A 288,358-nucleotide genomic window follows, 5' to 3' on the forward strand; every position below is an offset into this window, starting at 1 on the left:
AGGAGAGAGCTCTCCCATCGGCTTAATAACTCCACCTTTGTGAGAGATGGCAGCTATGTCAGTGAGAGAGCTTCTCACCGACTTAGCACTGTCTACGCTGGGGGTTAAGATCAATATAACTGTCTCTCTCTCCTGGGGTGTGGATTTTTCACACCCCTGAACAACGTAGTTATACTGAAGTAAGTATGTAATGTAGACCTAGCCGTAGTGCTGGGCAGGAGGAGAGATGAAGGATCAGCAGGTGTGGGGAGGGGCTGTCTTTGATTGCTTTGAGATCTGTAGATTTTTCTGTGGGCTTATCTCCAAAAGTAAGATGGTAACATCCAATATTAGTGTGAAGCTTTAATCCAAGAGGAAACATTATGATTTCATTGATTAGATTTTATTTCATAGAGGAAAATAAAATTATTTCCTGTGGAAAAATTTAGCAGAGGGTTAGACAGTTTCATAAATTTGCACTCTGGCGCTTAGAAAATAGAATAAGAAAAACAAAGCTAGTTACGGACTTTAATCTTAAAGCCAGTTCTGTTCTCAGTTTCAGACATTGTAAAACTGGAGTAACTCGATGGACTTCAGAAGTCAGATTTTATAAGTGAGAGTAGACTTTAGACTAAATTCTCTGTACAGAAAATGATTTAATTTAGAACATTCACCTTTCCAATAAACCAATAATGTGGGTGAAAAGTACTTTACAAACAAATAGTTACATTTTTCTGTCTTTATACAGACCTATTTAATTTTCCCCTCTAACAACTATTCAGTAACTTAAATACTGGAGTCTTTTTTTTATTTAAAAAGATCTGTGTATATTGCAAGGACTTGATCTAAAGCCCATTAAAGTCAATAGGAGTTTTTTCTTTGACTTTTCGGAGCTTTGGATCAGGCCCTAAATGAAAAAAATCTGTACAATTAAACAAAATGTAAACAATTAAAGCAGTTGGGGCCATGATGTATTTAAAGATTCTGTGAAAATAAGTCCACATTGCTATCTGCACATTAACAGAGTATAGTTAATCTCTAAGGTGGCACAAGTACTCCTGTTCTTTTTGCAGATACAGACTAACACGGCTGCTACTCTGAAACCTATAGTTAGTATGTTACTTTAGAACATATTAATTTCCTTTATTTACATTTATAAAAACCTCTATAGATGCCTCCCTTATGCTTTCAGGGCCTGTTACATAAATAAAATACACAATATGAACAACAATACAATATAAAGAACAGCTCATCCCATCTCGACACCTCTAGCAACTATTGGGAGGCTAATAAAGTCCCAGGAAGAACATAACATAAGGTTAAAACAAGTTCTGAATGCTACTGAGGCTAGATTATGTGCTCCTGGGAGAATTCTGCACCAAAAAATTAAATTCTGCTCACAATATTTTAAAATTCTGCATATTTTTTGGTCAAAATAATGCATTATAATCCAGCTAGTTTCAATTATTTTGGTAATTTATTTAAACTACAATTCAATAAATGGAGAATGGGAGTGGGGAGCATTGGAGGAAATCAACCCCCCTCTAACAGTAATATAGCTAGTATTGATAGTTTACTTCTAATTATTAGTCAGCAAATATATGTAGCCATATGCTCAGTGTTACATTATAGGCAACTGCAGAGCAAGTGAGGGCTGGGGACTCAAACTCACAATTTATACTGGTTACTGACCTTCTCCAAAAAGGTCAGTAGCAAACCGTTCATGGAGAACATTTTGCAGGAAAATTTCAGTCCAAAAATTTAGACCATTTCTAATCACTAAAGCACCATAAGCATTATAAGGCTAAGGCCATAAAGGCCATTATAATAAGGCTCCTTTACACCACTCTGACAATGTAAAGGAGCCTTAAAATGTTTACACCTGTTTTATACTCCTGGGGGAATTCACTAAAAACAATGGGAACAATTCATTAAGCAGGCAGGCTGCTACATTCTCCTCTGCCTGAGGGAACAGAGCCTGCCCCACACCTACCTCTTCAGAAATACCCCAAAGCCCTGCCCCTCCATGCTGAGCGTGCTGCAGTCGAGAGCAAGAGGGACTCTCTCTCTCTCTCTCTCGCACACACGACTACCCAGCCCCCTCAGGCGGTGATTTAAATCTCTACCGGCTGCTCTGGGTGCCCAGAGACTGACCTGTCTGCACTGCCAGGGAGTGGGCACATGACTGCTCTCATGGCTTCCCTTTGCTTCTCTGTCAAAAGTCATTTTTCTGCGATTAAGCAAGAAATCTGCGGGGGCCATGAATTCCGCACGTGTGCGGTGATATAGAATTCCCCCAGGAGTAATTATGGCATATGACTGATAGAGGGGGTGAAGGTAGATGCAGAAAAAGTCAAAGTTCAAGTATCCCCACCTAAAAATGTATCGGAAGTAATGGTTCCCTGTGACTATGGTAAAATGTGGTTACAGTGGAGAATATGTGTGAGAAATTTAGGGTATAAATAAGCTTCTGGTTTGAAGTGTACTTCATTTTGGAGGGTTTGTGGTTTATTTTAGCAATCTTAAGTTTTATGTAGTTGTCCAAGAATCAGGGGTTTTCAGAGCTCTCTCATATACTATAATGAGTAATCTCTTTGTAAAGTTACCTAGAGTGCTTTAACGTACTACTGTTTCAAACAACACTTTGTTAAAATGCACAAGGGAACCTTTTAGTGTGCACCAGCAGGGTCTACCTGAACCAATTAAGGTACCACTTGTTAGTTCGCTTTATAAATTAAGCCCCCACAGTCTGCATTATTCTCCATATAGACAAACCCATAGATACAAGTAACCATTTCTGGTATTTATTGGAAAAACGCAGTTTCTTCTTTTTTTTTTTTTTTAAATTGGGTGTGTTTTATTGGTTATCAGTTAAAACAAAAAATCAGAAACCCTAGGTATAAAATATTACAGGGATGTTGTAATTATCTAAAAAAATAACTAATATAAACCCAGAAAACTCAGTACCAGGAATAGTGCTTCTCAGCTCTGCTTGCTGGCAGATTGAAATTTCTGTGCTCTACCTCTCTGCCTTACCACCCTACACCCATGAGGTAGACCCGGAGGAGGACTCACGAAAGCCCAGAAGATGCCCCCACCTCTGTGAACATAAATTCCTTCCCTTACCTGCCATCACCATGGGCTTATTGAAACCATTGGGCCTCTTATGAGGACCAATGCTATAGGGTACCTGTCTGGAAAGGCCACATTTGGAATACCTACCTGTGCCACATCAGCCACCAGCACCACTCGTCTCCTCAGTACAGGAGGAGTTTCAGGAGGAGCAGTGGCTACTGAAGGAGAAGGGGACAACTCATTCATACAAGTCCTCTTCCTCCCTTGATGAGGTGGTGACACCACCATCACCTTCCTGTGCAGATGATTTTAGGACCTTTCAGGACCTAATGAAGTGACATGTGGAGTCCCATCAGATCTCCGTGGAGGAGGTACAAGAGTCTCAGCACTCTCTTGTGGGCGTTTTGTATACCACCACCCGCAGAGTAAAAAAGCCCTCCCTTTAATGAGGCTTTTTTTCTCCTGCCCATAATCTGTGGCAGATCCCTGCCACTCCCAGGCCTACCTACAAATTGGCAAGCAAAAAAAAGTACATACCTGCCAAAGGACTAAGAGTATTTCTTCCTACCCCCAACTCCCTTGTAGGGGATGCAGTCAATGAGAGAAACTGTCAAACTTGTTTAAAATCCACTTCCTCCAACAAGGAGGACAAATGTATAGATTTCCTCAGCAGGAAGTTACTCGTCCGCTGCTCTGCAGTTTTAGGTAGCGAACTATCAAGTTCTGATGGCAAAATATGACTTCAAAGACTATTCTATGTTTACTCATTTTATTGACTACCTGCCAGTGGGAGCAGTACTAAACTTTCATTTCCAAAGGCCAGCTCATTACCAAAGCTTCCTTGCAGGTTGCCCTTGATGCTGCTGACACAGCTTTGTAATCTGTAGCCACCGCTGTTATGTGATGAATATCCTGGCTCCAGTCTTCTGGCCTCCCTCGGGAGATACAAAACGTGGTGGAAGACCTCCCTTTTGAAGGGCCTAAGATTTTCCACAACGATACTGATACCTTACTCCACTCCCTCAAGGGGAACACTGAGGTCATTTGGGATTTATGTGCCTGAAACAAAGGCGTTTTAGTAAATCACAGACAACACAGTGCTCCTGACCATTTGAGTACCATCCGTATCCTACCTATTCCAGACTTATGGAACCACCTAGAAGAAAGTTTGAACCTCAAAAGAAGAGGCTATCCTCTATAGCGACTTCCCTACCTGTGCCTTCCTCTAAATGACTATTTTGACATACTGGTCGAGTTAACAAACAACCCTCTCCTCCAGATCTGCTGTGCCGATCTGCCATCCACTCTGGCCTTCTGGAGATCACCTATCCCACTTTCTAGCTGCTTGGGAATTTATCAACACAGAAACCACCTCTAGCATCCATTTCCATTCTATTTCTCCCCCTCCCCCCCCCAGGACCCCTCTCTCGTGAGGTCCAGTTCTCTCTGTGTCTGGGGCCAGTATATCTAATTCCCTGATTAGTTGTAAGAGGGTTTTATTCCACATATTTCCTGGTCCCCAAAAGAAATGGCATCTAGAGGCCAATCTTAGACCTCAGGAACCTAGACATCTAAATTATTTTGCAGCACTTCAGGCTGGTGACTCTGGCTACCATAATCCCATCCCTAAATCAGCGGGATAGGTTTGTTGTCCTCACCCTTCAGGATGCACATTTTCATATTGCTATGCATCCTTACCGCAGACACTTTATGCTTTGTCATAGGCACAGAATATTGTCAATATCGTGTCCTTCCCTTCAGACTCTCCAGAGCCCCACAGGTCTTTATGAAGATCCTCTCAGTAGTCGTGGCTCACCTGTGTCAATGGCGTATAGCAGTCTCTCCCTGTCTGGACGATTGGCTCTTCAAGGGGCATTCTGCTCTGGAGGTTCAGTCAGCAACCAACAAGGTCTTAGCTCTGTTTCAGTCCTGGGCCTACATATCAACTTGGGAAAGCCCACATTAAACACCCATGCAGCAAATAAATTTCATTGGAATTGCCCTGTACGCTCTAGCTGCCTGAAGACAGATTCTCCACCATGTTCAGTCCAATCACTACTCTACACCAGAGTCCTCAGACAACAGTAAGGGCCTGTCTTCTACTCCTAGGTCTCATCTGGTCTTCACCATTTATTACACCACATGTGAGACTAAATCTCTGATACCTTCAGGCCTGGCTCAAAACCATGTACATGTTGAACAGAGACAGCCTTCCCAAATGAATCGCCATACCTCTGCGGGTACTGGACTGCCTCTGGGTGGAAAGACCACCTGAAGGTCCATGTGGGAACCCCTCCCAAGCACACCACCTTTCCAGCATCTGAAGTATGTATCACAAATTTCCCTTTATTAACATGCAGCTTTGCGAAAAATACTAGTAAATCTGATATGAAACTCAGATACTTTTTGGTTTTAAAAAACAAAAACAAACTGGGATCAGGCCAAAAAATCATCTTGGCCTTATGAAAAATAGTAAATGACGGATCAGCCACCGAAGCATGCAATTTGCTGACCTTTTCCTGGCTGCTGATATAGCAATAATAATTAGTTTTAATAGGTAAGTAAAATAAAGGATACTGCCAAGGGTTCAGAAGGGTCTTTTAAGCCTACTTAAGACCAAATTAAGGTCCCATGTTGGAATTGGATTCCTCAAAGGGATACATATGTTAGACAACCCCTTGATAAATTCTGTATTGTGCACAATACAATCTACCATAAAGTATGATAGGCTGAAAGACCCACCAGGGAATAGAAGCTGTAATTCGTGAATCAGATTTTCCTTGTATCCAAAAAACAAACCTAGTCCAGCTCAAATAATGTGTGTTTGTACACTGTTTTCTAGAATTGAGCAATACATTTGGCACCAATGAGGAACAGGATTGTCCAAGATTAGGCAAATTCCAATAGCCCAGGCCAGGAGATGGAGAGATTGAGGGTCCAGATGAGGGATCCTGCCCTGTTGCTGCAACAATATGTCTTGAGACAGACACCTGTAGTCTCCATTCTATGGGCCATGTACCACTGCTGTCTTGATCAAGCTGGGGCTATCAGGGTTATTCTTGCCCTGGTGAAAATACCTCAAGACACTTTCTGAATAAACTGAAATAGGGGAGGGGAAGCATACAGAAGGCCCTTTTTCAAATACAATAGGAAAGCGTCTGAGATGGACTGATTTTTGATCAAGAGCAGGAAGGACACAGACAATGCTTTTTGTTGAACCTTGTTGCAAACTGGTCTATAGCAGGCCAATCCCATCTGGAGAAAACTTGTACCACTTGATCCTTCAGAAAACACTCTTTCATCTGACAACTGTCCCTTCTGAGATGATCTGCCAACACATTGCTAAATGCAGGACTACTGGATAGACCTTGTAAAGAATGTACCAATCCCATAAGTTGACTGCCTCTGCACATAATAGGGAAGAATGAGTGCCTCCTTGCTTGATGACATAATACATAGCAGTTGTATTGTCCTTTACTACCTGAACACCCTTTTCCTTTATATGAGGAAGAAAAGATCAGAGAGCCAAACAAATGGCTCATAATTCCAAAACATTTATAAGCAGCTCTTTTGTTGAGACATCCAGTGGTCTCTGGATAAAATGACTCAGGTGAGGTCCCCATCCCTTGTTGGATGATCAGAGGTTATCATGACAGATGGTGAAGGGAGATTGAACAAGACACCTAACATTTGATCTACCTACCAACAAATTTAGAATGTTTTGAGGCATGGTGAAAAACATCTGAAAACTATCCAGAGTAGGTTTGTAAACTTGAGACATCCAAAGCTGCGTTGATGTCATTGTGAAGCATACAAATTGAGTAGATAAGTGACTGCTGTCATGAGACCTCCCCCCCCCCCCCGATTCAAAAAGAAAATCACTTTTTGGGATCAACAGAATCAGATCTCTGAAACCAATCACTCTGTCTTCCAGAAGGAAAGTTCTTCCTGCTGCTGAGTCCAATATAGAGCTGATTAAATGGAGTTTGGGCAGAGATATGACTGTTTCTCAACAGTCCCAAGTCCATAAGAAGGGAGGTTATAAACTTGATGTGAAGTAGGAGATTCTCACGTGAAGATTTTAGCAGCCATCGCCCAAATATGATTAACAAAGAGACCCTGTTATATGCACTGCTACTACAGAAAGGCACTTTGTAAGGACTCTTGGCATTTTAGAAAGCCCAAATGTTGTACGACTTTGTACTGAAAATGTCTGTTCCACTACAAAACAAAGGTGCTTCCAGTGACTTGGGCAGATAGAAATATGCATCCTTGAAATCAAGAGCTGTGAAATAATCCTTAACTGAAAGCAAGGGAATTATGGAAGCTAGGGTTAGCAATCAAAACTGGAACTTCTGAATGAACCTATTCAATGTTCTTAAATCTAAAATCGGATAGAAACTCCCATTTTTTCTTCTGTACGAGGAAGTATCTTCAATAAAACCCTTAATCCCACAGATCAGTATCTTCCCAACAGCGCCTATGAGAAGCAGTTTCTGAATTTCTGATAGAAAAACCTTTTTGTGAGAAAGTTCCCTGAAAAGGGAAGGGTAGAGAGAATTGAAAGGGGGTACATTTTCTAATTGTATTGCGCAGCCCTTTTCTATAAGATCTAGTACCCATTTGTCCAATGTAATAACTCTCTCCAGTTATCAATGAAATGAGCTAGCCTTTCTTTAAACAAAGGAAGGGACATATCCCCACTAGTTCGTCCATAACTTTCAGTCCTATCAAATCTGGAGCCTTGTTGTCAAAGATATATAAGAAAATAATATTCTTCTTAAAGTCTTGATTGGAATAATTTCTTTTTATGTTGAGACTTCAGTGAAGATGTAGTCTAATGCTGACATCTTTGAACTGAAAAATAAGATTAGGACTGAGGGCATGTCTACACTACAAAATTAAGTCAATTTACATTAAATTGACCTACAGGCACCACTGTAATTAGATTTGTACATGTCCACACTATGCGCATCCTTACTAGCAACACTTGCATCAATGCAGGGAGCAGTGCACCACAGGTAGCTATCCCACCGTGCAACTCACCCCTACCCCTACTGTTTTTAAACTTTAGCTCCAAGATTCTTCATTTTCAGTTGTTTTGTATCTATTACATTCTGACAGTGTATTAATGGATTTCTGAATACACACTGAGCTATTTTGACCTGGGACTCCTTGGTTTACAGAGTGTAGTTACTTTCCCTAGTAACTTTGAGATGGCTGCCTGCATGGAGCCATGCTATAGGCAATGTGTTTGCCCTTGGTGTGTGAACACAGAACTTCTTTGGAAAGCAGGGTCTGTGGGGGCTGCACGTGCACCATGTCTCCTCCTCCCCCCTTCATACTTGAATACTCTGTCACTGTTTTAAGACTCCAGAATGGTGGGGAAGGAGGGTGGGCTGTGTAAATCCATGCAGGCATTCCTGGTGATAATTCACTGATAGAACAGAGGGCTAGGAATCCAACTACCTGGCTTCTATTCCAACTCTGCCTACTTGTGACCTCAGACAAGTTACTTAGAGCTTGATTTTGCCATCCTTACAATGAACAGAGCCTTACTCCAGAAGTGACTTCATTGGGACTCCCTGCAAAGTGACAAGGCACTACTCGGTGAGAGGTTTCAGAGTAGCAGCCGTGTTAGTCTGTATTTGCAGAAAGAAAAGGCCTACTAGTGGCACCTTAGAGACTAACCAATTTATTTGAGCATAAGCTTTTGTGAGCTACAGTTCACTTCATCGGATGCATTCAGTGGAAAATACAGTGACTGTATTTTCCACTGAATGCATCCGATGAAGTGAGCTGTAGGTCATGAAAGCTTATGGTCAAATAAATTGGTTAGTCTCTAAGGTGCCACTAGTACTCCTTTTCTTTTTACTCAGTGAGAGTTAGCGTGACAGGATCTGGGTTTCTAAGATTCTAGGCACACACAACTCCTCTTGAGTTCAAGTGGTGGTGTGAATGCTCAGCACTTCTGACAGTCAAAACATGTTTGAGCCATAGTTTCCCCAGCAGCAAAATGGGGATGATACGATGATACTTATCCACTTCTGAGTCCATTACAATCTTGTGGGCTTTTAACTACTGAAATTCTTGGTTGAATATTTTAAAGTTTCTCTCTGGGAGCAATTGGTTCAGTTTGCTAATCTCCTAACCAGGCTTCAAATTCTTCTGCTGGAGTCTTATCCTTTCAGCAGGTGTGCTAAGCTCAATGCCAGGCCAAGGGAGAGCAAGGACATTAAAGTAGAATGCCTATTTAATTTTATTTTTCTCTTTTAAATAAGCTGTTACTCTCTCTCTGTTCCAGTTCTATCACAGAGAAAGTGAAAACAATCATGCCTTTTGCATCAGTCCTTCCTTGGCTAAACGTTTGCAACAGACCAGTTTAGTTGGGATTGGGGTGGACAGGCAAACATGCCTCCCCTGGTCTTGGGGAAAGGGCTGCTCCGCCCCCCGATTTTCTGTGACCTCTCTCTTCACCCCCTAAGTGGTCACTCCCCCATCCCACCCTTCCTTAGAAGGCTATATGCCGCTCTCGGAGCAAGTTGGCTTCCACTGATGTCATCCACAGATGAGCCAAGCACTACAAAAGCAGAAAAAGTAACTTGGGATGGCAATTTGCTGTGTGCGCCTGCAGCTACATTAAGAACCACCACCACAACAGGGAGGGAAGGTGTGCAGCTTCCAGAGAACTTCCACTCTGCTTTATCTGGAGCCACAGATGCACATTTGCAGTGTGTATAGATGGTATAGGGAAAAACTACATGATTCCAGATCTACCCACTGCTCTTCTCTGTGTCATGCTATTCCTGGCTCATGTGGTATATCCCCAGCTTGAAAAATAGTGCTTTAAAAACTCCTTCCTAGTTTATGCCAGTGTTTAAAGTCACCAACCCAGTTCAATTTTAAAAGTATATATTTAATTCCAAACTTAAGAAAAAATGAAACCATTAACAAACAAAGATTTCAAGACTGTTTTAAAGATTTTGGCTAACTAAACATTACAAAGTTTTACATCAAGAGAATAAAAAGCTGATCATTAGGGTATCTTACAGTTCTACCTATATTTTCCAAGGCATTTGCTTCAACAACTTGGTGTAGAATAGTATACAAGAGATGGGATAAGACTGCTGGAAATATTTAAGAATAATTTAAGATTCTTATGCTATTAAGGTATATTTTCATCAGAGCCAAATCTTGCTGTTCTCACACAAGCAGCTTACCACTTGAAATCACTGGGACCATGGACTGCGTAAGGATGGCAGACTACAGTAACTTCAGAAGCTCAGAATACTTTGAAAAATGTATCATTTTATTTGTACACTTAGAAAGTTGTACATAGAAACTTATAATACAGTCCTGCAAGTTACCTGTTGCTAAAAGAACTGCCAGCGAGAGGAGAGGGTATTATTTTATCAACTGATCATCAGGAAGTTAGAGGAATAAACAAAACAGGAGAAAAATTAAAAAAAAGTTAAGGAACTCTTATTCCCCCCCCCACATACAAATTTTTATAAATACAAAACAAATTCACAAATTACTTTGAATGCTAAATAAATATCTACTTTATAAACTCAGACTGAATACCTCCAGCCAGCACTGGTACAGTACTTTAAAGGATATGCAATTGTACTCATTCATGTGTAGTGTTGAAAAGGTGTACTCAGAGTTTCAGACATTTACACAGTTTCTTCAACTGTGCTACAGTAGAAGATTTTGTCTGAGTTGATAAAGTCCTCGCAATACCACAGCTCCTAGAAAATCTAGAGGATAAAACAAGGTCATATGGCGCAGAAAAAAATATTTCTGGAAGATATTTGGACACATGAATGTCTTAAAAATGTACAAAACCTCTGTAAACCAGTACTGTATCCAATACATCTATCAAAGTTATTAGACACTGAATAAAACTGTAGCAAAGGTAATCTTTCCTACATTCTCCTGAGTGCTTAATATTAAATTGAGAATATAGTGCAGGCCACACTTCAAGGTGGTTAAACTGGTGTTATTGCTTTATACAGATATGATGACTGCATGATTTAATGTTTCATTTTCATGAATATAAAGGTTCCCTCAAAAAAATCCTTTGGAAGGAAGAGGTTAAATTCGTGACTTCTTTGCAGCTGGAGCAGCGTGGTCCACATTACCAGATGCAATAGGGAGTCCAAGCTTTTGAGCCTGAACGTGGAAAAAAGCCTGAAGTCTAATTCCAGCTTTTGCTTCACTTGTATTACGAGGGTTGTACTCAAAGCAGTTCGAAAACATCAGTTCAATGTCTTCAATGAATTCAGCTGGTAAATAAAAATTAAAGAAATGAGTTTAGTGCATTTGCCAGGTCACCATAGATAATCGTGTGAGTAAAGCATACTGTTACGGCACTACAGAATTCAGTAGGATGATGCCCTTTGTAAAGACAGTTGCTAAAGAGATCTTCACCAATAAATGGGGTGAATTTAGTGTGTATGTATAGGGTCAGATTAACAACCCTACAGTTTGAGTCCTCTGTCTCCAACAATGGAAATGGAAGTTTTCTGATATATCCCATCAATGTGCCACAACCCTATTCAACAGATACCATCTCTAAGGCTTGAGGAGGTAATTGAAACTCCATGACCATTCACTTTAGTTACATTTCACTTGCACTTACATTAGTAGTACAACTACTAACACAATCACTACACGAAAAAAGTGGTTCATACATTTCTAAGAATACTTTTTCGAAGAAATACCAGTTTTCAAATCCTCCCATCCCAGCTCTGCTTAAGGGGATAAGACCTCTAATTGTAAAGAACAGATCAAAGGATGAATTACTTCAGTAAACAGTACTTACATGCTAATTTGTATTCACATTTATTCACTTTTTCACGGATTATATTTAAGGCAATAGGTTTTTTGATAATATCGTAGTAGTCTGGTACCTGCAAAAAAGCGTTCACTTTATTTTATTTACTATTTTATTATGTAAAAATATACATAAATGTATTTAATTCATAATAATTATGTGTTAAGATATACACAAAGTCACAAATTTACTTGGACTTTCTGCTGTTACAGGAGAAAGACTTAATGGGCCCTTTATTGACAACCAGAATTTACTGAAATTCAGCTATTAATTTCTTGACCTAATTTTAAAGTTGTTCAAGCAAGAGACCACAAAATATAAAACAAATCAATAATGCATTCAGAGAAGTTAAAGAAATTAGGCAAAGAACCCCAAGCATAAATATCTGATGGAGAAAAATTTAAGAAAAAAAGAAGTGGTTTAATTTATAAGCTTTACATTTGTTTTAGAGCTGTTTAAACTTAAGATGCAAAAATAATTTATATTACGTAATATTACGTATTGTACAATGGTATTAGCCTATACTGAAATGGGCTTCCAAGGGAGATTTTAAAAATCTCCAATGATGGGGATTCGACAAACAGCTTGGACAAACACTAGTCAGCGATGGTCTACTTAATCCTGCTTCAGTGCTGGGGACCTTCTGAGGTCCCTTCCAGCCCTACATTTCTATGGTTCTAAGGTATCTCCAGACTCTTTTCATTTTGTTGTAGTACTTACTTTTATAACATTACAAGCTCCTTGATGCTGAGGGATGGCTGTTTTCACTCTATTACTCCTCACATACGTGAACTATTTTGTTCCTTGAAATGCCAGTTAGGCCTGTTTGAAGGGTTGGAGACACTGCAGATTTCTATGTGGCATAAAGGATAGACCAGGGGGTCGCAAGGGTATTACATCGGGGCTCACAAGCTGTCAGCCTCCACCCTAATCCCCGCTTTGCCTCCAGCATTTATAATGGTGTTAAATATATTTGAAAGTGTTTTTAATTTATAAGGGGGTGGGGGGATGCACTCAGAGGCTTGCTGTGTGAAAGAGGTCACCAGTACAAAAGTTTGAGAACCACTGGGACTGCCTGGCATCTGCATACAGTCTATGAGAGAGCAGCCGCTCAGTCAGTCACTCAGAGTTAGTCAAGATGAGAGACGCATACATGATTAAAGCGAAAGGAAGGAGGATTCTTAAACCCAGACACTGATCACTTGGCTCAGAAATCTTGAATTCTGTGCAAGCACACATTCCAAGGTCCACCCCCAAATCAGACTAGAAGACATTTTTAAATGCTGTCTTGTTTGTGGGACAATTTGGATCCCAAATTTGGTTGACAAGAAAACCCAGAAACATACATATATATTTTAAGCCAGATATAATTTGGCTATGGGCTCTCCTCTGAACATACATCTTGGGGTGCAACTTGCTAGCGAATTTGCAGGAGGAATCAGCAGTGAAGAAGGTAAAAATCATTCATTCCTTGGCATTTACAAAGAGTGATCATTAAGTACATCCAGGATTTGTAAATACAGGTCAGCACACTGACAGGCAGCAAGTAATTAAATTCATCTGTTCTGGCATGACAGAATTAAAAGTGTAATCAGCCGTGGATTTTTCTTTTTCAAACCATAAAAGGGACTTGTTTTCTAGTGCTTTGCTTAATCTAGTTTGCATGTATCTGCAATGGAGCTCCTACCACTTTCTTCTGAAGGTCAAGATTAATACAGCTCCTCAACTGGAAGTTTTTCTCAAATTCAGCCAGAGATTTTATTTTAATCCCATTACTCCAAGATATTGCCCTCCCTACTTGTTCCTGATCTAATTAACTCCTCTCTCTTTGATGTTTATACCCTTCATTCATGTGTGTAGATGGTTATAATGTCCACGCCAACCCCCTTCTCTATGAAGATAGAGATTTTTTCCCCCCTTTAATCTTATCACTCCTTCCAGCTGCCTAATAATTCCTGTTCTTGTCAGTTTCAAGTCTCAAGTTTTTGTGTAAAAAGTTGGTCAGAAATGAACAGAAATTCCAGATCTAGTCATACCAGAGCAACCCCCATGCACGGGGAGCAGCTTCAATGTGATTGATGAGAACAGGCATTCTGTGATGCTAGTATACCCCTCCCATTCTTCTGTATTCAGAAACTAATGGGAATGAAATTCCTGAGCTAATTGTCACTCTACTGCACAATCATTCAGACAGCATGGTTAACAGTAAGTTACTCCTATGACATGGTTCTGTTTCAATGTCCCCTGTTTTGAAAATGTTTTAGCACTCAAATCACATCAGGAAGCAAAATCCAGTGACAGTTCTAGTTCAGTTGACTTTTTAATAAGCTGTCAAGTCTTACCTTTGGCAATATAGTGCAGATTTTCAAAAACTTTGCTACACTTGGACATTTTCTTATTGAATTATTTCAGGTCTTAAAACCCTCAGGACCAGGTTGTAGCAAAAAAGTGTGGCTGCCCTCCGAGATTGGTGGGCGGAACCAGGAAGACCATGCTCACCATGCCGGAAGCAGAGGGGCAGGACAGGAACAGAAAGTATAAAAAGCCGGCCCTGTAGGTCAGCTGGGCAGCAGCTGCCAAAGGAGACGGATGTGTTCTCCTCACTGCTGATGCAGGAGCCCGCAGAAGACTTCAGCTACCTTGAGGACTTGCCTGAGCTACCAGAGGGGCCTGACCTGACCAACGCTGAGGTGCTGCTGGGTTTGCCAGTGCTTTTTTGGGCTCTCTTCTGAACATACATCTTTTGTACCCTGAGGAAACCCACTCACCTCGCCAAGGTACCAAACCTGGGAAGAGTAGGAAGTAACCCAGGGAAACTAGACAACCGTCTGGTAGAGTGCTGGCCTGATACAAGGTCAGCATGTTGCGGGTGGATCCCCACTGACCCAGTGGCAGACCACTCTTCTACTGTTAGGGCCCTGGGCTGGGACACAGTGGAGTCGGGTGGACCTGCATTTCCCTACCCTCTGCCATCCCAACCCTGGGGTGACAGCATCCCCACTTTTGGCCAGAAGGCCAGCGTGAGTCTACTTTCCGCTGAGCTAGCCCCCTAGACTGTGTAGAGCACTCACCTCTTGCCAGCCCTAGGCTCCTAGACTCTTACCTGCTCTACCCTGCTTGAGGGATGGAGCTCTAGACTGTTGGGTGCCTCACCCTGCCTAAGGGCCTGGGCCCCTGACTGTTCACTGTTCTACCCCACCTGTGGGTTTGAGCCCTAGAGACAGTCAATTTCCCCCTTATGCAGAATGCCGTTCCAGGTGCGTGACAGCAAAGAGGCATGGCCACTCTTGGAGATTCACAGCCACGCACGCCTACCTGCCAATACAGGTATATAGGACTTTCACAGTAACTTGTCAAATTGGGAAATCTCAGTTCCTGACATCAAAGATTCAAGTTACATAGCAAGAGTTCTCTGAATCTTATTCAGTGGTATTCCCTTCTAGGGCTATTCAGTGAATCAGAATCTGATAGTAAACATCATACCAAAATGTTGCCACAATATACATCCACCCCAGTTACCTGGACTTTGGAAACTAGTTTCATGAAAGGCCAGCTGTCATCATGTCGTACCAGTTCCACAACAAGTTGTTCAAAAGCTGACAGTTCATGGACTCCACCCTGACGACCCGAACTCCTCCTGTTCAATGAGGTGTGAGGAGATGAATCTGAAAAATAGATCACAAAACTACTGACAAAAAGAAAGAAAATGGCACACCAATATTAAGTATTTAATAAAACATGAAAACACTGGATGTGTAACATGCCAACAAGAGCTAATGGGATGTAGGGGGTGGAAGGTAGACGATCAGATAGGGCTCTCTTGCAGTCTGGTCCGTTCAGCAAAGGGGTGGAAAACTTCTCCCGACCCCACCCCTGTACTGTTTTAAATGCAGGTGTACTAGTAGCACTTCTGGTAAGCTTTATTTTGCCCAGCTACCCAATCGCGTGGGCCTTATTCACAGCAAGTAGGGTAGATTTGAAAAGCTAAATTTGGCAGACAAGGAGGCAGGAACTCTATGGATTTTACTGCTTAATTTCTCCTTCCAGAGTATAAAGAAAGCAGATGGGGCTCTGCTTCACTTCTTTGGATGTGTGGCTCGTAAGGGCAATAATAGATGGAAGCATTTGGGTTCTCTTTCTCACACTACTCAGTCACTTTTGGAGTCAATTTGTGTGTCAATTTACATATCAGTTTGCTTACAGAACCTTAATTATCAATGTCAAATCATAGAAATGTAAGGCTGGAAGGAACCTTGAGACGTCATTTAGTGCACCCCTACGCTGAGTTAGGACCAGTTACATCTGCACCATCCCTGACAGGCGTTTGTCTCACCCGTTCTTAAAAACCTCCAATGATGGGGAGTCTACAACCTCCCTGGGAACCGAATTCCAGTACTTAACTAAGGATTTCTTAATATCTAACCTAAATCTCCCTTGCTGCAGATTAAACCCATTACTTGTCCTACCTTCAGTGGATATGGAGAACAAATGTGCACCCTCCTCTTTGTAACAGCCCTTAACATATTTAAAGCCTTCTGTTCCCCTTCAGTCTTCTTTTCTCAAGACTAAATATATCCAACTTTTAAAAATCTTTCCTCATAGGTCAGGTTTTCTGAATCTTTTATCATTTTATGTTGCTCTCCTCTGGACTCTCACACTTTGTCCACATCTTTCCTAAAGCCTGGCACCAAACTTGTACAGCTGAGGCCTCACCAATGCTGAGTAGAGTGGAACAATAACATCCCATATCTTATGTATGATACTCCTGTTAATACACCCGAGACTGATATTGGCCCCCCCCCCCCCCCCCCCACTAAAAACACAGCAGCATCACCACTCAATTAGTGATTCACTATTACTCCCCAGATCCTATTCAGCAGTACTACTGCCTAGCCCAGTCTCCATTTTGTAGTTGTACATTGATTTTTCTTTCCTAAGTGAAGTACTTGTCTTTATTGAATTTCATCTTGTTATTTCACACCAGTTCTCCAATTTGTCAAGGTCGCTTTGAATTCTAATCCTGTCCTCCAAAGCACTTGAAATACCTCCCAGTTTGGTGTCATCTCTAAATTTTATAAGCATGCTCTCCATTCCATTATCCAAGTCAGTGAAAATAGAACTGACCCCTGTGGGATTTCACTAGATACTTCTTCCCAGTTTGACAGTGAACTATTGGCACTGTACATAAAGAGTAGCACTTTCAACCAGTTGTGCACCTCCCTTAAAGTAATTTCATCTAGACCACATTTCTCTAATTAGTTATGAGAATGACATGTCAGGACTGTGTCAAAATCTTTACTAAAATCAATACAAGTCATATCTACTGCTTGTCCCTGAGTCTCCTATCCAGGAGGCCAGTAACCCCGTCAAATAAGGAAATTGGGTTTTGACATGACTTGTTCTTCACAAATCCATGCTGGCTATTTCTGATCACCTATTATCCTCTACATGCTTGCAATTTGATTGTTTAATAATTTGTTCCAGTATTTTTCCAGGTATCAAAATTAGGCTGACTAGTCTATAATTCCCTCTGTGTTCACCCTTTTAAAAACATAAATACTGTCTTGGTCCTTTTCAAGTCCTCTGGGATCTCATCTCTCATCCACGAGTTCTCAAAGAAACTGCAAATGGTTCCAACTAGTTCATTAAGTAACCTAGAGTAAACTCCATCAGGCCCTGATGACTTGAATAAATATTATGTAGCCTGCTCCTTCCTTGTTCCGGCTTGTGTTCCTTCTCCCTTGTTGTTAATATTAAATTGTGTTAAGCATCAGGCCACAACAACTTAGTCTTCTCTTAAAAAAAAAAAAAAAAAAAGTGACACAAAATAGGCATTTAACACCTCAGTGTTCTTGATGTTGGCCATTATTAGCTCTGTTTGCCCACTATGCAGAGGACCTCCACACTCTTGTCTTTTTCTTGCTCATGACTTATTTATTGAACCAATTCTGACTGCCTTTTATGTTCCTTGCTAGATGTAACTCATTTTGTGCCTTACCCTTTCTGATTTTGTCCCTACATACTTGTATTATTTTGTATTCCTTAGGAATTTGTCCACGTTTCCAAGTTTTATAGGATGCATTTTTCAGTTTCAGGTCATTGAAGAGCTCTTCATGAAGCCATACTCACCTCTTACTATTCTTCTTATCTTTATTTTGCATGGGGATAGTTTGATGTTGTGCCTTTAATATTGTCTAAGAAACTGCCAGCTCTCATGAACTCCCTTTTCCCTTAGATTGTCTTCCTATGGTACCATACCTACCAATTCTCAGAATTGGTTAAAGTCTGCTTTTTTTAAGTCCATTGTCCTTATTCTGCTGCTTTCACTCCAGAGTGGAATATACATAGATACCAGGTCTCAAAGGACAAAAGGTTACTTACAGTAACTGGGGGTTCTTAGAGACATGTGGTCCCTATCTATATTCCAGTATGCACTCTCCTTCCCCTCTGCTGTATCTGGAGTCGAATTCTTGTACACTGCATCCATTGGGCCACACAAGTGCCCTTGCTTTCCTGGTGCTTTCAACCAAAGGCATAAATGGCAGAGTGGACTGACTGCCTCTCCAGTTCCTTCTCTACCACAAATCCACTAGAGATCCAAAGGAGAGGGGAAGGAGGGAGGGTGAGTAGTGGAATACGGATAGGAATCACAAAACCTCCAGTTACTATAAATAACAGTTTCTTCTTTGAGACCTGGTCCCTACGTGTATTCCACTATGGGTGGCTGACAAGCAGTACTTAAGTAGGAGGGTGCAAGGAGACAAATGGCAGAGCTGTTTGGAGAACCACTGTCCCAAAGAATGAATCAGCAGAGGAGTTCTGCACTAGAACATAATGATGCGCAAACATATGTATGGAACTCCACATAGCTGTTCTGCAAATGTAAAGAAATGGGTACTTCCTGAAGTGATGCCATTGAATTTGCTTGTGCTCTTGCAGAATGAGCCCTCAACCCATGAGGAGGAGGAAGATGCAGCAGCTGCTAGCAGAGCAGGATACAACCCAAGATCCACTTAGAGGATATAGCTTAACCCAGTGGTTCTCAACCTGTTTACCATTGTGGGCTACAGTGTTATGTGGGCCACATCCAATACTACCTATATGGCCCTGAGGATGTCACATGGGCTGCAACGCTGTGCTGATTGGGTCGCAAATGGCCCACAGGCCGAGAACCACTTAACCTCAGACTCATTCTGCTGTAGAGAGAAACACAAAACAAACAAAACAATCTAGGTGATTTTCTAGTTGGTTTTGTCCTTTGCAGATAAAAGGCAAGAGTGCATCATATGGTAAGGGAGTGAAGTCTCCTCTCCAGACACGTTTCAGGGAGAGAGTGGGGACACAGGTAAGTCTATTTGGCATTTCTTGTGAAATGCCAGAACTACTTTGGGGGTGAATTTTAGAGAGTCATAAAGAGACTTTGTCCTTATGGAATATACTGTATGGCAGATCTGCCATTAGAGCTCCCAGCTCACCCATGCTTCTGGCTGAGGTGATATCAATGGCAGTTGAATTTCTTATGGCTAAGTGAGACACGGAAACTAATGGTTCTAAGGGAGGCTTAATGAGTACTGCAAGTACAAGATTTTAGTCCCAGTGTGGAGTAGATTTCCTTACTGATGGGAAACTTGTAATTAAGCTTTTTAAGAATTTGGTAGTCAGAGTGAAAACTGAATAACCACCAGAGGGTAGATAGCATGCACTGATTGCTACCAGGTAGACTCGAATAGAACTAAGGGAAAGCTCAGCTGTGGTGAGAGAAAGAAGATAGTCCAAAAGGAGGGGAATATCTGCTGACTCAAGAGATGCATGTTTCTTCAGTGCCCAGATGGAAAAACGCTTCCACTTGGCTGAACAGCATTTTCTAGTGGAGTCCTTTCTACTGTTATTAAGGATCATTTATACATCTTCAAACCACTAATATGCCAAAAACCAAGCCATAAAGATAAACGTAAGGGTTGAGATGCTTGATCCTAGCCATCTCCTGGGCCAAGAGATCACAAAAGGACTAGATGGTGATCGGAGAACAAGATAACAGTCAGAGATTTGGGAACTAAAACTGTCTGGGTCAGTTGGGGGGCAATGAGGATGACTTGTGCCCTATTCTGATGAATTTTCTGTAAGAACGGAGGTAGCAGCAGCGAGGGAGGAAAGGCATAGCTCAGATGATCTGACCAGTTGAGAAAAAGAGCATCACCCTGAGAGCATAGTCCTAGAGCTCCAAGTATATTTTGCATTTCTTGTTTGGGAGGTGAATAGATCCCAGTTGCTGGTCTCCCACTGAGTGAAGATGCTATTTACGGCTGAATCATGCAATTCCCACTCACAATTGATGGCAAAATGCCTGCTGAGGGTGTCTGCCAACCCACTCTGAGTTCCTAGAAGATAAGCTGCCAGCTGGGTGATTTAATTCCTGATAAACCAGTTCCACAGGGTGACTGCATGTACACACAGGGGAACTGATCTTGCCCCTCCCACCCCCCATTTGTTGATGTAAAAGACAGTTGTCATGTCTGACATTATCAGAAAATGATGGGACTGGAGGAGTTGGAGAAAAATCTTGCAAGCTTCTCAGGCTGCCTGGCATTCCAGAATGTTCATGTGCATCCTGGTTCTCAAGATGTCCAATTGCCCTGCACAATGTGGTTGTCCATGTGGGCTCTCCAGCTAGAGAGAGGTGTCTATAAATGATCACCTTGTCTGGCAAGGATGGTAGGAAGGGGGATGCCCATACATACCTGATAGGGATCCTTCCACCATATCAGGGAAGATGTTAATTTGGAAAGAATTGTTACCATGGTATTCATGCTGTGTTTGGTTAGTGAATAACTGTCTGGGGCCACGCCTGAAGGCCATGTAGGTAGAGTGTGACAAATGGGATTGTGACTGTGGCAGACCAGGTGCCAGCTCATGCCAGAGCCCCAGGCCAATTCACTTGTGTATTCGTATAGATCAAAGTGATAAATGTATAAGTGTATTTGATGTTTCAAGTTCATGAAAACTAGTGGGATGTTACTTGCATTGTTTTCACTTATTTGTGTCCTATTATAATGTAGTAGCAAACATTTACATTGTGTATACCCCTGCAGCTAAGTAACCTATCAAATGAGAAAGGAGCCTTGTAGAATGTAAATGAAAAGTGCTCATTTCAAAATAAGTGGTCTGCGTGTGTGATGACTGAAGGTCAAAGGACCAAAATGGATTCCTCGCTCTCCGTCAAAGGAAGAGCCCACATAGGTTGTAACACTCTCAGCTTGTTTTCTGTGTGAAAAAGCTATAAGTAAGGATTCAAGGAAAGATCCTGTATCTCTGGACTGTTTGGACTTTTACAGAGAAGTGCACGAGAAGAAAAAGATCCCCAAAGACAATTTGGGTATTCTGAGAAGACTTTTGGGAAACTAGCAATTTATTACATACTGCCACCATTTGGGATTACAAACTATGACTCCTTGTGCATATATTTTACCTGCTTTAACCTCCCCATAACTCTCACTTCCTTTTCTTAGTTAAAAAGTCTTGTTATTTTACTATAGAATTGGCGGCCAGCTTTGTCTTTAGTGAAAGATGTAGCGTTCCAACTGATCTGGGGTAAGTGATTGGTCTCTTGGGACTGGAAGCAACATAGATCTGATGTGATTTTTGGTATAAGTAATCATTTTATCACAAAGTCCAGTTTGTCTGGGTGGCAAGATAGACTGGAGGGTCTAAGGGAAAAAATGGTTACCCACCTTTTTGTAACTGTTGTTCTTTGAGATGTGTTGTTCATGTCCATTCCATTGTAGGTGTGCTTGCGCAACAGTACCCATAGGGCCGTCTATTGTGCCCTCTGGAGTGCCGTGCTCATGGTACAGTGTGCCCTCTCGGTTCCTTCTTGCAGACAACTCTGACAGAGAGGCAGGAGGGTGGGTAATGGAATGGACATGAACACCACATCTTGAAGAACAACAGTTACCAAAAGGTGGTTAACTGTTTTTTCTTCGAGTGCTTGCTCATGTCGATTCCATTGTAGGTGACTCACAAGCAGAATCCATGCAGAGGGTCACGAAATAGACTTCCTGCAGCACCGACCTGGGATTGCACCACCAATCCAGAGACCAGAGGATGTGGCTCAGCACCGTGACCACTCGGTCCAGGGGGCGCCTGCTGGGAACGTAGACCGAGGACAGCCACGCTTGCAGGGGCCTCGGATGCAGCCAGGTGTGGCTTACCACGTAGGTGCATGTGGCCAATCAGTTGCAGGCAGGTGTGGGTCACGGTAGGCAGTTGGTTCTGTTTGCGGGCAATCAAGACTGACATGACTTGAAAACGCACTTTTGGTAGGAAGGCCCTGGCCCGCATGGAGTTGAGAACCGCTCTGATGAATTCTATACGTTAAACTGGTGTTAATGTGGATTTTTCTGTGTTTATTAGGAGACCCAGATCGCTGCGGGTGGAGCGCACCAGAACAAGGCTCCTCTGGACCTGCCCTGGATGAGGCAATTGTCAAGATACAGGAAGATCTGGACCCCTCGATGCCTCAGGTAAGCCGCCACACATTTCGTGAACACCCTGGGGCCCAAGAACAAGCCAAAGGGCAGCGCCATAAACATGGCACTATGAAACGCAGGAAATGTCTGCCCAAGGAAGATAAAAGACGCTTACTTTCATGTCTAAGTCAAGAGTGGCGTACCAGTGCCCTGGATCCAGGGAAGGGATGATGGAGGCCAGGGATACCATGCGGAACTTCAACTTCATGAGAGTCTTGTTGAGGCCCCACAGGTCCAGGATGGGTCTGAGCCCCCCTTTTGCCTTTGGGCTTAGGAAGTAGCAGGAGTAGAATCCTCTTCCTTGCATATCCCAAGGAACCTCCTCCACAGCCCCCAGACATAGGAGGTTCTTGACCTCCTGAATGAGGAGTTGCTTGTGAGAAGGGTCCCTAAAGAGGGACGGGGAAGAGGCAGGGTGCGAAGGAGGGGCAGCCAAAAATTGCAGAGTGTAGCCCCGAGTCACTATGTCCAGGACCCAATGGTCCGAGGTAACCCGCGATCAGGCCGAGTGATAAGGGAAGAAGAGGTGGCTTAGGAAGGGGCGGGAAGGATCTGGGCAGTTGGTTGGTGCGTCACTCCTGAGCACACCCTCAAATGAGCGCTTTTGGACCCCATGGTGTTTCACCAGGCCAGGCTGTGCAGGAGATCAGGACAACAAAGAGCAGCAGCAGCTAAACCTGGTGTCCCTTTTTCTCGTAGGCCCCTGCCGAGGCTGCCACTGCCTAGGTGGCAGAAGAGGCCAGAACAGCTGCCTGGACGTCTGAGGGATGTGCATCCCCAGGGAGTGGAGGGTTGCCCTTGTGTCCTTTAGGCCATGCAGATGTGCATCCGTTTGGTTGGAAACTAGGCAGATGTAGTCTAACGGAAGGTCCTGGATCGAAACCCACATCTCTTGGGACAGGCCAGCGGTCTGGAGCAAAGAACTGTGCCGCATAACCACCGCCAAAGCAACCACTCAGGCAGCTGAATTGGCCGCATCCCAGGCCAGCTGGAGAGAGGACCGGGCTGCTGCAGTCCCTTCATCCACCAGGCTTGCGAACTCCTGGGCCGCCTCCTGGGACATGGAGTCCTTAAAACTTGAGGAGAGAGTCCCACAAGTTAAAATTGTAGCAGCCCAGGAGGGCTTAGTGGTTTGCCACCCGAAACTGGACGCTGGCAGTAGAATAAATCTTTCAGCCAAACAAATCCAGTCTCTTCGCCTCTTTGTTCTTAGGAGTAGAACTGGTAGGCCCATGTTTGTCCCGTTCGTTAGCCACGGACATGACCAACGACCCCGTTGGTGGATGAGTGTATAAGTACTCGAACCCTTTTGTGGTAATGAAGTACTTCTTTTCCGCCCTTTTTGAGGTGGGTGGGATGGAGAACAGGTTTGCCAGATGACTTTGGCAATGTTCAAGACCCCTTTGTGTACCAGAAGGGTGACCCAGACTAGGGCGGACACGGAGCACATTAAGTAATGTGTCCGTCTGTTCCTGCATCTCCTCTGCCTTGAGGCCCAAGTGAGTTGTCACCCTGCAGAGCAGTGCCTGATGCTCACGAAAATCGTCCAGTAGGCTAGCCCTGGAAGGCCCCGTGACCACCTTGTCCGGGGAGGATGAGGATGATTGGACGACCGGGGGGGAGGAGCAGCCTTGGGGTGGGTACCGGCTCCTCACCCAAGGTGGTTGCCTGGACATCCTGCACCGAGCCCAGTGCCCCAGGTACCAGGGCCGCTGCCTGCCGTCTGTCTGATTGGCAACTGAGGGCTGGCAGGAGCGGGGCACTGGCATGACAGGAACGCCCCATGCATTCCAATACAACCATTGGGTTGGCCACTGGCTTTGCTGCCAGGCTGCCACTGATGCACCCTCCAGAGCCCAATCATGCTGTCTGGGTGAGGCACTGAATTGTGCGTCCAAGCCAGAGAAGTCGTCCCCCTCTGGCAACCAGGGCAGGACTGTGGAGGCTTGAGTTTGACGGCTCACTGTTGCCGCCGGCGTCCAGTGATGTGGGAGCATTAGGGAGCGTCCTTGAGGTCTCAGTGATTGCGACCGACGGCAGGATGAAGATCGGTGCCAGGGAGATTGACAACACCTGGGCAAGCTTCGGCACAACGACAGGGATCGGGAGCACAGTGCTGATGACTCATAATGACAGGCTGGAGAGCTGGGTCGGTGCGGAGACCAAGAACATGGCGATCTGGGGCTCTGTCTTGGCTCTGAAGACTGTTGGCACGTGCCTGTCTTGTGCAAGGTCTTGCTGGTGGACTTGCCCTCGCAGGGAGCTTTAGCTGGTTCCTTTGCCACACACGATATTGGTTGTAACTTTCCAGGCACTGGACCCTGAGAGGGGATCAGCTGTGCCATCCATAGGCCCTTTACTGCTCCCCGGAGTCAGTGGCGGGTCCTTTTAGGGGGAGGGATTCCCCACAGCTGAGCCCTTTAGCCAGTCCAGAGGGCGTAAGGCCTGAACAGGGTCCTTTTCCCACAGCCCCTTGGTCGGTGCCATCTTCTTAGCCTTTTTCTTTGGGACCGGTGACGGATCGGTGCCAGAGGTGCGCTACGCTCTGAAGTTGAAGCGCTGGGTGCCAGTTCGGGCCATGCTGGCTCCAAAGCTGGGCACAGGGCAGCCTGCATCAGGAGGGCCCTGAGACTGATGTCGTGCTCCCTTTGTGTCTGCGGATGAAAGTTCTGGCAGATGCGACAGCGCTCCTTTATATGGGTTGCCCTGAGGCACTGTTGACAACTCTTGTGTGGGTCACTAACAGGCATAGGCCTGTAACAGGGCTTGAAACTCAGAGACTGGGGCATGCTCATTGGGGGGAAAAATCCCCACTGGGACACTGACTAAACAATTAATGGGTACTTAACTAACAAATAACGATTAAAACTATTTACAAGTAAAGCACAAGGCTAAACTAGATGAGAAACCGCTGACCGCTTGCGAAGCAAGGAACAGAGGCGGTCCAACTGACCACCATGGGTGGTAAGACAGAACTGAGAGGCACTGGCGCCTGATGTATCACGCCATGAGCACAGCACTTCAGAGGGCGCCACAGCCAGCTCTCCGGGTACCGCTAAAGCAAAAGTCTCTGACAGCCATGCACTTGGGTGCACGCAACACCTACAATGAAATCAACACGAGCAAGCACTCGAAGAAGAATTGTCTGACTCCATGGTAAGGTTCATGTTTGTCATTGGCTTGGTGAATTAATTATAGAACACATCACCAGTTTGGGGTGTCTACCCTGTTTTCTGACAGTCTGCCCTGAGGCAGGCCCTATGTCATAAGCCACTCCAGACAGCGTGACCGGGATAACAAGCACATGAAGCCATGTACCCCAGGATGGAAAGACGAGTTCTGACTGGAGCTTGAGGATTGCATATAACCTGATCTATTAGGTTGCTCATGGTGCAAAACCTGTCCCTTGATAGATAAGCTCTTGCCATGACTGAAGTATTAGAATATAGTCCGCATCAGAGTAAGGACAGACTTTTCTAAGTTCACATTGACTCCAAGGGAAGAGAGTAGTTGAGGCATTGATGAGGTTGACTTGTAGGCTTCCTGAGGCACCTTGGGAATGAGAAGCCAACTGTTGATAGAGGAAAAAGATGGAATGGCTTCACCAGAAATGCACTGCTACTGCCAGAAAGACCTTAGTAAAGGTCCCAGGGGGCAGCAGTGAGGCTAACTGGGAGCACGGTGTATTGCAAGTGGTCGGAGCCCACCATGAATCTGAAAAAATGCCTGTGGGTGGGGGTGAATATCTACATGACAAAGTATCCTTCACATCAACAGCTGCAAACCACATCATTTTCCAGGGATGGGATTATTTATGCCAGAGTGGCGATGTAAAATCTCAGTTTGTGAATAAAGCAGTTGAGATAACAGACTGAAGACCGGTCTCCAACCTCCCATTTTTTAGAAACTACATAGAGTAAAAACTTGTCCATTGGTGTTGAAGCTCTATTGCGTCTCGCTGGAGGAGAGATTCCACTTCTCTTGCCTGAGAATCCCCTTATGAGAATGGTCCTTAAAGAGGGACAGGGATGGGGACTTTGGAGGAGGTAGGGACATAAACTCAATTGTATTGCTGTAATGGAAGATATCTAATATCCACTTGACTATTATAGCAGTTCAGTTGTGGAAACAGTGTTAAATGACCACTGAAAAGTATGTGGGGATAGGGCAGTGGTGGCATCATAAATGGTTTACATCTCTCGAGTTCCCATCAAAAATATCTTCTCAGTGGGGGATGGGAGTGAGATGGTGCTGTAGGCATCGGAGGTGCAGGGAAACAAGAGACAAGGCCACAACTGAAATGCCAATCTAGGTTTGTAAGGCTGCTTGAGATACTTTAAAGGACTCCTGCCCCCCAAGAGGTGGTATGAAAGGACTCATCTGTCTTTTCATTGAAAAAAAATGGGCATCATCAAAAAGGTAAGTCCTTCACCATGTTTTGGATCTCCATGGGAAACTCCGAAGCATGCAACCATGACTCACTGTTTAGCTTAAAAGAAAAGGAGTACTTGTGGCACCTTAGAGACTAACCAAATAAATAAAGTACTCCTTTTCTTTTTGAGAATACAGACTAACACGACTGTTACTCTGAAACCTGTTTAGGTTAAGTTTTTGTCACAATTATTTTTAGTAAAAAAGTCATGGACAGGTAGCAGTCAATCAACAGTAATTCGCAGAAGCCTAAGCCCTGCCACCCAGGGCTTATCCCGCTGTACACGGCTGAAGTTGCAGAAGTCATCAAAAAAAAATAAATAAATCACAAATCCATGACAGACTCATAGCCTTACTTATGGTGCATCACAGTGGCCTGTCTGCTGCACCAACCGCTGGATGCAGAAGTGCAGTTCTGGCCACCAACTTACCCTCTTCACTTAGAGCCTGGAAATGAGCTCTGTTCTGCTGCGAGTCTGTGAATTCCGAATGAGAGAGTCATACTTAGCCAACAGCACTTGATGGTTTGCTATTCTGAAATGAAGGCTAGTGGATGTTGGGAAGAAAGGTTTTCACAAGTCAGATGTTTGGGCTTCTTGTCAGGAGTAGATTTAATATGATGTTGTCTAGGTCAATGGTTCTCAAACTTATTTGAATGCGCCCTCCTTCTTTGTATCTCTAGTAGTTTATGCCCCTGTGCCACACAAGTATGTATAAAACCCCCCCCACAACATGCAACTCTTACTAAATATTAAAAACATCAAGGCAACAATCCATTTTAATAAGAGCAAAACTGTGATTGTGATTGAAGTTTACAATTAAATGGATTAATGTACAGATGGCAATGACTTAGTATAATGCTATGGAAGCTGAACAGAAATCCATCAAAATGCACAGCACTATCTAGAGCACAGTTGGTCCGCAAACCATGGGGCACACTCCCCTAGGGAGGCATGAGGGAATGTTCGGGGTCGGAGGGTGGTGCAGCGGGGCCTGGGCCAGCCCCCATGGAGGTGGGAAGGGAGTGCCACCCAGCCCTGCTCCACTGCCAGCTCTGCTCCAGCCCTGTCCCCAGCTGTGGTCCCACACCAGACTCTGCTCCCAGCCTCGGCCCCCTGACTGTGGCCTGGCAGTCGCTCTGGACCGCGGGTCCATTCCTGGCCCTGGGGGGAGGGCGTAGACAGGGGTAAGGGGGGGCATGACCCTACAAAGTTTGGGGATCACTGATCTTAAGTCAAATGCACAGCACCATCTGAGGACCTGATATGTCTGGAGGAATAAGCTTTGCTAGTTATTCACTGCTGTGGGTAAAATGTGTGCATTAAATTTTTTTTCCCCTAAAGCTTCTCACATACAGAATACATTCTGCCCCCCAGTTTGAGAACCTCTGCTCTATACTAATATATACCAGTCATGAGATTTATCCCACCAAGTCTCTGTGATGCATGTTACATCATGATTTTGCTTATGTATGAAGATTTCCAGTTCTTCCTTATTTATTCCCCATACTTCTTGCATTTGTATACTTACATACAAGATGTTGAGATTCCCCCCCATTGTTTTCCCTCTTGTTAAGCCTATGAGCCTATTGTAATTTTCCATTCCCCACCCCCAAAACTTCCAGCCCTCTGTCAAGATCACCTTTCATACTTACCTGTAGGGTTTTGTCACCCTGCCTCCTTTTAACTTAGTTTAAAGCCCTCCTTACTATGTTAGTAAGCACCTCAAGATACTCTTCCCCTTCATCAGGGGAAGAGATTGGGGAAGGAGGACTGCTGTGGACCCTAACAGCATCCCACCATGGTCAAGGAAGTCAAAACCCTCCTGTCATCAGCATCCGTGCAGCCAGGCACTCATCTCCAGGATATATCTATCCCTGCCCAAACCCCTATCCTCAACCGACAGGATTGATGAGAATACCACTTTCACCCTCATTCCCAGAGCCCTATTGTAATCACTACTGATCTGCTCAAGGTCATACCCCTGACAGTATGACCAGCAGCTTTCATTTCGGGAGACGCAGTTTCAATAAAATAGCCCCCCAAACACAATTCTCAGTTTGGTTCAGTCCCATATGTATATCAAGGCCACATATCTGAACTGTGCTACAGCCTTGCTGAAATACAGTACAAAGTCAGTAGTGACCTAATGAAGATCACGTCAGGCACATTAGGATAAAAGAGGAGGAATCTAGGAAGCTCAATATAAAAATATACCTTTTAAAAACGTGTATAACCAAGAAAACAGTTAAAAAAAACCCCCAAAACAGCAGCTCATACATAAAGAGTTAAATAGAGCATCTATCTACTACACGGTTATAGCAGAGTCCTCTCTTACAGTCTGAACTACCATTTTTCCATCCTACAAATACAACTAATTCAGAGAACAGTTACTCTGCTTTCTGATCAGGAAGGACTAGCAGAGTATTGGCTACAGGATAAGCAGAGACACCTAATGGTGAAGGTCTGAAATGGTACAAAATGCAACACAAAAACATTCACATTTTTTACTGCCACTCTTGCTAATTTGCAGTCTTTTGTCACATATAAGGTCTTTTGTGGCATTGTGGCTTTCCAAATATTTGTCTCATTGAGTGTTTTGGATTGTCTCTCCAAAGGTTATCAGCTTACATTTTTCTAGGCTGAATCTTTGTTACCCATATTCCTAATTTCATTGTCCCATTATTTCTGTGTCCTCCATGGTTTACTTGATAGTTATATTAGGATTTGCTATATTTAAAGATTAAGTATTTGCCTTTTTTTTTTTTTTTTTAGCAGTTACATATGGAGTACACTCATGGTCAGTCTATCATCACTTCCAGTTCACTAACTAGAAAGCCCCCCACAATAAGTGAAAACACTAAATAAACACTTGTGCCGTGGATCTGATCACTCAGTTTGACAGGTTAATTCACAGTACTGAAGGATTAGTGACAGAAATGTGCAGTGGCAACAGGTTAATTTTCAATGGAACCGACCTGTAGATTGTAAGAATTTTTCCATATAATCATTTGTCAAGAAGTACCTAAAAACCCCTAACCTTCCCCCTCTCCACCATCTAAGGAGTAGCTTTAACTTTTTCCTAGCAAAGCTTTTCTAACCTGTGGATTGTCGTTTCCTGCCTCTTCTCTTAGATTCACTATCCTGAAGAGGAAACTTCTGTGTAGAAACTGGAGGAGATCTTCTAAGTCGTTCACGTGAGTCTGTGGTGGCAACAATTCTGAAGCCAAGAGAAGGACTGTTCTCTGATGTACTATCAGCAGTCTTCTTTCCTCTACGTCGTCTTCGAGGACTGAGTAATTCCACAAATACGTCTGCTTGTAATGAGCCTTGACTCTGACGAGTAGTACGGCTGTGCAGTCTTAAAGAAGGTTTTCTTACTGATGGAGGGGCTGACTTTATCTTTCTTATCCCCCTTCCAGTAACTCTGGACGAAGTTTCAGTTTGCTTAGGTGTATTCTGCTGACTCCGAGAAGCATATCTTCCACTGGCCTGACGCTGGCTGCTCCGACTTGAAAAGGGGTTGTTGAGTTTAGCTGCTCTCATTTTTAATGGAAGTTTGACTTGTGGTCTTCCTTGTTTTGATGGGCTGTAAAAATGTAAGTACATAGCAGTATTGTACAAATCGCTACTTCTAACTATTCTAAACTCCTACTCCCCTCTTCTCCTCAAGGGTTCTAATTCAGTTCCTAATTTCTGTTTAACAAGCCAGAAAACTGGCTTCCACTGAAGCTGGCATCCAACTAGCATTCTTAAATATTGCTCTGTGGAGTTCTCTAAAATCAAATGCTCTGTGCAGCATGGAGTAAAAATAGATTGTGAAAGCCTAGTCAGCCCAACAGCTTAATATTAGAAATGTGCTGTCTGGAGAGACCCCTGGGTTCTATTCTTTAAACTGGCTCCTTGTTTCTTGAGGAAACGGTTTGCTAGTAATACACAGGAATCTCATCTCCACATAAATAAGCTGCAGAGATGACAGATTCTAACAAAGTCCTGTCCAGTCCTTGGGTCTGCCATAATGCCCTCACAAGGCAAGATCAAGATTAGAGAAGGGAGATCCAAGAGACACTATTTGGCAGTTGATGGTCCCATGGAAGTGTATGTTCTTTCAAAAGATTAAGCCCCAACTTCTGGGGATAGGATGTAACTCCTCTAATTCATACTCAAATGCAAATGACTATCGAGAAAAAAAGTGTTGCCTCGGTCACAAGCTCCCTTTAAGCTACATTCTTGATTTGTGACACAAATTCATCAATTTACTGGATTTTTCAAACTGCATGTTTACTTGGCCCTATTGCACGCCCCCAGAATTCTCCCTTCGGAGAGAACCTTTTTGTTTTCTTTACTATCCAGTTCTCACCATGTCCATCTAGTCCCTTGAAACTCACAGTATCTGAAATTTGGGAATTAAATTTTCTGAACAGCACCTCTCTTGAATACCAATACATCTTTGTGGCTTAAGAATGAGCAGACATCCCATAGTTAGTGACCACAGGTGGTATCCTATCAAATACACATTAATAAGAGTGTATTTTCATCCCTAGGAGTGGATATTTATGCACGTAACACCAATAAGCCAATTGCTGAGGGCCAAAGTCACCACTGACCTATGTGTCTGCAACTCTTTCAGTTGGTGAGCTCTTTGAGACAAAGACCACGTACTTCTGTCTTGTACAGCACTAAGCACACTTAATCAATTAGAATAACAGTGTTAAATGGTAACAGTTCTTATGGCCCCTGACTTACCTCATTTCTTCCTCCTCTTGCGATTCATCATCTTCCTCTTGTTCCTCTTCATAATCCTCTTCCTCACTTTGTCCCACTTCCTCATAGTAAGTCTCTTCCTCCTCTTCTTCAAACTGTTCTGAAGCCTCTTCATCACTTTCCATAGAAGGTCTTTGCCTAGAGGAGAGGCGTCTAGAACGTTGTTTTGGTCGGCACTCTGGACAAAACCAGTCTCCTTCAGGAATGGCCTGGTAATATACAAATATGCATTAGTGAGGTGCCATCGGTCTTAAGCCTTACCTGAATTCTGGATTTTCAAAAGCTTTTTCTTCAGACACCTTGAGCTTGGGCCTGATACAGTAGATATGATAACCTCGATCACAGCCATCACAGAGCACCATGCTTTCCGCGTCACCTTTCTTTCGGCACATCTTACAGCGAGCATTTAGAATGGACTTAGACCAGATAACGCTTCGATCCAATGTGGAGAGATGTAGAAAGACTTGAGACAGGCTGCCAGAAGAAAGAAGAGATTCTCTCCAGCGGTCCAGGACTGTTTTATATGAACGTCCACCGTCACTGGCATCTTGTATTACAGGAAGGAAACAGAAATTACTTATACAAACATCCAGGTTCACTCTAGACTGAAGATTCTGTGTATCTGAACTGCTACTCATGGGTAAAGGCTATTTTTCATGTGATAAAATAGGAAGCAGCACCCAAGGAGCATTCCCATTCATTTCTTAACCCTTCAGTGTCAGGGATTTCCTGGCTTACATCCTGACACAAGAGTTTAGTGCAAACCTGTGAACAATGAAGTTTCACCTTTGGATTTCACTCGTGAACACCAAGCTGATGTCAACACATGATGTGACTTTTCATGTCAAGTGTCTTGCTTTGGTGTCAGATTTGAAATCCAAGAGATTCTTAAACCAAAAGAATGAAAATTCTCCAACACACAGGCACTAAATAAATTAAAAGTAACTGGAAATACCTTTTTTTTTTTTTGTTTAAACCCAGATAGTTACAGGTCAAAGAGGAAGTAAAGAAAGTTACTGCAGTTGCTCAGCACTGATGTTTATACAGTAACTCCGTTTTCTCATTAAAAAAAAAACCTAAATCACGAACCCCAAATTTGAAAAAATAAAAGTAAGTAAATACAAGTTGCATGGTCCTATACTGCAGGAAGAAGAGAGGATCAGCCAGATGGACAGCACTCATGTTTTTTCTTAAAAAAAAAAAAAAAAAACCACAAACAAACCACAAAACAAAAAAACCCCACCCAGATATACCACGGATCCCAGGCCCCGCAACGTTCCCCTTTACAATTCTTTCTGTGGAAGACCTATAAATTGTGGCTTTTGGAAGAGTTCAGAGTGGGTAAGAAAAAAGTTATGTCCTACTTGGCTGCTTCTTCCCTACAGGTGCAGTAGAGGTGAGGTCTGAATCTGTCCCTGAGATTTTAAATGACCAACAAGCTGTCTGGAAATTTATGCAAACTACATTGTCAGAAGACTACCCCGCTACTGTTACGAAGCGTCATGTCAACACAGACAAGTGGATCTGTCTAGACAAGTGCCATAGTGGAAGAATTGTTAGCCAATAACCTAGAACAGGAAGGAAGGCAATGTATATGGTTATCCAGGATTACGTCTGTTAGTTGGTGGTCCACTAACAACGATAAACTTCCTGATAATGAAGATTAACATTGCTGCTGCTAAAAAAGAAGCAAGCTCCTCCCCAGTGTTGAAAGAAGCAGTCTGGAGAACTGTAAGCAGAGCAAAGCCAGTATGTCACTACTAAAGTGCATGGATTATGCCACCTACATTGCCAGTCACGGAGTGGCTACAGGAATGGTCTGCAGTTCAGCTGCTGGCAAAGCACCTTCTCCCCAGGGACAGAAGTCCCAACCGTACCCTCTCATTTACTAGGTCACGTCGAGGTTAAGTGTTCTTCATCCAAGGCTCTCCCTTTCTTCCCACCCAGCATCTGGTACTAGAGTGTGGCTCCTCCTAGCACTGCCTATATTTATGTTAAACTTCCAGTTTAGACACTGGTTGTGAGAAAAGGCAGAAACTAAAGCCCTGCAATGACTATACAAATATAGAAAGAGAGACTCTCTCGCCACCCAGTGAGGAGACAGAAAGAGTTTAAGATAGGGAAGCTGGGCAAAAGACCTGAGGTTTTGGCAAATCTGAATCTACCTCTATTTATTATTTAAAATTCAAAAGAGAGGAAGGTTATTTTTGTGATTAAAGCAGTGGTTAAAAGGACTCGGGATCTGGGTTCAGTGCCCAGCTCTGCCACAGATTTCGTGTGACCAGTTAAGTCATTTTTATCATAGAGTCCCAGTTCCCTTTGTGTAGCAGCTTTTTCCTCCTACCCTTTGTCTATTCAGATTGTCAACTCTTTGGGGAAAAAGGATATTCTTTTCCTGTGCCTTTACAGAGAAAGTGTGGGACCTCCTGAGCTCAGTTGAGGCCATTAGGTCCAACTGCACTAGATAACTTGTTTGATAAATCCATATTGTCACATGTCAGTAACAATGTGTTCAGAGAACAGTTTTCTATTTCAAAAAGTTTCAAGGAAGGGTTCCTATGTAATCATATTATGTTGTAGATTTTTATGTCGCTCAGACAGTAAAAAATAAACTAACAAGTTTTGCTTCTATGAACTTGTACAGATTTCTACATCAAAATCCTTCTGACTGACTTCCTTCTGACTCTGCCAAAAAAGTAAAACATTTTGCCCTTAAAATTATTTTTATTTTTACCTCAAGCACCATTTAGATGTGCAGGAAGAAACAGTCTTACGATTTCAGAGCTCTACTCCCTCATTCTATGCAAGAGACTATAGAATTATCAACACGTCAAGAAAAAAAAGTGACAAAATATTTCAATTTTTTCTAACTCTTAAAAATACAGAACATTTTTTAAATTTACCATCTTTCTGACTAGACTGGTCTTCCTCCCTCTTCCTCTTTTTATCCCCCCTTTGGTTCCTTTTATTATCTTCTGCATCACCTAATGTTAAATTTGTAAAGTTATTTCAAGCAACTTTTTAATTAAAGTTGAAAACCACTGTTCTACCATAAGGGGAAAGCTTATCAGACAGAACTTTCTCGGGGGCTGGTCTGAGACTGTGAAGCATCACAAACCTCACCAACTTCTGCTCCAAGCATAAGGCACACTTCTTTGACCTTGCCAATTTTAACACACATTTTTTAACACACAAGAGGATGCTTTCATTTTCAGATCTTTCAATATAGAATTTTTGCAAGCCCAACTGTGTACAACAGAAGGGACCACCACCCTTCTCTGGTACTGGAATTCTCTCTAGTATTTTTGGGTTAATTTTGTCCATATGCTGGACCAACAACAACAACACAACAAATTTTTGTACAAGTCCCATCACTGCACAACAGCCGATATATAATGCAGTGTAGCTTCAAAACCAATTTGTTGTTTAATCTAGCTGCCAGACTGAAAGATGAGCAACTAACAAGCAATCTGCCGAGCACTCTTATAGATGGTACTGTTTCCTGCATTTCCTAAATTCCCCTTTGAATTTTGTTACTCTGTCAGTCACTCTCTGCTGCTCCACTTGTGTGTTGTGTGCCTACTGCCGATCTCAATTTTCTATAATCAGTGGCAGAGTTCTCTTTGCAGCCTGGTGCACACACTGAACACAAAAGAACAGAGTTGAGCATCTGGTCATTCAACTTCTGTGCCGGTTTCCTTTGTCTACTGTACACCCTGGAGGCTGCAAGAAGTAAAACTGGCAGTAATCATAGTAAATTTCACTCTGAAATTCCTTCAGTGCTCATAAAGCACTATGGATGGGAGAGTAGGAGAGGTGGAAATTGAGCCAAGGGTAAAAACTGTTTTCAAATGTGGCTCCAACTCCTAATGAGAACAGGAACTAAAACAAAGGGGAAGATAAAAGAGCAGGGAAATGGAAAGAAGAAATGGCAAGAGGGAAAACAAAAAAAGTGAAGGGATTCTACTGTAACTTTTGTTTGTTTTAGAAGAATGGAGGGGTCCTATTCTTACAGAAAGTTCACCCCAGGAAGCTCTCCTGTACATAAAGCTCCACGACTTCCAGCATTTTTACCATCAAAACTAATTAAACCTGCTGAAGTGGAGCTCAAATAACCAACCTTTTCAAGAGATAATTCAATTTTCCCTTTATTCTTTTAGACCTGGCCCTACAAACCAGGCTTGTTTTATCTTCTTAAAGCAGGATTAGCTTTTTTTCCTTTTTTCCTGGTTAGAATTCTTTAAAAAATGAGCAGGCTTTGTTCTAGAACATCTTAGCTTGGTTTATGTATAAAGTAACTGCAACAAAATGACTTTTCTGTGCACAAGGGCCACCTGACCAAAAATACCAAGTGGCCCTGTGTCTTGGGGGTTGACAAGAAAGCTTGTGGAGTAAAATATAGCATCACTTTGCCAAGGCAGACTCTGATACAGAATTCGGTGAGATTGGTTGGTGTACACAATTTCTGTGCCAGTATAAACTATTTCAGTTGGGGGGTAGGGGGTGTTGCTGTAATATAGTTAGAACAGTATAATTAAAGCAGTACAATTTCCCTCTCCCTCCTGCCCAGCGTGGACGCAATTATACCAAATATAAAAGGTGCCTTATATTAGTACAATATATTCCCCTTCCCTGCATGGAAATAAGCTATACTGGCATAATAGTTCCATACTGGGGTGGTGTGGGGTCTGTAGTGCTTTAACAATACCAGTTTAGTTAAATCAGTATGGCTACTGTTTTAAGTTGGCACAGTCTTGAAAGGAGAAGTAAGGACATAGGAGATTTAAGGCCTGCCACTTGGACAAGCCTGCTATCCTACAACACTATTAGATTTCTTTGTAAGACAACAGAACAAACCTGTATGAAATCACGATTCCTACCCTCTTCCCCCCAAAAATTTAACCATTAGGACTATGGAAAACTGGGAACAAAGAAAACAGAATATTTAAGTAATCTATAAAATGGACTCTCAAATGTATATGGGACTAAAGTGACCAAAAATTTTTGCTCAGATAGTTTTTGCTGAAAAATGCCATTTCAGGGCAAATAAACTATTCATAAATTTGACAAGTGGTTTTGGCTAAATCTAAAAAAAAAAAAAAAAAAAAAAAAAAAAAAAAAAAAAAATTTACCAAACACCATTGACATTTTCAAAATGAAATTTTTTGACTTTTCATTTCAAAACCATGTTTTGTTTAAAAATTTACACAGTTAATTTTAAAAAACCCACCCAAAAATGTAACACTGAATGGAAAAAAATGTGGGGCGGGGGGGAGAGAAGAGGAGGTTTGGGTCGATCAAACAATGTTTGATCCAAAACACTTAAAATTATGCTTCTCATTGGGAAAAGTCCTTACAAGCATAAAGGCTGCAGAACTAAAAAGTATTTAGCTTAATTTCGGTAACTAGGCACTTCAGTTTTTTTCCTAAAATTTCTAAGGAACAATTTAGAAGATAAATTACTTTAACAGGGATTCTCTGAAGAAGGAAAAGACTATGATAAAGCAACAAACAAACAAAAAAAAGGGGGGGGGGGGGGGGAAATCTATGAAAATGTTGTGATTTGCCAAGTAGGATAAGCTTGTTTAGGTGTTTGTATCACCTTTGTATTGTGAGTTACAGATATGTATGGTATATCTGTATTTCAAACTTGTGCTGTGCATCTGGGTGATATCCCCAGACAGATTGGCATCAGCACTGCCTAGCCTGTTCAATGGCCCATCAAGGGTCATCAACTGTACAATGAACCCATTGAAAAGAACCAGGGAATACACCTTATGAGTCAGCAAGGCATGTGATATGCCTATGGACAGAGAACTTTAAGGCTTTTTCATGCCATGTGCTGGGCAGCTTGTGTTTGGGACAAAGGAAGTAACAAACCACATAGCAAAAAAGACTATAAAAGGCAGCTGTATCATCTCTATTTGGTCTTCATTCCTGCTTCTTACCTCTGGAGTAACAAACTGAAGCTCTGAACAAAGGACTGAATGACCCCATCCAAGCTGGGGATGTGTTCCAGAGGGACTTTCAAGCCAGTAAACTCACCAAATACTCCTAAGAACTTGACATATGGACTTTGAAATCTCTGTATGTATCTGACTGCTTTATCATTTAATAACTCTCTTCTTGGTCTCTCTTTTATAATAAACCTTTAGTTTTAGATGCTAAAGGATTGGCTGGCAGTGTGGTATTTTGGATAAGATCCAACCTAATATTGACCTGGCAATGTGGCTGGCCCTTTGGGGTTCAGAAGAACATTTTGTATAGAGAGTAGAGTTTTTTAAATAACTTCTCACTGTACTGGACCTAGGTGCTGACTGGGAGCCAGAGTACTGGAATGCAACAAGGAGGCTGTGTGATTTGTTTTTTTAGCTTCTTGATAACCAGTGTGGGGAATCAAAACTACAGTTTGTGACTGGTTGGTGAGTTTAACTTCAGTGTTAACCACCTGTTTTTCCGCTCTCCCTTTTGCATCCTGTCCTGATCTTGGCATTTTCAGTGAGGGCTACCCCAGGCAAGTTGTCTTGTCCAAGGTGTTCTACACTTTATACTACAAGCTTTTTTGGTCAAATTCCCTAGAGTACACACTAGAGGCCACATGGCCCAAGAGCAGAAACTATAGAAAGTATTTGGGGAACTTGAACATTCCCCAGTGTTCCACAGATGCACAGCAATAATTGCTGTAAAATAACCACTTCTTGAATATTTTTATTTTCACAGTGTCCATGGAAAGGTGTTAGTTATGTGTTATTTTGTCCTGGTACAGTATCACCAAAACACTTCATGAAAGAAATAAAAAAAATCTGTTTCTCTTCAAAAAAATCGAATACAGAAATGAAGCTGTGGTATCAAGATTAAATGCTTACCAAGTGGTGCTTTGAGGAACCTGCGCTCGATGCCTTGCTCTATCTGAAGCAGTGCAGATGCCAAGTAACGGACCACATTATTAACTGGCTGCGGAGTGCTCGTATTTGTTGATGCAGTGCTTGGAGCTTCAGTTTTTAATCCAACAAGTCTACAATTTTTAAAAAAAGTTAATAGGATTTATAGGATTTTAAATGCTACGCCATAGGTTACAAGAATTGGCCCCAGGAATTACATTACATTATATATATAAATATAAAAGACTGACAGTTGTAGGAAAAATGTTTTACTCAGTTCCCCCCTCAAATAAACAGTATAAGTTATTATAAGACTGCAGTATAGCAATGTACAACAAACCAAATACAAGAACATAAAAACTGGCCAAGCAGCTGGCTCCAGGGCCCACTGCTCAGGTGGCTCCAGGGACAGCCACACTTGTCACTGCTGGAGTGGCCCCGGGGCCAGCTGCACTGGCCTCTGCTCGGGAGGTCCCAGGGACTGCCAAGCAGCGGTTTCCCCCAGGCAGCTAGAGCAGCGGCTGCTTAGTGGCCCCCAGGCAGCTGGTGCCGCTGGCCCCGGGGCACCCCTGCAGCCCCGCAAGATTTAGTCAGGGGTATTTATAATGTAAGTCACGGGCAGGTCGGGGGGGCCGTGAATTTTTGTTTATTGCCAGTGACCTGTCCGTGACTTATACTGTAAATACCCCGTGACTAAATCGTAGGCTTAATTATACAGTCTATTGAGCTTTTTTCCCTGCCAAATTAAGTCTGGATGCTGGTTGCCAGACAGATCAAATATGTATGTATTTTGCAACATAGTACTTGACCTATTTTATTTAAACATACAAAGTAACAAACACTGTCATGCAAATACTAGAGCAAAGTTCTATACCTCACTGGATATTAATACATTGCTTAAAAACACTGATATTTTTAATATAGAAAATGTTGGTTTATCAAAAGTTTATCAAAACATTTATCAAAAGTTATGGCAGTTAGTTTAGCAAGGTAGTGATGTGCAAAAAGTCAACCTACACAAAAATCCCATAACAGACATGGAAAACCACCATTTCAAGATTGGTAAAGAAAAGATATTTGCTATTTAAATCCCAGCTCTTACCTGTCTTTTAAAATAAACTTGGCTTGATCATCTGTTTCCATTTCTTCAACATCCTCATTCACAGTTTTAATGATACCATTTTCCTTGTTTTCCTCATTTAGCAGCTCATACTGCCCATTTTCTAAGGCTGCTCTCCAAGATTGCCTGTCTGTAACCTGAAGAAAACATGAATGAGAGCCTGCAGACTTCTGGTTGTGCAAATAATTGTACACATTTAACTTGAATTTCAAATTAAATAAGAAGAGCATGCAGATTTCTTGTTCAGGCAAAAGAGTGAGCAGCACTGTTTGGTTCCTAGAAACACCACTTTCCATGAAAGACTATAATGTAATACCTTAATTGCCCCCAGTGTTCCTTGATAGATTCTGTCTTCAATGTCCAAAAGAAAGTCTCTAAGTCTCAGTTCAAGCTGCTTTTCTGCAGACATTTGAAATGTATCATGTGCATTCTGTATTCTTCCCCGCCCTGATGAAAGAGGTTTGTTGTCACTTTGAGGTTTGTCTGCAATAACCAATACGCTTTTTGTTAGGGCTTTCTATTTCTTAAGTGACCAGAAAATGCACTTTCCATAAATAGGATTATTATTAACAAAAAGTAGTAGTTCTTTAAAATGCTTTCTAATAATGAGAGGTATCTCAGTATTGAGATTTTCATATCATAGTAGAATCTAACCCAAACCAGGATCAAATATCTACATACCCAAAGAAAGATTGATATTAACATCCAGATCGCCCCAAAGCAAGCAGATTAAAGGGATATTGTTTATTTAAAAATCACATGCCTATCTTAAAAGCGTTTACCTACCACTTTAACAAGTAACAGTCAGTAGTCTCTGACATTACTAACTCATTTTTCACATTGTCTAGATGTTAAGTTGACACTGTCCCTTTAAAAAAGTCAAATGAAAGAATGGGATAATAAAAGCTTTAAGATATGAAAAGAAATGTCAAACAGCACATTATAATAATAAGAGAAGTTAAATATATGCCAAAGACTGGAAGGCACAAAAAAGTTGACAGCACACTCAAAGATTAAACCCATAGTTTGTAAAAGCATCATGGATGGCAAAAGCCTTTGTTCACGGGATGTAAGGGAGCTGGGGTGGGAGCGTGCTGAGGAGAGAAGTACACAAAACTAGGAGGCAGTCAGTCAAGAATGAACTGACAGAAGCTGTTGGTAATGGTAACTCCTCGATTTTTTTTTGCGGGGGGGGGGGGGAGGGGGGAAGAGGGATTTCTATAGGGATGTAAAAGTTGATACAGTCTTATCAGTTTTGGTTAACAGTTAACAAATTAAACTTTGCTGCCAGCTGGAGCCCAGGACTCCACTGCCGCCCCAGGCGTGGGGGCTGGCAATTGGGGTCCCATGTAATAGCATGCCTAGTTCCCCGGTTAAAGGTTTAACTGTGTAACCGATAAAATTTTAATCGGATACAGAGTTACTTTTTTTAACCACTATTTACATCCCTAGATTTCTATTACTCTCATTTGCAAGTAATGAAACAATTTCCATACATCTCCACCAGGTACTATTACTCTAAGGTGTGTGTGGATGGTTCTCTTTTTGGCTTAGGCCTTGTGCATGAATCAAATGGCAGCCCGTGATTTGCAAAGAGATGATATTGCAAAAGTTGATAGGTACTGGAGAAACATTTTAAATTAAGGGTTATCGGGTTCTATTCTTATTTTTAAGCCAGTTGTGCGGTTGGGAAGGGGGAAGGAAGGAGGAAAACAATAAGCTGCTGCCTATAACATTTAAAAGTAATACCTTGGTAGTATTTTAAATCATTTACAACATATTGTTGATCCATTCAACTGTAGGAAATGGGGGAGTTGCTAAGTTCTGTTACAATGGAATTCCAACCAAAAGTAAAATTACCATGGCTATATCTCATCACTGCAGCATAATTTGCAACTGTTTACCACAGAATTCGTTCCTTTGTTGAATAAACTGGACCAGAGTTCCTGTCCAGAGTACATGGTTTTATCATTAGCAGTAACGGGGAAAGAGGTGGAGTTTTTACACATTTATACTATAGTTTTTTCTCTGTTTGTAAATGAAAACCTAAAACATACCCAAGGAAATAAATGTGTGTGTGAGAGACCAACATCCATTTATATCAGGGGCACCTCTCACATGGACATTAGCTAGATGAGGCACACATCTATTTATATGGCCCTTGTTACCAAAAAGTCATCTAAAGATTTAAAAAAACAAAAAAACAAAACAAAAAAAACCCACGCTTCTAGCCCTCATGTCTGCAGAGACAACCTTCCAAAGGAAGGCAAAACAATGAGTCTCCAGATGGCCTGAAACAACCACCACCCAATGGTGTTAATTCCCTTACCCCCTATTAATCTGAGTGTCAATTCCAAAGTCCAACAGTTACATTTCACTGCTAACATTAGCTATTCTTTCATTTTAGCAGATGTAATGGAGGTAGGAGGTGGGAGTAAAGTCCATAACGCTTGGAACTGGGAGTTGATGCAGCGAAGAAAATGCAGAGGGAAAAAAACAGAGGACACACACAAAGACAAAGAAAAAGGAAAGAAAAAGAAAAAGGAAGAAACACACAAGTATGTAAGTAGCTCTGACCAGAAAGGGAACATATTTTCCTTAGAGTGAAGAATGTGACAAGATACTAAACAAAGTTTAATTACTATATAAAGGCTCTGTTTTCCCTCTGCTCTCTTTGCAAACCTCCACTGACAACAGTGGGAGATCAGCTTTGGATTGAAGAGAATAGAAAGTGTCCTGGATGCATTTCCTGACCCACTGACTATAATTAAACAAGGAATCCAGACCACTCCTCTGAATGAGTTTGCCACCCCTACCTAGACTGTCTCAAGAGATAGTTCACTGTGGATAACTTCACAGGAATTTTACATAATTCAAGACTTAGGGCCAAGTCTACACTACAGCCTAAGTTGGTATAACTTATGTTGCTCAGGGGTGTGAAAAAGCCTCCTCTCCGCCCCCAAGCAACGCAAGTTTCACACTGTCCATACTGGTGCTGTCTGCTTCTTGCTGAGGTGGAGTAATTATGCCGACGGGAGAGTGCTCTCCCATCGGCATAACGCGTGTTCACCAGATGCGCTATAGCAGCATCGGTGCAGGTACACCGATGTCGCGCTGTAATGTAGACTTGCCCTAAATGACACACTTTGAAGATACCACTGAAAGTTTCCTTTTCAGTTAAATTTCTGCAAAAAACAACTTCAAAAAACGTAGTAAATTTGTTTGAAGTATACACAAGACACAGCCTTTACTTGTATCAGTGATATATGCAACTGTGTTACTGGTAGAAAAAATGAGGCTTACATATAGATATACTAAACACAAAAAAATTGTTCAATAGTTTCAAGGAAGCTTCCAAATTTGACACACACAAAAGCAATGTTATTCTTCAGAAAAAGCTACCCTTGTAGGGAGGACGTGCCAACATGTGTATAGAAACTTCTGCACTGTTAAGCCTGTGCATGTCACACAAAGGGTAGCACAGTTAGGTCTTTGTGCCAAATTCTTGGGAAAAAGCAATCAGGCAACATATCACTGTTTACTCTATTCATATTAATCAGTTCTGCACAGGTTTTGAATTATTTCACACATCATCATATGAAAAGCTATCCCCCCAGCCAAGTCAAAGTAATAGTAGAGGACACAAGGAGAGGTGATTGTCTTCAGAGGCAGACCAACTTGTCTTTTCTTTCAGAGCAGAAATATTGAGATATCATCAACATACTGAAAATGAACTCATGTCAGATACCAGTGTTCAGGATCTACCATCTACACCAAAGTTTTCTTTTACTTTTAAGATTCCCTTGCCTTTTTCCTAGTTATGCATGCTGTAGCTAGCTTCTTCCCAGGTGCGTATAGCTAAAGACTTTGTCAAAAGACCAACAATAGCAACTCTGATTTATGAAACAACATCGAAAAAACAGTGAAGCCACTACCCTTCCACTGAGACACCCATGCAATACATTATCCATCACAAAAATACATTGAAACCTGTTTTCTGAAAAGCAAATAGTTCAATTACTAAGACATTTGGTAGAATTATTTAATCATTTTATAGGAGATTCTAATAAGAATGACAAGCTTTTATAATGCTACTCTGAAATCAATTGTGAAAGCAAATTAAGATCAAATACATTTGGAAGAAGTTGCCCTTTACCTGGAATATGGAATTTTTCCACAGGAAAACTGTTTAGTTGTTCATATATTCTATTTTTCTCTTGTAACAGAGTTTCTTTTAAGGCACTCTCCCTATGTCCTCGGGAATTCAGAGCCTCTAGCAGTTGATCCAGTTGTTCCCGAGAATTGTAAAAGCACCAGCGGTTTGGCTTATATACTGGTCTTGGCACCTCTACAGCAATACTGGTATATGAATCTTGGTCAATATTGGAGGTAGATTCAGATGACTTCAAAGACTCTCCAGTTTTAGTGGATACCTGAAGTTCGTTTGTGATGAGAGACTGTATGCTATTCTGAAAGGAAGAGGGTCGTGGCAATAACATGTCTTCCGTGAGACCAGAATAGTCCTCTTCTATAAACAATCCAGGAACAGAGGGGAAAATCCAGTAGCGTCGGTACATGCGGTCACGACCCAGTGGAGAGATATTGGTGCAGGCTGTAGCATTCTGAATCTTTTCTATAAGTTCCTTCTCTTTCTTTTGTTGCTCCCATTTTAAAGCTTCTTCCTCCTCAGCAGTAAGAGGTTCACTCTTTTCACAAGAAGTCTCGTCTTGCCTCGTAAATTCCTTAAGTCCATTTTGCCCTCTCTTACCTAAAAATGAAAGGAAGAAAACTGATAGTACTGTACTTGTAACCTCTGTCATTAGCTTAGATCAGTGGTCACCAACCCGTCGATCGCTATCGATAGGTTGATCCTGGGGACTCTCCCAGTCGATTGCAATCTCTGGTGCTGTAGCAAGGCTGCCGCTAAGGCAGGCTCCCTGCCTGCTGTGGCTCCACACCACTCCTGGAAGCGGCCAGCACGCCCCTGCAGATAAGGGGAGTGGGCAGGGGTCTCCATGTGCTGCTCCTGCCTGCAAGCACCGCCCCCACAGCTCCCATTGGCTGGGAATGAGGAACTGTGGCCAATGGGAGATTTAAGGGCCGTGCCTGTAGAGAGAGGCAGCGCACAGAGCCATGTGCCCCCCCTCCCCCTCCCAGGAGCTGGGCCCTTTCTTGGAGCAGTGTGGGGCCAGGGCAGGCAGGGAGCCTGCCTTAGCCTCACTGCCCGGGAGCCGCCCGTGCTAAGTGCTGCCCGGACCGGAGGCCGCAACCCAACCCTGATCCCCCTCCTGGAGCCAGCACCCATACCCCCTCCTGCACTCCAACTCCCTGCCCCAGCTGACCCCCTCCCAGAGCCAGCACCCTGCACCCTCTCCTGCACCCCAGCCCAGAGCCCCCTCCTGCACCCAAACACCCCCCCAGAGCTTGCACCCCTTACCCCCCCGCCCCAGACTCAGCCCAGAGCCTCCTCCCACACGGCGAACGCCTTGGCCCCAGCCCAGAGCTTGCCCCGCCCCCGCTGTGAAAGTGAGTGAGGGTGGGGGAGAGCAAGCAACGGAGAGAGGGGGAGATGGAGTGAGCGGGGCGGGGCTTTAGGGAAGGGGCAGGGTAGAGGGTTGCCCTTAAATTCAAAAAGTGATCTTGGGTGAGAAAAAGGTTGGAGACCACTGGCTTAGATTCTCCCACTTTCTAACAAAACTGTTGCGAATAGTCAGATCATCATCACCACCACAACCACCATTGGTCAGTAGCAAGGAACAGAATCTACTTGCATGCATAGAGGAAAGGCCTGTTTATAACAGTTTCTCCTTCCAGAACCTAGAGCAAAGTTTTATTTATTGTTCTTTATAATTATTTATGCCATTGAGAATATAAAGGTGCTACAGACAGACAATCTCTCACGATAGACCAAGTAAAATTGTAAGGATTTCACAGAGAAACCACCACAACAAAGTTCTGGCCTTGCATTTACTGCCATGAGATCTACTTAAAAAAAAACAAACAAAAAAAACCCAGAAACCAAACACACACTGTACACAAACAAAATTTCAATCCCAGTTAAATTACTTTATCCTGAACAAATTTTTCATATACTACCTTTATTTTCAACGTGGACTCACTGAAAACATTCCAGTATATGTTTTAATGAGTAAAATTGTAGTAAAAAGTCAAAGACTCTGCCAGCAACAGAGGCTGAAATAGTTAAATTGGAAAGAAGAACTTGATGTTGAAACAAATGACAGGGAATCTGCATTTCATTCCTGGCTTTTACAGAGACTTCCTGTGTAATTGTCTTCAGTTTCCTCCATTTGTAAAATGTGGATAGTAATATTTGCCTACCATATAAGCAGAATGGTATTCTAAGGCTTAATACATTAGTGTTTAAAAAAAATAAAAAAATTTAGCTTTCGCAAACATTTGTGATGATCATATCTCAACATCCAATGGAAAGCACTACAGAATTAAAAGCATTATAAAAAGACTCAGAATTCCTATTCCATGTATCAATGGAGGTCCAAAATCACCATGGGGTTTCAGAAGCAAAGAGCTTCGCACAAAGCCCTTGGAGGTAGAAAATGTCCATCCAAGAGGAACAGCAAAAGTTAGACAACTCTTTCTCCCCTGGAGGCCCCACAGACTGCCTGTAAGCCACAGTGTTGCATGATTCAGTGCATCTCACTTGCAGTTCCTCCTAGATGAATTCCTCGGAAGCTCCTTAGGGGGAGATTAAAGCTGTCTGCCTGGGGGTAAATCTGGGCCTGGGTGCATCAGGCCTCACACCTCCTTCCATCAATAGAGTTAATTAGTTAGGTGGTATAAATCACCTTAAAAAACACTATGGCTATTGGTTTCTTAAATTCTACAAAAGATGAAGTGCCTGAAAAATGAGTCAGCCACCATTAGAGATTCATGTAGAGCCAGTCAAGTGGAGTACTAATAACTGTAACAGTTTTTCAAGCCACAGCCTATCTCCTGTCTTTCAGACAGACACAGACACACAAAACAAAGAGTCCAGATGGCAACCAGAGAAGACAAAGAGGAATAGAAGCACTAGAGAATATAGGACAGAGCTAAAAGAGGGATCAAACCAGCTCAATTCGTTTATTCGCTCATTATGATTTAGGTCTTTTTTCTTTACATTTACAATGAAGGCTAATGCTTTTTGAACTAGAAAAGTAAAAATTCACCTAATTGTTGGTTTATGCATACATACACACACAAATTTATTTTTTACCTCTTCTTCCTTTTTTGTTTGGTCCTGGTTCTTCCTCATCCTCTGTCACTGTGTCCACGTCTTGTTCCTTCTGCTCAATTTCTTTGCTCTCTGTACTCGTATCAAGGTCTTCCCGTTCCTCTTCCCTGATGGGATAGCACAACAAAAGTCCATAGTCAAAGAACTGAATGGAGCTGGCAAAGAACATACAGTACATTGCAGAATGTGCTTTACAATTAGTATTTTATTATCAAAAGTTGCCCTGTAAAGAATTGCAGATGTATTTTTTCTTTTATTATACTACTTCACTATTCCACAGAAATGACTCCATATATATTAGGAGTCCACATCCTAATGTAAGAATATAGATTGGGGGGAGAACCTTTTAAAAGATATAGGAAGTATTTCCTAGAAACCAAAATATTGAGCTATAACCACAGAAATATCGTACTAAAGCCTAATCCAGGGTTTAACTAATTTTTAAATACCATCCCAAAAATTTAAAGGCATTTTATAGTTTTAAAACCAGATCCTCATGTGGTGTACATCAGCATAGCTCTACTGAATTCAGAGCTATGCCATTTTTCCCCAGCTGAGGATGTAGACTTTAAGTTTTTATTTTACATGGTTTACAGTTCCCTCTTCGAAAACTGAAAATACATTTCCCCTACCCAGATTTGTACCATTTACTAAGCAGTGATTTTTATAGGGCAGTTATTACCCAGTATGACTCCAATCTTGCAAATACTTATCATGCTTAACTTTAGAGCGTACAAGCAGCAGTCCATGGGACTACTCACGTATCTAAAGTTAAGTGCATAAATTTTTGCAGGGTTAGAACCTTGAAAAATACAATTTAGGGTCTTAAGGAAGGCATACTTATGCAGCAGCACATGCATGAGTCTTGCTTATGAAAGTACAGGGTTCTATCAATGTAAAATCTGCAATTCTAAGGAGATAATCTAGAACAGCATGCTGGCTAAGAATCAAATATTTATGCTATAGTTCAAACAGAAGTTATGGGATTGATGCAGAAATTACTGAATGAGTTACTTTCGCCACTGTTATGTAGGAGATCAAAGTAATCAACATAATGGTCCATTCTGGCCTTAAAGATCTATGACGATCTACCGTCACCCAAGTTAGTAAATTAGAAAATCAAATACCAACGTTAACCTCGCAAATTGCTACTGTCAGACATCATGGCTCTACTTGCTTAGAGAAAATATCTGTATTCAACAACACTTTTCTATTATTTTTAAAAGAAAATGGTATCTTTTTCCTTTTGTTTCTATAATCAACATTAAAGGACCAGATTTCCCAGTGGGTTTAAACTGGCATAGTTCCATTTAAGTCAAAAAGATTTACACTGCCTTAGACTCTGGTCCTATATACCGAAAACCACCATTTAAAAAGCAGGCTCAAAATTGTATTTATCATATTAGAATAACTGATCCTACCCAACAGACACTTCTGCAGCAGGATTCCTTTGCTCCTCTTCCTTCAGCTTTTCCTGTTTCTCCTTCATCTTTTGTTCTTGCTCTTTTAATCTTTCTTCCTTCCTCTTACGTATCCTAAGGATAGGGGGAATATAAAAAGCTGCAATTAACAGATAAAGAGAGTGCCTAATTTAATCTGGTTATGTCCCTTTCCTTTATAATAAACACCATAGGATGAAAATGCTAATTTAAGGCAGGAACTCATCTTTGTAAAATGCCTAGCACAACAGGGCCTCGATCCCGATTAAGGCCTTAGGAGGCTGGCATAATACAAAAAACAGTAATTGTTACTTTTTCAGATCCAGCAGCTAAGTTTTTGACATAAAGGAGTCCCACCTAGTTTTATCTTGGTTATGTTCACTTCTTACCTTGCTGCTGCTGCTTCTCTTTCTTTGCGATGTTGTTCTGCCTTTAACTCTCTGAATTCCTGTTTTGCCTGTCGTAATACATCAACAGAGTCCTCAATGAAATCTCGAGTGGAGACGAGAGTCAGAAGCTTTCCACAGAGGGCATGGAGAATCTTCATCTTTTCCCCTGATAAAATTCACGTTAATAGTTTATGCTTCATTATAAAAGATGCAGAAGTACTCTTTATATAGTGAGCTTCAGGCCCAAGACAGCTTCTTACTGAAGAAATGACATATCAAATCAAGCAAACATTGTCAAATGTGCAGGGTTAAGATGAAATGCAAATTTTTTTTGTTGGCAATTGTGCCATGAGGTAATTAACCAGACCAGTTTAGTTATAACCTATAGTAATGATTTTTTACTTCTGTAGTCTACTAATCTATAAAATTGCACAAATGAATTTCCAGTGTGAATTTTTCATCTACATGTTATCCTAGAAAAGTATTACACAGGCATTTTTAGTAGTACAAAGAAGTAGAAAGTATTTAGTTTTGGAAGAAAGACATCTGCTAAGATTTATATTGTTTGAAGTTCACACTGGGACACACTGATAAGAAAGAAAAAAATATCTCAAAACATAGAAGCCACCACTACCATGCCTTAAATTAAAGTCTCATTTGAAACGTTTGAAACACCTGGAAAATGATTTATTAATCAGGATGCAATTTAAATCTTAAATATTATGTATCTTGTACCAGACAAAAGGAAATAGCAATTTAAAAAAAATAAAATCAAGTGTGAGGATACCAACTTAAAGCTAATATGTGCAGTGACAACTTCCAAACTAACATAATTCATTCATTCACCTTCTGACCAAAAGCATATGTGGCAATATCTGGCAAGAACATTACCCAGACAGGACTTCTGTGACTTTCTCTTAGGAGAAAGTCACAGGTTACACCAATGACAAAGCACTAATCTGAACGTAGCAGACATGCACTACACGTGGTGGTGGCGGCACTAAACAAATAGGGACATCTGACCAGTTAGATGATCTATAAAGCAGAATTATTATTTTTAGTCTTTTTTTTCCTGTGTAATTGAGTTTGTAGTACAACACATGGCATATTTTTGCAGCTATCCTATCTCGTGATTAACATTTAAAAACTCTTATTTTAGGTTCTGCTGTATTTATCTTAAAATACACATTCTGTTTTACTAATTTGAATTGGATCCAACCATTAAACCTGGGGATTGGGGGGGAAAAATTCTGGCTCACACTTTCAAAGGGAACCTTGCCTCTGTCCTCTCAGGGACACATACAAACTGCATGTATGCTTGTCTTGTTGCTGGGTATAAGCACAGAAAGGGCTGTGGCCATTATGCCTAACAACCATCTCAGAAAGTATATTGTGGGCACAAAACAGACAGGGCAACCTAAAAGTAGCAGGTTATATCACAGTGATTGACTTAGCTTTCTAGTTTCGCTCTGTGGATCAATGAAGAGGATTCATTGGATGAGCTCACTCTTGGGATGTCTACACAACAAGCCATGTGGGTTCAGGACCTACTGACATTCTATCTTTCAGGCCAAATGTACAGATTTTATGTACACTGAGACAAGTTCAAGATACTATATATCCATCGTTATGCATTCCCTTAGCTTGAAATCTGGAAAATGCCACTGTCCAAAGGATCAAAGGTTCTCCTGGCTATCGAATCTGCAGATAGTCAGTTTGAAGGACTCTAGTTATTCAGCAACTGTATTCTTTTTATTTCTCTCCTCCACAAAGCCATGCCCTTAAGGCAGTCTCCCAAAGAATGCCATATGTTACAGAAGATGGAGCAACTGGTTTTGAAACATATATAAGCTGACTCAGCCAAAACACACTTACACTTGCATCCAAGTAAGAGCACTAATGCACACAGGATGTGTGAAACAAGAGGCAACTGACATTGTACAAACAGAAATTTCTTGAAATAGACACTTCTATGTGTCAACATAATTGCCAACTGAGAAATGCAGTAGAGAAGGCAAAGCTCCAATTTATTTCAGTGGAAAACAACAAGTTCTGAGACTTTATCGTGTGCCCTATTACTTAGGTGGGAATTTCTGGGTTCCTTATTCATATAAAATCACCAGTGATAGAAAATCATAAACAGGAGTGCAAAAAGCAGGAAAAAGGGAATCTGTGTGTCCAATATCTTGAGGCATTTTAGAAACAAAAGTAGCTTTAAAAATTGCTTATGGCCAGTTAAGTTTGAATACCTAGTAGTATAGCTAAAGTAAGTAAAAATATTCACAGGAGCATACTGCCCTTGAGATAATTTCTGGACTGACAATCCTGGAGGTGGAGGTCCTCTACTTAACTACAGAAGCAGCAGCAACAGCGTAAGCTGTCCAGCCACTGCCCCACCTGAACTCTGACCTGAATGGAATGCCTCTAGGAATGAAAGGGTAATTTTATTTCCACACCCATGCAATAATTGACCTCTCAGTGAGACCACCAATAAGGGTTCCAATTGGGGTGATAGGTATCCCTGTCAAAAAACTGTCTCCCCAAAAACTGAAGTGAAACTGCCAATTTGTTTTACACAGGACAAACGGTTGTTAAATAACTTTTGGTCACTGGGCTACATTTGAAATTGGCCACCTAGAGAATGGCTTCGAATCATCTTAAACAGGACATTCGTTTTGTTTTATTACCTGGTGACAAGTCATACACTGAAGTACTTGAGAGTTTCTTCAACAGACCAGGATTACTCAATCTCAGCTCCATGCAAGCATCATCTGTAGCATCAAAACCTCCTCGTTTTTGGTAACGATATTTTGCATTTGCTGATGTTACATCAGCGCCTGATGCTAAGATGTGAAGTCTGAGAATCTCAGAAAGAGTGCAGCTGTCGAGATCCAAATTTTTCAAATTGCAGCCTATAGTTAATAACAGTGAGAAGTTATTTTGCATTGAGACCAATATATACAAAGCAATGTAAAATGTGCTTTTAAAAAAAAATACAGAGCAAGATAAAACAGATAAATGAAACAAAAAATGAAACCCACACATACCCTGATGTAACTGGGGCCATGCAGCTGCCAAAGTTGCAACTGCAAACAGTGCAGATTTTGTGGGGTCTGCATCTTCATCCAAAGCCTCTGTTAAATCTTTAAGGAAATAAACACTTTATTCTAGTGCAAATTAAAACTTGGATTTTGGGGGGAAGAAAGAAAAGGCCTTTTAAAATAGTGCAAAGACAAAGAAAATGGCTTGACATTCACAGAAACTTCAACGTATTCAAGACTTAGGCTATGTCTACATTACCATGGTAAGTCGACCTAAGTTATGCAACTCCAGGTACGTGAATAATGTAGCTGGAGTTGATGTAGCTTAGATCGACTTACCTTACTGTTCTCGTTCTGGTGGAGTACCAGGGTCGACCAGAGAGTGCTCTGCTGTTGATTTAGCAGGTTTTCACTAGACCTGCTAAATTGACCCCTGGTGCATCAATCACGGAAGCATCGATCTGGCAGTAGTGTAGACATAGCTTCAGTTCAACAAACAAGTTAAAATATATGCTGCCTAATGTCCACCTTAGCAGTATGTACACTAAGGACATGCAACATTCACTAAAAGCCGTTCTCACAATGCAGAAGCGACTAAAGTTGCTAAAGCACTGACACTGAGCAAACATGCACACTGGAGACAGAGGGAAAGGAATGGAATACCAGGAAATATACTTGAAAGAGAAAAAATGCACAAGTCAAACTATCCTATCCTGCACGTTCTGACAATTTAATCATTATTTCCTTATTACCATTTTGTTTTTTTATGAAGAACTATCCAAAAAAAAAAATGTAACACTTCAGATGCTTGCATCCATCACATTTTTTTTTAAATCTGACTTTTATATAGAAGTTTACACATTCCACACAAATATGATCAGAGTGGTAATCCAATAAAAGCAAGCCAGATGTAAACAAACACTGCACAACAGCAGCAAAAGCAGCTCATCCATGGGGAGGCAAGCTGAATTCCCTCTTCTTAAACAAAGTTTCCTTGGCACTTACAGGTAGTTCTCCAGAGGGTTGACAGAGCTGGGTCAGCCTTGCACACTAGTTCAACAACTTTACCCTATTCAGGTCCAAGTCATTATGAAGTTTTACGGTCACCAAGTTAACAGGCAAAGGAGCTATAGGTCCAAACTGAACAAGACTGCGTAAATAGTGGGTTTACAACTATTAAATAATAACATTCTTGCATCATGATTAATGCTGTCTGAAAGCTTTTATCCAGATATTACAAAGTAGACATCTATCACTTTTCCATATCCACATCTCTTACATAAAACTCCAATTCTGGGGAAAAAAAACCCAATACTTTTCTTGGGTGTTTTCTCTTGAAGTGCTGCCTGCTTTTCAAATCTAGCATGTTTTAAAAAGTGGAACAAACTGCTCACTGATACAAACCTGCTTGGCTAGTGTGACAGAGGAGAAGCTGTACAAGAACGTCTAATTCTTCTATGAAAGAGAGACAAGTTGTCTGAACAAGAGCAGCAAGAAATGAAAGTCCAGAGGCTCCAAATGAAAGTCGTAGTAAAAAGTAGTACTATCTGCAGTCCCACAAGGGACGGCCAATTAGAAGAAAAATGGTGTTTTTGCAATAGCCAGCCCTGCAAACTAACTGCAATCTGAAAGTCAAGTTGGATTCTTTCTATTTCACACATCGTCAACAATAATTTAGTTAACTATTCTGCTGATGTAGGAGACCACAAAATCCAGCTCATTTGCTCTTAGCTGTGTTGGCTCTGCACTGCTACCAGGAGTTAAAAATGTAGTTTATTCAGTTACACAATTAGTTCATTTTATTAAAACAGCATCCAAATGTGCTAGATGCTGTACTAACACCTAGGAGAACAGCCCTGAGACTAAATACACACAGAGAGCAGGCGCTGTTACTTAAGACGATGCCGTTTTTAATATACGGTCACCTTGCAGATGAGGACCACATTTTAAAGGACTAAACTGTGACTGACAGTTGCATGGGTGTGCAAGGGTCATAAGACTCTCAGAGTCTTCCTGTCTGTCTTACATCTGTCACATGAGGCCAGGCACACTCACAGTCATAGTTCTTGAGCTCAGGTGAGAACAAAGTAGAGCAAGTGCCTATAGCAGGGGCGGGAAAACTTTTTGGCCTGAGGGCCACATCGGGTTTCCAAAGTTGTATGAAGGGCCGGTTAGGGGAGGCTGTCTCTCCCGTAAACAGCCAGGTGTGCCCCGGCCCCCTGCCACCCCATCCAACGCCCCTCTCATTCCTGACTGCCTCCCCCGGGTCCCCTCCCCCATTCAACCCTTCTGTTCCCCACCCTCTGACCGCCCCAACCCCTATCCACATCCCTGACCCGATCACACCCCTGAACTCCCCTGCCCCCTTACCGTGCCACCCAGAGCACCAGGTCAGGCCGCAGCTCTGCATCTGCACTGCCCAGCCACCCAGAGCGTTGCACCAGCAGCATGCTGAGGCTGCGGGGGAGGGGGAACAGCAGGGGAGGGGCTGGGGACTAGCCTCCCGGGCCAGGAGCTCAGGGGCCTGGCAGAAGGGTCCCACGGGCCGGATGTGGCCCACGGGCCGTAGTTTGCCCACCTCTGGCCTATAGCCAACTCTGGGGAAGCAGGGTGAAGTAAGGCCATGGCTTCCTGTCCCCACTAGTCAGCAAGTTTGGCAGGCCAAAGGGGGTACACACACTGAACCCTGCTTCATGAGCAGGGCAATAGCTGCTCTCCTCCTCTACACTAAGAAGCTCTGGGGAGGCACAGTGCCTTCTGGGGCAGTGCTCCTCTGGAACCTCTCATTTCAGTAGCTAGTGCCCTTATAGGTGATTTCCTGATCCCAGCATCTTCTATGAACACACACTCCTGGAAGCTAACAAACCAGAGGGATTTCTCCGTTAGAATGAGGCATTACATTACAGCATAATAAATGCTTAAGTTTATTATTTTAAAATCGTACACGAAGTACTGATTTTGTCAATAAAAAAAAAAAAAAAAAACCTTATAGGACCAAAGATGATACAGGAAGATTTTCTTACCTGTAATGCAGGTTTCTGCAATTTGGCATTTGACAATCTGGATCATTGGGATTCTTTCTGTTACAGCAGAAGGAATCTTATTGGCATATGCGCCAACTCTGCGGGTGCTCTGGGGCTGGAGCACCCACAGGAGAAAAAAAAAAAAAAAAAATGGCGGATGCTAAGCCCCCCTATCAGCACCTCCCCCTCCCTCCCAGTCCCTACCCCCTGCCACGGATCAGCTGTTTCCCAGCATGGGGGGGGGGGGGGAGGGAGGGGAAGGGAAAAAAAAAAAAAGAAGAAGAAGAAGAAGAAGAAGAAGAGGAAAGAGGGCGCAGCATGCTCCAGGGAGGAATTGGGTGGGGTAGGGGCGGAGCCTTGGGGGGGAGGGAGGGGAAGCACCCGCTGGCAGATTAGAAAAACCTCAGCACCTATGCTTATTGGTGCTGTCCACTAAAAGTTAAAGAGAAAAAAAACTGTTTCTGATCGGGTCGGGGGGGGTGGGGGAGTAGAGGGAAAGAGTCCTAAAAATTAAAAGCAATGATTCCCACTGGCAAAGTCACAGCTATCCAAAAAAGTGCTTTGTCAAAATTTAATCCCTAAATTTCACCCTATTCTAAAATTGTGGGTTTTGTTTGGTTTTTTCCTTTATGAGGGGGAGGGGGAGGGAGAGGGAGAGGGAGAAAGCGCAATACCACATGTAGGTCAATATCCAGTAATAAAACACATCAACAATTGAAAGGAAAATGTGTCAAGTTTGTAATTACTGTGACCTGAACTATTCCCTGACTGTAATTATGCTTTCTCTGCTAAGAACTCTACTTCTTAGAGACTAGAAGTTATTTTGTCTTTCAAGACAGCTTTAAATTTTCTTCATTTGCTCCCCCATTTTAAATAATTGGGATATGGTCATAACACAGCATTAGCAAATATTAAAGGGACATGGTCAGTTTATGTACAATTCTACTTCTTTCCAATCCCCATCAAAACACAGTGTTAATTTAAACCTCTGTGGTAGAAAAAGATTAAAGCAGTCTGATTAGATTTTAACATTCTCATGCCTGGCCAGATTCTGCAAGCCCTCCCTGTGACTTCAGGGAGTGTTCTGTGGGCAGAGAGCATTCCAGGAACAGGCTCATAGTGTTTCCAACCCAGACACACAGCATTGTTCCAATGCACGAAAACTCAAAACTGAAACTATTAGAGATAAAGACCTGTATATAGGACTCGTTGACAGCTTAAAATAAGAACTTCCTTTTGATGTTAGCAGTTGCAAGATAAATTTTTAATGGCCACTGCATGCCTCTCGAAAGATTGCTGCTGCAATCTAAGAGTTGAGCCCAGAAGCACAAGTACCTAAATCAATCTATGAAGTGTCCTCCTAATATAAGGAAATGGTGGCCACTGGATATCCAGGAGTGCGCATGCATAGTTAGTACTTACTTTCTTTGAAAGTGAGTACTGAATTTCCAGTTAGAGAATATTATTTGGCTCTCTAATTTTGGAGCGGGAGGGAAGAAATCAGGCTTGAGTCAAGAACAACTTACAACTACAGATGAAGGCTCAGGAGAATGTCTATTCTCCTGACCCGCAGGAGAAATATCTAGCATTGCTGAAGGAGCGAGAAAAGAAGGAGACAGAGGGAAACCTTGAAGTTTTCAAAACATATGTAAACTGCTAAATGCCTAGTGTGCTTTGTTGGGTATAACAATGTGAAAAGCTTGCTTTTTAAAGACCACTCCCCCCCCCCAACTGCAAACAAAAACAAAAAACCACTTTTATATCTTGCCATACATAATAAAATAAACAATGCTAACATAACCAAGTATATGCAGTTTAGTTTTAAAGTTAATTACATAGGAATTTCAGTTTTTATTAGTAAAGTTAAGGTCTGACCTTTGGTCTCAGCATCAGCTATTTGATCTTTGGCCACTTCCTCTTCCTCTTCAGCCATTGCCTGGAAAATGGCAGTCAGGAAGAAAAAGAGCAATTCACATAGTGGGCCTTCGCTATCATTTCCTGCAAGAGCTTCTTCTAACACTTCTGTGAATAAAATTTAAGAGGTGTCACTTTTGACACAGTGCTGTAAGAGCAAATATGAAGTGAAGAATTAAAAACATTTTTCCATAGGTAATAGTCAAGTAGGTGTACAACAAGTTATTGCGTTAGAGGAAAAAATATTTTTAGGGGTTGCTTGAGAAAGTGTTGACAAACAATGCCCATTTAACACATTAATATAAAAGTGTAAGTCTAATAAATTCAAGAAAATATTTGTAAAACAGCAGACTAAACCCTACTATATTAGAAGTCATGTAAATTTCAGAGCTCCAACCACAAGCTGATTGAGAAAGCTAAACTGGAGAGTGGTACAAGAGTTTATTTTAATGTAAACAAATTCTGAAACTTTCATAAATGCACACGAGACATATGGAGTACAATATAAATTAAAGCACATCACCAAATGATAACTTGCCTAGACTAATTCCCTCTGGAAACTCATCTTGAAGATCAAAAAGTTCCCCAAATGCATGAAGGAATTCTAAGACCATCAGAGCATCACCAAAGATCTCAGGTGGCAGTCTCGTCTTCACTGGAGTTGGAACTGGAAGTTCCTGCAACACAAAGGAAACAACCCAATATTTCATTGGATTTCAGCAGAATACACAAGTACTTAACAGACACACAATAGTGTGCAATCAAACTTGCAATTGCATATAGCTCAAAGGTAAATCCTTAAATGTATAATTTAGCTAACCTAATGAATCTGAGTGTATTTTAGTCTCTTGTTCTAAACTAAGGTGTGGATCAGAGCTAGATATTCCAAGAACTCCAATTGCCAGTTTCTCCCCTTCAAACCATTTCCTTCTCAAAGATTTTAAAGGATCTCAATCTGCAGAATTGTCCATGCCAGCAAAATAAAATAAAATAAAAAAAGTGCTCTCAGAATATTCAGTAAGACTTTACAAAAAATATGACCAATTCCAAATCAGGATGGCCAGCGCCAGTCTAGTGAATTAGCAGAAGAAAAATGCTGTTTCCCCCTTTTTTAAAGTAGTTTATGTTTAACAGTACTGTATTTGCTTTTTTTTTTTTTCTTCCGGGGAGGGTGGAGAAGAGAGGGGTATCTCTGCTGCTGCCTCATGGTGTACTTCTGGTTCCAGATGAGGTGTGTGGTTGACTGGTCAATTTGTAACTCTGGTGTTTGTAACTCTGAGGTTCTACTGCAATTGCTTTGCCAATATGGCTGGAGGTGTTTTAGTTTTGTGGTCAAGATCAAGCCAAAGAGATACAACCAATCTTTTACAATGATCGCATCTGACAACAGCTCAGACTTTTGATTTATGGTTTTAAGTAGAGACATTTGCAAAAATATGCAAGATTTTTTTTCTAGGTAGGTGGTCAGGGTCAAAAATTAATAAAGAATGGCCCCTCTCCAGGATGCTGGGAGTCCAGAAACAAAGCTCAGAAAAATGATGGTTATGTTCATGCTTAAAGTAGTAAAAGCCATTCACAGATGGACAAGAGATAGTCAGCATTTTATCTGTTCTATGTCAAAGAAAATACACAGCAGCCAAGCAGACCTGGGACCCAACCTGTAAGCCTGAGTTCACAGGTATTTCAGATGCAGACCACTATCTTTTCTTTAAGATAAAAGTCTTGATGTGGTAGAATGTGACTAGAGACACCACTGACAGACAGATCTGTTAATCCCTATTTAACCATGACCTGGTCATCTTTTACCTCAGTTAAGCAACTCCTGTTCTTTCTCCCCACATCTCATTTTGCCTTTTCAAGTATATGCAAAAAACACTACTGATCAGATCAGCAAGAGGAAGTTATTACACCATTCTCCTCTGACTTCCTCCCTCCTTTCATATTCAGCTCAACATTTTTCATTCTCACCTTCAGATCCCTGCACAACTCCATACCTTGGTGCATTCTCAGCTCTCATTTCCACTATACCCCTCCCCTTCTTTGTTTATACACTTCATTCACATCCTTACTTAACACCCTTTTCTATCTTCCTCCCCCCGTGTTTGTAGCCTCTTTCTTGCTTTTGCCTTTATTTGGGACAATCTCCCTATTCCTGTGCTCCCGAGCATTCTCTTTTCATTCAGCCCTCCTGCCCCATATCAAGATTAAGCATTATAAAGAACGTGCATGTAAAGATCAATCACTCACTCAGACTAAGTCTTCTGGTAATCTGATGTACTGTGTATTTTTATTTGTACTGTCTCTAATTTAGAATGTTAGTTCCTTGGGGTAGGAACTCTGTTTTTCCCCCTTCTAGGTTTCATACATCATCCAATTTAGTGAGCACCAACACTATGCAACAGATCACCACAAATGTCTCAACCAAAAAGGTCTATTAAAAAAAAAAAGAAGAAGAAAAAAGGAGTGCTGCTCCTCCTTTTCACCTTCAAAAAGGAAGGACAAAATAGAACGGGAGAAAAAACACAAAGGCGGCCTAAAAGAAGTTGGGTGGTTGAAACCATGAGTCAAATAAGTTGTACTTCCTCCTGGAGTTTGTGGAGAATGTTCTCCGCTGGAACCATGACCCAGAAACACAGGATACAAAGAGCCAGAAGCAACTCTGGGTCAAATTTTAATGGAGCACTGCAACTCACATTAGCTGCATATGTGTTAATTCACTCAGGGTAATTGTAGAAGTGCCTCTCAGAGCTTTTCTGTAGTTGCCAGTTGTTTATCAAAGCCCTGCTATTGGACTGTTCACAACCCAAAGGCCTACAGTTAAATTAAACACTTGTGAAAGGTGCATGAATTTAGTACGAGGATAGATTTCAGACTTAAGCAAAGGTCTTATTTTCCCAAGCAGAGCAGTGCCCCAAACATCCCAATGTTTGAACAATCTCAGCAGATAGGTCTAGTAAGGATCCACTCAGTCACTCTGTCCTATAAACTCTATTAAGCAGTTGTTCATTTCAAACTGAAGAGAGTCATCATGCATAATCCAGAGACCTGTAATAAGTGGTAGGCAAGAAAACCACAACATCAAAAAGCACTCATAAGACTGGGAATGGACAAATCTAAAGTATCTTGAACACAAGAAGTTCACTTTAACAGCTTAGCATCTTTCTTTGGTAAACTGTTAAAAATGGCAAGAACGCCTACCAAACTGTTGTACCCAGTCTACACAAAATGGCCAGACAAGTTTCTCAAGATTCAATTTTCAGAAAAGCAGAAGTGGCTGGGAGAGTTGTTCCAAAAGGTTAGCGCACTAGCCTTTTGCATCTGAAGACCTGATTCAAATCTTTAAGTTTAAAAAAAAAAAAAGTTCAGGCCTCCAACCTCATGTATTCATATTACAGAGTCAAACAGTTAGGCACAATTAACAGCTTCTGTTTAAGAAGCTCAGTATTTCAACAGACAAGCTGCTTCAGATCAGGACTGGGGTGCATTAGCAGAGCTGCACAGAGAAATTTGCAAAGCACAAGCATGCACTACCCCAAAGTTACCCAGCACTTATACCTTAAGATCATCACATTCCATGTCTTCTCTAGGTTTACTCCACTGTTTTAGGTATTCCAGATACTTTCGTTTTTCTTCACGTAATTTCTCTCTTTCCTGAAATTGAAACCCTCAGAATTAGATATGAAACCAGCTGTATTTTATTACTATACTCTGCTACAGCATAAAAACCTGTAATTGTATTCCAATGAAACTGAGCAAAATAATTACTTGGATAATGGAGTAGAGAGTATGCTTATAAAAATCTGTAGACGACACCAAGCTGGGAGGGATTACAAGCACTTTGAAGGACAGGTTTAAAATTCATAATGACCGTGACAAATTGGAGAATTGATCTGAATTCAACAAGATGAAGTTCAATAAAGACAAGTGCAAATCACTACACTTAGGAAGGAAAAAAAAAAAATCAAATGCACTACTACAAAATGAGGAATAATTGGCTAGGTGGTAGTATTGCTGAAGAGGATCGGGGGGGGGGGGGCAGGGGTTAATAGCGAACCACAAACTGAATACAAGTCATCGATGTGAGGTTGCTGGGGGGGGGGGGGGGGGGGCTAATATAATTCTGGGGTGTATTAACAGGAGTGTTGTATGTAAGAAACAGGAGGTAATTGTCCTGCTCTGCTCAGCACTGGTGAGGCCCCAGCTAGAGTACTGCATCCAATTCTGGGCACTACAATTTAGGAAGGATGGACAAATTAGAAAGAGTTCAGAGGAGAGAAACAAAAATGATAAAAGGTTTAGAAAGCCTGACCTATGAGAAAAGGTTGGGAGGAAAAAAAAACAAACAAACCTGGGCATATTTACTCTTGAGAAAAGAAGACTAAGGGGTGATAGTCTATTTTTCCCCTAATATCTAACCTAAATCTCCCTTGCTGCAGATTAAGCCCATTACTTCTTGTTTTACCTTCAGTGGATATGGAGAACAATTGATCATGGTCCTCTTTATTACTGCACTTAACATTTTGGAAGACTATCTATAAGGGTAGTTAAGCTCTGGAATAAGCTTCTAAGGAAGGTTATGGAGTCCACATCATTGGAAACATTTAAAAACAAGTTGGAAAAACACCTGTCAGGGATGTTCTAGGAGGTTTACTTGGTCCTGCCACAGTGCAGGAGGCTGGACTTGACTTCTTAAGATCCCTTCCAGCCCTACCTAGATATGATTCTAAATATTTTTGGTAGAATAATAAAGACAGAACACAAGTATGTTTTCATTCTGTACGATAAAGTTACTAAGCGTGCTGTGATATTAACAAATATAACTTTTCACAGTAAGCCCCAGGACCCAGTAAGCCCTGGATGGGGGTGCAGGGGCCAAAGGGGGAGGCAGCATTATTTTTGTTATGGAGTCTGCCAAAAAACCCTACAAATATAAATTACAAAGATTTGGATGTGAATCTGTGCATATTTAATTGTTTTTTCCCTAAAGTTAATTAAGTATTTTAGGGGGAAAAAAAAAAAAAAGTGTCAGTGCAGCCATCAGTGAGAGTTGGTGGCCGCACTCTGAAGCCACCAAAAAATTTGTTGTGAGAACCCCTGCTCTAGTCCATGATGATGCTACCCAGGTTGCTGGCTGATAGTAGCCTTACAGGGCCTCTTACCCACATCAGGCTTGCAAAGTCCATCCACCCCCAAACATGTATTTGGAAAAGTGGCTAGCCACTACCTTGAGATGGGCTCCCCTTGCTACTGAAGCTCACTGGTACGCCCTAGCCACCTCTCCTCCTGGAGAAACTCCCCTCCTGCCCAGCTGTGAGCTTCACCTTTTTTATGCCTCCGATCTCCAGATAGAGGATGTTCTGCAGGTACGTGTAATTGGCACTGTCCCAGTGCATGAAATGCTCATTAACCTTTCTATCCGTGGGATGAGGGTTCATCCCATCATCAGACATACATGTAATGAAATTGCATTACCTTTTCTTTTTCTATCTTGAGTCTCTCTTTCTCTTCTTTCTTCTTCATCCTTTCTTCTTCCACAATCTTTTTCAGCTCCTCTCTCTTTTTCTCCTTATCTTCTCTCTCTTTTTTCTTGGCTTCTATAGCATGTGCCTTCTCTCTCTTTAATTTAGCTTTTTCAAAAGCTGTGCAGAAAAAAAAAGGATATCAATCTAAACTATTTTACTTTTACAAAAAGTTAAATTGATTTAACTGCTTTAAATAGGTAGACTGATAACTACCAAGTGAAAAGATTTTAATTGTTGTGATGATTAAATTGTTTCTATGCCAACCAGTAAGAATATAAGGCAGAAGCTCAAGTGTTTCAAACATCAGAATCCTAGGACTTCGCTTTGCAATATTTCTATCTCTGGCTGACAAGAACACCATCTTTTCTGCTAGTCCTAGTGGATAAAAATTTGGGTTGGGAGTAAAGCAAATACACAAGGAGGACATATTAGGTTAAATGCTTTGATTACAGCAACACAAGTATAATACATGACTGGGGAAAGAAAGTGTGTCACGTTAAGGGGTATTATAGTCTATGGAGTTATCACTTGTTTAAGCACCAAGGACTGACTTAGAAGTGGAGATTAAAGAACAAAATGACAGGAGTCATTATTTCTATAGCAAGCAGGGACTGAAAACTGAAAAATACCCTTTTTAAAAGTCTATAGTTTTTCCCTATCTAATTTTGATCATCCACTAGCAGGTTTCTATATGAAACCAGCTAAATGGAGTATATATTGCCAGTTGGCTCTCATTTGGAAATCCAGAGCAATATTGCTTATGCCCTTATTGTCTTACTTGTATTGAAAAGACTGAATTTCCAACACAATTCTTTTTTTAACTTTTAATTCTTCATTAACAATCGCTTAGTACAGAAGTGGGCAAACTACGGCCCGCAGGCCACATCCGGCCCGCGGGACCCTCCTGCCTGGCTCCTGAGCTCCTGACCTGGGAGGCTAGCTCCCAGCCCCTCCCTCACCATCTCCCCTCCCCTGCAGCCTCAGTGCAACGATCTGGGTGGCCAGGCAGCACAGCTGCAGAGTCACGGCCTGACCCAGTGCTCTGGGCAGCGCAGCTGTAGCGCCAACAGCCACCGGTGCTCCAGGCAGTATGATAAGGGAGCAGGGGAGGGGGGTTGGATAGAGGGCAGGGGAGTTCAGGGGTGTGATCAGGGGTCGGGGATATGGATAGGGGTCGGGGCGGTCAGAGGGCAGGGAACAGGGAGGTTGGATGGGGCAGGTGCAGGGCCACGCCTGGCTGTTTGGGGACACAGTGTCCCCTAACCGGCCCTCCATACAATTTTGGAAACCTGATGTGGCCCTCAAGCCAAAAAGTTTGCCCGTCCCCAGCTTGGTATAAAGGAGATACTACTTCCCTGATGAACTATTGACATCTATAATGCTTAGTAACTGCTGACAAGTAAATCAGCTTCTTATTGATATTTATCCAAGAGTTCTGAAGGAACTCAAATGTGAAATTGCAGAATTACTAACTGTAGTCTGTTAATTATCATTTAAATCAGCTTCTATACCAGATGACTGGAGGATAGCTAATGTGATGCCAATTTTTAAAAAGGGCTGCAGAGGTGATCCCAGCAACTACAGGCCTGTAAGCCTGACTCAGTACCGGGCAAACTGGCTGAAACAATAATAAAGAAGAATATTGTCAGACATATAGATGAACATAATTTGTTGAGGAAGAGTCAACATGGTTTTAGTAAAGGGAAATCATGCTTCATCCAATCCACTAGAATTCGTTGAGGGGGTCAACAAGCACGTGGACCAACGGGATCCAGTGGATATAGTGTACTTAGATTTTCAGAAAGCCTTTGACAAGGTCCCTCACCAAAGGCTCTTACGCAAAGTAAGCTGCCACGGGATAAGAGGGAAGGTGGATTGGTGACGGGTTAAAAAAGATAGGAAACAAAGGGTAGGTATAAATGGTCAGTTTTCAGAACTGAGAGAGGTAAACAGTGGTGTCCCCCCAGGGGTCTGTTCTGGGACCAGTCTTATTCATAAGTGACCTGGAAAAAGGGGTAAACAGTGAGGTGGCAAAATTTGCAGATGATACAAAACTACTGAAGATAGTTAAGACCCAGGCAGACAGCAAAAAGCTACAAAAGTATCTCTCAAAATTGGAGGACTGGGCAACAAAATGGCAGATGAAATTCAATGTTGATAAATGCAAAGTAATGCACATTGGAAAGCATAATCCCAACTATACATATAAAATGATGGGGTCTAAATTAGCTGTTACCACTCAAGAAAGATCTTGGAGTCATTGTGGATAGTTCTTTGAAAACATCCACTCAGTGTGGATGTATTCCTTGACTTTAACAAAGCTTTTGATACGGTCTCCCACAGTATTCTTGCCAGCAAATTAAAGTAGTATGGCTGGATGAATGGACTGTAAGGTGGACAGAAAGCTGGCTAGATCGTTGAGCTCAACAGGTAGTGATCAATGCTCCATGTCTTGTTGGCAGCCGGTATCAAGCAAGTACCCGACCTGAGGCGGGTTTGGTTCAATATCTTCATTAATGATCTGGAGGATGGTGTGGATTGCACCCTCAGCAAGTTTGCAGATGACACTAAATTGGGAGGAGTAGTAGATACGCTGGAGGGTAGGGATAGGATACAGAGGGACCTAGAAAAATTAGAGGGTTGGGCCAAAAGAAATCTGATGAGGTTCAACAAGGACAAGTGCACAGTCCTGCACTTAGGACGGAAGAATCCCATGCACTGCTACAGACTAGAGACCGAGTGGCTAGGCAGCTGTTCTGCAGAACGAGACCTAGAGGTTACAGTGGATAAGAAGCTGGATATGAGACAGTGTGCAGAGAAGGCCTACAGCATTTTGGGCTGTATAAGTAGGAGCACTGCCAGCAAATCAAGGGACATGATCATTCCCCTCCATTCAGTATTGGTGAGGCCTCACCTAGAGTACTGTGTCCAGTTTTGGGTCCCACACTACTGGAAGGATGTGGAAAAATTGGAAAAAGAGTCCAGTGGAGGGCAACAAAAATGATTAGGGGGATGGAGCACATGATTTATGAGGAGAGACGGAGGGAACTGGGATTATTTAGTCTGCAGAAGAGAAGAATGAGGGGGGATTTGATAGCTGCTTTCAACTACCTGAAAGGAGGTTCCAAAGAGGATGGATCTAGGCTGTTCTCAGTGGTAGCAGATGACAGAACAAGGAGTAATGGTCTCAAGTTGCAATGGGGGAGGTTTCGGTTGGATATTAGGAAAAACTTTTTCACTAGGAGGGTGGTGAAACACTGGAATGGATTACCAAGGGAGGTAGTAGACTCTCTTTCCGTAGACGTTTTCAAGGTCAGGCTTGACAAAGTCCTGGCTGGGATAATTTAGTTGAGGATTGGTCCTGCTTTGAGCAGGGGGTTGACTAGATGACCTCCTGAGGTCCCTTCCAACCCTGATATTCTATGAGTCTATGTGCAGCGGCAGTCTAAAAAGCTAACAGAATGCTCGGAATAATTAAGAAAGGGATAGATAATAGGACAGAAAATATCATGTTGCCTTTATATAAATCCATGGTACTCCCACATCTTGAATACTGTGTGCAGATGTGGTTGCCCCATCTCAAAAAAAGATATATTGGAATTGGAAAAGGTTCAGAAAAGGACAACAAAAATTATTAGGGGTATGGAACGGCTTCCATATGAGGAGAGATTAATAAGACTGGGACTTTTCAGCTTGGAAAAGAGATGGCTAAGGGGAGATATGATTGAGATCTACAAAATCATGACTGGTGTCGAGAAAGTAGATAAGGAAGTGCTGTTTACTCCTTCTCATAAACAAGAACTAGGGGTCACCAAATTAAATTAATAGGTAACAGGTTTAAAACAAATAAAAGGAAGTATTTCTTCACACAACGCACAGTCAACCTTTGGAACTCCTTGGCAGAGGATGTTGTGAAGGCCAAGACCACAACAGGGTTTAAAAAAGAAGAAGAAGAACTAAATTCATGGAGGATGGGTCCATCAATGGCTATCAGCCAGGATGGACAGGAATAGTGTCCCTAGCCTGTGTTTGCCAGAAGCTGGGAATGAGCAACAGGTGACAGATCACTTGATGATTACCTGTTCCTTTCATTCCCTCTGGGGCACTTGGCACTGGCCACTGTCAGAAGACAGGATACTGGGCTAGATGGACCTTTGGTCTGACCGAGTAGGGCCATTCTTATGTGCTTTATGTAATGATTTCCGTTGTTATATGTTTCAGAATACTTTTTGTTTAAAATGTGTTGGGGTTTGTTTGTTTGGTTTTTTTAAATAAACGTCTCTTTATAGAGAACACTCTCATTCAATTACTTGCTTTAATGTGTTCGTAATCCCAATATGAAGTTACAATACTTGTGGATTTGTTTTAAATCAGGTTGTAGGGCAGTGATTAGCAAAATGAACACACAAAACTAGTGTAATACACATGTACAAAATGTGCACGTTCTATTTTTGTGTGGGTTAAAAATGATTATTGTAAGGTCATTAGCTATTTTGAAGCCAAATCCCATATTGCAGTGGCCATGTTCTAGTCAGGCCCATGGAACCCAAAGGCTGACATATATACAGTTTCCATGGTAATACATGCCATGTCACTTATCAAAATACCAACTGTTCCTAAATTCAGTCTGGAGCTAGAAGCTGTACCAAAAGGATTTTGGTTGCTCTGATTCAATGGGATGATGGAAGGATAGAGTTAAACTATGACATTCTGAATAGCCTGATATAAGACCGCATTGTAGCCAATCCTGTACATCAGCACCAAGAAGTAACTGGGCCTACTTAAGGTGCCCCTTTATTCCCTTGTGTCTTACTGCCACTTCCAGTATGCAGAAGTACCTGGCTCTGCAGAGCCTTCATGTCCACTCCCTTGCATAGGTGGGCCCTTACTCCTCAAGTCCTAATATCCTTCCAGACTTCTCAAAGGGCAGTGCAACAACATTCTGCCCCTTACCCGAGCAAATCGGACAATCTCGCCCAAAGGGCAGAAATCTTTTATTTTCTCAGAAAGGATAAGTATAGTTAAAGGATAAGAAATGGAAATTCCCCAAGGCACTGAACAGATGCCAACCCCCAACCCTGCAGTCCTTAAACACTGATTTCGAAAGAGAGTGAGTTTGACTGAAAAGGGACTGTAGGCCTTTAATTCCTTGTCTACACAAGAAAGCTGCACTGGTTTAATTTAAATAGTTTTAAAAACTGGTGTAAAGGCTGTATGAACACTAATTTAAACCAGGCTTATTTTGGTCTAGCTAAATTAATTCCTTCTCACCTTAAAACTAAACCAAATAAGCCTCTCAAACTGGAAAAAAAAAAAAAAAAAGAGTATCCATACAAAGGTTTGCACTGATTTCACTAAAATAGTTTGAAATCACACTGGAACAATTTTGTCATGTAGGCAAGCTCCCAGTCTCTGTGAAATGACATGTCCAGGATTATTAAAGTGTCTGGTAAGCTTTTGGTAAGACTTCTTGTAGATTTAGATAGGGGTTCGTGTTCATTTTTGGTTAAACTTCTGAAGTAGTCTTTCATATAGTTTTTCCTTCTAATCAGAGATAGATAGATAGAGATCTCTCTCTCTCTCTGTGTATATCAATCATCTGGATTTACAAGTCCATGGTGTTGTACATACTGAGCCTATAGCACTTATATTAGACTTAAGAATAAGAACGTGTTTGGTGAATTTCCCTCACATTTTGTCTGCTACTTAACTTTACAGAAGAGAGCAGTATAATTTGACTGCCTGTGATACAATACTACTATAATATAATAGAGGCATCAGGGAGACAATCTCAAGCATTGAAAGAAGTCATATTTAATGGCAGTGTAAGTCATTAAAATTTTCATTTTAAAAAGGCAGATACCCAAAATGCCATTATTACAGTAAGCTCTTGGGTCTACAGGAACTGGTGTTAACAATCACAGGAGGGCTGAACTTACCCATGGCCTGCATTTCTTCTTTTTGTTTCTGGAGTCTTGCCCTTTCCTTTGCCACTTTACTTCTATTTCCTGGAGTATTTTGTTTACTAGCAATCTTGTCCTGGAAAAAGAACACAGCAGCTATGTGGGAAAATATATTGCAGTTCATCACATTCTTCCAGGAGCTGTATAAACAAAGAATAACTGTAGCTTTACTTCACACTGAAGCATACTGCTCCTCAGGCATTTGTCTAATAATGGGAAGACCAAGAAGATTCTCTGCAGTTTAATAATTAATAAATTTAGAGTTCTAGGTTGTGCTAGAATCCTGTGTAATTAGGGACACGTTATGTAGTTTTCATTTTGGTTGCAAGCGAAGGTAGTTTTAGTGTGCAAGTCACCAACTGCACCCTACAGTAGACGTACTGGAGAGCTAATTTTCTGCTACCTTTCTGGATGGTAGAACCCTCTCACATGCATTTATCTATACTCCTTTTTCCACCACCTGTTGAAATTAAAAGGTTAAATATCATGCTTGCTCTCTGTTTGTGTCCCCAAATGTAAGACAAGATCTACTTTATGCCAGATATACAAGAGATCATAAATTTCCCCAATTCATTTTCAAGACCGAAGTAGTTCAGTTTTTGTGATTACTTACACGACTAATAGATATCCTCTTTGGAGGCCTCCCTCGCCTTTTGTTTGCGGGACTGAAGATAAATGTAGGTGGGTCATCAGAGAAGAAGTAGGAGAAATCTTGTTCTGCTATCTTGTATTTTGCAAGTGACATTGCCTTAATACGGGAATATGAAAGTACAGATATTTGTTATGAAGTTACCTAATTAGGAAACCATGCTTTCAGAAAGACAATGAAAGTAACTAAATGAATATTTGTTAGCTCAAGGGGAAAAAAAAAAAAAAAACAACACACCACTCTTCTACAACGGTTCAAATGCAGAATTAATCCAGCAAAAATACAGAGAGAGACAGATTAATAAGAGATTGAGATCTCAAACTATCTTGCAGCTCCCACCGAATGTAATGGGAATAGTGCACGTATGCCTGAAGGCAGAACTTGGCCACAACATAATGTACACAGAGACTTTAAAATTACAAATTCATTTTGAACTAACTTAACACAAATGTGTGTTTCTCTTACGTCTCTGTCAACACTGGAATTCAGAGAGGAGAGTCTAACCCTCACTCTGGTCCCTTTACACCACACAAAAGGGCTTGAGCAATGTAAAAAGGCTCTAAAACCCATGTGTGTCCAGGAGAAGATTCACCCAGCACTGGCACAGCGGAAGACAGCAGTTGGGCTATCTTCCAAGGACCTCTTGCAAGTAAAGGCATGTGTGGGGCTAGAAGGAGTGTATCCAGAGTGGGATCAGCACAGCACTCCAGAGATTCTGGGCCGTGCTACAGGAAGGAAAAAGGGCAGGCTAGAAAGTTGCCATAACTTAGACAGCCTTTGGTGCCTAAATTACATGGAGGGACCCTTCAGCCACAGAAGAGCACAGGATTGGAAGGTGGCCTTAACCCCCCGTCCTCTGTAGTGTGAATTCCATGTTCCACATCTAAGAGACGCAGCACAGAATCTCACCGCAAACCTTTAGAGTTCTGAGTTTTACCAGTTCCTGGCTTTGGTCCCCCTGCCCAAGGTGATGGGACTTGGGTGGGCTCAGGCTTCAGTCCCCCCTCCTGGGGTCATGTTTGTTGTCAGAAGGGGTAACGGTGCAATGAAGTTTGAGAACCCCTGATCTAGGGCCTGATCCAAGGCCCACTGAGGTCAGTTGGACCCCTACACACACACAGGTCTCATTAATGTTACAGATTTAGGGTTTGTCTTTACTACATAATTAACTAGAGCTGTAACTTGAGTTTTGCTCCTAATCCACACATTCAAATCTGTAGCTCAAATTAAGGGGTGCTTTAAACTTGAGCTAGTTGATCTCCCAGGGAGGGTGGATTGAAACTGGAGTGCTGCTGACAGAGGTAATTAAACTGCTCCATCCCCAGTGCATAAATTACAACAGGTCATCAACTGTTAACCCAATCAGTCTGCTAATCTAAACACACTGCATAGTTTGAGAGTTGTTTCAGTGTAGTCGCTCTCAGGCCCTGTCTACACTGGCGACTTTCCGCGCAGGAAAGCAGCTTTCTGCGCTGTAATTCCCAAGATGTACACACTGCCAAGCCACTTAGAGCGCACAAACTGCGCAGCTGTAGCACTATACAAAAAAAAACAAAACAAACCCACCACAAATCACTCTGACGAGAGGCACAGAGCTTTCTGTGCTAGGGCTACAGTGCTGCGGTGCCAATGTAGACTCCGTGGCAATTACAGTGCTGCGACTGGCCTCCGGGAGGTGTCCATGCCTGTTCTCACCTCTCTGGTCATAGGTTTGACCTCTACTGCCCGGCCCTCAGGTGACCAACTGTCATCCCCACCCTGTACATTCCTTTGCAAATTTGAAAGTCCTCTTCCTGTTTGCTCGGTGATGTGTGCAATGGTCTCAGCACATCTTTCCAGGTGGCCATGCCTGTTCCATGCACCAGGCAATCCCCCGGTTGGAACAATGCCGAACTGCTGGACCTCATCAGTAGTTGGGGAGAGGAGGCAGTGCAGTCCCAGCTGCACTCCAGCCATAGGAATTATGATACCTATGGACAGATTTCATGATAAAAAGGGGCCACGACTGGGACACATTGTAGTGTAGGATAAAAGTGAAGGAGCTGCAGAACGCCTACCACAAGGTGCGGGGGGCAAACTGCTGCTACGGTGCTGCGCCCACAAGCTGCTGATTCTACAAAGAGCTGGACATGATACTTGCTGGCGACCCCACCTCCACTGCGAAGGCCCCTGGGGATAGTCCGCTAGCTCACGTGCCAGTTGAAAGTGGACCAAGCCAGGAGGAGGAAATCTTGGATGAAGAGGGGGAGGGAGAACCAGAGGCAGAGGATGACTCAGAGGCCAGAGATGCAGGCAGTCAGGAGCTCTTTCCTACCCTGGAGGACCCCAGCCAGTCACAGCAGTCAGATCTTGGCGAGCCCCAGGAAACTCTCGTGGAGATCATAGAATATCAGGGTTGGAAGGGACCTCAGGAGGTCATCTAGTCCAACCCCCTGCTCAAAGCAGGGCCGATCCCCAATTAAATCATCCCAGCCACGGCTTTGTCAAGCCTGACCTTAAAAACTTTTAAGGAAGGAGATTCCACCAACTCCCGAGGTAACGCATTCCAGTGTTTCACCACCCTCCTAGTGAAAAAGTTTTTCCTAATATCCAACCTAAATCTCCCCCACTGCAACTTGAGACCATTACTCCTTGTTCTGTCATCTGCTACCACTGAGAACAGTCGAGAGCCATCCTCTTTGGAACCTCCTTTCAGGTAGTTGAAAGCAGCTATCAAATCCCCCCTCATTCTTCTCTTCCGCAGACTAAACATCCCCAGTTCCCTCAGCCTCTCCTCATAACTCATGTGTTCCAGTCCCCTAATCATTTTTGTTGCCCTCCGCTGGACTCTTTCCAATTTTTCCACATCCTTCTTGTAGTGTGGGGCCCAAAACTGGACACAGGACTCCAGATGAGGCCTCACCAGTGTCGAATAGAGGGGAACGATCACGTCCCTCGATCTGCTGGCAATGCCCCTACTTTTACAGCCCAAAATGCCATTGGCCTTCTTGGCAACAAGGGCACACTGTTGACTCATATCCAGCTTCTCATCCACTGTAGCCTCTAGGTCCTTTTCTGCAGAACTGCTGCCTAGCCACTCGGTCCCTAGTCTGTAGTGGTGCATGGGATTCTTCCGTCCTAAGTGCAGGACTCTGCACTTGTCCTTGTTGAACCTCATCAGATTTCTTTTGGCCCAATCCTCCAATTTGTCTAGGTCCCTCTGTATCCTATCCCTACCCTCCAGCATATCTACCTCTCCTCCCAGTTTAGTGTCATCTGCAAACTTGCTGAGGGTGCAAGCCACACCATCCTCCAGATCATTTATGAAGATATTGAACAAAACCGGCCCCAGGACCAACCTTTGGGGCACTCCACTTGATACCGGCTGCCAACTAGACATGGAGCCATTGATCACTACCCGTTGAGCCCGATGATCTAGCCAGCTTTCTACCCACCGTATGGTCCATTCATCCAGCCCATACTTCTTTAACTTGCTGGCAACAATGCTGTGGGAGACTGTATCAAAAGCTTTGCTAAAGTCAAGGAACAACACGTCCACTGCTTTCCCTTCATCCACAGAACCAGTGGATGAAGCAGTGGATGAACCATCTCGTCATAGAAGGCAATTAGATTAGTCAGGCATGACTTGCCCTTGGTGAATCCATGCTGACTGTTCCTGATCACTTTCCTCTTCTCTAAGTGCTTCAGAATTGATCCCTTGAGCACCTGCTCCATGATTTTTCCAGGGACTGAGGTGAGGCTGACTGGCCTGTAGTTCCCAGGATCCTCCTTCTTCCCTTTTTTGAAGATGGGCACTACATTAGCCTTTTTCCAGTCGTCTGGGACTTCCCCCGATCGCCATGAGTTTTCAGAGATAATGGCCAATGGCTCTGCAATCACATCCACCAACTCCTTTAGCACTCTCGGATGCAACGCATTCAGCCCCATGGACTTGTGCACGTCCAGCTTTTCTAAATAGTCCCGAACCACTTCTTTCTCCACAGAGGGCTGGTCACCTCCTCCCCATGCTGTGCTGCCCAGTGCAGTAGTCTGGGAGCTGACCTTGTTCATGAAGACAGAGGCAAAAAAAGCATTGAGTACTTCAGCTTTTTCTACATCCTCTGTCACTAGGTTGCCTCCCTCATTCAGTAAGGGGCCCACACTTTCCTTGACTTTCTTCTTGTTGCTAACATACCTGAAGAAACCCTTCTTGTTACTTTTAACACCTCTTGCTAGCTGCAACTCCAGGTGTTATTTGGCCTTCCTGATTTCACTCCTGCATCCCCAAGCAATATTTTATACTCATCCCTGGTCATTTGTCCAGTCTTCCACTTCTTGGAAGCTTCTTTTTTGTATTTAAGATCAGCAAGGATTTCACTGTTAAGCCAAGCTGGTCGCCTGCCATATTTACTATTCTTTCTACACATCGGGATGGTTTGTCCCTGTAACCTCAATCAGGATTCTTTAAAATACAGCCAGCTCTCCTGGACTCCTTTCCCCCTCATGTTATTCTCCCAGGGGATCTTGCCCATCAGTTCCTTGAGGGAGTCAAAGTCTGCTTTTCTGAAGTCCAGGGTCCGTATTCTGCTGCTCTCCTTTCTTCCTTGTGTCAGGATCCTGAACTTAACCATCTCATGGTCACTGCCTCCGGGGTTCCCATCCACTTTTGCTTCCCCTACTAATTCTTCCCGGTTTGTGAGCAGCAGGTCAAGAAGAGCTCTGCCCCTAGTTGGTTCCTCCAGCAGTTGCACCAGGAAATTGTCCCCTACCCTTTTCAAAAACTTCCTGGATTGTCTGTGCACTGCTGTATTGCTCTCCCAGCAAATATCAGGGTGATTGAAGTCTCCCATGAGAACCAGGGCATGAGATCTAGTAACTTCTGAGAGTTGCCGGAAGAAAGCCTTGTCCACCTCATCCCCCTGGTCCAGTGGTCTATAGTAGATTCCCACCACAACATCACCCTTGTTGCTCACACTTCTAAACTTAATCCAGAGACTCTCAGGTTTTTCTGCAGTTTCATACTTGAGCTCTGAGCAATCATACTGATCTCTTACATACAGTGCAACTCCCCCATCTTTTCTGCCCTGCCTGTCCTTCCTGAACAGTTTATATCCATCCATGACAGTACTCCAGTCATGTGAGTTATCCCACCAAGTCTTTGTTATTCCAATCACATCAAAATTCCTTGACTGTGCCAGGACTTCCAGTTCTCCCTGCTTGTTTCCCAGGCTTCGTGCATTTGTGTATAGCCACTTGAGATAACTCGTTGATCGCCCCTCTTTCTCAGTATGAGGCAGGAGCCCTCCCCTCTCACGTGCTCCTGCTCGTGCTTCCTCCCGGTATCCCACTTCCCCACTTACCTCAGGGCTTTGGTCTCCTTCCCCCGGTGAACCTAATTTAAAGCCCTCCTCACTAGGTTAGCCAGCCTGCTTGCAAAGATGCTCTTCCCTCTCTTTGTTAGGTGGAGCCCGTCTCTGCCTAGCACTCCTCCTTCTTGGAGCACCATCCCATGGTCAAAGAATCCAAAGCCTTCTCTCCGACACCACCTGCGTAGCCATTCGTTGACTTCCACGATTCGATGGTCTCTACCCAGGCCTTTTCCTTCCACGGGGAGGATGGACGAGATACTGGGCAATCCGCTACTGCAGGTTCCTCGACAGAGCTGCTTTGTTTCTCGCCCCATTAAGGGTAACTTTCCTGTGCCACTCTGCCGTCACAGGAAGGGTGGGGAGTGGGGGAGACACCATTGCTGCACACAGGCAAGCCACATAGGTCCCGTGCAGAAGCCACAGGCTTGGAGAAGACCCTCCCTTGATTCCCTGCTCACCCTCAGCAGCGAGATATCTTCCATAATGATCACATCTTGTGGAAAGTGTGGGGACAGAAATGATTATCAGGCCCTCCTACAGTGCTGGCTCTCCCCAAGAGCCACATGCACATTGTTCAGCAGGGTCCCAGAAGAGTGATTTACTCTGCCCCTGAGGCTACTCACCATTTTGGCAGTAATGTAGCTTGTGTGCTTGCCTGGGGTCAGCCAGTTAGTGACAGGTGTGTGAATAGTGGCTGTGTTTTAAAGCACTGAATCAGTGTTGTCTGTGTTGCAAACAATACTGCTTCTGTAAAATGTTGCATTTAAACTTCACAGAGATGACCTTGGGAGCCCAGCTTCCCTCTTTGTTATCAGCGGCGAAACAGCTGTGCAGAATTAGAAAGTGGCCAAAAAGAACGAAGGAGGACTTTCTCCGTGAGGTTATAATGCACTCCGCCGCCGAGAAACAGGAACTGAAGGAGTGGCGGGGCAGCGAGAAGAGGAAGCGAAAGGAGAATGCAGCACACCAGAAAGAGGCCACAGAGTGGCTCTAAACTTTATGGAGCACCAAGTGGACACACACTCCAGGGGATACTAGCACTGCAAACCAAGCAGCTCCGTGCCTGCCCTCCCCTGCAGCTGCTGTTGCTTCCCATGCCCCCACCGCCAACCCACTGTTATCAACCTCCTGGCTTCACTCTCTACCTGCAGCATTCTATTCTTTGCAGTCCAGCACTGTGGACTCCCACTACCCACTTCACTCAACACCCATCCCTCTGCAATTTGGCCCTACTGAAGTACAGCACCAGCTGCATTGTACTCCAAAGGAGAAGGCTGGGTATGATCCCTGGACAGTCACAGATCTGTAGCCATCTCAGAACCCCTCCTCCTCTTGAGACCTTCCTCAGTCACAGATCTGTAGCCATCTCAGAACCCCTCCTCCTCTTGAGACCTTCCTTCCCCCCCCCCCATCCCCCTCCCTGCTGATGTATGTTTTTGTTTGCTTTCAAACCAACACAATTGTTTTATTAAAAGACAACAACCAGAGGAGAGAGTCAATCTTTATTTTATAAGTGAAAGCAAAAAGAGCACTGCAAAGCAACAGACAATGTTAAGCCCCCTTCTTGCCTCATATGCACCAATCACCTCCTAGCATTACAAGCACTGCAATCCCGAGCACAGCAACAAATATTGGGGCTTTCACCTTCAAATTGCTCCCTCAAGGCATCCCTGATCCTTATGGACCCACACTGTGCCCCTCTAACAGCTCTGGTCTCTGGCTGTTCAAACTCAGCCTACAGGTGCTGAGCCTCTGCAGTTTAGCCCTGGGTGAAGCTTTCACCCTTCCCCTCACAAATATTACGGAGGGTACAGCACGCAGCTATAAGCACAGGAATAGTGTCATCGGCAAAGTTCAGCTTCCCATACAGGCATCGCCAGCGGTCTTTTAAACGGCCACATGCACACTCAACAGTCATTCTGCACTTGCTCAGCCTGTTGTTGAACTGCTCCTTGCTGCTGTCAAGTGGCCTCGTGTATGGCTTCATAAGCCACAGCATTAAGGGGTAGGTGGGGTCTCTCAGGATCACAATGGGCATTTCGATTTCCCCTACGGTGATCGTCTGGTCCAGGAAGAAAGTCTCTGCTTGCAACTTCTTGAACAGGCCAGTGTTCTGAAAGATGAGTGCATCACGCACCTTTCCGGACCAGCCTGCGTAAATGTCTGTGAAATGCCCACGGTGATCCACAAGCGCCTGGAGAACCATTGAGAAATACCCCTTGCGATTAATGTACTCGGTGGCTAGGTGGTCTGGTGCCAGAACTGGAGTGCACCCCTCCACAGTTAGGGAAGCCCATTTGTGCAAAGCCATCCACAATGTCACGCATGTTGCCCAAAGTCATGGTCTTTCAGAGCAGGATGCGATTAATGGTGCTGCACACTTCCGTCAACACGAGTCCAACGGTCAACTTTCCCACTCCGAACTGTTTAGCGACTGATCAGTAGCAGTCTGAAGTAGCCAGCTTCCACAGTGCAATCGCCATGCGCTTCTCTGGCAACAGGGCATCTCTCATTCTTGTGTCCTTGCGCCGCAGGGCTGGGGCAAGCTCACCACACAGTCCCATGAATGTGGTTTTCCTCATGCAAAAGTTCTGCAGCCACTACTCGTCATCCCAGACATGCATCACAATGTGATTCCCATCACTCAGTGCTTGTTTCCTGAGCTCAAAAGCAGTGTTCCGCTGTGGTCAGCACCTCCATGAATGCCACAAGCAATCTTGTGTCGTAGCTACTACGCATGGCGAGATCAATGTCAAACTCCTGTTGCCTTTGTAATTTAAGGTCAGAGTGTTGGTCAGAGCGAGCAGCATACTGGTCAGCAGTCTGGGATCCATTCCTGCAGATCGAAGAGGCAGGGTGCACAGTATACAAACAGCTGAAAGATGGCGCCAAATGTGGATAGAAGCACATGGATTGCTGGGATCCAAAGCAGTGCATAATTGGGTATTCGGACAGGACCCAGGATGCCCTGCAACCCCTTCCACCTTCCCACAAGTCTTAGTGGCAAAAGAGAAAGAGGTGCTCTGTGGGATAGCTGCCCAGAGTGCACCGCTCCGAATAGCGCTGCAAGTGCCGCTAGTGTGAACACGCTATTGCGCAGGCAGCTGACAGCGTGAACACACAACAGCAGTTTTCCTTCTGTGCTCTCTGAGCAGCACTGTAACTGCCAGCACAGATGTCCCTCACTCGAGCGAGGTTATTTCACATGGGGTAACTCAAGTGTATTAACTTGAACTGCTGCAGTAAAGACAAGCCCTGAATCATTTTATCTGAAGAGAGACATTATAGTAGAGTGACACTAGCTTATTGTGCCATGTCTTACTCACTGAATTTTGTATAGCTTAAAGAACACACCAGCTGTATAGTTTTCTGCTTTCATCAGCCAAACCTACTAAAATTTTCACCTAGTAAAATAAATAATAAATAATAATAATAATAATAATACTTTATAATGAGAGCAGCTAACTTTCTTTTCAGTAAAAAGTCTAAGAAGAGGAAATGTGAGTTCATATAATCATATTTCTAGATTATAATGCTCTCTCTCTTCTACAAACAATTTAACCACTTATTTACCTTAGTTCTAATGACTCCATCATGTGGTTCACAGTGTTGTTTCAAAAAAAGTTTAAGTCTATCACGAGAAAAGAGATGTTTCCTCCGGCTATGGTGTGTTTAACAAAACAAAAACAAAAAAAAAGCAACATTACCAACTAAAGTCAATCTACATTCATTTATAACTAATGTAAATTTACAGATCACACTTCAGATAAGAACACAGAAACAGTGTGTCAGAAGGCAGAAATCAGATGTTATTTTCTTAGTAAAGTTTTAATTTAGTATGGTCTTAGACAACTATTGTTCTCAACAATCTTAATGAGAATCAAGATTCACATAAAAAAGTTTAATTGTACACAAATATTATTTTATATATCCAGACTTTGACTTTTGTTTTAAAACCAGGGTAATCACTTAACATGTGTCTATACAAAGAGTAAGAGATTTCATAGGACTGTGTACACACACACACACACACGAAAAACCATCTCTGTATCACTGACTTTGCAGATCTCCTCCCAATATTAAACAAAAACAATAATATGAGTTATTTGTTCTGTAATGGCATCTAGAGGTCCTGACCAAGATGGGGGCCCCATTGTGCTAGGCCGTAGTTCAGCAAAGCATTTAAAGTATGTGTTTAAGTCCATCCTTTAAAATTAAGCATGTGCTTAAGTGCTTGCTGAACAGAGACAGAGAGTCAGGGACAAAGATTAAATGACTTGCCCAGTGTCACAAGAAGTCTGTGACACAACTGGCAATTGAACCCAGGTTTCAAGTGACAGCCCAGTGTTTTAGCCACAAGACCATCCCTTCCATTCTCAAGCCTGTGTATTTTTTTTTTCCTTTCTTATTGCACCTATTTCTGATGCTACTCGAGATTGATTACAGTACATATAATTTAGCTCCAGACTGAGTCAGTGTTAATACATCAAATACCACTAGAATCCCTCAGATTTCACACTATGGAAGTTGATGCACAATTTACTCTTAAAAAAGAAAAAAGATTTTAAAAACTTATCACAGTTTGAAGGTTTTTAATAGACTTACTCTAACAATTTTAAAGAGCAACAATTATATCCTGTCAAAATGTCAACTGCTTAAAAACTCAGCTCCCCAGTTTCAAACTATTTAAAGTCTATATAGCTAAAATGCATACAGTTTACAATACAAATACTACAGAAATAATACAAAAGATCTGTGGGGGCACAGATAGAATGTTTGGCTTCAGTATTTCTAAATGAGTGTTGAATACATAGTAAAACCGAGTTATTTTCATCAGACATAATCTTACTATGAACTATATACAGTACTCATAGTGAAGACAATACAGTGCATAATTCCAGCACACTGCAAATTCTAATTTACGTACAAAACAGTAATTTTTACCTTATCTGAGATGCTTTTACAGTAACAGATTCATATAGTTCTTTTTTAATAGGCTGGACTTTGTACTTGAACAAGGAGGGATCAATTAATGCTTTTTTCTTCCTAAAAAGTAAAATAAAATGATAAGGTGTTTTGAACACAAAAATCACATTTCTAAACAGATTTTGGAACACGGATCTTAAAAGTAATTATATTTACCAACACAACAGGGCTCTGGAAAGTACATTAGCACATACAGTGGCACCCATAACTTCCACTGATGTCAATCAACTCACCGACTTCTAAACAAAATAATAAAAATGCCAAATACATGTGTACTTGCATTTAGTTTTAAAATCAGACAGAACAAGACAGTCTAATAAAGACAAATATTATTTTATAATTTAAGTCCATACTCCAAAGTTCATGCTGTTACCATCAGCTACTGGCATGAATCAAGCAAAAAAGAGGAAAATAACCATACTGCTGTAATAGGAAGAGGCTTCACTAGACAATGCATTACTTCAACTTTTTGGAAAAACTGATTGACAAAAAGATAGTCATGATACATTCTAAGAAACAGTCACCTCTTATGACAAATTAGTACAGTAGAGACAGCATATTTTCCTTACGAAGGCTTACGTATTTTTCATCACCAGGGATCCTAGAAATCAGTTTCCCATGGAAGAATGCAGAATTTTTGTTTTTACAGAGAAAAAAATATTATATTAAACTAAATTTTACTGAAAGTACCAGTGTCATTTATTCAATGTGCACAACCTCCCCCTCTTCTGGTTGATTTTTGAATAAACTTTAAATTTACAGTGGAACCGTGTTTATCTGATCGAATTGGGACCAGGGCCAGATTGGATAATCAAATACTGGGAGAATCAGGAGAATCAGCAAAAAGCTTTCTATCTCTTATTTTAAGATGGGGAGGGGCTCGAGTATGCAACCCTGAGCAGCGTTGACAGTTGGAGCCCCAGCCACACAGAGGCTGACTGCCCGAGACCAGCCCTGTTAGCCCCGGGAGAGGCAGATAATGGAGGCTCGGATAAACAGGGTTCTACTGTATATCAATAAAACTGTGTTCAACTGGTACCTATATCTATTGTGGCTAGGGAAACTAAAGTTCAGTGTTTCATTTAAATGGTGGAAAAATGCAGATTTTTATGTTGTCATTTGTTTGGACAGAATTTTGGTTTATCACAGAAAACTAGGACCCTGTTCATCACCAAGATGAAGATGCTTTCCTTCGCTTGTGCTTGTGAGACTAAGCATCACCAAAACACATCTAAGCCAATATTTGATTATTAAAAATTAGACACTATGCTTTAAACAGAATGATAATGGTACTATTTATATACAAAAAACATACAACAAAGAAACTAGGTGGTGTGAAGTTGTTCTGATTTTATTTTGTTTCAACTATCTTGTGTTTTATTGTTAAATAATACTACTTAACTCTCATAATAGTGCTTTTCATCCATAATTTCAAAGTGCTACTGCTTTGGCAGGCACAGGACTGGACAAATCAAAAATTAATATTGGATCTGGATGGGAATATGAATTACATGGAAGGATTGGTATCTTTTTGGCAATACATTGTAATGCCATTCAGTCCTTGTAGAATTTATGAAATCCTTGAAGATGGACTCTATTGCCCTTTGTAGCTTGCTTTTCTTTTACCATTCTTGAAACTATTTTTATTCCTAGAAGAACACATGCAAGAGATTTTTGGAATCTTATATAAGGGTTACAGATCTGAAATTTGTCCCAGCATTCTACTATATACAAGATACAGATGCACAATTGGACAAATTTTACAAAAAGCCCCCAAACTGATAAACAACCCTATAAGACGGAGCCAGTGTCCTCTGAAAACAAGAAACAAGGGTCTCTTACCCAGACTTAGGATCTCTCTCTTTATAAAACAAAAACCACTCCTGAAGAAGTTGCTTACAATGGTTAAATGATTTCCCAGCTGATAAAGTCTTAAATCCAGATTGTTTCTTGAGAGTTTTGTTTGATTTAAATATACACACCCCTACCTTAAAGGAGGTAGGTATTAGCCTTGCTCATGGCACCATATCTGTTGGACGTGTGAACTAGCACTCTTATCCAAATTGTTGAAAATACATAAAATGAACAATATCTGTTAAAGGGTGGAGGTTTGAAACTACTAAAGTCATACAGACCATACTCTCAAATAAAAATTTAGGTAATCAAAAAATTGTCCAAATCACTTACAGCTAGACTGCTATGGCTAACTAAGAAGTCAATAAACCCCCAATTTAACAAGATTTTAAGAAGTACTGATATTGTACTGATATATTGTTTGAAATTTATTAAATATAGTTTAGTCAGGATAGCACTGAAGGACCCTTTCATTTTCTTTTGATTGTATGAAGATAATTTTTGACAGAGTGAGTTTGCTGAGATTCAAGATGTGACACATCTTGAAGACTTTCATATGAGATCAGGTCTTCCACACTTAGATTAATCTTCTATAATCTGAAGGTAAGAAAACTAAAACAACAAAAATTTGTATTAGAGTGCTTCCTTCATATGAATTATGAACAGGCTAGTTCCCCCACCATACATCACCATGTTTGCTGCCATTCATTCAGATGGGCTCAAGTAAATGGGAACCTTCTCAGTCTAACACTCCAGTAGAAAACAAAATCAATCAGAATATGCAGCATTAAGAGTGTTTTCTAAACTCCTTTATCCATTTTAAGTAGGTTCACAATCCCAACACCCAATGTACTGAAAACTAGAGTAAAGGAATAGTTTTTCCCATATGGCTCTGAACCTTTTGTAACCCTCACCCATATCAGGGGACTGGGACAAGGAAATATAGACCAATTTCACAAGCTTATTCCACCAACATATATATTGGTGTGAACAGGCTGAGCCCCTATCCAGTCCTCAACAGATCAGAACAGAGACCCTGAACCAGTTTTCAAACTTACCCCCTTCTGGCGTCCAGCTTTAGGAGGAACTTAAAAACACAACAAACTCTCAGCCTTAGCTTCCTCTTCAAGTATAGGTGTTTCTAGGGCTTTCCTCTCAAATATCCTCAGTCCTAAGCTTCCTCTAGTTCAAAGAGGCACCTCCTTTACATCCTGTCTGGAGCTAATTAGGCACACCTGCTAGCATAAATTAGCAGTAATTACCCTAAATCCTAAAGCAGGGTTTTGGCACCTGACTCTAAGATGACTCAACAGAAGAGCCCTGCATTTTTATAAAAGGGCTCAAAAATCTGCTATCCAGTTAGAATTTGCAGATCTTATTGTATTGCAAAATCTTCTCTAGAGAAGAAGAGCAGAGACTGGGGTTATTACTTTGTTACACATGGAAGAGTTCTGAACTTTGAGAGTTATTATATTATTCTGCCATTGAAGTCAAAATAATAATACTTTGATTTTACAGAACACTTTATCAACATGAAATAAGCCTTGTAACATACATGTTGAGATATGTATTACTATCTCCAATTTACAACTGTGAAGAATCTGTGTAGAAGTCAGGAAAAAAAACAAACAGATCTTCTGGTTCCTAATATTGCGCTGAAAGCAAAAAATAAAATAAAATAAAGGTCCTCTCCTGCTAAGGTGGTAGGTTAAGATTCACTTACCTATCCAGAGTACATACAAGGTCCTCTTCACAGCATATTCTATAAAGGCTGTTGGGGCCAGATTCCCAGTTAGGTGGGAGATAAAGAAGGGCAGCAGCCATTTATGCAGGCAATAGGCTAAAATTGTAGCCATTGACAAACTACACTGCAGCCTTGTGGCCTGCAAGCAGGTTCAGGGCGGGATGAATTCCACACACCAAGATCCCAAACCCTTATGCCCCACACAAACCCAAATTACTTTATGGGGTGAAGACATGAATTTCTCTCCCAGTGCAGAGTCTGATTATCTATGCATGGACATCTGCACAGCAAGGTTTTAAACTTGTGTAACCTACTGACAATGCTTTCAAGCTTACGGGATAGGAATACCTAACATCATAGCTACCAAGAATGCATTGAAACTTTGCTACTCCTGTAAAGGTTTCTGATAGTGGATATTTTACTGAATGTGTATAGTTCAGATGAAACAGCATATTAGGAGCTCTTTCCAAGGTAACTATTACTACTGGAGGAATTCTGCACCACTGTGCACTGCAGAATTTGCGCAGAAATTAACATTATGCACAAAATTTCCTTTCCTCCCAAAGAAATAGGCTGCAGAACTGCTGGCCACAACTAGAGGTTGCTGGACTCAGCAAAGCCCAGCTCGCAAGTAGAAGACACAGCCGAGGGAGGGTTGGGAGCTGGAGGGTTCCCAGCAGCTGCAGGACCCAGCACGCCCTGAAAGAAGAAGGTGCCATGCAGGAAACATCACACAAGCATCAGGGACCCAGCATCACGCTGTTTCTCCTTCTGGATCCTGTGCTCCAGTGTTCACTCTAATTGTTTATGTCCATGTGTGGAATGAATTTTGTTATGTGCACCAATATGGAGGTGATGTGTGACATCACTTTCATATTGGTGCACATAACAAAATGCATGTGGTGGGGCTGAGGGGTTTGGAGTGTGAGAGGGGGCTAAGGGTGGCTCTGGCTGGGGGTGTGGGCTCTGGGGTGGGGCTGGGGATGAAGGGTTTGGGGTACAAGGGGGGCTCAGGGCTGGGGTAGAGGATTGGGGGGGGTGAGGGCTCTACGGTAGGGCTGGGGATGAGGGGCTTGGAGTGCAGGCTGCCCGGGGGCTGCAGAGGGGAGAGAGGACTCCCTCACAACCCGCCCTCGCTGCAGCAGCTCAGGGTCGGGTGAGAGGTGTCTCTCCCTGGCCGCAGCAGCTCCAGTGGGCCTGGGCCGGGTGAGGGGCTCCTCTCCCCGGCAGCTCCGGTGCACCTGGGCTAGGGGAGGGACGCCTCTCCCTGGCAGCTCCAGCAGACCTGGGCCAGGCCAATGGAGGGGCTCCTCTCCCCAGCAGCTTGGGGGCGGGGGGCATGTATGCCTCTCCCCTCCTGCCTGCACGGCCCTTGAGAGCCTGCCACGTGGCCACATAGCTTATCGGGAACGTAGTTGAACTCTCGTGAGGAAGAGGTGTTAGTGTATGGGCTGTGGGAGTGCCCCACACCTGGGCTATGGTGGAAAAGAGATGCAAGTGGTTGGGTTGAGGGGGACCTGCAGCTGGTCTCCACAGGGTGTGGGTGTCTGGGCTGGGGGGTGCCCCATGGCTGGACTCTGGTGGATAGGGAGTGCCCCACAGCTGGGCCTGGGGTGGGGGTAGGGGGTCCACAGCTGGGCTCTGTGGGGGTAGGGAGTGCGTGCAAGTGTCTGGGATGGGGGGGGGGGAGAACAACTGGGCTGGGGGGTAGTATCTTGACCCCATGCTGGGCTCTCGTGGGGAGGGGGCAGAGAAACAGGAACTGGGTTGTCCTAGGGGTTCCTTAACTCTCTACTGTTGGGGGAATATTTTTGTGTCTGTATTTTTACAGACATAGCTGCTGATAGGTATTTTGAAATTAATTGACACTGGCATGATTATATAGTGTTATTTTGACAAAATATGCAGAATTTAAAAATATCGTGTGCATAGTTTTTAATTTTTTTGCTGCAGAATTCCCTCTGGAGTAAACTATCTAGAACAGGGGTGGGCAAACTATGGCCCGCGGGCCACATTCAGCCCATCAGACCTTTTAATCCAGCCCTGAGCTCCCACCAGATCTAGAATTAGAGCTAGGGCTGGACAAACAACTCAAAAAAATAATTTCAATCTGATCCATGTCATGAAGTCACACTTTTTGGACTAGTTACAGATTCTGCAGTCAAACTACTCCTCTGGTGATAGAGTAACCTCTGGTAACTTTCTTTTTTTATACAACATGTATCAGTCTTAACAATTAATGAGTAATAACATTTCCTGTAAAAGCAGACAGTGGACATTGACTGCTACCATGTGATGAGGCATAACCTTTTATAACCCTGGCCCAATGATGTTAATGGGAACAGAAAATAAAGACTATTTTCTTATCAGTACTGCAGTTTGTTACACCATCTTTACATTTTCCTCCCTATTCCAACTATGGCTGCTCACTTTTCAATTGAAACAATGCATATGTAAAAAGAAAAGGAGTACTTGTGGCACCTTAGAGACTAACAAATTTATTTGAGCATAAGCTTTCCTGAGCTACAGCTCACTTCGATCAGGGCATCCATCTGCACCTCGTAGCCCTTCGCTCTCAGGGTGTCGGCCAGGGGGCGTATTTGTTAGTCTCTAAGGTGCCACAAGTACTCCTTTTCTTTTTGCGAATACAGACTAACACGGCTGCTACTCTGAAACCTGTCAGAATGCACATGTAACTGTCACACCATCTTTACATTTTCCTCCCTATTCCAGCTATGGCTGCTCACTTTTCAATTGAAGCAACGCACATGTAACTGAGAATCAAGAACCTGACAAACTGAGCACTTTAACCTCTTCTGCTAAAGAGAATTTTCAATCAAGACTCATTTTTGGTTTTATTTTTCACAATAATGAATGGTCTGGAAGAAAGGCTACAATGAACAATTATGCGGAGATACAATTCACTAGTACCCAAGACACATTCAGACTTTACATAAAATATATTATGGTGAAAAGGTTTTCCACACATGACAAAATTTAATCCCTAAAAGTTTAGCACTGCAAAATCTTCCCACTCAATTCAATGGGACTATTCACAAATTTAAGTACTACCTGTGTAAGTAAGCGTTTGAGACTCAAGACCACAATACCTACAAACTCGTGGCAAGACTGCATACTCAGGTAGGCTCTTTTGGAGACATGGTCAATACTTTTAAACTTTTAATATTTTGAAATAGCAGATATGATCTAATGGTGTTATCCAATTTTGCGATTTCTTCTAATTCTCAATATTTTAATTCTATATTTTTAAACTTCTAGTAATAGAAATAGTTTGGTCTTTATGTTTATATCATGCAATGTTGATTAGATATGCCATCAATGAAAACAGCTGCAAAGAATAAATAATAATAATATTGTTTAATAACAAGCCAAAACAAGCCTTTCTATATAGAAAATGAGAAGTTTCTCTCCTCCCCCTCAAAAAAAAAAAAAAAAAAAAAAATCCAGAAAAATTAAAGTCAAGTGAGGAAGGTTATCAACCCTAATCCTGCAGCTGGCTCTGCAGGGTGAAAGTTGATGGGGTTGGCTGAACATAAGGGTCTCCCTGCACAGAGCCAGTTCCAGGATTGCAGCCCATATCTGTATTAAATTTAAAGATAACCTCCCTTGAATTTCATACTCCTGTAACAGGGAGAGTGCACATATTTCAAGATAGAAGGCTTCTCTTTAAATATTCAGACACTCCCTTACATGACACTAGAAACATCATTCAAGAGTAGATAAAATTCCACAGGTTTACCTTCATTATTTGCTTAGTTACACGAGGAGCAACCTTGTTACATACCCTGACATCAACTGAATAATTAATAAACCTGCAACTGACAATGCAAGGATGAACTGCTTCACCTCTATGTAGCCTAAATAAAGTCAATGGGGTGCTCGGAGCATGAAGAAGCCAGTCTGCATGCAGTCAATTGCAAAACTGGGGTCTAATAATTTGTAACTCCAAAGCACTTTTGTTCCATAGACCTCACAGTGCCTTATACAGGGCTTGGCTACACTTGCGAGTTAGAGCGCATTAAAGCAGCCCCGGGCGCCCTAATTCATGATGCATCCACACTGGCAAGGCAAGTAGAGCGCCCGGACTCCGCGGCTAGAGCGCTCCTGGTAATCCACCTCGACGAGAAGCATAATGCTTGCTGCGCCGCAGCACCAGTGTGGACATCCTGGTCTATTAATGCTCTCTGATCGGCCTCCAGAAGTGTCCCACAATGCCTGTTCTAGCCACTCTGGTCATCACTTTGAACTCTACTGTCCTGCCCTCAGGTGACCAACCGTCAGACCCGCCCTTTAAATTCTCTGGGAATTTTGAAAATCCCCTTCCTGTTTGCTCAGCAAGGCGTGAAGTGCTCTCAGCAAACCTTTCCAGGTGACCATGCCTCCACATGCCAGGTGATCCCAAGTATGAAGCAATGGTGAGGTGCTAGACCTCATCAGTGTTTGGGGGGAATAAGCTGTCCAGTCCCAGCTGCGCTCCAGCCGTAGGAATTACGATACCTTCGGGCAGATATCAAGGGACATGATGGAAAGGGGCCATGACCAGGACGCACTGTAGTGCAGGATTAAAGTGAAGGAGCTGCAGAATGCCTACCACAAAGCCCGCAAGGCAAACCACTGCTCCGGTGCTGCCCCCACAACCTGCCATTTCTACAAAGAGCTGGACGCAATACTTGGGGCTGACCCCACATCCACTCCTAAGACCACGATGGACACTTCAGAGCCCAGTTCAACAAGGCAGGAGGAGGAGGAAAGCGGGACCGAGGGTGCTGAGGAGGAGGGAGACAGCCCGGCATCCCTAGATGCATGCAGCCAGGAGCTGTTCTCAAGCCAGGAGGAAGGTAGCCAGTCGCATGTTTCGGACAGTTCTTGGGGAAGGACAAACACCAGAGGAGGTGCCCAGTAAGCGGCTTTTATTTTCGGAAGGAAGTTGTTCAGTGTGGGCTCTTGGGGCGAGGAGGATTAGGGCTGCATGCATGCCTAGATGCGGAATAGGGCGTTGATGTGCTCTCTCACATCGCGGTAATTGGCCTCAGTGATCTCTTCAAAGATCTCATGCAGAAACTGTGCAATTTGCTTGTGCAGGTTCCTTGACAGAGCTACTGTGCTTCTTGTCCCAGTAAGGCTAACATGTCCGCGACACTGTGCCGTGAAAGGTGGGGGAACCATTGCTGCACACAGGCAAGCTGCATATGGGCCAGGGTGGAAGCCGCATTGAAGTAGAAGACCCTCCCTTGCTTCCCAGGTCACCCTCAGCAGCGAGATATCTTCCAGGACAAACTCCTGTGGAAAATGTGGTGATAGTGTTCAGCATAGGGGCCCTCTGCGGCTGTTGGCTCTCCCCAAGGCATAGAACCCCAGAGGACAGTATGGCGGTGAAACAATCAGTCCCCCTTGTCCCTATGCTTACTCACCATTTTGGGGCTCCTGTGGGTTATGTGCGCTCACTTTGGGACGGGCAATTCCTGCTATTGTGTAGACTGTGCTTGTCTACTTTACGTGTGGCCGAATCATTGCTCTGTCTGGTGTGAACAATGCTGCCTCTGTTAAGTGTTGCATTTTGGCTTTAGAGATGTAACCTTGAGATCCCAGCCGTCCTTGTTATCAATGGCCGAAAGACTCCAAAGAATCAGGAAGCGGCCACGAAGAAGCATAGAGGACATGCTGAATGAAGTAACATCCGGGTCCTTATCGCCACCAGCTGCCTCTGCCACCTGTAGCTTCACCACGCAGCCCTGCAAACTACGATCCTTACCTGCTGCACTCAACCCCCTCACCATGCATTTTAGCCAGCCAGAAGTGCAGCACTCATTGAACAGCACCCCAGACAGGAAGGCTGAGTACGATAACAGGACATACGCAAATCTGTGATTGTACTGTTCCCCACCCCACCCCCTTGCCCTTTCTGTTTCCCAAGCAGTTGTGTTTCTTTTCAATAAATGTATTTTCTTTTCAATAAATGAATTTTTTGGCTTTGAAAACACTCTTTATTATTTCATTAAGTAAAAGATACCTTACCCCAGGAAAGCAACAGGCACTGCAAGTCAGTGTATCATATGTAGCAAAAACAGATTCCTACTAACATTGGAACCACTGCACTTCACTCCCATGCAGGGCACCAAGCACTACTGGTGGCTTTCTGCCTCAAATTGCTCCCCCAAGGCATCCCTAATCCTTGCAGACCCGTGCTGGGCCCCTCTAATAGCCCTGCTCTCTGGCTGTTCAAATTCAGCCTCCAGGTGTTGAACCTCTGAGTTCCATGCCTGAGTGAATCGTTCACCCTTCCCTTCACAAATGTTATGGAAGGTACAGCACGCGGATATAACCGTGGGGATGCTGTCATCAGCCAGGTCCAGCTTCCCATACAGACTGCGCCAGCAGCCCTTCAAACAGCCAAAAGCACACTCCACAGTCATTCTGCACCGGCTCAGCCTATTGTTGAACTGCTCCCTGCTGCTCTCAAGGCTCCCTGCGTGGGGTTTCATGAGCCACGGCATTAAAGGGTAAGCAGGGTCTCCAAGGATCACAATGGGCATTTCAACTTCCCCTATGGTGATCTTCTGGTCTGGGAAGAAAGTCCCGGCTTGCAGCTTCCTGAACAGGCCTGTGTTCCGAAAGATGTGTGCATCATGCACCTTTCCGGACCAGCTGCATTAATGTCAATGAAACGCCCACGGTGATCCACAAGCTCCTGGAGAACCATAGAGAAATACCCCTTCCAATTTATGTACTCGGAGGCTAGGTGGGCTGGTGTCAGAATTGGAATATGCATCCCATCTATCGCCCCTCAGCAGTTAGGGAAACCCATTTGTGCAAAGCCAGCGACAATGTCATGCACGTTACCCAGAGTTACAGTTCTTCTGAGCAGGATGCGACTAATGGCCCTGCAAACTTGCATCAACACGATTCCAACAGTCGACTTTCCCACTCCAAACTGGTTAGTGACCTATCGGTAGCTATCTGGAGTTGCCAGCTTCCAGACTGCAATAGCCACCCACTTCTCCACCGGCAGGGCAGCTCTCAATCTCGTGTCCTTGCACCGCAGGGTGGGGGCGAACTCAGCCCACAGTCCCATGAAAGTGGCTTTTCTCATGCAAAAGTTCTGCAGCCACTGCTCGTCATCCCAGACTTGCATGATGATCTGATCCCATCACTCAGTGCTTGTTTCCCAGGCCCAAAAGCCGCGTTCCACTGCGGTGAGTATATCCGTGAATGCCACAAGCAATCTCGTGTCGTAAGCGTTATGTGAGTTGACATCATCGTTGGACTCCTCACGGTCAGTTTGCAGCTTAAGGAGTAACTCGACTGCCATTCGTGACGTGCTGGCGAGACCCATCAGCATATTCCTCAGCAGTTTGGGATCCATTCCCACAGACCGAAAGGGAAGACAGAGCACGCAGTACAAAAAACTTTGAAAAATGGCACCAGATGTGGATGGAAGCAAAGGGATTGCTGGGATGCAAAGCGAAGCATCACGGAGCATTGGGACAAGACCCAGAATGCCCCGCACCCCTCTGCCCCCTTCCCACAAGCCACAGCGCCAGAATGGGAAGAGGTGCTCTGTGGGATAGCTGCCCATAATGCACCCGTTCCCAATGCCACTGCAAGTGCTACAAATGTGGACACACCAGTGCGCTTGCAGCTGACAGTGTGAACACACTGCAGCACTTTCCCTACTGTGCTCTCCAAGGGCTGGTTTAACTCACAGCGCTCTACATCTGCAAGTGTAGCCATGCCCACAGATGAGTAAATTATCCTCATTTTACAAGCAGCGGAAGTGAGGCATGTAAACTAAGTGACTTGCCAATATGAAGTTACTCCAAATTAACACCAGTATAACTGAGGCCACAATCTGGTCCATCTGACTTTGTCCATCGTACAGAAATATCCTTAGTAAATCTCAGTTCTTTCTTGCCCTACTTTTGGGCCTTTTGGGTGTAACGGTAATAGACATTATAATACTGTAATAAGTTTAGAAGAAAATACACAACATTTATGGCAATACACATAAAACATAACCAAATTTTTAAGATACTAATGTACACACATACACTAAGAAAACTGTGGAATAAGGCTTTGTATCTACAGAATTATTCTTCCATTCAAAAAACTGTAGTAACTATTAATATCTTTTTAATTTACAATTTCTTTTCAAACGTAAAGCATGAAGACAGAAGCTTAGCCAAGTTCCATTCATAGAGCCACAATAAGACTAGGTCTCTTCAATGCAGGGACTTGAAAATCTTTGGTTCTTTATTGTCACAGTTTTGAGCGTGGTTCTGGAACAGTGTTTATGAATTCAGTACCACTTATATTTCTAAGTAACAGCAGGTTGTGAAAATGAGGAAGAAACTGTATTGTAGTAATAACAATTTCAGACTACTCAAAAGTAATGGCCCTGATCCTGCAAGCTGATCTATTTAGACAGACCCCTACACCCATCTGAAGCACTACTGAAGTCAATGGGACTCCACACAGGGATAGGGGTCTGCCCACAACAATCAGTTTATAGGACTGTGGTCTAAATCTGTAGCTCAGCAGCACCGTGGACTGGCAAAATAATTGTAAAGAGGAACCTTGTTCTCAAATCTATTTTCTCAAATCAAATTCTCAAATCTATCTCCCTTTTATATTTTCCTCCGTAATTTTCCTTGCCCCAGTCTCAAAAACCAGTTCAAGTAACGGTTTAAGTCAGCCCACTTGATCTTCCTATTTGCTCTTATATATAAAATCATAAAACTGAATCTGGAGTCTTTCCTGGAGCACAGGAAAAATACGGCACACTAAATTAAGGGTCCAGGAGGAGCTGGGTCATGAGGATAGGGTTGTCAGGTCAAAAAGGAGACCTGGCAGTGTCCAGTCAGATGTACTGACTGGACACCAAAAATCTGGTTACTGCGAGCATGGGGGTGGGAGGTGCTAGATCATTAACCCGCGCCAGCCCCTGTTCGGCAGGGGCCGCTTCCTCCCTGCCTCTCGTTGAAGGGAAGGCAGGCTCCGTGTCAGGCTGCAGCTCCGGAGCAGAGGCAGGGCTTTGGGGGAAGAAGTGGAGCAGGGGCAGGGTCGTCAGCAATTAAAAAGCTGGCAATTAAAAATCTACATGAGGCAGAAGTCTGTTCATCTAATAGAAATATCAAAATAAATACGTAAAATAATGGGCCATATAGCTTCTGGAAGAGTTCTCTTTTTCGTATTTGCTCTAAAGTGAAATCCCTATTTAAAATACAACCCTGAATTAGTGTTTGCAATCTTACAAGTATTTTTAGGTTTTGTCCAAAAAACACATTAAACTCTACAATGTTAGTTTTAAGTCTGGTAAACAGAGCAGAAGTAGAGAAGAGAAGCTCTGAAAACAGACCAAGTGCTACACCGCTACCCTCCTACAGACAATGTAATCTGAAATTGATTAATGCCTCTTATGCCTCAGTTATTCTCTTTTTTCAATGCTCTCTGGCTAAATACACTTAAATTGCCTATTTCGCAATATATAAGGCACCTGTGAATCTTTAGCCACTCAGACTGCTCAGCTGGCTAAATATTCTGATACCGTATCCTCTGCACTTTGCTTGAGACAAATCTCTTCAAGAAAAGTCCCACTAAATCTGCTTTAGCCTCATTTTCCAAAATGTAATCAAAATATTTGATACACTTGAAAAATTGTAATTTACCCATTTTGTGCAGAACTGTTGTGTGTTTCTGAATCATCACTATCACTGATGACGATAGTGTCTTCATCGGTACTGTTGATGTGGCCATTGGCAACTCCATTGTGATGTGGAGCTATGACTTCCAAAATCTTACATTGCAACCTGAAATAAAATAAGGACAGTTATAAACATGAAGGTCCTTTGATAATGCAAAAAGTTTAAATTTGTTGAATTAATTATTCTAAAAGTACATTTGTAATCCCAGAATAGAAACAATGGTTATATTTTACATAGGAGTTACACCTTACCGCATCTGTAAAAGTGACTAATTCACCTCCTTAAATATATACCAACTTGACTAAATAGGCCAGTAAATTATTAGAATTTTCTAAGTCTTATATACACTTGACTTAGCTTTGTTTACTTAAATATACTTTTTCAATTTATTTTGAAATCACTGGTAGTAAGAGCTTTTGTGCTTATTTTATCCAAATGACAATTAACAACAACATCTTTTTAAAATAAAATGAACTTTATTTTTGTTACTTAGAAACGAGACAGAAACCTTTTACGTTTATTTTCATAGTAATCTAGGAAGAAAGGAAAGGATTTTGTGTTGCCAAAGTATTTATACTAGAAAAGATCATCCTCTAGTATAGTTGATGACCCAAATAAACAAGGCTAAAATGACCACTGTGTATCTAATCTTAATAATGGCCCATTTATCTCCTGACACATATTAAGGCTCCATCTGGCACATATACAAATGACAAACAAAGCAAATCCATTCCTTTGCTATCATGAGTGCTAGTTATAAAAGAAACAAAATTAAGTGTGTTATTCAAAATCTATAATCAATTGACACTCATTTAATATGTTTCATAACTATATAATAAACAATTCTTAGCCACTAGGTTTCTCCCTTCCCTGGCACTCCTGGGTGCACATTTTTTAGTTTAATCTCTTAAAGCCATGTCTGCACTATGAAAATTATCCATTGTGGACAATGAATGAAGCTGAACACTGACTGCAAGGGTAGCCAAAGGAAAACCATATTATAACTACCTTCTTAGAGGAACTGAGCATCAGTATTGGTAATGGACATCAGAGAATTGCAAAGCACAGGGCTTGAACCAAGCTTTCTTAGCCCCTTTAGACACGTGCATGTGGGGTCACAGATCCAAGATAGGAAATATTTATGAGGAAAAATCATCTGGAGAGAACCAACACTGGGGAAAGAAAGCAGCCCAAGAGGGCTAAACACCAGGCAATGCTTGCAAAGGAACAGAAAAAAAATTTAAAAAATGAAATGAAAAACAAACAAAAAATGATAAAGAAGTCCTTGCTAACCCCCTCCTCCCCATATACAAGCATGCAGGGGGGGGAATGAGGGAAAACAACAAGAGAAAAATTGAGGCCATTAAGTGTGCTGCCAATCTCACTACACTTTCAGTAATAAGAAGGAATGAGAGAACTACTCGAGATATCTCCGCCCCGCTTCCTTTTTATAAGCTCGGAACCCTGAATGGGGAAAGCAGGCTAAGTAGGCTAACACATCCTGCTTTCTAAAAGATGTCAATCTTGCTTGGTCCCAGGATATGGTTATCAATTTATGAACAATTTCCAAAAGGAGGTCAACCGGCTAGTGAGCTCTTTTTGAAAAATAATATCCGCTATACACTGATACAAACATACATTTTAAAAAGGGATTTCTTCCAAGAAGGTTTAGGCCCAAAATATTCCCTGCTACAAAATACTAACTCCTGAAACAAACTGTTTGAAATGAAGAGTTCATGTTTTCAAAACAGATCATCCAGAGGGAAGGAGGCACTAGTCAGCTCAGGTTATTGGCAATTAGATACACAAACTTTCATCTTTGTATCATTGTTTCAAATACTTCACAAGATAACAACAGCCAGAAACTACTCTCGAACAGCTGCTGGTTATCCTATGTAAAGTAAATTGGTTGATAATTGTCCAAACCACAAAAACTACCATTATAATTAACATTAATTGGCATTCTTGTAAACAATCTTTCAGCATATTCACATGAAGATTTAACTACTCCACTACCTCCAAGAGAGTCCCTCAAAATCAGGCTTCAGGCACACTGGCACAGTAGTTCAGGGAAGTCTGCACTACACCTGCTCATACTGTAATTGTTGTGTGGATAGAAGAAATTTCTAGTGACACTTTAGAGGGAACCCCAACATCATATCTCACATGCACAATCATTTAAATAGATGCACATTAACATTACTGCAATATAATAAAGGAAATGTAATTTCCCTCTAACCAGGGTTTTTGACAAAGACCACGGTCCAACAATATTTGCCAGATACATGCCCAAAGGCCTAAACCTACTATCCAAGCCAATACCAAAGATAAATTGGACCACCAGGATTCAGCCGAGCAGTGTGATAATTGTGTTTCAATACTACTATGTGGATCTATCTATGCTCATCCAGTCCTCAATTAGCTAGCTACTAGCAAGAGGACAGTACATTTTTCAAATCTTGCCAAAAATTCAGTCAGGAAAGGAAAAGAAATTACGAATTGTGTTTCACCTATTTCCCACCCCAAAATGTACTCACATTTAATGTAATCAGAAAACCAATGACCCTTATTACACACACCTGTCTTATAGTGAAGAGGTCAGTACCACAAAACTGCCTGTACACCACTTCTGATGAAGTGGGTTTTAGCCCATGAAAGCTTATGCTCAAATACATTTGTTAGTCTCTAAGGTGCCACAAGTACTCCTCGTTCTTTTTGCTGATACAGACTAACACGGCTACCATTCTGAAACCTATTACATAGTTGGTTTCACTTAAAAAGTGGGTTTTGTACTTTTTTATTTTATAAGCTGAAAAATAAATTTCCCTGAAAATTTTATCCAGTTCAATTTAGCTAACATTTTAAAAAATGAATTTCTACTAGAAAACTATTAAAAGCACCAGTAGGTTTGGAGCCATAGTCATTACCACCACTCTATCATTCTAGTGCTTAATTTTTAAAGGGCCACAAGAGGGAGCTCATACATTCTAAAACTGAAAAATATATTAGAAGAGCCTCATGAAAGCTCAAATTAGAACAGATTGAATTCTGTAACTGATACTAAATTCTACAATGTGTCATCAAAAAATTGAAAGAATTTAAAAATTGAAAATGTTTAACCTTCCTGGAAGCTGATGAATATTTAATCAATGAGCATTTCAGCACAACTTTTATTTATTCCTTTATCCCTTTGCTAGGTCCAAAAAGGGAAAAAAATGTTATCTATCCTCTCTCTTCCCATAACAGCAGAGACTCTGCTCAACCATCATGCCCTATAAACTTGATCCAGAGAAACAAGAAGAACCTTCAACACAGTCAGGGTGATTAATCATTTCAACAAACTACCACAGAAAGGGGTGGATTCTCCATCTCTTGATGTTTTCAAATCAAGACTGGATGCCCTTCTGAACGATATGTTTTAGTCAAACAAGCTATTGCACTTAATGCAAAGGTAAGTGGGTGGAATTATGTAGCCTGTGATATACAAGAGGTCAGACTAGATAGCCAGTTTGTGTCTTATGGATAAGGCATGGAGGTCACAGTATTCACAATACTAGTGAACCTGAATAAAGTGGTGACGAGCCCACCCCACACTCACCCCGCAGCAGCAACTCCTGTTCCATCGGAATGGACCAAAACCCATACGCACTGGAGATGGGAGAGTCAAAGGGACCATGCCCCGCAACTTTTTAAAACCTGGCTGGAGGGAAGCGTGCTGCAGCCTGACCCAGTCAGCATCCAGGTTCTGTGGTGCATCATGCAAAGTGCTGGCCAGGTTCCACTCTGCATCAGGCCGCTTGCTGACAGCCAGGCCCTCACCAGCTGTCAAAACCGTGGTGGTGGTGCCTCTCAGGACAAGAGACCAACTGGACCCATCACCAGAGGGTCTTGGGCTCACCAGCAGGGAGGGTAAGGTAAGGGCGAGGGAGAGATTCCCCCCCCCCCCGCCCTTTGCAGTCCTTCCAGCACCCCCAGATGGAGATTTGTGCATGGACGTGCCAAATCTGAATGGTGTTGCGACCACATGCTCCAGGTCACACAACGCATTGAGTGGAGAGCCTACAGCCCCACAGGACAGGAGCCACCACTATGGGGTGGGCTCACTTTCCAACCATGACTCCTCTCTCCCCCTGGGTCTCACCTTTCAGCACATCCAGTATATAATCCACTCTTTCCCTCCTCACCACCTCCGCCCCAGCCCCAACAGTATTCTCTTTGGTGTCAATTCTTTGTTATTTACTTATTTTATTATGAAATTTTCTACAAACAACAAAAGTTACTCTTTAAATGTTTTTTTTTGGGGGGGGGGGGAGCATTAATGTAATATTTCATAGTAGCAACAAGGATTAAACACAATTTTTGATAAATTTGATTCAGTTTCTTTAGAAGTGGGGAAAAAGTATAGCTCTTCCTTAAGAACAGATGAAAACTACATTTGGAGATCTTTCTGTGACTTTTCATTTTCTTCCTTCACCTCTGCCGTGAAAGCTACTGAAAATTTCTGTGCCAAATTGTAGCCTTAGTTATCTATCCTATTTTATATTATAATGCAGATAAAAGAAAACAGATGAATACCAAATAAAAATGTGATTGTGAAGGAAAGTAGCAAACTCTCAAAAACAGCCCCCTAATTTTAAAACACTGCTTTCTAAAACAAGGATAGCTTCAGCATGAGCCAGGTAAAGAAGAGCATGGGTTAACTAAATGAAAGACATTTTTTCCACCTCATCTTGCATTAAAAGTTACAAAATACATGGTTTTTTAAGTCACATCAATTATTTGAGTTAATTAAGTTTCTCTCTTTAAATTCTAGTATGGTCAGCAGTAACTACAGTGACATGCATTTTACAAACATTGAAAATGGAAGGCCAGATCCAAACCCCATTGAAGTCATTAGGAATCTTTCCACTGACCTCAAAATGATTTGGAACAGGGCCAGTAAAGCTGCTAAGATAAAAGCAACTTGCTGCACAGGTATCAGAAGGGTAGCCATGTTAGTCTGATCTGTAAAAGTGGCAAAGAGTCCTGTGGCACCTTATAGACTAACAGACATATTGGAGCATAAGCTTTCGTGGGTGAATACCCACTTTGTCGGATGCATGCACAGGAACACACTTAAAGTTTTAGGGCTTGTCAATATGAACATTTAACTTGCAGCAACTGGGGTGTGAATCTATCCCGCACTAGCCTGCCACACACTAACTGTCCATTTGGACCCTGCTGACACACACTCCTTAATGCACTTTGATCTACTCCTGTTTCAAAGTGGTGCCCCTCCGCCCACCATCAAAAGAAGGTGCAGAGAGGAGTTCTAACTAAATACAAACTGTAGCACCATTTCACCAAATCAAACACTGAAGCATGAGTAAAATGCTTAGTAAAAGAATGAACAGAATATGTGCTGTGGCCTTTTTGAAGAAGCAGCCTTGGATGGAGCAGATGACTGGAATCTTTTCCGACACTGAATGCTCTGCTGCTGTAAAGGAAACCATCTATGGAACTAGAAAGCAGTATAGGAGATCTTCTTTGAGGCAGACAAGAGCTGGGAAAGTCCTATAGGAGTTAAGAGCAGAGGGGAACGAAATGGGGTGACACTCTCGGTTTTAATCCTCTCTACGGACTCATCCATTTCATTACTAAAAAGACCTGACCCTTCAAAGAGGAGGTCTTCATTATTCTCATGATTCCAGAGCAAGGCCAGTGATCCGAGGCAAGAATATCGCCTCATAACTATGCTAGTGGCCACTGCGCTAGCCATATCTGAGGTATCATATGACAGTCTCAACGAATATCTAACATTCTACCCTCAGTGAAAGAATTTTTTTTACAGCTTCCCTTTGTTCCTCCAGTAAGGAGTCCAAAATAGAGTTAGTGAAGTCCAAAACTGCTTAGGTGTATCAGGATATGCAGTGTGCCACACAGAAACCCAATAAGGAGGAAGAATCAACTTTTTTCCCAAAACCATACAGTCTGCAACTTTCACTATCTAAGCCCTGCTCTACACTACAAACTTATGTCAGTATGACTACGTTGCTCAGGGGTGTTGAAAATCCACACCCCTGAATGATGCAGTTATACCAACCTAACTCCCAGTACAGACAGCGTTACACAGAGGGGAGGACTTCTCCCATCAACATAGCTACCACCTCTCGGGGAGGTGGACTACCTACATCAACGGGAGAATCTCTCCCATTGGCGTAGGTAGCATCTTCACTAAGCACTACAGCAGCACATCTGCACCGCTGCAGCACTGTTAAGTGCAGACAAGCCCTAAGGGAAAAGAAAGGGATACCTTGCTGCTCTAGCCAATTTCCTGGTCTGCAAAGACCACTAGAGAATTTGCTGAATGATGTTGTAACAAAAATCAGTGGCCCTACAAGTTTACTTGGTACATCTGATTAGTCGTCTTCTACATCAGTGGTGAAGAAATGGGAGAGTGCCAGATGTATTTGGATTTAGTAGGTCTGAAATAGTTGGGAGTGTAATTTTGTCCTTTGCCTGTCATTCCATAGTATCAAAAAGGAAATTAGATGTTTCTGGTGCTGGAACTCCTGTCTGGAGATGGAGGGTATTAGTCATTCTTCCCATAAGCTCTTGAAACTGCTATTGTTTAATCGGGGAAGAGACCAACGAAACACCAATTCAGTCTTCAGGAGATTTGACCTCAGTATATCCATCAATGAGTGACTGCTCTGCTTCCTCTGAAGGAGTTTCTTCCTATTTATCTGACACCGTTCCTCTTGCAAACATAGTGGTTCCAATGCCAGTGCCAATAGTTCTGGCTACATGGGCACCAACTAAAACTTGAAGGCCACTGAAGGCAGCAGTGCCTGAGATAAGGCTGGTGCCAGAAAAGCTCTTGGCACCAAAGGAGGTGCCTCTGGTGCCAGAAAGGATATCAGTGAAGATGACATCACTAGTGCCAAAGTCAATGCCACAGTGAGCAGATCTGGCCACAGTGAGCAGATCTTCACTGATTTCTGAATATAGGGCCACATCAGGAGTTGCAGGGGGCCCTGCATATTGATTTTTATTCGCCCTGTACAAAAGTAGTTGTCTTTTTGTAGAGCAGAAAAATAATCCATTTAAAAGAACATATATTTAGGTAGTTAATAGGTTGATGCACAAAAAAAGTGCATTTAGAATAAAGGATTTTAAATAACATTTGTTCTAAAGTGTTACTGAATACTATCTTTTAGCAGAATATATTACAGGAGTTCTAAATCTCCTCAAAACATACAGGTTTAAGTTATCATGAAATTGACTTTTTGAGCTGTATTTTCAGCTGGGACTGTACCTTGCACTCAGGTACCTGTGCTTTGCAGTGAAAACACTTACATGTGCACTTTAAAAATTCCAACTACCAGGACATGCAGGGTTAGAATTCTTCAAGTGTGCCTGCACGATGTAGGTACATGTATATGAATACACAATTTGCTAAAAAGCTATGAAACAGGATATCCAAAATATCTAATTTGAAATAACTTTTGTAGGACAGTTCACAAGGTCAAATTTTTGAATGCTGGAGGTGGCAGAGTTCTCATTAATTTAAAACACTACTCACCTTTTCATATTCCTTTTTCTTTAACAAATAACTGCCCTTAACATGATACATTTTTAGTACAGGTACATTTTATTTGAAGAATCTGTGCTCTCCTTATAAAAAGCATCTGGGCATAGTTTTATATTTGCATAGCTTGTATTACTGTTCCCCATCCTCTTTTCCCACTGTTCATTTGCTTCAAGCACCTGTTATGTCTTATCTTGTCAAACTAAAGCCTTGATCCTACAAATGATTGCACAAGCAAACCCCTGCACCCCAGGGGAGTCCCACCAAAGTCAAAAGGGCTCTGCAAGAGTGCAGGGCCTGTCTGTATAAAGGCAGTTGCAGGATCAGGTCCTAGAATTCTAAGATCTTTAGAGGAGGGACTGTCTCTGTCTATACTCATTCAGCACAACAGGGCCTTGATCTAGTTGTGGTTTCCTAAGTGCTACTGTGATACAAATAATAATCTGGCATTTTATTATGTTAACAGTATAATTTAAAAGACAGTAATTCAGAAAGAGTCTCTTGTCAGAGTCCAGAGTGCATATTAAATTTGTCTCCATATACCTCGTAATAAATTGGTACAACACCACAAAATGAGAACCTGAAAAATCATTTTGAGCCAAGAATCCTGAATCTCAGAGAAATATTGTTCAGTTCTGTGTAAATACCACAAGATATTTTGATGACGAGTTTTAATATAAATGGGGCATTAATGAATAGAGAGTCAGAAGCAAGATTAAATCCACTTCTAAAAATCTCCTAAATAGACAAAAGAAAGAATCTGGTGTTCCTTCCACTTAAATTATTCCAAATGTTAAAATCAAAAAGACACACACTTCCTAATAGCACCAAACCATTATGAACAAAAATTAATTTCAACCCAATAATTCACAAACAGATAGCTACAAATGTAAGAGTAACTTCACCATTTAATAACTAGCTATAATATACTACAGTTAAAATCTTATTAAAAGCAAAAAGAGAATTTTTGGTAAGTGTAGTAATTCACATGTTTGCACTAAAAGTGTGATTGTGATTCCTTTCATGTTTTAGTTTTCATTGAATACTAAGATAAAAACTTCTGTTTCAAGTAATACTACCTGACTAGTAGATAGGGCTGCTTAAATGGGACTGGCTGGATCAGGGGACTTAGTGAGATACTGGCACTTTCACTTCTACGACAATGAGACCTTGTCTACACACAAAATTGGTACTGCTTTAACTATACCAAAATTAAAAGGACACAACCTTCTTTATGTGGATGCAGTTATACAGTACCAGTATATACATGGTTATATTAGCATAGTTTATTCCCATACAGCAAGGGGAACAAGTTATACCAGTACAGGGCACCTTTATACCAGTATAACTGCATCCACAATGTGATTTGTGGGGCTATAACTGTATCAGTTTAAAAAAAACAAAAAAAAAACCACATCACTAACCAACAAAGTTATACTGGTACAAAAACTATATATAGACCAGGATTGATACATACTGCCATCCAGGTTAACAATAACCAAAAGTCAGTACTAATGAACAGCTGTTCAATGGCCTAGGTGAAATGAGGTGTGGGGTCTTATTCTAGTGGACCTTACATAAACCATCTCATCATAATTGCTACTAGTCAACAGAATAAAAAGAAGCATCCCAAAAATGTAAGTCATGGAAGTTGAGCTCCTTAGACATGGTACTTCCAGAACTGAAGTGAGGTATACTGAATGGCAATGGAGAAAGACTGAAGGCTGTATGAGTCCTGTGGAAAGAATCTGCTTTCCAGTGCTGTCAATTACACTTTTCACAGGCACTGTATTAGATTTATTATCAGGACTTCAGAAATTCACTTCTCCACAGTAAATGGAAGTTTTCCCAGGCACGTGCCAGCAACTTCTGCACAATCTAAAGTTTAAGAACATAAGAATAGCCATACTGGGTCGGACCAATGATCCATCTAGCCCAGTATTCTGTCTTCCAAAAGTGGCCAATGTTTCAGAGGGAATGAACAGAACAGGTAATCATCAAGTGATCCAATCCCTGTAGCTGATTCCCAACTTCTGGAAAACAGAGGTTACGGACACTTCAGAGCATGGCTTTGCATCACTGCCCATCCTGGCTAACAGCCATTGATGGACCTATCCTCCATGAATTTATCTAGTTTTTTTTTAACCCTGTTACGGTGTTGGTGTACACAACACCCTCTGGCAAAGAGTTCCACAGGTTCACTGCACTGTGCAAAGAAATACTTCCTTTTGTGTTTGTTTTAAACCTGATGCCTATTAATTTCATTTGGTGACCTCTAGTTCTTATGATATGCAAAGAAGTAAATAACACTTCCTTATTTACTTTCTCCACACCAGTCCTGATTTTATAGACCTCTGTCATATCCCGCTCTTAGTCATCCCTTTTCCAAGCTGAAAAGTCCCAGTCTTATTAATCTCTCCTCATATGGAAGCTGTTCCATACCTCTAATCATTTTTGTTGCCCTTTTCTGTACCTTTTCCAACTCTAATATATATATATATTTTAGATGGGGCAACCAGATCTGCACACTGTATTCAAGACGTGGGGCATATCATGGATTTATATAGAGGCAATATGGTATTTTCTGTCTTACTATCTATCCCTTTCCTAATGATTCCCAATATTTTATTAGCTTTTTTGACTGCCACTGCACATTGAGTGGATGTTTTCAGAGAACTATCCACAATGACTCCAAGATCTCTTTCTTGAGTAGTAACAGCTAGTTTAGAGCCCATCATTTTATATGTATAGCTGTGATTATGTTTTCCAGTGTGCATTACTTTGCATTTATCAACTTTGAATTTCATCTGCCATTTTGTTGCCCAGTCACCCAGTTTTGTGAGGTCCCTTTGTAACTCTCTACAATCAGCTTTGGACTTAACTATCTTCAGTAACTTTGTATCATCTGCAAATTTTGCCACCTGTTTCCCCCTTTTTCCAGATCATTTATGAGTATGTGGAACAGTACTGCTCCTTGTACAGATTCCTGGGGGACACCACTATTTATCGCTCTCCATTCTGAAAAGTGACCATTTATTCCTGTCCTTTGTTTCCTATCTTTTAACCAGTTACTGATCCATGAGAGGACCTTCCCTCTTATCCCATGACAGCTTATTTTGCTTAAGAGCATTTTGTGAGGGACCTTGTCAAAGGCTTTCTGAAAAATCTAAGTACACTATTAGTTTTCATTATATTAAAAAAAAAGTTTCTAACCCTTAAGACTGCAAAGAATCTTCTAAATATGAGCAGAAAGTAAACTGATGAAATACGGTCTTCCTGACTCTACAGGCAAACAGCTTCAGTACCATTGCTGCTCCTAGTTTTGTAAAGCAGCAACAGAATGTAAATTGATATTTGTTTGTTTGCTATTTAGAATTCTTTGGACAGTTCTGAACTGAAAAGAATCACAGAAATGTACGGACAAAAGGGACCTCAAGACGCGGGACCAAGTAAACCTAGACGAGACCAGACAGGTGTTTGTCCAACCTCTTCTTAAAAACGTCCAGTGACAGGATTCCACAAACTCCCTTGGAAGGCTATTCCAGTACTTAATTATCCTTATAGTTAGAAAATTTTTCCTAATATCTCACCTAAACCTCCCTTGCTGCAAATTAAGACCATTACTGTTAATCCTACCTTAAGAGAACAATTAATCACAGTCCTCTTTATTATAACCCTTAACATATTTGAGGTTATCAGGTTCCCCGCAGTCTTCTTTTCTCAAGACTAAACGTTCCCAGTTCATTTAACTTTTCCTTAAAGATCAGATATTGTGTACAATCCAATTTTATTAGATTGCATATGACATATATGTGTTTCACAAATACAAAAAGAAAAACATACACTATCTAAAACAACAGCAACATCGATATAATACATTAAAATATCAATCAGAACTTAGTAAAAACTCTTTTCCTTAGCACAATGTTAACAGGACGAAAATTGCCACTGATTTAATTACAACAGGGGATTGAGAAAATATTAAAACCATTACCTTTTAAGACGGTGATAAAGATTCTTAAAAAAAAACAAAACACAAAAGAGGTGAAATCCAGCATGCTCTCGGAAGCTGGAAAATTCTGTAATTTAAAAGCTAATGACATAGATCTTCTAATGCTCCATATTTACATGGGCAAAAATGAAGATGCAAAGAAACTTTTCTACCTTTAAGGACAACAGTTTCCATGGTTTGCAATCTTAACTGAGCATGCCTTACGTATATGAGGATTTGATAACTCATTCAAATATGGTTCAAAAACAAGAGCATCTTTCAAAGTAGAAAACCAAAAGGCAAACTTAGAATCATGAATAATAGCCAAATCTTCTTGTTGGATAATAAGAGCCACTCTTTGTTTAAGTAGTTGATTATGTTAATTAAAAGATATAGACAATAAGTGAGCAACAGAAAAACCCAACTTAGCTATAATAAAGGTCTTATACCAGGGAAATAAGGCGTACACAGGTTGCTCCTCCATCTCCTGAAGGCAAAGATGGAGCAATCTATAATCTGGAAGAGTACATATTTTAGACCAAAATATAAGAAAAGCAATACAAACTGTACTACTGACAGAAAAAACACCCACCTCAGCATGTAAAAACAAGATAGGGGTAGAATTTGGGAGAATTAAAAGTCTCCTACAAAATTATTTTGAATGATTTGAAATTTGGCCTTTAAATCAATCTTCTGCAATATTATTTTAGCATTAAAAATTCTTAGCGCTGGAGCTACTCTGTTCCCACCATATGAGAGGGTAAAACAGAGCACCCTTTGAGCAGAGCTAAGGACCTTTTGTTTTAAGTCTTTATAATAAGGGAACCAACAGCCCAAATGATAAACTTTCTCCCTAAATAAGTAAAAACAGAGACTTGTTTTACAAGGTAAGCATGATGGGCAGGGATGGTGTCCCTTACCTCTGGTTTGCCAGAAGCTGGGAATGGGTGATAGAGGATGGATCACTTGATGATTACCTGTTCTGTTCATTCTCTCTGAAGCACTTGGCATTGGACACTGTCAGAAGACAGGATACTGGGCTAGATGGACCTTCAGTCTGATCCAGTATTGCCGTTCTTATGTGCCCTTCTATCTTCCACTCAATTTGCAGAGAGTCCTTCCCAAAAATCATGAGCTTGGTCTTATTATAATTGAGAACCAGGTCTTAAAAATTATAGTAAGAAGAAAAACAAGATATGTTTATATAAAAATTATTTTACTGGTATAGCTTAGTTCCCCCTGGGAAAGGGAATAAGCTATACTGGTACACGGCACCTGTACATCATAGAACTGAGTCCAAACTAAGGATGGTACCAGTATAATTATTTTGGTTAAAAAGAAAAACTGTACCCCTAACTGAAAGAGTTATATGGATACAAAAGAGGTGTTTAGCAGAAAATTACTTTAAAAAAAAAATTCTTTGGGCCTTTGAGGCAAAATATGGTCACAAACTGTTTTCCTTTGCAGGTCACCTTTAAGATTTTTCTGGAGTGAACCTTTGTGGAATACCAGCAATTGATTTTTCCTGCAACCCACCATTATTTGGATACATATAATGCTTACCAGCATACACAGAATCTCAGAAATGTAGGATTGAAAGGGAACTCAAGAAGTTATGTAGTTCAGCCCCCTGAGGCAAGACCAAGTATACCTAAACCATCCCTGACTGGTGTTTGTCTAACCTGTTCTTAAAAAACTCCAGTGATGAAATTCCACACTCTCCCTTGAAATCTTATTCCAGTGCTTAACTATACACACTTTGCAAGTATTTCCTAATATCCAACCTAAATCTCCCTTGCTGCAGATTGAGCTGTTTACTTCCTGTCCTACCTCCAGTGGACATGGAGAACAATTGATCTGCAACCTATTTATGGCATCCCTTAACATATTTGAAGGCCATCAGGTCCCCACTCGATCTTCTGTTCTTAGGTCTAAACATGGCCACTTTTTGTAACCCTTCCTGTAGGTCGGGTTATCTAAACCTTTTAACATTTTTGTAGCTCTTCTCTGGACTCTCTCCAGTTTATCCACAACTTTATGAAGCGTGGCACCCAGAACTGGACATGATACTCCAGCTGAGGCCTCACCAGCGCCAAGCAGAGCAGGACAATTACCTTCTTTGTCTTACATATGACACTCCTGTTAATACACTCCAGAATGACATTAGCCTTTTTCTCACTAGTGTCACATTGTTGACTCATATTCTATTTGTGATCCACTATAACCTCCTTATCCTTTTCAGCAGTTCTACCACCTAGCCAGTTTTTTCCCATTTTGTAGTTGCGCATTTGATTTTTTTCTTCCTAAGCAAAGGACTTTGCACTCGTCTTTATTGAATTTCATCTGGTTGATTTCAGACCAATTCTCCAATTTGTCAAGGTTGTCATGAATTCTAATCATGTCCTCCGAAGTGCTTGCAATCCATCCCAGCTTGGTATCATCTGAAAATTTTATAAGCATATTTTCCATTGCCTTATCCAAGTCATTAATGAAAATACTGAACAGTAACAGATCCAGGACTGACCCCTGCGGTACCACACTAAATATGCCCTTCCAGTTTGATAGTGAACCATTGATAACCAGTCAGCTTCAACCTGCTCCTGATTGATAAGGGTATGAACAGCATCAGAGGCAAGCACTGCAGCTATTCACTTAGGAAGAGGACACAACACCAGAGTCTGGGAGGTCAAAAGTAGTGATAAAAGTAGAGCAGCAAACACACACATATGAAGTAGTAGCCAGGAGGCTCTGGGATGGGATGAGAGAAAAACAGGAGAGCAAAGAGATTCTGCTTCTCTCTTGCAGCAGATTCTATAATTATCAGACACCGGCTACCTAGAAGCAGACACAAAAGATGGAACACCAATCAGGATGTAGGGGCAGCACTCTGGTAAGATTCCCAGCATCCTCATACTTCCCAGAAGCTAGGGGAAGAGGAAAAGGGAACTGACTTCTCACCTGGATAGTGTGGCTCACTCATTTTACCTATCTTTGGCTACTACAGTTGCATCCTCTGTCTATTAGGTACCTCATAAAACTTCCAAGAACAACATGTGAGAAAATAAATGAGACACAAAGATTGAGGAGATAAGTTAGAAAAGAACAGCACTGCTCTCTCTTCCATATAACAATTATTCTTATGCATACAGAATTCATTTTCTGGGAATCTACAGTAAATTCTATTAAATCAGTTTAGAAGAGACATTGGAGGTTGGCCACTTCCAGTCTATGAGCAACAAAGCTTTAAAAATAAAATAGCTTAAGAGTCTAAAGCCCCAATCCAGCAGAGTACTTTGGGACTACTGAAGTATTTAAAGTTATACAGGTGCTTCCAGGTCCTAATTCAGCAAGCTACTTAACAGCCAAAAACACAACAGCTTATATTTTAAGACAACCAGAGTTCAAAATTCTGCAGTGTTCTAATTGGTTGTGTGAACTCTGGCCTTAGCAAAAGTGAATAAAGAATTAACATTACAAATATTGTTTTGTAAAAGGTATACATATTCATCTATTATATATTTGTCTATACATGTAGCTAATGATTGTGAACCATAAATTAAACATCTGTTCACATTTTAAAGAAGTCACCAATTTGGAGGAAATTACTCTCCCCAGAACATGAGATGAGAGAAAGTTCTGCAATAGCTGGGGGAAGGCAACAGTATCCTCCTTCCTCTCAAGTCTAATGGCTAAGCAGCAGTTCTGCAGAAAAGGACCTGGGATTTACAGTGGACGAGAAGCTGGATATGAGTCAGCAGTGTGCCCTTGTTGACAAGAAGGGCAAGGGCATATTGGGCTGTATTAGTAGGAGCATTGCCAGCAGATTGAGGGAAGTGATTATTCCCCTCTACTCGGCTCTGGTGAGGCCACACTTGGAGTACTGCGTCCAGTTTTGGTCCCCCCACTACAGAAGGGATGTGGACAAATTGGAGAGAGTCCAGCGGAGGGCAACAAAAATTATTAGGGGGCTGGAGCACATGACTTACGAGGAGAGACTGAGGGAACTGGGGTTATTGAGTCTACAGAAGAGAAGAGTGAGGGGAGATTTGATAGCAGCCTTCTACTACCTGAAGGAGGGTTCCAAAGAGGATGGAGCTAGGCTGTTCTCAGTGGTGGCAGATGACAGAACAAGGAGCAGTGGTCTCAAGTTGAAGCAGGGGAGGTCTAGGTTGGATATCAGGAAACACTATTTCATTAGGAGGGTGGTGAAGCACTGGAATGGGTTACCTAGGGAGGTGGTGGAATCTCCATCCTTAGAGGTTTTTAAGGACCAGCTTAAGAAAGCCCTGGGCTGGGATGATTTCATGGGTGTTGGTCCTGCTTTGAGCAGGGGATTGGACTAGATGACCTCCTCAGGTCCTTCCAACCCTAATATTCTATGATTCTATTATTCTATGATTCTAAGTCTTGGAACCACTTTGTGGCCAATGCAACAGCAACTGCTGTTTCTAGTGCAACCCTCTCTATGAGGGTTGCAGGGATGGCTGATGGATCTGCAACTACATGGAAAAAGCAAATTTTCAGAGTTATCAATGGGATCTACTCATACAGTCCCTGCCTCTTGACAGACCAATCAAGAATTCCCGTTAGCCTATTTTTCAGAGAAAAACAAAACCGCCATCCAGATTTTCAAAGGGTTGGACATTAGTTAATAATGGGGCATAGAACCTTTCACTTCCAGGCCACAGATTTAAATCCTCCATAGTTCAATAGTGCCTAAAAGACACTTTTGTCCCATGGCTATTTGGTGGCCTATGTGAAGTTAGCCTAGATCCCAGTGGACAGGTACATACAATCACATAACACAAACCACAATTGGCCACTGTTGCCAGTTTAAGCAGAGTGCCAATTAACGAATAGGCTTAGAAAACAAACTATGTTCTCATTGTATATAAATGGTCCTTTCTCCCCCATCCCTCCAGATCATGGTTGATCATATTGGCTGCATGATGACAGAAAGCCTTCACACCATTTCTACTGTTCTAAGAATAACCTTTAAAAGAAAAGAAGAAAAAAAAAAAAAAGATATAAACCTCATGCTTCAGGGCACAAGCCAATCCCTGGGAGAGCTTAGAAAGAAACTTTACCTCTGGGCAGGTTACTTCATAATTATCCACTAATTTCTTGACTGTTGTTCTGATATTGGCCAGTGTCAAAGACAGGATACTGGACCAGACAGACCTCTGATCTGATTAGCTATGGCAATACAGATTTTCCTAACAGAGAACTTAATTTACCAGTGCTATTAATCTGGCACTTTTCAAAAGCACTGCTTTCACTTAAGCCTTACTCTGTTGGATATCTGCACTCTAGCATTGTTTGCCTAAGGTCAGCAAGCAATCATTCTTTTTGCTGTAGTGTAATCTAGTGAACAGATAGAATATAAAATTTATTCCCCCTTGATAATGGACAGCTGTTCTATGCAAGTCTTTTCCTTTACTCCCTTCCCCACTCATTCTAGTAACCCTTCTATCTAATTTTGGTTTAGGGGGTGTTTATTATAAATTAAGTTATATTGTTATTGTTGTACAGTGTCCCGTGTGCCTCAATGGGCAAGGTGAGGGCACTGTATAAATTACATTTGCGAAAAACTAAGAAGAACTAAAATGCAGGTTGCACAACAACTTCACCGCCCAAATCAGTGCCAATGGCCCTATAGATTTATGATGACTTATAGACTACTGATTTATTCACCCCAGCAAAGGAGGCCACTATATTGTTTGTAATACCAAAGTCTCAGAAGACTCGTGCTTAATTACAATCAATTAAATATTAAAACTATACCTTGGACCCAACTCTACCTCACTGAATTTAGCAGCATAACTCCTAGGACCAGATCCTCAAAGGTATATTGGCTCCTAGCTTCCACTGAAAACAGGACCAGGCCACGTAGCTCAGTGGATTGTGTTGAACTACAGAATAATACGTTTTATTTTGGTTGCAGTTTGGCCCAGGGTGCACAATGCTATTTCCAGCAGCATGTTACTCTTGCCATAAAGTTCCAAGTTTCAAGCCTCATACCAGGACTCAGAATTCAGTAAACTGGTTAGATACATATCCTGTATAAGTACTGACACCACAAGGCAGAACTAAATGGATCTAGTACTGTGAGAGATGTCCCCCTTTAGGTGAGAAGTTAAACAAAAGACCTTCTTCTGGTAAAGTGCAAGATGGAAATTTAAGATCCCAGAATATTTTTCCAGAGAAACTGGGGATAATCCCAGTGTCCTGGCCAACGTTTTCCTTCTGTCTCAGTGAGACATACAGGTTGTTAATGTTTTAGTTCACAACTTTATATCTTAATTCATTACTTTTAGCAGTAAATATTATTCTAGTTTTAATTTTAAACATTTCTTTCACTAAAACTGGAATAGAATTTAAACAACAGGAAGAAGAAACTAAATTGCTTTGAAAATATAAAGATTTCAGATCCCAAACAGTTTTAGAAGATAACAGAATTACAGGCAGCACTGGTAGCAATGCCTATAGTTAAAGTTACCTAACATTTTCCATAATGGTTTATAATTTTGCCCAGCTTGAATTGTCTGGGCAGAAATTTTATATGCTGGGTATCTGCCTCAGACTGGATTTTTTGAAAGCTTCAGCAAAAATGGTGTAGTCTTTTCAGCAATTATGTTAGCAGAAAAATTGTAAAAATGTTTTGCTCATTTACAAAATTCTTAATATCATTTAGCTGAGAACCCTATGTGCCTCCCTGCTTTAGAACGAGGACTTAAAATTTGGAGGAGAGGGCCCCCTCCTGTATCCATCAAAACATATAGCTGCCTTTTGACATCCCCCTAAAAATCTGCCTAAATTTGGTCAATTTATAAGCGCTGAAAAACTGCAGTTTGCACATGCTCAATAGAAGCTCATTTGTTTGGCAGCTAAATTCTCTACGAATTCACAGATTCTGTCTGCAGTGAGCATGCTCCATTCCTTTGCAGCTCCTACATGCCAGCTGACACATATCACTCCTGGAAAATGATTATGCATACTCCATTCAGAGGCTTGCAGCGACAGAGCAGGACTTTCCCTGCAATTTCTCTTCCTGGCTGATGGAGTCTGCTGTGGTGCTAGACAAAGTAACCAACAGCAGGGAGACAGTTTCTCCTGAACTCTCAGTGTTTCTCCTGTGGCACCATGGCAGTGAGGAGGAGGAAGCAGCCTGACTCAAATGCGAAGGGATGAGGAGCAGAGGGGAAGACATGGACAGGCTGGAAGCTATAGGAGCCAGAGTGGAGGAGGAAGAGAAGGGAAAAGAGGCAGAAGGGTCTGTAACAACTAGAGCATACTTCAGAACCTGCACTTGGACCCAGGATTCTTGAGTCTCAATGTTCTTGTGCTTCCTCCTAGGAAACAGCAGTGAAATCCACTGACAGTGTCTTTCTTACCCCGCACCCCAACATACTCTCTTACTCTCAGTGACAAAAAAAGTATGATTTGATTACAGGTTGACTGTGGCCACATTTCTTTTTATTAAAATAGATCAAAGCAATATAGGTCAAAAAAAATCTTATTTAGTAAATTTCTATTTTGCCTGAAAACCATATTTTCAATAAGAGTTTAGGCTTCAGGCTAAATTTCAAAGCTACACAAGAGGATAAATACACATAAATAATATTACAATTAATAAAAAGATTTATACATAACATGGACTTCTACACTTAACCCCCCCCCATGCAATACTATGAAAATATAGGCCAAAATCAAATTAACAGTCAACTGCGGTAAAAGGGGAATAACTTATGTCTTGTCCCCCATCTCTTTATACTGTTTAATTATATGGCTCCAAACAGAGAGATACTTTAGCAGTAACTTGATTTTTGCACTTTATTTGCCATGCATTTTAAAGAGCTACATTTGATCTCCAATATAAGCCATGCAGGACTACTATTCTAGCCTATCAGCCTTAGTGCATGTATAATAGTTAAATTTTACAAAATACACAATTCATGCTCATATGTTTAAGAGTAGACAAACCTGAACAGCTTAGGTCTTAGTGGAAACAGACCTTTTACCTAAAATTTTTCTTGCCAGCCTTTAATTCAATTTTTTTATTGGTCATTTTAAAAGATTATATTAATTTGAGGAGTTTTGCTCAAATCTGAGCGTATTTTGTAATTCCACATTCTAATTCATGCACAGCATTAATAAAAAAAACAAGCATATTTTAGTCAGTCACCTTTGTATTAAAAATGAATGAAAATTCTCCTAAAGGATTAAAATTCAGATAAAATGTAACACTTACTGAGGCAAATCCAATTATTCAGAGACAAACTTATATTGCAATTTGATCAGAACAATAGCACTATATTTCAATTTATTCTCAAAGTGAAATGAACAAATATTTTACAGGAGTGCATTATCCTCTAAACGGAAATGTGAAAAAGACTCCAAATTTCATCCTGTGAAGAAACAAGGCAGCAAACTTTGTAGTTGCATTAACCAAGTATGCATCTACTTTTCAACCTAACATTTTCTCTTAACATGCTCACTAGGTGTCAAAAGAAACAAATGGAAACGTGTGAAAGGGTAATTGATGATTAACATTATATTTAGCAAGGTGAGAATTGGCCTTATTCCATTTGATAGAAAGTGTTGCCAACTTCTTCTCACATGGGCCTCTCACATGTCCACTTTCAAAAAGGGCATTCTGTTGGTGATCACAAGCACTTTGCTAGAAAGTGTCCACCTCAGATAGGAATATTCTACAATGACTTCAGATCAAGATACCAGATTATTGGTCCACACTGAGCTATAGCCAACATGTTAGAACACCTAACTAGACAAAGGCAGTCCCCAAGGCAAAGCAAGGGGACACTAAACCCTACAAAAGACTAACAATGAGGAAAGAAAGGACATTCTCTTGCACCAACACCACCTCCTGAAGTTGTATTCTGATCTCTTTCTTGAGCCAGACATCCAGAGAAGTTGGAGTGAAAATCTCTGACCATCAACTAAGCCAAGCCTAAAATCTAAAACTAAGAGACAAAGGAGACCAATCACCACCCCACACAAAACAAGCTCAGATTATTTGCAACATCAGAACTAGTGCTCAACTAAGACTAATGATGTGATGTAAAAACATAAGAAGATGAGAACTGCCATACTGGGTCAGACCAAAAGTCCATCTAGCCCAGTATCCTTTCTTCTGACAGTGGCTAATGGCAGGTGCCCCAGAGGGAATGAACAGAACAGGTAATCATCAAGTGAACCATCCCCTGTTGCCCATTCCCAGCTTCTGGCAAACACAGGCTAGGGACACCACCCCTACCCATCCTGGTTAATAGCCATTGATGGACCTATCCTCCATTAATTTATCTAGTTCTTTTTTGAACCCTGTTATAGTCTTGGCCTTCACAACATCCTCTGGCAAGGAGTTCCACAGGTTGATTGTGTGTTGTGTGAAAAAAACTTTCTTTTGTTTGTTTTAAACCTGCTGCCTATTAATTTAATTTGGTGACCCATAGTTCTTAATTTATGAGAAAGAGTAAATAACACCAATTTCTCCACACCAGTCATGATTTTATAGACCTCTATCATATACCCTCTTAGTGGTCTCTTTTCCAAGCTGAAAAGCCCCAGTCTTATTAATCTCTCCTCATAAAGCAGCCGTTCCATACCCTTGTCTTATTATCTATCCCTTTCTTAATGATTCCCAGCATTCTGTTAGCTTTTTTGACTGCTGCTGCACATTGAGTGGATGTTTTCAGAGAACCATCCACAGTGACTCCAAGATCTCTTTCTTGAGTGGTAACAGCTAATTTAGATCCCATCATTTTATATATATAGTTGGGAGCATGCTTTCCAATATGCATTACTTTGCATTTATCAACACTGAATTTCATCTGCCATTTTGTTGCCCAGTCACCCAGTTTTGAGAGATTCTTTTGTAGCTCTTCGCAGTCTGCCTGGGACTTAACTATCTTGAGTAGTTTTGTATCATCTGCAAATTTTGCCACCTCACTGTTTACACTTTTTCCAGATCATTTATGAATATATTAAATAGGACTGGGCCCACTACAGACCTTTGGGTAGAGGTAGAGCCTCTGAGAGTACATCTACACTATACCGGCTTAGGTACATCACCCTAGCTGTGCCGGCATAATCCCCTAGCATAGATTCAGTCTACACTGACAGAGGGGTTTTTCATATAGGAGCAGGAACATCATCTCCCTGAACAATGTGTTGATGGAAGTATTCTTTCATTGACATAGCTACCCCCACACTGAGGTTAAGCCAGCATAGCTACATCAGTCAGGGGTTTAGAGCAGGCCCAAGAAGACGACAATGTGAGAGTGCTTATATGGCAAAAATCAAAAACATCTGAATTCGCCAACATTCCACTGGAGCACATGGACTTGTATTTTAATTATTTGATTAAAATCCTATTTCCACTACATAGCACTACTATTTCCATATCTGTACTGCCATGGAAGAAAGGCAAAGCCAGGAATCACATGAAAGGGTGGGCCTCCAATAAATATGCAGACCCTATCCCCTCTAACATACACAGGGTTTTGCCATGGATCTGAGGGCATTCACAGGCTACTGTGTCATGCTATCTGACTACTTCATGGCCTGGCGAAGCTTGCCTTGCCCCCAACAGGACAAAGGCCCAATCCAGCAAAAATGTATGCATATGCTTAAATTTACACTGAGTATTCCCATCCGGGGAACTATTTAGTGTGTAAATTTAAGCATGTGGAAATTTTGCAGGATTGGGACTTAAATGAAAACTTTATGACTTGAAATTAAGAACATTTCCTGGTCCCTTCAGAAAAACAATGTACTGTAAGGGAAAATTCAACCCAACTAACACACTTATAGCTAACTATAAACTAATGGATTCAAAAATGAAAGTGATCACATCTGAGAAAATTACCTTTAAAATTCAGGATTTCTCCAAACCCTTAATAGTAGTGGTCTCACCCTTCATTCCCCTAACTAAAAGCTTCTGTAACTCATACAAATATAGTACCAAAAGGAAGCACTGTTAGCAGCACATAACATGTTCGTATATACAGTATGAGCAGAAACAGCTTAAAAAACCTATAGGAAAATACGTGCACCCTGGAATGACCAAATATTATATCCCTCTCTCACCATTCCTCACTTTTCTGAGCATGTTCCTGTAACAAACTAATGCTTTTGGAATGGAAGTGTTTTTTGTCTACCAATTACACAACTTGAACAACCCAGCTTAAATTGCTTATTTCTCTTTCTAAAATTTTGCCACTTATGGGGTACAAAAATACCATTTGGTGACTTCCACACTACTTCACTCCAGAAGCCTTATCAAAGAAGTCTTTGAGGAAACTTTTAGCAGTCATTCATAATGTTCCCTAGCTGATAATTACATCTCACTCCAAAAGTTTGTAAATCTGTTACCCAGTACATCAACGAATAGTTTCTCACCAATGTTTATATCATTTTTCCACTCAAAAATCATGATAATTTGCAAAAATTTTCCTGTGTTCCATTCAAGTAACCTCTGATCACACAGCACGTTTTCTGGACATCAATGGATGTCAAACCACCCAAACTCCAGCCCACTCCGTGCATGCAGTGGCTTTCCTGGACAGAGGGCTGAATGGAAATTCCTTCAAAACACATCAATGTTACTTTAGGATCAATAGGACCGCTCTGGAAAAAAATGCCAAGGGGCTGGATGTGCTGCCTCCAGCAATCACAGTAACTGCCAAGCCAAGGAATGAGAAACTGATCCCAGGAATCCAACCCTAGCCACTAGTAACACAATAAACAGCATTAATCACATGGCTAGCAAGAGACATTGTACTTGTCCTACAAATAAGTTGTTACAGAATTCATAACTCCAAGTTTTGTAAAAATAAATAAATGAAGTAAATAATAAAAATAGATATACAATAACACATATTTAATGAATAATATGTATAAAATGTGTTTACCTTGCACCATTATTTCTAACTACTTCCACTGTTTCACCAACAAAATATCGATCCTTGACATAAGCAAAGATTTCATCACAGATTTCATGAAGTCGTGAGCGATGGGTAAGGGTGGCCAAATACAGAACTGGAACTATGAGTGCCTCCGGAAAACTCTGGAGATTAAGTCTGGCTTTCTTTTCTGATTCCAGTGCTTCCTGATATGTGAGTCCAGGTTTACCTGTCACAGCACAGCTCCATACAAGGCTGTTACACAGAATGGTGCGTTCAAAAAAGTCACTATAATGAAGAAAAAAAGAAAAAGAGTGAATAGAATTCTAGCTAACACCTACAGTTTATTCACAGTTAATATGGTGTCACATGTTTTTGACCAGCTAAGTGAAAAACACTCTTTACATGTCTAAAATTTAAACACTGCACTGCTTCTGTTCAAGTTGTAGATTGTAGTATCTCCAGACTTAAATTACAGTAATCACAGTATATATAGAACACATTATTATTGGCTCTCACTTCATGATGGAATACTTAGAGTCATTTTGCCACTTCTGTTCAAACCAATTTTTCAGTGCTTGATAAATCTACTATTGTAGGGCCAAAACCTGTTCTCACTACAGTCTACATCAGGGGTCTCAAACACACGGGCCGCGGGGTTATTTTCTGTGGCCCACTAGCTCCCTGCCCCGCCCCTCCCCGCAGCGTTTACCTAGAGCGGCTCTGGCCCGGCGAGCACCAGAGGCAGGGCAGGCTCCCCATCTGCCTGCCCTGGCCACACGCTGCTCCGGGAAGTGGCCAGGACCTGGGGAAGGGACAGGGGGCACAGGGTTCTGTGTGTTGCCGTGGCCGCTCCTCCAGGTACCTCCCCCGAAGCTCCCATTGGCTGCGGTTCGGGGAAGGGGTTGGAATGGGGGCAGGGCAGGGGCGGAAAGAGGCAGGGCAGGGACGGGCCCTCATGGAAGGGGTGGAGTGGGGGAAGGGATGGGGCAGCAGGGTGGGGGGACGTGGTCAGTAGTGCGGCCCTCAGGCCAATGTACTAGTCCTCATGTGGCCCTCCTGGTCATTTGAGTTTGAGACCCCTGGTCTACATGCAGCAAAACTCTCCCTCTGATTTTAACTGGGCAGTGTCAGGCCCTTGGGCCCTGCAAAAAAGCGCACATACACAAATAATTTTATATATCGGAGTAGTCCCACTGAGTTCAATGAGACTACTCATGGGTTTAAATTTAACACCACCATTCTATGTATAGGCTTACAAAATCAGCATCTAAAATTGTACAAGTATAAAACAGTCTTGCAATTTTTTTCTTTTTAAATGGTTTTACTTCATTTAAGTTCCACTTTGCTTTTCAGCAGTCAAAACACTTGAGTGCTTTTGAGTGTTCTGGCCCATCAATGGGGTAGTTAAAAAATAACACCAAGCACTTCTTTGAAATAGTTTTTGTTCTTTCACTGTTTGCATTGCTCTTATAAAAGCATTAAAATATTTTTTCTGCAGATTCTTCCCATCCCCCCTTTCAATTTGGCAAATATTGATTTTTCTTCCCCTCTTGTGTTCCAATTAATACTGAAATTACCATGGTTATTCTTGTTTACTTCCTGTTTAGTACACCAGCATAATTTCTACAGTATTGATTATTCAACAGCTGTTGCAGGGTGAGCCCATCACAATATTTTTTGATGAACCTGGCAAAAATAGTGGTTTGTTAAATTCATTTCTAGATGAAATAGTTGATTTTTTTTAAGTTAATGTAGAATCAAAGCCATTTAGTAGATTATAGTTGTTAAAATACATCACATATTGTTGATCAACTAACAGTCTGATAGTGTGCCTTTAAATATGCATTCCTTAATGCAGTGTTTCCTAAACATTTAAAAGCTGAGGGCCACTTCAGCATAATGAAACCAATCATTGCCGCCTGCCCCGCCCCCCTCCCGCAACCTTACCATGTGTTGTTATACATTAAAACACACAACAAATTTAACATCTTCTGTGTCATTCCAGCTAATCTATCATGCCCCATCCCCCAGGGGGTGCAGGAGAGAGAGGATCAACTCCATACTTTGGGATACACTGGTATACATCTTCATAATGTGATTGGTTGTTTTTTTTTTAATGCTTTGATGAGGAGTGAAACAGTTAACAAGGATGACATTTAAAGTATTATCATTGTCATCTGAGTTAGCACCCAATGAAGCGAATGGGGCAGCTCACACCTAAGAGCTATTGTTTTAGGCTCTTTACACACTCAGGCAGACATCTGTGGATCATTTACATTTGCTTCACCTTTTCAAAGCTTGCATTGCAACCATAACAGCTAGACACAAACACTGTGTACATGAAAGCTGAGACTCTACAGGACAATTGAGAGTCTGGCCGTGTCTCCCAGCTAGTCCTCCACATGCCTTCAAAATGGGAGCTTTCCACACATTAAGAAAAGTTCCTTAAAAGAACACCAATTTCTCTACTTTGTGCATTTCACAGCATCTTTGGCCCAAATTCTGCGAAGACTAATGCATGCACTTAATTTACACACTAGGAGTAGTCTTCAATGCATATAGTTGAATATTTACTAAATCTTTGCAGGACTGGGGCCTTTGTCTATAGTTCCACTATTTCCCTGTCAATCACCTACTTCTTCCTTTGCTAAGGAGATTCTTAGAATTATCAACAGGAGATCAGAAAAAAAATTTCAAACAAATTATTTTTAAAAAGTTTCAGGATATACTATTTAAAAGATGCACTATCAGAAACTGGAGTTTTTTAAAATTTGTTCACTTGAAACATAAATATCAAATTGACAATGTCCCTTTCAGGGCTGCTACCTTTTTCTGAGGAGTGGTGCGGACAGACACGTTATTTAAATGAAACCTTTAACTTAAAAAAAACCCCACACATCTCTCAAGTAAAATCTACAAGTAAATTTGTTATAAGTGAAAGCTAAGATTACCATGAAAGAAACAGGTTTGAGGAAAACATTTTTTTTTCAGTCACTCTACAACACTTTGTGTATCCTGTTTCTCTGTAGTTAGTTTACTCTTTTGTTTTGTGTGGGTTTTTCCACACATCAGCATGGAGAAAAAATAATTTGCAAAAAAAGTAAATGTACTTATAAAACTATCAAAATAGTCACAAAGACACAGGAGTCAGCAAAATCCCTGAAACTACCTTTCATCTCTCCCTTTCTCTCGCTTTAAAAAATTGATTACATTTAATCTTGGCAGCATCCCTTCACTTTAGCCAGCAGCTACAAACAGCACATCAGACAGATAAATTATGTCACAGGTCATTAACATGTTATTGTAACATATTAATAATTTCACTGAAACTGGGTCTGAGAGAACAAAAATCCAACATCATGTCAATAGATTTTTAATATTCCAACACTCCTGCTCCATGGAGGCATATTTGTGCCATTGTAGTTATGTAAATAGAAGCTACCAATACAGCTAAGTAGTAGTAGTTACAATATTCTATATTAAAAGAAATCGAAAAATAAAAGGCTTGATTGAGCATACTTCATGTTGCATTTAAATTCACAAAAGCAATACATTTAGAGTTAAAATTGCCATTGTGTCCTTATCACATCCCTTTAAGTTGAAAAGCTGTGACATATATGGCGTTTTAGTATCACCAACTGTTCCAAGATCTCTGCACCTGAACATATTGGGATGAAGTTCATATGGAATGGCAGTTGAGGCCCATCAGCATGAACCCTTCAGCCTATGTAAACCCCATTTGACTTCCATGGGTTCCAGAGTAGCAAAAATCAAGTTGCAATCCAGAGACTAAGTTGGACTTCCTTTTGTTGGAGGCCTTTATGCTAAACCATGAATTTGAATGGCATGGTTGTATTTATATTTATAAATGTATAAAGTATTAGCAATGTAAACAGTTAACTTTTTATGCAAGAATAAACCCATTGACAAAATCCTGGGCAAAAGCCTTGAAAAGTAGTTCAATCCTGTTACTAAATAAGTAAAAAGGATTTATTATGAGTCAGATTCAATTAAAAAAAAAAAAAAAGAAATTGCATCCACTTTCTGCACTGAGAATCTTTGTGAAAGGCCGCAGAAGCCTGATTTAGGAGTTTCTGGAGCCTTGTGCAACAGCCAAAACGGTGTGTGTGGTTCTGATTAAATTGAACATATTCAAATGTTTTCACTTACCCCAAGACCTACTAAATATATGTTTTTATTGTGTCTAAGAATAAGCTTATTTCAAATCAATTTCTTTTTCTGGAAAGTTTAAAATACTAAGGAAAGAAAGTTTACTTAAAACAGAATTAAAAACATAAGCATCAAATATTGCAAAATGTTACTTCATCCTGCCATATGCTAAACCCAATGTAAAGGGTAGAACATAAATGGATTATCCTGAATTTAGAAAAGAAAAACCTTTTCTCAAGTCAGTCATCTTTTTTTTTTTTTAATATGGATCCCTTTCAGCATCTAACATACAATGTACACATAGGCATGATGTTAGGATACTGACTTACAAGGATGCTGGTGTGAATGGCATTTCCTATGTTCCAAAATATCCTATCTTCAAAAGGGGTCAATATAAGACGCTTCAAAGCAATGTACAAAACACCCCAAAGTGAGCAGTTATGGACTCATCTGCCTATAGATAATTTCTTCCTAAGATTCTTAGTTAGAGGTTAGCTATTCCCTGAAGAATATATTCCAAAATTCTGGGTTTCTCTTTAAAAAATAATAAACCAACACTGCAATGTAACTATGTAAGCTCTCATTACCCATTTACACATTTTTGGAATTCTGCTAAACTGCCGGCATCAATAATATCTGGTGTCAATGTGTTCCACTCACTGATTGTGCGGTTGTGTAAAAATGTTTCCTTTGACCAGTTTCAAATATGCTGACCTTCAATTTCACCAAGTGTCCCATTGATCTTATATTATGAGACAGGGCAAACAGAAGTGCCCCAACTACTTTCTTTATGCCATTCATTATTTTGTATCTCTCGTCCCCTCTTTATTTCTCCTCTCTGTACTAAACACTCCCAATCTTTTCAGTCTCTCTTCATATGGAAGAAACATTGCACGGGTCTGCACATCACATTGCACCAGAAAGTACCACCAATTTTTAAATGGCTTTATAATTTTTCCATTCCATTTCTCATGCTTCCTAACGTTTGTTTTTTCAGATGCCGCTACACATTGAGCTGTCCACAGTGATACTCAGATCTTTTTCCTGACCTGTAACAGTTAATTTAGAACCTAGTAAGGTTCTAAACAGACAGAAAACACAAAAGATCTGTGTGTATTGTGCATGTGTTATCAGCACAATTTTGTATGGGAGCAAGGCATCGACCTTAGACTCTCATCAGGAAAAGAGGCTTAACAGCTTTCATATATGTTGCCTTTGTCAAATCTTTGAAATCTCCTGGAAAGACAGAGTCACCAACACTGAGGTGCTCAAGAGGGCCAGCATACCCAGCATGAAAACACTCCTCAAACAGAGACGCCTATGATAGCTTGGGTATGTGTGATGAATGATGGGCACATCCCAAAGGACATCCACTACAGCAAATTGGCATTTGAAAAAAGATACAAAGGATGCCCAAAACTGCATTTCAAGGACGTTTGCAAGAGAGACCTCAAAAAAATGGACATGCATGTAGATAACTGGGAAGATCATATTCAGGACCACAGCCTTTGGAAACAAGAGCTTAACAAATGTCTCCAGAGTTACGAGAAGAAGCAGTCCAGCTTAGCAGAGGAGAAAAGAGCTCGCAGAAGGTAGAGCCCAAAGGGTTGAAACACCACCTTTAAATGTGACAGATGCAGCAGAAATTCTCTCTCGAGTGGGTCTCTTCAGTCACTGCCAAGGCTGCCATAAAGAATTTGCTCAGTTGGTTTTTACCTCTCACGGTGCATATCCGTGGTCTCTCAAGACTGAAGGATGCCTACTACTACTATTAGTCAGGTATGAGAATAATTTAAATTATTCCTTCCAGCATGCAATATCTTGCAACTGTCAATACTGAATTTAATCTGCCATCCTACTATTTAATTCCCTATCTTTGATCAGTGTCAGTAAAGATTTCCAGTCCTCTCCAGTCTCGATAACCTTAAATAACTGTGCCACCTGCAAATTTTGCCATCTTACTGCATAACCTCTCTTTTATAGATTACAGAATTATGAAATATTATTTCACCCTATTGGAAAATAAGTTCTGGATCACTAAAAAAAGGTCTTTTTAAAATGTTGGTCCTGCTGAGTTCTACATGCATTGGTTATTATCGTGATGGCTCTCCAGCAGCAAAGGGATGATACAAAAATGTGAGAAATACATCTCTATTGCTACTAATAGTAATTATAAAAGTAAATTTGAAGCCAGATGATTTCCAAGTTTTCTGTTGGTATTACTGCAAGTTTGCACAAATACCAACTCTTAAGCACATAATGTAAACTGAGGTGTTTAACACCTAATGTGCTAGATCCAGCAGCCTACTTGATGTATTTATGTGGCCAATTCAGATTCTGTGCAATCTGAACTTCAAAAAAAAAAAAAAAAATTCTAGGTCTTATGGTTGCAAAAGTAATCTAAATACAAAGTGAGTGTACACCGAGGCAGTGTTGTCTTCCCAACTGCACAGAGCATAAAATAAACAATGGGTCTGGAAAGTGTGAACTCCCCAGCCCTCATAAATCTCATTGGTCACGTACAGAGAAGAAAAAAGGTAGGTTTTCCAAATGTGTTCGCTAATGCACTTTTAAATGCCACTTTACGACTAGTGGAGACAGAATTTGCCACCTTTAAAAACATGGTAGATGGTGATTCTAGACTCTCAGTTAGGGTACACCACAACCAGCTAACACAATTTTAAAGATGTTAAACTATGACTATACAAGTTGTTAAGTGATATTTCAAATCATATTGGCTAACCTGATTTAAAATAACCAACCCAAACTAAAGACATACCACCTTTTCTTCCAGCCTAAACACCACCAGAAACAAAGCAAGGGGACGAGAAACAGATACAGGAGAACAGGCGAGTGCAGAAATAGTAGTGGTCCAGAAAGTGAGAGAATATTTTCCCACAGAGCGATATCTAATACGATAAATAGTAATTGAGAGGTTAGTGAGTACATGAAGGCCATATTCAATCCTTGAATATATATGCAAAGTATCATCAGATCTGGGGGGAGATTCATTGAGACCTGAGTGTAGTATGTAATCCAAAATTTATCCTTCAGCCTACAAACCAGATTTAAAATGGAATTTGGCCCTTTCCATAGAATGAGTGACATTCTTATTTTTTTAATCTTCACACCTCTTCAATGCACCTAGGAAAGCTTCATCCCACTAAGTGTCTTTCTAAACTGGACATACACACTTGATTTTCATTTGGGATGTCAATGAGAGTCAGCTATAATACTGTGATAACAATAATTCTAATTTATAAAAGAAACTTTCAAAATAATGGAATTATGAAAAGTCTTATGTTCTGCAGAAAGACTTGGGTCCCTAGGTTCCTTCCCTTTACATCCTTGAGACTTTAATGAAAACACTTCCGAGCTACACTTCTTAATAAACTTTCTTTAGGGTTTTTGTTTTTAAATTCTCTCCTCCACTACTTTGCTCAGAAAACCCTTGCAGAAGTACTTAATCCAACTTCTTTTAAGGTTTTATTAGGTGAAGTCTTTTTTAGTAGCAAAAACAAGTCCAAGCATGAGAAGACTTAGGTGTGCTCTAATTTCATATGCTGCAAATGAAAGTATTTCTGATTTAATCTCACTAGGCTGCATTAATTTAAAAAAATATACAAGACAAGATTTGATTTCTGGGAACATTTTGTGGGTGGATGGAGGTGGTTAATTAACATTCATATTTTAGAAAGAATGCTGGATCAGATTGTAAAGTTAAAAGGGTCAGCTTTAAAAATGTCATATCTCGCTAAAGACTTCTTACCCACTGCTGTTACAAAGTAATAATTATAATCAGCATAAGTAAGAGAAAATAGAGAAAAATAATTGTCTCTGCTTTTTGAATATACCTTGTACATATGACAACACTTTGTTTCACAATCTCTGTCAGACTAACACAAAAACAAGGGAAAGAAACATTTAAAAAAATAGAAAAATTACTGTAAAACTATTAATATTGGAGGGGGAATCTGAGGGGCAAGTGTACTACTTGAAACTGTGTTGGGTTTGTTTGAGGTGTTTTTACTGCATTAAGTTGGTGTCCCTCTGACATGGAGAAGCTCAGTTACTTATTAAGGGGAGCCATAGAAGACCTTAAGAGGCTGCTCTGAGCAGAGAGCCTGCAAAGTGTTTGGAATTAAAGATGCGCCAATAATACCCCTGATACTAGTGCCTTCAAGGACAGATGCAACAGCCTCCGCCCCCAGGAACCCTCCCCAACCGCAAAGGATGAGTCTCGGGGCTGCAAAGCTGTGTGACGAAAGAACCCCCCTACTATTGCTTAGGTGGCCGAGCAACGGCAACCGCTGGGGCAGGGCACGTTCAAGACCGGGAGCTGGGAGCGACTTCAAACGGTCACCCAGCAACTCCCAACCCGGCAGTGCACTGGAGCTGGCGGGGGCGACGCCAGGGGCTGCCCGCGGCGGCACAGCAACCCCGGGCGAGAACAAGGGGTTAAGTGTCGCGGGGAGGCTGAGCAGACTCCACATGCTGCGCCCCCCGCCACCCCGGCCCGGCTGCTACGACAACAATAGTGAGGCTAGCACATGTCAGGCTGCTCCGCAAGCACGCAGGGGCCGCCGCTCCCCCGCGGCATTATTTAAACCCCGGCCCGGCCGCCGCGCAGCCGAGCCGCCGAGTTAGGCGCGCGGAGGTGCAGTGCCGGCGGCCCGGTAACCGTTGTGCCCCTGCTCTAGGGGCTGGGGGCGGGGCTGGTGCACACACCGAGGCCTAGTAGCCGCCGACATGCGGCTCCGGCTCCCCCGAAGGAGTAGGGGGCCGGGCCAGGCACTTAGTGCCGCCCGCTCAACTTTCACTTCCCCGCCGCCCCTGGCGGCCCGCGGCCGAGGCACAGGGACAGTGACACTGCGCGCGGGGCAGCTCGCCCAGCGGCTTCCCCGCCGCCCCAGGGACCTCCCTTCCCTAACCCTGACGAGACCCCGGGGGTGAGGCGGGCTCCAGGGAGGGGATTCCACCGGTCTGCGCGGGGCACCGCGCCGGAGAGGAGTACGGCTCGTCGGCCACAGCGCTCCCAGCGGAGGGTTCCCGGGGCGCCGAGCGGGGAATCCCCTCCCACCCCAGATGTCAGCCGTTCGGGAGGTTAAACTGCCCTGGCCCGCCCGGGGAAGCGGACACACACGCGGGGGGAGGGGGGGTCTCTTACTCGTAGTCCCTGAAGATCTCGTTGGTGACCCTGCAGTAGAAGACGCGCTCGTCGGGCCGCAGGTCGGCGGGGGGCTTCTTCCTCACGAAGGGCTTTCGGTGCAGCAACGGCATCGCCCCGCTCCGCGCGCTCCTTCCTGCCCCGACCCGCTTCAAATTGGAGGGAAAATGAGAGTGAGTGCGAGCAAGCGAGCGGCGGCCTGGGGAGGAGGGAGCGGGGCCCGGCGTGTCCCTCCCCCCAGGAGAGCCGGGGAAGGAGCTCGGGTCGCGGCGGCACGGGGATCCGGCGGCAGCCTTTTGTGTGCCTGACACGCCGCTGCCTGCCTGGGACTGCGAGGAGGGAGCTGCGGATCCTTCCTCCCCCGCCTCCTCCTCCTGCCTCACAATGGGGCCATGACGCCGAGCAGCAGGCGGAGGCGGCTCCCCCCCCCGCCCCGGAGTCACACAACGTGCTTGGCTCGGGGATACCCCGGCTGCTGCGATCGCGCTTTGTCTCCTCCGGTTCCCCGGCCGCAGGGTCACCCCCTTCCCCCGCCTCTGACCTGCACACGCCGGGCCTGACACCAACTTCCACTCCCCCTTCGCCGCTGCGTCCTCCTCCCTACACAGCAAACACGGGGGGAGGGGGAGCGGCGATCACTTCTCTTCCTCCTTTGCTTCCTGCCGGGCTAGTGTCCAGTGGGACTCCCCCCCCCCCCATACACGCGTCTCTGCCGGGAAGGGTATAATGGGGTCACCCTTCTCATTCCCGGCTGGTGTGTAATGGGGACTTCCTTGTCCGCCCGTCTGGGTGGTGTATAATGGGGGTCTCCCCTTCTCCTGCCTACCTGCTGTTTAATAGGGTCCCGACCCCTTTCTGTCTGGGTGGGATATGAAGAGATCTCCTCTCCTCGCTTCTTTTCCTCCTCTTGCTCTGCTGTCTTCCCCCTCAGCTCCTGGGAAGTTTTTGATCTACTTCTTCAGCTCAATGAGGAAGAGCTGCTGGGAGGAGCTTTTCACTTCTCTACCCTACATCTTTATTGGCCGCCCAGTGCCTTCTCGCGTGTGTCACACAGGAAGACAGAGAGCTACATTATTAATTAATGGCTGAGAAGACTCATCCTCCATTTTTGAATTATCAGCCTAAAGATCTATAGAGTGAGGGAGGTGACTTATATGGGGCAAGGACTTGGATCCTCCTCATCGCGTGGTACCCAAGCAGGTTGGGATTTTAATGACACGTCACTTTGACACTAGAGAAAGCTGCTGCTAACGGGGGAGTTCTTGTTTAAAGACGGGAATAAAGACCTTTCAAATACCGTGTCACATTTTCTTCTCTCTTCAGAAATCACTGTTGCTACTTCGAAAATTCTCTCTGCGCACACTCACACAAAACCCTCGCTGACTTCTTAACTTTGGGAAAAGCCACTGGCCATACAGTACATGCTCAATTCACCAGGAACAGAAATATCAAAGTACTTTATAGTCTCTTTCACACAAAATTGCAATCTGAGAGGCTTTAGTGCTGGTAGTACAATTATGGAGAAATGTCTCTCTTCCATTATTTAAGACCAAAATGATATGTTTCCGTATGAGTTCAGGTGGAACATGGAGGTATACTGTGGTTAAAATTATTCTCAAGTATAATTCCCATACACAGTTTGGGGGTGCCTGGGTCACAAAGCATGACCTGCTACCTTCAGCTCAGCTGGTCTAAGGACAGGCAGGCACTACCTTACTAAAGCACATCCTGTTGTTATTGTTCTTAAGTGGATTTATTTCAATAAATGTATTTTAAATATGTTGATTGAGCACTCAGGTTTGCTAGATGCCATACCCTGAGGATTTTAAAATGTAAGGTGCCAGTCCTGCAAAACACATGAATGACTTTATTAACTCAGTAGAATTATTCACATGCATATAAGTATTTGAAGGATTGGTGCCTAAATAGGAGTTTACAATCTAAAGCCCTGATCCTGCAAATAGGTGCACTTGAATAGTCCCCTGTGCTTATCAAAAGTCCATGGACTTCACTGACACTTCATGCAGGTGCAGTGATCTGGACTAGTGTAATTTGCAGGATCAAAGCCTAAATGAAAGTTTCCATGATACAGAGTTTGAATTATTCTGCTGGGTGGAAAGTATGGTTTTGGTCATTGACATTTTAAGCTATATTTATTTCCTGCATTTAGTCAGTTTACAACATGTTTAGCTTAAACTATTAATAGGATTTGTCACAAGTCCACCCCAAATTTCCTACACTTTTATTTTCTCCATTTGCCAGTGGCCTTCACTCTCCATTGTAAATTAATTTGTAGTAAAGGCAGAAATGTGATTGCAAATGAATGCATTTAAAAAAAAGTATTTAACAAGCTCCTCTGAAATCATGTTTTTGTCTGTTTTGCATCAAAACCTTACAGTTTTTGAACTACAAATACTGTGGTAATGGCATTCAGCAATGCCAATTCTTGTGATTTCATGGTGAATTTTGCAGTATATCACTTTTTCTTAAAGCTCTAACTTCTGGAGACATGATTAGATGGGAATCTCAGCTTTAATTTAAGAAAAAGTTTCTACCTCTGGAGGTTGCAGACAAAAGCTTGAAAATGAGCACCCTGAAGGCTGAAAAGACAGGAAATAAAATAAGCCCCAAATTAATTCCTTATTAAAATTTAATGATTCTGGAGCCAATATCATGATTTTTGAATTGTTGGGGTTGCCAGTATTGCATTATTTTAGAACTAGTTGGCATCCATGAAAAATTCATGAGTTGATAGAACTGTGACATCAAAAGCAGATTCCCTTTCTCCCCCTTGCCATCTCTCTCTCTCTTGTTCTCACCTTTCCCGCCTCTTGTTCCTCCCTCCCATTTATTCCCTCAGCTGTTTCCCTATGAGGATTGAGTGGTAGGGTTGTGGTATCAGAGGTACCATTGCTCTTGCTTAGGATACAGTAAAGCAGTTGGATGGTATATTTAGCTTTGAGTTCTGAAACCATTTCTGTTTTTACAAAACCAAGATTTTAACACCTGATTCTGCTCCCAATCAAGTCAAGAGCCGGACTGAATCCTAATGACATACCTACAAGCTAATGGCTACTAGTAGAGGAAAGGCAGAGCATTTAAACTGAAATTAATTAATTCTGACAGATCTCAGAAATTACATTTTTACTTTCACCAGGGCATTTTTTTGTATTTGCTACACAGTATTTATAAGTTGTTATAATAATTTATAACTTTGAATACTTAATTGAAAATATATTTTTGAGACAAGGTAGAAAAGTATGGAGTGATTGATTAATCAGCTGATATGTACTGGAATCCTCATTAGCCAATCAGATCAGTTTTCATTCATGCCATTTTGTAAATGAAAATACCTGTAGTGAGAGCATAACAAATATTATCAAATATTATAAAATACTGGATATTAGGTTTCTGGCTACGGTGTTTTCAATAATAAAACAATTTCCTAGGGACTGCATGGACCCAGACTTGGGGGAAGTTCCTTTTCCTTCAAAGCCCTCCACAGTTCTACTCTGAATCCCAGTAACTCCTCTGCTTTTGTCTCTTCACTTGCCCTCTATTCCATCAAATCTGCAATTTACTATCCCTTTGTTTCCTTCATCCACTACCATCTTCCTGCTTTTTTCCTTGCAAGCCCTTAAGGGCTTATCTACACATGGAGTTATTCAGGAATAGCTATTCTGCTTTAAATTTACAACCTATCTATTCTAGAACAACTTTAATGTGTAGGCAAATCCTAAAACTGAAACCCCAAGAAAGTAAAATTTTTACCCACCTGTTTCAACTCTGCCATCTTGCCTCATTCAGTTCTTCTTTAGGGTTTGAATTGCCATTGGTTGCCACCTGATCTTTTGTCTTTTTTTTTTTTTTTTTACAGCTACCATCTTGTTCTCCAGGGGCCTGATCCAAAACCCACTAATGCAAATAGAAGTCTTTCCAATTACTTCAATCGGTTTTGGATGAGGCCCTAGATTCTCAGGTTTAATTTTTTTTAAAGGCAAGTCTATCCATTGAGACTGAGAAGATAAATTATAAAATACTATAGTGTAGCTGATGCAATAATGTCTGCCTGTAGAGAGCCTGAAACAATAGTTTGGAGAGGTATGAACTTCCCCATTTATCTAAGTGGACTGTTAAACTCAGGGAGTGTTTTCACAGCCTGGTTAGCTGGAGTGTTACCCCTAACTCACTCATGTCCACACAAAAAACCTCTCGCTCAAATTAAATTGTGATTTAAACACAAACAAGCTAGCCCCTCAGGGAGAGAGGGGTGAGTTGAAGATCCCTCCAGCGATCCTGATGCATGAGCTAGTAATGCTGTGGAAATGCAACAGCTCAAATTACAATTCATCAGAAGCTAATCCAATCATTTTGTGCTACTAATCACATTACTCTGTGTGTAACTCCAGTATGCTCTTCTCAGTTGAGCTAGCCTAGCTGGAGTGCAGTAACTTGAGTGTACTTAGGCCTGATCTACACTAATGTCTACGCTGGCAGAGTTATATTGCCGGCAGTTGGGAAACCGCTGTTGTGTGTTGAAACTGTCAGCTGTCTGCACAATAATGTGTTTACACTTGTGGCACTTGGATCGGTATTCAGAGCGGTGCACTCTGGGCAGCTGCCCCCCGGGCATTTCTCTTTCTGCTGCTAAGAGTTTTGGGAAGGCAGAGGGGGTCGCAGGGCATCCTGGGTCCTGTCCCAATGCCCGATGATGCATTGCTTCGCATCCCAGCAATCCCTGTGCTTCCATCTGCATTTGGTGCCATCTTTCAACGGTTTGTGTACTGCGCACTCTGCCTCTTCGGTCTGCAGGAATGCATCCCACACTGTTGACCAATATGCTGCTTGCTCTCACTAACACTTCACGAAGGTGCTGACCACAGTGGAATGCCGCTTTTGGGCTCAGAAAACAAGCACTGAGTGGTGGGATCACATCGTCATGCATGTCTGGGATGATGAGCAGTGGCTGCAGAACTTTCGGATAATGAAAGCCACATTCATGGGACTATGCAATGAGTTCGCCCCAGCCCTGTGGCACAAGGACAAGAGAATGAGAGCTGCCCCGTCATCGGAGACGCGTGGTTTTCCAAGTGCTTGTGGATCACCGTGGGCGTTTCACAGACATTAACGCAGGCTGGTCCAGAAAGGTGCATGATGCATGCATCTCTCGGAACACTGGCCTGTTCAGGAAGCTGCAAGCAGGGACTTTCTTCCAGACCAGAAGATCACCATAGGGGAAGTTGAAATGCCCATTGTGATCTTGGGAGACCCTGTCTACCCTTTAATGCCGTGGCTTATGAAGCCATACATGGGGAACCTTGACAGCAGCAAGGAGCGGTTCAACAACAGACTGAGCAAGTGCAGAATGACTGAGTGTGCTTTTTGCCATTTAAAGGCCGGCTGGCTCTGCCTTTATGAGAGGCTGGACCTGGCTGATGACAATATTCCTATGTTTATAGCCACATGCTGTACACTCCATAATATTTGTGAAGGGAAGGATGAAGGCATCACTCAGGGCTGGACCACTGAGGCTCAGCACCTGGAGGCTGAATTTGAACAGCCAGAGACCAGGGCTATTAGAGAGGTGCAGCGTGGGACCATAAGGATCAGGGATGCCTTGAGGTAGCAATTTGAAGCTGAAAGTCACTAATATTTGTTGCTATGCTTGGGAGTGCAGTGCTTGTAATGCTAGAAGGTAATTGTGATTGGTGCAGATGATGCACTGTGAAGGTTTAAGAAAATTGCCTGTTGCTTTGCAGGGCTCTGTTTGCTTTCAATTAATGGAATAAAGACTGCTTTTGAACAAAAACAATTTTTTTATTAAAAAACAACCAGAGGAGAGAGACAAACAAAAAAACACGTCAGCACTGTGGGTGATGGGGGAAGGGAGGGTCCCAGAAGTAGGTGGGGTCCTGGGACAGTTAAAGATTTGTGTAGGTCCAGGTAACATATGCAACCTTGTCATTTGGAGTACAGTGCAGGGGGTACTGTACTTCAGCAGGGCTAAACTGCAGAGGGATGGGTGTTGAGTGCAGTGGGTACTGGGAGTCTGCAGGGCTGGACTGTGATAGGGTAGGAGTGGAATGCAGCAGGCACAGACTGGAGGCAGGGGATTGATAGGAGTGTTTTAGCAGTGTCTGGGGGGCGCATGGGAAAGAGTTTTGCGACAGTGGCTGCAGGGGAGGGTGGGCGCAGAGCTGCTAGGTTTGCAGTGCTAGTTGCGCCTGGAGCATGTCTGCTTGGCGCTCCATAAGGTTTAAGAGCCGCTCTGTGGCTTTGTTCTGGCACGCTGAATTCTCCTTTCAGTCCCTCTTCTCGGTGTCCTGCCACTCCTTCAATTCTTGTTTTTCGGCCATGGAGTGCATCATGACATTACGCAGAAAGTCCTCTTTAGTTTTTTGTGGCCGCTTTCTAATTCTGCGCAGCCATTCAGCTGGTGATAACAAAGAGGGAGGCTGGGCTCCCAGGGTCATATCTGTGAAGCCAAAATGAAACATATTACAGAAGCAGTACTGTTCGCAACACACAGACCACTGATTCAGTGATTTAAAACACAGCCACTATTCACATACCTGTCACTAACTGGCTGACCCCAGCAAGCACACATGAGCCACAAGACCCCCAAAATGGTGAGTAACCACAGGGGCAGGGGAAATCAGTGTTCCAGGACCATACTGTACACTGGGCACGTGGCTCTTGGGGACAGCCAGCACTGTAGTGGGGGGCCTTATAATCATTACTGTCCCCACATTTTCCACAGGCTGTTCATTATGGAAGATATCTCGCTGCTGAGGATGAGCAGGGAATCAAGGGAGGGTCTTCTTCAAGGCTGCGGCTTCCGTCCTGGCCCTTATGCGGCTCACTTGTGTGCAGCAATGGTCCCCCTGTCCAGTGACAGTAGAGTGGTGCGGGAAAGTTACCCTTAATGGGGCAAGAAACAAAGCAGCTCTGCCAAAGAACCTGCAGCAGCGAATTGCCCATGAGAGTTTCATGGAGATCTCTTAAGCAGATTCCCATGAAGTGAGGGAGTCAATCAACACTCTGTTCCGCTGCTCAATTAGGCATGTGGTGGTACACGCATCATTGAGAAACAAGCCTGCTTTCTGCAACCCTCCTGCCCCCAATAACTCGCTTCAGCAATTCCCAAAATCGAAGCCACTTACCAGGGACTCCTCAAGCTCCGACAGCCGTGATTAGCTAGCCTCCTCCAGGGTAGAGAAGAGCTCCTGGCTGCATGCATCTCTGACCTCCAAATCATCCTCTGCCTCTGGGTCCCCCTCCACATCCTCATCCAAGATTTCCTCCTCCTGGCTAGGACCACTCTCGACTGGCACACAAGCCACCGAAGTATCCACAGTGGCCTTCAGAGTGGAGGTGGGGTTGCTACCGAGTATCGCGTCCAGCTCTTTTTAGAACCAGCAGCTTGTGGGCGCAGCACCGAAGCGGTGGTTTGCTTCCCATGCCTTGTGGTAGGCATTCTGCAGCTCCTTCACTTTGACCCTGCACTGCAGTGTGTCCTGGTCATGGCCCCTTTCTGTCATGCATTGTGAAAGCTGCCTGTAGGTATAATTCCTATGGCTGGAGCGCAGCTGGGACTGGACAGCCTCCTCTCCCCAAATGCTGATGAGGTCCAGCAGCTCGGCATTGCTCCAAGTGGGGGATCGCCTCGTGCGTAGAGCAGGCATGGTCAGCTGGAAAGAAGTGCTGAGACCACTGCACGTGTCATCAAGCAAACAGGAAAGGGACTTTCAAAATTCCCAAAGAATTTAAAGGGTGGAGCTCACAATTGGTCACCTGAGGGCAGGGCAGTACAGTTCAAACTGACGACCAGAGAGGCGAAAACAGGAATTGTGGGACACCTCCCAGAGGCCAATTTCAGCGCTGTAATTGACCAGGGTTTCTACACTGGCACCACGGCACTGTAACCCCAGTGCAGAAAGCTGTATGCCTGTTCTCAGGGTGTTTTTTTTTATAGTGCTGCAACTGCACAGTTTCTGCACACTAAGTGGCTTGGCAGTGTATACACATTGGCAGTTACAGTGCAGAGAGCTGCTTTACTGCGCAGAAACTTGCCAATGTAGACAAGGCCTAAGAATTTACATCAGTATAGCTATGTCTCTCAGGTGAAAAATCCAACTGCATAGCCCTGAGAGGTGTAGCTATACCGATCTCACCTTGGTGTACACAGTACTAGGTGGTCAGAAGAATTCTTCCATCGTTTTAGCTACTGCCTCTCGGGGAGGTGGATTACCTACGCTGATGGAAGAATCCTTCCTGTTGGTGTTGGGTAATGTCTACATCAGAGGTGGGGAACCTCTGGCCCATAGGCCAGATGTGGCCCGCTACTTAATTTAATCCAGCCCGCGGCAAGTCTCCACACTGCGGGCCAGAAGCCCGAGCATCAGTGCCCCCCACCCACACAGCTCCCGAGCGGAGGGGTGATCAGGGAAGCTCCGCGTGCTGCCCCAGTGCCGGCTCCGCAGCTCCCATTGGCCGGGAACTGCAGTCAATGGGAACTGTGGGGGCGGCGCCTGCAGACCTGGCCAGCACACACTGCGCAGAGCCCCCTGGCCGCCCCTTCACCTAGGAGGCGGACATGCCGGCTGTTTCCGGGAACAGCGCCGGGCTAGGGTAGGCAGGGAGCCTGCCTTAGCCCCACAGTGCCGCTGACTGGGAGCTGCCTCAGGTAAGTGCCACCTGGCTGGAGCCCGCACTCCAAACCCCCTGCCCCAGATTAGAACCCCCTGCCTTATCCAAACTCCCTCCCAGACCCCACACCCCCACCTGCACCTCAACCCCCAGCCCTGAGCCCCCTCCCACACCCAAACTCCCTCCCAGACCCCACATCCCTACCTGAACCCCAATCCCCTGCCCCAGTTTGAAACCCCCCTTCCTGCACCCTAACTCCTTCCCAGAGCTCGCACCTGCACCCCAACCCACTGCCCCAGGTCGGAACCCCCTCCAGCACCCTAACTCCCTCCCAAACCCAGCACCCCAACCCGCTGCCCCAGGTCGGAACCCCCTCCCACACGCCAAACCCCTTGGCCCTAACCTGGAGCCCCCCCCCCGCACCCGAAACTCCTCATCCCCAGCCCCACCCCAAAGCCTGCACCCCCAGTCGGAACCTTCACCCCCTCCTGCACCCCAACCCCACCTGGGAGCCTAGGGGAAGCCCTGAGCCTCCGCGCCCCCTCACGGGGCTTGAGCCACGAGTGCTGTCTCACGCCACTGTGGGTGGAAGCCCCAAGCCTCCGCCTCCCCCCGTGGGACTGTGTGTAGCCCATGATTGATTTTTTTCTGTGGATCAATGGCCCTTGATAGAAAAATGGTTCCCCATCCTTGGTCTACACTGACATGCTGCAGTAGTGCAACTGCACTGCTGTAGCTTTTAAAATGTTGCTTTTCCCTAACTCAGTAGCTCTCAACCTTTCCAGACTACTGTACCCCTTTCAGGAGTCTGATTTGTCTTGAGTATCCCCAAATTTCACCTCACTTAGAAACTACTTGCTTACAAAATCAGCCATAAAAATACAAAAGTGTCACAGCACACTATTTCTGAAAAATTGCTTACTTTCTCATTTTTACCATATAATTATAAATCAATTGGATTATAAATACTGTACTTATATTTCAGTCTATAGTATCTATAGCAGTATAAACAAGTCATTGCCTACATGATACTTTAGTTTGTACTGACTTTGCTAGTGCTTTTTATTTAGCCTGTAGTAAAACTAGGCAAATATCTAGAGGAGTTGATGTACCCCCTGGAAGACCTCTGTGTACCCCCAGGGATACATGTATCTCTGGTTAAGAACCAGTGCCCTAACTCAAGCTAAAATCTGGTCAACACTAGGAAATTAGGTCATCATAACTACATCGCTTAGGGGTGTGAAAAATCCACATCCCTGATTGATGCAGTTAAAATCAACCTAACCCCTAATTTAGATAGCACTAGGTCTAGAATTCTCCCGTTGTCCTAGCTACCGCCTCTTGGGGAGGTGGATTACCTACACATTTTAAGTGTAACTAGCTCTAACTATTGCTGTGAAGACAAACCCTCGGATGCCCAGTGATGATAATTTAAATGTCAACATTTTTAACTATTTCACTGCTGATCAAGGTATATAAGAAAGGAGAGGAACAAACATATTATGAAGATTTACATAAATGATGTGAGCAACATCTTATTTTGCGGCCAACCTTCTTAAAACATTTTTCTTCCACAATGCCTACAAACCAGAAATATCTTATGTAATTCTGATGATGCATACATTAATAATCAAGGCAACTTATTGCTGTAATTTTTGACTTAACTTCTATTTTAAGCTATTTTAGCAGAGACAGTGAGCCAGGTTTACTAGTATGCTCCAACTGCATGTGTACCACTACATTTGGTCGATTGTGTTTTACTAGACTGTAAAACAGTATGCACATTTTTGATATAGTATAAATAATAACATCCTTCAGTTGACAAAAGGAAAAGATACACAGGTGATTTTCATAAAATGTTTGTTTTTGTTTCAGTTTGGCTCAGTTGTGTTTCAGTATGGTCCTTGAATGGCTCTCTGATCACTTGGATTTTGAGTTCCTGATTTTGCTGTTCTATTTTAACACCTATTGACTTCCATAGGAGTCACACATAGGCAGCAACTCTAGAATCACGTCCTGTGTCTAGCACATTCTCATCTATACTTAAAATTATGTCCATTTGCTTAATTAACTAGTCCTCTGGGCAGAACTACAGCTGTGAATGGAGACAAGTTCTTTACTTTTTGCCTTTTAACAGAGTAGCCTAGAGGACAATATTTGTGTCTGTTGTTGAGTTTGTACAGAGCCTAGCACAGCAAGGACTTAATCCTAAACAGGCCCTCCTGGCACTATTGTGATTTCTTTAATAAGGGCCACAGAAAGAAATATTCTATCACTGCTCCTTACATTTTCAGAATTTAACAGATTTTAGGCACACAGCTCCCACTGATGTTAATGAATGTTGTGTGCTTACTTCCCAAGCATCTCTGAAAATAAAAAGATACATTCCTTGAAGGTTTCTTTTCATCACATTTCTATCTGTAACTACTGGTTTTAAGGCTATTTAAACTGATAACTTATACTAATGGAGAATAACTCTGATCACATTTACACTAGAGCTATAACCAAGTATGGTTGGCTCCTGACCTGGTTACAACATGGCAAAAAGGTGTCGTGTAATCACTAGTCATTTCCTAATAGTGTCTCTGTAACCAGGTTAAAACTCTAGAAGGGTTGGTACTGAGTCTTCTTACTCAATTACAGTCATAGGGTACGAAGTACTGACACTATTGTTACTGTCTAATACTGTGAGAATTGTTCATGCATTCCACCAAACTTATTTCCTCAGTGATTAAGGCTATTTGAATTGAGGACGATGGATGAATTTACCATCTTGTGCTATACCCACACCATTACTACTAGATTGATGGTATTTTACTTTTTGATTTTTATATTCTGCCTTGTATTAATCTGTTTGAAACCTGGATTTGTATGAGTTTGCTTACTCTGTGTATTCAAACTTAAAATTAAGAACCTAAAAGCTTATAGTGCAAACCTGGCATTTATCAAAATGCTACATGGGCCTTCAGTGAATTAAGTGCACTGGAAAAATCTCCTCCCTGTTGATAAGTAGAACCAATAATTTTAAGAATGAGTTATATGTTGCAATAATTTATGACTTTTGGATGTACAACTGTACATGTCCCAATAATTGTCCTTGCACTCCTTCTTTTCTGTTTACAATTCTTTTTTATGATTTGAGATTAGATTATATAAATCTGTTCACATATTATAGACTTCTTGCTATTATACAGTGAAATTTACTATGTAATGTCACTGCTGTTTTTGAGCTTGATCCTGGAAACACTATGCACATGAGTAACTTCGCTGATGTGAACAGTCCCAGTGAAGTTATGTTTACAGAACTCAACCCTATATCCATAACATTGCTATAAGTAATAACTAGGATCAATAGTGACCAAAGACAAAACATAATATTTCTGCAGAAATACTTGCTATGTTGAAAATTTATTAATATTATTATTTTGATAAATGCAGCACATTACCATAACTTCTGGTAATCTCCACATTACATAGTTTCTACATTTTAAAGCTTTTTGTTTATATTATTCTATTTAAGTAAAATAACAGTCAAAAGGTAATACAAAACGCTGAGCTTGTATTCTTTTTGTGTACTTTTTTCCCCCTTTGGCTTTTCATTAAAATTTCAATTCTTGTCTATCCTGGAAGATTCTTTGGACAACTGGAGAATTATTGGAGTACTTGTTGGGATTTGGATATTACAGATGCTTAGGAAATAAAATCTGATTATCTGAGGAGAAAATATTCTTAAAACTCTTTTCTTTTAATTAAATAGGTGTTACAACAAAACATTTGTGAAAAAAGCTCTCTTTGTTAAGGATTCAACAACTTCTCATAAATTAAGGGCTGAGAATTCTCTCAATCCTCATTTCTGAGTCATCTAAGAAGTACTCCAACAAAAAGGGAAGACAAGACTTCACATTCCTAATATTTCTAGGGCCTTGTCTACACGTGAAAGTTAGATTGCTTTCACTACACCAGTATAATTAATGCAGTTCAACCCCATACTGTGGATGCATATATACTTATACAATCCTTAAGCCTGGTCTACACTATGAGTTTAGGTCGAATTTAGCAGCGTTACCTCGATTTAAGCCTGCACCTGTCCACACGACGAAGCCCTTTTTTTCAACTTAAAGGGCTCTTAAAATCGATTTCTTTACTCCACCCCCGACGAGGGGATTAGCGCTGAAATCGGCCTTACCGGGTCGAATTTGGGGTACTGTGGATGCAATTCAACGGTATTGGCCTCCATGAGCTATCCCAGAGTGCTCAGTTGTGACCGCTCTGGACAGCACTCTCAACTCAGATGCACTGACCAGGTAGACAGGAAAAGGCCCGCGAACTTTTGAATCTTATTTCCTGTTTGGCCAGCGTGGCGAGCTCACCTGCACAGTCATCATGCAGAGCCCATCAGCACAGGAAACCATGAAGTCCCAGAATCGCCGAAGAGCTCCAGCATGGACCGAAAGGGAGGTACGGGATCTGACAACTGTATGGGGAGACAAATCCGTGCTGGCAGAACTCCGTTCGAAAAGACAAAATGCCAAAGTATTTGAAAAAATCTCCAGTGGCATGAAGGACAGAGACTATAACAGGGACCTGCAGCAGTGCCACGTGAAAATTAAGGAGCTCAGGCAAGCCTACCAAAAAAACAGAGAGGGAAATGGCCACTCCGGTTCAGAGCCCCAGACATGCCGCTTCTATGATGAGCTGCATGCCATTCTAGGGGGTGCAGCCACCACTACCCGAACCCTGTGCTTTGACTCCGTCCAAGGAGTGGGAGGCAACATGGAAGTGGGTTTTGGGGGTGAGGAAGATGATGAGGAGGAGGAGGTTGTAGATAGCTCACAGCAAGGAAGTGGAGAAACCGGTTTCCCCAACAGCCAGGATCTGTTTATCACCCTGGACCTGGAGCCAGTACCCCCCAAACCCACCCAAGGCAGGCTCCCAGACCCTGAAGGCGGAGAAGGGACCTCTGGTGAGTGTACCTTTGTAAATATTATACATGGTTTAAAAGCAAGCGTGTTTAATGATTAATTTGTCCTGGCATTTGCGGCGAGTACACCTACTGGAAAAGTCTGTTAACATGTCTGGGGATGGAGCGGAAATCCTCCAGGGACATCTCCATAAAGCTCTCCTGGATGTACTCCCAAAGCCTTTGCAAAAGGTTTCTGGGGAGGGCAGCCTTATTCTGTCCTCCATGGTAGGACACTTTACCAGTAGCACATCGTCGGGAATCACTGCAGAACAAAGCATTGCAGCATATGGTCCCGGTGTTTGCCAGCATTCAAACAACATCCATTCTTTATCTCTCTGTGTTACCATCAGGAGAGTGATATGATTCATGGATACCTGGTTGAAATAGGGTGGTTTTAGTAAGCGGACATTCAGAGGTGCCCGTTCCTGCTGGGCTGTTTGCCTGTGGCTGAACAGAAATCTTCCCCGCTGTTAGCCACGTGGTGGGGGGAGGGGTGAAGCCATCATCCCAGAGAACTGGGTGTATGTGGGGGGCAGAGTGGTTGGTTGGGTTTCTGATGCACGTTAACCGGGAAACCTCAGCCCTCCTTTTAAATTGCCAACCCATTTTAAATGGCCAACCCCATGGCTACTTCGTATGGGAAATGAGGGCACTGCTGTTTGAAACCATTCCCACATATTATGAAGGTTAAAGAAGCCAAAAGACTGTGGCTTACCACGGCTGCCTGCAAGCCAAATTCTGTTGCCTGGCCATGTGTGAGTGATCTCTCACACCAAACTGGCATACCCGCAATAAGAGGCAAAATGCGACCTTGTAATGAAAGCACATGTGCTATGTAATGTTAACAGCAAGGTTTACCATGAAAGAGTGTACCCATTGTTCTATAAAATGTGTCTTTTTAACTACCACTCTCCCTTTTTTTTTCCTCCACCAGCTGCATACGTTTCTCCTTCCCAGAGGCTAGCGAAGATTAGAAGGCGAAAAAAACACACTCGCGATGAAATGTTCTCTGACCTCATGCTGTCCTCCCACACTGACAGAGCACAGCAAAATACGTGGAAGCAGACAATCTCAGAGTGCAGGAAAACACAATATGACCGTGAGGAGAGGTGGCGGGCTGAAGATGATAGGTGGCATCAGCTTGCTGAAAGAAGGCAGGAGTCAATGCTCAGGCTGCTGGAGAATCAAACTCATATGCTCCAGCATATGGTTGAGCTGCAGGAAAGGCAGCAGGACCACAGACCGCCAATACAGTCCCTGTGTAACCAACCACCCTCCCCCCCAAGTTCCCATAGCCTCCTCACCCAGATGCCCAAGAATGCGGTGGGGGGGGCCGCTGGCCACCTAGCCACTCCACCCCAGAGGATTGCCCAAGCAACAGAAGGCTGGCATTCAATAAGTTTTAAAGTTTTAAAGTGCTGTGTGGCCTTGTCCTTCCCTCCTCCATCCCCCACCCGGTGCTTCCTTCCTCCACCACCCCTCCCGGGCTACCTTGGCAGTTATCCCCCTATTTGTGTGATGAATAAATAAAGAATGCGTGAATGTGAAGCAACAATGACTTTATTGCCTCTTCAAGCGGTGATCGAAGCGGGGAGGGGAGGGTGCTTAGCTTACAGGAAAGTAGATGGAACCGGGGGGGGGGGGGGGGGGGGGGGGGGGGGGGGGGGGGGGGTTTCCATCAAGGAGAAACAAACAGAACTTTCACACCGTAGCCTGGCCATTCCTGAAACTGGTTTGCAAAGCTTCTCTGATGCGCACCGTGCCCTCTTGTACTCTTCTAACTGTCTTGGTGTCTGGCTGCACGTAATCAGTGGCCAGGTGATTTGCCTCAACCTCCCACCCCGCCATAAACGTCTCCTCCTTACTCTCACAGATATTGTGGAGCACACAGCAAGCAGTAATAACAATGGGAATATTGGTTTCGCTGAGGTCTAAACGAATCAGTAAACTGTGCCAGTGCGCTTTTAAATGCCCAAATGCACATTCTACCACCATTCTGCACTTGCTCAACCTACAGTTGAACAGCTCCTGACTACTGTCCAGGCTGCCTGTGTATGGCTTCAGGAGCCAGGGCATTAAGGGGTAGGCTGAGTCCCCAAGGATAACTATTGGCATTTCAACATCCCCAACCGTTATTTTCTGGTCTGGAAAGTAAGTCCCTTGCTGCAGCTGTTGAAACAGACCAGAGTTCCTGAAGATGCAAGCGTCATGTACCTTTCCCAGCCATCCCACATTGATGTTGGTGAAACATCCCTTGTGATCCACCAGTGCTTGCAGCACCACTGAAAAGTACCTCTTTCGGTTTATGTACTCGCTGCCTTGGTGCTCCGGTGCCAAGATAGGGATATGGGTTCCGTTTATGGCCCCACCACAGTTAGGGAATCCCATTGCAGCAAAGCCATCCACTATGACCTGCATATTTCCCAGGGTCACTACCCTTGATAGCAGCAGATCTTTGATTGCGTTGGCTACTTGCATCACAGCAGCCCCCACAGTAGATTTTCCCACTCCAAATTGATTCCCGACTGACCGGTAGCTGTCTGGCATTGCAAGCTTCCACAGGGCTATCGCGACTCGCATCTCAACTGTGAGGGCTGCTCTAATCTTGGTATTTCTTGCGCTTCAGGGCAGGGGAAAGCAAGTCACAAAGTTCCATGAAAGTGCCCTTACGCATGCGAAAGTTTTGCAACCACTGGGAATCGTCCCAGACCTGCAACACTATGCGGTCCCACCAGTCTGTGGTTGTTTCCCGGGCCCAGAATTGGTGTTCCACGCCATGAACCTGCCAACTGACACCATGATGTGCACATTGCAGGGGCCCGTACTTTGTGAGAAGTCTATGTCCATGTCCTCATCACTCTCGTCACTGCACTGCAGTCGCCTTCTCCTCGCCTGGTTTCGCTTTTCTTGTAGGTTATGGTTCTGCATATCCTGCTGGATAATGCACGTGGTGTTTATAGTGCTCATAATTTCCCCAGTGATCTGAGCAGGTTCCATGTTCCCAGTGCTGTGGCGTCTGCGCTGAAAAAAGGCGCGAAACAATTGTCTGCCGTTGCTCTGACGGAGGGAGGGGCGACTGACAACATGGCTTACAGGGAATTAAAATCAATACACGGGGTGGCTTTGCATCAAGAGAAACAGAATGGCCCCCTCAAGGATAGAACTCAAAACCCTGGGTTTAGCAGGCTGTTGATTTCACGGAGGGAGGGGGGAGAAAATGAATACAAATGAATACAAAACAAATCTGGTCTATTTCTTGTTTTGATCCACTTCATCTAATTTTATACATCTTGCTGGCAGCAGACAGTGCAGTATGACTAGCCATCGTTATCTCCTGGGTGCTCGGCAGAAGACGGTGCAGTACGAATGCCGGCAGGACTGAATCGCCATGAGACGAAACTTAAAAGGGAAATGACCTGGCTGAGTCACTCCCATGTCTGCCCAGGAGCCCCTGACCGACCTCACCAAGGTCGGCTAAAAGAGGACCCAGGAGTATGGGCGACGATAGCTACCAGTCATACTGCACCGTCTGCTGCCAAAAGGCAATGAGCTGCTGCTGTGTAGCAATGCAGTACTTAGTCTGCCAGCACCCAGGAGACATACTGTGATGGTGAGCTGAGCGGGCTCCATGCTTGCTGTGGTATGGCATCTGCATGGGTAACCCAGGAAAAAAGGTGCGGAATGATTGTCTGCCGTTGCTTTCATGGAGGGAGGGAGGGAAGGGGGAGCCAGAACCACCTGCGAAAATGTTTTTGCCCCATCAGGCATTGGGATTTCTACCCAGAATTCAAACAGGCAGCGGAGACTGTGGGAACTGTGGGATAGCTACGGTTGCCTTGGTACTGTGGACGCACTCTGCCGACTAAATGCACTTAGAGCATTTGTGTGGGGACACACACAATCGACTGTATAAAAACGCTTTCTACAAAACTGACTTCTATAAATTCGACCTAATTTCGTAGTGTAGACATACTCTTATGCTGGTATAGCTTATTTCCCCATGGAAAGGGGAATAAGCTATACTTGTATGTCACCTTTATGCCATATAACTGCATCCACACTAAGAGTGGTACTGGAATAACTATTTTGGTTGAAAAAAATTACACTCCTAACTAAAAAAGCTGTTCATGTACAAAAGATGTGTGCAGGCCAGACCTAAAGGGAAGGGGGAAGAGAAAATTACTTTAAAAACAAGCATCCTTCAGGCCTTTGAGGCAAAAAATGGTCACACTTTCCATGTGGAGTGAACTTTTGTGGAATGCCAGCAATTGATTTTTCCTGCAGCCCACCAGCATTTGGTTACACAGAATGCTTACCAACAAATGTAGAATCATAGAAATGTAGGTTTGAAAGGGACCTCAGGAGGTTATCTAGTTCATCTCCTTGTGCTGAGGCAAGACCAAATATACTTAAGACCAAACCATCCCTGACAGGTGTTTGTCTAACCTGTTCTTAAATCCTCCAATGATGGGGATCCCATAGCCTCCTCTGGAAGCCTATTCCAGTACTTAAATAGTCACCTAGTTTGAAAGTATTTCCAAATATCCAACCTAAATCTCCCTTGCTGCAGATTGAGCTGATTACTTCTTGTCCTACCTCTAGTGGACATGGAGAACAATCCATCACCATCCTCTTTATTACATCCCTTATCATCATATCTGAAATCTATCAGATCCTTTCTCAGTCTTCTGTTCTGAAATCTAAATAAGCCACATTTTTTAACCTTTCACATAGATCAGGTTTTCTAAACCTTTTATCATTTTTGTAACTCTCCTCAGGACTCTCTCCAATTTATTCACATCTTTCCTGATGTATGGAGCCCAGAATTGGACACAGTACTCCAGCTGAGGTCTCACCAGTGCCAAATAGAGCAAGTCAATTACCTCCCGTGTCTTAGGTGGCACATTTTTGTTAATACACCCCAGAATGATCTTATCCGTTTTCACAACTGCATTAAGTTGGCTCATACTCAATTTGTGATCTACTATAACCTGCAGACCTTTTTCAATAGTACTACTTATTCCCCATTTTGTGGTTGTGCATTTGTCTTTTCCTTCCTAAGTGAAGGACTTCACACTTGTCTTTATTAAATTTCATCCTGTTGATTTCAGAACAATTCTCCAATTTGTCAGCGTTGTTTTGAATGCTAATCCTGTCCTCCAAAGGGCTTGCAATCCATCCTAGATTGGTGTCATCTGAAAATTTTATAATATGCTCTCCCAGTTTGACAGCGAACCATTGACAACTATTCTTTAAGTATATTTTCTCAACCAATTGTGTGCTTACCTTACAGTAATTTCATCTAGACCTCTTTTCCCTCATTAATTTATAAGACCGTATGTAGGACAATGTCAAAAGCTTCACTAAAATCAAGATAAATCATGTCTACTGATTTATCCACTATCCACTAGGCTAGTAACTCTGTCAAAGAAGTAAATTAGGTTGGTTTGGCATAATTTCTTCATAAATCCATGATGACTATTATTTATTACACTATTATCCTCTAGATGCTTGCAAACTGATTGTTTAATAATTTGCTCCAGTATCTTTCCAGGTATTGAAGTTAGGCTGACTAATCTATATTTCCAGGGGTCCTCTTTGTTCCCCTTTTTAAAGGTAAGTACTATGTTTGCCGGTCTCCAGTCCTCTGGGATCACACCCATCCTCCATGAGTTCTTGAAGATAATCACAAATGGTTCCACGATTGCTTCAGCTCGTTCCTTTAGTATCCTAGGATGAATTTAATCAAGTATTGCTAAGTAGAATACAGCTAAATATTCTTTAACCTATTATTTCCCTATTCTGGCTTATGTTCTTTTCCCCTTGTTGTTAACATTAATTGTGTTAAGCACCAGGTCACAATTAACTTTTTTAGAGAAGACTACAGCAAAATTACAAGGTGTCCTTGTGGCACCTTACTGTCTAACAAATTTATTTGGGCATAAGCTTAGTCTCTAAGGTGCCACAAGGATTCCTCGTTGTTTTTGCTGATACAGACTAACACGGCTACCACTCTGAAACCTGAAGCAAAATAGCTATTAAACACTTCAGCCTTCTTGGTGTTGTCTGTTGTTAGCTCTTACATGTTCCTTTGTCTTTCTTTTGCTCCTAATGTATTTAAAGAATCTCTTCATAGTGCCTTTTATATCCCTTTGTAGTTATAACTCATTTTCTGTCTCAGCCTTTCTGATTTTGTTCCTACTTGCTTGTGCAATTCTTTTGTACTCAATTTTAGCACTTTGTCCATGTTTCACTTTTTGTAGGTGTAGTGAGGCAGAGTGGCCTCCCTCCAGACTAGAGCGCGAGGGACCACTACACTCCCCTTGGTGGGTGGAGCCGAACCCGCCCCGCCCTCCTCACCAGAAGTACTGGGGCAGGGCAGGAAGTATAAAGGGAGGGCCCTGCAACTCAGTTGTATGGGAGCCAGCAGAGGAAATGGATGCCTCTGCCTTGCTGTGGCGTCCAGGAGCTGAATCTACGTTCTGCTGCACCCTAACCCTGGAGGAGACAGACCCAGATGAGGAGTTGCTGGGACTACCATCGGCTGTCTACCCAGAGGAGCCTGAGGACTGGGGGATAACAAGGTACCAACCCTGGGGAAGTAGAAAGTAGCCCAGGGACAGCTGACGACTGGCTGGCTACAGGGCTGACTGCTTCTAGGTTGGTGTGTTATGGCTGGATCTCCGCCGACCCAGTGGCAGACTTCTCTGCCACTGCTAGGGCCCTTGGCTGGCATGCGGTGGAGTAGGGAGGGCCTGCATCCCCCTGGTAGCCCAAACCCTGGGGTGGCTGACTCCCCACCTTAGGCCAGGATACCTGTACTCCCTGAACACCCCATCAGTACCCTACACAGCCTGCTGGGTGCGCAATCCATTTGAAGTCCCCTAGGCTATGTGTGTGCTCACCCCTACCTGAACCCTGAGACTGTATGTGTTTGCTAGCTACCTGAGCCCCAAAGTTTAGGCTAAAGCCTGCTCCCTTCTCTGCCTCTCCCAGAGGGCTAGAACTTATTGATTGTTTGTTTGCTGGCTGCCTGAGCCCCAAGCTTAGGCTAAAGCCTTCTCCCTGCTCTGCCTGGCCCAAAGAGCTAGGGCTATTGACTGTGACAGTGTATAACTGCTGGCTGCCTTGGCCTGGAGGCATAGGCTATAGCCTGCTACTAGCCTGGCCCCTCCCCAAGGGCGGGGGCCTCAGACTGTTAATTGGTGTCAGCCCCAGCTGAGCGGCTGAAGGCTAACCCAAGGGTTGGGACAGCAGCCAGACTATTGTTGTGTGATTAGTTCTGCTAGACGGACCCCGAATCACAGACTGCGTATGGCTCGGCCCGCCGGGGTGGACCTAGCCTGAAGACTATCTCACCACTGGAGATAGTTCAGTTCTGGACCACTCCAGAACTGGACCACTACAGTAGGATTCATTTTTGATATTCAGGTAATTGAAGAACTCTTGCCATATTGGCCTCTTACTATACTTCCTATCTGCTTTTTAGAAGACCATTGTCCTTATTCTGCTGTTCTCACTCTTCCCTTTCTTTAAAATCATTACATCTATCATTTCATGATCACTTTCACTCAAATTGTCTTCAACCTTAAGATTCACAACCAATTCTTCCCTGTTAGTCAAAATCAAGTCTAAAATGGCTATCCCCCTTGTTACTTCCTCCACTTTCTGAAATAAGAAGTTGTCCCCAGTACATTCCAACAACATAGTGGACATTTTGTGTTTCACTATATAACTTTTCCAACAGATGTTTGCGTAGTTAAAGTCCCCCTTATAACCTGGTAATGTCTAGCTCACTGAATATTGAATCTGACACACATCCCTTCTCTTATGCTATATATATCAATGAATATATTTTGACCTACTCCTACAGTTGTACCCAGGCAAAACTCCGTAGTCCAAATCCTGAGATCCTTAGTCAGGCTCCATTTGGCAATCTTTCACCTACTTGGCATGTGCCAAGGTTGCCACCACTGGTGAGCATGGACTGGTGGAGATGCACCCTCTCAACCCCCAACATAGACAGGCAAAATCACTATTTGCACCAGTGGACTTTACCTCTGCTTGAAACCAGCATGAACTCCACTAGTACAAATAATGGTTTTGTTTGTCTACATTAGGAGTCTGCACTGGTCCAGCTACAGCGATACCCTGCCACTAGTGACTGTAACTGGTGAAAACCTCCATTATAAAACAAGGCTTTAGTCACACTGAGTAGCACTTATTCACTAGTTTTCTTTTTTTGTACAGCAACTTGAAAAACAACATTAAAGATTGACATCCAGTTCTGCCATCCACTCTATTTCCATTTCAATTCAGCCACTTTAGATTAAATCTCAGAAAAAACTTCCTAACTGTAAGAACAGTAGGACAATGGAACAGACTGCCTAGGGAGGTTTTCAAAAGAAAGCTGGATAGCCATCTGTCTTGGATGGTTTAGATACAACAAATCCTGCATCTTGGCAGGAGGTTAGACTAGATGACCCTTGCGTTCCCGTCTAATCCTATGATTCTGTGGTGACATGGAATGAATCAAAGCTGTCCCTCCGGAGAAGGATCTTAAAGGGCAGTGGTTCATTAGATGTTCTATGGTTTGGATATCTTATCCACATTCACATATTTGGGCTGCCCTTCATTTTCCATTTATGCAGTAGATAATGGCAATGCCCAGGTGAGGTTCTGATGCAGTTCACTGTGATCCATATCTTATATGGGATGGTGAAGTCAGGTGGTTGGTCTGTAGGATCCATAAATAGGTCTTGATTCTTGACCCCACTATTTTCCCACAGCCTCTGTCACTTGTCTTTTGGTAACAGTACCAAGGTTTTTAGAACTTTGGCTGCCATTCAGAAAGGGTTTCTGGACTTAAGGTGGCATTTTGGTGTGAGTGAGGGGGGTATTGGAGATCTTCATAGATAGGCAAATCTGGATTCATTATTACGCTGTCATGCTGGTTGAGAACTTGAAAGTGAAAGGCAGCTTGTACGAAAGTAACCACGAAATGGTAGAGTTCATGATTCTAAGGAATGGTAGGAGGATAATAAAGATAATGCTTTCAAGAAGCCAGACTTTAGCAAACTCAGGGATTTGGTAGGTAAGATCCCCTGGGAAGCAAATCTAAGCGGAAAATGGTTCAAGAGAGTTGGCAGTTTTTCAAAGAGACCTTATTAAGGGCATATGAGCAAATTATCTCACTGCCTAGGAAAGATAGGAAGTATGGCCAGAGATCACCCTGGCTTACTCAGGAGATCATCAATGAGCTAACTCAAAGAAGAGTCCTACATAAAGTGGAAACTAGGTCAAATTACGAAGGATGAATATAAACAAATAACACAAGTACCGTATGTAGGGACAAAATTAAAAAGGCCACGGCACAAAACAAGATTAAACTAGCTGGATACATAAAAGGTAACAAGAAAACATTCTACAAATACATTAGAAGCAAGAGGAAGACCCAGGACAAGGTAGGCCCATTACTCAATGAGGAAGGAAAAACAATAACAGAAAATGTGGAAATGGCAGAAGTGTTAAATGACTTTTCTGTGTCGATTTTCACCAAAAAGGTTAGCAGCAACTGGATGACTAACATAGCTAATGTCAGTGAAAATGAGGTAGGATCAGAGGCTAATATAGGGAAAGAACAAGTTAAAAATTACTTAGACTAGTTAGATGTCTTCAAGTCACCAGTGCCTGATGAAATACATCCTAGAATACTCAAGTTGCTGACTGAGGCGATACCTGAACCATTAGTGATTATCTTTGAAAAGTCATGGAAGATGGAAGAGATTCCAGAGGACTGGAAAAGAGCAAATATAGTGCCCATCTATAAAAAGGGAAATAAGAACAACCCGGGGAATTACAGACCCATCAGCTTAACTTCAGTACCTGGAAAGATAATGGAGCAAATAATTAAGCAATCAATTTGCAAATACCTGGAAGATAATAAGGTGATAAGTAACAGAACAAATCATGTCAAACCAACCTAATAGCTTTCTTTGACAGGGTAACAAGCCTTGTGAATAGGGGGGAAGCAAGAGATGAGGTATATCTTAACTTTAGTAAGGCTTTTGATGGTGTCTCGCATGACCTTCTCATAAAAAAATACGGAAATCCAACCTAGATGGAGCTACTATAAGGTGGGTGCATAACTGTTTGGAAAACCATTCCCAGGGATCAGTTATCAGAGGTTCACAGTCAACCTGGAAGGACATATCGAGTGGGGTCCCACAGGGATAGGTTCTGGGTCTGGTTCTGTTCCAATATCTTCATCAATGATTTAGATAATAGTATAGAGCAGGGGAGGGCAAACTACAGCCCGCAGGCCAGCCCGCAAGCTTCCGCTGGGGAGCGGGGTCTGGGGCTTGCCCCGCTCCGGCGCTCCAGCTGGGGCGCTGGGTCGGGGGGCTGCACCACACAGCTTGGCCCTGCTCTGGCCGGGGCACTGGGTCCGGGGCCACACCACACGGCTCCGGGAAGCAGCCTCATGGCCCTGCTCCAGCTCCTATGTGCTCCAGTGGTCCCCTGCAGTGCTCCAATGGGAGCTGCAGGGCAGTGCCTGCAGATGGGGAAGCGTGCAGAGCTGCCTAGCTGTGCCTCCGCGTAGGAACCGGAGAAGTGACATGCCACTGCTTCCGGGAGCTGCTTGAGGTAAGCGCCGCTCGGAGTCTGCACCCCTGAGCCTCTCCCCACTCCCCAGTCCTGATCCCCCTCCTGCTCTCCAAACCCCTCGATCCCAGCCCGGAGCACCCTCCTGCACCCCAAACCTCTCATCCCCCAGCCCCACCACAGAGCTCATACCCCCAACCGGAGCCTGCATCCCTTCCCGTGCCCCTGCCCCAGCCCTAGCCCTGATCCCCCTTCCACCCTCCGAATCCCTCGGTCCCAGCCCAGAGCACTCTCCTAAACCCCAAATTCCTCATCCCCAATCCCACTCCAGAGCCCGCACCCCCAACCAGAGCCCTCACCCCATCCCACACCCTAACCCCAATTTTGTGAGCATTTATGGCCCGCCATACAATTTGTATTCCCACATGTGGTCCTGAGGCCAAAAACTTTGCCCACCCCTGGCATAGAGAGTACACTTATAAAGCTTGTGGACAGTACCAAGCTGGGAGGGGTTGCAAGTGCTTTGGAGGATAGGATTAAAATTCAAAATGATCTGGACAAACTGGAGAAATGGTCTGAGAATGAAATAGAATGAAATTCAACAAGGACAAATATAAAGTACTCCACTTAGGAAGGAACAATCAATTGCACACATGCAAAGTGGGAAATGACTGCCTAGGAAGGAGTACTGCTGAAAGGGATCTGGGGGTCATAGTGGATCACAAGCTAAATATGAATCAGCAGTGTAACACTGTTGGAAAAAAAGCAAACATCATTCTGGGATGTATTAGCAGGAGTGTTGTAAGCAAGACAAAAGAAGTAATTCTTCTGCTCTACTCCACACTGATTACGCCTCAACTGGAGTATTGTGTCCAGTTTTGGATGCCACATTACAGGAAAGATGTGGATAAACAAAAATTATTAAAGGTTTAGAAAACATGACCTATAAGGGAAGATTAAAAAATTGGGTTTGTTTAATCTGGAGAAGAGAAGACTGAGTGGGGACATGATAACAGTTTTCAAGTACATAAAGGTTGTTACAAGGAGGAGGAGGTAAATTGTTCTTGTTAACTTTTGAGGATAGGACAAGAAGCAATGGGCTTAAATTGCCGCAAGGGCAGTTTAGATTGGACATTAGGGAAAACTTCCCAACTGTCAGGGTAGTTAAACACTGGAATAAATTACTTAGGGAGGTTGTGGAATCTCCATCATTGGAGATTTTTAAGAGCAGGTTAGACAAACACCTATCAGCTATGGTATAGATAATACTTAGTCCTGCCATGAGTGCAGGGGACAGGACTACGCCTCTCAAGGTCCCTTCCAGTCCTATGATTCTCGTATTATTGCTGCTTTTCTTCAGAGGGATGGTGGTAAGATATCGCAAGGATGGGACGCCAGAATGTCTGTGACTTCAGCACTCCTGTGACAATTCTCATAGCAGTGTTCAAATGAACATTGACACATTTCATATATACGCTACCTGCCCATTCTAATGTGCAACATTCAGCTGCTCAGAAGAGAAGGGGCAAGGTGGCTATCCGCAAGGCATGAGCATCTGCTGCCCAAAGCTAGTTTGTGGCTTATATTGTTCCTAGCTTTTATCTTGGCAGCGGTCTTTGTCAGATGTCAGCAGTATGTGATATTATGATCCAGAACCACTCTAAGATATTTTGGGAAATCCTTGTGCGTGAGTTTGGTATCACAGAAGGTGACATTCAGGTGCTTCTTTGCATGTTGGTTGATAAGGTGAAACGCGGAAATAGCTGTCTTTTGATAATTCAGTTGAAGTCATCATAGCCAACAGTATGCCTGCTTTTTTTTCAGATCTTTTGTGAGGACGCTTTCCACTGAAATTAATGTGCTCACTAAGATGGCAAGGGTGAGATCATCCACATATTCAAATCTCCATAACTGGGTTGATGGAATATCACTGATACAAATATTGGAGAGTGATGGTGACAGATCCCTGTTGGAACCTGTTGTTCAGTAGATGAGGTCTGCTGGTCTGTTCCAATACATGTGAACAAAACGTATGGTTGGTCAGCATAAGTGTCAGTGGGTGTGATGTTATTCTGCAACGTGCTATTTTTGACACTTTCAGAAGCAACTGTCCTGCAAAACCATGTCATATGCCAAGGACAGGTCCACAAAGACTGCTGCTGTTTTAAGTCGACATTGATAGATGGCTTCAATGTATGTTGTCGGTGCAGTTACCTGACCACAGGTGCTTCATCCAGGTTTAAACTCAGATTATTTTTTAGGAATATAGTCCTCGAAGATGGGTGTAAGTCTCAAGTAGCATCCTTTCCAAGAGCTTGTACATTACATATAGTAGTGATATTAGCCAGTAGTTTTTTGGATCGTTGGCTATGTTCCCCTGTTTCAGGACAGCAGTGACCTTTACCTGTTGTCATACTTTGGGCATTTGGCCAAGGGCATGCTCGTTGGTGAAGAAGCGCATCAGCCAGTTGCAGCCATGCTGACCTAGGTTTTTCAGAAATTCTGCAGAGAAAAAAGGGCAACCTTCACACAATCTTCATTAAGTTCCTTGGCATGACCAATGCCGTCCACGTGGCGAACAAATGCAGATCAATGGACTCGCAGTCTAAAAAACAACTCTATCAACTACTAGTGTGAAAAAATACTATTCAGTAGGACATCGGGTTGCAGAATTGCCCCTTCATTTTTTCTCAGGCAAACTCCCACTGAAGTTAATGGGAGTTTGCCTGAGTAAAAACTGAGTAGGAACTCAAGTATTTGGCCCAATGGGAATTTTGCCCGAGTAGGGGCTGCCAGATTTGATCAACACTGGGGCTGACAGTGTTTGGTAAACTCATACTTTTGTAAGAGTAGCCAATTCAGTTCTGAAATGAATAAAGCTTCCCGTCATGCAGAAGAACTACCCTGATTAATTGACTTGGTTTTTTGTATGTTGGTAAATGGTTGAGCGGGTTGTACATCTGTGAAGAAATTAAGGTAAGTATAAATCACAGAACTGCTTGGTCCATATGTGGGTTTTTGGTTTTTTTACCAGATAGAGGACGTGTACAGCCTTGATTTTTAATTTCTTGCCTTTCCATTTGTGTAACTGAAAATTCAGCAGCAACAGGAATGTTACAAACCTTAATTTTACTGTTTTACTTGTTCATATATTGTATGTTTATTATACATATGCCTGAACTAATAAAAATGTTTAACAACTCCCAAACATCAATTGAAATAAAATAAATTTGCACAAAAAGTTTTTATTCATGTACTGTAGGATCTTCTGGCAGAAGGACAGTGTGCCTGTCCTAAAAACTGGGTGGGGTTTGGAGAAGCTTGGTCTTGAACAATGGGCAAATTCTCAGTGAGTTCCAGAAACAGGCTAAGCTTTTAATTGATTTTTGAAACCAAGACTTGGGAAGCTTTTTTTTAAAAGTCTTTACAGCCTTCTTTTTCTTAGATTTTAAATTTTACAAAGACAGACAAAAATGGTAAGTTCTTCCAGGTATTTGCAAATAAATAATGGCAGAGAAATTTTACTTCCATGCAGTTAATTTATATTTTCGCTTTAGGCATATGTAACTATTTCAGGCATCTATTAAATAAAAGTCTGACCTTCTGGCCACCTTGATAGTGCTACAGGAGAGATTTTGGGAATAGGAAAGAAAATACCCTGAAGAATTATATGTTTTGTCTCATGGATCATGATAACTATTAAAAAGCTTGGAATCACTCATGAAAGAGCAGGCGTACAGCATGGTTCTTAAATACGGTGATAACACAGTTTGATTACACTCCCACTAGCAAGACCAGATGGCTTTACAGGTGAGGTGCTGTTGTGGAGCCTGATCTGTGTACTGATGGGATCTTCCATGCACAGATCTCCCCATTTCTGCACAGAAAGGATGCCAGACACCTCCATGACACTATATCTCCACCCACTCCCTCTTTGGACTCCACAAAGCTATCTCCATGTGGTTTGGAGTCTGTGTGAGGGAAACAGGTAGAAACTGAGTGGGGCTCTCATCCAGATCCCCCAGGGAAGATATTACAGCTTGAGATTCTGATATCTTTTCTAGGCAAGCCAGGATCAGCTGGAGTCCCTAATAGGATGGCTCCAAGGGAATGGCACTGCTAAGGAATTAAGGGGAGTTGCTAGGAGCTGTATGGAGGTACAGGACTTCCACACAAATGGTGCTGGATTGGTGTGTATCCCTGGAATTTCTGTGTATTTTCTGAGTTCTGAAAGCAGGCTCTACAGCCTTTTTCTATGGGGTGCAACTCCTCCCAGACAGAACAATGTGTGTGGGGCACAGGGTGGCTAAGTACTGGGAATCAGGAGACCTGAGTTTTGCCACTGGCTCACTGTGCAGCTCTGGGTAAATCACAAAAGAGATAATGGTTAGAGAATCTTCTGCCCTGTTGAAGTCAACAGGAGATACAGGTGCTCGACAACTCTGAAAAATCAAGCCCTTAAGCTCTCTGTGTCCCAGTTTCCTTACCTCTAAAATGGGGCTAAAACCATTCCTTTGTAAAGTGCTTTGATTACTTGAAATATGCTACCAGTACTTTTAATAGTCCAAATTTTAACAGTATGTTTCCTATTGAGTTTGTTAATAATGTGTCATTTAGTAATATGGGCAGGCAAGGCCACATTTTCAAGTACATTGGCCAAACCGGACAGTCTCTTCGCAAAAGATTAAATGGACACAAATTAGACATCATGAATTGTAACACTCAAAAACTAGTACGAGAGCACTTCAATCTCCCTGGACACTCAATAACAGACTTCAAAGTGGCAATTCTTCAACAAAAAAATTTCAAAAACAGATTTTAACGAGGAACTGCAGAACTGGAATTAATTTGCAAACTGGACACCATCAAATTAGGCCTGAATAATGACTGGGAGTAGATGGGTCACTACAAAAAGTAATTTTCCTTCTGCAGATACTCACACCTTCTTTTCAACTGTTGGAAATGGGCGACGTCCACCTTGATTGCATTGGCCTCGTTAGCAGTACAAAAGTAATTTTCCCTCTCTTGATATTCACCCCTTCTTGTCAACTGTTGAGAATAGGCCACTTCCACCTTCACTGAATTGGCCTCGTTAGCACTGCCCCCCCACTTGGTAAGGCAACTCCCATCTTTTCATGTGCTGTAATATTTATACTGCTTACTGTATTTTTCACTCCATGCATCTGATAAAGTGGGTTTTAGCCCAGGAAAGCTTATGCCCAAAGAAATTTGTTAGTCTCTAAGGTGCCACAAAGACTCCTCGTTGTTTTTACATTTTGAAGAGTGACCACTATTTTTTGCATGTCCAACTTTAAAACTTGGGCCAACATTTTCAGAAGTGACTAAGGATTGTGGGTGCCTCCATTTTTGGGTATTCAAGTGGAGATACGTTAAAGGGGACTGATTTTCAGAAAGTGCAAAGCATTATCCTCTGAAAATCAGGCCCTTTAGAAGTCTCAGATTAGGCATCCAAAAACTGAGGTTCCTCCAAATCATCTCCTTTGAAAATGCTCGCCTTCAGCCTGATTTTTAGAGGTGCCAAACACATGCAGCTCCCATTTATTTCAGCTGGAGTTGTTCCTGTTCAGTGCCCCTTAAAATCATGCCCTCCTCTATCACTTAAGATGGGCACCCAAAAACTAAAGCCCTCTTTTAAAAATTTAGGCCTTAATGTTTTGAATGCCCTCTAGTGGTAGCACAAATAAATACAGGAAATACCTGTTGGACTAGATCAGTGTTTCTCAACCTCTTTGACCGGTTTGCTGCCTTCCTAAATAGGATTCCCAGGCATCCAGTTTTCGACCGGAATGCCCGGTCGAAAAGGGATACTGGCAGCTCCGGTCAGCGCTGCTCATATGTAGAATAAACTAGGGGTTCTCAACCTTTTCCTTTCCCTCCCCCAACATGTTAAAAAATCTCCATGGCCCATCAGTGCCACAACAACTGGGTTTTCTGCATATAAAACCCAGGGCCAGCGTTATGGGGTAGCAAGCAAGGCCCTGTGAAGCTAAGTTGAGCAGCTGAGCATGGGTTTTTGTGGATTAAGTCCCTTTGTGGATCTCGGCCTTAGGGCTTGTCTTCATGTTCAGCACTACTGCGGTGCAGCTCTAGTGAAGACGCTGCAACACCAGTGGGAGAGATTCTCCCATCGGTATAATTAATCCACCTGCCCGAGAGGCGGTAGCTGTGTCTAAGCTCTCCCACTGACATAGTGCTGTCTACACCGGGGGTTAGGTCGATATAACTATGTTGCTCATGAGTGTGGATTTTTCACACCACTGAGCAATGTAGTTATACTGATATAGGTCTGTAGTGTAGACCTGACCTCAGTTCCCAAGTTCAATCAAGATTTGTTTGAAGGTCCTTGGTTATGGAACTCTAATCCAGAGATGCTCCACCAGCCTGCCTCCCTAGTTGCCTTTATTTACTGAATCTATCACTTTAAATATTTAGGAAATGATTCAGGTCTCATTAATTAATCATGCTTATCCATTTTGTGAGGGAATGGGGGAGTTGGCACCTCCTTGTCCTCTTTTTCTCTATATATCCTACCCACCCCTCTTTATTCCTATTGTTAGCCCTTGTCTACACACAGAACTTGCACCTGTTTAATTAAAATTGGTCTTAAAATAATCAATTTAGTTATACTGGTGCAAACCCTTGTGTGGTCACAATTAAACCAGTTTATAACAGCCTTATATCAATTTAGTTATGAATTAAGCCAAATCAATGTCAGTTGTAAACTGATATGTGTGTCCACACAGGATATTATGCTTAACTAAATCAATTTTAAAAATCATTTAAGTTAAACCAGGGCAAGTTTTCTGTGTAGACCAATGCTTAATATTAATTGGGAATTGATTCCTTCTGTCTGATGGAGTGATTTGCGTGGGCTAGAACCCTGACTATTGTGTGTCTAATTAGTGGTATTATTGTGCACTTGTCTCACAAAAAGGAGGTCTGGTTTTGAAGCCTCTAGGATACATGGTGTAACACTCACTCTTTCTACAGCGCTGCCAATACCAGATATCCAGCACTATCAGATTTATTCAGTATTTTCTTTAATGTGAAGTATAGTACTATTAATTCCCTTTAGACAGTGGAAGTCAGCAGCAAAGCAGGAACCTCCATTTCATGTCGTAAGTATTTTCTCTTAAACATACACATTCCAAAGCTGTTACAAACAATAGAAGAAACACTCATTAATGTGTTTTAGCTTTTAGACAAAACAAGAGTACAATGAGCAGTATGGATGAAATAGTCATTTGGTATAAAATCCAGTAGGGGCAAATGCTACCCCTATGCACTCAAATGTAATGTTAAAACTACTCCATGGTTTATTATAAAAGATCTTTATTTCCCCACCTAAAACCATAATAGGCCAAAATCAATGGGATGACTGGATTGGTACCTTGTAAATGGACAACTCAATCATATATTTAAAAACACATTCTGGGCAAAATGTTTCAGAAGACAGGTTGGCTTTGGATATGTCCAAATGGTACCTAAGTGTCAAAAGATAGAATCTGGATGTAGACCAGGGGTATGGTCTCACCCCAAAGTGTCAAAGTCCAATTTTCAAGACCTACAAACCATGATGTGGCATTTAAGGAGGGCAACTAAGATACAATGGGAGATGTTTGCATAGTTCCTATTATAGATGCTATTAAAAATGATACCACCTGAACTTTACCATTGCACAGAAGAATCAAGTCTTGAGGGCAAGCTATGTTTGTACAACTCAGAAACAGATAAAATGTTTTCAGCCAGATCCTCACCCCTGCTCCGGCTGTCAAAGCAACTCCAAAAACACTTAATTGGCTGGTCCTTTAAGGATTCCCACCTCCACTGGGTATCTCTGGTGGTGTAGAGCCACCACAGCAGTTCCTACGTCACTCCAACAGTGGATCTTGGCTCAAGGGCCATGTCCAGGGAAAAGGGGATGTGACAGGGTGTCCCTATGCTCTTGTGATCCCTGGCTCTTGGAACACCTCTTTCAGGACCATGAGTGGCTAGCGTACATTTTTTTTAAATATCCTAGTTAAATTATATGCCTGTTTTCTTCCACGTGCTATTCTAAAAATCTTTAAATTGTTTGTGTTTAGAAATACATCAGCTGTTAGATTTTTATGTCAATGAATAAGGTATAATTCAACCACGTGTGATTTTCCTTGATTCCTCACGAGCAGAGACAGTCTTATAGCTTGTTTTATACCAAGATGCTCCCAAACTTACCTTAAATGTGAATATAATGGGAACTGGTGGAGTACTGAAAAGAAACAAGGAGAAAAAATTATTGTTATGCTAGAAGTTGTTAATGGCTGCCATCAAAATGATCTTTGACCTATAAACAATCACATTCATAGTTAAAGCCAAGGGGTGTGTTAATCACCCTTCCTTCAGGCTCAATGGACGGACAAAGGAAAATAGAACCCTTTATGCAATGATAGCTGGAAACAATAGGAGGCTACTGCCTAAAGCACTGGGCCACATGCCAAAGCCTAAGCAAGAATTATTCTCCGGAGATTAAGAGGGTTTTCCCAGGGACTGGTTGCAAATACAAGGGCTAAGGGATTGATTGTTTGCAGTTGTGTGTGCGCAGTCCCTGAATGACAAGGGAAACAGACAGCTTCTTAGGTACAGAACTGATTGGAGGGGTAGACGTAGAAATTGTGAGCAAGTAAACGGCCTGCTGCTATTTGTTTCTACTGTGTTCAGGGAAACAGAACTTTGTGTACATTTTTGTAAACAAACAGTATTACACCAAAGCATATATATGACTGGTATCCTCCATTTTTCCTCCTAACAAAAGTAATCCTGCAAGGCCCTGAATATTGGCTACCCACTCCGGCTAGAGGGACAACATCATTTTCCCCTTCTGTTATCAAGATACGTGGTTGGAGGAACATGCAATATGTGTTTAAGAGATATTAATGCCAGTTGTAAGGAAAAGATAGAACATTTCCCTCTTCTGCATCCTAATAAACTAAATTCATCTGGCAGGTTGCCAGTAAGAGGAAGGAGCATATGAACAGTACAAAAACGTAAGTAAAATGAATAACCAGAATCTATTTATTAAGTTAAATAGTAAGATTCTCGCTAATATAAGACGAAGCAGCACAAAAGCATAACATTCACTTATCAAAATTAAATTTAAGGTTAACCCCACGATACTCATACGGCTAGCTGGGAAGGGGGCATGGCGAGGTCACCTGGGAGACGTGTTGATTTCACCTAGAGTTTAAAGTTGTTCCCCTGGCACAAATGGTACGACTTACCACTTTCCCTGTCCCTGTGGGTGGATGAAGCCCTGTAGCAAGAAAGGATTCTGGTCAGCAGAACATTTTGAAAGTTCAGGTGGTGAGAAGGCTGAAAATGTGAATGTGATGGCCATATTACAAAAAAATGACATAGACATCTCCTCAAAGGTATTAAGTTTATCATTTCCCCCAAATTTGCTATATCTCTTTAGGTGAACTCCATCCCTGTGCAGAGCACAAGCACAGGGGCTCTGCACCACTTAAATTCCACTTACTCCCTATTTTGAGGAACTTAAGTTGTATATTGCATTTTGCTGGCCCTCTGCACAATGTTAAATTCACCTTATTTCCCAAAACCTCATTCAATAGATGCTTAGCTTTAGAACTGATTTCTGTATAAGTGGTAATTCTTTTTGCTATTAATACTACCTTTTAAACTTGTGGTTTGTTTACACCTCCCAGTTTGTTACAATTTCCTAGTTCCACAATTTTGGGGTCATTAGGAAAGTCAATTCCAATAATAATAATAATTAATAATAATGTAGTTAAATATAAATCAGAGAACTGACTTAATTATGTTTTGGCCTATCTTATCTAGTTCACTTAAAGAGTACAGTACAGTACATCAAAAGTTTTCAGCAATGCAAACTATTTCGACATCTGTTATAACAAGTAGATAGAAAAGGTTTCGGGGGTATATGCTATATTTATGTGAGTGAATGAGTGAGAATGTTATTGAGCATGTCTTGTAATAGCAGATGCCCTTGAGAACTCTGTCACAACAAAAAAGGATTTATTGTTCATATTCAAATAGTTATAAGAACATAAGAATGGCCATATGGGTCAGACCAATGATCCATCTAGTCCAATATCCTGTCTTCCATCAGTGGCCAGTGCCAGATGCTTCAGGGGGAATGAACAGAATGGGGCAATTATCAAGTGATCCATCCCCTATTGCCCAGTCCCAGCTTTTGGCAGTCAGAGGTTTACATACACCCAAAGCATGGGGTTGCATCCCGGATCCTCTTTGCTAATAGCCATTGATGGACGTATCCTCCATGAATTTATCTAATCCTTTTTTGAACCAAAGTTATACTTTTGACCTTCATAATATCCACTGGCAATGAGTTCCACAGATTGACTGTTGTGTGAAGTACTTCCTTATGTTAGTTTTAAACCTGCTGCCTATTAATTTCTTGAGTGCCCCCTGGTTCTTGTGTTATGTGAAGGAGTAAATAAAACCTCTCTATTCATTTTCTCCACATCATTCATGGCTTTATAGAGCTGTCTCCTATCTCCCCCCCGGCATCTCTTTTCTAAGATGAACATCCCCAGTCTTTTTAGCACTGGAAGCTGTTCCATAGCCCTAACCATTTTTGTTGCCCTTCTCTACCTTTTCCAATTCCAATGTCTTTTTTGAGATGGTGCAACCAGAACTGTATGCACTCTTCAAGGTATGGGAGTACCATGGATTTATATAGTGGGATTATGATATTTTTTTATTTTAGTATATATTCCGTTCCTAATTGTTCCTAACATTGTTAGCTTTGTGACTGCTATTGCACACTGAGCACATGTTTTCAGAGAATTATCCACAATGTCTCTAAGATCTCTTTTTTGAGTGGTAATAGTTAATTTAGACCCCATTATTTTGTACTTATAGTTGGGATTCTGTTTTCCAATGTACATTACTTTGCATTTATCAACATTGAATTTCATCTGCCATTTTGTTGTCTAGTCACCCCGTTTTTTTGAGATCCCTTTGTAACTCTTTGCGGTCACCTTTGGACTTAACTATCTTGAGTAATTTTGTATCATCTGCAAATTTGGCCACCTCACTATTCACCCTCTTTTCCAGGTCACTTATGAATATGTTGAACAGTATAGGTACCAGTACAGATCCCTGCAGGACCCCACTATTTACCTCTCTCCATTGTGAAAACTGACCATGTATTCCTATCCTTTGTTTCCTGTCTTTTAACAAGTTATTGATCCATGAGAGGACCTTCCCTCTTTTCCCATGATTATTACTTTACTTAAGAGCTTTTGGTGTGGAACCTTGTTGAAGACTTTCTGAAAGTCCATGTTCACTATATCAACTGGATCACCTTTGTCCAAGTACTTGTTGACTTCCTCAAAGAATTCTAATAGATGGTAAGGATAATTTCCCTTTACAAAAGCCATGTTGATTCTTCCCCAACATATCGTGTTCATGTGTGTGTGTGATCATTCTGTTCTTTATTATAGTTTCATCCAATTTGCCTGGTACTGAAATTAGGCATACCAACCTGTAATTGCCAGGATTGCCTCAGGAGCCTTTTTAAAAAATCAGCATCACATTAGCTATCTGCCAGTTATCTGATACAGAGGCTGATTTAAGAGATAAATTACATACCCCAGTTAGTAGTTCTGCAATTTCATATCTAAGTTCCTACTAAACTCTTGGGTGAATACCATCTGGTCCTGATGACTTATTTTACTGTTTAATTTATCAATTTGTTTCAAAATCTTCTCTACTAACTGAGGTCAATTCCTCAGATTTGTCACGTAAAAAGAATGGCTCAGGTGTCGGAATCTCTCTCACAACCTCTACAGTGAAGACTGATTAAAAGAATTCATTTTGCTTCTACACGTTGTCTTCTTTGAGTGCTCCTTTAGCATTTGGTTCATTCAGTAGTCCCACCGACTGTTTGGCATGCTTCCTGCTTATGATGTACTTAAAAAAAATTTAGCTGTTAGTTTTTATGTCTTTTGCTATTTACTCTTCAATTTCTTTTTTGGCCTGCCTAATTATACTTTTACTTTTTGCTAGCCAGAGTTTATGTTCCTTTCTATTTTACTCAGTAGGATATGACTTCCAATTCTTAAAGGATGCTTTTTTGCCCCTAAATGCCTTTTTTACTCTGCTGTTTATCCATGGTGACATTTTTATTTGGGGGTATACATTTCATTTGAGCCTATATTATTGTGTTTTTAAATAGTTATCATGCAGCGTGCAGGCATTTTAAATACCCATTTTAAAATAATAGTGAGAATGGGTTTCCAGACTCAGCCAAAATTCATCACTATTACAGATTGGGGTATATGTCTATATCAACTTATACATTCCATTTTGATTTTGTGAACACCATGTCATAGTTCAACCTCCAATTTGAATGTAACCTTTATTGTGTCTTTGTAGCATTAACTTGACACCTAATGGACAGACTATGTCTGAAAAGCTGTGACAGAGCTATTGTGGGCCATCAACACTGAATGGTAATACCCTAGTGGACAACAGGGCCAATGACTTTGAATGACTCTATCCAGAAGCTGTGTGCGTGTCCATTTGTCTGTCCATTCTAGAAAATCCCCAGGAGAAGCAGAGGGGCAAGAAAAGGTGTCAGGCTGTCTTAAAAGAGAAATGCTCTCTAAGCAAGAGAGCTATTTCATTGCCTGACAGAAGACCCAGCTAGAGAAAGTGGAGGCAGGAGGAACTTTGCCTTCCCTAAGGATGCTGACCAAACCCAGGAACTCAAAAAAGATGTTTGGATTGAGAGGGATTGACTTCAGAGTTTGTTTTCCAGAAATCTCTATCTCTCTTGTGCTTTTAAGAGTAAGGTGTGTGTATCAAAGATTCATTTGCCACCCTGTGTTACTTGCTTTACTGCCATGTTGTACCTGTTGTATGTAAACAGAAAACACAGACAGGTGGATGCTGGAGTGAACATGTCTAAGCAACTGGAGGGTCTCAGCAGAGCTGAGGCACTGACTCTGGACTCTAGGCAAACAGACTCTGAGGTCCCACTGCTCAAAGAAGGCTGTCAGACATGAGGTCTACACCTGGGACTATGCTTCAGAGTATTAGAGCTAGGAACAAGAGATCAGTGGGTCTTATAAGCATGTGGGATTCAGTGGTTGGATCCAATCACAACTGACTGGAGTCTATCCAGAATGCAGGATTGGGACCGGTTGTGATAATCACTATTGAAGTTTCAGTTAATCTGATGATTCATTTAAACCCACACAGAATGGGATTTCCCACTTCCTTACACGTCTCAGGCTCCCCTCACTTATCTCAGCTGTCTGCTGGGGATGGAAGTCAAGTGACATGTCACTCCTTCACTCCTGAGCCTATTCTTTTTTTTCCCTGATGACAGTTATTTTTAACTTTTTATTACATTTTAAAAATATCTATACAGAGGGAAAAAATAATAAGCTACACATAGACTTCTCATAATATAGTAAACAATTTCTACCTAACCTTAGCTATACTTGAAACGTTTAATTATATATAATATGAATGGTTAAAATCTAAATAAATTATTTATATTACAAAATTTACAAACAAAATTTGTTTATAAAAATCCAGTTAGTTAAAAAATATTTTAAAAGGTAAATAATGTAAGCAAAATTCAGAGAAAGGGATAGCAATGGGGAGGGAAGGTAGTAGGTAGAAAGGAGGGATAGGTGTGGGGGTCCCATGCATTTAATAAGATAATTCAGATACTTCCAGAAAAGCATCCCATATCTCTGAGAATTTTTCTTGAGTATTTCTTTTACGGTACACAATTCTTTCTATAGGGGCCAAGCTCACAATGTCTATGCTCCAGTCTTCAACTGTTGGTTGCTTTTAGGATTTCCATTTTTAGGCCTGTCCTGTAGTAGGTGACTTCTGGGAACTCTTCTGGCTCTATCAATCTGTTTCTTCACTTCCGCAGGTGGGTATTGTAGTTGTAAGAATGCTTGATAGAGATCTTGTAGGTGTTTGTCTCTGTCTGAGGGGTTGGAGCAAATGCGGTTGTATCGCAGAGCTTGGCTGTAGACGATGGATCGTGTGGTGTGGTCAGGGTGAAAGATGGAGGCATGTAGGTAGGAATAGCGGTCAGTAGGTTTCCGGTATAGGGTGGTGTCTATGTGACCATTGTTTATTAGCACTGTAGTGTCCAGGAAGTGGATCTCTTGTGTGGACTGGACCAGGCTGAGGTTGATGGTGGGATGGAAATTGTTGAAATCATGGTGGAATTCTTCAAGGGCTTCTTTTCCATGGGTCCAGATGATGAAGATGTCATCAATATAGCGCAAGTAAAGTAGGGGCGTTAGGGGACGAGAGCTGAGGAAGCGTTGTTCTAAATCAGCCATAAAAATGTTGGCATACTGTGGGGCCATGCGGGTACCCATAGCAGTGCCGCTGATCTGAAGGTATACATTGTCCCCAAATGTAAAATAGTTATGGGTAAGGACAAAGTCACAAAGTTCAGCCACCAGGTTAGCCGTGACATTATCAGGGATAGTGTTCTTGACGGCTTGTAGTCCATCTTTGTGTGGAATGTTGGTGTAGAGGGCTTCTACATCCATAGTGGCCAGGATGGTGTTATCAGGAAGATCACCGATGGATTGTAGTTTCCTCAGGAAGTCAGTGGTGTCTCGAAGGTAGCTGGGAGTGCTGGTAGTGTAGGGCCTGAGGAGGGAGTCTACATAGCCAGACAATCCTGTTGTCAGGGTGCCAATGCCTGAGATGATGGGGCGCCCAGGATTTCCAGGTTTATGGATCTTGGGTAGTAGATAGAATATCCCAGGTCGGGGTTCCAGGGGTGTGTCTGTGCGGATTTGATCTTGTGCTTTTTCAGGGAGTTTCTTGAGCAAATGCTGTAGTTGCTTTTGGTAACTCTCAGTGGGATCATAGGGTAATGGCTTGTAGAAAGTGGTGTTGGAGAGCTGCCGAGCAGCCTCTTGTTCATATTCCGACCTATTCATGATGACAACAGCACCTCCTTTGTCAGCCTTTTTGATTATGATGTCAGAGTTGTTTCTGAGGCTGTGGATGGCATTGTGTTCCGCACGGCTGAGGTTATGGGGCAAGTGATGCTGCTTTTCCACAATTTCAGCCCGTGCACGTCGGCGGAAGCACTCAAATGTCAAGAATTATAACATTCATAAGCCAGTCGGAGAACACTTCAATCTCTCTGGTCACGCAATCAGAGACATGAAGGTCGCTATCTTACAACAAAAAAACTTCAAATCCAGAGTCCAGCGAGAAACTGCTGAATTGGAATTCATTTGCAAATTGGATACTATTAATTTAGGCTTAAATAGAGACTGGGAGTGGCTAAGTCATTATGCAAGGTAGCCTATTTCCCCTTGTTTTTTCCTACCCCCCCTCCCCGGCCTTCTGGTTAAACTTGGATTTATGCTGGAAGTGGCCCACCTTGATTGTTATGCACATTGTGGGGAGAGTGGTCAGTTTGGATGAGCTATTGCCAGCAGGAGAGTGAGTTTGTGGGGGGGGGGGGGGGTGAGAAAACCTGGATTTGTGCTGGAAATGGCCCACCTTGATTTTCATGCATGTTGTAAGGAGAGTGGTCACTTTGGATAGGCTATTACCAGCAGGAGAGTGAGTTTGTGTGTGTGGTTTTTGGAGGGGGGTGAGGGGGTGAGAGAACCTGGATTTATGCAGGAAATGGCCCACCTTGATTATCATACACATTGTGAAAAGAGTGGTCACTTTGGATGGGCTATTACCAGCAAGAGAGTGAGTTTGTCTGTGGGGGGGCGGACGGTGAGAAAACCTGGATTTGTGCCGGAAATGGCCCATCTTGATGATCACTTTAGATAAGCTATTACCAGCAGGAGAGTGGGGTGGGAGGAGGTATTGTTTCATGGTGTCTGTGTATATAATAATGATATTCTGCAATTTCCACAGTATGCATCCGATGAAGTGAGCTGTAGCTCACGAAAGCTCATGCTCAAATAAATTGGTTAGTCTCTAAGGTGCCACAAGTACTCCTTTTCATTTTTGTAGTACTTGTCTTTTTCATTCTGCTTGCTGCCTGAATAGTTGTAGAGAGGATGACACTGTTACTTCATGTGTGTCTTCTTAAATATTCCGTCACCTGCTTAGGTGATGATGATTCAAGACTTTTTGTATTGTAATCACAATGCATTCCATAGATAAGGGTTGCAGGCAGATACAAGCAGCATTCAAGAGGTTACAGTGTGTGTGCGGAGGGGAAAGGTAAACTGGAGATGTTAAATTCTGTTCCATTGAATTATGCGTGAGATGAAGAGACTGTGGAATTTTACGGTTAGTTCAACAGAAATGCTATTTTTGAATTCCACAGTACTTATTAATGCTCTATACCAGGTATGTGGGTGAAGAACTTGCAAGTGTGATGGATAGAGAAAATATTTGAAACTATTACTCTAATGAGATCTTTGTTTTGCTGTCAATCTGTAATTTTCAATTATTGTCTTTTATTACTTGTACTGCTGAACTTCAACTTCAACCAAGAAGATATCCAGATCACAAGCCATAAGCTGAAGTCTGGGAAGTAATATCACTTCTGAGATGCTTAAGGTAGGGTGATAGTATTACTGTACCATGACTGCAAAAGCTCTTCCAGCTCTGACACACCAATCTCATTCCGGACAACTGGAAGTAGGGTGTTGTTCTGTGTACATTCAAAATAGGTGATAAGATTGAATGCAGCAACTGTAGAGGTTTTGCACTGTTGTTGGTTCCAGAGAAAGCCTTCACTTCTGTGTTAATGTCAAAAATCAACAATATACTTCAGAGCAAAGACTGGGACACTCAGTCAGGCTTTAGACCTGGTCATTCCCCTATAGACCAGTTCTTTACCTGGAGACAGCTTTTTGAGAAGATGGATGAATTTAATAATTCATGCGCAGCACTTTTTATAAACTTCATCAGACCATTGATTCAATGCATTAAGCACGTTTGTGGGGTCTGAAAAGGTGACTTGGCATCCTTAGGAAGACAGCATAAATGACGAAAGAGCTCTATAATGGAACAGAAAGCTGTGTTTGAGTCAATGGTAGATACACTGCGTTTCCTACCTCCACAGGAGTTTGGGAAAGCTGTGTTTTGTCACCATCATTGTTCAATGTTGGCATCGACTTGGTTGATGGATAAGCCAGAGGAGGTACCTTTTGGTGGCACTGGGTTGAACACAATTCTGTTTTGAGATCTCGACTATGCTGATGACATTGTCTTGTTGGCTCAGTTTGGTGAATTGCTGCAGTGGATGGCCGGTCTGGTCATGTTGGTCTGGTTATTAATCTGGATAAAACAAAGTCCTTGGCCATTACCATCAAGCAGCCTCCAGCTCCAGATTACGACCAGCTCAGTATTAACCTGTCCAGATGGGACATCAAGCAGGTGGCAACAGACAAATATTTGGGCAGAGTTGGAGGATGCTTGAAAGATGTGGACACTTATATAGCAGCAGTTGCCTTCTGCAGCCTCTCTGGGGAAATTGTGACGTCAAGTTTGCTATAAAGCTAAGGACCTAGAGAACCATGGTTATACCAGCTCTGTTGTACAGCAGTGAAATGTGGGCACTGAGGAAGGCTGAAGAACATTGGATGTTTTTGTTTTTTGTCATCTTCATCAGTTGCTCCATATCAAGGGGCAGGAAAAGATCAAAAATTAGGATATCTTGAGCCGAACCTAGCAACTGTCTTCATCAGCTCTGGTTTGGTTTTGGCAGCTTTCTTGGTATGGACTTATTATTTGAAAGGAAGACGAACGAATTCTGAAGTGTGATTATCATCATGTGGGCACTGAAAACTTTATGGTGTGATCAGATTGCCAATGATGGACATAAACTGAATGTATAGCCAGATCACCTTCAGAACCTAGCCAGAGATCTATCTGGGTGGTACTTGATCTGCCAGGAAACTACATCCCTTTGGGATCTTCCATGATGATGACTGCTGAACTACATCCTATTAAGCACTCCTTACTCAGGTGTTACTCAAAAAGACTTCCACTGAAGTCAGAGAGTTTTGTTAGAGCAAGATATGCACGAGGATTGCTGGAAGAGTGGCCCCTAATGAGCAATATGCCAGCAGAGAAGCTAGGTTCCTCCAAAGGAAATCTACTTTTTAAGATGTGCTATCATGAACATACCGACAGTGGACTGCTTTGGTGGGTGTAGGCTTTATCAGGCTTTAAGTACATTATGGGGCTGAATCTGGTCCCATTTAAATCAGTGATAGTTTTGCCACTATCTTCAATGGCAGCAAGATTGAGTCTTACATCCAGAAATACGAAAGCCTCAAACTAAAAAACAGTCATTCTGGATACTAGATAGACAACAATGCTGGGGAAAAACTTCAGGACAAATCAGAAGAGTTGATCTCAACGTGACTGATTTAGAGACTTCAGTCATGAGACTCTGTCTATTATGCAAAAATGAAACCAAAAAAACCCTTTATAGCTGCTGGCATCTAACTACAGGGTTCCTTATTTCCAGTTGAAGTCATGATTAGCACCTAACTTTGAAGGCAGCTCTGAGTCCCAACAGTACTTACTTTGCTTTAGCGATATTATCAGCTATAGCAAGGGAAATATCTGAATTCAGTTCTCAGCAGATGAATAAAGGGAGAATTGATTTTCAAATGTTTTATTGTATTATATGTTAGTTATTTTTATGTCTACACATATGTTATTACTCATTTGTGATTTTAGGTGAATTGTGATGCTTTATATGCATAAATAAACTGAGATGTGGAAGGGAAGCCATTCACTGATGTGCAAATTATTCATGCCTTTGGCATTATTAACTTATACTGTCTAATTTGGAGATGTAACTTGGTCTGCTGAATGATAGGAAAGAAACATCTCTCTCAGGGAGTCAGCCCCTTTTATTTTCCATCAGACCTCACCCGTTTTTGGGAAAAACTGCCTTCCTGTTTCTCATTGCCCCATACAGATCTCCATGTGTGTGATGTTTCCTTTTTGGCATAGTTTCTGCATTTGTCATGGTACTGGTACAGTAAAAAGTTGCTCTGAAGACTCGGTCTTGGTAAGGAAAACATCTAAGTGAAAATATTTTAAAATCACATAGAGGGCACATATCTCACTTATAAAACTGAAAATGCTGGTTTATGTTGCAATTTGGGTTACACAATCACATAGGGTTTTGTTTTTAAAAAGAAAGTAAAAATTATAGTGGGCCAGAGCCTCATCTGGTGTAAATCAACACAGTTCTATTGAATCTGTTGAAGCTATGTCAATTTACACAAAATGAGGATCTGGTCCCCTGTATGTAGATGTCTTTTTCCCCCCTCACTCTATCAGTTAAGGAAAGGGTAATAATCAGCAAGCTGGAAGCAATTATGTGTGTGTATGGGAGGTGGGAGGTTAGTTTCATAATAATTAACTTGATTTTATTTCCTGAATAAAGCATTAGGAGAATGGAGCCTGCTGACTTGTTTGTTTTGTGAAAAAATAGTTGTTCAAATCTGTTTATAATAATTCATTTGGCAAACTATGGACAGACTCATCTCAGGCACACACTTCCCATTGATACTGGTGGAATTCTGCTACTGATCTGGGCTGTAGGGGTGCAACATAGGGCAGAATTGGACCCAATTTGGCTCTCATTTACATTTGTGTAAATCTCCAGTAATTCTAACAAAATCAATGGAGTTATTCCTGATTTACACTGGTTTAACTGCAAGCAAAATTTGGCTGAGAGTGTTCAACTAAACATTTATAAGCTGCTTCTGGCAGCAAACAGGAATGGGGGAGGTGAAGAATATTCATAACAGATGCTTTGTGAGATTAGCAAAGACTTTCTTGTGACAATACAGTCTATTGGCACAGTCAGTCATTTTGAGAGATGCTTTTTCTTTAAAAAAAAAAATCTACTGATTTCCTCCCCCTCTATTTAATTCTTAGGGAATTCAATGGTGTTGAAAGGTGTTGATGGTCCTAGAGCCTGAAATTTTCAGTTTTGCACAAGTACAAGTGTCTAAACTATCCATATTGTCCTGCCTATGTACCTCAACACTGATCTAGAGTAAAATCTACTGACTGGCTTAGGGCAGCTTATGGGGACTTTAAGAATTCTAATAGATCTTTTTTTAAAATTTCTATAAACAAATATTTGGTAAAGTCCATTTTAATTATTGTAAGTTGTCCAGAGATTGAGATGGGAGCTAAAAGGTTGGAAGAAATAAATACAACTGCAGTAAATCCAAAGGTCATGTAAATATAATTTGTTGTTTTAGCCCTTTCGGAAGATGTTTCTAACCACGTACGTTACATTAACATCACAACCTAAACACACCTATTGGAATATAACTGTGTTTAAACACAGATAAGATAACTATGTGTTAGGGCTGGTCTATACACATTTTGTATCAATTTAATTTAGAAATGGATATTGTTAAATTAGTGCAACCCCCTAGTGTCAATAAAATCATTCTGGTATAAAGAAAGGTATTTTATATTACCACAGCTTGTTCCTGTACAGAAATCTGTTTCTATGCAGATATATAGTTCAGTGATACAAAAATTGAATGTAGACGGGTCCTTAAACACTAACCAACACCTCATGAAAGACTGCAGAATGTTTGGCTTAGAAACTACTCTTCCTTTATGTCAAATTTTATAGGGCTCATCAACATTGGCAAAGAATTCTTTGGTGAAATTTGGCACACAAAAAAATAACTAATTAATTTCCCATTAATGTTGAATCCTCAATTTCATTTTCTGTAAAATTTCAATGTTTTTTTAACAGAGCCAAACATGTAAAATCATGCCTCAAACCAGTTTCACCATGGCCAAACTACATGTAAAAGCATGGTGCAAACCAATTTCAGTATTATAAATTTGTGCTTGGGGAGTCTGGAAAAGGTTCAAAAGCTTAATGCTTTTATCCAAATCTATAGAAGACCCCACCAGCTCACGTGGCCCCTCTTTCACCACACAGTCCCACTCCAATCCTACCTGTTGTCTTTCTCTGGGAAAGATCAGGATGCCTACTATCTGCACAGTTGCCTTTGAGGGCTGGTGGAGAGGGTGAGTGAGAGAGACAGTCCCTAAAATTCTGCATTTTCTTAAGGTAGGAGATAATAAGTTGCTTTCTGCCCAATGCAACAGAGAGAAGTAAAGAGCTACTCCCCTTTTGCTGCCTTTTTTTTTTTTTTTTTTGGGGTTCGGGGGGAGTTATTTTAACTATCTCACAAAGACAACCTCCTTCTCGGAAAACAATTAGAGAGAAAGGCTCCTGTTTACCCTTCTATCTAGTTTGGATACAAATTTTAAAAAGTTAAATTGTTTTTGTTATTTACATCAGCTTTTAATCTAAATAAAGAGTTTTTAAATTACAGGTTGTTAGTTGTGCACTTTCCATTTTATAGTCTTAAATTGCTACAGTGGATGTTCCATTGTACTTTTTTCTTTAATTATTATCTTAATTGTTACTAAAATTTCAGATTGTACAAGGAGATTTTTTTCTATTACGTTTCACACTTAAATGGTCATCCATACTGCAAAAGACAAGTGCAAGGCCTCACTATGATTCCTACTGAGAGAACCACACAAACTCAAACAAAAAATTGAAAAGCAAATAGCCTGAGCTGTATTTGCAGCCGACACTTCCCATCTATTGAACTTCCACAAGTCAAGAAAGATTAAATGCTTCAATCTTGCTGTATTCCTGCATAAGATTTTTTACAGTTAGTGGTCAATGGGACTTGTACTCCTAAGTGACTTAGGTGCTTTTAAAAAATCCCACTGTTAAGTGCCTAAATATGGGGTTAAGAGTCTAATTTTAAGCTCTGATTTTTGAAAATGTTGGCCTGTGTGTATAACGAAGTTCACAATAACTTTGTTAATGTATTGAAAGTCTAAATAGCTTTTCATTGTTAACACTGTAGCAATTTTGTTTTGAGGTGACAAAGATTTTATGCTACTAAGAGAAAAGTTGTTAATAAAAATACAATTTTAGCCCCTCATGCCGGAAACACTAATGGCACATGCTTAACTTTGAGAGCATGAATCATCCAGTGGGACTATTCATATGAGTACAGTTACATATTTCCTTAGGTGTTTGCAGGATTAGAGTCAATTCTCAATATCTCATTATGAGAGTCAATTCTCAAATTCAAATAAGGTACAATACTAATAGTGTTATTTTAGAAAAATCACAATTTAGTTTATTAGAAATTTTAAAATTGCAGTGGCACAATTTTTCAAATTAGTTTTACAAAACTTCAGTCTAATTTAAAATCAATTAAAAAAATCAAATGATTTAAATCCTCTTAAATAACTCCATCCTACTTCTAACCACAGCCAATTAGGGAATCAGAATTAGTGCAACATGGATTTTATGACCAATCACAGAATGAATTCAGCTCAAAAACTTAGAAAGAGTAATGATAAAATTAGGCACAATGTGTCAATTGTGATAGCTAAAAGAAAACTGCATGAAATTTCACTAGAAAATCTAAAATCAATACGATGTAGGCATACACTTTTCATTATTAATTTTTTGTCTACGTCTTATTTTCTAGAAATAGTTTTTTTTAATTTTATTGCTAAAAACACTCAATGAAAATAGGAGTATTGGCATAATCTGTTTGCTGTGGCAATGAGTATGATATCACAGTTAACTATACAAGGAGCCTGGGTAAAAAATGGAGGAACTAGTACTACTGGTGCAGGAAGTGAAACCTGATATTATAGGGATAAAAGAAACATGGTGGAATAGTAGTCATGACTGCAGTGCAGGTATTGAAGGGTATGTGCTGTTCAGGAAAGACAGAAATAAAGTCAAAGGTGGTAGCATTGTATATTAATGGGAGTAGTATTGTATATTAATGATGAAGTAGACTGTAAAGAAATTAGAAGTGATGGACAAGACAGAGTCTGTTTGGGCCAAAATCACTTTGGAGAGGAAAAGCTACTAGAGGTTCCCCAATACAGTGCTTGGGGTGCGCTACAGACCTAAAATCCCTGTAAGCTCCATGGCCATGCAGCAGTTGATTAAGCACTGCGAGGCGCTCAGGGCTGCAGCAGGGAAAGATTCCTCCTCCCCTAGCCCGACGACAGACCTGCCGCGGCCAGGGGAGACGCGCCTCTCCCCCGGCCCCAACCCAGCCTGGCCCGGACCTGCTGCGGCCAGGGGAGAGGTGCCCAGGCCCAACTCAGCCTGGCCCAGACCTGCCACAGCCAGGGGAGACACACCCCTTCCCCAGTCCCAACCCAGCCCCGGACCTGCCGCAGCCATGGGAGAGGCCACTATCCCATGGCCCCAGCCCCAGAGCTGCCGTGGCAGGGAGAGGAACCTCTCCTCCCCAGCCCAGGTGCTGCTGCAGGGAGAGAGAGTTGAGGGGAGTCCTCTCTCGCCGTCACAGCACCGGGGCAGACTGCGCCCCAAATCCCTCATACCCGGGCCTACCCCAGAGCCAGCACCCCCAGCCGAAGCCCTCGTCCCCCCACTCCCACCCTCTGCCCCAGCCCTGAGCCCACTCCCACACTCCAAACCCCTCAGCCCCACCCCCACCACATGAATTTTGTTATGTGCAGCAATATGGACGTGATGTGTCACACATCACATCCATATCGGTGCACATAACAAAATTCATTCTGCACGTGGGTGGGAAAAATTAGAGGGAACACTGCTACAGACCACCAGGATCTGATTTGGATATGGGTAGAGACCTCTTTAATGTTTTTAATGAAATAAATACTACTGGGAATTGTGTGATTATGGGAGACTTTAACTTCCCACATATAGACTGGAGGACAAGTGCTACTAATAATAGTAGGGCCCTAATTTTCCTGGATGCGATAGCTGACAGAGTTCTTCACCAAACAGTTGCTGAACCAACAAGAAGTGATGTCATTTTAGATTTGGTATTGGTGAATAGTGAGGACATCATAGAAGAACTGGTTGTAGAGGACAACCTTGGTTGGAGTGATCATGAGCTAATTCAGTTTAAACTAAATGGAAGGATAAAAAAAATGGATCTGCAAAAAGGGTGCTTGATTTCAAAAGAGCCAACTTTAAAAAATGAAGGGATTTAGGGAAGTGGACTGGACTGAAGAACTCAAGGATCTGAATGTAAAGGAGGCTTGCAATTACGTTAAGTCAAAGTCACAGAAGCTATCTGAAGCCCTAATCCCAAGCAAGGGGAAAAAAAATTGTAGAGAAGGGTGGCAAACTAAGCTGAGTGAGCAAGCATTTCAAACAGGCGATTAAGAGAAAGTATAAAGGAATGGAAGATGGGCAGGATCAGCAAGAAAAGCTACCTCTTGAAGGTCAGAAAGTGTAGGGATAAAGTGAGAACTGCCAAAAGCCAAGCAGAGTTGGACCTTGGAAAGGGAATTAAAAGCAACGTAAAAGGTTCTACAGACATATAAATAAGAAGAAAACAAGGAAAGAAGAAGTGGGACCACTAAGCACTGAGGATGGGGTGGAGATTAAAGATTATCTCGGCATGGCCCAATTTCTAAACAAATACTTTGTCTCAGTTTTTAGTGAGGCTAATGAAGGGCTTAGGAGTAGTGGCATAGTAGCTGATGGCAAAGAGGATACGGAGGTAGAAATTACCACATCCAAGGTGAAAGTCAAACTCAAACAACTTAATGGGACTAAATCAGTGGGCATGGATAAAATCCATCCAAGAATATTAAAGGAACTGGCACATGAACTTCTAAGCCCAAGAGCAAGGATTTTAATGAAACTGCAAACTCAGGGGTTGTACCCTATGACCGGAGAATTGCTAATATAGTTCCTATTATAAAGAAAGGGGATAAAAGTACTCCACGAACTACAAGCCTCTTAGTTTGACCTCAATTGTATGCAAGGTCTTGGAACAAATTTTGAAAGAGAAAGTAGTTAAGGACATAGAGGTGAATGGTAATCGGGATAAAATACAACATGGTGTTACAAAAGGTAGATTGTGCCAGACCAACCTGATCTCCTACTTTGAGAAGATAACTGATTTTTTAGACAAAGGAAATGCAATAGATCTAATCTACCTGGATTTCAGTAAGACATTTGATACAGTTCCACACTGGAAATTATTAGTTAAATTGGAGAAGATAGGGATTAATTTGAGAATTGAAAGGTGGATAAGAAACTAGTTAAAGGGGAGACTGCAATGGGTCATAGTGAAAGGTGAACTGTCAGGCTGGAGGGAGACTACTAGTGGAGTTCCTCAGGAATCAGTCTTGGGACCAATCTAACGTTTTTATTACTGACTTTGGCACAAAAAGTGAGAGTGTGCTAATAAAATTTGCAGACGACACAAAGTATTGCCAATACGGAGGAGGACCAGAACATCATACAAGAAGATGTGGATGACCTTGTAAACTAGAGAATTAGAAATGGGAAGAAATCAAATAATGTAAAGTGCAAGGTCATGCATTTACAGACTAACACCAAGAATTTTTGCTAAAGATAGGGAAGCAACAGAGTAGGAGAAAGACCTGGGTGAATTGGTTGATCACAGGATGACTATGAGCTGTCAATGTAATGCAGCTGTGAAAAAGGCTAACATAGTCCTGGGGTGCATCAGGAGAGGTATTTCCAGTAGAGACAGGGAAGTATTAGTACCATTATACAAGGCACTGGTGAGACCTCATCTGGAACACTCTGTGCAATTCTGGTCTCCCACGTTTAAGAAAGATTAATTAAAATTGGAACAGGTGCAGAGGAGGGCTACTTGGATGATCAGAGGAATGGAAAGCCTACCTTATGAGAGGAGACTCCAAGAGCTTGGCTTGTTTAGCCTAACCAAAAGAAGGCTGAGGGGAGATATGACTGTTCTCTGTAAATTAGGGCTGTAGATTAATCACAGTTAACTCACATGATTAACACAAAAAAATTAATCGCAATTAAAACATTAATTATGATTAATCACATTTTAATCACACTGTTAAACAACAGAATACCAATTGAAATTTATTAAATATTTTTGGGTGTTTTTCTACATTTTCAAATATATTCATTTCAATTAAATACAGAATACAAAGTGTACACTGCTCACTTTATATTATTATTTTTATTACAAATATTTGCACTGTAAAAATGATAAACAAAAGAAATAGTATTTTTCAATTCACCTCATAAAAGTACTCTAGTGCAATCTCTTTATCGTGAAAGTGCAACTTACAAATGTAGATTTTTTTTGTTACATAACTGCACTCAAAAACCAAACAATGCAAAACTTTAGAGCCTACAAGTCCACAGAGTTCTACTTTTTGTTCAACCAATCGCGAAAACAAACAAGTTTGTTTACATTTACTGGAGATAATGCTGCCCACTTCTTATTTAAAATGTCACCGGAAAGTGAGAACAGGCATTTACATGGCACTTTTGTAGCCGGCATTACAAGGAATTTACATGCCAGATATGCTAAACATTCATATGCCCCTTCATGCTTCAGCCACTATTCCAGAGGACATGCTTCCATGCTGATGATGCTCGTTAAAAAAAAATACGTAAATTAAATTTGTGACTGAACTCCCTGGGGGAGAATTGTATGTCTCCAACTCTATTTTACCCGCATTCTGCCATATATTTCATGTTATAGTAGTCTTGGATGATGACTCAGCACATGCTGTTCATTTTAAGAACACTTTCGCTGCATATCTGACAAAATGCAAAGAAGGTACCAATGTGAGATTTCTAAAGATAGCTACAGCACCTGACCCAAGGTTTAAGAATCTGAAGTGCCTTCCAAAATCTGAATTGTGATGAGGGTTTGGAGTTTGCTTTCAGAAGTCTTAAAGAGCAACACTCCGATGCAGAAACTACAGAACCCGAATCACCAAAAAAGAAAATCAACCTTCTGCTGGTGACATCTGACTCAGATGATGAAAATGAACATGCGTCAGTCTGCACTGCTTTGGATTGTTATCGAGCAGAATCCGTCATCAGCATGGACGAATGTCCTCTGGAATGGTGGTTGAAGCATGAAGGGACATATGAATCTTTAGCACATCTGACATGTAAATATCTTGCGACGCTGGCTACAATAGTGCCATGCAAACATCTGTTCTGACTTTCAGATGACATTGTGAACAAGAAGCAGGCAGCATTATCTCCTCCAAATGTAAACAAACTTGTTTGTCTGAGCGATTGGCTGAACAAGAAATAGGACTGAGTGGACTTGTAGGCGCTAAAGTTTTACATTGTTTCATTTTTGAATGCAGCTTTTTTTTGTACATAATTCTACATTTTTTTGTACATAATTCTGTGATGTGATTGGAATAACAGAGACTTGGTGGATAACTCACATGACTGGAGTACTGTCATGGATGCAGCGGTGAGCTCCTGGAGCCAGTTCGCACCGGTTCGCTAGAACTGGTTGTTAAATTTAGAAGCCCTGTTAGAACCGGTTGTTCCACAGTGGACAACCAGTTCTAAAAGGGCTTCTAAATTTAACCGGCCAAAAGTGGTGCCTTAGGCGCTGACTCCATGGGTGCTCCAGCCCTGGAGCACCCAAGGGGAAAATTTGGAGGGGTAAGTGGGATTGTTTAGTCTGCAGAAGAAAAGAATGAGGGGGGATTTGATAGCTGCTTTCAGCTACCTGAAAGGGGGTTCCAAAGAGGATGGATCTAGACTGTTCTCAGTGGTGGCAGATGACAGAACAAGGAGTAATAGTCTCAAGTTGCAGTGGGGGAGGTGTAGGTTGGATATTAGGAAAAACTTTTTCACTAGGAGGGTGGTGAAGCACTGGAATGCGTTACCCAGGGAGGTGGTGGAATCTCCTTCCTTTGAGGTTTTTAAGGTCAGGCTTGACAAAGCCCTGGGTGGGATAATTTAGTGGGGGATTGGTCCTGCTTTGAGCAGGGGGTTGGACCGGATGACCTCCTGAGGTACCTTCCAACCCTGATATTCTATGATTCTATGACTTGTAAATTCAACTTTCATGATAAAAGATTGCTCTACAGTACTTGTATGAGGTGAATTGAAAAATGCTATTTCTTTTGTTTTTAGTGCAAATATTTGTAATCAAAAATAAATATAAAGTGAGCACTGTACACTTTGTATTCTGTGTTATAATTGAAATCAATGTACTTGAAAATGTAGAAAACATCCAAAAGTATTTAAATAAATGGTATTATATTATTAACAGTGTGATTAATTGCATGATTACTTTTTTAATCCAGTGATTAATTGTGATTAATTTTTTTAATCGTTTGACAGCCCTACTATAAATACATCAGAGGGATAAATACCAGGGAGGGAGAAGAGTTATTTAAGTTAAGTGCCAATGTGGACACAAGAACAAATGGAAATAAACTGGCTATCAACAAGTTTAGGCTCGAAATAAGGTGAAAGTTTCTAACTATCAGAGGAGTGAAGTTCTGGAACAGCCTTCCAAGGGGAGCAGTGGGGGCAAAACACCTAACCGGCTTCAAGATTGTGGTGGATAAGTTTTTGGAGATGATGGCACGATGGGACTGCCTACAATAAATGGCATGCGGCCCATCGGCAACTGCTAGTAGCAAAAATTTCCAACAGCGAGACGGGACACTAGAGGGGAGGGTTCTGAGTTACTACAGAGAATTCTTTCCTAGGTATCTGCCTGGTGGGTCTTGCCAATGTGCTCAATGTCTAACTGATCACAATATTTGGGGTCAGGAAGGAATTTTCCCCTGGGTCAGATTGGCACAGACCATGGGGTTTTTCACCTTCTTCTGCAGCATGGGGTACGGGTCACAAGCAGGTTTAAACTAGTGTAAATGGTGAATTCTCTGTCAAGTCTTTAAACCATGATTTGAGGACTTCAGTAACTCAGCCAGAGGCTAGGGGTCTATTTCAGGAGTGAGTGGGTGACGTTCTGTGGCCTGCAATGTGCAGGAGGTCAGACTAGATGATCATTTTTGTCCCTTCTGACCTTTAAGTCTGTGAGTCTATGAAGTCAAACTGAAATTCTGACTGCAAGTCAGAAATACACAAAAGAAGATTAGATTTTAAACTACAACCCTGTTTTCCTGTAATTGTCTTTAGGAAATAATTAAAATGATACAAAATAAAATCATATACCTAAGCCAATCTATTTATCAGCAGGATGGTTATCAAAATTTTCCAGCAGTTCTTTAAGGTTTGTTTTGATGTTAGTTTTTTAGACAATTGTTGCATTTTAGATTTTGTTAAATGTCAGGGGTTAGAGTGGCACAGTGGTTCAAGGTATGTTGCATGGTACAAGCAAGAAGGAATTTCTTTCAATCTGGTATAGCATTGGACAGTTGACCAGGTGAAACATGGGGGATGGGTGGCATGTTCCACCTTTGTTTGAAGCATTCCTTTGTCTGAAGCAGGTGACTGCCAAAGGCAAAATACTGGAGTTCATGGTCTATTCTGGTATGGGAGTTACTACCAATTCATCAGTACAAGCCTGTCTGCTTTCACTTGTAGAAACCTAGGGCCCAACCACCCTTGGTGTACTATTAAAATAAATGAAGTTGAATGGAGGGATGAATCTGAGCTGAGTTTCAAACTGACCTAAGGCCTGATCCTGGTCCTGCACATACATACTACTGAGTTTAGGGCTTCCTACAATGAGACTTCTCGAGATATCTTGAGTCCTATGCCTATAGTTAAGGCTACATTTTAGTCACGGGTATTTTTAGTAAAAGTCACGGAAAGGTCACAGGCAGTAAACAAAAATTCATGGCCCATAACCTGTCCATGACTTTTACTATGTACCCCTGACTAAAACTTGGGGTGGGGCTGCCCGGGGGTGCCGCGGGTGCTGGGGAACGGCAGCCCGAGTGCTGGGAGGGGGCGGGCAGTGGCGCACAGCCCAAGACCTCCGCTGATGCTAGGGGGGCTTGGCGGGGCGAGCAAGCTCCCTACCTGGCTCTGCACCTCCCTCCCCCAGCAGCAGCAGAGTTTGGGTATGGGAGGAGGCAGGCAGTTGGAGCACGGGACAGCGTGAGGCGGGCTTTGGGTGGTGCTTAGAGATGTGGCCAGGTAGCTCTGCGTGCTGCCTCCGTCGAGAGCGCTGGCTTTGCGGCTTCCATTGGCGGGTAACTGCGGCCAATGGGAGCTGCGGGGGCGGTGCCTTCAGGCAGAGGCAGCACGCAGAGCTGCCTGGCCATGCCTCCGCCTAGAAGCTGAGCGAGGGAGATGTCGCCACTTCCGGGGAGCCCCCCAGGTAAGCACTGCTCAGAGCCTGCCTCACCCTGTCCCATGCCCCAACCCCCTACCCCCTCCCACACCCAAAATCTGCTGTTGGGGGGCTGGGGGGGGTGGCCCGAGAACTGCCCCAGCAGTGGCTGTTGCGACTGGCGCAGGGGCTGCCTGAGCTGCCCTTGAGCCAGGCGCACCGGCCACTGCAAAAGTCACGGAGGTCACAGAAAGTCATGGAATCCATGACTTCCGTGACAAACTTGCAGCCTTACCTATGGTAACTGTTTGCAGAACAGTACTTATAACTAGAAGTATCTACTCAGGAGAGATCCAGGACCAGGATAGCAGAGCTGTTGACCAGACAGGACTGAGATCCAGTGATAGCTCTGTCAAAGGAAACCTGTAGTGCCTGCTTGAAGTATTGACAGAGTAGCAGCCGTGTTAGTCTGTATTCGCAAAAAGAAAAGGAGTACTAGTGGCACCTTAGAGACTAACCAATTTATCTGACCATGAGCTTTCGTGAGCTACAGCTCACTTCATCGGATGCAACCGATGAATTGGTTAGTCTCTAAGGTGCCACTAGTACTCCTTTTCTTTTTGCTTGAAGTATATATCTGGCTCTAGCAACTGCTGACAGTCACTCGCTGTTCATTAGCAACAGTAATAAAAATATTACCCATTAAATTTTCAGATGCAGATCAAAATAAAACCTGAATTTGTCAGGACAGATTCTCTGCGCTATTATGTTCCATTTACACTACCGCACTCCTGTGGTGGAAATGGAGCAGAAACCACCCACAAATGCCCTGTTGGGGATTTCTCCAGAGTGGGTGAGTCCCCAGTAGGTGAACCTGTGTCCTTCAATTCCCTCTGTGTAGCTCCTGATGAAGGGGGCCTGTCAGGGCAGGGAGGGGAATGGCCATGTTACTCTGGCTATTCCCAGGTAGCATATGGTCCTTTGGGGAACAAAGCCATCTAGTTCAAGTTAGAGCAGCCACAAGACTGCACTAGCCTAGCGTGGGACTGCGGCAGACATTTAGGGAAACACAGTCCCTCGGCTCTGCTGCACCCAGCAAATCGAGCCTGTCAAATCTAACAAAGAGCAAATATTAACAATGTCAACACAATCTAAAACAAAGTATTCAGATGCTCAACTATTTTGAAAATACTTTTAAACATTCCTTCTAATGTCATAATGTTTTTAAAATGTGAAACAGGATATTGTATTTACCAGTTGAATAGAAACCTTTAGGAGTAATAGCTACCTCTCCAGCAGACAAAATTACACCACCACCAATTTTAGGATAAGGACAAAGTGTAAAGTCAAATTTCTGCACCATCTTGGCTCACAGACTCCATTTCAAGTGTGCTGTGTATGTCTGAGTCTCATGCAAGGCTTTTTTTTTTTTTTTTTTAATTACTATGGTTTTTATAGCTTTTTGTGGAAGAAATGGAAACAGGAAGGAAAGCATGCAGTATAATAGAACCATTCATTAAACTACTTAATTTGGCTAGTCTGGTTACTAATGAAATTAAGGCTGTCTTCACTAGAAATGCTGCAGCTGCATTGCCATTGAGCTTCAGTATAGACACTCAGTACAGCATCAGGAGGGGTCCTCTGGTTGCTGTAGTTAATCCACCTGCCCGAGAGACAGTAGACAGGTCAATGGGAGAACTCTTCCTTTGACCTATTGCTGTCTACATCTAGGGGCTAGGTCATATATCACTCAGGGATATGGATTTTTCACACACCCCTGAGCAACATAGCTGGGTCAACCTAACTTTTTAGCATAGACCAGGCCTAAGAAGCTATTGTCATAGCCCACAGACCCTAAACAAACCAGATAAACCCTAATTACTAGATTGACAATTTGAGTTTTTAATTACCAGTGATAAACATATTGGGGGAAAACTGTTATGATACTGTATTGGGAAACCACATCCTCCCTACTTTATACTCATCCCACTCAGCCTCAGTGTTTTGATCAGAATGTAGTAAGGGAAGGCAGATAACCACATCCCCAATCTGCTGTCATTCTCAGAGAGCAGAGTTTCCGATGTACCCTTCTGTTTATCAGACAAGTGGTGAAAAACACAAAGGACATAAAAAGAAAAGTAGTACTTGTGGCACCTTAGAGACTAACAAATTTATTTGAGCATAAGCTTTCGTGAGCTACAGCTCACTTCATCGGATGCATTCAGTGGAAAATACAGTAGGGGGATTTATATACACAGAGAACACGAAACAATGGGTGTTACCATACACACTGTAACGAGAGTGATCAGGTAAGGTGAGCTATTACCAGCAGGAGAGCTGGGGGAAAAAATCCTTTTGTAGTGATAATCAAGGTGGGCCATTTCCAGCAGTTGACAAGAGCGTCTGAGGAAGGGGGGGGGGGGGAAGGGGGAGGAATAAACATGGGGAAATTGTTTTACTTTGTGTAATGACACATCCACTTCCAGTCTTTATTCAAGCCTAAGTTAATTGTATCCAGTTTGCAAATTAATTCCAATTCAGCAGTCTCTCGTTGGAGTCTGTTTTTGAAGTTTTTTGTTGAAGAATTGCCACTTTTAGGTCTGTAATCGAGTGACCAAAGAGATTGAAGTGTTCTCCGACTGGTTTTTGAGTGTCATAATTCTTGACGTCTGATTTGTGTCCATTTATTCTTTTACGTAGAGACTGTCCAGTCTGGCCAATGTACATGCTTACAGACAGCCCCCCAACCTGAAGCAAATACTCACCAGCAACCCCACACTACACCACAGAAACACTAACCCAGGAACCTATCCTTGCAACAAAGCCCGTTGCCAACTGTGTCCACATATCTATTCAGGGGACACCATCATAGGGCCTAATCACATCAGCCACACTATCAGAGGCTCGTTCATCCTGCACATCTACCAATGTGATATATGCCACCATGTGCCAGCAATGCCCCTCTGCCATGTACATGCCTCTGTGGAAATGGGCTATTCGGGGGCGAGGTGGACGGAATGTGTGTGTGCAAAATCTTCAGCCTGGGGACTGCCTGAATCACAGCGGCCCCTTCTCAGCACTATGTAGGTCCAGTACCTTCCAAAATCCCTGCAGCTGTATGTGCATTGGCCATGCCTCTTCTTATCAGCAATGAACCGCTCTTGTCTTTGGCACACAAGTAAGTTTTGTTCAGCTTCATGTCATGTGTGGAATTTTATGCAAATTACTTAGCTAATTTGTCTATCTACATATAACTTGCATGTGGCCAGGGGTGGATTAGAGTTTTGTGAGTTCCCTGGGCCAGAGTAAGTGGGGGCCCCTCCCCACCCCTTCCGCCCGCAGTCCCCCCCACCCTCCCCCACTGGGGAAATTGGGTTGGGGTGCAGGGGCTTGCCCCACTCTGCCTGTCCACCCAGCGCTTCTGCCAGGGAAATGGGGTCGGGGCGGGGGGGGCTTGCCCCTCTCTGCCCGCCCACCACTCCAGCTGAGGACTGGGGTCGAGGTTCAGGGGCTTGCCCTGGTCCACCCGCCTGGTGCTCCTGCCAGGGAGCACAGTCAGGGCGAGGGGGTTTCCGCCACTCCCCAGCAGAAGTGCTACGCGGGCAGAGTGGGGCAAGCCCCCATGTCCCAACCCCACTCCCCGGCTGGAGCGCCACATGGGCGGAGTGGGTCAGGGCACAGTGGCGCCCATTTTTCCAGGGGCCCCCAATTGGCCGAGGTCACTTGGCATGAGTCCTGTTGGCCCAGTGGCTAATCCGCTACTGCAGGTGGCCATAAATACCAGTTCTGAAACCATACTTTGCACTTAATGCTGAGGGAAACGTGTTGAACTAAGACCAGCTTTCCCTTTCAGGGTTCCCCCAAGAACCTTATTCCTTGCAACTCCTCAAACGAGAGGCCCAGGGGCTTCCTGTGAGCTAAGGATAACTAGGGCTGACCAATGAGTTCAGAGAGAGAGGGGAAAGAGTGCAGCTGCAAGGCAGCAAGAACATGAGGGGAAGATGCTCAGAATTGGTATTAGGCCCATATCCCCTCTATTAGCCCCGTCCCCACATTAGCACCAATCATGCCCATTGTGTCCCTTCATTAGCACCTCCTGCCCACAACTGCTCCTGGTCCCCTCTTTGACGCTGCTCCCTTACCCCACCCACACTGGCTCCTGTCCTCATCTTTCCCCTCAGCAGCTCCTCACCTGCCCTGGAGAGGCACTGATAGGGCCACGGCCCCCTCTGCCTCGGCTGCATGAACAAGGTCAGCTGCCTCTAGTGGCAGAGAGCAGAACTGCAGCTCAAACCAGCCTGTTTGCTAGGAGCCTCGATGAATGTGTGACATTTTAGGGCAGGGGTGGGCAAACTTTTTGGCCTGAGGGCCATATCGGGGTATGGAAATTGTATGGTGGGCCATGAATGCTCACAAAATTGGGGTTAGGGATGTGGGAGGGGGTGAGGACTCTGGCTGGGGGTGCAGGCTCTGGGATGGGACCAGAAATGTGGAGTTCAGGATGTGGGAGGGGGGATCAGGGCTGGGGTAGGGGATTGGGGAGCACGGGCAGGTGAGGGCTCCAGCTGGGGTGCAGGCTCTGGTGTGGGGCTGGGGATGAAGGGTTTGGGGTGCAGGAGGGTGCTCCAGGATGGGACCAATGGGTTCAGAGGGCAGGAGGGGAATCAGGGATGGGGCAGCCTGTTGGGGCACAGGGGGTGCTCAGAGGTGCAGGCTCAGGGCAGCGCTTACCACAAGCACTTCCCGGAAGCATGTCCCCCCCTCCAGCTCCTACACAGAGGTGCAGCCAGGCGATCCTGCGTGCTGCCCCGTCTGCAGGTGCCACCTCTACAGCTCCCATTGGCCACGAACCATGGCCAATGGGAGCTGTGGGGGTGGCGCCTGTGAATGGGGCAGCGTACAGAGCCGCCTGACCCCGGCTCCGCATACTACAGAGGGGGATCATACCGGATGCTATCTGGGAGCCATGCGGAGTGGGGCAAGCCCCTGACCCCGCTCCGCGGCTGGAGCGCTGGAGCAGGGCAAACCCCCAACCCCACTCCCCGGCAGGAGCTGAGGGCTGGATCAAAAGGTCTGATGGGCCAGATGTGGCCCACGGGCCGTAGTTTACCCACCCCTGTTTTAGGATATGTCTACCCTGCAAATAAAAGGTGTGTTTGTCACTCGGGTCACATAACCTCTGTCAGCTAACTCAAGTTAAAAATAGAGTCACTTGTGTCTTCACTGCTATTTTAACCCAAGTTAGCTAACATGGTTTAGCTAACTCTAGTTAAGACCATGCCTTGTTTGCAGTGTAGACATACCCTTAGCCTAGGTTGCAGGCATGAGTGAGAGGTGGCTTGCACATGTAAGCATCATGCAAAATCTGCAGCACTTGGCAGGACTGCACAGCTCTAGACTGGGGCTTAGGAAGAGTCCTGCATAAGAAAAAGTACTACATACTCATGCACTGGCAGAATTCTTGCCTGGCCAGCTATGGGTCTTTTCTGGTTCCTTTACGCTTCTGCAGCAGCGCACAGGGATTTGGCCAGGGGAAAGAATCACTTCCCAGAGATCTGGATATAGTGCAAATCGATCTATTGTAATCCTGTAGAAACTATTCTCTGTATTACTGTAAGGCTGCACAGGCTAAACTGTCTACTTACAAGTCCCAATAAAATATCCCTTTCCATTCCACTAAACGATGCAAAATAAACACTCTTCCCCTGTTATTTGCAAGACCTGAGCTATATGTACAGTTATTATGAAATGTGGTTGCTGTAACAAACTTCTGTTAATTTGGAATGTGACTCTCAGGTATTAGCTAATCATATGAGACACATGGGGAGAGGGGAAATTATATACTTTAAATATCATAGTTTCAAGGCCCTTTCAGGGACAAAATCAACAGGTGTAAAACTTAAATGACCATATGGAGATTATTCCCCAAAAGAAAGGAAAAAAAGGTGGCTAAAGAAAAATAAAGGAATGCATTATTCAAAGGACTTGAACTTATTTTATAGACATATTAGGATCCCATCCCCTACTGTATATGTAAAAGAAAAAAATCATTTGAATTTCAAATGAGTCATGTTCTCTTTATTAAATAAAAAACTGGACCCACATTCCCTGTGATGGGGTAATTTTGTCCCAGACTGGTGGTGCAAAGCTTTTGCACTATGGCTGCATAGTAGTAGTATGGTACAGTGTACTACAGGTAACATTTTTTTGAAAGCTACTGTGACACCTTTATATCTAAATGTCAGTACTAGCCCAAAGAGGAAACTAGACTCTGAAGAACATGTAGCTGGGAAGTCCATAGATGTCTGCTTCTATTAGTACCAAAACAGCAGTCTGACCTAAATAGCAATTTGTTTGGCATTGAAAGACAAACAAGAATAAGATCCAAAGAATGAATCATAAGAAAAATCATGTACTGCACTACATGATCAGCCTCTTCCCAACACAAGGCCAAAACGTGTATGCATGCTTGAGGTCTTTTTTCTGCAGAGAACCTTAATGCTGTTTCAATATTTGTAGATGACAACTATAGATGTTAGGTAGATTATGACTCTGTCTCTTAATCTAAGGCATTTTTTAAATAGTCAATTAAGCCCATTACTAATTCCAGTAAGCACATTAGTATTACATTACTGCAACATCACGTGTGATACTTAATGTTTTATCAGTGTTCTGATAAAATCCTTGAGTTTCCAGGTGACCTACCAGTTGTTGCCCAGGTCCATTGGGGACTTTTGATGATGACCTGCCAGTCACTAGGTTATTGCCCTGACTTGACAGACCTCTGACAATGATCTATTTAGTCATTAGTCCAGTCTACCCAAGATGCCTGATTCAGGGTCACAGAGAAAAGTTTTTGTGGGGCACAACTAGACGTCTGTTTCTGACATAGGCACACACTTCTGTCAGCTATGATGCCACTTTACAAGTGTAGCATGGTATATCAAATAATATTTTGCTCAGGTTGTAAAAGTTTCTTACTGAAATGTGCTTGGGGTACTCAAAATTGAAACAGCATGCACAATTATGAAAATTCAACATCCCATCCACACAATCTACTCACCCACCTTCATAGAAATGATGACAACGAAAAAATAATCACTCATCAAAAATATTATTCACCTCCACGTGCGTGGGTGAGTAGAGTTTTGCAAGGCTGCATTTAAATATTTTTAATTTTACATATCAGCCATTTAGCCTCATGTTTACTTACGATTTCCCATTTAACCTACTAACATTTTCCTTGATGGCCTCGTTTGTACCACTATAAAGGTATCTGGAACTGTTCTAAGGGCTCCACCCAAATCCCCTTTTTTTTTCATTGCTAATGTCCTTGTTTATTTTATCTAGGTAGCTAGACATCAGGTTCTTGTCCACATTTTTTTGCCAAGACACTTTCAGTAATGTTCCTTCCCCCCATTATGTTCTAATTAGCTTCTAAAGACTTTGCTTAAACCTATTTTTAAAATGGGGACTGTTTCTAAAAATAGTTAGGTGAGCAATTCCATGCTCAAAATTGCAAGCTTAATTTATGTGTCTGCCATCTACCACAAGCACATGTGCCAATTACCAGAGCAGGCCATGTGTGTTCAATTATTTGATTTGCTTTCACCATCGCAACAATTGCATGTGCCTCAGTTCCCCATCTGTCAGACAGGGATATTAATACTTCCTTTCTCCCAACCTCTGTCTGTTTAGATAGTAAACTCTTCAGGATACAGACTGTCTCTCACTAGGTACATGTACAACACCTAGCGCAACTGGGATCTGATCTTTGTTGCAACCACTAGGGACTATGGTAATACACACACACAATTGCAAACTCTCATAAGTAACTCTATTTTGGCCTCTGCTAGAGCCAGTCTCCTGCTCACCTGAGAAGCTCCAGCTTTCACACTATTTCCAGTTTTGCCCAGCAGTCCTGGGGAAGAACAGCCACTCAGAACTCTACCCTTTCCACAGAGGTTTGTCCAGAGGGGTAAGGGAGAGGGAACCACCAATACAATTTTCACACTAGGGGAGGGAGGGAAGAAACACAGAAAGAGCCCAGGACCACTGTGCTCCCTCCTCCTGCTTCCTCCCCTCTCCTGAAAAACTGAAAAAAATTGAAAAAAATCCCTTCAGATCCTCTCTGCTCCTGCCCCGCTCCATCGTGGCACCATCATGCCTGGGGCTGAGGGCTAGGAGGAGAGAGAGAGAGAGAGAGAGTGTCCCCCACGCCTCAGGCGTGGGAGATGGGGAGCTAAGAGCCCCCACAGCTGCAGTAGGAGCTGAGGTACACTGAAGGGAAGGGGCAGATGTGGTGCTGGGGAGCACAGAATTTATGTGGCACTACTAGATTTTTACACAATTTTAGGGTCTGACTTTTGTTTTTAAACTTTTCGGGGTAGTCAGTACTATACAAATAATAGTAGTGTGTAAATCAGGCACGTAATAGTGCAAGGATGGGCTGCAAGGTGCTCCTAGGTCAGGAGACCTTTGTTAAACATTTCAGCACTAAATTGAAGGGAGAATGTTGCAGAGATTTCCATAGCTTTGATAGCAGTATGGGGGTTGGGGGGTAGGAAAGAGGCGGGTAAACAATAAGTCATCCCTGTCAGAGAGGACTTCCCTGAGGTTTATACAAATGCTTCTAAGGAGCAAATATTTTGCCTTTATAATGCGACTAGGCTACACCAGGTGGCAGGAATTTATAAAACATTTTAATAGGGGAGGAAGCACCTTGTCCCACCTCCCCACCTTCAAACAACACAAGAGGTAGATGATCACAGTAGTCCCTTCTGGGCTTATAATCTATTAAAAAGTTGAAACTTGTGCTCTACTCTCAATATACTCAGTATATTTTTTCAGAACTGAAGTACAAACATTTCCAACGAGTGCACTTAATATATGTTTCTTGAGCAAATAACGTTACCCCTTTCTCAGCTACATTATCAAAATGCATTTCTGCAAACATATTACCCCTAGCACACAGGGTTCATAACAGCCTAATGGGAGAAATGCTATGGGAGCCCCCTTGTTAAAATACTGGAAACTAACTATTGCATTGCCTATGCTGTATGGCCATTACAAAAAGAAAAAAAGTCAGTCCCTCTATGGATTTAACAGTTTTGTCTGATGTTCTTTGGAATATCTTCCCTTACTTATGATCTTTAAAAAAGGGAAGAAGGAGGATCCGGGAAACTACAGGCCAGTCAGCCTCACCTCAGTCCCTGGAAAAATCATGGAGCAGATTCTCAAGGAATCAATTCTGAAGCACTTAGAGGAGAGGAAAATGATCAGGAACAGTCAGCATGGATTCACCAAGGGCAAGTCATGCCTGACTAATCTAATTGCCTTCTATGACGAGATAGCTGGTTCTGTGGATGAAGGGAAAGCAGTGGACGTGTTGTTCCTTGACTTTTGCAAAGCTTTGGACACTGTTTCCCACAGTATTCCTGCCAGCAAGTTAAAGAAGTATGGGCTGGATGAATGGACCATACGGTGGATAGAAAGCTGGCTAGATCATCGGCTCAACGGGTAGTGATCAATGGCTCCATGTCTAGTTGGCAGCCGGTATCAAGTGGAGTGCCCAAGGGTTGGTCCTGGGGCCGGTTTTGTTCAATATCTTCATAAATGATCTGGAGGATGGTGTGGATTGCACCCTCAGCAAGTTTGCAGATGACACTAAACTGGGAGGAGAGGTAGATATGCTGGAGGGTAGGGACAGGATACAGAGGGATCTAGACAAATTAGAGGATTGGGCCAAAAGAAATCTGATGAGGTTCAACAAGGACGAGTGCAGAGTCCTGCACTTAGGACGAAAGAATCCAATGCACCGCTACAGACTAGGGACCAAATGGCTCGGCAGCAGTTCTGCAGAAAAGGACCTAGGGGTTACAGTGGACGAGAAGCTGGATATGAGTCAACAGCGTGCCCTTGTTGCCAAGAAGGCCAATGGCATTTTGGGATGTATAAGTAGGGGCATTGCCAGCAAACCGAGGGACGTGATCGTTCCCCTCTATTCGACACTGGTGAGGCCTCATCTGGAGTACTGTGTCCAGTTTTGGGCCCCACACTACAAGAAGGATGCGGAAAAATTGGAAAGAGTCCAGCGGAGGACAACAAAAATGATTAGGGGACTGGAACACATGAGTTATGAGGAGAGGCTGAGGGAACTGGGGATGTTTAGTCTACGGAAGAGAAGAATGAGGGGGGATTTGATAGCTGCTTTCAACTACCTGAAAGGGAGTTCCAAAGAGGATGGCTCTAAACTGTTCTCAGTGGTAGCAGATGACAGAACAAGCAGTGGGGGAGATTTAGGTTGGATATTAGGAAAAACTTTTTCACTAGGAGGGTGGTGAAACACTGGAATGCGATACCTAGGGAGGTGGTAGAAGGAAGGTGGTTCTCCTTCCTTAGAAGTTTTTAAGGTCAGGCTTGACAAAGCCCTGGCTGGGATGATTTAGTTGGGGATCGGTCCTGCTTTGAGCAGGGGGTTGGACTAGATGACCTCCTGAGGTCCCTTCCAATCCTGATATTCTATGATTCTATGATTGAAGAGATTTAGGTTGAGTTGATTTTCTCCATTTAAAAGAAGCCTTTTAAAATATTTCTGTGACTTCTTTCATTCTGGATTAACCCTTAAAAGTTCTCCAGCTAATGTTAGTAGCTACATTCTCTACTATTATTGTATCCCAGTAGCACCTACATTGTGCTGGGCATCATCCACACACAAAGGGAAACACTGTCGCTGTCCTCAAAATGCTAGTAATTTTGCAAGAGGGCCAAGCCCTTAGGTTTTTTTTGTACTATCCATGACCATGTCCCTATAAATCATAAAAATAAGACTGAATCCTGTTCCATTCTCTCCTCACTGAAGAAGTAACCTGACACTCATTCACCCTACTCACATCTCATGTTGCATTGATGTGAATGAATAACAATCTCAGTATTTGCATATAAAGGGGATAATCACATCAGAAAGTCATACTATCCCTGTTTTCAGAGCCTGGCCCTTTCGCTTTTACAGAAATAGCAGCCACCTGAATGAACCACTCGGCAGCCAAACTGGTAAAACTCCGAGTACGGTGGATGGGCACTACACACCGCAGAGATCACTCCAAGGTCTGTCATGCAATAATGTTACTTCCTTACTCTTCATTAAGCCTCCCTGTTAGCATTCCTGCCAAGCAGCATCAGAAACTGGCACTTCTGTGGGTAGTGAGTCTACAGGCCACCATCACAGGAAGGTGTCTATGACCCAGAGTGAGGACTGGTGTCTGTGCTTCTACTCTCCTCTTACTGCACCAACAGGCAAGCATCAGATTGTGGCAGGATATTCAGGGCAGGAGAGACAAAGGGCCAAGAAAAGATGAGAGATTGAGCGTAGCAGAGAATGGGAGACAGAACTAGAGAAGAAAGGAGAAAAGAGCAGAGGAGACTAAGGAAAAGAAAGGTGGGCAAAAGCATAGAAAATGAGGGAGGAATGGGCTGCAGTTGCTTTATCCCACACTCTCAAGTGCCCAAGCACTCCTAAGCAAGCCTTACTAGCCCCCACTGTAACAACACACAGTCAACCTATGGAACTTGTTGCTAGGGGATGTTATGAAGGACAAAAATGTAACTGGGTCCAAAAAAGAATTAGATAAGTTCATGGAAGATAGGTCGATCAATGGCTATTAGCCAAGATGGTCAGGGATGCAACCCCATGTTCTGGGCATCCCTAGCCTCTGTCAGAAGGTGGGAATGGACGACAGGGGATGGATCACTCGAAAATTGCCTGTTTTCAAGTTTGTATTTATTTCATACCAACTCATCTATCATACTCAAGGCTTGACAGTTCACGTTTCACCAAAACCACTGCAGATCAGAGAGCCGTTTTTGACTCACTGAAGACCTCAGGTAGTTCTTGATCAGTTTAAATTTCAAACAGCTATTTCTGCAGAAACTAAAATTGTGCATATAAAGTTATTTGCAGTGGTGTTATAGCAGTGTTGGTCCCAGAATATTAGAGACACAAGTTGAGCGAGGGAATATCTTTTATTGGACTGACTTCTGTTGGTGAAAGAGACACGCTTTCAAGCTATACCTGACGAAAAGCTCTATAGCTCGAAACTTGTCTTTTTCACCACCTTGGTCAATAAAAGGTACTATCTCACCCACCTTCTCCGTATAAAGTAAGGCATTTATATCCCTAGATAGGCACTTCAGTAAAAGTAGCCTGATTTCAGAGGTGCTTGATATCTGCAGCTTCCCCTGGCCTCACTGGGCACTGCAGCTGCTTAACACCTTTGTATTTAGGTTAGGACTACCAAGAGATTAAAAAAATTAATTGTGATTAATCGCACTGTTAAACAACAATAGAATACCATTTATTTTAAATATTTTTGGATGTTTACTACATTTTTAAATATATTAATTTCAATTACAACACAGAATACAAAGTGTACAGTGCTCACTTTACTTTTGATTACAAATATTTGCACTGTAAAAAACAAAAAAATTGTATTTTTCAATTCACCTCATACAAGTACTGTAATGCAATCTCTCTATCATGAAAGTTGAACTTACAAATGTAGAAGTATGTACAGAAAAACTGCATTCAGAAACAAAACAATGTAAAGCTTTAGAGCCTACAAGTCCACTCAGTCCTACTTCTTGGTCAGCCAATCACTCGGACAAACAAGGTTGGTTACAATTTGCAGGAGAGAATGCTGCCTGCTTCTTGTTTACAACGTCACCTGAAAGTGAGAACAGGCATTCACATGGCACTGTTGTAGCTGACGTTGCAAAGTATTTACGTGCCAGATGCACTTAAGATTCAGATGTCCCTTCAGGCTTCAACCACCATTCCAGAGGACATACTTCCATGCTGATGATGGGTTCTGCTTGATAATGAACCAAAGCAGTGCATGTTTATTTTCATCATTGAATCAGATGCCACCAGCAAAAGTTTGATTGTCTTTTTTGGTGGTTTGGGTTATGTAGTTTCCGCATCAGAGTGTTGCTCTTTTAAGACTTCTAAAAGCATGCTCCACACCTCGTCCCTCAGATTTTGGACGGCACTTCAGATTCTTAAACCTTGGATCGAGTGCTGTGGCTATTTTTAGAAATCTCACATTTGTACCTTCTTTGCATTTTGTCAAATCTGCTGTGAAAGTGTTCTTAAAACGAACATGTGCTGGGTTATCATTCGAGACTGTAATAACATGAAATATATGCAGAATGCGGGTAAAACAGAGCAGGAGACATACAATTCTCCCACCAAGGAGTACAGTCACAAATTTAATTGATGCTTTTTTTTTTTTTTTTTTTTTTAAAAACCAGCATCATCAGCATGGAAGCACGTCCTCTGGAATGGTGGCTGAAGCATTAAGGAGCATACGAATGTTTAGCATATCTGGGATGTAAATACCTTGCAACACCAGCTACAAAAGTGCCATGCGAACGCTTGTTCTCACTTTCAGGTGACGTAAACAAGAAGCAGGCAGCAGTATCTCACATCAGTGTAAACAAACTTCTTTGTCTTAGTGATTGGCAGAATACGAAGTAGGACCGAGTGGATTTGTAGGCTCTAAAGTTTTACATTGTTTTGTTTTTGACGGCAATTATTTAAACAAAAAAATCTGCATATTACACTTTCACGATAAAGAGATTGCACTAGAGTAATTGTATGAGGTGAATTGAAAAATATTATTTCTTTTGTTTATCATTTTTACAGTGCATATATTTATAATCAAAAATAATAATATAAAGTGAGCAGTGTGCACTTTGTATTCTGTGTTGTAACTGAAATCAATTTTGAAAATGTAGAAAAACATCCCAAAATATTTAATAATATTTCAATTGGTATTCTATTATTATAAGTGCAATTAATTTTTTAATCGTGATTAATTTTTTTGAGTTAATCACATGAGCTAACTGTGATTAATTGAGAGCCCGAATTTAGGTACTTAACTTTAGGCACCTAGTTTGAAAATTTTGGACTTTGTGACTTGATCAAGACAACAGAGTATCAGCCAGAGCTTAGCTTAGCCCCTTGCACCTGCTGCTTTTCACAGAGCTCTCTCTCTTTGCAGCCAGAGGTCATGCTTGCTGCTTTGCGGAGGAGCTGGCTCAGCCACAGGCAGCCATCTGGAAGAGAGCCTGCAACAGCCATAGTGCCACCGGTGGTAGGCTGGGGTGTACTGCCCATACAGACAAGAACTGATCTGAGATCTTTACAAAAACCAAGAGAACTACAGACAGACCCATAGTTTTTTCCAGATCCCAGTGACCACCCTGGGTGGCTGCGAGGGGACTGTGATAGTGTGTGATATTGGGGGCGGGAAATCAAACTTTCAGCACGATTGAGCATTTTACATAGGTTCCATTTTCAAGGCTAGCTTTGCAAGGAAAAAGATTAGAAACTTCACTTACAAAAAAAAGTTCTGAGATTTTTTCCATTTTTAGGTCCCTCAAATTAGGCAGGCCCTGCAACTATAGATTTTGCAGGTTCACAAAGGCCAGCTTGACTTTGCACTTCTATTTTCATCCAGGGATCTCAAAGCAATTAATAGACAATTAATTCAGCTTCCCAACCCCTCTATGAGGTAGATATTATTCCCATTTTTATACAGGAGTGAGAAAAATTCAATGACTTGCCCAAAGCCGCACAGTGTGTCGGGGCACAGCTGAGACTAGAACCCTGCCTGGACACTCCATACCTAATCTGATATTTTGAAAAAACTGCAGAATTTTAACTCATCTTTCAGATTTGTGAACGTGCAAAGTTGTGTAACACTCCCATCCCCTTTGCAGCCAGGCTACCTTATATCCACTCTACCCATGTGTAGAAGAGTCAAAATTTGTGAAACTTATGCATCAAGGACCCAGAAGATCATGAAAATTAAAGGAGAGGGTGGTCTACTTTAACTTACACCTTCATACACACACAGTTGCTTTTCTTATTATGTTGCTCTCTTCCAGTCCTCAACACATTAATTACACCAACTCACACTCCCTTAGGACACACACAAACTCTGTGCGCCAAATTAAGAGTGGACGTGTCAGAAGGCATGTAAGTTCCATTTGGGTAAGAGAGAGTGATAGTTTATGTCAGTCAGTTTAAGGGTGTCCAAATCTCACATGCTTGATGAGAGTGTCAAGTGAAAATGTAAGTTACACTAGCATGGACTTGCCTCGGAACTAAAAAGGCAATAGGAGCCTTCCTGTAATAGCCTCTATTGTACATGAGCTCCAGATGTATAGGTAATATTTTCCATGTCAGAGGGTCCAAATGTCATCAAATATGGATTTGCTCCAGCCTCTCTCTACTGAAATTTTTACCCAACAGCAACTTAAAAACCAAAGCATTTGGGGAGTCGAAGAGAAGCAGGAAGGAAGGAAGAGAGAGTGGTGAAACCTGACACCCCTTACATAGTTACTACCAAAACAAATTGCAAAATTACAAACCAGCCCAGTCACATGGAGAAAACTAAGAAGTAGCGAAAACTGAGAAGTGACTGATCCTTCCTGTACCTCTGAAACATGAGCAAAATACCAATGTGTGGAATTATTTTCTGCTTATAAGGCAGTATTTGTTATTAAAGTAGCCTTCTATGACCAAGTCATACCACTTTTTTCCCCAATAGGAGCCCTAATTGTAAGTTTGAAATTCAGTCACAAACTTCTGTCATACCTTTCTGAGCTAATTATTATGGTTGCAGAGCTTGTTTCCTCATTCTGAAATGCATATTACATGTCCTTTCTTGTTTCGTGACCCCCTCATTCATTTTCAGATCACAGCGTTATACTGCAGCCATCTTGCACGTGGCTTAGCCTCATGGGGAATCGCTTCCTAGTTGATCAGTACAGGCAGGAACACAATATTGAGGGGCTCAATTATTCTAGATAAAGAAAATAAATAGAAACTTTTTAACCATAAGTTTCCATCTTTATTAATTTTATAATTTATGAAAAATGCAACCACCAGAGTCTCAAGGTACAGGCTCAACATAAGTCATGTTACAACCCCCCCAAAAACAAAATGAAGTGAGAAAAGTCTGACTTCTTGGCCTCAAAAATAAAGCTCTACCCACATAATAAAGATCCAAGTATTTGGTGTGCTATTAAGGCCCCAATTAGCCGTTACATCTTTTTGACTCCATATATATTATTACAACATTTTACAGGTATACTTTGCTGCAAATTATTAGAAAAATAAAAAGAGTAGCCAGTATAATGTTTTGCTACTTGAACAGGCCTTAACTTGTGTAGAAAACTTTTAGACATACAGTAACATTGCTTCCAACTGGCACTGCACTTAGTCAAAAATTCCTGCAGTTAAACACAAAACATATTGATTGTCAGTGATGTCTAAGGCTGAAAAACGAACTGAAAGTTTTCTACAGTTGGAATAGAAAATATAAATATCAGCTTGGTGTGTGTGTTCTTTCTCTTTGGGAGGGTTTGGGGACGGTTCTGTTATTGTGTATTGCCAATGTTTTACATCACCAAAGATTATGCTAGGCCATAACTCTTGCTCAGAATATTTAGTTTCTTAACCCCTTACAATCCTCATTAAAATTAAGGAAGTGAAGCAGATTTTCATTCTCCTATATTTAGACCAATATTTCTGAAGGATTCTTATTTATCCCCAAGTATCTTACATCAACAGTCAACTGGGGAACCATTGACTAGAAGGAGATCACCACTGTCACAATGCTACTCTAAATTGGGACAACAGTCCTTTCTACACCAATACCTATAGGTTCTGTAGCTACTGTGCAGACCTTAAAAAAATTAGGAATTCCATAGGCAGAATATTAATAGCACTACTGTAAGTTTGTCAGTACTAAAAACCCAACATAATATATTACAGCTTTTAAATAAAGCTGTGTTAAATATATGAATACCATTCACATTTAATAGTGGGTCACTATTTTTCTGTTAATATATATATTTTTTAAATGGGAGGTTCACAGCCATTAACAGAGCACAAGATGGACTCTTCTGGTGTTAGTGGACTGCCTTTCTTTCAAAACACTTCCATGCAGAATGAAGCTACAGAGATACACAGTGGCTAAAATTTTTTGCACTGTTATGACACACTGAGAACCTTAATGCAAGAAATTTGACATCACAAAATATGTTCTCAAAAGCCCCTGTTTCATTGTGAGAATATGTATAATTTCTAAAATAAATAGTAAGATATTTCACGATTTATTCTGGAAATAGGACTGTAGGATTAAGCCCTTTCACACAACTCCCTCCAAAGTCAATCATTTTATACTGTTATCAGTAAATTAGTCTGTATGCTAGAGAATCTTGTACAAATGAATTTGTTCAAGTGCTTCTCTATCAATATCCTTTTCCATGTATACATCATAGTCCAATTTCATTTCTTCTACCCACTGGCTGAGCAGTATATCCGTCTGAAACAATTAAAAACAGATACATAAATTAACACAGTTTTGAGTAACCAACTCAACTTATGTTACAGGGATCGCAGACATCAGTGAAAAGAGGAGAGAAAGACAGTTTAGCCATTACAGCTTATTCACCATTGGTAAGTTAAACTTATTTCTGGAAGCATCATTTTACCTAAATAGGAAAGAGTAAGGATAATTTCTGAAAAAGTAACTCATTCATATTATCTGTTTACTCAAGTTTGGGTCTGACTGCAGAAAACATACTGAGTTTTTAATTGGAATGGGAATCTCTTTGGATTAACATCTGCCGATTAATTATACACATGATTTTATATTTCCACCCATATTCCCAGTAATATATTGATGGAAAGCATGTTATACAACTCAAAACAGACATAGTATAGGCTTGAATAATAGTATAATACTTTGAGATCCTCAAAATTAAGGGCTGGTATGAATTAAGCATCATAACAGCCCTATGGGGTAGATAAATAGTATCCCAATTTTACAGCTGGGGAACCAAGGCACAGAGAGATTGAAATAACTTTTCCAAGGTCATGGAAATTGTTGGCAAAGCTGGGAATAGATCCCAGGGTCCTGATTCCCAGTTCTCTGCTCTAAGCATTTGATACTATGCAGCCTGAATAGTAACTATTAAACTGCATATTGACTCACTATAACACTTTCATAAAGAGTAAGATAAAATTTGTCAGCTAAAACTATTTGAAAAAGAACCACGAACCTGTAAGTTTGAGATAGATTCTTCAAGGCTTGGGACTGTCACTAATAATGACCCTTTTTTCCTCATATTATGACTCATAAATTCCCAGGCTCTGAAACACATTTTAAATTCCAAATATAGTATTTAAAGATCAAAAGATTGCCAGTTTTTAGAGAAAGAAACATATTCAATATAAAATGAATTTAACGCTGATAATTTAGTGACCAGAAGTAGATTGATGTTAAACATTTGCCATTTGTGCTTTAGTATAAAGTCACTGTTCATATCTTACTGTACGTCTGTGTGTGGACCAGCCACTAACACCAATGGGAACTACTCATGCAGATCAGAGGGATTATATGGCTTTGGAGTTTTATTTTTGAAATATGTTGTCTCTTTTCCTTTTTAAAATTAGGTTTAGTTGGTGCTCAAAAAAGGGAAGAATGAATAGTTCTGTCAGTGGCCTGTGGTGACTCTTCTAACATACCTTACCCATGACATTCAACACTCTTGCTGTTCCAATCTGGAGCCTGAGAGGCTGCCGGTTACGTCCAAGTCTGTTGTTTTTTTGTGATACTCAACAAATATCCACTCTAAACTAGGATGAAACTCCAGACAACTTAATTTGTGACCTAAATCAGAATTTGAACTCTGGTCTCTGAGGAGAGAGGCTAGTCCTCTCTCAGTTTTTTATTCACTGTAGCCACAAGTTTCTCTTCATATCACTATGCTGCAGTTGTGAGAAAATACTTTGAGATAAATTAACATAATCACAGTATTCTAGATATATCCTCCAGCATTACTTTTTCCTGATTTTACAAGTCAGATCATTTCACATAGCACAGCAATATTGACTAAGAAGAATATAGTTTCCATCACTCTGCAAACCTCATTCTTCCTTAGGCCTGTTGTGCAACATTAAGCCAATAATCTTTAATGCTTAAGAAGGCAGGTAAAGGCATAATTGTGTCTCAGCAAACACAGGTGTAGTCTTAACCATGCCTTAGCCCTTTATAGCTTGCCCTTGAGGACTTCATGTTTGAAATATCACTAGTAACTGTAATTTGCAGTGTGAATACGTTTTTATAGCCCTTTTGTAATCCATAGGTTTGATGAAGGACCCTCTTGTTATTTTGTTACAGATTTTAATATTTATGTTGTTAAAGCAATTCAAGACCATTTATTTCCTATAAAGACAGTACCCTATTTTAACAGATTAGTGCACATGTTCTGAGAAATGTTTTGCTGGAACTAAGAGAAAAAGCTTCTAGTAGATTCAGAACTAAAGATTGCCCTTAAGTTTTAGCTGCTAAATCTGACTAAATCAAGTACAGGCATTTTAAAATACATTTTTCTAATACAAATTATGTGCGTGACTTCAAAAAGCACAATATAAAGGATTTTTTGTAACTTGCAAGGTTAAATCCATTGGCAGAGAAACTGATTACTTGTTTGGACACATACTTACCTGGCCTGTTCCAGTCTGTCAAGAAAATATTCAAAGACATTATTCATTACAACAACATCAGCATTTTGAAGGAGTGAAGCCTGAGTACAGATGTCTGAATGAAGCACCTGAAGGAGAAATCATTGTACATATGTAAAAGTTAACTTAGAAGAAGATACACAGCTTTCTAATGGACATGGTCTGTCCATAGAGCACAGTATCTGTTGCCAACATCTTCTACAGATCATAAAAAGCTATACAATTCATATTAAGTAATATACAAATGAACTCACTAGCGTGAGTGTTAGAGAAACCAGTTTTATTTCCTCAGTAATTACAGTACTTAATTCATTATGTATATTAAATATAAATATGTTACATCTAGTTGTAGTTTTGATCTTGATCATTGAATGCCACAATAGAAGATTTAGGAAATTACTGTTATATTTTAGTTACCTGTGCTTTATCATGAATGTTTATTAATTTCAGTAAAGGATTTAATCCAGCTAAAGCTTTTTATGAAGCTATTTAAATGCATTTTAAGGGCTGAGCTGGTTGGTTAGTGATTACGGCTCAGACTAGCCATGAAGACCCAAGTTTGGTTATTGTATTCTCCTTCCACATACTTGGAGTAATGGAGATGCGATGCGCTCAGCCCTCAGAGGGAGAACTGCAGAGACAGAGTGCCTCATATCATTAAACAGGTATTTCTCCAGTCAGTACAGGAGCTCTTCTTGAACGGCAGCATCCTGTCCAGTCTTCCTCAGCCAAAACAATGGTAGCAGAAAATGGATTTGTGGGGCAGCTGCTGCTGCTAACGTAGGGGGGAATTTGGAGGCTCATCAAAACTCTAACAGGAAGTTGGAGGACTTTTCTCCTAATTCAGAGAAATAAATCTTAAATCTCTGACTAAAAAAGAAACAGTATCATCTCTTTTGGGATTTTGTCAATCCATGTGTTACATGTGCATCAAGATTTGATTTGAAGTGTCCCTACCAATTAGAAATCAACCTAGTGAATTTATCTAACTTCTGGTACCAGCTAAACTGATACTTTGCGTATTCAATCTGAACTTGAACACTGGATCACTGTCATCATGAAAGTGTTACTTATAGAAGTGACATTATCATGGTGGACAAACAGGATGATGCAGGGGCACTGGTCAGCTTTTATAGTCAGTATTAAGGGACTGATAATGCAGAAAAAACAGTTACTAGCCTTTCCATAACTGTTGTTCATGTCCATTCCACGTTAGGTATGCACAAGCTACATGCACCGTTGCTGGAGATTTCCCCGTCATTGGTACTCACCAGACCAGCTCTAGCGCTCTTTGATGCTGTGCGCTTATGCACTGGTATAAGGGGCATCACCATCCCTGCATCCTCTCAGTTCTTTCTGGGCTGCTAACTCTGATAGAGGGGCAGGAGGGTGAATCATGGAATGGACATAAGCAACACATCTTGAAGAACAATTACGGAAAGGTTAGTAATCGTTTTTTCTTCGAGTGCTTGCTCATGTCATACCCATTCCACATTAGGAGACTCACAAGCAGTACCCAAGGAGGTGGGCTCAGAATTCATGGACATGCAGCTAAGACTAATAAATTAAATTTGAAGAGAAAAAACACCTTGCCGGAAATGACATTCCATCAACTGTCACATGCTGGAAGGAAGGAACTGACAGAGTGCGGTGCCAGAGATGCCCCTTATACCGGTGCATAAGCGTGTGGCACCAGAGGGCGCTAGAGCTAGCTCAGTGGATAACACTGAGGGGAAAAATCTCTGGCAGCAGTGCACATGGCGTGCACACACCTAACATGGAATGGACATGAGCAAGCACTTGAAGAATGGCTAGGCTGCATACCTAATGTAATAGAGAGTAAATTAGTTATTGTGGTGGGATGATACCACACACTAATCTAGCAGGTTGGATATCCCACATTTTGTTAATCTCTGCTAGTGTTCAGGTAATTAACACAAGGCTCAGGTAATTTGGCGAGTGGTGTCTTCTCACAGGAAAATGAAGTATTTGTGTAGAGGAGAAAACACTTTTGCCACTATTTTCTTGTCTAGGAAACCATAACTTCTTATTCACTCTCTGAATTGCTTAAAAGCCTGCTGGTACTGGGAGGGAAAGTGATCTGTCTTTCCCCTACTGACTGGGGTAACCTGCAGTTCAAATGGTCCTTCCTGAAGGACAAAGCTTTGGTTTTATCAAAACTTATCCTCACAAAGGAAATATCTGCACTTGGATCAATTAAGCAGATGTACACTATTCTGATCACTATAGGAAAGAGACACTCCCTATGCAAAGGAGCATTGTAGCAACTGAAGTGGGGAGAATGTATCATTCTGACTAATGCAGCAAGGCCCAGGCACTAACAGAATATTTTGTAGTGATTCCATTATAGCCAAACATTTCAGTATTCACTTTAATGAAAACAAAACTCTAAGACTAGTTAAAAATGAAGAACTAGCAGCACGGTTGACTTTCATCCAATTAAGAGAATAGAGCCAAAGGGTTCATTAAGAGAGTTTATACTCCTACTTCTTAGTGCACCTAGACTATAAATGGGATTAAGTTCACGGCTTCTTTGGTTAAGAAGATTATTTGGACATTATTCTCAGTACGTTCGTTAATCTGAATGACAATTTTATCTGGCTACAGTACAATTCTTGTTTCCTGGAATTGTTATACACTCTTTTCTAATTTGGTGATTTAAAGGCATTATGTCAATAGTCTCAAATCTGATCTATAATACCTTCTTTTACAGTGTCCTCTGAATTCCAAATCCTCCACAATGTTGCCAAGAAAAAAAAAGTTTGTGTGCTATATATAAGTATTCGTCAACCAAAGGTGGGGACTGACTTTTTGCTAAATTGAAAGGGAAAAAGAAATCAGTACTGAAAAGTTTGATTTTCACGGTACTAAGAGAAAACCAAACTACTATATAAAAATAGTTAAGTGTATTAAAGTTAGATACATGTAAGGGTGATTTCCTGAATGTGCCCCAACTTCTGTTGTTTTTTTAACCAACATCTAAGCATTCACACCAAACATGGTACAACATAAGTGACTTCTATGCACTTATTTTTTAATTTATGAACAGAACAGCACAGCACAAGACTCACTCATAAATTCACTATTAAATATAGAAATTGTTTTACCCTGATATCTCAGGTAGTAGAGGTTACAGTGGAAAGAGTGTATTGTTCTGTATTTTTATCAGAACATCCCAGATAACAGTGGCCATTATGAGGCTTTTTTCCTCTAAGATTTTTAACCTCTTTTTACCTACTTATTACTTAGCCAACTGGCTTCTGGCTGTTTTTTCATGCTACTGTATATCTCCAAAAAGGATGTAATAAAAGAGAGGATTCATTTGGGGGTGAAGCTGAAATCCAAGAATGAAATGTTTAAAGCAGCGTGTGATAATGTTCAAAACAGTGTGTAATAACAGGAGTCACAGGACTAAATTAACATCAAGTGGGAGTTGAATGGCAAAGTCCCCAGGCACTGCTTTGAAAATGTATTCTCTTTCTTATCTTTATGCACTGAAAAGTGTAACACTTCAGCAGAAATACAAAGTGTGTAGAAAAACTAACATTTAAGGCATATATTTTCAAGATATAAAGCAACTCAGGAACATGTATATACATGTACAGTCTCTAGTGAATTAACCTGATGGAGCATTCTGTTGTACAGTACTATCGCATTTCACGGATATATTTCAGACACATCAGAAGCCTTGTTTACACTGCAGCTAGGAGCAAGCCTCACAGCCCAAGTAAACAGATTCATCCTAGTGGGGCTCGAGCTAGTGCAAAAAAATAGTAGTGTGGACGCTGCAGCACCAGCGAAGGCCCAGGCTAGCCACCCAAGCTGGACCCACCCCATTCCCCGGTTCTACCCAGCCTTGGGAGCTCACTCCCAGCTGCAGTATAGACATACCCTGAGAGTTTTGCCACTCATTTCAATGGGGCCAGGATTTCACCTAATGTGTTTTATTCATTGCCTTTGGCCACAAAACCTTTTGCACGGATTCAGACAGTCCCAAAAAGGAACTGTTCTCATTATGAAAACAGCATCTCTGTATATTAATGATTTGAGTTTGTTTGGAACATTTCTTGTTTTTCTGACATACATGTGCACTAATATGAACTGAAATTCTCAGTTCCAAAGAAACTAATAAAGAAATACAACACCCAAAGTTGTCAGCCTGCAGACCTTAGCTTCTACTCAAATGCAAATCCTTGAAAGTATCTTTGCTATTCTTAACAAAACATGGAAACCCCAGATGCCTCTTGCTATTCTTATCATTCTAGATATAAACATTTAATATACTGGCTTAAACCTGTTTCAACAAACAGTGAAACAGTGGTAGAACTTCTATTGATTTTAATGAGACCAGTATGTGTTTGCGGTCAGTTGACAGATTGAGCGATACTCAGATAAAAGGCTGAATGAATCAAAAATTACTATATTTTAAAACAGAATTTTTTTAATCTCTTCTCAATTTTAATGGACATTAACGTTTTTTTGTTTTGTTTAAAATCAAACCAACGAAGTACAGATTTATCTTTAGAATAGCACTGATTTTACCAGCCTCTCTCACTGGAATAGAATCAACTAATCTATTATAGAGTTGGTTAAAAAATATACACGCTATAAAATGTATTTAGTCACCTTTACTCTGTCTGTAAATTGGTATTTTGTGATTATCATTTCTTGCAACTGGCAAAAGTCTGCATTCATTTCCACTCCATACAGCTGGGATGCTGAGCTGTAAAGATAGCCCTGAAATAAAGAGAGGAAATCTAATAATTGAGGTGCCTGTAAAATGACTTCTAACCTAAAGTGGAAAAACTAAACATTACAAAGTGAAAAACAAAGGTTATGATTAGAGACAGATTTTAAAAAAGTGTATTGGGGGGGTTGTTAAAAAATTTTTAATTAGTTTTAAAACATAATGGTAGGAAATGCACTAGAGTGAACTGCATATTTTTCCAGGGTTAAGACCCTCTTTTTGGCAGTTACAGTAAATGGTTTATGAATATTATCATGAAAAAAAGATGTGAGCTGATAGGCCAAGAAAAGATAGGAAAGCAAGCAACAATTCCACCTCCACTTCTACTGGTAGATACACAGAAATTGGCTTAAGGGAATGGGGAAAAAACCTAAAGTTAGCACAAACCGAATTATAAAAATAAACTGAAGTCGGGGAGGGAGTGGAATTAACACACATTGTGTTGGGATTCTTTTATTTATCGGTTTTCTTTTGCAGGAGAACAGAATGCAACAGAAATATCCAACACCACACACCCCGCCCCAAATTGTATGAATCTGGAGTCCAATTTGCACCTATATGGGATGGAAGAACTCACAACAGGATTTCCTCTTAGCCCTGGTTTACACTACGGGGTTAGGTCGAATTTAGCCGCATTAGGTTGATTTTAAAATGAATGCGTCTACACAACCAACCCCATTCCATCGGCCGAAAGGGCTCTTACAGTTGACTTCTATACTCCTCCCTGGTGAGGGGAGTAGCACTAAAATCGACCTTGCTGAGTCAAATTTGAGGTAGTGCAGACGCAATTCGAGGGTATTGGCCTCTGGGAGCTATCCCAGAGTGCTCCAACGTGACCACTCTGGACAGCACTTTGAACTCCAATGCACTAGCCAGGTACACAGGAAAAGCCCCGGGAAATTTTGAATTTCATTTCTTGTTTGGTCAGCATGGCGAGCTCAGCAGCACAGGTGACCATACAGTCCCCCCAGAATCACTAACAAGCTCCAGCATGGACCAAAAGGGAGACACTGGATCTGATTGCTGTACGGGGAGAAGAATCTGTGCAGGCCGAACTCCGATCAAAAAGAAGAAATGTGAATATATTTGCCAAAATCGCACAGGGCATGATGGAGAGAGGCTACAACAGGGACACAAAGCAGTGCTGCAGGAAAGTTAAGGAACTCAGGCAAGCCTACCAAAAGACAAAGGAGGCAAACGGTCACTCCAGGTCAGAGCCCCATATATGCTGCTTCTATGATCAGCTGCATGGCATTCTAGGGGGGGACCCTACCACTACCCCACCACTGTCCATGGACACCTGCAAGGGGGGAGTCTCACCCAACAGGGAGGAGGATTTTGTGGATGGGGAAGAGGAGGAGGAGGAGAATGCACAGCAGGCAAGCGGTGAATCCATTCTCCCCAGCAGCCAGGACCTTTTCATCACCCTGGAACCAATACCCTCCCAAGGCGGGATCCCTGACCCTGAAGCCGGAGAAGGCAGCTCTGGTGAGTGCACATTTGTAACTACAGTACAGGGTTTAAAAGCAATAGTGTTTAATGTTTGATTTGCCCTGAAGAATTGGGGTGCATCCGCAGCCAGAACAGCTACTGGAAAAGTCTGTTAACGTGTCTGGGGATGGAGCGAGAATCCTTCAGGGACATCTCCATGAAGCTCTCCTGGAGATACGCTGAAAGCCTTTGCAGAAGGTTTCTGGGGAGGGCTGCCTTATTTCATCCTCCACGGTAGGACACTTTACCGCGCCAAGCCAGTAGCAAGTAGTCTGGAATCATTCCAACACGAAGCATGGCAGCGAACAGTCCTAGGTTTTGGTCACATTCAAGCAACATTCGGGCTATATCTTTCTGTGTTAGCCTCAGGAGAGTGATATCATTCATGGTCACCTGGTTGAAATAGGGGAATTTTTGTAAGGGAACAGTAAAAGGACCCCGTTCATGCTGGGTTGTTTGCGCTTGGCTAAAAGGGATCATCCCGGAGAACAGCCATGCAGTGCGGGGAGGGGTGAAGGGATCATCCCAGAGAATAGCCACGCGGTGGGGTGCAGGCAGGTTTGTGCTGCACATCCACCTGAAAACTGAAGCCCCTCCTTTTAAATGTGAAACCCAAACGGCATTGCTTGCTATGGGAAAGGATGGCGCTACAGTTTGAAACCATTCCCACGTTATGAAGGCGTAAGAAGCCAACCCTGTGTACCAAAAGGCTTACCATGGCTGCCTGGAAACCAAATTCTGTTGCCCAGCTGTTTGTGATGTGTCACCATACCAGCAGGTGCTCAATATAAAAGGCAAAATGCGACCTTATACCTAAAGCACATGTGCTGTTTGCTGTGAATTGCTTGATTCACTGTGAAAGAGTCTCCCTTCTGTTCTCAGAAAATGTATCATCTTAAATTTTACTCTCCCTTTTTATCTCCCCCCAGGTGCAAATGTTTCTATGCTCCCCCTATCATTTCCATCCCTGAGGTTATCACAGATTAGAAGGCGAAAAAAACGCACTTGCAATGACATGTTTTCCAAGCTCATGCAGTCCTCCCGCACTGATAGGGTACAGCTTAATGCACGGAGTGGCAGAGGCCAGGAAAGCATTAAGTGAGCACAAAGAGCAGAGGCAGGAGGCGATGCTGAGGTTAATGAGGGAGCAAACGGACATGATGAAGGGTCTGTTGGAGCTGCAGGAAAGCCAACAAGAGCACAGATCCCCACTGCATCCATTGTATAACCGCCTGCCCTCTTCCCCAAGTTCCATATCCTCCTTACCCAGACGCCCAAGAATGGGGGGCAGGGGTTGAGGATCCGGGCACCCAGCCACTCCACTCCAGATGATGGCCCAAGCAACAGAAGGCTGTCATTCAAACAGTTTTGATTTGTAGTGTGGCTACAATAAGCAATGTGGCCTTGTCCTTTTCTCCTCCCGCACCCCACCCCACCCAGGCTACCTTCTCAGTTATCTCACTTTTTTTTTTAATTAATAAAGAAAGAATGCATGGTTTCAAAACAATAGTTACTTTATTTCCTTTGCCAGCTGTGATCGAAGCGGGGAGGGCCGTTGGCTTACAGGGAATTAAAATCAACAAAGGGGGTGGGTTTGCAGCAAGAAGAAACACATACAACTGTCACACTGTAGCCTGGACAGTCATGAAACTAGTTTTCAAAGCCTCTGATGCGCAGTGCGCCCAGCTGTGCTCTTCTAATCGCCCTGGTGTCTGGCTGTGTGTAATTGGCCGCCAGGCAATTTGCCTCAACCTCCCACCCCGCCATAAACGTCTCCCCTTTACTCTCACAGATATTATGGAGCACACAGCAAGCAGCAATAACAATGGGAATGTTGGTTGCGCTGAGGTCTAACCTAGTCAGCAAACGGCGCAAGCGAGCTTTTAAACGTCCAAAGGCACATTCTACCACCATTCTGCACTTGATCAGCCTATAGTTGAACTGCTCCTTACTACTGTATAGGCTGCCTGTGTACAGTTTCATGAGCCATGGGAGCAAGGGGTAGGCTGGGTCCCCAAGGATACTATTGGCATTTCAACATCCCCAACAATAATTTTCTGGTGTAGGAAGTAAGTCCCTTCTTGCAACTGCTTGAACAGCCCAGAGTTCCTAAAGATGCAAGCGTCATGCACCTTTCCCTGCCATCCCATGTTGATGTCGGTGAAACGTCCCTTGTGATCCACCAGTGCTTGCAGCACCATTGAGAAGTACCCCTTGCGGTTTACATAGTGGTTGGCAAGGTGGTCTGGTGCCAAGATAGGAATATGCGTTCTGTCTATCTCCCCACCACAGTTAGGGAACCCCATTGCAGCAAAGCCATCCACTATGACCTGCATATTTCCCAGGGTCACTACCCTTGATAGCAGAACATCAGTGATTGCGTTGGCTATTTGGATCACAGCAGTCCCCACGGTAAATTGATTCCTGAAATTGATTCGCAGTCAGGCGTTGCAAGCTTCCACAGGTCTATTGCCACTCACTTCTCAACTGTCAGGACATCTCTCATCTTGGTATTCCTGCACTTCAGGGCAGGGGAAAGCAATTCACAAAGTTCATGGAAAGTGGCCTTACGCATGCGAAAGTTTTGCAGCCACTGTGAATCATCCCATACCTGCAACACTATGAGGTCCCACCAGTCTGTGCTTGTTTGCTGGGCCTGGAATCGGCGTTCCACTGTATCAACCAGCCCCACTGCCGCCATGATATCCCAACTGCCATAGCCCGTGCTTTCAGGAACGCCTGTGTCCATGTCCTCATCACAATTGTCCTCGTGCTGGTGTCTCTTAGTCCGGTTCTGCACATACTCCAGGATAATGCACGAGGTGTTTACAATGCTCACAACAGCAGTGGTGAGCGGAGCAGGCTCCATGCTTGCCGTGGTATGGCATCTGCATGGGTAACCCAGGAAAAAAGGCACACAACAATTGTCTGCCGTTGCTTTCAGAGGGAGGGAGGGAGGGGGCGACTGATGACATGTAACCAAAATCACCCTTGACAATGTTTTTGCCCCATCAGGCAATGGGAGCTTAACCCAGAATTCCAATGGGCAGTGGAGATTACAGGAACTGTGGAATAGCTACCCAGAGTGCACCGCTCCATGAGTTGATGCTAGCCACGGTATTGAGGACGCACACCGCCGACTTAATGCGCTTAGTGGGGACATACACAATCGACTGTATAAAATCGATTTCTAAAAATAGACTTCTATAAAATCGACCTAATTTCATAGTGTAGACATACCTTAGACTGAACAATGCTACTTATATAGATATAGTATTTTTTTTAAATGTAAAAAATGTAAATAATAATTTATATTTCACCAATAATTCAAAAATGATGGAATTACATTTTCTAAACATTATTCTAAAATAATTTACCTTTGGACTCAGACCAATCATGGAAAGTTTCTGTCCAAAAGGAGAATTTTGGGGAAAGTATGAATGCCAGAAAACATCAGCCTACAATGGGTAAAATGTTGCAACTTTAACTACAACTTTATCTACAATGAACACTATAATTACACTTAGCTAACATAGGAAAGTTTAAAAAAAAAAATGACAAATACACAATGTTACAGATGTCGATGTACTGCAACTTGATTATTAGAGCTTTCTGAAGCCCTTCAACCCTCTGGCTAGAAAGGGAACCTGTGCAGATAAAACGTGGCAAATTGCCACTTCTGAAATACAAGCCAAGAATATGATGAAAAAGAGAACCTTTCTTTTAATTATATTGCTGCTTTATCTTCAGGCTCTCTTTCATTACAACAATATAAGTGCTCCAGAATGTCAAAATAAATCCAATAACTGACAACAAAATGTTAACATTTAAGGACCCAATCCCGCAAACATTCACATGTGGGAGTAACGTTATTCATGATTAATCCCAAACTGGATTATTCAGAGGAGTAAAGTTACATGTTCAAGTGTCTCCAAGATCAGGCCCCTATTGAAGCCACTGACTTTGTTAAGAAATTTGTATTAACTGATATAATTTACACCCATATATGTTTTGTGCTGCTGTTGGCCATGCATTGTACCAAGCATGCCAACAGCAATCTGAAATACATTTGAGCTTTCTGATAAAGTATTCAATAGGACAAAATGCTTTAAGAGTTAACTAGGCAGTGTTTCTCAACAACGGGTCCATGGACTGGCGCTGGTCCCTGAGATTTCCCGGACACAGTTCGGAAGGCAGCAAGCCAGTCCCTGGTATCAAAAAGGTTGAGAAACACTGAGCTAGGAGACAAATTCATATCAAAAGTATCTCAGTGAAATTTAAGAGTTTCCCAGCATCACAATGGAATTTACCAAAATCAGCAGAATATTTGGCCAGAACAGGGAAGAAAACATTAATTTAGCAATGTGAGACTGAGCAGTAACAAACTAAAGAGCAGCCAGGGTGTGCAACAGCAAAATGCTACACTGTTGGACAAGTAATTCTGATGGTTTGTGGAGGCAAGTCAATAAGTGAGATCAACAGTGTTTTCGTCTCTGTGAGAAGCAGAAGGAGAATTCCCATGCTGGATTTTACCCCAAATAGCACTGCACCAAGCCTGGAGCCAACGTCAACCAGAATCTTTCCTGTCAGGTCAGGCAACGCATACTGATAAAGAAACTTCAGTTCCATGAGGGAAAAGGAATGAGAAATAAACTCTGAGAAATAAAAGCAGAACAGAACAAAGGTGTTACATGGGTAACATTCACCAGTGCCAAATATTCAGCAGAGCATAACCCTACTCTGACACAGATCTCCCCTTCTACTATATTTTAATTCTTGTTTCCTATACATTTTTTTATTATAGGGCTCCACCAACCATCTGAGTCTGCAGTGTCCTATGCTATGACTTAGAGCTTGTCTACATCTGAAACACTATAGCAGCACAGCTGCAGTGTTGCAGCTGCATTGCTGCGGTGCTTCAGGGAAATTACCACCTACGCCAATGGGTGGGGCTCTCCCATTGGTGCAGGTAATCCACCTCCCTGAGAGGTGGTAACCAGGTCAATGGAAGAATTCTTCTGTCGGCCTAGCATCATGTACATCAGGGGTTAGGTCGGCTGAACTATGTCACCCAGGGGTGTGGATTTTTCACTCCCCTGAGTGACGTAGCTGGGTCGACCTAACTTTTTAATGTAGACCAGGCCTTAGTCACTAGATTAACTTTAGTTGAATCAGCACCATTCCTCTATTAGAGAGGTTAACTATAATTATTAGAGCTGGTTGGAAAAACTCAAACAAAATATTTTTTCATTGGAATTTACTGATTTGTCAAACTCAGTGTTCCATGGAGACAGTCTGATTTTGACAATGTCTGAGGGAATCCAGGAAGGGGTCCTGAGGGACGCCTGCCTGCTTTCCTGCCAACTCACTCACCCAGCTCCTCAGTGCCCTGCCAGACTACTTTGGCATCAGTGCTCCATTCCCTTTTGGGGAAAATTTTTAAAATTTAGGTTTTCAGCCTGAATTGGAAAAAAACCAAATTCTGAAACACTAAAATCCTCTGAGAAACAGAATTACCTTTCTGCACACAGCTCTACTAATTATTTACCTGGAAATATCACTATACATTAATGGCGGTGAACGATTCAGAGTATTACAACTGAACACAGTATCTTAGATCTCAATGTAACAACAATATATCTGTTCACAAAAAAAATCTGTAAATAGTTTAAATTGGAACAGCTAGCTTTTAGAAGACTGAATGTTACTATAATAAAGTATTTATGCTTTGCATTTTAAAGGCCCTGCTCTGCTTTGGGGTAGCACAGAGCTGCACCAGGCCAAACAGCAGCTCTCAGACGCACTGTGCCTCCTAGTGTTCCTACATATGAAGGTGGAGGAGGCCACTGTGTCATCTCTTTTGACACTGCTGCATGCACCTTCCTCTTCAGCATAGCCATAGCCCTGTCTACTTCCTGCCCCCTTTGTGGCTGGCTAGGGTCACTCATGCAACTGTGCTTGGCCCTTGTGTGCAGGAGGCTTCTTGTGCTCTCCCCCATGCAAAGTGTGGGGAATAATCTGTCCTGCTGACTATGCCAGTTTGGAAAGACAAAGGCCACGTCTATACTATAGACTTCTCATAAAATAGCGACGTCAGTAAGGGTGTGAGGATGCGTGATCCTTGACCGACATAGCTATACCGGCCAAAGCCCCTAGTATAGCCACAGTTATGCCAGCAAAGCTGTGCTTTTGCCAGTATAGGTGATTTTGCCTTGGGGTGGGGGAGTGCTGGAAAAAGCTACACTGGCAAAAGTGCTGAGATTTGCAGGTATAAAACAGCTTTCACTCTAGGTGCTCTTTGCTGGTCTAGCATGCCGGTATACCTATATTAGTAAAGCACGCCTAGAGTAGACTTAGCCAAAGTCCTCAATCAGCTGGATGATCTGTTGCTCAGGTGAGCTACTGCATAACTATTTTTAACAATATAAAATAGCTACATCTATTGTATATTCACAAATCAGCCAGCATATCTATTTGGCTTGTGCACTCACAACATGGTACTTACCTAAAGGTGCGGTCTTGTGTGAGCCACACACTACACAGTAGTTTCTACTCATTTTCCCCTTCTCACACAATGAATCAATAATGTCATCATCATAAAGGAATGCATCAACATGAACTGTTGGCTCTGGCTGCTCAAGTATCTAAAAAAGAAGATGAAATCTAAGAAAATCACAGGCAGATTTCACTTATACAGTGATTTGGGTTTTTTAAACAAAACCTAAAGGTCCAGACTGTGTCCTATGCAATACATTAGACCTAAATTACACATCACAAGTTCTGGAATTATGTACACTACTTCCTCACGCACTCTCCACCTTCCCCAAGGTTCTGTCCAATCAGTCCACTTGTATTTGTGTAATTTATGTCTTTTAATACTAAAGTTAATATGTATTTCTCTAAAATGTAGGGCTAGTCTAACCAAATTAAGCTAAATTGATTTAAGTCACACAAATTGATTTAAGAGAGAGTCCACCCAATAGTGGTTGCACAGATTTATTTAAAATTTATTTGGTTAAATAAATACAATTCCTGTGTGTAGACTTAGCCTACAATTTTCAACTGACAAGCAACTGCTTTGTAGAAGTTGTCAAGGGAAAGCTGGAGGTTTGAGCAGCTGGGCAAGGGACAGTTGGGGCTTTTGGTATCCAGGAGACAAGTGAAGGTTATAGGCTAGGGAAGGAACGCATTCGCTCTTTCCTTTACAATTTGGGCAAAGGAAGAGGTGACTTACATTTAGGGGATGGGGAGCTGAATGCCTCATTACTCACCCCAGAAACACACTAAGGTAATGCTGCTTCTTTTATAACTTTAACTGTCTAAGAAATACAACTTTTCATGTTTAATATTTCAGAATCAGAAACACCATTGATTAATGCACGTATAATTTTCAATCAGATGGACATTATTGTTTTTGCCTTTTATTATTTCAAGGCGGTGTATTCCTCAAGCATCCCCCTATCTCCTCTTTCCTCCCCTCAAAGCATTGGTGTATAGGGCCAATCCATTTTTCCAGTTAAGAACTACATGCAGCTCCTCTGGGAATGTATTAACTCTGTTCCTGGAATGAACAGAAGAAGTGCTTAAGTAGAAAAGATGCTACTTTTCTCCACTCCCAAATACACATGAACTGAGCATCCTGCCTCTTTCATTCCCTAATATCTCAGGAAACAAGGAAGTGGAAGCCAAACTTGAATCTCCTGTACTGTAGTACCACCACTCCACTGGCTCTATCTTTTCAGTTTTCTTATTTCACGTTCATACTGTAATAGTGCCTAGAGGCCCCAATTAGGAATCATCATGCCAGCCAGGCACTATATTCCATAACTAGGCTAGCTGCATTGTGCTGGACACTCTACATGAATGTAATAAAAGACAGGCCCTGCCCTAAATAACTTACAATCAAATTATTTAACTGAGGCACAGTGAGGTGAAGTGATTTTCCCAAGGTCACGAAACAAAACAGTGGCAGAGTTGGGAACAGAACCCAGGTCTCCCAAATCCCTCCAATGCCCTAGCCAATAGACCATATTGCCATCAGTATTATTATTATAATCTCTGAGTGAATGCTGTGGTGCAGCAGAGAGAGACCAGAATGACAAGCTTACTTTTTGAATCGCAAGATGTTCTGAGTTAAGCATTGCCTCAATGGGTAAGCAATTCCGAAGATCTTCAGCAATACTTCTGAGCACAACATCATTATTACTCAACATGAATTCATCAAAGTCATCTACAATACAAAATGATTTAAAACAATCATGTATATATCATGGGGACTGTAAGTGATGACCAATATAATATAGCTGTGATTTGTAAACAATGCCAGATGTATAGGGTTTTTATATGAAGCATGTTTTCCAATCTTTATTAGTATTTTCAGCCAGAGACAGATTTAAATCCTAATAACTTTGTCTCTTAAAGTAAGTATTTTTTAGATTTCAAATTATTTTCATGTTTACAAACCTATAACTTACACATGATGACCTATACCCCATCAAAGTGATATGGTTTCATTCTAAGATATAAAAACATCAAAGATGTTTTTGAAGTGTTGGAAAAACGACAAAACTCACAGTTGCTTGCACTCACATAACTGTCACAAAGGTTTCTCTTATAGAGTCAAATAAAATACATTAGAGTGCTAGTTACGAAGATCAGGGACAATGCATAGTTCAACAATTCAGTTTATAAGACATCTTAAATAAGTAAGTGAAAAAACTAAGAATTAATTTTTTCACATCCTATTTGCATTGGAGATTCTTGTTATTTTTCACATGTAGGCATCTGCAACCATAAGGCTCTCTCTCCTTCTTTCCCGATTTATCTTCCTATCCTCCTCTCTTTAGATCTATAGCCAATTTCCTTTAACCAGGGATGATTAGATGAAACTGCCTTTTAGAGCTCCTCCATGCTCCATCCACATTGAGCCTCGACCTAGTTCTAACCACTGGCGTAGGCCAGGTTGCAATGATATTTATTAAAAAAAAAAAAATTTAGTAACATGGATTGGCTCCATCCATCAAGGCTTTCTCTACACTTAAGACTTTTTTCTTCTCAAATAACAATTCCTTTCTACTCCATTTTGTCCGCCTTTTCTATTTAGATTTAGATTGTAAGCCTTTGGGCAGCAACTATGTTTTACGATGCGTACATACGGCACCTAACACTATGAAATCACATTCTTAGTTGGGGCTTCTAGGCTTTTCTGTAATAAAACTAAATAATAAAAAAATTCCATTACTACCACTGGTGGAAGCGCTAGTACAGACAGGCTGTCAATTGCAGCCACTGTTCACAGCAAGTCTAAAAGACATAGTGGTTAAAAATGCCAGGCTTGTGGGGCTGATCCATACTAGTGCTCCCACTGTTTCTATCACTGGTGGAGCTGTACCATACCAACAACAACGGACAATTTTAAGTCTAGGGTAAAGACAGCCAAAGGCCAACTAAACTACAATTTTAGCCTTGAAGTGGTTTTGAGTCATGTTTAAAATTGCTTCAGTAAACATGGTTTAAATAAAGGAGTCACTATTAATTAGTGTAAGAGATTAGCTCTCTCTCCATACAAAGAGCTCTGAATGTTGCTTCCACAGCACTTCCCAAAACTGAGACCAAGAGCCGATCCCAGATCTCTCTTATTATGCTGCAGAACATTACTACTAGGCCTTTAGGCCAGATGGCCTCTATCTAAGATTTATATAGGTTATTAATTATTACTTGTATTGTGGTAATGCCCAAAGGCCCCGATTGGGATTGCAGTCCTACTGTGTTAGCCATTGTACAAAGACATGGTCTATGTCCCAAAGAGGTTGCAATCTAATTTGAAACATGATGCACAGTGTGAACAAACAGTAGCATAGATAGGAAGAGCTGGGGTTAACAGTAGCAACATTAAGTGTTGTAAATTACACAGACAGTATGCACAACTCAGTGGCTCCAGATTTAGCTTTTTATTTTTAACCCAATAAATAAAATCTCATATGTCTCCCACTGTCATAAAATCTCATATGTCTCCCACTATCCAACACTGGTTTGGAAATTATTCACAGGCATCACAGAAGAAGTGGGCTTGAGGAAGGAGAACAGTGGATTTATTGATTAGTTCAGGAAGGAAGTTCCATGCGTATAGGACACCACAGAAGATTGTTCAGAGACATTTGTAGGAGAAGTGGACAAACAGGTGTTTAAGGCTGGCATCATCAGTGAAGCAGACAGGGTGTAGGGCAACCTGGTAAGAGATAAGAACAGATGAGGGAGGCAGAGAGTTGTGAAGAGCCTTAACAGTGAAGACAAGAAGTTTGAACCTGATGAAATGGAGGAAGCTGAGCAGAGGGAATTAGAAAAAGGGGTGACATGGTCAGAACAATGGGCAAGAAAGATTTTCTTAGCAGCTGTATTTTGTATTGACTGATTGTTGTGGGCAATAATCTCCAACATCTGGCTTGTGCTTTTAAACAATATTGTTACTATGTAATAGAGCTCATCCAGCTGCTACACTGACTGTTAAGAGTATCAAATTCTCCATTTTGTTAAAATGTGTAAGCGTGGCTTTACTGCAGCTCTAACAATACATGAATTCAGATCCTGCGATCCCAGGGCTAGGAGTATTGTTGAGAAATTGATCAGTTCCTGCACTGCTCAAGTGACCCTATTCTGGCCAACAGGAATGGCGAATGGCTCCTGAGGATATTGTACATCCTGCCTCCTTGAGGCCACTGGACGATCGAGGCGCTGAAGGAGCACTCAAGGACGATAAGGCCATTGTGGAGAAACTAAATGAATTCTTTGCATCGGTCTTCACAGCTGAGGATGTGGGGGAGATTCCCAAACCTGAGCCATTCTTTTTAGGTGACAGATCTGAGGAACTGTCCCAGATTGAGGTATCTTTAGAGGAAGTTTTGGAACAAATTGATAAATTAAACAGCAATAAGTCACCAGGACCAGACGGTATTCACCCAAGAGTTCTGAAGGAACTCAAATGTGAAATTGCAGAACTACTAACTGTAGTCTGTAACCTATCATTTAAATCAGCTTCTGTACCAGATAACTGGAGGATAGCTAATGTGACACCAATTTTTAAAAAGGGCTCCAGAGGTGATCCCGGCAATTACAGGCCTGTAAGCCTGACTTCAGTAGCCGGCAAGCTGGTTGAAACTATAATAAAGAACAATATTGTCAGATATATAGATGAACATAATTTGTTGAGGAAGAGTCAAGGTTTTAGTAAAGGGAAATCATGCTTCACCAATCTACTAGAATTCTTTGAGGGGGTCAACAAGCATGTGGACCAAGGGGATCCAGTGGATATAGTGTACTTAGATTTTCAGAAAGCCTTTGACAAGGTCCCTCACCAAAGGCTCTTGAGCAAAGTAAGCTGCCACAGGACAAGAGGGAAGATGCTCTCATGGACTGGTAACTGATTAAAAGATAGGAAACAAAGGGTAGATATAAATGGTCCATTTTCAGAATGGAGAGAAGTAAATAGTGGTGTCCCCCGGGACCTGTACTAGGTCCTGTCCTATTCAACATATTCATAAATTATCTGGAAAAAGGGGTAAACAGTGAGGTGGCAAAATTTGGAGATGATACAAAACTACTCAAGATAGTTAACTCTCAGGCAGACTGCGAAGAGCTACAAAAGGATCTCTCAAAACTGGGTCACTGGGCAACAAAATGGCAGATGAAATTTAATGTTGATAAATGCAAAGTAATGCATATTGGAAAGCATGCTCCCAACTATACATATAAAATGATGGGATCTAAATTAGCTGTTACCACTCAAGAAAGAGATCTTGGAGTCACTGTGGATATTTCTCTGAAAACATCCACTCAATGTGCAGCATAGTCAAAAAAGCTAACAGAATGCTGGGAATCATTAAGAAAGGGATAGATAATAGGACAGAAAATATCATGTTGCCTCTATATAAATCCACGGTACACCCACATCTTGAATACTGTGTGCAGATGTGGTGGCCCCATCTCAAAAAAGATATATTGGAATTGGAAAAGGTTCAGAAAAGGGCAACAAAATTATTAGGGGTATGGAACGGCTTCCGTATAAGGAGAGATTAATAAGACTGGGACTTTTCAGCTTGGAAAAGAGACGGCTAAGGGGAGATATGATTGAGGTCTATAAAATCATGACTGGTGCGGAAAAGTAGATAAGAAAGTGTTGTTTACTACTTCTCATAACACAAGAACTGGGGGTCACCAAATGAAATGAATAGGCAATGGGTTTAAAACAAATAAAAGGAAGTATTTCTTCACACAATGCACAGTCAACCTGTGGAACTCCTTGCCAGAGGATGTTGTGAAGGCCAAGACCATAACAGGGTTCAAAAAGAACTAGATAAATTCATGGAGGATAGGTCCATCAATGGCTATTAGCCAAGATGGGCAGGAAGGTGGTGTCCCTAGCCTCTGTTTGCCAGAAGCTGGCAATGACTATTACCTGTTCTGTTCATTCCCTCTGGGGCACCTGGCACTGGCCACTGTTGGAAGACAGGATACTGGGCTAGATGGACCTTTGGTCTGACCCAGTAGGGCCATTCTTATGTTCTTAGGCAGAGAAATGGTTATTGTAATATGGAACTTTTGAAGGGGGGGGACAGGAGGGATACCCTACTTCCCCAAAACCAGAATATGGGAAATCTCTGACTCTTCCCCTCCTCATATTCTCTTAATTTTTCTGAGTTTACCAAAACCTGAAGAGCAGCTCTGTGTAAGCTCAACAGCCTGTCTCTCTCTCTAACAGAAGTTGGTCCAAAAAAAAAAAGATACTACCTCACCCACCTTGTCTCTCCAATAACTATGACCATATATCAAATATACAGTATCATCAGAGAATCACATTCTTCAGAAACAAGAACAAACAAACAAACATCAAACACAAGAAAGGGAGAGAAAAAAAAATCATGGATGCTCTTTAAAATAACTACCAACAGAACAATAAAATAAACACTAACAACTTCCCTAAATGTCTTATGCTATCTGGAACATAATTAAGATCAAATAAATCTTCAAATCAACAATATTTAACGATTTCCTAGATCATTTACATTAGTCAAACCAGCAAATTTAAAATGGTTCATTTTTTATTTCTTTTTTAGTATTTTTAAAAAAACAACCAACTGGTCAGCATATTAGAATGGATAGATTTTGCTGTCCATTTTAATCTGACACAGCTGACAAAGGCAGAGATTAGCCTCCACCTGTCTAAAGTGAGGGGGAAAAATAAAATAAATGCTCACACAGGAACACCTTAAGGCCATGAAATAACTTGCCCCAGTGTTGCTAGGCACATCTCAGAATCCATTCCTGTCGACGACTAAGAGAAAAGATATGTTTTCACTAATCTGGAATCTACAAAAGTCGCTGCTGAGGCAGTGTAGTCCAGTAGAGAGGATACTAACCTGAGATTTAGAAGATCTGGATTCTATTTCTAGCTCTGCCATTGACTCAGTGGGTGACCTTGGGCAAGTCACTTCACCTCTCCGTGCTTCTGTATCCCCTCCCATTCTTTCCATCGTCTATTTAGATTGTAAGCTCCTTAAGGCAGGAACTGTCTCTTAGTATGTGTCTGTACTGTATCCCCTATAAAGGGGCCTCTAAGAGCTACTGTAATAGAAACTATAATGATATAACATGACGAGATCATTCCTTGAAGGTACTGAGTGTGAATTCAGCACTTTAATATAACCCAAAGCCAGAAGACCATCCTAAGCTTTATGAATCCAATATGACAACCTGCTGAAACCCAAATTCTAAAAAGCAGATAACCAGCTAAAAGTGCTCATCGCCAAATGGTGATGCATTTTCTGTTAGGAACACAAACACTGCAGGGCAAAGAAAAAAATGACTGAACACATTACCTTTGTGGGAGGTCACAAAATGGCAGCTTATTTTAAGCAGCTCTTGCACAGTATTCTGCATGTGCATGTTCAATCCATTACTAAAATCAGAATTTGAGAGGTTACCTATTTCATAACCGAGAAAGAAATAGTAACACCTACTTCAATAAGTCAAATGCACGAACCCTTACATATCCATGTATTTCTAAATCACCACTGAATGCAGCATCTAGGTGTCAAATATTAAAATGTACACTTCCCACCTGGGAAGCCTATATCTACTCCACCCTTGGTAAGGTTATACTACATAGGCTATTCCTTGATGCCTATCTCTCCAGGTATCTCCAAACAAGAAATCAAAAAGAACCTCAATACATAGGTACTGTTCTTTTGCCACCGTAACTGGGCCTGTTACTGGTACTAAATGATGGGAATGTACAATACATAATCCAAGCCCTAGTATGTATCTTCACAGAGTTAATAACATTTTAAAAACAAACCAGGAAGAAACTGCACATAGTTTATGAATTAGTTTAAGATGAATCTCAATCAGTTGTGTTTTTTGCTGGAAGGAATATTACTGTCTGTATTCCACTCCAAAACTGGTTCTGCAGGACCTGCTCACTGTGCATTTATAATTTAATCAACACCTTGGAAAAAAATTAACACCCTGCCACAACTCAGCCTTAACGTAGCAGATTTAAAATTAGCTATGTAAACATCAGAAGCCTCACACTGGATGGATAGCACCACTGACTGTATCCTGTCTAAACATTTTGGCATTACCAAAAATCTGACTGTACAGAAGCATTATAGAATCCCAGGGTTAGAAAGGACTGCAAGGGTCATCTAGTTTAACCCCCTGCCAAGGTGTAGGATTTGTTGTGGCTAAACCAGTGGTGGGTAAACTTTTTGGCCCGAGGGCCACACTGGGGTTGCAAAACTGTATGGAGGGCAGGGTAGGGAAGGCTGTGCCTCCCCAAACAGCCTGGCCCCGCCCCCCATCCAACCCCTCCCACTTCTCACCCCCTGACTGCCCCCCTCAGAACCACTGACCCATCCAACCCCCCCTGCTCCTTGTCCCCTGACTACCCCCTCCCGAGACCTCTCGGTCCCTATCCAACCCCCCATCCCCTATCCACACCCCCGCCCCCTGACAGGCCCCTCAGGACTCCCACGTCTTTCCAACCCACCCTGTTCCCCGTCCCCTGACAGCCTTCATAGAACCTCCACCCTATCCAACCGCCTCCTGACAGGCCCCCTGGGACTCCCACACCTATCCAACCGCCCCCTGCTCCCTGTCCCCTGATTGCCCCCCGGGACTCCCTGACCCCCTTACTATGCCACTCAGAGCAGCTTGTCTGGAAGCCACACCGCCCAGCCGGAGCCAGACACGATGCCATGCTGCCTGCAAGAGCACGCAGCCCCACCAACCAGAGCGCTGCTCGTGCAGCGGCGTAGCTGTAGGGGAGGGGGGACAGTGGACTAGCCTCCCCGGTGGGGAGCTCAAGGGCCAGGCAGGACGGTCCTGTGGGCAGGATGTGCACCACAAGCCGTAGTTTGCCCACCTCTGGTCTAAACCATCCAAAACAGATGGCTATCCAGCCTCCTTAGGAAAACATTATGTAGCCTCTAAATTACAACAGGAGGTTGCATAGCACACTGAAAGGAGAGGACTTAATAAAGAGGCAATCTAAGAGCAAAGACAACTGGGCTTTTTTGATATAAATTCAAGATCACAGAGGAAAAAGCAAATTTGCTTTGCAAAGACTAACATTTGTTAGTCTTAATTATGCAAAGCTACTTTAAACTTTGAATATAATTTGGTGATACTGGATGTACAAGCTGAAGATAAGGCTGCATCTCTCACAAAAATTAATTTCCCCCATGTTACCAATAAGATTTTAGATACGACCTCAGGATGAATAATCTGGTCATTCCTAATACCATTTTCCCCTGCAAATATCTCCATTAAGATTACCATCGTATTCCTGGTACTTTTTTCCAACAGAAGTCAGATTTATTTAATTAGTACTTTAGCTCTTTTGGTATGTTGTTCAGGGTGGATAAAAATCAATGATTTAAAAAAAAAATCAAAAAAATTGGAATTTTTTTATTTAAATCAGAATTTTTTTGTAAAATGCTTTTTAAGGAAAAAAATTATCTAAAGATAGTTTTAATTAAGATACATTCTAGCTCAAAGATATCTCATCATAGAATAGGGATTATAAATTCGAATTCTATAGTATGAGACAATATATTCATGTAATGTTTAAGAAAAGTTTTGTAAATGAATTCCAATAGTTCATGGATTAGGGACCCAATTTGATGGGGTTCCAGGGGCTTCTGTATAGATTATTTAGGTTAATCTTTCTATCTACCCAATGGGACTCAGTGCTCAGTCTAGAAGATACCATCAGAGATGCTTAGTTTGCAGTTCTCAAACTGTGGATTTGTGTCTCCAGAAATACAGTAACATGCTTGTTAACAGCAAAAATGTTTTAAAATAAATAAATATATAGATGTGAGAAACAACAGACCTCAACCCTATTGTCCCTCTGCAAAGTTGTGTACACAGAGTCAATCCCTTACCTCTCTCTAAAAGTGCAAAGTTTCAAAAAGTTCAATTAATAGAAGATTGTTGGAGACAGAATAGATCTGGACAAGGAGAAGTCTGGAGTTAAATGTGAGACGGAAGGGACAGGCAGTAGAAACAAAAGTGAAACTGTTTGAGCAGCATATTCCAGAAGTCTTAAGGTCTTTCTGAGTGTAGCCTTCATTGATTTGAGATCTACCATACCATTCTCTCACCAGAAGGGAAAACCGATAATGGCAGCAGGCCATAGATGAGACCCAAACTGGGTCTCTTTTATCGCTGAGTTGTGAAGAATATGTATTAAGGTTATAAAAACCAACAAGAATGCACTTTTATGTAGAAATCCATGATTAAATAGAGTCTTCCTGACTAGTGATTTAAAGCAAATCCACTTTGGTGTTGTTTAAATTTACATCTCTTTGACTGAGCTGACAGAAGCTCCACAGTTCAATTTTGAACCAAGTTACTTATATGTTGTATAATTGCTCCGTACATTTACCAAAATCATATGACCTAGTTTTCATTGATGACTAACTGCTTATTCCCCGTCCTTGTTCTTACATCAACCTTTTCCTCTACAGTTTCATTTTCCCAGTGGAAAACTGTAAAAGGTAATTAATGCCACTTCCTAAAACTGGTAATTCCTCAGATTCTTATCCTAAAACTGACGATACATCAGAGCCTATCATAACATCCCATCTCAATTTATCAAACAATATTTAAAATAAGGAAAAAGATTCACAATGTATCCAGCATCTTAATGATGATCTAACCTGTCAATCTGGCTTCTGCTCAGTGACACTACTTGATCTCTACTCAAACACTACTCTGTTTGCATAAATCATATTCCTTAAGCTCTGGATAAGAAGCACAATACAGATTTACAGATGCAATTCTTCTTCTCTTCTGTAATAGTACTTATGATCTCTTAGCACTCACGTGCATCTTTCTTCATTCTTGCTCTTTACTCATCATGAGGCTTTAATTAGAACCTCTTGAAGATTTCCAGTTCCACCTTAGTTTTGTTATAGATGAGAGGAAAAGAAAAGGTATCTTCCTATTAAGGAATCCTGTCCCACCAACACCCGCCCCTTACATATACTCCACACTTCCTAACCTTGTGGAAGTCATCACTTAATAAATATAACTACTGAGGTCTGGGAATGGAAGAGTCTCTGGTCCATAATTGAAGGAGCTGGGCTGAATGGGGCTAACTGTATGAGCACCGCGAAAAAATTTTTTAGTCTCCACAGGCAGTGTATTTTGCCGACACAGTCTCTCCTTTATGAACTGTTTACCTTAATGCCATCGTATATTCTTCCCACACTGCCTGCTACATACCTAATCTGCAGGGCCACATCGTGCCCTCAGCTCCCATGTCACAGGGTTAGATCCTATGTCATTTACTGTTTTTAAAATTACTTTGCTAATTTGCACCCAGTGCAACTCAGTGGGCAGGGAAATTTTAAATTCAAAGTTAACTGCACTTTTACTTATCCCTGGTAGAGGTTTTATGATGGGTTCAGTAATTGGTGTGTACTATACAATTATGTATTAATTATTGGATGATTTAGCGTTCTCAGATCAGTTTACCACTGTAGGGGATTTTGATATAGATCTGAGACTTAAATGAAAATATACAGATGGTAAAGTTTATAAAACTGCTATTTTCTCACTAAGTTACTTATTTTTTTAGAAGTTTAATTTCTAATGTATTACAATATTCAGCATTTTAGCCCTGGGACAAGGGTAAATGTAAAATCATACTATATCTATTTTAAACTATTTGACAGTATAGGAACAACATATATGGATAAGGGGATTTTTACAGCCTTATCAGTAGGGCCATACCAAATTCACAGTCCATTTTTGTCAATTTCTCAGTCACAGGGTTTAAAAAATAATAAATTGAATGATTTCAGCTATTTAGATCTGAAATTTCAGGATACTGTAATTGTAGGGATCTTGACCCAAAAAGGAATTGTGCGGGGAGGGTGGGAAGGGGTTTGCAAAGTTATTGGGGGGGGGAAGGATGTTGTGGTATTGCTACCCTTACTTCTGTGCTGCTGCTAGCTGCAGCACTGCCTTCATAGCTGGGCAGCTGGAAAGCGGCAGCTGCTGGCCGGAATCCCAGCTCTGAAAGCAGAACGGCCGCCAGCAGCAGCGAATAAGTAAAGATGGCATGGTATAGTATTGCCACCCTTACTTCTGCGCTGCTGCCTGCAGAGCTGGGCCCTCAGTCAGCAGCCGCCACTCTCCGGCCACCCAGCTCTGAAGGCAGCAGCGCAAAAGTAAGGGCAGCATGGTATGGTATCGCCATCCTTACTTCTACGCAACTGCTGGTGGGGCGCTGCCTTCAAAGCTGAGCACCTGGCCAACAGCCGCCGCTCTCCGGCCACCCAACACTGAAGGCAGCACAGAAGTAAGAGTGGCAATACCACGACCCCCTGCATCTCCCCTTTGGGTCAGGACCCCCAATTTGAGAAACACTGGTCTCCCCCATGAAATCTGTATAATATATGGTAAAACCACACAAAAAAACAGATTTCACGGTGGGAGACCAGATTTCACAGTCCATGACACGTTTTTCATGGTTGTGAATTTGGTAGGGCACTACTTATCACTGTATGACTGATTAGTAAGAATCCACAAATAGACTTGTTCAATCTGTTTTAAAAGCTCAAAATACAACAAAAAAGGTTTTTAGTTGCCAAGAAGAAAGGTGACAATGACTCTAGTTTCAGATTTGAAATGTGGACTTCCTGAAGCCACAGAGTCAATTCTGATAGGGTCAACTCATCCTTCCCGCCTCCTGAAGTTAACTGAAGTACCCCAGAGTTTACTGTATGAGAGAGTTTTTTTAAAAGCATGAGTCTTTCAACCTGAGGCCACACCTTCTCTGTATAAACATTAATATATCCCAGGACACTTCTATAATAGTAGAAGTTTGGAGGGTCAGTTTACACAATGCTCTCAAACTTCTATCTGGATGGGGCGCCATCACTAATGGCTTCGGGAAACCCAGGCGCATGTTCAAGGCCAAAGTTAATACTCTTCTACAGTTTACACCACACTTTTAGAGTTCCAGCACCAGATCTGCTACTAACAGTGCTGGGGTTCTCACACTACAATACATCAGCAATGCAAATTCATTTACTGCTCATGCTCCAGTTCTGTGCAGTAAGAGATGCATCAGGTTGACAGAGAGATGGCAGGGATAATCTGAGCCCCTGATAAACCAGGATGTCTCCCCCTTTTAACACAACCTGGGCATATTACAAGTAGCCTCTTTCAGCTTACACACACACACACAGACACACACACACACACTGAACTCTGCACCTCAATTTAACGGAATCTTTGCAGGGGGCTCCCAAATTGGCTTTAATTAGCCTTTAGGTTTTGTCTAAGTTTCCTTGGGCAAAATTTCTAGGACTCGGCTTTCCCAGTATTTAAATAAAAAAAAATTAAAATAAAAAAAAAGTACCGAAGCTTCTTGTTGCTATTTCTGACAGTTAATGTTTCATTTCTTCAAGATCTAAAACTGACTGTAATTCAAAGGAAAAGCTGTAACCTCTACCCGAAAATGACTTACATTACACTGTAGTGCGTGGGATGAGGAAGCTGGTTGCGAAAGAGCGAAAGCAGTGTTGCTAAGCAGCTGCCTGAAGACAGTAGATTATTTCTATCATTATGTGAAAAGACTTGGAACTTCTGTAATTTGTAAGAACTGAAAAAAGTATCACTTATTTTATTCTGTATAAGGGCAGAGGAGAAAAATAGGTTCAAGACGTTGATTTATGTTACCATAATTACTAAGGAAGATTACTCATGGAAACTGTTAAACCAAGGAACTGTTTAAAAGTTTTCTATTTGAGTTCTTAGTTGTTCCGATATGGCCTTTATTCTAGAGAAGATAAAAGTTACTAGGTTTTTGCTATGCTATAAAGATCTCAAATTACTTTTAACTGATGTGCCAGATAACATTGTGCATATTTATCATTTTCATAAAAGTAAAAAAATCTTAATAAATTGTTTTAAGTAAAAAAAAAAAAATCATCAAGCTGTCTTAGTAGTGATGCAACATGTTACTGCAGGAGGATCCACCTGCTCAGGTCTTTATCTCAAGCTGTCATGAGACGCAAACACACTCAGCCCTGGGGTGGTAATGAGGATGTGAGCCTTAAATTGCTCTGCTGCTGGTGTTGGAACCATGCCCAGCCCTCCTCAGCTGGAAGTGTAATTGTTGCAATGCAACATCTTGATGGGAACAGAAATAGGACTCTGGTAGGAGTACAGAAAAGAAAGGGAGAAACTTGTGTCTCAGAAGATGTCATTTTCCCTGTTTATTTTACTCCCCTTTGGTTGAAATGATCTCTTTTTCACCATATACATTCAAATTGGTTTCCCACTATTATTTGATTATTTTCTTTTTGCACAACATTGTTCCTCTGCTCCCTCCTCTGCATTCTAGAAATACTGGGCTTTAAATTCAGTGCATGATTGTGGAGACTAGACAACTTTTCAGCATCTCCCATGATACTGCTTTTCCTTGAGTGGGACAACCCCAATTCTACAGATGTAGTCAGTGTTAACCAGGCATCTCAGTACTGACTCCTTGCGATACTTTGTCCTGTCCCAATCTTAGTGGTTATGGGAGTGCTCAGATATTACAGGAATGGATGTGGCATAAGTATCTAGAACAAAGGAATTTTGCAAGAAGATCATAGTAGGCTCTGCCTTTCCTCACCACTGCCACAATTGTTGCTCAGACCAGCTCTATGAGGTGAGGAGTCACCAAGAATGCTGAGCGGAGGCCCTAGTTCTGGGGACAGAGTATAGTGATTTTAAGCCCCATCTTCCTCCACTAGTTCAGACTCTCTCCCAGTATTTTGGACAACATCTGCAGGAGGGGGCTCAGGAGAACAGCCCTGCTGAGCAAGTGCCTCAACTTAATCTCTACTCAATTCTTTAGGTGAATAAGCCAGTAGAATAATCTTCCTCCATTTGCCAACTGCCTCTTGACAAGCTTGGTGCGAGAGAAGGAAATGGCAGCCATCTAAAATAACCCCAGGTCGTGCTAGAGGGAAAAAAGTGAAGTTATTTGTAGGGTGAGAGTTGTATGTGTGTTTCTTCTGACTACCAATCTGATGAGAGTGACTATCACCATTAGCTGGGTAATGATAAGAAACTCAAAAACGTATGCCTAAAACTTCTGCATGTTCCCCCTAACTAAAAAGAATGTACCTCATACAATCAGATTAAAGATGAGCAAATATTGATACTTTTGTCTACTTCCTTGTTTAAACGACAGCATCATTGCTGATGTCACGGAATCTGGAAAGAGTGTTAACCTTTGATTACAGTGACAGGAGGTTATGTCCTGTAGGCTCCGCACCTCCCCACGACCCTCTTCTGTGCATTTAAAGTTACTATATTTCTCTTGTGGCTCTCTGGATGTTCTAAACCAGAAGGTCCCAAACTGTGGTCCATGGACCACAAGTGATCCGCGAGCTCCATTCAGGTGGTCCACAGATAGCTCCCTCTAAGGTGCACACCTGAGCGGCCACACACGAAAGAACGAAGGGGCACCCCAATTAGATGCCTGGACCTTGGAGATGACACACCTCTAAAGTGAGGTGGTGGCCTTGAGGGGAATAGGGGGTAGGTGGGAGGGGCCATGTAGCAGGGTGGTCCCCCCAATCCAGCTCAGAAGGGGTTAGAAGCCAGCCCTTGGAGAGGGCTGGGGCTGAGAGCTAATCAGAGAAGCCTGGGAGGCAGCCAATCAAGGCTAGGGTGGGCCCTATAAAAGGGCTGCAGGGGCAGAAGGCTGCCAGTTTCTCTCCAGCCTTGGAGAGGGAAAGACTGCCTGCAAGCAGAAGGGGGTACCTTGGACAGAGCAGTGCTGGGAAAGGGCAGGAGGTGCTCCAGCCTGGCGAACTCCCTGGCTGAGGCTTTGCTTCCAAGGCCTGAGGAGGTACTGGGGCTGTGGGGAAGCAGCCAGGGAAGGAAGAGGCAGCTGGTCCAACCCCTTGCCGATGAGTGGCCACTTCAGACTGTGGTTTGCCCTTGAGGGATGGGGCTAGATGAAGACTGGTAGTGGGTTGGTGAGGTGGGATGAGAGGACTGGGATTTCCTGGGGGAGGACCCCTGAGTCTGGGGGCACTACTGTGGGGCAGTACCCCAGAGAAGAGGCACTGTGGGCCAAGGGGGATGCAGGGCCTACTCTGATGCCAGTGGTAAGACACATAGTGACAACAGGAGAAACACCAGCCAGCAGAAGGCACTCTGGAGCTGGAACAGCTAATTTCTGAGGTAACCAGAAGAGATGTGGCAGCGGTAAGTACATGCTGCACTACAGGCAGTGGGGTGGGGGGGGAATTTAGGATGTGCAGGGCTGTGGTGGCCAGAGAAAGAGGTAACTCCCCAGCTCCAGGGCTGTGGCTGCCAGGGAGAGACACCCTTCCCAGCCCCTGCTCGGGGGCTTCTGCAGCAGGGGAAAGAGCACATCCATTACATTAGAAAAGTAAGATTACTGATATTAAAATATAAGTTGTGTGCTTTTATTTGTAGAAAAAACATTACTTTTTTATATATAGCACTTTTATCCAAAGTGCTTTACAATAATTAACTAAAGCTACAAACAACATTTGGAAAGATTAAGTGGTCTGCTGAGACCCTCAGCAATTTTCAAGTGGTCTGTGGGGGGGGAGCTTGAGAACCACTGATCTAGACCATGAAGTCTCAGTTGATCTCATTATAGAGCTAAGAACACAGATGGTTTCCTTTCTCTATTGCCTAGTGCTGATGCAATATTCACTTGCAATCTTTCAAAACTGAAGTATAGTAGCCAAAAGTGTATTTTTAACTCCTACATAATTAGATACTATGCAGCAGTCTTGATACTACTGACAAAGAAGGTATTCCTGAAGAATACATATAGTTAGGAAGTTAGCAAATGTAAGGGCTATGTTCTCATGGCATGAGGCTGTCATTTCCAAAAGGCAAAACTATTTCAACTTGTAATAACAGTGAGAATCTTAGAATAGGGAGGATTCCTGCATAGACCTAATGAGAACACCCAGTTATTTTGTTCTCCAACTAGTTACTTTAGTTATTCAATCCTGTATTACCAGTGCATCCAGTCTATCCTGGCATTTGATCTTCTACATGTAAACTCAAAAATATTGTATTGCAATTACAAAACTGTTGCCATGTTAGTTTTGGCTTGGTCCACAAATCCATAGACCTATACAACTGGCAAGGACTCTGATGGGTCATCTAGTCCAGTCCCCTGCACTGAGGCAGGACTAAGTATTGTTTAGACCATTGCTGACAGGTACTTGTCTAATGTGTTCATATCTGCCAGTCGTGGAATCTCCATGACTGGCAGATATGAACAACCTCCTTAGGTAATTTGTTCCAGTACTTAACTACCCTTAGTTAGGAAGTCTTTCCTACTGTCTAAATCTCCCTTGTTGCAATTTAAGCCTATTACTACTTGTCCTATTCTCAGTGGTTAAGAGGAACAATTTATCCCCTCCCTTTTTACAATCTTTTATGTACTTGTAGACTGTTACCGTGACCCCCTTGTCTTCTCCAGACTAAACAAACCAAATTTCTTCAATCTTTCCTTGTAGGTCATGTTTTCTAGACTACTCACTTTTGTTGATCTCCTCTGGACTTTCTCCAATTACTGGAGCTTTTTAAAAACAGCAATAGAGTACATTAAATTATGAGAGCACAGCCTACCAGACTGTAACAATTATAAAGTAGTTCAAATCTGGAGCCTGAACTACTTGACAGATTCATTATCTTAAGTGCAGATATTGTTAGCAAAAATATGCTGTCTCATTAAGAGTACTAAACACGTGTACATTTTAAAAAGGCTCTAGAGGTGATCCAAGGAACCAGACCAGTAAGCTTTACATATATACCTGGTAAATTGATTGAAACAATAGGTAAAATTACAATAAACATCTGGGAGACCACGATAGCATTTAATCAGCATTGTTTGTGCAAGGGAAAAATCATGTCTCACTAACCTATTAGAATTTTATGAAGGTATCAGCATTGTAGACAAAAGAATGGGATGACTGTTCATTTAGACTTCAAAAATTTTTCATAGGTCCTTCACAAAAAAATACTAAAGAAAATAAGTAGTCATGAGGCGAGAAGCAAAATATTATCATGAATCAAACCAGATAAGTGACAGGAAAACAGAGTAAGAGCCAGTGTTTAGTTTTTAATCACACAATGCATCATTGAACTGTGAAACCTACTTCAGTGCGTTGAGGCCAAAAATTTAAGATGAAAACAGGATTGGACATATATGGATAAGAACCCAATATAACTTAACATAGATGGTGCGTTATATGGGCCCACGGTGCCTATGCTCCACCAATATGCAGGAACGTGGGCCCAGCTCCACAAATGTTTGGGTTTATATTTAATCAGAGCCGTCCCATCCATAGGATGGACTGGGGCAACTGCCCTAGGCTCTGTGCTTTGGGGGGCCCCACGCTTCAAGGGGACGTGGGATCTAGGGCAGTCTGGAGGGTTAGCGGGGGGCCTGGCGCTGGCAGCAGCAAGCAATGCGACCCCAGCCTGCCCTGCTCTGCCTCGCTCCTGCTCTGCCCATTTCCCCAAGCCCCCACCCTGCCTCTTTCTGGCTTCCGCCAGGAGCCGGTGGAGCAGGGCAGGCTGGGTTGCTCACTGCTGCCAGCACCAGGCCCCGCACTAACCTTCCAGGTCAACCTGGACCCTGTGTCCCCCTGAATTGTGGGGGCCCCCAAAGCACAGGGCCTGAGGCAGTTGCCACAGTCTGTCCTATGGATGGGATGGCTCTGCTTGGACCCGTTCTGGGTACCACCAAAAATACAAACCTGGCTCCCATGTAAGCTAATGACTTTTGGAATACACATTAAACCTTATGCTTAAAGACTACATTAAAATTTGATCTGTTTGGTCTCCTCCTAATCTGTAACGTGGGAGCAAAATATAATCTGCCTAATGAAGTGGTCCCCAAACTTTTGAGAGCTTCATCCCCACCTTTACACCTGTCCACACCCTTCTGCCCCCTCAACCTCCCCCCACCGAGCTAGTGCCAGGAGCAGGGTCATGGCACTAGTGGGTGGGAGAGGAGAAGCAGACAAGGGGCTGGGACTGTATTTTATTCAGCACAGTACTATCTGAGGCTATGGCTTCAGTGCATTACCTAAATTCATACTCTACATTTTCAACTGTCTCAAAGATTGTTGTGAACAATTCATAAGAAACTAAACATACAAAAGACTGATTTTTCAAAGTCTTTTTAGAAATGGTGCATACACAGCTCAAAACTAGCTGGCCCAATAATAAGGGTGCTATATACTGAGTCCCAAGATCCTACTCTGTACCAGCCTTCCTATGTAACACTGGGCAAATCACTTAGTCTCCATGCCTCAGCTTCCTCCTCCTCTTCTCCCCCCCCCCCCCCCAAAAAAAGTGAAAAATGTGGATAAAAGTACTTTATTTCACATGGATCTTGTGGGGATAAATACATTGAAAACTGAGGCACTCTGATACTATGGTAATGAGAGTCAGACATAGAAAAGAGCCATCACTCAACAGTCTCTTCTTATAGTATCAAATCTGCCAAATCCAGACTATGGAAAAGGTGGGACTCATGTAATGGCAGTGTAAATATGAGCACATGAATGAATGGGAGAAGACATAATCCTCAAACTGCATGTTGTCCCTTCTTACTTATCAAGGTATTTTTCTCTGTGTAGTGTCTTAGAAAAATACTACCAACTTCAAAAACAGTTATTCGTATTTGCATAATATCTAGGAACTTCAATCATGGAACAGGACCCCACTATACTTATAAATGTTTGTTCCCTTAATAATCAAAAGGGATATAGTTTCCTAAGTAAATTGGATTTTGGAAATTCTTACACTTTTCTCATTAGATTATATTTTGTATTTCTCTTTACACAAAGCAATTTAAATCAGTTTCACTATTGTTTATCATTATCATTATTGCTTGTATGTTTACAGTTTAAATTGCAATAAAAGCATCTACACAGCCTTTTCATTAAAATGGATTTTAACCCAATTTAAATTGAACAGATGCATCTCCTACCCTTAAACAAAACTTAAAATTTGTAAATGACACCAATGCAAATTCAATGTTACTATTTTCTTAGAGCCCCAGCTGCTGGAATCAAGAGATTGGGGGTGATTTCAGCTTTCACAGACTAGTATAAATGTTGAGCTGGAAAGGACTTTGAAAAGTCATTAAGTCCACCCCGTGGATAACCCTAGCCAACCAAGCAACACTGGCTTTACAACGGAAGCGTTTAGCCCTCTGAACTTCAGAGAAAAGCTTGAACACATGACCCTAGTGCACTCTAAAGGCTCAGAAACCCCACCACAAATAAGATCCCTACTTCTTTTTTTTAGGTCTCAATTTTTAAGCCAATCTTACGATTTTGGGGGCCCCGGGTGCGGCAGTCGAACGCTGGAGGCGGCCAACACCGGAGTTTCCGCTACCTAAGCGAGCCCTACTTCAGTCGATACTTAAAAGTGAGGGGCACACGCTAGTCAGGGGCGACACCTTCCGAGCGCCGCGCCGAGCCGACCCAGGGGAGGAGCCGCGCGCGCAAGGGAGGAGCCGCCCCTTGACAAATCCCCGAGCCCAACGGGCGCGGCACGCGCAGCGCCTCCAACTCCCAGGGAAAGCCCAGCCCCCACGCGGTGCCTGAGGCTCGCTGAGGGCGGACAGGTGCCGCGGTCGGCGAATGCATCGCTTACTAGTCGTTCGCATCCAGTGCAGCAGGCGGGACCGGTCGCCTGCGCGCGCGCCCCTCAGCACAGCCAGCACCGCGCTCCGCGCCCCGACGAAATCCATCGCCCGCCTGATCCCGGCCGCCCTAGCCTAGAGCCGTGCGCGACGCGCCGGGCTCGAATATACTGCGCCTGTGCAAGGATGGCCGAGAGCCCCGCCTCCCAGCGCTACACGTGTTTCATAATGCACATGTGTAGGGAGAGGGCGGCCCTTCCCCCCAGTCTCAGGATGGAAACAGTACTGAAGCCGCCTCTCACTGCGCATGTGTGGAGGAAGGCTCCTCCCTTTTTCTTAGCTCTCTCTCCTGTCGGAAAGGAGGCGTATTCCCCACCACGTCCTAGCCCTTGAAAACGCCTCTCCCTGCGCATGCGCATATACTAGCTGCGTGTCCAGCCCGCACGCGCACAATCCTCGCCCTTTTCAGGGAGGAGTCATATGGCCGCTCTGCCCTCTCAGTGCGCAGGTGCACAAAAATCCCCACGCCTCCCTTTCTATTTCAGGGGTGGGAGGGAGCATGGAGTCCTGCCTCTTAAGGTGGGCTGTTCCTCCAGCTGGTAGACTGTGTATTACGCTGCTCTGGAGTTTCAAACGGGCCCTTTGGGGGTGAATCGCCATAAAGAGAAGAAGGCTCATTCCTGTGAAAGCAGAGATCATCCTTCTACAGGAAACCCATCTTAATGACTTGGGGGCAGGGAGATCTCGGAGGGAGTACATGGGGGAAGGGGTGTTTAACAATTTCCTTGGGGGCAGCCAAGGGCATAGCACAGGGGTTCTCAAACTGGGGGGGCAGGACTCCACAAGGTTATTACACTGGGGGGGGAGGTCACAAGCTGTTAGCCTTTACCCCAAACCTCCCTTTGCATCCACCATTTATTAATGGTATTAAATATTAAGTGTTATAAGGGTTGGGGGAGTCGCACTTAGGCTTGCTATGTGAAAAGGATCACCAGTACAAAAATTTGAGAACCACTAGCATAGCAACACCATTTCACAAAAGACTCAATTTACAAATTCTAGATGTTGATGAGGAAGGTGGATTTTTGCTGGTAAAGGCTAAGATCTTTAACTCTGTATATACTGTAATTAATATATATGCAGCAGGGGTGAAAGTGTGGCCTCAACCAGAAGAGGCAGGGCCTTTCAATCTTGAAAGGCCCTGGGGCTCAGGCTGGGAGCCCAGGGCCTTTAAATCACCCCACAGCTACCAGCTGCAGAGGTGGCTCAGAGCTCAGGCGAATTAGAGCGCCAGGGGCTCTGGCCGCTGCAGAGCTCCAGATCCTTTCAATCACTGTGGGAGCTCTGCTGCCACTACCCTGGTGTGGCAGGGCTCCAGCAGTGCTTTAAAGGGCCTGGGGCTACCTGCAGTGGCCCTTTAAATCACCGCCAGGGAAGCCGTTCCAGTCTGGCACGGCATACCAGCTTACTTTCACCTCTGATATGCAGACAAAGATCCAAGTTTTTTTCCAAATTAATTAATATCTCCCTAGTATCAATCATCATAGCAGGTGATTTTAATGCAGTGTTAAACCCTTCTTCAGACAAGTCAGGCTGGCACCAGCATACTTAATCACATGCTAGAAACACTATAAAAGATTATATAGAAGAATTGGGGTTAAAAGATATATGGCCATTGCAGAACCCTACCATAAAGGAGTTTACTTCTCCCCCTTCCCCCATATTCTACATATTCACAAATAGATTTCTTCCTGATGGAACCTGGTGGACGCCATGCTTAATAATGAAATCAAGTCTATGATGATGTCTGCTCATACACCAGTGATACTCCAGTTTTCCCCTCCCAAGGCAAAATTTGAATTGTAAAGATGGAGATTGAATGCTCTTTTAAAGATTTATGTCTAAGCAGAAATTCTGTTTTTCTTCTAAACAAATGACACGTGAAATATCGTAGTCCACCCAATGGAATACTCTGAATGCTTTTTTTTTTTTTTTTTTTTTTAGGAGCAGGAGTGTTTCCTACTCAGTGGGTAGGAAGAAGGCTAGGCAGACTCTGCCCCTGGAATTAACTGAACAACTCCAAGCTACAAAATTAGAATGTGCAAACTGTGCCCCCCAAGAAAGTTTTAACAAATTAAGTATCTTCACTATGAAGCAAATAGACTGACTTCAGCACAAGCCAAATTTATTCTTTTTAGACTCAAACACACTGGAAGTGGGGGAAGAGAGCAGGGAATTCTTGCTTATATATTGAGAGAGATTAAACATTCTGAACAGTATTACTCAAATCAGAACAAGGGCAGGTAATCAAAAGAGATCAATCAATTTTTTAAAATTCTACCAGGCTCTTTACAATAACAATTCACATCCTGACCCAGAAGACCTGAATAACTTCACACTCATTAATGTCTCTCTCCTGTTTGATGATTTACACAGTTACAGAGACATACAATACAAATGCTTAAATATTAACTTACAATATGGGATATAGATGTTGTAAGGGAGATTAATGCATGCAGTAACTCAAATATTCAATAAAGTCCAAACACATTCTTATAATCCTAATACCTATTTTGACAACACTAACACAGAGATGAGCCAGAGTGATTCCAGCTGTATTTGTCAGTATTCAGGTGAGACATGGGGACTCTGCTGTGAGCTAGTACCTGGTCTGCCAGCATCACAATGGATGTTCTTCCTAGGATAATTTTTATTCTGAATTCCCTTCCGGTTGATAGTCCTCCCTTTTATTTTACCAAAATTGACAATATGTTCAGATCCTTCTTGTGGGGTGTTAGCAACAATCTCCTTAAAGCTCCCTATCAAAACAGGTGGTTTTAGATTTCCCAACTTTAAACTTTAGCATCAGGCAATAATTCTTAACCAAACAGCACAGTGGCTCATTCTCTCATGCTGCAGAGCCCCAGATTGGCTCCAGCTAGAGGCAGAATTGGTTGCTTCTTTTCCTGTTTCCATTGCACTGCATTCTGATTACTACTGATTCCCTAAAGAACAATTACCAACTATTGTGGCAGCCAGAAATACTTGGTGTACTATGTCTATTAAATTTAAAAATCACTCATTTCTACATATCAAGGCCTCTATCTGTGGTAACTTGAAACTCTGTATAGTAGGCAACCCCATCATTTGTCCAGGCTGGATTAGGAAAGGGATTTTGATCATCAGTCAATTTGTTGAAGATAATATCTTCCTCCTTTTTCCAAAATTAAATGAAAGGTTCAATCTAGAGACTAAGAAGGAGTGGAAATATATCCAAAGTAAACATGCCATATCCCACTTATTTAGCCTCAATGCCTGTGCTACCCCGACCCACCTGAACTCCTTTCATTTCTCCAAATACTACTGATTGCCAAAACCTATGGCAACACTATATGCAGTCTTGGCCAGCAAATTTGAATTAAACACAGATTCCCTAAAAAAGAATTAGGAGGAAGAACTAGGCCAATTATTTTCTGCTAACCAATGGAAACACATTTTAACCTGTGCTCTGAACTGTTCCTTGGATTTTCGTTTAAGATTAATCCATCAGAAAATTATATGGAGAATGCACTGGACCGCTCTCTGACTGTTCAAAACACATGCTGCTAAATCAGACAAATGTATGATTCAGCTTGTGCTAATTTAACCAATATGCTCTGGATACCCTAAAACCCCTATATCCGTATGTTTTGGGCAAAGCTTCATTGCAGAGTAAATTTCTCTCTAACACATAAAATTGTGTGTTACAGGCTAAACATGTAATTTTAAACCTAATGGATGTTAACTGGAAGCCGAACAAATTTGGAAAACTTTTGCTCAACAGAGCAATAATAATTGCTAACAGATTAGTACTACAACAATTCAGAGTGGTAGCCATGTTACTCTGTATCAGCAAAAATAAGGAGTCCTCCTTATTTTTACTACAAAAATAGAAATCCAAATAGACCCCAACAACTGAAGACTGGAACATAGACACTGTAGGCTTGACTGCCCTGGAAAGAATAGTATATCATCACAAAAATATACAAAGAAAAATCCTTAGGATATGGGAAACTTTTCTGGAAGTATCTGAATGGTCCTATTAAATACTCCCCCAGCCAATCCCTCCTCTCTACCCACTTCCTTCCTTCCCCATCTCTATCCCCCTCCTCCGATTTTTGCCTCTACTCTTTATATTTTTTTGAACTAGCTGGATTTCTAAAAACAAAAGTTATTTCTGCCTAAACTTCTGTAATACCAAATAACTGATTTGCTTTGTAACCAGTCATATATAGCATTAAATGTTTCAGGTATAGCTAGGGTGAGCTAGCAAAGGGTTAATATATTATGAGAGGTTTAAGCATCGTTTGTTATGTTAGTTTTTCTTTACAGATATTTTAAAAGCTTTAAAAAAAAAGAAAATGTTTCGGCCCATTAGCCTGTAGCTAGGACCGGAACCCCTAGAGCGGAACTTTCCAGCTCCACCTTAAAGCGGACAAGCTCAGCTGGCTTGACCCGGAAACGGAAGTGGTTGCCCCGGGAGGTCGGGGATTGAGGAGTAAGGTGACGTTTTCCAGGCTGAGTGGCGGCGCTGGCGCTCGCTGTGTTGTGAGTCCCAGCAGCAAGGGGCAGACGGGGTGAGAGAGAGGAGCGTAGCCCCCGCGGGCCCGGTCTGCACCGCGGCCTCTCTGGGCCCGCCGCCTCCCGCGGGACCGCTCTGTGCGTGTGCGCTCTGGTGAGTCCTGTGGGCGGCCGGCCTGGGGAGTCCTGGGCACGGGCCCGTTCTCATCCCCGAGCGCAGGTTCTCTCTGCGGTACCTCTCCCCGGCGCAGCCCGGCTGTCGGCCTCTCACCGCGCTCCCGGCGGCAGGGCCCTGCCGGTGAGCTCCCGTCTGGCCCGCGGTCACCGGCCGGGTCTGCCCCTGTCCCGCACTCTCCAGCCGGGGGAAGTCTCAAGCCGAGACTGAGGCAGGGCGTCGCCTGCCTGCGCAGGTTCGAAACAAGACACACATCGTTCCGGGCGCCAGCCTGCCCCTGGTTCCGGCCCACCCCCGTAGCTCTTGAGCCGCGCTCTCGTTCTTAAGCGGTCCGGTTTCTGCTCTAAAGATCCACACAGATTGGAGCGGGTGGGTGTCTGGTCTCTGCTTCTAGCAAAAATCCGGACCGTCACCTGTTGTAACGGCAGGTATGAAGGTTGGGTATAAACTTTCTTTTTTGTGTCGCTGGTGTTCCAGACTAAATGTGGTTTTGTTGTATTATGCGAAATAATTTCTAGTTGGCCACTGATTTGTTCATGAAACCCTGCATGACTACTTATGTTTGCCATTCTGTATTTTAAAGTATTGACACATGTTCTTTCAGCAGTACCAAATATTTCTCATTAACCATGCAACTTCGAATTGCATTATGTATTTCTACAGAAAACAAAGCAGCAGAGAAGACTCCATAAATATCACCTTAAATAGATAACATATCCCGTCTCAAAGTAGATTGTATTCCATAGGCTAGAAAACAATATTTTAATCCTTGGGATATATTTAATCAGCCATGGGCACTAGTAAATAGGATATTTCGATGTTTACATATCAACGTTTCTATGAGTGCTTTCTTAATCTCAGTACAACAATCAATCGTAACAACCCTATTCCGTATGCTCGCTAACCCAAGAGTAGAAATTATTTGGGGCTTTCAAGCATGCAGTGTGGTTCTCACCTGAAGGTTTATACCGCTGGATTTGAAACTACATTGTTTTGAAAGAGCCTGCATTTGTTATGCCTTGCAATGTGACTGGAAGATCATCTGCTCATTTAGACTTTGAAGGTGCTATGGAGGAGAGTTCTACTGTTGGAGGTTATAACAATTTAAATTTAATGTGATATGTTTTCAGAGAGAACTACAAATTAAATTTTGTGAAAGGTTTTTTTACAGAATGCAAAACAAAAAAATGTATTCATGATTTTTAAAATTACAGCCAGAAAAAAACAAAAAACCCAGAGAAACAAAGTGGGTGAGGTAATATCTTTTAATGGAACAACTTCTGTTGGTGAAAGAGACAAGCCTCCAAGCTACTCAGACATCTTCAGGTCTGAGAAAAGTACCTGGGGTTTGTCTACACTTAAAGCTGCTGTAGCGCTTCAGTGTAGACATTACCTACCCCAACGGGAGAGATTCTCCCATCAGCGTAGGTAATCCACCTCCCCGAGAGGCAGTAGCTAGGTCAATGAAAGAATTCTTCACTTGACCTAGTGCTGTCTACACTGGGATTTAGGTCATCTTAACCACGCTGCTCAGGAGCATGGATTTTTCAGCAGTCTTTCACTCATAATCTAAGAGACCATGTGAGGTCAAGTAGCCTGTTAACACTCTTGTAGTCATAGGAAAATAAAGGGGGGGGTTAGTGGGTACAGATTGTTGTAATAAGCCATAAATCTATTGTCCTTATTAAGACCATGAATTCATAACTAACAAAGTTATGAATTTAAGTGCCCAGGTTCATTTTTTAAAGGTGTTATGTGCAGATTTCCTTTGAAGATGAGGACTGAGAGGTCAGATATGGAGTGATGGTTTTGTGAAAAGTGTTCGCCCATGCGTGATTTTGTCTTTTATTATTTTCCTGCAGGAGTTCATTCACCCCCCTTTTTTGCCTGTGACTGCAAAGGCATTAACAGGCCACTTCACTGTAAATGTTCCCTGAGAATACGTGTTAACTACTTATGCCGAACAGTCTGTTCCACCTTGTGTTTAGCTGTGATACTGTCTTTCTTAGACCTGAAGAAGAGCTCTGTGTAGCTTTAAAGCTTGTCTCTTTCACCAACAGAAGTTGACCCATTAGACGATATTACCTCACCCATCTTGTCTCTCAGATCTGTCTATGCTACTGACCTATATCGGTATAACTACGTTGCACAGAAGTGTAAAAAATCTGACCTAGCCGTGTGGACAGCACTATATCAGTGAGAGTTTCTCCCATAGACATAGGCTATGTCTACACTAGCACTTTTGTCGGTCAGAGATGTGGAAAAAAAGCCTCCCTGAATGACATAAGTTTCACCGACAGAAGCACCAATGTGGACCGCTGTGTCTGCAGGAGATGCTCTCCCACTGATATAGCTACTGCCGCTTCTTGGGGGTGGTTTAATTAGGCTGATGGGAGAGCTCTCTTCTTTTGGCATAGAGTGGCTACACAGGAGACCTTACAATGGCTCAGCTGCAGCAGTATAAGCTGTGCCACTGTAAGGTCTGTAGTGTAGACATAGCTGTTTTCTCTCAAGGTGAATTAACTATGCTGACTGGAGAGCTCTCTCCCATCAGCATAGGGTGTCTTTAATAAAGTGCTACAGCAATGCAGCTGCATCAGTGTAGCATTTTAAGTGTAGACTTACCCTCTAATATACTTGGACCAACACGGCTACAACAGAAAACGCTGTTTAAATAAACAGTCTCCTGCAATGTTTGTGATATTAAAGGGACTATTAACAAAAGTAAAGCAGACTTCGCTGATTTTTGTGGTACAAGCTGTGAGAAATGCAAAAAAGAAACATGGTGAAAAGAGATCTGTATTTAACATTTTTTTTCCATTCTTAATAATCCAACATGTTGGTAACGTAAGCAAATAAATGTTTGCTTACAGTGTTACTTGAGTCCCTCGATTTGAGTGTTCACGTACGTGCCTAACTTTAAACTGTATAAACTTTTACAAACATTAAAAAAAAATCCCCATGAAGTTTTCCGCTATAAAAGAATGAGTTGAGTAGTGGGTGGTTTTTTTTTTTTTTTTTTTTTACTAATACCAAGACTTTTTCAAAGAATTTTACAAAAGTAAATATTTGGATTCTCTACCATATGAGATACTTCCCTTTGAAAAATAGGTGTCTACTTTATGATGATGAAGGAGGAATAAAACAAGTTTATTAAAGTCTTCTTTCCCCATCTCATCTTTATTAGTTGTATCCAAATTTCTGTGAAATATTCATGGTTTCTTTGAGCCTCGGATTCCTGTAGTATCATTAGACTTCAGCAGTTCCCAGCCCTTCTGTTGAAATGTGCTGTCTATGGTAATGGCTGGTAACTCGTGAGAGAATGGCAATTGGAACTAAAAGTGCTGAAGTTGAAATGTAGAGTCTTTTGGCCTCCCTGTCCCCAGTTACTTAGCTGTGGGCTCACTGTAATGCTGTTGCAAGCTGAGCCACTTGATTTCTTTAGTTCTTGTTTCAAATTTCTGTGGCAAAAATAACACTTTGTCAGGAAACAATGTGTAACATCTGCACTTGCAGATGTGCAGAATTCTGAAAGCTTATTTTAAATTCTATAAATATTTACTTAGGTGCTCTGTGGTCATGAGTAGCCCCATCAAACCTGACATAAAATAAAGTACTTGTGTAAATGTCTGCAGGATTGGGGCTTTGATTGCTAATAACAGTAAGCTATTAAAATGTAACTTTAAAAAGTAGATCTTTTCTATTTAAGATGTGGATTTCATAGAAGTTGGACAAGAAAAATAGTCTAGTCAAATTTTGAGCTGTACCTCTACCTGGCAGAATCAAAATCAGAAGGTGTATTGAAAGATGAAGGTTTACTCATCAAAACTGTGCTTTCTTATCTTATATAACATCATTCAACTTTCACATGGCTTTTGTCACACTATTTCTTCTTGACAGGTTGTCAGATATATATTGTAAGGCAAGATTTATGATCTAATTCTGGTGTTTTCCTAGTGTCATTTGGCTCACTGAGGGAGATCTAGATTTGAACATGGGTCTCTTACTTAGTATATTTCTCTGGAACAATTTTTCACCTCAAAGTTTGAGTTTGTTCATATCCTCTTCTTCCTTGCCATAACTCAAATCTGGTTGTGACATCACAGCTAGTTGCTTGGAAATGCTCTAAAGAGAATTCTAGGACTTGAGATGAGAAATGAGCAGCAATAACAAACTCCAAAATAACCTGTTTTTCATGAAAGTGTCCTCAGGAAATGAGAAATTCAGATTGATATAGAGCAGCAAAACTCTCTAAATAGTCTTAGAACAAAGCTGATTATGAGACAGACTTTCCTTTCCTACTATATAAACATCAAGATGACATCATGGTAATGTACCTCACCTAAAAATCAAAGACCTACTTACTTTTTCTTGTAACAGAATATTTCGTAAAATTAATGTAGCATGTTTACCTTTTCTTAATGCTTTACAGATCGTTGTGTGAGATTTTTCTGAAGCCGCCAAAATGGTGTTAGCAGACCTTGGAAGAAAAATAACCTCAGCATTGCGCTCGCTGAGCAATGCTACAATTATCAATGAAGAGGTATGTAATATTTGTGTACATTATAGCTCTCATCATCAAGAAGGCAAAATATTACCATGATGGACTAGACTGGTCTTGCTTAAAAACTACTGGAATTTAGTCACCCCAAAGTCAATGGCCAAACTGACGCATCAGGTTGAAGATACCCCAATTATTTAATTTTAACTAAGTGTCCAGGGCAGGAGATCAAACTGTCTTCCTAAGAGGAAATGAGCCAGGGAAGAAGGTAAGCAGCTGAAATCAAAGGAGTAAATGACAGAAATAAAAGAAACACATTAAGTTTGGGCCTACCAGCTGGTAGAAGGTACTGAGGCACATCAGTAAGGGAGTATAAATCTTTTGCATCAACTTTGCTGGACAGAATTAATAATTTGTATGCTTAATAGTATTATAAATTATTAATTCTATGTTCTGAAGCTCATTTGGGTATCCTCTGTATGATTTTGGGTGACTTAGTAGTTATGGTGTATGTTTAACAAAACGTAGTTGAACAGGTCTCATAGACATTAAGATCAGAAGGGTCCACTGTGATCATCTAGTCTGACCTCCTGCACATTGCCCACCTACTCTTGAAATAGACCCCTAACTTCTTGCTGAGTTACTGAAGTCCTGAAATCATGATTTAAAGACATCACGTTACAGTGAATTCTCCATCACTAGTTTTAAACCTGCTTGTGACCCAGGCTTCAGAGGAAGCCATAAAACCCCCAGGGTCTCTGCCAGTCAGGCCTGGGGGAAAATTCCTTTCTGACCCCAAGTAGGTGATCATTTCGATTCTGAGCATGTGGGCAAGACCCACCAGGCAAATGCTTGGGAAAGAATTCTCTGTAATAATGCAGAGCCTTCCCTGTTTAGTGTCCTATCTCCAGCCGTTGAGGATTTTTGCTACTGGCAGTCACTGATGGACCACATGCCATCATAGGCAGTCCCATCATACCATCTCCTCAAACTTAACAAGCTGAGTCTTGAAGCCAGTTCAGTTCTCTCTTCTCTTCTCCTCCTCCCGCGTGCGTGCACACACACACCTCCTGCTTCCCTTGGAAGGCTGTTCTAGAACTTCACTGCTCTGGTGGTTAGAAATCTTTGCCTAATGTTGAGTCTAAATTTGTTGATGGCCAGTTTATATCTATTTATTCTTGTGTCCACATTGGCACTTACCTTAAATAACTCATCTCCCTCCCTGGTATTTATCCCTGTGATGTATTAATAGAGCGCAATCATATCTCCCCTCGGCCACCTTTTGCTTAGGCTAAACAAGTCAAGTTCTTTGAGTCTCCTTTCATAAGGTAGATTTTCATTCCTCTGATCATCCTAGTAGCTCTTCTCTGCACCTGTTTCAGACATGGGAGACCAGAATTGCACACAGTATTCTAGATGAGGTCTCACCAGTGCCTGGTATAATGGTACTAACACTTTTCTGTCTCTGTTGGAAATACCTCACCTGATGCATCCTAGGACTGTGACTGCATTAGCCTTTTTCAATGTAAATTTTTGGAATAATTGGTTAAGCATGCATCCATTACATATTGAAATAGAGTTAAACTTTTTCCCACCCAATAACAATCCAATAGCTTTTTTAATGTAAGTGCAGGTTCTTTTAGCAAAAAAGAAGTTAAACAGCTATTTCTTTAAAGTGACTGAGTTACAGTGCTTGTGAAACTAATAACATTGGCTATAGGCAGCCATAATGTAGCCAGGAGCTGTGTAAACTTTACATTGGCAGAAACTCTGGATCTTATTCCTTACTGCGTGGCACCTTTTTCATTAAACTTTTAAGTCTGAGCATTTTGTTAGATGCCCATAATTTTGAGAGAGAGAAGGCGACAATGGTTAAAAAACAATCCTGGCTTAGAAGGGAATTGAAAGTTAAATAAAACAAATGGAAATAAGCGGAAGTTGATAGCAATGAATATGAATTAGAAGCTGTGAATAGCAGAAAACTGATGTAGGAAGCAGAAAGGACACAGACAGATATCTATGGCCAGCAGAATTAAGGACAACAAGGAGTTTAATTATATTAGGTACAAAAGGAATCCTAACAATGGTATTGGTTCATTACTAGATGAAAATGATAGAATTGTCAATAATGCAGAAGAGACAGAAATGTTCAATAAATATTTCTGTTCTGTATTTGAGAAGCGTGAAATAAATGCATTAGAAAGCAATAGGCCTCACACAATAGAATCAATAGCAAGTTATGATGTATTATGCATAAAGTAATATATGTAGGAGTAAGATGTATGTGTTTTTATGGCTAATTGAAGTAGAAGCAAGCTTAATGTATGTATCAGCTAAAATACAAAACCATATTGTATACAAATCATTAAAAGGAAGTAGGAGTGAATATGTTTAAATCTTTAATATATGCAATGAAGTTAAATGTGTTTAAGATATGCTAGGTTAATATATGCTGCAAGAAAAGGCAAGTGGCTCTGACTGCAACATATGCACTCAAGTCAAATAGTCATAGCAATGCAGGAAACTGCATAAATTAGTAAAACCAAACAATATTCTAATTTGGCCATTTGATAACTCCGAATCGAAAGTAAAGCTGGGCCCAGACCTTTAAATGTCAGCTGAAAACAGCTCAGCAGTGTGACAGAACTAACAGGGGTCTCCTAAGGGAGCCTCCTTGCTCTGTCTCCCCTACCAATCGATCTCCCGAAAGAATCAACGTGCCAACCGGCTCTGAGGCCCTGGCCAGGTCTCGTTCGGAGTGAAGGTCACCTTAGTCGGACTGTCTCGGACGAGGTGACGCGCTTAGGTAAGCAAACCAGAAAAAACAGCTTTAAAGAAATAGAAAAACAATTAATCCTAGGTATAAAATAGCATACAAATAAGAGAATAATAGAAGTCTTGAGTGCTTGAGTTGTGGTTAACCTATTTCTTTTTCTGCATTGCAACAAATATTATAGTACATAAAATATTACATAAAATTTGCCTTAGAATTGTATCAAGAATTTCTCCGCATACGTTTGTAATGAAGAATTCCCTATAAATAAATATTCATTTTAATTTTCAATGAACAAACTTGGGTCCTCTTCTTGGTGATAGGTGAGTAGTGATAACGAACCAAATTTAATTGTGAGCTACCTCTCAGGCTCATTCCACCTGACTGAGGGTAGGGGCGAGGCCCTTATCAGGGCTTCCCAGTAAGTTCATCCTAGTGAATTTTCCTCTTACATGGCATAGTTGGCAGGATTTCCTTTTTCCGCCTTTATTCTCCAACTAGAGGGTATGAGTTTTTTGTTCTTGTTCCTGATTTTACATATACAATTATAATGAAATATTTTAACGGAGTGACCTTTAAACAGGACTTTTCCTCTAGAGGACACTTGGATGTATACATATCACTTCTGCCTTCCTGGGGTCGGTATATTTCATTATCTCACCTACAGAGTGAGGGAAATCATACTACAGGGGAAGAAGCAAGATGATGTATTCATATTATAGGATGAAATACTTATAATTCAATCAGTAACTAAAGAGGATGTTAAACAGTAGCTAATAAAGACAGATGATTTTTAATCAGCAGGCTTGGATAACTAACAGGAGAATTAAAGAACTGTTCAAAGAACTCTCTGGAACGTTATATTTTTTTTCAATGAGTCTTGGAACACTGGAGAAGTTCCAAAGGACTGGAAGAAAGCTGACGTTGTTGTCAGTACTTAAAGGGTAAATGGGATGATGATGGTAACTATAGGCTTCTCAGTTTGACAGGAATCCTGTGGCTTTTTTTTTTTCTTCCTAAATGGCTGACACAGGACTCAGTTGATAAAGAATTAAAGTAGGGTAACTAATGCCAATCCAAACAACATGGTTTTATGGAAAATAGATCTTGTCAAACTAAATATCTTTTGATAGTAGCATTGATGTAATATGGTTAATTTCTGTAGGTGTTTGATTTGGTACTGCACAATGTTTTGATTAAGAAACTAGAATGATACATAATCAATGTGGCACACATTAAGTAGATTAAAACCTGGCTAACAGGACTCAAAATGTAATTGTAAACAGAAAGTAGCTACTGAGCAGGTGTGTTTGTAGTGGCATTCCCCACTGAGCGTTTCTTGGTGCTATGCTATTTAACATTTTTATCAATGATCTGAAAAAAATAAAACCATCAGTGATGAAGTTTGCAGATGACCCAAAGATTGGAGGAGTGGTAAATAATGAAGAGGACAGCTCAGTCATACAGAAAAATCTATATCTTGGTAAGCTGGGCACAAGCAAACAATACATGTCTCAGTATGGCCAAATGTAAGGTCATACATCAAGGAACAAAGAATGTACGCCATAGATACAGGATGGGGGAACTCCAGAACTGGACACACTATTGCAGGGACTGGAAACAGTGACTCCGAAAAAGATTTCGTGTTATGGTGGATAAACAGCTGAATATGTGCCATCTGTGCAAAGCTGCAACCAAAAGAGCTAATGTGATCCTTACATATATAAAGAGGGGAATATCAAGTTAGAGTAGAGGTTTCAGTACCTCTGTACTTGGCACTGGTGCGAGTGCTACTGTGAATATTGAATATGCAGTTCTGGTGGCTACACTTAAGGATCAATTGGAGAGGGCTCAGAGAAGAGCCATGAGAATGATTCAAAACATGCCTCAGTGACTGAGCTGCTTGAGTCTATCTGGCTTAATAAAGAGAAGGTTAAGGATACATAAATATCTGCATGGGGAATAGAAATTTGGTGATAGAAGGGTCTTCAATCTAGGAGGTTTCTGTCTAGTTATAACAAGATCTAGTAGATAAATTCAGACTGGAAATAAGGCCTCACTAACCATTGGAACAATTTACCAAAGTTGTGGTGGATTTATATCACCGTAAATCAAGATTGGATGTTTTTCTAAAATAGGGTTTGGTTTAACTACAGCTATTGGACTTAAAGCAGGAATTAATCCAGAGAATTCTGTGGCTGGTGTTTTGCGGAAATCCAGTTAGATAATCACAGTGATCCCTTCTGGCCTTAATCTATGAATACTTTGCCAATTATCCTAAATTTTATCATGTGTTGTGTTGTTTTCTTTATATAACAAATTATTAGATTTGATTAAGACCATAAACTTCTCATCTTATCCCAAGCTTGTATCTGTCTGAAGATGTATAATACCTCAGACAAAATTCTCAAACCTGGGTGCTTAAGTTAGGCAGTTAAATAGATAACCTGTTTTTTCAGAGGGGCGAGCATCCATATCTCCTGTTTTCTCCAGTGAGAACTACAAGAGTTCAGTGTCTCAGAAAATCAGGCCCCTCAGAAAGCTGTGTAGAGTATGGATTAGTGGTAAAAATTTTAAATGCACCCAACTCTTAAAATTTAACCACCTTCTGAACTCTAGCCACCCTGGTTTGAAAACACTGGCCTTAGTAAATCATAGAATATCAGGGTTGGAAGGGACCTCAGGAGGTAATCTAGTCCAACCCCCGTGTGTGAATCATGGTGTACCTTCTTAATGAAATGTGCTAATTTTGGTGCTAGGGAATACTTTTATTTATGGATGTTTGATGTTTGTTCTTGTTCACTTTTGTCTGTGACTGGATACAAACTGTTCTTGTCAATCTCATTTCATCTGCTGTTTGTCATAACTATTTTATGCACATCTATAATTACTTTTACAGTACAATTCTTCCAGTTAACTTGAGTTTACCTTTACATGTGGCTGAATTGTTATGAAATTATGGTAATTTCGCTGGTGAGGGGGAAGGAACACATTCTTTTAATATAGTAGAGTAAAAGTTGCATGATGATATAAACTGATCAGCTGTGCTTTTCATACCTGAACATTTTTTTTTCATAGAACTACAGTAGAACCTCCATTACGAACACCTCGGGAATGGAGGGTTTTTTTAACTTTGAAATGTTCATAACTCTGAACAAAACGTTATGGTTGTTCTTTCAAAAGTTTACAGCTGAACATTAACTTAATATAGCATTGAAACTTTACTATGGAGAAGGAAAATGCTGATTTTAATCATCTTAATTTAAATGAAGCAAGCACAGAAAGGTTCCTTACTTGAAAAAAAGATGTCAAACTTTCCGTTTATTTTTTTTTTTAGTAGTTTGTTTAACACAGCACTGTACCATATTTGCGGGTTTTTTTGTTTTTGGTCTCTGCTGATTGCATACTTCCAATTCTAAATGAGGTGTGAGGTTGACCAGTCAGTTCATAATTCTGATGTTCGTAGTTCTGGGGTTCTACTGTAGTACTTTTGTTTTATTCCTGTGTTTACACAATTGAATCAAATATTTTTAATTTATAAATCAGTGTGTTCCAGTAAGACACATCTAAAATCATCAACTTCCACTTCAAGGACTATCCATTCTGTCTGTGGTTTACATTAGATTCAAGGATTACTTTAAGTATTAATCATTTTATGTTTACCGAACACTAAAACAAATGTGCCATTGTTTTCATGATGCAGATATGAACAAACTTGATTTCTGTACAATCGTAAATTTTAAATGCCTTTTTTTTTTTTTTTTTTAAATCCTCCCAAAGGTTTTAAATGCTATGTTAAAAGAAGTATGTACGGCGCTACTGGAAGCTGATGTTAACATTAAATTAGTGAAACAGCTGAGAGAAAATGTCAAGTAAGTCAAATAATCAAAATACATTAAATTGACTAGTTCTATTATGTTTGTATGGCGGTTGCAGACGAGTGAGATGTGTAAAGTAACTTCACATATTTTTGTTCCTTTAAAAGGTATCATACGTATTTTCATTTAATTATTTTCCCCCATCATTCCACTTCTCCTTCACTAGAGAAATTTAGTCTGAGCATTTAAATGTCAGTGTCAATCCAGTTTTACCTAAGACCTCTTTCCTCAAGTTAACTAATTGATGATGATGATGCTTTCTAAAGAAGAAAATAGATTTTATATATGCTATCTGTTTTTTATATCAAATTTAATATTTCATAAAGTTTCCATGAGAAGTAATGAGGTCAAATTAGACATTTTAGTACAGTGAAACTCCTTCAGAGTTTAATTAGTTGGCCATACATCATACCTTTTAATAGTAACCATACTGATGCCTCTTAAGGTTTGCCTGTTTCATTCTGTATTTGATATAAACAGAGGTCTGTTTACATGTGACAGTACTGTTCAGATATGTTTAACTTTTAGTGTACTTTACTTGAGTTGCTCTCTAAAATATTCAAGTATACTGGAAAGCTGGTAATCTACCCTAAATATGAGGATAATGTTTCTACTGTATGTCTCTTTATGTTTAAGAAAATATGGACAGTTCAAGACACTTAGAGAATGTAGGGCATTTTTCTCTGTTCATATAAACTAAGGCATACTTATGATCCTCTTCTCAAGGTTTGCTTAAACTATACAAACATTCCTTATCTTGTTTTGATTTTATTTTAACAACTTTTAAAAACTTAGGTCTGCTATTGATCTTGAAGAGATGGCATCTGGTCTTAACAAAAGGAAAATGATTCAGCATGCTGTCTTTAAAGAACTTGTCAAGGTAAAACTGTATGAAATGTGCATATTTTTATTTTGGATTTTTATCTCTTTTTGTGTAAATAACCATCCAGTCCAAATAACAGTTCAGGTATGAACATACTGTACAAACATCTCACAGTTACAAAATATGAGCTACTGTTATGTATTAAAATAGATTTGTGTTGGTAAATATTGTTCCTGTTTGGATACATCGCATTTACCTGTGCCAGGACATTAAATCCAAAGATGTTTAACACTGTTATTAAAAATAAAAAATCTATAACATTATTTTTTTGAATTGTGATTGAACAATGGGGAAAAAAGTCTTAGTAACTAGAGAGATTAGAAAAATGGTTTCTGTGTGAAATTGTTTCTGTTGAATTGTGAAAGAATGTAGGATTAGGTAACTGGAGTCCTTTCAAACTCTAGTGCTAACACAAGCTATTTCTGATTGTAACTGGAGCTTGAAAAATTTGTCCAACATCTACAAGGCTGAGAAATAAGCCTATGAGCAAGTGGAAAAGAGCTGTTCTGCAATGCCCCCCAGCCAAGCCACGCTGCAATTTAAAGGAATAAATCAGTTGTGTATTGTTTTTATTCTTTAATTGACAGTATGTTACAATGTGTCTGTCTAATAAAAGTTTTTAAATGTAATCGACTAAATCTCTCTTGCTTTCTTAGGGTAGGTCTACACTTAAAACTCTGCGCTGAAGTGCTGTAGCACTTCAATGAAGATGTTACTACACCAACAGGAGGGCTTCTCACATAAGTGGATTATGTCAATTGGAGAAGCCCTCCTGTTGACATAGCACTTTCTATACAGGGGTTAGGCTGGCATAATTGCATTGCTTATGTGTGTGGATTTTTCTCACCCATGTAACGATGTAATTATACCGATGTAAGTTGTTTATAGTGTTGATCTGGCCTTAGACATGTTCTCCCTTCCTGGCTTCACTCCACTTCTTTCTTTCTTCCCCTCACTAGATCACTTTTTATATTATTCTTGAGCTGACTTCAATGTTTCTTCCAGTTCTCTACCGTTTTCTGCTTTTCCTCCCATTTTTTCTCAGCTTTTCTAACTTATCCCATCATTCTTTCTTGCTTAGTCCCCCGGCATGTTTTTTGTTCCCATTTGCACATATTCCCTTCCTCCATCCACTTTTACGTAGGGTTTGATATTTTTACAAGACTCTTAACAACCTAATGTTACTAGCCAAAGACCAAGTGATAGGGAAGAGCGGGATAGAGATAGTATGTGAAGAACACCTACGTCAGAAACCAACACACCTCTGCTTCTGGGAAAGAAAAGGGTGCAATGATTTCTCCCTTATTGTTGTGGTGTCCTAGGACGCTGCTTGAGGGGCATGGGGCTGGGCCTGGGTTCCATCTAGAAGACATCTGACAAATCTGAAGTATACAAATCCTCCCCAAAGCTGCAGGGGTAAGGAGCGTTCTTCCTCTGGGTACCTTCCTCCCACAACTCTCTTGGCTGCTGCATATTGGGTATCGCTAGTAATCTTACCCCTTTTGGTCTCCATTTGTGAGTTGTTGCCCTCGTTTAATAACTTCAGTGCCTGTTTGCACAGTTACTCGGCTTTTCCCAGCCAGAAGCAACAAAGTGAAATTAGCCAGATTCCTTTCAGTTTCACATCTCCCAAGAGGGCTTTGAGTAGAAGCAGCGAAGATTGATGTTTGTGCCTTGTTTTCACTTTGGAGCACATTAGCAAAGCTGTGAATGTCTGCAGACTCAGGAAGAGGGCACTGCATCAGTTAATTTTCTTCTCTTGCTTATAAGATAGGAACTGGAGCCATAAGAGCTAGAAACATAACTTTTATTAAAAAGCTTAAATTCTGCACAGATTGGCTGTGGTTCTGTTGGTAAGCTTCCTACTTGCCATGGGTAGGTGGATTGTTCAAGCACTGACAGGTTTCTGCTATCAGCTGTGAATAGGGTGTTCCGTTTGTTTATAGGGTTATAAAGTCAAATTAGTCTTGTCTATCCTTTCTTTAGTCCATAACAGAAATCAGAATTCACCTTGATCGATTGGTCTATCAGCCGTCTCAGAGAGCATGCCCATCACAACATGACATTTGTGGTGTTCTAGCCAGTCCTTCAGCCACCTGTTAGCCAGGTTGTCAGTGACACCACACACCTAAAAATCAGAATTAAAATTGTTTAAATATTTTGTTTCAAATTAAGCAAACTAAACCAAACAAATTAAAATCTGAACTCAAGGAAATTTTGTGTGTATGTATTTAAGGACTAGCCAAATCTACCTTGACTTAGACCTATGAAATGTGTAATTAATAGCAATGTTCAATCAGTTAGCCTTTTAAAAGACCAAGTTCAGACACACCGTTGGGTATGTAAGTCAAGCCACCCCTCTGCATAGGGACTTGGGTGAAGGTAGGAGCGTAGTATGTCCTTTAACAATTCCACACTTCTGACGTTTAACTTTCTTTCATTTATTATGCTTTGTCTTACAGCTTGTAGATCCTGGAGTCAAAGCCTGGACACCAACTAAAGGAAAACAGAACATTATAATGTTTGTTGGGCTGCAGGGAAGTGGTAAAACCACAACATGTTCAAAGGTAAATTATACTGAATCCTTTTACAATACTTAGGCCTGATCTACACTGCGGCGGGGGTGGGGGGGTGTGAATCGATCTAAGTTAGGCAACTTTAGCTATGTGAATAATATCGCTGAAGTTTACTTACTTAGATCTACTCACCGCAGTGTCTTCACTGTGGTGAGTCGACAGCTGACGCTCTCCCGTCGACTCCGCCTGCGCCTCTCACTCCAGTGGAGTACCGGAGTCGACGGGAGAGCGCTCAGCGGTCGATTTATCACGTCTAGACTAGATGCGATAAATCGACCCCTGAGGGATTGATCGCTGCCCGTCGATCCTGCAGGTAATGTATTCAAGCCCTTAATAGAGAGAATTGTAAAAATTAAACTGTCTGAAACACAGGTTTCTGTTAGATGTTACTGTTGGCTTGTGTACTTCCATGGTTATTAATATAGTTTGCTGAATATAGTACAACCCTATTTATATAAGAGACTTACTACAGCAGAGATACAATCTCTGCAGAAAAAGTTTTTTCTACACAATTCATAATTTAAAAGAAATGATAATAAGAACATTAATTTATATTTGATGGGATTAAAGAGAGAAGAGAAACCTTGATAAATGAACGTTGAAGCCAGCCACCAGCTGATGAGATTTGGGAAGAAATCCCCCTCCCCCCGGCATGGGCAGGTTATTCCATAATTGTTCACTGAGTGGTGGTGGTTGTACCTTTTTCTGAATCATTGGGGTATTGGCTACTGTTGGAGATGGGGTACTAGACTAGATAGACCAGTGGTCTGATCTGGTTAGGTAATTCAAGTTCTGACAGAGGGACTGCATAGTGGAAGTGTTTTCTTTCTCTAATTGAGTCACCCTAATGTTCTCTGACATTTGCTTTGCACTGTTGCAGTTTAGTGTCAGTGTTACAGTAAGGGGCAAATTGTTCCAGCTCGTATTAAAGTGTTTATGGAGTGGAGGAGATATATTTTTCTGAAATGGATACATGAAAAATAATTGACTACTGTCACATCTGAATGTTAATGGGGTAGAGTGGGATGAATGTATATAATGAGGGCTTTCATTTCACAAAGACAAGTATTTAAAGCAATGGGGCTCGCTTCAAAAGCTGTTCTGTTATCAGTTGAAAGGTTCAGGACCAAGCAACCAGTCTGCAAGATCAAAAGTTAGCAAATATCACATTGGTTGTTCATCTTTCCATTCTCCACATGTACTTTTACATATTGCTTGACCATCACTAGCTCAGGAAATAAAAATTACATGTCCCATTCCAAACCTGCCTAGTGCATGATAAGGCAAAGCCAATGAGTCACAGGGTAGAAAAGTTTTGCTTTAAATACTAAATAAAGGCAATAACCTCTGATAATGCCTTAAATTTTTACTGTTGCTAATATATGACCAAAGGTCTCCGGTTGCAGGCAGCGTGGTCCAGGAAAAGTGTCTCGACTCTGGTCGTTTAGAAAATACCAGTACAGGACTTCAGTGACTTATTTAGCTTTTTTATAAATCTAACTTTCTATTTTTAAGAAAAGGATTTTTCGTCACCTAAATCACTAAAATGCTTGGTACTGTAATCACATTTTGTATTTCCTTTTAACAGTTAGCCTACTATTACCAGAGGAAAGGTTGGAAGACATGTTTGATATGTGCAGACACATACAGAGCAGGTATTATGAGTGACTTTAAATAGGTTTGTTCCATTTTTGCACACTTATACATTGCAGATGGTCCACTGACAATATTTCTATTTTACAGGTGCTTTTGACCAGCTAAAACAGAATGCAACAAAAGCAAGAATTCCATTTTATGGGAGGTATGCACCTTTGGTTTTGGGAACAGTTCAACTCATTCTATTGTTATACGTTTGGAAAAGATATATAGGGGATCAGTGTGCTGTCAAACAGATTTTAACAAGAACAGAACCATTATAAAAGAGTAGGCTACTGACACATTCAGGTCTTCAGGGAGACATGCATACATCCTTTTTGATCTTCAGATATGTTAGAAAGCACTTAATCTCTATCCCCAAATATAAACAGTGATAGGAGGCTCACAATAAGATAGCAATTCTGTAGAGCAAAAAAAGTGGATCATTCTTCTGAATCATGCTTTGAATGAGTTCTCAGTGCTTTCCTATCTACTGTGTGCACACTGATGGAAGAATATAGATTTTAAACCTGCTTCAGCTCTATATCCGTAGAGCTGAGATAAGGCACAGTGTATAAATTATGCTTTTCAATGCAAGAGATGCCAAAGGAAAGAGGTTAGATATAAAATCTCTAGATGCTCTAACATATAAACAACCAGTACTCTATAACTAAGAGTGTCTACATCTAGAAATTTGGGATGGATTTGAAGTTACTTAATTGCATACATATGAGATAATTAAAAGTTAGTTTCCTAAAAATAGATTCTTGGGATGGGGGTGCATGGACACAAAGTTATTTCACATAATTTAGACATGTCTTTACCTTTTGAACAGTTACACAGAAATGGATCCTGTGATTATTGCCTCAGAAGGTGTTGAGAAATTTAAAAATGAAAACTTTGAGATAATCATTGTTGATACAAGTGGGCGTCACAAACAGGAAGACTCTTTGTTTGAAGAAATGTTACAAGTTGCCAATGCTATAGTGAGTAACTACTGGAAGTGTAAAAATGGTTCTCAATTGTCTTTTGTTTTTATAGTCATTTGAATACAACATCACTATCCAAATGTGTTTTACATAGATGCTGTCTATTATAGAACATGTCAGGGCTTTAATTTACATCTCAGGAGTTTCTGAAATATGGGGACAGTTCTGACCACTGTAACAGCAAAGATAAATGAAGTCTGAAACTTATTAGCCTTCAGTTGGTGAAAGTTCAGTAAAACTACTTAATTTTAAACTGTTCTTCTGCTCATTTATATAATTAGTCATTGAGTTAAAGTTGGCTTCATATATCAAGGGACGTTATCACTTCAAACAATATGCTCTTTTCCTTGGTGATCTTTGCATAAACAGATTAAAAGAAAAGACTGTGTATTTACAACATTACAGAAATTATAGCAAATGCCACTTCTTCACATGTCTGGTTTATGTGAGATAGATGAGGTGATCATAGGTCAGGCTGATGAACAAATGAATTTACGCTCTCACGTGGATTAAGGAACAGTCTTCATGAAGTAACAAAACTGACAGCCTCAGCTTGGTCACCAGACTTGGGATCAAATGGAAGATATTCTTTGGCATCTTTTATTAGTAAGCCTAATACTTAATAAGTGGAGTTTAGGAGGACAGCATGGACAAATATTGGCTTAACATTGCTCGGCATAAACAATAATGTTTACAAATATTTTAATAGTCCATATTAAGTAGAGGATTATAACTTGTGAAAAAATCCATTATTGTAGCTAGTAGGCCATCTTTGGAAGTAATATCCATAGTTTTCCTGAATTTTCTTTGGGGAATGAAGTGGAAAAAATATATTTCAAGTTGCTGTTTTTCTTGCTCATTCTTGATTCACTGTTTTTCTTGCTCATTCTTGATTCACTCTTCAAATACTTTCTAGATTTGTACCATTTCTTTAAAAATTTCAGTGAACTTAAAAGAGAGTCTACTACAGAATATAATACATAGATACAGAGTTAAGACCCGGAAATAACTCATGTTAATTTTTCCAGCAACCAGATAACATTGTTTATGTTATGGATGCCTCCATTGGTCAAGCTTGTGAAGCTCAGGCGAAGGCTTTCAAAGATAAAGTAGATGTAGCCTCTGTTATTGTGACAAAACTTGATGGCCATGCAAAAGGAGGTGGCGCTCTCAGTGCGTAAGTATTGTGTGGTAATGGGGTTTCAGTACTTTTGTAGCTGCATGTTATGTCTAAACTACCAGAAGAGTTGTTAAAGTTCTCTTGTTGTTTTTGTCACATGCAATTGGGTGTGCTGATTCTTAGCTCAGTGAGTAACACTGGCCTTGATGCAAACCACTTATGGCCTGATCCTGACTTCAGGGGGAGTTATGGGTGCTTTCAGTATCAGACTGTGGCACTTTTTGATATTACACATCTTTCTGTAAGCGTCAACTTGTTTTCTCAGGATAGTATCACTAGTCTCTCTGTACACATGAGAGGGGTGTTAAGTTACTGTGAGTTTGTCTTAATACCCTTAAAAAAATTAGCAGATGCCTTACAGACATGGTTCAGGTGAAAAGATTGCTTCCCATTAAGAGTCTAAGATGACATACCAAAAAAAGATAAAACTGAAACTTCAGATTTTGTGAGGCAATGCTGTATGAGACTCATATCAGTGGAATGCAAGTCAAATCTCTGAATGATAAAAGTCCAGAAAATGGTCAAAGAACCCACTTATAAATTCCTCAGTTACGTTTTCTTTGATTCCATGCTTCTGTCGAAAGCCATGCAGCACAGCATCCTGAAACTGAAGCCAGTCCTAAAGTTACTAGAACACATCAGAAATATGATACCTAAGCATCTGTCTTTATACAGGCAGACATGACAAACACACTTGTTGTGGAAATAATGGTTAAAAATTAGGTTGGTTATAGACACCATGGAAAATATTGGCAGACCAATCTGGTCTGTTTTTGATGCCAGCTCTTTAAGTCAGTGTCTGACTGAACTGAAAAGTTAAGACGCTTAAACGCCTATAAATATTCTGTTCTGTCAGTAAAAATAAAGTTGGCAGAAGACGAAGCATACTAGCCGGAAATAGACACTGAAGGTGAGAGCTGCACCTTGCAGGTCCTGGGCCATGCTAATAAGATGACCAGGTGCCTTCTTTTTCCTTACACCCCACCTCTCCAGCTGCTGGGAATTCAGAGTGCAGAATTTCTAGCAGAATGTGGTCCCTGCTCTAGAGTTTTGCCCTTCACATCTCTTGCTAATAGGTGTCTGACCACCTTGAAGCTCCCACCTTCCTCTACTTTCTGGAAGGGAGAAGCTTTATCTGTCTCCCCATTTGGAAGCCTCCTGGCTGCTTTAAGATATGGAAGAAAAAGAGAGGTCTCCACGATTCTCCATTTTGTTGGCTGCTCCTCCATGAATAACTTAGGTACTTGCCTCTGTTGGCTTCCCAGCAGCAGGAAGAAATGGACAGGGTTAAGTTTTAGGTGCCCACAAAGTTCTGAATGTGAACAGTGAAACTGACCATCTTAATTTCCCATTAGTGGTGCTTGTTAAAGCTATCAGCAGTGGTACAGGCACTGAGTCTGTCTGAAGATTCAGGAATACATCTATTTAAAGTTTTGTTCATATTTTGAAGTTTCTATTTATAATCATAAGGAATAGTAACTTTTTTTTTTAAATATTACAAGCCTAAAATGATGGCTTAAATCCCTGAGCTTATTAGGGAATGATTCCCAATTGCTACTGGCAAGTAGCTGTTTCAAATCCTGTATGGTGAAGCCTTTTGCACTGGTAGTTTGAGGAGCTACTAGAATATTGCAGGCAAATAAAATCTCACTAGTGTCATTACATTCATTAATTTTAATATAAGGGAGCAGAATTTGGGCCATATTGATTTTTGTTTAGAGACACAGTCTTATTACTTATACTTCATTGCAGAGTTGCTGCCACAAAAAGTCCTATAATTTTTATTGGTACTGGAGAGCACATAGATGACTTTGAACCATTCAAAACACAGCCTTTCATCAGCAAGCTCCTTGGTATGTACTGTTTATAACTACAGACTACACAAGTGTTCTCAAAAATGTAACTGTCACAGAAAAAAATTGGAGCATAATTTTCCTCACAAATTTTGAAGAAGGCTTTCTGTTTTCCAGGTATGGGTGATATTGAAGGATTGATAGATAAAGTAAATGAATTAAAGTTGGATGATAACGAGGCACTCATAGAGAAGCTGAAACATGGTAAGCTAGTCCTCCCCCCAAAAAAATTATGTAACAGAGCTAACCTTTTGAGTAATCTTCAGTTTGTAGAAAATTTATTTGAAGTAACTATTCAACTTTTTTTTCCCTTGTCATGGTAAACTAAGTAATTAAAGAGAAATATAAATTTAAATCATACAGGTTAAAAAAAAAAAAATCCAGACTTCTCATGAACAGCTGAAATATGGAAGTAAATGGATTGGTCCTCTGACATAGCGTTATTTGCATGCTTTCTCAACACAATTGCAATTTACCTAAGGTTCTTAAATGTGTTATGCAAAGTGAGATACAGCCAAATAATAGAAGAATATGCAGAAGAAGTGTCTTTGCATCTAACACTATTTGGCTCTGTCCTCGTCATAAAGTTGTCAGAGATGGGTGGGCAGGATCAGTCTACATAAAAATGTAATTGTGTGCTCATCTTCACTAACCTTCCATTTCTGTTGTACTTCAGGTCAGTTTACATTGAGAGATATGTATGAACAATTCCAAAACATCATGAAAATGGGACCCTTCAGTCAGATCTTGGTTAGTTATCCTGAAAATTTTCTGTCCAAACTTCACTCATTTTCAATTTTTGTAGAAAGTGCTGGAGAACTCTTTTTTGAATTTTAAGGAATTCTTCCCACTGAAATGCTACTAGATAATTTTAATGGCTTCTGGTAAACATGAATAACTTGCCTATTTCTGCATTTGAACATGTTCAAATTTGCTGAATAAAATATTTAAAATATATAGCGCTATCTATTTCTCAGGTCACTCAAACAGTAGTCTCTTGTAATTTGCAAAACTGACATAATTAACTCCTTTAACTGTACTATTTTATAGGGTATGATCCCTGGTTTTGGAACAGATTTTATGAGTAAAGGCAATGAACAGGAATCAATGGCAAGGCTAAAGAAATTGATGACTATAATGGACAGTATGAATGATCAAGGTAAAACAATTTCCAGTAATAGAAAGTTAAGAACAGTTACTTAAATAATTCATAGCTGTGTTCATTATTTTATTGGAACAAGTCAGGGAAACAAGTATTGGGGAGGGTGGGAAGAAACAGGAGAGTACTAATTTATCATGACCGGTTTCAGAGTATCAGCCGTGTTAGTCTGTATCCGCAAAAAGAAAAGGAGTACTTGTGGCATCATAGAAACTAACAAATTTATCTGAGCATTTATTACTTACCTGATCACTCTCGTTACAGTGTGTATGGTAACACCCATTGTTTCACATTCTCTGTATATATAAAATCTCCCCACTATATTTTCCACTGCATGCATCCGATGAAGTGAGCTGTAGCTCATGAAAGCTTATGCTCAAACATATTTGTTAGTCTCTAAGATGCCACAAGTACTCCTTTTCTAATTTATCATGTTGTTCGTATAAGTATCCATACATAACTGAAACAATTGGAAAACCCACAACAGAATTGAGGTGCACATAACATATAGGCTTTCAAAAATAAGACTGAGTAGAGGATCCAGATACTGCTTGATCCAAAGTACATTATTTGGAAGGGATATTTTATTACCTAGAGGAGATTTCTAAGCATACTTTTGCAGCTGGAGTAGACACAGTCCATACACTCATTATCTCTAATGACTGACAATCACTTCCTTAAAGTCATTGTCAGGGTAGAATTGCCTGCAAAAATGTCTGTGTGAGGTTGCATATTTATTGTCTAATATCCGTATAAAACTTTATCTGTTTGCAAGTAAAAGGATTGTTTTCCACCTGTCAGACCCACCAGCTCACCCTGGTCTCTGGCACTCAGGTTGGTTTGTTTTCATCTTGCACATCAACATTAGTCATAGAAGCTTAACTTGTAGATTATGCCCTCAGTTATACCTGTGCAAACTGCAGTAGTCTTCAGTGGGATTGCACACATGTAGTTAGGGGCATAATTTGTTATGCAGAACATCTGTTGCTAATGGCGATGCACAAGAATAAAGGAAATCCAGCTTGAGTGTCTGGTAGTTGGAAAAATTATAGAAATCATTGAGATACAATGTATATGGAAGTCCACTACCACTTAGTCAATTTTCAGGGTAGAACCACACTTTAAAAATGAAAACAATTCTAAATTACTGAGTTCTCATTAAAACCTGTATTACATCCAGATAATGTTAATAAGTTCACATACAGTTAGGTATAAATATTTTGCATTGTTTTTAATCGCAGAACTAGATAGTACAGATGGTGCGAAGGTTTTCAGTAAACAACCAGGAAGAATCCAAAGAGTAGCAAGAGGTTCGGGTGTTTCTACCAGAGATGTACAGGAGCTTTTGACACAGTACACAAAGTTTGCACAGATGGTGAAAAAGATGGGAGGCATCAAGGGCCTTTTCAAAGGTAAGTAAAACATCCATCTACTTGGCAATTACTCAGCTGTAGGAAAGGCATTGTGGTGGTGGTCGCTAGTGGTAATAGGGCAAAAGATGAGGGGGTTTAAAAATGTAGTTTGAGGTCTGAGGGAGAAAAGGCAATAAGTGTGGCTGCAGAATGAAAGTGGGCTATAGCGCCTTCTGTTACTCTATGGACAGTTGAGTTATATAATGAGCCTAGAGCAGAAATCGGTATTTCTGATTTGAAGTTAGTTAATAAAGGCAAAGTACTGTTTAGTGTTCATTCAATGGAAGTGGACAAGATTGAGAAATCTGATTAATGAGGATTCCCTTCGGTCCCCAAATAATAAGGAAAAAAATCTTGATTTTTTTTCCTATAATCTTTTATTGGTCAGAAACATCATTTACCAAACAGTTCCCAAGTCCTGTTTATAAGCTAATTTTTGCTCTACATGATAAATTCAACCCAGCTGTGACTGCTGCATGTAGATTCAATTTATAGGGAAATTATTTTAGAGGAGTGCACCTGGAATTGCCATTTTCTGCTAACCCCTGGAAAATACTTTGAATAGCTTTATGTACATCTAAAATGTGTTCACTTTCATTTTATATAAAATTCTTTACTAGCTGTACTGCTGCTTATGCCCGTTATGTGACAGTTAACATGCACTTGGCCAGAGAGATAAAGCACTCATGCCTTGTGAATTTAAGTGTGGAGTTCATGAACAGTTTCAGCCTGGCAGTAAAGATTTTCTGTTGATGAAGAGAAAACTCTCTCTCCGCTACAAATATACAGACTGCTGTTTGTTTGTTTGTTTGTTTTTTTTGTTTGGCAGTACTTGTGGAAAAAAAAACAAACACACACAGATCATCAACCACTTAGCAGGTGGCAGCATCACTTTTGATCATTGTTAACTTAAGCTGGTTTGGATCCAGCAACTAGAAGGGGGAAGCTTTTACATTATCAGTTTCCTGAGTAATGCATTTTTCTTGTCACTTTCTGTATTTAAGGAGGTGACATGTCAAAGAATGTAAATCCATCTCAAATGGCAAAACTGAACCAACAGATGGCAAAGATGATGGATCCAAGAGTTCTTCATCACATGGGTAAGTGTTACATTTTTGCGGTATAAACTAGGCAATTTGCAAGGAATTATGGGGGAGCATTTGACAGCATATTTCAGTGTTCCTTCTCTATCTCTCTCTCCTTTTTAAAACCCACCTTAAATCTAGTCTTCAGTTGCCAATTTCCTCTGACCATCTACTCCCACTCACATACTACTTGGATTGAATATCCATCCAAACTAGACAATGAGCTCTTCTGGGCTATGCCTATTGTGTTCGTAAAGCACAGTTGAACACCTATGGTGCTGTGCATTAGTGGTGAAGTATGAGGTTTCTTTACCAAAAAGAGTTACTACTAATTGAATTGCCAGGCTACTTACCTACCCAATTCTCACTGACCTCTCTTCTCTAGGTGGCATGGCAGGATTGCAGTCCATGATGAGACAGTTTCAACAAGGTGCTGCTGGAAACATGAAAGGCATGATGGGATTCAATAATATGTAAAGAAGCCTTAATAAAAACTGACTTGGCTGAGGACTTTTGCTGCGACTTCGGTAAAAGGATTTGATTTCTTCCTTTTTACAGTGAGAGAGGAGTGTCGATGGGGGGTGAAGGAAGTGACCTTTTGAAACTTCTATTTGGGCTTCTCAAGAAGATTCTAAATTGATTTCTGGAAAACAGTTATATTTTTGCTTAGTTCCTTCCCATCAAAAGACGTTCTTAAGTTTAATAAATAAAAATCATGATGTAAAATTTTAATATGTAGAGACACTTTTTAATTGTTTGCATTAAATGGCAGCCATTATATTTGTAAACAATCCAGATATTTGGTAAATAGTAACATAAAATGTCCCAAGAAATACGTTGTAAAATAAACTTAAATGGTTGTAAATGAAGGATGTGCTTATTTCTTTGATTTTAAAACTATCATTAGGAATGCACCTTTTTATGTGATGTAGTGTAGATGGCCACTGCTCACTGATAGCAGTACTTAAATAACAGTTACGAGAAAGATGATCAGAGGAAATATATGCCTTTGATATCCATGCATGTGAGGTGTTGAGTTGCCTGCAGACTGAAATTGGGGTGGATAGGGCTGCTCGTTAGTGTGCGTCTACCTCCTTTGCTGCGCATTCTCAGAGACTGGTTTTGGGGGGAACTGCTGCTCCTTGCCGTAGACATCCTGTGCAGGATCTCACAAGCTTGCTTCTTATCTTTCCTCCTGTTTAGTACATATAGGAGTCTGTTGAGAGGGTTATTGAGGAGACATGGGTTTCAAGTATCTTCAGTACACTCATGGCATCTAACTTTGTGTTAATCTCACCAGACTCCTAATTAAGCAGTGTATTTTGCTGTGAGCATACACTGGTGCTCTTAATCTGCACTAAATGGAATTTAAAATATTGATATTGACCATAAAGCTCTAAATGGCCAGGGACTGATGAACTAGGAGACTACCTTTCTCCCAATACAGTAGAACCGCATTTATTTGACCCTCCATTATGCGGCTCTGTGTATTAACCGAACAACCTGCACACACAGGTCCAGAAGCGGGTGATCTCTCCTGTGACCGCTAGATGGTGCTGCAGCCTTGCATTTTCCCATTCTCCAGATTATCTGATTAGATCGGATAAATGATGTCCTGCTGTGTCATACTGACACAGTGAGCAGGGGTGCTTGAGCTGGAACTCCCTTTGTATAAAAGAGAAGGAATAGCTGGCAATTGTGTGAGGATCTTTGACTTTGGAACTTAATCCTCAACCATGGTCTGAAACAGGCAGAATCTACTGACCTTCGGGCGTGCTTCAAAGTTCATCTATTATCCCTGACTTCTGGAGTCATGGAAGAATTATTGAGGGGGTGGGAGAGAAGCGGCAAGGACAAACTTTTCAATATCTCTTTTCTTTCTATCAATTGACTGGGAAGGGGGTGTTTGTATTAATTTCAGTGGAATATATGGGCCCAAAGAGTCAAAGGTGTTAATGTCACTGCCCAACGTTAAAGAGTGTTAAACAAGGCTTGGGGTTTGGTATACTGAAACATCAGCCTGCTTAGTACCACTGCAAATACCTTATTAAAAAATCTTTTAAAACTTTCATTAAAGATTCTGATTTACAGGTAAAAACATGAGGCATTGAGTACAGCATTAAGAGGCCAATGAGGATTTGTTTACATTGTACAACTGTATTGTTCTGTTTCCCGAGGTGACAAGTGTCGTTTCTCCCAAGTGTGAAATCTGTAGTAAAATGTACCTTAACCTGTTCTTGCTTTCCTCTTATTACCCTATTTACACTGGAGGTAAGTCAGTGGAAAAACCATGTTGTGCTGAAACTAGGTCTCTGATTATGGAAGTATTTATAATGTAGACAGGGCCTTACAGTGAAAAGACAAAATGTTGACACTGAGCTGTGCAAGAGATTAATCAAGACTTCCTGCCAAGATTCGTAGGAAAGAATAGTATGTGAGGAAGCTGTCAATCTTATCAGCATGTGGGGAAGTGTTCGCTATACAGCAACAGTGTTCATCTGTGTATGGTTTTGTCTTTGTCTAAAGTGTGACAGGCTCTTACATCCTGCTTTGAATGCTGGTGGTTGTAGTAATTGTGGCTTTACACACTCCATCTCTTCAAATGTAGTCTGAGGTATGCAGCCTAAACAGAATAATAGTAATCACCTAAATATTGTGCAAGTGTAACTAGGAATACATACAAACATAATTCCACTGCTCAGTCAATTTTCCACATCTTGTGGAGTATATATTGTAGGAGGTGATATCAAAATTAGTTACAGCATGGGAGAATTAAATTCATAGTGGCCTTATATCATTTGTTCTTGCACATGAGACCATCTACAGCCCTTCTCACCTTTTCCCATTTTAGTGGTTTTTGTGCTCCTGTGTAACATTTGGCATTCCTCTGTCTGAACCCAGGAATGCTCTTCCTTCTACAAGCTTTAACTTTTTAGCATGTATTCACATCTTCAGCTTCCCTTGCTCCCCGTTGGTAGTAGGATCCTTTTTGTGTGAAGAGGTTTCTCTTACTATCTCTCAGATCCTGGTCCTTTCCTGACATCTGTCTTGTCAAGTTGGCTTCTGAGCTAGCTCCCCCTCTGTTTTTATAGCACCCACCTTCTTTATCTCTGAGTATGAAATGGAAGTAGGGTCTTGTGTTGTATGTGGATCCCCTAAGTTTGTTGACTGTAATTTGGAAAGGCCCTTTATACAAAAAAAAAACTCTTTATTTCCTTTTCTCTTTTTTTTTTAAAGTAACAGGACCCAGATGAACTTCTGTGGATAGGGTTAACTTTTTTTTTTTTTTTTAAGTTAGAGTGATATATCATAGCAAAGATCTGTTTTGGGGACATGTCAGCCAATTATCTCCTGAGAAAAATAAAGATACTTTAGGTGGGCTCTAATACATACCCCCAAATGCAACATGTTCAGTATACACCTAGATGCTAAGGGCTTTGAGTGGATGATAAGAGGTGTGGGCAAAAACACATGGCAAGCCTACAGTGTAGACAAATCCAAAGAAAACTGATGCTGAGGAGTGTTGTTGACCCAGGTGCCTGCAAGGCAAAGTGACAGTATGGCTTGGTTTTATACTACAGGGGGAATTCTGCATCAAAAAATTAAAAATTCTGCACACTATTTTAAAATTCTGCAAAATTCTTCATATTTGTCAAAATAACACAATATAATCACACCAGTTTCAATTATTTTGGTAATTTATATCAAAATACATGTCAGCAAATATGTCTGTAACAAAACAGATGATAAAAAAGACTCAGGAAATGTGTTTTGACAGATTCCATACAAGGCATAATAATACTGAACTGAGTAATAATTCATTTAAACTACAGAACAGAACCATATTTCCCATCCCCTCAGAAGCAATGCAAAGGCTTGTGGGGGAGGGAAGTAATTGCTGGGTGTGAACTTGGAGGGTTGTTGGGTATAGGTAGGAAAAGTATGGAAGGGGTTTGTTTTTCTTTTGAGGGGGAGCAATTGTAAAGGAGTTGGGGAGCTTCACCCATGCAGACCCTGGCTGACTCCTAACCTCTCCCATTCAGTCAGGGCACGTCTGCTCCTGTCCACGTGTCCCTCCACCCCCACTCAGGCACCCACTCTCCCCATCCCATGTCTCTCTGTCCCCTCAGCTAGCCCTCTCCCCTCATCTCCATGTGTCCCTGCACCCCCTGTCCTCATGTGTATCTGTGCCCCCACTCAGTCATCTCCCTTCCCCCTGTAGCTCTGCACCCTCTGCCCATGTGGCCCTGCATCTCCCTCACCCCTGTGGCTCCACTCCCATTCAGCCCCTGCCCTGGTCTATCCTCCCCCACTAGCCCTTATGAGCCCCTGTCTGGCCCCCAGCAGCCCCACACCATTTGTCTCCCCATATTCCCTGTCTCCTGACCTGGCCTGACAGGTGCTGTGAAGAAGCCAATGCAGGCTCTTTCTCTTCCCTATCCTAGCTAGGACTGGCCAGGAGTGGCTGCTGTGTTCTAGCACCACAGTGCCCTCTGGTGGGCAAAAGGAACTGTAGCAACTTTTCAGCAGAAGCTATTTTCTGGGGAAAAAAATGCATGGCACATGAAATATGCACACATGCAGTGGTGCAGAATTCCCCCAGGAGTATTTTTATTTATAGCTTTGACCTACAGTAATGATCTTAGCATTGTCAATATAGTTCATATTCAATGCATCAGAAAGGTAGTATCTTAGTAAACTTGGCATGCAGTTCCTCAGTTGGAAACACTACATATTTTCCCTTTTCTGTCATCCCTATGAGTGATCTTGTACAACTGTTCCTTTGTCTAAAAATAAATAAATAAATAAACTACCTGTATCAAAACTATGGACACTTGTGTTACCATTTTACATGAGAGTAGTCCTGCAGTTGCACGGGTGCTATTTTCAAATATCTGTAAAGGAATTGAACAAGTTACTCAAACTACTTATTCTGGTTCATTATAAACAGTGATCAAAATCAATGTAATCTATAAAATGTTGAAAAGGTAATATGTTTTCTGTTTTAGCAACTGAAGACTATTCATATAATCATCTTCTCAACCAGAACTTTGTATGCAAGAGTTTAGATATAGAGTTGAATGCCCTTAATGAAAATGAAACATACAAAGAAGGAGTATATTGAACAGGAACAGAGGAGCACTGTACTTCTGTACAGGCCAGTCCACAGAGACAAATGATTCGTTATTTCTATTTTCAACTCAGTGCACAACTGTGGCTTTCTTACACTTTTATGGTTGTCTCAAATCTCAGTTACTGCCACTAGACAGTGACAGTCAGGTCAAGACACTGGTGAAATCTTCCAGCAGCAGCATGTGTAATAGGCATTTCCTACCCTACTAGGTATGTGAACCTGTCTTCAAATAGACATACACATCACTGTGCACAAATTGCTAGTTCAGTCGTGAAATGTAGGTGACTTCTTATCTTTTTATTTTTAATATAAGCTTTTGTTTTGAAATAAGAGTTTGTAATAATGGCATCAAGACATGAGCTGAAAAGTGATAAGTAGGTGGGCTATGAAAAGATACCTTTCCTTCTGGCAAGTGTAGTAGTTCACCATTATATAGAAGCTAAGACTCTTAGGCTGTTGAAGGAGGGAGCTTGTTATAGGGGGAGGGAGAGGAAGTTATCCAGTGTTGGTTTAGTTCTTAAACATGACCTGCAAATGAGAATACACTGCGTCTGACTTGCATTGACTTCCCCATGATACAGCAATTTAAAACTGGATCCTGTGAAATAATGGATCCTGAAAAGGGAGATGTGTAGGAGACACTGCTACAGTGCTGCCTCGACAGCCAAATTAATTTGCTGGCTCCATTGTCTGCAGTTCCTCCATGCATCCTCTTGTTGGGACCATGGTCCAGAGCCATACTCGTGAAACTTAGTTACACCAGACATGGGGAAGCTCGGTGAAAGCGCTGCACCTATAGAAGTCAGTAGTAGCAACTCCTACACCCCTTCCCCATGCAGAGCCCATTGTGCCCCTCCCTGCACCCTTTCTCCTCACCTTCTTCCTCCCTATTCTGCACCCTGCCCTATTCTGCAGAAGGAGCATTTCTATTCATATAGGAGGCCTGATGTTTTAGAGAAGCAAAAAGACCTAAACCAATGTTTTGGTTTTGCGGTTCACCTTTCCATGGAGATTCTTGTAACTGTAGTGCATTGAAAGAACTACTAGAGAACAAGGCAGCAGCACATTAAGTTGGTGAGTAGGTAATGTACAAAACTGGTTTATCTCTTTATACTCAGCTATTGCTATAAGCATCTTGTCTAATTTGCATAGATTAGAGCAGCAGTTCTCAAACTGTGGGTTGGGACTCCATTTTAATGGGAGCATCAGGGTTGGTTGAGACTTGCTGAAGCCCAACCCCCGCTGCCTGGAGCTGAAGCCTGAGGGTAATGAAGTTTGAGAACTCCCAGCTTAGTTAAAATACGTAACTTTATATTTCTACTGAATTCAAACTGATGGCCAGGACAGCTGAGAGTTTGCAAATAATGGACACCCTGAGAAAATTTGAGTCAGTAATGCCTAGTGACCTAAAAGTAGGCACCTCCCAAAAATAAACACTTGGAAATAAGTCATCTAGAATTTCAAGAGCATAGCCTCAAGATTCTGGCTAAGGGCAGGCAGCTGGAGGTTGTCAAGAGTTTTATTTTAAAAGTAACTTTTGCAGCCTTTTATTTCTTGCTAACTCTAGAACCTCCATTAATATGACCTAGGTATGTGTTTTGTACATTTCTCTTAGAGAAGCAAAAGTCCATTAAAGGGGCTAGATCGACAGGCTTGGCAAGTCCAGTTCTTGAAGTGCTGGTCCCTCTGTGTATTCTATGGTAGGTATCCATGTGCTCCAGGCACCTTAGACTGGAGAATTCTTGCAAGCAGTGTCCATTGGTCTGCACCTGTGCCTTTACTCTCCCCATGCTCTGCTCAGAGGATATAAGGGGTAGTGTAGACCAACTGCTTCTCCAGTTCCTTCTTACAAATGCATGGCCTGTGTTGGAATCTCCAGCGTCCAGAGCTTCTCCTTTCTTTTCAGCTTAATCCTTGTCTCCAAACCTATAAATATTTCAAAGTATTATATAATTTTAGATCATTAGTGTAGATAGCGTTAATAGTCTTATTAGGATAACTAGTGAATAGTTGAATCTGTAATCCAGGGGGAAATTTCCCACCTCCCTGGTACAGGAATTAGCTTGTGCCCAGAATACTAGGCTTTGAAAACTCTCTCCCATCCCCAGTCTCTTAGTCAGCCTTTAGTCTCAGAGAAATGCATATCTCCACTGAGTTCAGTATCTGTTGCCTTTTCCCCCCCAGCCACAGCTGACAGACACAAGAACTCCAGCTTAAAAAGTACCTTCTGGAGAAAGCTGAGGCTTCAGTCAGACTCAGGCTGGGAGGACCTCCCTATACATTGGCCAGAGTCATTGAGGAGCACATTTCCTAACAGAAGGTCTGATGCAGAAGCGGGAAAGGGCAAAGCCAGAGACTCTTCTTTGCGGTTTCCTCATGAGAATGAGGGATACTTTCATAAGCACAAGAGCAGATCCCTGTTTAAGTCCACTTTGAAGAGGATAAATCCCTCCCTGAGCCTATCCAAGTTGGGTGAGTCTTTGCACCCAAGTTCTAAAGACTTAGAATGTCCTAAGCCTCAGGAGTATGATAAGAAGGTGCACAGGAGCAAGGCTCTCCTGATACTGGACTTACCACGGGCAGCATTACTGCCCATGCAACCATCCAGGTCAAGGGTCCAAGAACCACCAATAAATGACAAAGAGCACTAGACGGGAGACTCATATTGACAGTACTGCAATGACTCCAAATGGATCTGCCAGTCAAGAGCCTTCCCACATCAACTCTGATGGGACAGGCAGACAAGGCCCTGTGTGCCACAGAGCGTAAAGAGATACACCACTCTGGAGGACATAATTGTTCTCTCAGATCTCCAATCTCCCCTGTTATTGGGGCCGATCCTTACAAGGGAGATTTTGACCCCCCCCCCCCCCCCATCAGGAGACATAAACTACGGGAAAATAAGTCTAGCCCCCATACTGTCTACTAGCCATGACTTTCCTTCAACGGAACTGACAGCACCGCCAACTGAGCTGGATCTCACCTGCTTGTCATTGGGGAAAGCAGCTGTACTGGAGGAACCACCATCACCTCCAAGGGAATTTAGTCCAGATAAGAGATTGAGAACTTCCTGGAACCAGCCTTATCCACCCAAACCAGGAAATGCAGGAGCTGTGCGATCTAATAGAGTGTCATATCATCCCTCCCCTCCAAGACAGCAACCAATACTTTCTCCTGAAGTCATAGAAGAAAAGGGGAATGAGCCAGTTCCGCTGGTACCAATGAATCTCTCCTCATCTCCAGATGAGGTGGCTGCTCCACGTCACCATCTCCTTTGGATGACCACAAACAATTCCAGAACCTGCTACAGAGGGTGGTGGAAGAGCTGCAAGTCTCCTTTTGGAGGTCCAGGACACACAGTATAAGCTCTTGGACATCAGATCCAGCTAGATAGCACTTCCAGTGAATGAAACCATACTAGAAGTAGCAAGGGCTTCCTGGCATACACCGGCAACATGAGCCCCTGTCCCTAAGAGGGCTGACAAGTGTTACTTCATCTTGGCAAAAGGAGTAGAGTTTTTATTTACCCACCCTACACAAAGCTCCCTGGTTGTTCAGGCTGCCACTGTCATATACTTCTGTACCAGATAATGGACTGGTCACAGAGATTCTTCACAAACAGCAGATGTGTTCATCATACCATCCTTTAATGCTCTGCCAGGTATGGCTGACATTCATTTAAATAAGATATTTTATACAGTGCCACCTAGTGGCAGAACAGTATAATACAGTTTAGCATTCCATTATAGCCACAGAAAAATACAGGCAGCAGCACCCAAGAACCATCCCCACTGATAAAGAGGCCAAATGTCTGGACCTTCTGGGGAGGAAGGTATTTACATTTACTAGCCTCCAGTTTAGAATATCAGACTATCCAACACTGTTGGCTAAATATGATTTTCTAAATTATTCAAAGCTCCTAGATTTCAAAGACAAATTGCCACAGCAGGACAGGGCTCAGTTTCAGGGCCTTATTGATGAAGGCAAGCTGGTGGCCAGAACTTCATTACAGGCTGTGGTCAATGCCACCAATACAGCATCAAGATCAATGGCAACTGCCATTGAGATGGGCTGGGACTTATGGCTATACGCTTCCTAGTTTCCCAGTGATGTCTGGAACACTGTAGAGGACTTGCCCTTAGAGACCAGTCTTAAACAAAAAGACAGATAAGTCTTTGCACTCATTAAAAGACCCTAGGGCAATCTTCCACTCCCTGGTGTGTGTCATATATAGACACACACCGGCCCTGAAGAGGAAATGCCATAAGCAAACCAGTGCCTGTGACTCAGCCATTTTACAATCCATGCTGTTACGAAGCACCTCGCAAATGACAGAAGATGCAAAGAACATGATGCCCGCCTCCTTCCACTTCAATAACATTAACCAGACTGTCTAAAAGATACTTTTGATGAGATGCTTGGGAGTTGCAAACCAATATTGATGCCATTGCCACCTCATCCTAAGGTCTCCTGTCATGGCCACCTAGCACTTTTTTCCTACAACTGGAAGGCAATAACAATGGACAAGTGGGTGCTGGATATCATCCATTCCAACTATACCATAGAGTTTCTCCCCCCTTTCCCTCCAAAACCTCCTTCCCTGGCCCTCTTCAGGAATCACTCTCAGGAGGTGATCCTCCTTCAAGAAATAGAATTCTCTCCTCCAGTGGGAAGCAGGAGCAAATACCTCTAACACCAGGGAAAAGGGGTGTGTATTCAATATATTTTCTAGTTCCCAAGAAGGAGGGAGGATGGAGACCCATTCTCAACCTGCAACAACTCAGTACGTTTATTTGCAAACAAAAATTCTGCTTTGTTACACTGGCATTGATAACACCAACTCTGGAAAAGGACACATGGTTCACAGCTCTTGATATGAAAGATACATACTTTCACGTCATTCACCCTTTCCACAGAAGACGTCTCATGTTTGCGGTGGCTTCCAACCACTATTAATACAGGGCACTCCCATTCTGTCTAGCAACATAACCCAAGGTCTTCACTAAAGTGTTTTCAGTAACAGCAGCACAGCTCAGAAGGGGCAGCTCCATCATCTTCCCATATTTAGATGACTGGCTTCTCACAGGCAGGGCATGCCTAGAAATCCTGACATGCTGCATCTCCGAATATCCCTGGGAATCTGTGTAAACATGGAACAGTCTACCCCGATTCCAATGTAGACTACAGAATTAATAGGAGCAACTTTAGACTCAGTCAGGGTGAGGAGTTATCTCCCTATGCACAATTATATTGCTTAATATTTTCAGATTCTTATTAATTGTATGTTTTTAGTATGTTAGAAAATAGTGAATGATATATTGTTTATTTACAAAAAATAACTTTTTAGTCATGATTTGTATCAAGTCACATTAGGATGGTAAGTGAAATTTAATTAAACACACAAAACAGAATATAAACTTTATTTTTATTAAACAAAAGAAGCCCTTTAAACAGTACATGACAAGTTATGTCATACTTAAAAAGCTCGACCTCAAAACTTAGAAGTTTTTCCCCCTGATTCTTCCTTTATATAGAAAAACAGCCTTTAATTCAAAGTTTTTGGTAGAGGCCCATAGATTCAGCATATTTATTTTTTATTTAAATGTGATAAGAAATAAGTTTATAATAAGTTTAGCCCTTAACATATTTTCTATTAATTCAGATTTTAAACAGATGTTTTTAAAAGAAAAATTTATAATTTAAATAGAAACATTAAAAAAATCCAAAAAAAATCTGATTTTTAATTTTTTTTTTTAAATTGTTTTATCCACCCTGTAATCCTCCTCTGTGGCTTGCAAGCTTGGTTTTGAACAATATCTGCACAAAACAAACACAGCATGAACACCGTCATGACAATTCCCATCAAAGTGTGAGTCTCCACTGACTTGCTGGAAAGCTCCAGGACAAATGTGTGTCGGTATTCCTTTGCTATCCCTGACAAGATAATTATAGACACTTCCCTATGAGGCTGTGGGGCTCATGCAGCCCAGAGCTCTTAGATGCCACAGGAACCTAGAATGCATATAAATCTTCTGGAATGCAGAGCAGTCTAAGAAGCCTGCTGCAAAGCATTCTTACCATTCATCCAATTTCATTATAATCCTCTTAATATTGGACAATAAGACAACCGTATTCTACATAAACAAGCAGGAAGGAGTAAGATCCATGTCCCTGTGAATAGAAGCAGTCAACTTATGGAATTGGTGCATCATCCTATCAGCAGGGTACTTCCCAGGTATTCATTGTCAATCACGAATGGGCGTTAAGATGCTGTTTACCACAGAACAGTGTCACGGAGTCGGGAACTCCCACTTTGTATCTGTTCACCTCCCAGGAGAACAGGAGAAGGAACACATATTGTTCCATAGGAGCCCAAGGCTGGTACTCCAGAGACAATGCTCTCCTACTCCCTTGAACAAACCACTTGAACTATGCCTTTCCTTCTATTCCACTGCTACCTTGGGTTCTTTGGAAAATTCAACAGGACAGAGCACAAGTCATCCTCAAATGTCCCATGCAGTTCTGGTTACCAAGTCTCCTAGGAATATCAACCCATCCACCCATCAGCATTCAGCTCTTCCTGAATCTCTTGACTCAAGAGAACAGCAAGGTCAGTCATCTCACCTGGATGCTCTTCATCTCACTGCTTGGTATTTGGATGGGTGTCAAACCTAAAACATTCCAGCTCCGAAGCTGTACAACCCATTCTCAATAATAGCAGAAAGGACTCCACCCAAAAATGTTATGTAGCCAACTGGAAGAGTTTCTCTCTCTGGGCCCAGCAGAATCACGTATCTCCAGAAACAGCAAGTATTCTCACTATCTTGGATTACCTCTAACTTCAAGATGATGGATCTTTCCCTTAGCTTGCTACAGGTTTACCTGATGGAAACAACAAGTCACCCACCAATGGACTGATACTCTGACTTGATTTCAGAGTAGCAGCCGTGTTAGTCTGTATTCGCAAAAAAAAGAACCGGAGTACTTGTGGCACCTTAGAGACTAACCAATTTATTTGAGCATAAGCTTTCGTGAGCTACAGCTCACTTCATCGGATGCATACTGTGGAAACTGCAGAAGACATTATATACACAGAGACCATGAAACAATACCTCCTCCCACCCCACTCTCCTGCTGGTAATAGCTTATCTAAAGCGATCATCAAGTTGGGCCATTTCCAGCACAAATCCAGGTTTTCTCACCCTCCGCGCCCCCCCCCCCCCCAACTCACTCTCCTGCTGGTAATAGCCCATCCAAAGTGACCACTCTCTTCACAATGTGTATGATAATCAAGGTGGGCCATTTCCTGCACAAATCCAGGTTCTCTCACCCCCTCACCCCCCTCCAAAAACCACACACACAAACTCACTCTCCTGCTGGTAATAGCCTATCCAAAGTGACCACTCTCCTTACAACGTGCATGAAAATGAAGGTGGGCCATTTCCAGCACAAATCCAGGTTCTCACCCCCCGACCCCCATACACGTACAAACTCACTCTCCTGCTGGCAATAGCTCATCCAAACTGACCACTCTCCCCACAATGTGCATGACAATCAAGGTAGGCCATTTCCAGCATAAATCCAAGTTTAACCAGAACGTCTGGGGAGGGTAGGAAAAAACCAAGGGGAAATAGGCTACCTTGCATAATGACTTAGCTTGACTCACCCAGTAATGTCAAGGTTCTTAAAAGAAGGGATAGGTGAACTTGGTGCCCTAATGGCAGACCCACCATACACAATATTCCATAAAGACACTTTCACTATGACTACACTCAAAACTGACCCATAAGTAGTTTTGGAATTTCACATAAATCAGATTATCAACTTACCTGTGTTGTTCCCGAAGCTCCATGCTTCCAGCAAAGAGAAGAGGCTTCATTCCCTCAATGTGAGGACAGCATTGGCATTTTACCTGCAAAGGACAAAACAGATGAGAGAATGCAGTTGTGGAATGAATCTGAAAACAAACTATTTCCTCACAAAGAATTTCTAAATGAATCTCTGGGTGTATCCTGCTTTATCGGTTGGCACATCTGCCCCCTGACCAACTACATGGGGTAAGGGGTCTGTAGCGAGGCGAAGACTCACCGGTGCGGCGCCTCCTGCTGGTCATCCAGGGAATTAGCTCTCCAGCAACAGAGCGCCTCCTCCTGGCTGGTGTCTCGCCTGCCACTGGCCCCTTACACCAGCATGTCATTCTGCTCCAGCAGTAGCCTCTCACTCTGGGTCTCCCCTCCCAGGGGAACCCCCAATCCTCTAAACCCACCTTGCCTCAGTGGCTACTGCCAGTCGTTATTTAGCCCCCACTCACTGGGGCAAACTGCAGTCTGTAAAGGCCACTCATCACTGGCAAGGAGGTTAGGGCCTGCTGCCTTTGTCTAACCCCAGGCTGCCCCTCTGCAGCCCCAGTACCTTTCCTAGGCCTTCACCAAGGCCTGTGGCCTGGGAGTTTACCAGGCTGGAGCACCCCTTGCCCTTGCCCTGGCCCTGGCCCTGGCCCTGGCCCTTCTCTGTGTATCCTCCTCTCAGGTAGCTAGCCCTTCCCACTTCAGGGCTAGAGTAAGATTCCTTCAGCTCCTGGTCCACAGCCTCTTTTATCCAGGCCAGCTGTGGCCTGATTAAGCCAGCCACACCTGTGGCCAGCTATACACTCAGCTGCTTTTCCCAGCTGCATCCCCTGTTCTGCAGAAATGGGGCAGCTGCCCCACTACAGGTCACTCTGAAAGCACAAGCATCCTCAGCAGCATCACTTCACAAGGCATCCTTGCTTGATATTTGCAAGGCAGCAACATGGAGTTCCATCCACACATCTACAAGACATTAGGTCTTGGGCCAAGCCTTCTCTATTGATGCATCCTTTTGGACAGCAGTTCTATTAGCAGTCATACCACCTACATCCTTGCAAACTCCTCCTCTCTGAAGTGCTGCTCATTAGTCACCCACAGTGGAATACACATAGGGACCAGCACTTGAAGAAGAAAGGGAATTTACTTACCATCTTGTAACTGGAGTTCTTCAAGATGTGTGGTCCATATCTGTATTCCACTACCTGCCCTCCTTCTTCTCTACTTTGGATCATGTCTGGATTCACAGTAGAGTAGGACCTTGAGAAGCGGTTGGTCTGCACTGTCCATTATGCCCTCAGAGTAGAGAATGAGGAGAGCATACGATAGAACGCAGATAGGGACCAGACATCTTGAACAACCATTATAATTGGGTAAACTTCCCTTTTTCACTCTCTTCACAAATGGGTAGAGTACAGGCAGCTTTTATATGAGCTTTGATCTCAAAGGATGAAAGAGTAACTCAGTTTCCATGGCATTCATTTTTTAGCCTTTTTGCTGAGATTGCCAACACAGGAAGCAGTTGTAATGGTGGACAGACACCTGTTCATTAGCAACTGCATAATTAATTCATGTAGGCAACAAAACAGCTATTAAAGGGAGTGGGTGCATGCAAGCATTTGGCAGGATGTTGAATTCTTGATTTCCTAATAGCCGCCTTTCTACTCTTCATTGGGACTTTCAATACACTGCTAAATTAAAACACACTAACCTCCTGTGTTAGTGGGCACATTGGTGGAAGGCCAGGCACAATGCTACTGTACAAGGGCTATGGTTATAGTACTGGCAGGGGGCAGCAAGCTGGCTGCTGACACCATCTGCTGAGCATAGCCAGCGTTTAAGTTCTCAGAGATCATTTCCCAGAGGCTCCCCCACACTCCCTTGTTCGGGGCTCCTGGCTTCAGCTGTGGGGCGGGGGGTGGGTCTTGGGGCTTTAGCACTGTGGGGAGAGGGAGGGGGTGATGCTGGGTCTCAGGGCTTCAGCCCTGTGGGGGGCAGTGGGGCTCCTGCAGGTTTGAAAATATTTACCAGAGCTCCACTCCAGACAGCTCCAGCTGAATTTAAGCTCTGAGCATAGCTAATGCTTTTCTGAATGCATCCGATGAAGTGAGCCATAGCTCATGAAAGCTTATGCTCAAATAACTTTGTTAGTCTCTAATGTGCCACAAGTCCTCCTTTTCTTTTTGCGGATACAGACTAACACGACTGCTACTCTGAAACCTGTCATAATGCTTTTTTGTTAGCACTGACCTAAGTAGGATTTAAACTGGCAACGTAGAGGTGAAGTCATTTTTATTTTCCTATATAGGGCTCATCATAGCGTTTCTGTTCAGTTTTAAACTACACTACTTTATCTGAACAAAAACACTAGGGATTTTTATACTTTTGTTATCTGAAAGTCGAGGGAGCACTTCACAGTTGCTATAAATATAATAATTTGGGGTTTTCTTTCTTTCCCTAATTCAGTTTTACTCTCCTAGTTCACGAGAAGTGGGTTCTGTGGAATAATACATCTTTAAAAAGGAGATAACAGCTCTTTTTAGAATTCACAACCAATCATTATGACCTAAATGGACCTCTGTTGTTGAATGCTCTACAATCCTATCCATTACTGACAGCAGAAATGCAGTCTTCCACCTAAGGTTATAGATATTGAAGAAAATTGTCAAGATTCTATCTCCTGCACCATTTCAAGCTGTTTGTTCCATTTTTATTTATTTGTTTACTCTTACAATGTACCCTTCTACAAAGCTTATGTAGGTTTGTACTACGTTTGGGGTCCTTGCCACATGTAATGACGATCACTGTCTCTAAATATAGACAACACAGCCCTTGTACTCTTCTCCCATGCCCACACATGAATTCTGTACAGTGTGTGTGTGTGTGTAGGGAGTCAAAGTTCTCCTCCAGCCTCTCTTGCCTTTATAGTAGTGGTGGTTGCAGCAGCTGTGCTCTTCCTTAAACCATCCTGTCTCAGTTACAGGGCTAGCTACACCGCAGTTGCTTTCCTGGTCTCTTTACATGCTGCCCCTCAGGTGTCAGGCTTGTGCCTTTACCAGTCGTGGGGTAGAATTCCATAATTCTCCCTCTCCTAGACTGGGCAGTGGGCTACAGTATTCTGTGTATCAACAGTGCTTACCCAGTATCTCCATCTGAGCCCTGGTCTACACTACGGGGTTGGGTCAAATTTAGCCACGTTAGGTCGATTTTAAAATGAATGCTTCTACACAACCAACCTAAAGGGCTCTTAAAATCGACTTCTGTACTCCTCCCCGGTGAGGGGAGTAGTGCTAAAATCGACCTTGCTGAGTCGAATTTGAGGTAGTGCAGACGCAATTCGAGGGTATTGGCCTCTGGGAGCTATCCCAGAGTGCTCCAATGTGACCACTCTGGACAGCACTTTGAACTCCAATGCACTAGCCAGGTACACAGGAAAAGCCCCGGAAAATTTTGAATTTCATTTCTTGTTTGGTCAGCGTGGCGAGCTCAGCAGCACAAGTGACCATGCAGTCCCCTCAGCGTCGCAAACGAGCTCCAACATGGTTCGAAAGGGAGACACTGGAGCTGATTGCTGTATGGGGAGAAGCATCTGTGCAGGCCGAACTCCGATCAAAAAGAAGAAATGTGAATATATTTGCCAAAATCGCACAGGGCATGATGGAGAGAGGCTACAACAGGGACACACAGCAATGCCACGTAAAAGTTAAGGAACACAGGCAAGCCTACCAAAAGACAAAGGAGGCAAACGGTCACTCCGGGTCAGAGCCCCATACATGCCGCTTCTATGATCAGCTGCATGGCATTCTCGGGGGGGACCCTACCACTACCCCACCACTGTCCATGAACACCTGCAAGGGGGGAGTCTCACCCAACAGGAAGGAGGATTTTGTGGATGAGAAAGAGGAGGAGGAGGAGGAGAATGCACAGCAGGCAAGCGGTGAATCCATTCTCCCCAGCAGCCAGGATCTTTCTATCACCCTGGAGCCAATACCCTCCCAAGGCGGGATCCCTGACCCTGAAGCCGGAGAAGGCAGCTCTGGTGAGTGCACATTTGTAACTACAGTTCAGGGTTTAACAGCAATAGTGTTTAATGTTTGATTTGCCCTGAAGAATTGGGATGCATTTGCGGCCAGTACAGCCACTGGAAAAGTCTGTTAACATGTCTGGGGATGGAGCGGGAATCCTCCAGGGATATCTCCATGAAGCTCTCCTGGAGATACTCTGAAAGCCTTTGCAGAAGGTTTCTGGGGAGGGCTGCCTTATTTCGTCCTCCACAGTAGGACACTTTACCGTGCCAAGCCAGTAGCAAGTAGTCTGGAATCATCCCAGCACAAAGCATGGCAGCGAATGCTCCTGGGTTTTGGTTGTATTCAAGCAACATTCGGTCTTTATCTTTCTGTGTTAGCCTCAGGAGAGCGATATCATTCATGGTCACCTGGTTGAAATAGGGGAATTTTTGTAAGGGAACAGTAAAAAGACCCCATTCCTGCTGGGTTGTTTGCGCTTGGCTAAAAGGGATCATCCTGGAGAATAGCCATGCGGCGCGGGGAGAGGTGAAGGGATCATCCCAGAGAATAGCCACGCGGTGGGGTGCAGGCAGGTTTGTGCTGCACATCCACCTGAAAACTGCAGCCCCTCCTTTTAAATGTGAAACCCAACCGGCATTGTTTGCTATGGGAAAGGATGGCGCTGCAGTTTGAAACCATTCCCACATGGTATGAAGGCGTAAGAAGCCAACCCTGTGTACCAAAAGGCTTACTGTGGCTGCCTGGAAACCAAATTCTGTTGCCCAGCTGTGTGTGATGTGTCACCATACTGGCAGGTGCTCAATATAAAAGGCAAAATGTGACCTTGTACCTAAAGCACATGTGCTGTCTGCTGTGAATTGCTTGATTCACTGTGAAAGAGTCTCCCTTCTGTTCTCAGAAATGTATCATCTTAAATTTTACTCTCCCTTTTTATCTCCCCCCAGGTACAAATGTTTCTATGCTCCCTCTATCATCTCCGTCCCTGAGGTTATCGCAGATTAGAAGGCAAAAAAAACGCACTCGCGATGACATGTTTTCCGAGCTCATGCAGTTGTCCCGCACTGATAGGGCACAGCTTAATGCATGGAGGCATTCAGTGGCAGAGGCCAGGAAAGCATTAAGTGAGCATGAAGAGCAGAGGCAGGAGGCGATGCTGAGGCTAATGGGGGAGCAAACGGACATGATGAGGCGTCGGTTGGAGCTGCAGGAAAGCCAACAAGAGCACAGACCCCCGCTGCATCCATTATATAACTGCCTGCCTGCCTCCCCAAGTTCCATATCCGCCTCACTCAGATGCCCAAGAACGTGGGGTGGAGGGGGAGGCTCCGGCCACTCCACTCCAGAGGATGGCCCAAGCAACAGAATTCAGAGTAGCAGCCCGTGAGAGTCTGTATCCGCAAAAAAACAGGAGTACTTGTGGCACCTTAGAGACTTACAAATTTATTACAGCATAAGCTTTCGTGGGCTACCACTCACTTCATCGGATGCATAGAATGGAACATAAAGTAAGAAGATATATGTATACATACAGAGAAGGTGGAAGTTGCCATACAAACTGTGAGAAGCTAATTAGTTATTAGATGAGCTATTATGAGCAGGAGAAAAAAACTTTTCTAGTGATAATCAAGATGGCCCATTTAGACAGTTGACAAGCAGGTGTGAGGATACTTAACATGGGGAAATAGATTCAATATGTGTAATGACCCAGCCACTCCCAGTCTCTATTCAAACCCAAGTTAATGGTATCTAGTTGGCAAATTAATTCAAGCTCAGCAGTTTCTCGTTGGAGTCTGTTTTTGAAGCTTTTCTGCTGCAAAATTGCCACCTTTAAATCTTTTACTGAGTGGCCAGAGAGGTTGAAGTGTTCTCCTACTGGTTTTTGAATGTTATGATTCCTGATGTCAGATTTGTGTCCATTTATTCTTTTGCATAGAGACTGTCTGGTTTGGCCAATGTACGTGGCAGAGGGGCATTGCTGGCACATGATGGCATATATCACATTGGTAGATGTGCAGGTGAACGAGCCCCTGATGGCGTGGCTAATGTGATTAGGTCCAATGATGGTGTCATTTGAATAAATATGTGGACAGAGTTGGCATCAGGCTTTGTTGCAAACATAGGTTCCTGGGTTAGTGTTTTTGTTGTGTGGTGTGTGGTTGCTGGGGAGTATTTGCTTCAGGTTGGGGGGCTGTCTGTAAGTGAGGACTGGTCTGTCTCCCAAGATCTGTGAGAGTGAGGGATCATTTTTCAGGATAGGTTGTAAATCTGTGATGATGCGCTGGAGAGGTTTTAGTTGGGGGCTGAAGGTGACAGCTAGTGGCGTTTTGTTATTTTCTTTGTTAGGCTTGTCCTGTAGTAGGTGACTTCTGGGCAGAGGTGAAAGTAAGCTGGTACGCCCCTGTATGGCGTACCGGTAAGAGCTGGTGCGCCGTACCAGGACCGGCTTTCCGAGAGGGCAATTTAAAGCCCTGCGGTAGCAGCAGCGGGAGCCCCGGGGCCCTTTAAGTCCCCAATGTAGCCCAGCCACTGCTACCCCCAGGGCTCGGGCAGCAGGGCTCAGGCGGGGATTTAAAGGGCTCGCGGATTTAAGGCCCTGCCTCTTCCGATTGAGGCCACACCTCTTCTGGTTGAGGCCACACCCCCTGCTCAGGACTCCGGCGTACCGGTAAGTCCTCTAACTTACTTTCACCCCTGCTTCTGGGTATTCTTCTGGCTCTGTCAATCTGTTTTTTCACTTCAGCAGGTGGGTATTGTAGTTTTAAGAATACTTGATAGAGATCTTGTAGTCTGTCTCTGTCTGAGGGACTGGAGCAAATGCGGTTGTATCGTAGAGCTTGGCTGTAGACAATGGATCATGTGGTGTGTCCTGGATGGAAGCTGGAGGCATGCAGGTAAGTATAACGGTCAGTAGATTTCCGGTATAGGGTGGTGTTTATGTGACCATCGCTTATTAGCACTGTAGTGTCCAGGAAGTGGATCTCTTGTGTGGACTGGTCCAGGCTGAGGTTGATGGTGGGATGGAAATTGTTGAAATCATGGTAGAATTCCTCAAGGGCTTCTTTTCCATGGGTCCAGATGATGAAGATGTCATCAATGTAGCACAAGTAGAGTAGGGGCATTAGGGGACGAGAGCTGAGGAAGCGTTGTTCTAAGTCAGCCATAAAAATGTTGGCATACTGTGGGGCCATGCGGGTACCCGTAGCAGTGCCGCTGATTTGAAGGTATACATTGTCCCCAAATGTGAAATAATGATGGGTGAGGACAAAGTCACAAAGTTCAGCCACCAGGTTTGCCGTGATATTACTGGGGATACAGTTCCTGACGGCTTGTAGTCCATCTTTGTGTGGAATGTTGGGGTAGAGGGGTTCTACATCCATAGTGGCCAGGATGGTGTTTTCAGGAAGATCACCGATGGATTGTAGTTTCCTCAGGAAGTCAGTGGTGCCTCGAAGATAGCTGGGAGTGCTGGTATTGTAGGGCGTGATGAGAGAGTCTACATAGCCAGACAATCCCGCTGTCAGGGTGCCAATGCCGGAGATGATGGGGTGTCCAGGATTTCCAGGTTTATGGATCTTGGGTGGCAGATAGAATACTCCTCATCGGAGATCTAGGGGTGTTTCTGTGCGGATTTGTTCTTGTGCTTTTTTTTTATTCAAAATGTCTTTCAGGGGAGACCCGGGGTAACCCCTGGGGATCTGTCTTAGTTTAGTGTCTCTGGCCCTGTGAGAATTCGAATAGCAAAAAGATGAAAGATTTTCTTGTGACCCATTTTATCTTTTACATTTAACCTTTCAGTCAATGAGATGAACTCACATTGCACATAGCATTTCCAAGGTGTGATAGGGCCATTCACCAATCCTTTGTCTTGTGATGTTCCTTAATAGCCTGTTTAATCTTGATAGGCCTCCTTAATGAGCGGAGGGGAGGATTTCCTTGCTTGGGTTCACAAGTTCAGAGCAAACATTTTAAAAGTTATAAAGCAAAACATACATGTTTCCTTATAGTACGGAATACAGACATTACAAGTGAGATTAATGCATGCAGCAACTTATAATCATTTCATAGAATCTAAACACTAAATAAAGTCTTATTAGACTAATAACTATTTTGAACAAAATTAACAAACAGCTGAGCTGGTCTGGTTTCCAGCTATCAGTCTGTGTCACAGGGTCCCGGGCGCAACCTGGACTGTGGGATCACTGAGGCCCCCAAACCCACCAACCTGGCTGCCTGTCACAATGTGATGCTGATGTCAAGCTACAAGCTTCTGAAAGGTAGGGACATATTCAACTGAGTTACATGAATGATCTCCCAGACGCTCATGAACCATCAATAGAGAAGCTCCAGCCAATTTCCCCCAGTGCACAGTTTTGCACTCCAGAACTGTACCGTCTTACATTGCTCAAGGTTCCCTTGGGCAGTGCAAGTTCATTAAACAATTTGCCACTCCCTCAGTGTGGAATGGACATACACTAGCCTTCATAATCTGAGTTGAGATTTCCCAAGCACTTCTAACAAAACATGCTGTTTTAGGTAAAATATAAAACAGATTTATTAACTACAGAAAGACAGATTTTAAGTGATTATAAGTGGTAGGCACAGAGATCAAAGTTGGTTACTTAAGAAATAAAAATAAATCAGCAGTCTAAATTTTACAGACTAAGCAGGATTTGAATCAAGCAGTGTCTCACCTTGACAGATGATGCAAGCAGGTTAAGGTTCCTCAATACATAGGCTAAGACTACCTTCCAGCCTGGGACCAAACTTCCCCAGTTTGAAGTCTTTGTCTTTCCAAAAAGAATGAGGAGTACTTGTGGCACCTTAGAGACTAACAAATTTATTTGGGCATAAGCTTTCGTGGGCTAAAACCCACTTCATCAGATGCATCCAGGTGTTGATATGGGGGAGAGGCCAAGTGATGATGTCACTGTCTCTCTTTTTATTCCTTCTTCCAGCTGCTAGAAAAATCCTTGCTGTGATGTGGGGGTCAGTCAGTCTCCATTGGTCAAGCAGTACATACCTTCTCTAAGGAGCCTCTGGGATAGTGGTTTCTTTTCTTGATTGGCCATCAACACTGTCTGGCCCTCCTTTGTTGTAACTGAAAGGCTGGCTGTGGGTGTTTCCCAACCTCACAACATATTTCAGTAGCACATATAGCAATACTTCATAACTTCACATACAACACTACATACAATGCAACAGGATATTAATGTTCAACAGATCAAGACTTTTAAAACGATGCCTCACAAGGCATAGTTTGTACAAAACATATCATAATCATATCACAGTGGCAAAAATGGAGGTTCCAGGGTGTTTCTTTGAAGTACCGAGTGTCAACAGTCTGTCAGTGCTCAGCTGATGCCTACAGACTTGACAAGAGATGTCACCAGGTTTACCAGTGTCACAGGGGGTTCTGGTCTCTCTGAGTGGAAGTGCGTACAGTAGATGCTCATTAGTAGCAACATACCTGTGCCCTTTTGCTATGTTGCACTCTACATTTTAAACATATGCTCTGTTCTGCATTTGTAGTCTGCTACCATATTGTATCAAGAACTAAAAGTATCGAGTTTTATTTTTATGTTTTAAGAACAATCAGACATCAACTATGACAACAAACAAAACCTCTTGCTCTTATTTGTAAACATTTTTGTACTTGTGCTTAATTATAATACTTTGTATGCACTGTAAGTTGCCCTGGATAAGGGTACCTGCTAAGCAAATAAATAACAATACTGTAATAACCTAAATTAATTATTCCATATCAAAGGGTATTCTATTTATACAGTGAATATGTATCAGCTGTGGGAGGTGGGTGGCGGTGGCTGTGGTGGGTCTGGCTGTGAAGGTGGGTGGTAGTGACTTCAAGTGGTCCAGCTGTGGGTGTGTGTTGCCTGGCTATGGGGGTGGGTTTCTGGCAGCAGAGGTCCTGGCTGTGGGGTCTGGCTGTTGGGACGGCAGCTAGGGGGGATGGTGGTGGTGGTGCATCTATGGGGGGTGAGTCTCTGGTGGTGGTGGGCTTGGCTGTGATGGTGGGTGGCCTGGCTGTGGGGGTGGGTCTCTAGCAGTGGGGGGGCCTGGCTATGGGGGGGGAGTGGTCCCTGGCGGCGGGGGAGGCCTGGCTATAGGGGTGGGTCTCAGGTTGTGGTGGAGGGCTTGGCTATGAGAGTGAGTGGCCTGGCTACAGGGGTGGATGTCTGGCAGCAGAGGTCCTGGCTGTGGGGCTGGGTGGGCGTCTGGCTGCAAGGATTCTGGCTGTTGGGATGGCAGCAGGGGGGGATGGTGATGGTGGTGCATCTATGGGAGGTGAGTCTCTGGTGGTGGTGGGCTTGGCTGTGAGGGTGGGTGGCCTGGCTATGGGTGTGGGTCTCTGGCGGCGCGGGTTCTGGCTATGGGGGGGAGGGTGTGGCCTCTAGAGGCGGGGCGGGCTAGGCTATGGGGTGGGTCTCTGGGGGTGGGGGGGCTGACTGTGAGTATGGTGGTGCGGGGCTTGGCTGTGAGAGTGGGTCTCTGCTTGGCAGCAGGGGTCCCGGCTACGGGGGCGGGTCTCTGGTGCCGGGGGGCGGGGGGATGCTGGCTGAAGGGGGGTCTCTGGCAGCGGGGGAGCCTGGCTCTGGGGGTGGGTCTCTGGCGGCGGGGCGGGGGTCCTGGGTTGGGTGATCTCTGGCGCGCGGGGAGGCCCGGCTATGGGTGGGGGGGGGGGGTCCTGCGTTCGGGGGATCTCTGGCGCGCGGGGCCCGGCTATGGCGGCGCCCTGGCTGTGCAGCGGGGCCATATCCGGGGTTGCAGGGACGGACGCTGTTCCGCACCCTGCCGCAGGAGGTGCCAGGCCCAGCCGGTTGCTTGGCAACGGCCTCTCTCCCCGCCCTTGCGCTCCGGGGGTGCTTGCGGCGGGCGGGGCCGCTCGTGACTTCACTTCCTAGGGCCGGGCGGACTCCGCGCGCTGGCGGTGGTATGGAGCAGGGTCTCTCCGCTATCACCCTGTACTGCGCCTCCCCAGCCGGGACCGCATCCCCCGTTGCTATGGAGCAGGAGCAGGTGAGACCGGCTTCCCCAGGAGCTTAGGCACCGGCTGAGCCCTCATTCCCCGCCCCGCACAAGGGAGGGGCTGGCCGGGCCGGGCCCGGCCACCGAACACCACCCCTGGGGGGACTGGCCGGACCCTGTTCTCTGTTCTCCCTTCTCCCGAGGGCCAGTGAGGCAGCTGCTGCCCGCCACAGAGGCTGCCCGGCCCCTAGGGGAGCAAAGGCGGGTGGCGTGGGTCCGTAGCCACAGCCAGGGGCCTGGGAGTCAGGACTCCTGGGTTCTTTTTCCAGCGCTTCCTGTGTGTGGTCCTCAGCAAATCACCTTTCCACGGCTCCGTGGCCCGCCTGTGCCACCACAGGGTAGTGATTCCCTGCCCCACAGGGCTGGCGTGGGAGCGGAGGTCATCAATGTTTGTAAAGCTTTCAGAGTAACAGCCGTGTTAGTCTGTATTCGCAAAAAGAAAAGGAGTACTTGTGGCACCTTAGAGACTAACCAATTTATTTGAGCATGAGCTTTCGTGAGCTCAAATAAATTGGTTAGTCTCTAAGGTGCCACAAGTACTCCTTTTCTTTTTGCGAATGTTTGTAAAGTGCTTGGAGAGTCTTGGATAGAAGATGCTACATAACTGCACATTTTTTGTTTATTTTGATGGTAATAAAATAATAGCCTCCCAAGCCCTAGACGTTACTTGCCTCTTCCTGTGGCTTAACACAGTTGTCAAATATATATAGACACAACATTGTTTTACCTTGTAATGTATAGCTTGAAGATCCTTTCCTATGGCTTTTCCTCCCACCTTTAGAAAATTGGACCTCTTCCATAAATGATTGCTTCAATAACTTCATGATTGATTTGAAATATGGCTGTCCACTTTTGTCAAGGCTTATTTGTAACCCTACAGGGGATGGCTTTGTAGAGTTTAATAGGTGATGGCAAGTGGTTCCTCGCAAGTGGTTGATAGGGTTGGATTGTGGGCAAAATATGTCTCTTAGATTTTGATTTAAGTGTGAGAAGCTCAGTATTTCTTCTAGCTTACATTTTGTTTTCTTGCTTGCCAAAGCAGCGTAACCATTTACTACAATGCCTGTCATGCTTTTGCTCTCCCCCCCCCCCCCCCCCCCAAATAGAACTTTAATTTGTTTTCACTCCATTTAGGTTGTGAACAAAGACTTTTTTCTGGCAAAACTAGCTAAACAGTGTAACTGGGTGGGGGTATGCAAGTGAAGTCAATGTAGTTTTTGGCTTTGGTATAATAATGACTGGCTGGTGGGATAGTGTTATCTTGTCAATTTTTTTTTAATCTCTTACAACAGGGGGCAGCAGCATTGTGGAGGTGGTGGCCCCAAGTGATACCTGATTCACAAGCCTTATCTTGCAAGCCCTCCAACATAGAATTCCCAGTGAATTCATTAAGAGTTCTGCACATGGAAGATTTTGCAGAATCCAGGCTCATGAGTAGCATTGGGGAAACTGAAAGCTTACTAGGTCTTTACCTGTCTCAGGTTTTATACTAGAATATTAATTGCTTCATTTTGTTCAGAGGGGACAGTGCTCCCTTTTTTTAAACACTTCAGACATCTGCACTGGCCCAGATTTCTTGTGTTTCACTTAGTAAATAATGCCTGTTACAAATGAGTTTGATAAATTTTAAATTAAGACGGGTTTCAGCTTTCAGCAAGTTGTGGTGCTAACTTGGCAAGTGTATTGAGATATAGCCATCTTACATATAAAGGACATTACTTCTTAAAAATAGTCGTTAACCTGACAAATTTCCTTACCTCTGCTACTTGTGACATCTGAGATGACCAAAAGTGAACATTTACGCCCCCCCCAAAAAACCTAATATGCTCTTTCACTACTCCATGCTTTGTTTACTTTTTGCATTTCACAGAGTTTCACTTTTATAGCCAGCCACTAGCTGTTTTCAGTTCTTGTGTTTTGATGGTTGCTGCCCTCAGTAGAAAACTTATTAAATTCAGTTGAAATGTTAAAAAAGATGCAAACCTCCCCCCAAAAACCCAACAACAAAAGAAAATAGGATCAATAAAGGCATTCGGAGGTAGTGTGTATGGAAATATTTCTCACTAAAACCTGCCAACTTTTTCAGTGTTCCTTTAAGCTTCCTGATCTTTGTTTCACTCTCATTTTAGGTCTTTTGTCCTATACTGAGGCTTGTGTAGGTTGACAAGTTTTACCTGAAACAAAGTAAGGACATCCTTTGGTACAGAATTTTTGAGGACTTCTGATCTGAACAAGTGATGAGGCTGATGGATTGAAAAGATTTGATGCACAGCCCTGGTTTACATATTACTTTTTTCTGTTGGCATTTTTCTTTAAATGTGTGAATTGAGTACATGTGAAACTGAGGAGGCCTTGTAGCACTGTCTTAGGTCCGTCATACTATAGCAGGTGCCATGGTAGCTTACTTGCAGCTCTGCTAGAGCACCCAAGTCTTCTATTATTATATATGTGTTCCAGTAACACCTAGGAGCCAGTCACGGATCCTGACCCTATTGTGCTAGGCACTGTACAAGCCCAGAACAAAAAGCCCTGCCTAGGGTGACCAGATGTCCCGATTTTATAGGGACAGTCCTGATTTTGGGGTCTTTTTCTTATATAGGCTCCTATTACCTGCCACCCCATCCCGATTTTTCACGCTTGCTGTCTGGTCACCCTATCCCTGCCGCAAATAGCTTACAATCTAGTATAAGACAGGAGACAGATGGATACAGACACAAGGAAACAATGAGATTGTATTGGTCAGCATAATAGGCAGCAGTTTCAGTGTGTCAGGAGCCTAACCATTGTCAAGATTTGTGCAGGTGTCATATTAAAGGAGGGATTTGAAAGAGCACAATGAAGTAGCTTCATAGATGTTTACAAGAAGCTGCTCCCAATTTTGAGGGATAGCATGGGAGAGAGCACAAAGATACTTGTCTGCAAACAAGTAAG

General features: G+C 42.2%; 4 protein-coding genes and 2 long non-coding RNA genes across 24 annotated transcripts in view; 3 read left to right on the forward strand and 3 right to left on the reverse strand.

The window, feature by feature from the left end:
• Window positions 1-10,342: 10,342 nt before the first annotated feature.
• BAZ1A (bromodomain adjacent to zinc finger domain 1A) lies at window positions 10,343-125,419 on the reverse strand. 8 transcript variants are annotated; one of them, XM_043548201.1, is made up of 27 exons: window positions 125,286-125,419; window positions 115,955-116,233; window positions 92,425-92,565; window positions 79,099-79,200; window positions 77,728-77,815; window positions 68,771-68,905; window positions 68,134-68,233; window positions 62,145-62,311; window positions 60,228-60,323; window positions 57,211-57,349; window positions 56,634-56,780; window positions 54,759-54,815; window positions 51,742-51,837; window positions 51,382-51,606; window positions 48,695-48,860; window positions 48,288-48,401; window positions 46,849-46,973; window positions 43,771-44,382; window positions 39,931-40,061; window positions 39,597-39,751; window positions 38,480-38,628; window positions 31,913-32,160; window positions 31,596-31,822; window positions 29,951-30,438; window positions 15,413-15,558; window positions 11,882-11,969; window positions 10,343-11,342 (listed from the first exon to the last, which is right to left on the reverse strand). In XM_043548201.1, the coding sequence occupies exons 1-27, from the start codon at window positions 125,396-125,398 to the stop codon at window positions 11,152-11,154; spliced, it is 4,725 nt and encodes a 1,574-aa protein (XP_043404136.1). In that variant the 5' UTR covers window positions 125,399-125,419; the 3' UTR covers window positions 10,343-11,151. The 8 variants fall into 8 exon arrangements, with proteins under 8 accessions (XP_043404136.1, XP_043404135.1, XP_027683357.1 ...); XM_043548200.1 differs by having other exon boundaries at window positions 39,931-40,097; XM_027827556.3 differs by lacking the exon at window positions 54,759-54,815.
• Window positions 125,350-153,150, forward strand: LOC119566442. Its single transcript, XR_005225550.2, has 3 exons — window positions 125,350-125,458; window positions 145,161-145,481; window positions 151,327-153,150. It is a non-coding gene; the product is annotated as an uncharacterized LOC119566442 (long non-coding RNA).
• A 42,371-nt stretch (window positions 153,151-195,521) lies between these two features.
• LOC102938422 lies at window positions 195,522-233,108 on the reverse strand. 9 transcript variants are annotated; one of them, XM_037900604.2, is made up of 10 exons: window positions 232,730-233,001; window positions 219,358-219,437; window positions 213,595-213,716; window positions 211,992-212,130; window positions 210,020-210,141; window positions 208,864-208,944; window positions 203,875-203,985; window positions 199,210-199,316; window positions 197,763-197,853; window positions 195,522-197,023 (listed from the first exon to the last, which is right to left on the reverse strand). In XM_037900604.2, the coding sequence occupies exons 2-10, from the start codon at window positions 219,422-219,424 to the stop codon at window positions 196,907-196,909; spliced, it is 957 nt and encodes a 318-aa protein (XP_037756532.1). In that variant the 5' UTR covers window positions 219,425-219,437; window positions 232,730-233,001; the 3' UTR covers window positions 195,522-196,906. The 9 variants fall into 9 exon arrangements, with proteins under 9 accessions (XP_037756532.1, XP_037756535.1, XP_037756536.1 ...); XM_037900607.2 differs by lacking the exon at window positions 219,358-219,437 and adding an exon at window positions 229,978-230,078 and having other exon boundaries at window positions 232,730-232,997; XM_037900608.2 differs by lacking the exons at window positions 219,358-219,437; window positions 232,730-233,001 and adding exons at window positions 229,978-230,078; window positions 232,404-232,588.
• On the forward strand, window positions 227,767-262,246 carry SRP54 (signal recognition particle 54). Of its 4 annotated transcripts, none has more exons than XM_043548207.1 (16): window positions 227,767-228,271; window positions 241,886-241,996; window positions 248,508-248,599; window positions 249,401-249,485; window positions 251,951-252,055; window positions 253,653-253,719; window positions 253,808-253,865; window positions 254,535-254,685; window positions 255,717-255,865; window positions 257,621-257,721; window positions 257,839-257,925; window positions 258,398-258,471; window positions 258,772-258,880; window positions 260,122-260,292; window positions 261,297-261,392; window positions 261,763-262,246. In XM_043548207.1, exons 2-16 carry the CDS (start codon window positions 241,919-241,921, stop codon window positions 261,852-261,854), a joined length of 1,515 nt encoding a protein of 504 aa, XP_043404142.1. In that variant the 5' UTR covers window positions 227,767-228,271; window positions 241,886-241,918; the 3' UTR covers window positions 261,855-262,246. The 4 variants fall into 4 exon arrangements, with proteins under 4 accessions (XP_043404142.1, XP_037756527.1, XP_043404141.1 ...); XM_037900599.2 differs by lacking the exon at window positions 227,767-228,271 and adding an exon at window positions 237,180-237,432; XM_043548206.1 differs by lacking the exon at window positions 227,767-228,271 and adding an exon at window positions 237,223-237,416 and having other exon boundaries at window positions 241,885-241,996.
• Window positions 262,247-263,415: 1,169 nt separating this feature from the next.
• Window positions 263,416-266,147, reverse strand: LOC122466131. Its single transcript, XR_006291433.1, has 3 exons — window positions 265,765-266,147; window positions 265,091-265,106; window positions 263,416-263,897 (listed from the first exon to the last, which is right to left on the reverse strand). It is a non-coding gene; the product is annotated as an uncharacterized LOC122466131 (long non-coding RNA).
• Window positions 266,148-284,877: 18,730 nt separating this feature from the next.
• FAM177A1 (family with sequence similarity 177 member A1) overlaps window positions 284,878-288,358 on the forward strand; it is a 27,619-nt gene continuing 24,138 nt past the window's right edge. Inside the window, exon 1 of the mRNA XM_037900610.2 lies at window positions 284,878-285,418. Coding sequence (XP_037756538.1) covers window positions 285,335-285,418 — 84 coding nt within the window. The 5' untranslated portion in view covers window positions 284,878-285,334. The remainder of the gene's footprint in view (window positions 285,419-288,358) is intronic.

This window comes from Chelonia mydas, chromosome 6 (assembly GCF_015237465.2).
Source record: "Chelonia mydas isolate rCheMyd1 chromosome 6, rCheMyd1.pri.v2, whole genome shotgun sequence".
Classification (NCBI taxonomy): domain Eukaryota; kingdom Metazoa; phylum Chordata; order Testudines; family Cheloniidae; genus Chelonia; species Chelonia mydas.

What these genes read in the sequence shown, in the direction of transcription:
- LOC102938422 (XM_037900603.2), bottom strand. Translation starts at nt 232,826, where the DNA reads ATGGATTTCGTCGGGGCGCGGAGCGCGGTGCTGGCTGTGCTGAGGGGC. An exon ending in GCACTGGATGCGAACGACTA is followed by an intron (nt 213,717 to 232,729) that starts GTAAGCGATGCA and finishes TTTGTATTGTAG; the next exon opens with ATGACTTTGATGAATTCATG. An exon ending in TGATTGGTCTGAGTCCAAAG is followed by an intron (nt 203,986 to 208,863) that starts GTAAATTATTTT and finishes TCTTTATTTCAG; the next exon opens with GGCTATCTTTACAGCTCAGC.
- SRP54 (XM_043548207.1), top strand. Translation starts at nt 241,919, where the DNA reads ATGGTGTTAGCAGACCTTGGAAGAAAAATAACCTCAGCATTGCGCTCG. An exon ending in CTACAATTATCAATGAAGAG is followed by an intron (nt 241,997 to 248,507) that starts GTATGTAATATT and finishes ATCCTCCCAAAG; the next exon opens with GTTTTAAATGCTATGTTAAA. An exon ending in TTTCATCAGCAAGCTCCTTG is followed by an intron (nt 257,722 to 257,838) that starts GTATGTACTGTT and finishes TCTGTTTTCCAG; the next exon opens with GTATGGGTGATATTGAAGGA.
- BAZ1A (XM_043548200.1), bottom strand. Translation starts at nt 125,398, where the DNA reads ATGCCGTTGCTGCACCGAAAGCCCTTCGTGAGGAAGAAGCCCCCCGCC. An exon ending in GTTAGAAATAATGGTGCAAG is followed by an intron (nt 92,566 to 115,954) that starts GTAAACACATTT and finishes ATTTTATTTCAG; the next exon opens with GTTGCAATGTAAGATTTTGG. An exon ending in AGAGGATATCTATTAGTCGT is followed by an intron (nt 68,234 to 68,770) that starts GTAAGTAATCAC and finishes TTCTTTTTCCAG; the next exon opens with GACAAGATTGCTAGTAAACA.